The following is a 288358-nucleotide window of genomic DNA, read 5'->3' on the forward strand; positions in this document are numbered from 1 at the left end:
TATTCCAAAATATATGCAGCACTTATATGATTTTCACACCACATTGTCAAAGCACCGCGCGCGCTCACACGCGCGCGCACTCACGCACGCGCACGCGCACACAAACACACACACACACACACACACACACACACACACAGGGCCGACTGCTGTGGCCGAGCGGTTCTAGCCGCTTCAGTCCGGAACCGCGCTGCTGATACGGTCGCAGGTTCGAATCCTGTCTTGGGCATGGATGTGTGTGATGCCCTTAGATTAGTTAGGTTTAAGTAGTTCTAAGTCTAGGGGACTGACGACCTCAGATGTTAAGTCCCATAGTGTTTAGAGCCATTTGAACACACACACACACACACACACACACACACACACACACCAAGAAGTATTTGCCACATGTAAAGTTCACACAAAGATTGCAGTTTTACAAATACAACAGTGCCAGAGATGTTCTCTCTCAGAGATATTACAGTATACAGATTGTTTTGATTTCACAGTATTGAAACGTCCCCTTAGAACAATTATACATGACTGTGCTTAAACTGACACACAATATTTTTAGCGCAACGCAATCTAACTTTCAAAAATCCCTACAAAAGAATGGCCCTGACTAACAATAACCTATACGTTTCACAAATCACTTACCTCACAAAAATCTTGGTTACTCGAACTACTGCAATACAGCAAGCGCCACTACTGCCAGCAAAATAAAGGATTCAAACTACTGAAGGCACTAACTACTGATTGGCATAGTTAGCAAATGAAAGATATTGATAGAGAACAAACAATGTATTTACCTTAATAGTCATCTAAAGTCATAATATATATAGCAGTTCATGACATCCAGTCTTACAAATTTCAAAATTCCGCCATTTCTCTCCCCACATCCACCACTGCTGGCGGCTCACCTCCAACTGCCCAACGCTACGCGCTGTTAACATCCAGCTGCCCAACGCTACAATGGCGAGTATTACAACAATGCCAACCAGCCACAGACTGCACACAGCACAGCCAGTGATTTTCATACAGAGCGCTAAGAAAACCTAAACAGCCTACTTACATAGCCCCCATGCTCCCCACAAAAAATTTTACAAATTGTTTTGGGCACTGGCCAATACATATTTGTTGAAATTATTTCACAATTACAATAACAAAGAAATCAAATGCACACACGTATTGATACAATGTTGGTCAAAAGCAAAAATTTTCTCACAGTCCATAAAGACAGTCCTGATCGTTCATCACAGTAAAATCGCAGTGTTTTTCTCAAAGTCTGAGCACTAAAAGAAAATGCACACAGAAGTAGTGGATTTCCATGAAGCTTTGAAGAAGTAGTGTTGGCCTTCTAACGGAAAGACAGTGCTGACTCTTGACATGCAGGCAGGTAATGGGCCACAACAGAGCAAACCCACAGCAGAGTCATTCGAAGTTTTGAAGAATAATGGTAGGTAGGTCATCACCCACTGTAGTCCTGGTAGAGATTACGGTATTGGTGGGCCACCAGAGGTGCAGACCCACTGCATTCCTTGTAGAAATAATGGTATTGGTGGGTCATCAAAGATGCAGACCCACTGTAGTCCTTGTAGAGGTGGCCAGCAGCCATCTGCTGCGATTGTGCAGGTGCACAATCACCATCGAAGAATCTTGCGGACAATATAGCAAGTCCATAAACCACCACTTGTGCACTCACAAAGTTTTTGGAATTGTCCTTAGAACCAGCAATGCTGTTGTCCAGTCCGTTGCTGAATTATTAACACACGTGCAAACACTAACAGTCCCTGACTGTTTTTAAAGAATAGACATAACATAATGAAAATTAAAATACAAAGATAAACCTTGCATTATGAGCATATAATATTACAGATGAAGTTGACAGATGTAGTAACCTGTTTGTGTGAATGCTACTTACATGGTATTATGTAAACACTGTGCCATATACAGGAGCAACATAGAGGTGAGATAAAATGAACAATATGACGGTAACAATTATATTAACATCATATAGCGCACTGAAATTTTGAATCAAGTATAGTTGCAATAAAGTCTAACTAAGCAGGTAGCTATATTTTGGTGTAAAGCAGTGCCAAAGAAGTTCTTGTGTTACAATATATACATTGCATTAATTTGACAGTGAAATCTTTTCAAAGAATCTAGGTAACATTAGAAGTAATTATATTACAAAGAATAAACGTTACAATGTGAGTATACCACATTCAGTTAGCATTAATTACAAATAAATTGGGAAAATGTGGTGGCAAGTTTGTATGAATGTTAGTTATATGGTATTGTGTAAATACTATGCCGTAAACAGGCAACAACATATACATGAGGTACATGAACAATGTGACAGTAGAAATTATATTAATTACATTGATGTAGTATGGCATTCCACTTTTTTTAAATCAATTTTACAGTAGCAGTAATGTGGGACTGAGCAGGCAGCCATATTATGATGTAATACTTCGTACATCTTGTGAACAGCCGTCTAATGATGAACTTGTCAGTTCGAAACCAGTTATGGCACTATTTACTTGAATAAATAGCAGTATTACTAGTGGCTAGTTGCTGACTTCTTCTTTGTAAGAATCAACCTACATTAATTGTACACAGACACAGTCTCACCATGTCAGTTTTAGACAAAATAGCATTATGTTTTTCATACACTTCTATTGTTTGTTGTTGTGGTCTTCAGTCCTGAGACTGGTTTGATGCAGCTCTCCATGCTACTCCATCCTGTGCAAGCTTCTTCACCTCCCAGTACCTACTGCAACCTACATCCTTCTGAATCTGCTTAGTGTATTCATCTCTTGGTCTCTCTCTACGATTTTTACCCTCCACGCTGCCCTCCAATGCTAAATTTGTGATCCCTTGATGCCTCAAAACATGTCCTACCAACCGATCCCTTCTTCTAGTCAAGTTGTGCCACAAACTTCTCTTCTCCCCAATCCTATTCAATACCTCCTCATTAGTTACGTGATCTACCCACCTTATCTTCAGCATTCTTCTGTAGCACCACATTTCGAAAGCTTCTATTCTCTTCTTGTCCAAACTAGTTATTGTCCATGTTTCACTTCCATACATGGCTACACTCCATACAAATACTTTCAGAAACGACTTCCTGACACTTAAATCTATACTCGACGTTAACAAATTTTTCTTCTTCAGAAACGCTTTCCTTGCCATTGCCAGTCTACATTTTATATCCTCTCTACTTCGACCATCATCAGTTATTTTACTCACTAAATAGCAAAACTCCTTTACTACTTTAAGTGTCTCATTTCCTAATCTAATTCCCTCAGCATCATCCGATTTAATTTGACCACATTCCATTATCCTCGTTTTGCTTTTGTTGATGTTCATGTTATATCCTCCTTTCAAGACACTGTCCATTCCGTTCAACTGCTCTTCCAAGTCCTTTGCTGTCTCTGACAGAATTACAATGTCATCGGCGAACCTCAAAGTTTTTACTTCTTCTTCATGAATTTTAATACCTACTCCAAATTTTTCTTTTGTTTCCTTCACTGTTTGCTCAATATACAGATTGAATAACATCGAGGAGAGGCTACAACCCTGTCTCACTCCTTTCCCAACCACTGCTTCCCTGTCATGCCCCTCGACTCTTATAACTGCCATCTGGTTTCTGTACAAATTGTAAATAGCCTTTCGCTCCCTGTATTTTACCCCTGCCACCTTCAGAATTTGAAAGAGGGTATTCCAGTTAACATTGTCAAAAGCTTTCTCTAAGTCTACAAATGCTAGAAACATAGGTTTGCCTTTTCTTAATCTTTCTTCTAAGATAAGTCGTAAGGTTAGTATTGCCTCACGTGATCCAACATTTCTACGGAATCCAAACTGATCTTCCCCGAGGTCCGCTTCTACCAGTTTTTCCATTCGTCTGTAAAGAATTCGCGTTAGTATTTTGCAGCCATGACTTATTAAACTCCCCCCCCATGAACCATGGACCTTGCCGTTGGTGGGGAGGCTTGCGTGCCACAGCGATACAGATAGCCATACCGTAGGTGCAACCACAACGAAGGGGTATCTGTTGAGAGGCCAGACAAACGTGTGGTTCCTGAAGAGGGGCAGCAGCCTTTTCAGTAGTTGCGAGGGCAACAGTCTGGATGATTGACTGATCTGGCCTTGTAACAATAACCAAAACGGCCTTGCTGTGCTGGTACTGCGAACGGCTGAAAAGCAAGGGGAAACTACAGCCGTAATTTTTCCCGAGGGCATGCAGCTTTACTGTATGATTATATGATGATGGCGTCCTCTTGGGTAAAATATTCCGGAGGTAAAATAGTCCCCCATTCGGATCTCCGGACGGGTACTACTCAAGAGGATGTCGTTATCAGGAGAAAGAAAACTGGCGTCTACGGATCGGAGCGTGGAATGTCAGATCCCTTAATCGGGCAGGTAAGTTAGAAAATTTAAAAAGGGAAATGGATAGGTTAAAGTTAGATATAGTGGGAATTAGTGAAGTTCGGTGGCAGGAGGAACAAGACTTCTGGTCAGGTGACTACAGGGTTATAACCACAAAATCAAATAGGGGTAATGCAGGAGTAGGTTTAATAATGAATAGGAAAATAGGAATGCGGGTAAGCTACTACAAACAGCATAGTGAACGCATTATTGTGGCCAAGATAGATACGAAGCCCACACCTACTACAGTAGAACAAGTTTATATGCCAACTAGCTCTGCTGATGACGAAGAAATTGATGGAATGTATGATGAAATAAAAGAAATTATTCAGATTGTGAAGGGAGACGAAAATTTAATAGTCATGGGTGACTGGAATTCGAGTGTCGGAAAAGGGATAGAAGGAAACATAGTAGGTGAATATGGATTGGGGCTAAGAAATGAAAGAGGAAGCCGCCTGGTAGAATTTTGTACAGAGCACAACATAATCATAACTAACACTTGGTTTAAGAATCATGAAGGAAGGTTGTATACATGGAAGAACCCTGGAGATACTAAAAGGTATCAGATAGATTATATAATGGTAAGACAGAGATTTAAGAACCAGGTTTTAAGTTGTAAGACATTTCTAGGGGCAGATGTGGACTCTGACCACAATCTATTGGTTATGACCTGTAGATTAAAACTGAAGAAACTGCAAAAAGGTGGGAATTTGAGGAGATGGGATCTGGATAAACTAAAAGAACCAGAGGTTGTACAGAGATTCAGGGAGAGCATAAGGGAGCAATTGACAGGAATGAGGGAAATAAATACAGTAGAAGAAGAATGGGTAGCTTTGAGGGATGAAATAGTGAAGGCAGCAGAGGATCAAGTAGGTAAAAAGACGAGGGCTAGTAGAAATCCTTGGGTAACAGAAGAAATATTGAATTTAATTGATGAAAGGAGAAAATATAAAAATGCAGTAAGTGAAACAGGCAAAAAGGAAATCAAACGTCTCAAAAATGAGATCGACAGGAAGTGCAAAATGACTAAGCAGGGATGGCTAGAGGACAAATGTAAGGATGTAGAGGCCTATCTCACTAGGGGTAAGATAGATACTGCCTACAGGAAAATTAAAGAGGCCTTTGGAGATAAGAGAACGACTTGTATGAATATCAAGAGCTCAGATGGCAACCCAGTTCTAAGCAAAGAAGGGAAAGCAGAAAGGTGGAAGGAGTATATAGAGAGTCTATACAAGGGCGATGTACTTGAGGACAATATTATGGAAATGGAAGAGGATGTAGATGAATATGAAATGGGAGATATGATACTGCGTGAAGAGTTTGACAGAGCACTGAAAGACCTGAGTCGAAACAAGGCCCCCGGAGTAGACAATATTCCATTGGAACTACTGACGGCCGTGGGAGAGCCAGTCCTGACAAAACTCTACCATCTGGTGAGCAAGATGTATGAAACAGGCGAAATACCCTCAGACTTCAAGAAGAATATAATAATTCCAATCCCAAAGAAGGCAGGTGTTGACAGATGTGAAAATTACCGAACTCTTAGTTTAATAAGTCACAGCTGCAAAATACTAACACGAATTCTTTACAGACGAATGGAAAAACTAGTAGAAGCCAACCTCGGGGAAGATCAGTTTGGATTCCGTAGAAACACTGGAACACGTGAGGCAATACTGACCTTACGACTTATTTTAGAAGAAAGATTAAGGAAAGGCAAACCTACGTTTCTAGCATTTGTAGACTTAGAGAAAGCTTTTGACAATGTTGACTGGAATACTCTCTTTCAAATTCTAAAGGTGGCAGGGGTAAAATACAGGGAGCGAAAGGCTATTTACAATTTGTACAGAAACCAGATGGCAGTTATAAGAGTCGAGGGACATGAAAGGGAAGCAGTGGTTGAAAAGGGAGTAAGACAGGGTTGTAGCCTCTCCCCGATGTTGTTCAATCTGTATATTGAGCAAGCAGTAAAGGAAACAAAAGAAAAATTCGGAGTAGGTATTAAAATTCATGGAGAAGAAATAAAACTTTGAGGTTCGCCGATGACATTGTAATTCTGTCAGAGACAGCAAAGGACTTGGAAGAGCAGTTGAATGGAATGGACAGTGTCTTGAAAGGAGGATATAAAATGAACATCAACAAAAGCAAAACAAGGATAATGGAATGTAGTCTAATTAAGTCGGGTGATGCTGAGGGAATTAGATTAGACACTTAAAGTAGTAAAGGAGTTTTGCTATTTGGGGAGCAAAATAACTGATGATGGTCGAAGTAGAGAGGATATAAAATGTAGACTGGCAATGGCAAGGAAAGCGTTTCTGAAGGAGAGAAATTTGTTAACATCCAGTATTGATTTAAGTGTCAGGAAGTCATTTCTGAAAGTATTCGTATGGAGTGTAGCCATGTATCGAAGTGAAACATGGACGATAAATAGTTTGGACAAGAAGAGAATAGAAGCTTTCGAAATGTGGTGCTACAGAAAAATGCTGAAGATTAGATGGGTAGATCACATAACTAATGAGGAAGTATTGAATAGGATTGGGGAGAAGAGAAGTTTGTGGCACAACTTGACCAGAAGAAGGGATCGGTTGGTAGGACATGTTCTGAGGCATCAAGGGATCACCAATTTAGTGTTGGAGGGCAGCGTGGAGGGTAAAAATCGTAGAGGGAGACCAAGAGATGAATACACTAAGCAGATTCAGAAGGATGTACGTTGCAGTAGGTACTGGGAGATGAAAAAGCTTGCACAGGATAGAGTAGCATGGAGAGCTGCATCAAACCAGTCTCAGGACTGAAGACCACAACAACAACAACAACAACAACACTTACTAAACTGATAGTTCGGTAATTTTCACATCTGTCAACACCTGCTTTCTTTGGGATTGGAATTATTATATTCTTCTTGAAGTCTGAGGGTATTTCGCCTGTCTCATACCTCTTGCTCACCAGATGGTAGCGTTTTGTCATGACTGGCTCTCCCAAGGCCATCAGTAGTTCTAATGGAATGTTGTCTACTCCCGGGGCCTTGTTTCGACTCAGGTTTTTCAGTGCTCTGTCAAACTCTTCACGCAGTATCTTATCTCCCATTTCGTCTTCATCTACATCCTCTTCCATTTCCATAATATTGTCCTCAAGTACATCGCCCTTGTATAAACCCTCTATATACCCCTTCCACCGTTCTACCTTCCCTTCTTTGCTTAGAACTGGGTTGCCATCTGAGCTCTTGATATTCATACAAGTGGTTCTCTTCTCTCCAAAGGTCTCTTTAATTTTCCTGTAGGCAGTATCTATCTTACCCCTAGCGAGACAAGCCTCTACATCCTTACATTTGTCCTCTAGCCATTCCTGCTTAGCCATTTTGCACTTCCTGTCAATCTCATTTTTGAGACGTTTGTATTCCTTTTTGCCTGCTTCATTTACTGCATTTTTATATTTTCTCCTTTCATCAATTAAATTCAATTTTTCTTCTGTTACCCAAGGATTTCTATTAGCCCTCGTCTTTTTACCTACTTGATCGTCTGCTGCCTTCACTACTTCATCCCTCAGAGCTACCCATTCTTCTTCTACTGTATTTCTTTCCCCCATTCCTGTCAATTCTTCCCTTATGCTCTCCCTGAAACTCTGTACAACCTCTGGTTCTTTCAGTTTATCCAGGTCCCATCTCCTTAAATTCCCACCTTTTTGCAGTTTCTTCAGTTTTAATCTACAGGTCATAACCAATAGATTGTGGTCAGAGTCCACATCTGCCCCTGGAAATGTCTTACAATTTAAAACCTGGTTCCTAAATCTCTGTCCTCCCATTATATAATCTATCTGATACCTTTTAGTATCTCCAGGATTCTTCCAGGTATACAACCTTCTTTTATGATTCTTGAACCACTTCTATGATACTCAATATCAGCTGGCACAGTGTCTCCATACAGCTCACGCCATCAAAATATTTCGTCAAGTAACTGTTTTGAGCTGTTAAACTTTTTTTATTTCTTGGACTGTACGGTTGTAAGTTCTTTGTCATATGTGTTCATCTACTGCAAGATTTCATTTTATGTGAAACACGTGGCTGATTCATGTCCTGCGTTTATACGACGTAATCTCATGATCACGATTAATGAAATGTTATTTTAATAAATATGAAAATAGCTATCAAAACTTTTCAATTTATCATTCAATGGTGAATACAGACACTGCTTCATCCATAGAAACCACTTTTGAGAATTCTTTATGTTTCACAATATGATTTGCTCTCGATCTCTGACTTTTCGGATATCTTTGAGGAGAGCCTGGGGCGTGTTTCAGACTTTGAAGCTCAGTTAACGTTGAAGGCGTCAGCTCGCCCGCGTTTTATACGTATTTTCATTGTTTTCCGGTAACTTAATTGTCTTTCTGTCACTAAAATCGATTTGTACCATGAGTGTAAAGTGCCTGACGTGCCTTAGAATCGTTAGCTCCATGGTGTGATGTGATGGATGTAGTAACTTTTTTCATTGGGGCGATTGTAGTGGCGTGGAAATTGGGAAAATGAGCGAGACTCATCAGTGGTTTTGTAGGCTATGCAGTAGAGATAGAAAGATTGTGGAACAGGAGGGGAAAATTGCTGCCCTTCAGGCTTAGTTAGATGGGGCTGGGTGAGAACTGGGCGGGTTAATGGGGGAGAAGGGTAAACAGGGGTGGGAAGTGGCAACAGGCATAAGGAACAGGTCAAGAAATTCTTCTGACAGCTTTGTTATTAATGTACAAAATAGGTTTCACCTGTTTCCTCAGTCAGAAACTGATGAGCCTCTCACAGAAGTAGTTGTAGACAGGGCTCAACAAGCTTTCAGCAGCAAATTGAATAAGAATGTAGGGAAGTTTGCAAAGAGAAAGAAAGTCTTGTTGCTAGGTAGTTCGCATGCTAGGGGTGTGGGCCAACTTCTGCAGGATGAATTAGGGTCAGAATACCAGGTCACAAGTTTTTTCAAACCTAGTTCTGGACTGGGGCAGGTTACAGAGGATTTAGGTTCACTAGGTGGAGGCTTTACTAAGGAAGATACCGTGGTTATTGTGGGTGGGCCGGGTAACAGTATTGACAGAGATCCGAGGTACAGCATAAAGTGTGACCTGGCAAAGATTGCATCAAAATCGAGTCATACCAGTGTTGGGTTTGTGTTGGTTCTGCAGCGCCACGGCGGACCTCATTTGAGCTCTTCTGTCAGGAGAGTTAATTTGGAGTTGGAACGGCTACTAGGATCTGGTGCAGGGTCACACATTGGTGTGGTTCCTGTTGATTCACCCTGTAGGTGGGACTATACTAGACATGGCCTACACCTCAACAAGAAAGGCAAGGGTAAACTAGCTGGGCTGATAGCAGGAAATTTAAAGGGGGGAGGAACTACATCTCATGGTGAAAACTCTTTTTTAGTGTAAGATCAGTGTCCAGTGGGAAACTCAGCCAAGAAAATACTAAAGATGTTAAAAAAGTTCAAGATACTCACAAAAGTAAAGTGAAAGATAATGTTAGTATATTTCATCAAAATATTGGGCGATTGAAGAATAAAATTGATGATCTTCTGCTTTGTTTAGAAGATACAGAAACTGAGAATGTAATAGATGTACTACGCCTGTCTGAGCATCACATTGTCACTGATATACAAAACGTTAGCATCAATGGGTACAAATTAGCTGCACATGTAAGTAGAGATAATATGATGAGAGGAGGAGTTGCCATATATGTCAAAAGCTTCCACAGTGTAAAAAATTTAGAAACTAAAAAATTTTGTGTAGAGCAACATATGGAAGCATGTGCCATCGAACTTAAACTAAATGATGGCACTTTCATAATTGTAACAGTGTATAGGTCCCCCTCAGGAAATTTTCATCTGTTTCTAGAAAACTTGGATGCTTTGTTGTGCTATCTGTCAGACAGGGGGAAGCAAATTATAATTTGTGGGGATTTCAATGTTGATTCCCTGAAAGAGTGTAATAGGAAGAATGACCTTGTAGTACTACTCAGTTCTTTCAATTTGAGCTCCGTCATTGATTTTCCTACTAGGATAACAAAGAACAGCAGTATATTGATAGATAACTTTTTTATAGACCAAGATAAGTTTAAGGACATAAGTGCTTACGCTGTTGAGAATGGTCTTTCAGATCATGGTGCACAGCTAGTTACAGTACATGACATAGCTCCATGCAGTATATCAAATCAGACTTTCAAAGCAGTGTGTTCAATTAACAATATAAATATTGCAAACTTTAGGGAAAGCCTACAGCAGCTAGACTGGGGTGAAGTGTATAAGAAACCCGATGCAAACTTGAAATATAACTTATTTCACGATACATTTGTAAGGGTATTTGAAAATTGTTTTCCCAAGAAAATAGTTAAACATAATTCCTAGAAAATATATAAAAAACCTTGGCTTACTAAAGGTATAAGAATATCTTGCAACCATAAAAGAGAACTGTATCTAGCAGCAAGAGGGAGTACTGACCCCGAAATTGTTCAATATTATAAAAACTATTGTGCAGTACTAAGAAAAGTTATTAAAAAGTCCAGAAGGATGTGTATCATGTCTGAGATCAGTAACTCTGATAATAAAATTAAAGCAATTTGGAAAATTATTGAAAGGGAAACAGGGCAACCAAGAGCACAGGAAGACCTTAGTGCCATAAAACTGAATGAAAAGTGTACTAACAAACAATCAGAAATTGAAAATATTTTCAATAATCATTTTTTAAATGTTGTGGGAAAATAGGATCTAGATCTTCACTAGAAGAGGCAAGGCTACTAATAGAAGAGGCCATACCTGTGCAGTTTGAAACAACTGTAATTCCACCAACCTCTCCCTCTGAAATCAGTAAAATAATAAACTCACTGAAAAGTAAAAGCTCTTATGGAATTGATGGCATTTCCAGCAAGGTACTTAAAGCTTGTTCCCCACAGATAAGTAGGAGTCTCAGCCACGTATGTAATAGCTCTTTGGAGCAGGGTGTTTTCCCCAATAGACTGAAATATGCCATTGTAAAACCATTGCATAAAAAGGGGGATACGTCGGATGTCAACAACTACCGCCCAGTCTCTCTTCTGACAGCTCTATCAAAAATTTTTGAGAAAGTAATGTATTCAAGAGTAGCCTCCCATATTTGTAAAAAGAAAGTACTAACAAAATGTCACTTTGGTTTTCAGAAAGGCTTTTCAACAGAGAATGCTATATACGCTTTCACTGATCAAATTAAATGCCCTGAATAACCGGACATCACCCATTGGTATTTTTTGTGCTCTCAAAGGCCTTTGACTGTGTAAATCATGGAATTCTTTTAGATAAGCTAAATCATTATGGTTTGACTGGGGCAGTGCACAAATGGTTTAATTCTTACTTAACTGAAAGAATGCAGAAAGTTGAAATAAGTGATTCATGTAATGTTAAAACAACAGCTGATTCCTCAAACTGGGGGGCTATCAAGTATGGGGTCCCACAGGGTTCGGTCTTAGGTCCTTTACTGTTCTTGATATACATTAATGACTTACCATTCCACATTGATGAAGATGCAAAGTTAGTTCTTTTTGCTGATGATACAAGTATAGTAATAACATCCAAAAACCAAGAACTAAGTGATGTAATTGTAAAAGATGCTTTTCACTAAATTATTAAGTGTTTCGCAGCAAATAGACTCTCTTTAAATTTTGATAAAACACAGTATATACAGTTCCGTACAGTAAATGGGACAACTCCAGTAATAAATATAGACTTTGAACAGAAGTCTGTAGCTAAGGTAGAATTTTCAAAATTTTTAGGTGTGTCCATTGATGAGAGGTTAAACTGGAAGCTACACATTGATGGTCTGCTGAAACGTCTGAGTTCAGCTAAGTATGCTATTAGGGTTATTGCAAATTTTGGTGATAAGAATCTCAGTAAATTAGCTTACTATGCCTACTTTCATTCACAGCTTGTGTATGGCATCATATTCTGGGGTAATTCATCGTTGAGTAGAACCATGTAATCAGAAACGTGTAATCAGAATAATTGCCGGAGCCCACCCACGGTCATCCTGCAGACATCTATTTAAGGATCTAGGGATCCTCACATAACCTCACAGTATATATATTCACTTATGAAATTTGTTGTTAATAATCCAACCCAGTTCAAAAGTAATAGCAGTGTGCATTGCTATAACACTAGGAGAAAGGACGATCTTCACTATGCAGGGTTAAATCTGACTTTGGGACAGAAAGGGGCAAATTATGCTGCCACAAAAGTCTTTGGTCACCCACCAAACAGCATCAAAAGCCTGACAGATAGCCAGCTAACATTTAAAAATAAATTAAAAGAATTTCTAGATGACAACTCCTTCTACTCATTGGCTGAATTTTTAGATATAAATTAAGGGAAAAAACCAATTTAAACATTAGTGTCCTGTAATATTTTGTGTAATGTAATATCTTGTACAGACATCTTTTATTAACCTGACATGTTCCACATCATTACGAAGTGTCGTATTCATGATCTATGGAACAAGTATTAATCTAATCTAATCTAATCTAATCTAAATGTGTTATTTCGTATGATGAGTCTTGAATCATCCGCGAAGAATCCCACTGAACTATGTTTCCGTCGACGCAATCACTGCAAACGTGATCGCCTTGTCGAGTGCTCAGCGAAATACTCCTGTTCGTTCACCTTGCATTCACACTACAGTGTGGAGGCCTATTGCGCACATAATCCCCCCCCCCCTCTACCCCCAAGCTCTCTTTTAACATCACCTATTCAGCAATTGCAGGAAGAGGAGACCTTACTGAAAAATGTGATCCCGACCCCATTTCTTCGACTAAGTTGCAGCAAATAGTGTAATTTCATTTTATTGGAGTTTGGGGCACACCACAGACAAGGCATTACGTAAGTGGCATGTCCCATAATTTAAAAAATCGATATAATTACATACAGGAAACATAGATGTCGATACGAGTAACATATCATAATAAAACATGAAGATAACGAGCAACAAATACAGTACTTTCAGATGATTAAGGCACATGCAGGTAAGGTACTATACAGATACACTAACTTATTCTGAAGCAATACTGGTGCATTTCATTAGAAGATAGATTCGGAACGGTGAATAAAAGCAATAGGTAGATATAGCATTATTGTTTGTCAGGCAGGTCATGGAAGGCTAAAGAAACTCTTCGTTCTGAAAGTTGAACCTGTGGTTTGAAATTATTTGCACAATTTACAGACAAATCGACGAAGAGCAATGAAGAACATAGCCACCAGCGTCTCCAACTTGACAATGGGGTTTCATAGCAGCTCATCTGGCAAGAGACGCCACACTGTCGTTCGACCAAGTTGGCTGTTGGAGCTGTCTTCTCTGACTGTCGGCAAACCAACAGCCTTCTATTCTCAAACATGCATTTCAAATGTTCAAATGGTTCTGAGCACTGTGGGACTCAACTGCTGAGGTCATTAGTCCCCTAGAACTTAGAACTAGTTAAACCTAACTAACCTAAGGACATCACAAACATCCATGCCCGAGGCAGGATTCGAACCTGCGACAGTAGCGGTCTTGCGGTTCCAGACTGCAGCGCCTTTAACCGCACGGCCACTTCGGCCGGCCATGCATTTCTGTGTTACACGGAATGAGGGATGTGAACTTCATCACTACTTGTCTGCCTGTGTCATTTTCCTCACCTCTACTGTGGTAATAACTTGTTCAATCTTTTCGTGTCACAGGTTTTATGTTTTCCATCTCTATACCGCTGTTCATGAAAGCTCCACGGTGCAAGAAAATCTATGAATCAGTTTAAACCCTAATTTAACGTGTGCGGGTAATGTGACTGGGGCCAGCTTATGGAAGCGGTTGATGGTTCGTCTAGGCCAGGGTTTCCCAAACTTTTCCTCAGACGGAATACATTAAGAATCCTGGTACTCTGATGGAATAAAAATGAGAAAAACTTATTTTATTCAGTAATTAACTCAATTTTAAATGTTAAATAATAACACCGAAATCTTAATAACATTTTAAAAAACCGGTATCGTCAAAATGTACAAAGAAAAGAAAACGAGATATTATTAACAGTTTTTCGCGGAGCATTTATTCACTTTCCGTGGAACACCAGTGTTCCGCTTAACCCAGTTTGGGAAACCTTGGTGTAGCAGGTAACATCAGTTTTTCAAAGTTTACACGTATCTTCTTGGCACAGTGGGGTATGCATATCTTAAGAACGGTGACTGCAGTGCCGACAAATCACAGGTGGAATCAGACAATTCACACTAATGCCGTGGTGTGACAGTTTGTTGAGATACGAAATAGGCCTGTCAAGTTGGGGCATCAATTTGTAGCATTTTTGTTTTGCATGTTGGTATTCCGTTTGCTATGGGTTTATTTATTGATTGTCATTTTTGTAATTGTAGTTCACTGTTGCTATCTGAGTTAACATATTGCCATTTTGCTATTTGGAGATAGATAGTGGAGCTGTGGACACTAGGAAATGGAGTGACAAGAAGAAAAGTCGGAACATTTTCGACATTTTTTCTGTTAGAGTTCAGTAGAGGGATCACAGCAACGTAAAATTTGTGCCGTGTGAGGGAATAATGCCATTGGACACAGCACGAACATGGTTTTCTCGTTTCAAGGAGGAACATTTTGACATTAGTGACTCCATGTTCAGGAAGACCTTCGGGGTTTGATGAAGGTCGTATGAAAGCATTAATCCACAATGATCCATCTCAGTGTACTCGAGAACTGGCAAATGTGATTAACTGTGACCATTCCACTATCGTGAGACATCTGCATGCTATGCTGAACGTTCAAAAATCGGGTGTTTGGGTACCGCATGTTCTAAGCCAAAATCACAAAAAATCAGTGGATGGCCATGTATGCGTCTCTGCTTCCTCGTCAACAATTGGCTCGTGAACAAAGCCGACCATTCCTATCCCGTATCGTTACTAGTGACGAGAATGGTGTCTTTATGCTGACATACGGAAATGAAAGGAATAGTTGAACCCAAACAAAGCAGCAACTCCCCGTACAAAGACTTGCACACATCCACAGAAGATAATGTTGTGCTTCTGGTAGTACAGCGAATGTAACCATAATTGCTGACACTTATTGTCAACAACTGTGACGACTTGCAGACGAAGTTCAAATTGGTTCAAATGGCTCTAAGCAATATGGAACTTAACATATGAGGTCATCAGTCCCCTAGACTTAGAACTACTTAAACCTAACTAACCTAAGGACATCACACACATCCATGCCCGAGACAGGATTCGAACCTGCGACCGTAGCTGCAGCACGGTTCCGGACTGAAGCGCCTAGAACCGCTCGGCCACAGCGGCCGGTGCAGACGAAGTCCAAGAACAACGACCAGAAAGAAGGGGTGTAGTGATGCTACCCCACAATAACACCCGCCCGCATTCTGCTAGACTGACAACAAACACTATACAGTTGTTGCGTTTGGAAGTCATTGCCAACTACCTTATTAGTCTGATCTTGTGCTCTAATTTTTCAGCCGGCCGGAGTGGCCGTGCGGTTCTGGGCGCTACAGTCTGGAACCGAGCGACCGCTACGGTCGCGGGTTCGAATCCTGCCTCAGGCATGGATGTGTGTGATGTCCTTAGGTTAGTTAGGTTTAATTAGTTCTAAGTTCTAGGCGACTGATGACCTTAGACGTTAAGTCGCATAGTGCTCAGAGCCATTTGAACCAATCTAATTTTTCACCTTTTCCGCTCTCTATCGAACAACCTTCAAGGAACTTCCTTTCCGGATGAAAATGAGCTCCGAACATGACTTCACAAGTTCTTCGCCTCAAATTCATGTGATTTGTATAGATGTGGAATGGAAAAGTTGCCCCAGCGTTGACAGACCGTTGTAAATAGTGAAGGAGTATATACTGCAGATGTGTATCGGTTCACTGATGAAACTTATGGAAAACGCTACGTACTTACGCACAACCCAATAGAACGTTCACATAGACTCAGTCAAAGTTGAACCTTGTAACAGGTTTCATTTCGTTGTTGTGATACCAGGTGATTGTTCACAAACAATCATTCGACCCATCGCAGCATATTGCTGAAGTTTGTGGGGCCCATAACAAATAGAACTAGCAAGGGACATTAAAGGCAGCACTCACTGGATTGTTTGACTCGTGGGTGAATGTCACGGAAATGCTGTAAAACCTGAACTGATAGAAGACTGAATATAAACGCAGACTATCCCGCAGAAGCCTATTTACAAAGTTTCAAGAAACAATATTAAATCAAAAATCTAGGAATCCACTAGAGCCATCTGCTTTTAGCTCGCGTTGGGACCATGAAGGGAAGATTAGAGTAATCATAGCATCTACAAATACATTAAGCAGATTAAGCAGCCAGTCTGCCATCACTCCCTGCGCGAAAGGAAGTGACAATGTGATAAGAAATAATATATAATTCTGAATGTTCGTTCTAAGTAGCTGTATCTCCCTGCGTGGTTAAGCAAATATGTCGTATCCGATCTACTTACACCAGCTAAAAACACGGAAAGGTATTTCACGAACTGAGTACTAAGCATTAGCAATTGTGAGTAGATGACTTTATAGGTGGAGACATAAATGCCAATAAAGAAATAAAAATTAAAAATTTGAAGATATTGTAATATGTGGTACAATAGGACGTAACCCCCTGCTGTACTCTGCGCGGTGATTAGCAGGTATGGATTTAGGTGTACAGTGAACAAGTGAACTGATTTTTATCAAAGCTTTCTGGGAGTATTTAGCATTGAATGCAAGGTAGAACCTACAATCAAACACGGTGGCGCGATCGTTCTAGAGAGCATTGGTCTGTCATCTGAATGATGTTTCAACTTTCCATCAAGAACATTTCGTTGTTGACGGATCGACTATGCTCTGTACGCCATACTGCGGCTGCTACACTGATTGCACCGCGACAGGGCCGCAGAGACTAGCTCTTCCTTAGTTCAAATGGCTCTAAGCACTATGGAACTTAACATCAGTGGTCATCAGTCCCCTAGAACTTAGAACTACTGAAACCTAACTAACCTAAGGACATCACACACATCAATGCCCGAGGCAGGATGCGAACCTGCGACCGTAGCGGTCATGCGGTTCCAGACTGAAGCGGCTTTAACCGCACGGCCACACCGGCCGGCTCTTCCTTAGTTAACAACCTCGAACAAAATCGTTACGTAATCAAGTTTTCGTTTGTTTACAAGAGTATGACTGCAATCATGCCTCACATTGAAAACCCCGTACCACAGTCCTGTAGCATGCCACTATAGGAGCCAAAAGAATATAGCGCAGTCAGTTTATAAAGTGCAGTATAGTGCGATAGTTTGCTCCTGTTTTTGCAAGGAACAACGCTGCAACAGTTCATGCTGAGTTGACTTACGTTTATGACAACATTGTACCGGGTGGTTATAATTAAAGGGCAACTACTGACAGAGGTCCAGTATGGGATCTAATTATCGTATGGCATCAAAACTTGGTAGATATTCTAATGCGTTAATGCGGATCCGAGTTAAGCTGCAATAAAAATTAATTCCTGTTTTGGTCACCAGATGCAAATCTGGCTCTATGCATGCAAGGAAGATATACAGAAATGTTTCCAAACGTCATGGATTATGAACAAAAGTTCAGACAAGTGAGAAAAACAATGTTGATTTTATTATTCGCCACGGCTTACACAGTTTGTTCAGTCTGAGCACCGGAGACTTTGACGAGATGCTGTACAGCTCCAGATTTGCACCTGGTGGCCAAAATTTGAACTAATTTTTTCCAGCGTAAATTGGTTCAGCATATCCATCGAGTTCCGCTGCTGTACGATAATTACATCCCGAACTTGATCTCCACGAGTAGCTGCACTTTAATTATAACTACCTGGCACCATCAAGTAACCCAGTGGTTAGTTGGTGCAGACGCTTCCAGTGTCGTCAAGTGTGAATGGCAGTGAATGAAGTGGCAGATTTGAAACATGTGGATTCACCACAGGCTAAAAAGCTGAAGACTCAGCCATCATCGGAAAAAGGGATTTTTTAGGGACTGCCGTAGTGTGATACTAACAGATTATGCTCGTAAGGGGCAAACCGTCACACGAGCACACTACCGAAATCTCCTGACGAGTTTACTGGACTCTATGAAACGGAAAGCGTTGCCGGACACTGCCCAAGAGGGTGTGTTTGCTCCGCAATTGGTCACCATGCACAGGACACAGTGAAACGTATTGATTCTTTATCAGATTCTCTTTTACCTCCGTATTCTATTGACATGGCACGCAGTGGCTTCCTCCTTTTTCTTCGGACGAATGAACCATTGTGTGGCAGGAATTTCCAGAATGACGAAAATGGGGCCGGCCGGTGTGGCCGTGCGGTTCTAAGCGCGTCAGTTTGGAACCGCGTGACCGCTACGGTCACAGGTTCGAATCCTGCCTCGGGCATGGATGTGTGTGATGTCCTTAGGTTAGTTAGGTTTAAGTAGTCCTAAGTTCTAGGGGACTGATGATCTCAGTAGTTAAGTCCCATAGTGCTCAGAGCCATTTGAACCATTTGAACGAAAATGGGAACATTTACTGCAAAGCTAAAGCGTAGATTTCTGCAAATAAGTACTTGGATAATAATAAAATTAGCGGCTGTATTTGGACCTACTTGATTTATTCTTTTCATCACATGCTACCAGTTTCGACACCAAATGGTGTCATCTTCAGGCTCCTGCGTATGGAAACACACAAAACGATAGATAAGTATGATAGCACAGACAATATAAATTATAGTTTATGACTATAAAGGGATAAATCAGATCATGGTGCGGTTACTTCCAAATTTTCCAGTGTTTGGTATTGGAATGGTTGTGTGGACTGTTTGCTCTGGATAGTTAACGAACACTTCCTGTTTTAAGGGTTGTGAGCGTGTAGTTTTTATGCCCTTTTATTAATTTGTGCATGTTTGTGCAGTGTTCGACTGTGACTGTTGTGGTTGATGTAATGCTATACTAGAATGACTTCAACGGCCACTATTACTTTTGCTTTGAATGTGTAGTTGTATCTGGTTCATTAGTAACTGGGGATGAGTTCAGTGTTGATTTCCTCTGCACGAAGTTCGTTTTGGGCGCACTGTTTGGTTACACTGGTGTACCATGCCACAATGGAGTTTAGGTATGCGGAGTTTTAAGATATGAGTTAACACGTTTCGACTAGGACGCATATGGATACGCTTGAAATTTGTCACGTTCTCATTATTGTGGAATCTTCAGAGTTCTTTGCTTTGTTCTTGTGTGTTAATATATACATGTTCTCGGTTCTGTTCCGCTGGGTTTCCATACGGGCGTTTCTAAGTACATGGTTCGGTTTGTGTAGCTTCACATATGTGACTACTGATTTTATTGATTGACTTTTACGAGGTTATTCTTTATAGACTACTGTTATCTGTAAATAGCGGCTTTGGCACACTGGATGTTCCTCGGGAATAGTTTGTCGGCATATATTATGTACGCTACTTTTAAACCTTTGGGTATATATTGATTGTGGCTAATGTTGGCAATATTGTTTTATGTCCGGTAGAATTATGGAAATTAGTAGGAACTTTGATGATCTGCTTCGTTGTTTCTTGGGGGATGTTGCATCCAGAGTTACTCATTTGCTATTGTGTCGTGGACCCTAGGGATATGACTCGGTTGCTTTAGAGTAATATCGGTGGAGCATGAGTCTCTATATATACACCAGGTTTTAGACCTGTTTCACATTGTTTATGTTTCTGTGGCATTAGAGTATATGCTGGTATGTCGCTGGGTTTATATTTTCCAGCGAGTTTTTGTTCATTAGGTTACTGTTGCATTTGTCCACTCCGGCCACGTAGTATTATGTTAGTTTGTTTCGTTTTTTATTATTGGTGTATCTCATATATGTACGTGTTCCGGTGAAGAATATATGTGACTGCAGTCGCTTTGCTGGTGTAACTCATTGTACGTGTGGGTTCCCCTCAACTCCATCATGTCATTGGTGTGCCACAAATTGCAATAGAAGTTATATGCTAAATTTTGTTTAGTATGGATAACAAACTATGTTTTTATTATGTAATTTTATGATGTGATTTATCCATTTTTAGTCATAAACTATGATTTATGTTGCCTGTGCTCTCATACTCTTCCGTCATGCGTGTTTCCATATGCAGAGGCCTGAAGATGACACCATTTGCTGTCGAAACTGGTAAGATGTGTTGAAAAGAAAAAAACGACGTAGATTCAAATACAGCCTCTGGTTCTGTTATTATTCAATTACTTCGTGACCGGCTGCAGTTCCACTTTATGGATTACAAGAGGCACAGCAAACAAGGCCTACACCAAGTAAACTACCGTTGATAAAAATGTGTCGCACTGAAGGGTGAATGCTTAGAAAAGGATTCTCATCATCACCGACTTTCAAGATCACAATTAAAACTGAGTACCGCTCATACGTGCACCATCTAAGCCGCCCAGTGACGCTGGTGAGATGGGCACGGCTCCGGAATGTCCCCCCGAGAGGAGGGGGCTGGTGGTGTTCACGGCTGGCCGGCGTGCCGCGGACTTTTCCCGGCTTCGCTCTCCCGCTGCCCGACTGATCCGATTCGGCGGCACTTGCCCGCGCCGCGCACTGAGCGGAAGCTCGCGCTCAGCGAAATTGATCCTGCGCAGGCGCGGAGCAGCTCCTGGTCACAGGGCGGGCGCGCTGGTGCTTTCGCGCTGCGCTTTTCCACGCCTCAAACAGACCAGAAACGCATCTTAATAAGGCGCGACCGAGCCGACAGCTCGGTCTCACAGCTCGCGTCTGAGAAATTCTCACTCTTTGTCTCGTCATTTACTGCGGCATGAATTTCCTAGCGTGCCGTACCTGACTTTCGTCTGGCAAGAACGTTCCGCAGATGTCTCGTACGCGAAATACTGTTGAATTACATCTGACAACTAGCTTTTTATGTAAAACAAGTAAAAAATAATATTTAGTGAAACGAAGGTGAATTGTTTGCAAATCGTAAGAAGATACGAGTATAAACTAACCATGCTTAAGGGGCGTGTTCCTTCGGGTATCTATTCTTTGTTCCTCAGGAAGTGTATCACAATTAACACCGAAAACTGACACGGGTGAAACTGCATGGTAACAGGAGCCAAGGAGCCGCTTACGAAATACTGTGAATGTATTCAGTATGAAATATTTTTCTAGGTAGCCTCATCTAATTGGGTTCACATTTCACTCACAGCGTAACTTAACAAGCCTTCAGCACGTTACATCATACTTAAGTGCCTCGCAGAGGGTTCACTGAATCGTCTTCAGACTCTTTCTCTACCGTTCCACTCTCTAACAATTCGTGGGAAAAATGAGCAAATGAATCTTTCTGTGCGAACTCTGATTTATTTTATTACGATAATCTTTCCTTCTTATTTAGGTGGGCGCCAACAAAATATTTTCGCGTTAGGAGGAGAAAGTGGGTTATTGAAATTTTATGAGAAGATCTTGCTGCAACAAAAAATGCCTTTGTTTTATTGACTGCCTCTCCAATTCGCGTATCATATCTCACCTATTTCGCGATAACACAGAATTAGTTGCTCTTCATTGAACTTTTTCGATGTCTTCTGTCAATGCTATCTGGTAAGTACCACATACCTCAAAGCAGAAAACGAGTAAGTGCGGTGTAAGGACACCCTTTAGTAGACCTTTTGCAAGTGTTCTGCCAAAGAAAGACTATCTATTTCATCATTCAAATTTAAATTGTTAGTAATTTAATTCCTAGGTATTCAGTTGAATTGCCGGCCTTTAACTTTGTGTGATTTATCACGTAATCGAAATGTAACGGAATTCTTTACGTACTCATGTGGATGACCTCACACTTGTATTTCTTCAGAGGCAACTGCCAATTTTCGCACTACACAAATATTTTGTCTAAATCATATTGTAATTGGTTTTGATCTTCTGGTGACTTTTGTATACAGTAAATAGCAGCGTCATTGCAAAATATGTAAGAGGGCTGAATAGATTGTCCCCTAAATCGTTTATACAAATTAGGAACATCAGAGGGTCTGTAACACTTTCGTGGGAGACGCCGAATATCACCTTTGTTTCACACGATTTTCCGTCCGTTATTACGTACTATCACCTTTTGACAAGAAATCACGAATCCAGTCGCACATCTGAAGCGATACTCCGTACGCAAGCAATTTTATTATAAGTCGCTTGTGAGGAACAGTGTCAAAAGTCTTGTGGAAATCTAGAAAGTAGACTGAGTTTGAGGTCCCCTGCCGATAGCATTCGTTACTTCGTGCGAATAAAGGGCTAGTTATGTTTCACAAGAATGGTATTTTCTCAATCCGTGCTGACTGTTTGTCAATAGACGGTTTCCTTCAATGTAGTCCACAATGTTCGAACACACTATGGGACTTAACATCTGAGGTCATCAGTCCCCTTGACTTAGAACTACTTAAACCTAACCAACCTAAGGGCATCACACACATCCATGCCCGAGGCAGGATTCGAACCTGCGACCGTAGCAGCAGCGCGGTTCCGGACTGAAACGCCTAGAACCGCTCTGCCACAGCGGCCGGCTGTTCGAACACAGTACATTTTCCAAAATCCGACTGCAAATCGATGTCAATGATACGGGTTTGCAATTCATCGGAGTACTCCCAACTCCTTTCTTGAGTGTTAGTGTGACACGTGCAACTTGCCAGTCTTTAGCTACGGATCTTTCGTGGAGTGATAAGTTTTATATGATTTCTAGACATGGAACTGTTGTATCAGGATACTCGGAAAGGAACCTAATTGGTATACTACCAGGACCGGAAGACTTGCCGTTATTAACTTATTTAATCTACTTCGTCTAAGTTACTCATTTTTGCAGCCGTTCTTTATCCGAATGAAGGAATATTTGCTTCATCTTCTTTGGTTTAGGAATTTCTGAAAATTAAGTTTAATAACTCCGCTTTGGTGATGCTGTCATCGGTGATATTACCATAGGTATCGCGCAGTGAATGTACTGATGTGACCTGCCGCTGGTGCAGTTTACGTACGACTAGCATCTCTCTGGATTTTCTGTCAGATTTCGAGACATTTTCGTCGTGGAAGTTATTAAAAAAGTTTCACATTGAAGTCTGCGTTAAGGTTAGAGCTTCTGTAAAACAGTGAGGAAATTTTTTGTTCTTTTAAATTTGACATGCTTTTTTCATTGCTTCACCAGCAGTGTTCCGACCCGTTTTGTTTACGATGGGGGATCGATACCAGCTTCTATTAATTTAAATGGTATAAATCTCTCAATTGCCGCAGATACAGTTCCGTTGAACTTAAGCCAGACCTGGTGTATTCTTACATAGTTGGTTGGGAAGGCGTCGAGACTGTCTCTTCGGAAAGCGTCAAGCGAATTTCTATCTGCCTTTTTTTAAATTGATATATTCTGAGTCTGCTTTTGGTGGATTTGGATGTTGCGGTGATCAGTCTCGCTACAGCCACCTTGTGGTCACTAATTCCTGTATCCGTCATGAAGCTCCCTATTTGCTTGGGATTATTTGTTGCTATGAGGTCATGTATGTTTTCGTGACCATTTACACTTCGAGTCGGCTTCTGAACTAATCGCTCTAAATAAACGTTACGTGTGACAATTTTCTGTACGCTAGTGCTTGTTTAAGGAGGCGGTCTAGGAGTCGTCCTCATATTTCGATGTAGCACTGTACTCGACTTAGCAGCGAGCTACAAATTCAGACACTCTCGTATTATCTCGTAAAGTCTCGTAAGCCTGTACAATTCTCTTTTCCAGTTCTTCAGCCGTATCAGTGGCAATGCTGTAGACTTCATGTTTTAAATGAGCTCAGACAGATGTCCTCAGGGGACTGAGATAAGGTGACCTTGGGAATCACGGTATAGCCCCTGCTCGATATTACAATCCTGGAACATACTGACGCGTTGTATGTCGTCTGACAATAGCAGTAAAATGTGGTGGTGTGCAATTATAAATGCACTGTATTCCCTAAAAATGCGCAAGGGGAACTTCTTCAGCAATGCAGGAAGATGCCGTTAGAGGAATCTAATATTCATAAAGTTCTGTGGGATGAATGAGTAACCAAACGAGACGATCAACTACTCCCCCGTAACACATATTCAATGAGAGGAGTTTCTGAAGAGAAGTTTCTGAAGAGAAGTTTCTGATGTGATTGCGTTGAATCTGAAGCCAGTTAGATTGGTGTATAATCTAAAAATTAAAATTGCAAACACCATCGTACGAAAGAGTTTGTCTGCGTGGCCATCCTCCGTAGCAAGTACAGAAGTATTCGTTTTGCAAATAAAAAACGCCTTCTCTTGCTGCACTGTCTTTTATCCTCCCAGACGCGTTTCGCCTTTCTTCACTTTAAGACATCAACGGTGGGGTCTATACCACACAGTTATGATAAACTTTTGTTTTGATATGTATTACTCGTAAATTATAAAACAATTAACTTCTCTGTTCTTACATAAATAAGTGATTACACGCAATTCGCGTTTTTAGTTGCATCTGCGTTTCCTCTCGTCAGGTCACATGCTGGATGTGTCACTACCGCTCTATCTTCGAAACGTAAGCATGTTTTTATGTTTCGAGTAATTTTCTTCCCACCTTTCATTTTATTTGCCCTCGTTGCTGTGATGCGCTACCAGTCCTCTGCCACTAGTATAGACATTTGATGGAAAACTGACTTCAAGACGTAACTACTTTGAGTTCACTGTGTATCTCATCCTGTTTGGTTTGTTTACGTACATGTTGACAACCCAGCGAAGCAGATGCCGAAAACTAATGTCCATTCATATATATATATATATATATATATATATATATATATATATATATATATATATATATATATACTCCTGGAAATGGAAAAAAGAACACATTGACACCGGTGTGTCAGACCCACCATACTTGCTCCGGACACTGCGAGAGGGCTGTACAAGCAATGATCACACGCACGGCACAGCGGACACACCAGGAACCGCGGTGTTGGCCGTCGAATGGCGCTAGCTGCGCAGCATTTGTGCACCGGCGCCGTCAGTGTCAGCCAGTTTGCCGTGGCATACGGAGCTCCATCGCAGTCTTTAACACTGGTAGCATGCCGCGACAGCGTGGACGTGAACCGTATGTGCAGTTGACGGACTTTGAGCGAGGGCGTATAGTGGGCATGCGGGAGGCCGGGTGGACGTACCGCCGAATTGCTCAACACGTGGGGCGTGAGGTCTCCACAGTACATCGATGTTGTCGCCAGTGGTCAGCGGAAGGTGCACGTGCCCGTCGACCTGGGACCGGACCGCAGCGACGCACGGATGCACGCCAAGACCGTAGGATCCTACGCAGTGCCGTAGGGGACCGCACCGCCACTTCCCAGCAAATTAGGGACACTGTTGCTCCTGGGGTATCGGCGAGGACCATTCGCAACCGTCTCCATGAAGCTGGGCTACGGTCCCGCACACCGTTAGGCCGTCTTCCGCTCACGCCCCAACATCGTGCAGCCCGCCCCCAGTGGTGTCGCGACAGGCGTGAATGGAGGGACGAATGGAGACGTGTCGTCTTCAGAGATGAGAGTCGCTTCTGCCTTGGTGCCAATGATGGTCGTATGCGTGTTTGGCGCCGTGCAGGTGAGCGCCACAATCAGGACTGCATACGACCGAGGCACACAGGGCCAACACCCGGCATCTGGGGAGCGATCTCCTACACTGGCCGTACACCACTGGTGATCGTCGAGGGGACACTGAATAGTGCACGGTACATCCAAACCATCATCGAACCCATCGTTCTACCATTCCTAGACCGGCAAGGGAACTTGCTGTTCCAACAGGACAATGCACGTCCGCATGTATCCCGTGCCACCCAACGTGCTCTAGAAGGTGTAAGTCAACTACCCTGGCCAGCAAGATCTCCGGATCTGTCCCCCATTGAGCATGTTTGGGACTGGATGAAGCGTCGTCTCACGCGGTCTGCACGTCCAGCACGAACGCTGGTCCAACTGAGGCGCCAGGTGGAAATGGCATGGCAAGTCGTTCCACAGGACTACATCCAGCATCTCTACGATCGTCTCCATGGGAGAATAGCAGCCTGCATTGCTGCGAAGTCCGCCCCGGTAGCTGAGTGGTCAGCGTGACAGACTGTCAATCCTATGGGCCCGGGTTCGATTCCCGGCTGGGTCGGAAATTTTCTTCGCTCAGGGACTGGGTGATGTGTTGTCCTAATCCTCATCATTTCATCCTCATCGACGCGCAGGTCGCCGAAGTGGCGTCAAATCGAAAGACCTGCACCAGGCGAACGGTCTACCCGACGGGAGGCCCTAGCCACACGACATTTCCATTTATTGCTGCGAAAGGTGGATATACACTGTACTAGTGCCAACATTGTGCCTGCTCTGTTGCCTGTGTCTATGTGCCTGTGGTTCTGTCAGTGTGATCATGTGATGTATCAGACCCCAGGAATGTGTCAAGTTTCCCTTTCCTGGGACAATGAATTCACGGTGTTCTTATTTCAATTTCCAGGAGTATATATATATATATATATATATATATATATATATATATATATATATATATATATATATATATGAACAGAGGTTAGTTCAAATGGTTCAAATGGCTCTGAGCACTATGGGACTCAACATCTTAGGTCATAAGTCCCCTAGAACTTAGAACTACTTAAACCTAACCAACCTAAGGACATCACACACACCCATGCCCGAGGCAGGATTCGAACCTGCGACCGTAGCAGTCCCGCGGTTCCGGACTGCAGCGCCAGAACCGCACGGCCACCGCGGCCGGCAGAGGTTAGTTTTCAGCATATTTGTGACAGATTACTGATAGTATATCACAACATCAAGGGTATAGTGGTAAGAAAAATGCACGAAACACAAAAACACGCTTATGTCTCGTAAACAGAGCGGTAGTGCGACCTCCAGCATGTGACCAGATAAGAGGAAACGCAGATACCACCTAAAAACGCGAACTGTAAGTAATAATTTATTAGCATAAAAAGCGAGAAGTGAACTGCTGTATAATGTACGAATAATACATATCAAAACAAAAGTGTATCATAACTGTATCTTATAGATTCCACTGATGATGCCTGAACGTGAAAAAAGATGAAACGCGTCTGGGAGAACAAAAGACAGTGCACCAAGAAGGCGTTTTTATTTACAAAACAGATACCTTTGAGCTAACTAGGTCAGCATTCCGTTCAGAAGTCAATGGCGGTTCGTAACCAAGCGTTCACAGACCCTTTTTCTTTTGTAATAGTAGCTATACTTTCACGTTTGTCAGTGACACATTCTCTCTCTCATATATATATATATATAAAATCATATTTGATAAACGTAAAGTTCGAGCTATCCATACTGTTGGTCCGACACATTTTACTTGACTGTCCTTTATTCTCTGACCAGAGGACGGTGGTTTCCTTGCCGCCGGATTTGCCCTCTATTTTGCAAGACGACGCAACGACTGTGGTTAAGGTCTTACGGTTTTGTGTCCTGTCCAGTTTCTTGCCTCGGATTTTAGGCAGAGGATTTTAATGTGCTGCTGGGTGACTGGCTCATCCAGGTTTTAGGTAAGAGGTCCGCCAGTCACGATTACGTACTTGTTTTACTTCGATTTCTGTTCTCTTTTCCTTGTGTTTCTTTTCCTTTTTTAGTGCGTTTCTTCTCCTCTTGTTTTGCCTCTGTATGTGAGGATTTTGAACTGCGTCAGGTCTGTGTCTTTTAGCCGTTCTCCTTGTTCGCTGTCCGTCTTCGTCCCTTCACCGCATGTGTTCCTGTTTCTATGCGTTTGGGCACTGATGACCATGCTATTTAGCGCCCAAAAACCTCAAACCACAAACACACACACACATACGGTTGGTGCTAGGAGCATGTCTGTTTTACATAAAACTGAAAAGTAGACACGCGCTTGTGTACGGCGATCTAACTTTTGGATTGACCTACAATGAAATGAAATGATCGTATGGCATTGTTGGCCGGGAGGCCCCTTGCGGGGAAGTTCGGCCGCCGTATTGCAAGTCCTTTTTCTTAGTTGACGTCACTTCGGCGACTTGCAAGTCAATGATGATGAAATGATGAACACAGAACACCCAGTCATTACGAGGCAGAGAAAATCCCTGACCCCGCCGGGAATCGAACCCGGGACCCCGTGCGCAGGAAGCGAGAACGCTACCGCAACACCACGAGCCGCGGAGAAATTCAAGTTGACTGCTATCGGTCTACACGCGGCCAAGAGCGACAAGCGGGGACCGAAGCAATACGTTGCACTCATAATGGACATAGAACACTGTCAAAGGCTACGTAGATTTCTCCCAAAATTTCAGAACCCAGCGTACATTTGCGCCCATAGTAACACCATTCCACTAATTTGAAACATTCAAAAATTGAAGCATAATTGCAAAACGACCTATAAAAACAGCAACGCGGCCTTCACGACGCAACTTTAACCTCTCGTGAATGAACTCAGTATTTTGAACATCAGTGAAAAATAATACAACAGCACATTCACGTCAACACATACATTCCAGTTGCTCCAAACAAGGAGTTAATAGCTCGAAACCTAGATAGTGAACGCCAAAATAATAAACAATCGGAGAAACAGAGACAAGAAAAGCGTTTTCATTGTACACACATTTCACTTTCATATACAAACAATGTCCAGTAAAACATGTATTTGCTTTTACGATACACATATAAAGACTGATATGTTGTATTTAATGAGCCGTGTGTGGCTCGTGTTCCCTCCACCATTTATTTACACCCTGTTTTTAACGTACTTCCACCTCACTACGTTAATTTAAATTACTACTGTCACTGAGTTGATGCTCTGCCTGACCGTGAGGGGCGTTAGCAGCGCGTATCGATATATCCCCTCTCGTAGTATCTTTGCTCCACTACTATTACTTTCCGGTCGTTGTCTGTCGTACTTCAGTTCGGGTCGCGAGTCAGTGGGGACGCGTCTGGAGCGCAGTCCGGAACTGCCAGTCGGGAAGTTGCAATGCGGCACTAGTGCAATCGGGTTGGAGCAGCAGTGGGGTCTGCGTCGACATGGCTCACCCGACCATTGCCGCCACGCATCACTTGAGCCGGGCCACGGTCTTGGTGGATCGCCGGTGGGTCGTCCTACCGGACGACGCATTTTGACTCGCCGATCGTTCATGAGTCGGTTGTGTGTGTGTGTGTGTGTGTGTGTGTGTGTGTGTGTGTGTGTGTGTGTGTGTGTGTGCGCGCGCGCGCGCGCGCGCGTCGACTCCAGATGTGCCTTCGTGCATGCTTAGTTACTGTTGAGTATCGTTCAGGTCTTCGTACAGTGTTTGTCAGGTTGTGTGTATAGTCGTCGTTATGTCCACTGACGACTATTTCAGATGTCAGCCGCTCGGTTGCTGTGGACCAGGGAAGTTACCGCCGCGCGGTGCAGTAGGCTGGGTCCGCTGCCGGTCCCTGCGCGGTGTCGGAGCGTGTGTGGAGCTGTCCGATTGCTACGACCTTCGTGGTTCACCGATCCAGAACGTTAAAGCTGAGTAGTGGTTTCAACTACCCAAGCCACGTCCATTCATGTTGTGGTGGTGGTTCGCTGTTGGGGAGGTTTTCCTGCGAGCAATACCGAGTGTTTCTATTAATGAAATTTAGCCGCCAAGCGGTGCAGTTAACTATATTGGTTGACTACAACTTGAGTGCACCAGTGGAATTTTCTGCCTTGTGGCCGTTAGTGTTCTGGTTACCTGTCCTGTCCTGACCACTAACGTAATTTCAGGCAGCGTTCTTTCCTAATCTGTTGTCGCTGTCCAACTTGGTGTGTAATTTTGACCTTTTGTGCTTGAGTTCTCATGTACTCCATCGTGGCAAGCAAGAAGTTGGTCGGTCGGTCCGTGACTGTCCCTTGGTTGGGTTCGCGCGAATTAAGTGTAATTGTACTCACCACCTGTCTCGCCTAAGTGAACGAGGGCAGACCGATCCGCTGGAGACTCCTGAGTGCCGTTATCTTAATTATACTTTTGGCAATCTTAATGTTGTTGTATTTTATATTTTTAATTTGGCAAGGTTAGTTGTAGGCCTTCAGCCCTGGAAAGATGTTCTCAGTTTCCTTCATGTCCAAACACTATTGCCTTCTGCTCTTGAAAGGTTATTGTAATTTCCTCTGAAAGATTTTACAAGTTATTGTGGGCCTTCCACCATTGGCATTGCAAAAAGGAAATTTTTAAAACTTAATATTTTGTTTTACCGATTGTTGCAGTATATATTTCCTTAATTTGCAGAATTTAACTTTGCCGTCTTCAGTCATATTATTGCGTTGTTTATCTCTTTCTGTGCACCTTGTGGGGCATCAGCCCTGTTAGCATCTTAAAACATGGTGGCCTTGTGCCTTCAGTAATCATCATAGTATATTCGGAATTTTGAAGATTTAATCCGGCGGCCTTCAGCCACTCCGCATGCTGATCTGGATGTATGTATACGATTTATCTTATTCGTCAATTTAACTGTGTGTCACGTCTTTTCAAAATTGAACTTACTCTAAAGCATCTGTTGGAGGCCTTCAGTAGCGAAGCAGATTTAATTCTTTCAAAAGTGTGTTTGTGAACTAAATGGTAATAAATTACAGTTGTGAAACGAATCCGACCGCAACTCCCGTAGCCCTTTTCACAATCCTAATTACCTGTTAGCCCTGCGTGATTTAGCGGGTGTATCATGTAATAAGACATTATCAATTTTTAACAGGTAAAATTAGTCTGCTCAGGTTTAAAGAAGCTATTACACAGTTCAATGTAAGTGATGTTTTGTTTTTAGGAATAGTACACTTAACTAACGGAACTGCAAGATGGCATATAATGTTTTAAACAACTGCTCTAGCACAGTGTAATAGGTCGTTCTATCTACATTGGAATGGAAATGGATGAGGTCTGCGAATATGGTGCGAAATTTGTAAAAAAACATGAGTCATCTTTTAATTTCAGTAATGGTCTGGAACGACACGTTTTGGCTGAATGCTGCCATCTGCAGATCTAAGCGCTCAGTCCGGAACCGCGCGACTGCTACGGTCGCAGGTTCGAATCCTGTCTCGGGCATGGATATGTGTGATGTCCTTAGGTTAGTTAGGTTTAAGTACTTCTAAGTTCTAGGGGACTGATGACCACAGATGTTAAGTCCCATAGTGCTCAGAGCCATTTTTGAACCATCTTCAGATGCCCATATATTATTATGTTATTTTCGCATAGTGTACAGCCTAAGGCCTTCTCGCAATGGTCACGCCGGTTCTCGTCAAATACCCGAAGTTAAGCGCTCTCGGGCCTGGCCAGCTTCTGGATGAGTGAGCGTTCGGGTCTGCCGGTTGCTGTTGGCAGTCGGGCTGCATTCAGCCCTTGTGAGGACAACTGAGGAGCTACTTGACTGGGCAGTAGCGGCTCCGGTCTCGTAAACTGACTACTGCCGGGAGAGCGGTGTGCTGGCCACATGCCCCTCCACATCTAATCCAGTGACGATTATCGGTTGACGATGACACGGCTGTCGGCCGGTACCGTTGGGAATTCCGAGGCCAGTTCCCACAGAATTTAGTTTAGTTTAGTGTAGTACATATTTCTTTCTGATGTGGTGAAATTCTGAGTTTGTCAAATACAATAGGTTGAGAGATGTCACCTGCGACTAGCAACAATTAAAGTTTACATTAATATTTTCCGATTAAAGGCTACGTTTCTAATCGTTGAGATCGGTTTTTAGCGAATAATGTGCGTTATACGTTTTACACAGGTGACCAGGTCGCTCCTAACACCTTTTACTCGATAAAACGACCCAAGTGACAGGCTATGAACAGAGGTCCGCAGTATCAGTTACTCAATTTTTCAGCAAACTGCCGTAAACACCGCGCTTTGATGTCCAAACGATGTACTCCAAACGAAACTCTCCTGGTTAAGTCGTCCCAGTTATGTCATTATAGAAAATATGTATCTAGTGACGTTTCATTATCAGACACGTACGATGAAGAAGAAAGGCTCTGAATGATTGACGTTACACACACTACATATTGTAACTGGTATTAAGTCCTGATCTCTGAACTTGACCCCTAGCTCGTTAGAGAATGTGTTCAGCAGACTGGGTGTAATTATTGTGTGTTTTCTGTCTTGCTTATGAATCTTTCACCAACGAAAGCTTCAGACTGAGGGACAGGCAACGGCGGACCAGGTCAGAGGCTGGTTCATCGCACAGCTGTAGCACCTGCCCTCCGAACCGTGACGTATGCCTGGGAACGTCGGAAGCTGACAGCAGAAAAACGAACTGAGCGCCAAAAGCACAAAAAAGTTCCATTCTGCTACTGAGCAGTGAAATCATCAGGTACAAGCCGGAAAAAAGTCACGAAAAGAGTGAAATGAAAGCGAGACAAAAATTTCTGCCAAAAAAGTTATTGAAAAAATCCTGCTGACATGATATTTGTCAGTGGATCAGTGTACATGTGATACTCCTCAACTGGTTAAACTAACATGCAGGCTACGAGTCTACCATCTTGTTAGCTCCTTCTCTTGCGAATTACACAAAGCTCTGCAGCAATAATAAAATTTTTTGCTCTTGATAACGATCTAATGGATGCTGCTGCTCATAAAGTAAATAAACACACAGATTTTGTACTTGTAAAATGAAGTAACTCGTTTGTGGATAGATTTTTGTCAAAGTAATTTTGGATTGAAAGGCCGTACGTGTGTCTTCATTAATAAGAAGAAAAATACGTAACGTAAACTGTGCTACCAAGGGGAGTTGGAAAATAAGTTTCCCCTGTCGACTGTGGTAAGAGTTGTGTGTAAATGGAAAAGAAAGAGAATGAGACATTAAAGATGAAACATATCTTTATTTTTCTACTGATAAGTCAGATATATGTACAAGATTTAACAATAATTTTGAGAATTAAAGGATGAATTAAATAAAATCTTAGTTTCTACAGGGAATCATGTAACTCTCCTGGAAAATGGCTTCCCGAGATTGATGTCTGAAATACTCCTCTGTCATACTGACAAGGAGGGAAGACTAAGAACTCTCACGCATATGATGGAGTGCCTAGCAGAATATTAAAGTACTGTGCTGCACATGTTAACCATGTACTTAGCCATATTTTTAATTTTTCCTTTAAGAACGGTCAGTTTCCTGAACGATTAAAATACTCAGTAGTAAAGCCGCTTTATAAAAAGGGAGAAAGGGATAATGTAGACAGTTTTAGACCTATATCTATGCCATCAGTATTTGCTTAAGTTATTGAAAAGAATGGCTATCTAAGGATAATTGATCACTTTATATCATAATTTTCAACAGGTTTACAGTTAAGCTTTAGAGGTGGTTTAACAACTGAAAAGGCTGTCTTCTCTTTTCTCTGTGTGGTGGTGGATGGAAGGATTAAACAAAAGATTTCGACCACTAGGCATATTTTTTGATTTAACTAAGCTGTTTGATGGTGTTGATTACAAAATGTTGCTCCAGAAGTTGGACCATTATGGAATACGGGGAATAGCACGCAACTGGTTCACCTCTTACTTTAACAACAGACAGCAAAAGGTCATTATTCTCAGTATTGAGAACGGCTGTGATGTGGGGTCTGAGTGGCGCACAGTCAAATGTGGGGTGCCCCAGGGATCAGCATTGGGACCACTCCTGTTCCTTGTTTATATAAATGATATGCCCTCTAGTATTATAGGCAATTCTAAAATATTTCTGTTTGCTGATGACACTAGTTTGGTAATAAAGGATGCTGTGTGTAACAATGTCTCTGTTTAAAATAGTACAGTTCATAAGTGTACTAAATAAACTAACGCTAAATCACAGTAAGACTCAATTTTTACAGTTTGTAACACACAATTCAACAAAACCCGAAGTTTTAATTTCACAGAATGGGCATGTGATTAGTGAAACTGGACAGTTCAGATTTCTAGGTGTTCAGATAGATAGTAAACTGTCGTCGAAAGCCCACGTTCAGGATCTTGTTCAAAGACTTAATGCTGCAATTTTTACTATTCGAACGGTATCTGAAGTAAGTGATCATTTGACACAAAAATTAGTCTACTTTGCTTATTTTCATTCGCTTATGTCGTATGGAATTTTATTTTGGGGTAGCTCTTCCCATTCTCAAAGGACATTTTCGGCTCATAAACGGGCAGTTTGGGCAATAAGTGGTGTAAGTTCGAGAACCTCTTGTCGACTCTTGTTCACTAGTCTGGGTATTTTGACATTGGCATCTCAATATGTATATTTTTATCTGTCGTTCCTTGTTAGCAATATCATCTTACTCCTAGGTATTAGTAGCTTTCACTCAGTTAACACTAGGCAGAAATCTAATTTGCATTTGGATTGCACTTCCTTGACTGTCGGGCAGAAAGATACGCGGTATACTGCTGTATCCATTTTTAAAAAGCTACAACAATAATTCTAAAATCTTAGCAGTACTCCAGGCACTTTCAAATCGAAACTCATCAGTTTCCTCATGGGTGACTCCTATTCTGTCGAGGAGTATCTTGAAAAATTAAGCTGATTCCTGTGTTAGATTGATGATTTCCCGTTTGCTTAAACTTAAGGCTTATCTTTTTTGGGTTCGTAAACAATTTATTTTATCTGTTATTACTTTTGTATTGTAATTTCATGTACTGACACTTTCCATTGACCTTGGATATTTTCTCCTCAATTTGGTCCTACGAAGCTACACGTGTAAAATAAAGAGAGTTCCGGTTTTTCCAGTTGGCCCTCCATTTTCTAGCGTCCACATCTCCACTGACTGTAAAAAAACAAAATGACAATACGTTAACTGATAAAGCAACAGTGACTTAAAAATAAAAAATGGCGATCGATAAATAAACCCGTAGTAACCGGAATACCAATATGCGAAACAAAAAAGCAACGAGCTTATGCACCAACCTAATATAGAACACGATAAATAAATATATGAAAATAAAGCTGGGCGTATCCCAATAGGAATTACGCAGACATTACGTTGTCGACATACAGGGAATAACAAAGACACTGACAGACTTGGAGGAAGAGCAGAAGGGTCTTAAGGGGCAAACTAAAGATAACAACCCATGTCCAGAGACGTCATCCAAAGGCGCTATAGAGCGTCATAGTTTTAAGCTTAAACGCCAGTCACTAGGCAAGCCTTTCGGGAGCAAACTTGAATTTTTACGCTGACAGACTGGGATCTGGCCTACTCACCGTGGACCGGACAGCGTCAACGGACTTAAGAAGGCGTCCACAATAACAGTGTAGAGACTGTCAAACGCTTTGGCGGCAGTGGGGAAAACGAAAACACGTTTACTGCCAAAGGAGTGACCCAGCGGCAGGCATTTTTCTCTTCGACGTAGACGCCCAGTAAAGTCGTTTGATGACATTTACATGTGGAGTTTTCTATTCTAAATTTGCTTCACAAAATAATCTCTCTCTGAAATTTTTCAAAGTTTGTTAGTATCATTTTGTTACAACCTGTGGATAAATGATTTGGTGGACAACATCGGATTGGCCGTGGATGATTGTGTAGTTCATAAGGGAGTCGCAATGCCAGAAAATTTTGGCGAAATGCAAGAAGGCCGCCAGGGGCTGACAGTTGAACCATAGCCTGCATAAGGAGCAGTTAAATGGAAATGAGACAGATGCAAAACAGTAAATAAACTGTTTATTTCAAAATTAATCGTCATTACTGTTAACAGATTTATCCTATTATGAGACAAGACTGTTAATGCCTTCATGTTAAACTGTTTGTGGTTGCCTACGGGATCATGATTGTACCCAGGAGTACCCTCTTCGTCCGATGCGAATCGACGGCCACGATTATCTTTCTTCAGAGCTCCAAAGTAATGGGAATCACATGGGGACAGATAGGAACTATATGGAGCATATTTAAGGGCTTCCCAAAGAATCTTCTGCACCACAGTATAAACAACAGGCACGCCAGCTTCGGGAAAGTCAAGATGACCTTTTCCTTTGACTGCAAGATCCCCTTGCTCATTGACTTCCTGGAACACGCCAGCACTATTTTTCCATGAACGCATTGACAGTCGTGCCTCACAGTGGGATAAGTGTCTTAACGATCATGGCGATTGATTTTCAAATAATAGACAGTTTACAACCTCTTTCCCATTTCTCTCGTATTCGTTTGACTGACCCTTAAACACTGATCAGTCAGAACATTATGACTGCCGACCTACTACCGATGTAAATCCGTCCAGGCGATAGCAGCGTCACCTGGCGAGGAAAGACTGCTACTCAGAAACACGCATGGTGCAGTACGCTACTGGCCATTAAAATTGCTACACCACGAAGATGACGTGCTACAGACCCGACATTTAACCGACAGGAAGAAGATGCTGCGATATGCAAAAGATAAGCTTTTCAGAGCATTCACACAAGATTGGCGCCGGTGGCGACACTACAACGTGCTGACACGAGGAAAGTTTCCAACCGATTTCTCTTACACAAACAGCAGTTGACCGGCGTTGCCTGGTGGAACGTTGTTGTGATGTCTCGTGTACGGAGGAGAAATGCGTACCATCACGTCTCCGACTTTGATAAAGGTCGGATTGTAGTCTATCGCGATTCCTGTTTATCGTATCGCGACATTGATGCTCGCGTTGGTCGAGATACAATGACTGTTAGCAGAATATGGAATCGGTGGGTTCAGGAGGGTAATACGGAACGCCGTGCTGGATCCCAACGGCCTCGTATCACTAGCAATCAAGATGACAGGCATCTTATCCGCATGGCTGTAACGGATCGCGCAGCCATGTCTCGATCCCTGAGACAACAGATGGGGACGTTTGCAAGACAACCATTTGCACGAACAATTCGACGACTTTTGCAGCAGCTTGGACTATCAGCTCGGAGACCGTGGCTGCGGTTATCCTTGACGCTGCATCACAGACAGGAGTGCCTCCGATGGTGTACTCAACGACGAACCTGGGTGCACGAATGGCAAAACGTCATTTTTTTCGGATGAATCCAGGTTCTGTTTACAGCATCATGATGGTCGAATCCGTGTTTGGCGACATCGCGGTGAACGCACATTGGAAGCGTGCATCCGTCATCGCCATACTAGCCTGTTACCCGGCGTGATGGTATGGGGTGCCATTGGTTACACGTTTCGGTCACCTCTTGTCCGCATTGACGGCACTTTGAACAGTGGACGTTACATTTGAGATGTGTTACGACCCGTGGCTCTACCCTTCATTCGATCCCTGCGAAACCCTACATTTCAGCAGGAAAATGCACGACCGCATGTTGCAGGTCGTGAACGGGCCTTTCTGGATACAGAAGTTGTTCGACTGCTGCTCTGGCCAGCACATTCTCCAAATGAAAACATCTGGTCAATGGTGGCCGAGCAACTGGCTCGTCACAATACGCCAGTCACTACTCTTGATGAACTGTGGTATCGTGTTGAAGCTGCAAGGGCAGCTGTACCTGTACACGCCATCCAAGCTCTGTTTGACTCGATGCCCAGGCGTATCAGGGCCATTATTACGGCCAGAGGTGGTTGTTATGGGTACTGATTCCTCAGGATCTATGCACCCAAATTGGGTGAAAATGTAATCACATGTCAGTTCTAGTATAGTATATTTGTCCAATGAATACCCGTTTATCATCTGCATTTCGTCTTGGTGTAGCAATTTTAATGACCAATAGTGTAGTATCAGTGAGCGTGCTGTCCGAGTGTAGAATGGGGAAGGTGCGCTATCTATCTTCAGTTTTATCGGGGCAGACTGACTGACTTGGAGGGACAGCAGAAGGGTCTTGAGGGACAAACTGAAGATAACAACCCATGTGCAGAGACGTCATCCAAAGGCGCTACACGACTTGTCGGATGTTCGAGGAGTACAGCGGTGAGTGTCTTCAACATGTGGCGAAACCAACGCGAAACCACGATCAGACGTTGTGGTGTTGAGAGGCCACCCCTCATTTATTGCAAATGTCTTAGGCTGGACAGACTGGTAAAACAGGACTGGTGGCAACTGTGGTGAACTACCATCGGACTTAAAGCTGGGCAGAGTACAAGTGTGTCCCAACACACACTGCACCGAACACTCCTAACGATAGGTAGCTGGTCATAATGTTCTGGCTTTGCGACTTCCTTATAAACAACAGAATCCTCGGACATTACGATGTTGTCCAACAGATCATTTACATACATCGTGTAACAAAATGATACTAACAGATTTCGAAAGATTTCAGAGGGAGATTATTTTGAGAAAAAAATTAGTATAGAAATCTCCGTACGGAAATGTCATCTAATGACGGTACTAGGCGACTACGTTAAAGACAAGAATTCCTGCCACTGGGCCACCCCTTTGGCAGTAAAGGTGTTTTCGTTTTCCTGTCTGCCGCCAAAGGGTTTAACGGTCTCTACAGTGTCACTATGTCCGGTGAGGACGCGTTCTAAGTCCGTTAAAGTTGTCAGTCCCACTATGGGTAGCCCTAATTTCAGACGGTCAACGTAAAATCTCAATTTTTTCTCCCGAAAGGATAACCTAGTGGCCCGCGTTGAAACTTACAACTACGACGCTCTATAGCGCCTTTGGATGACGTCTCTGGACATGGGTTGTTATCTTCAGTTTATCCCTCAAGACCCTTCTGCTGTCCCTCCAAGTCCTTCAGTTTCGTTTTGTTATTCTTTGTATATCGACAACATTACGTAATTCCTATTTGGCATACGTCCGAGATTTCCTCATATGTCCGTGACAGGGGCAGCATGCTATGATTTGTTAACAAACACGGCCACAGTGACTTACGCTCATTAAGACTGTCCTCCCCTTAGAGGTCAAAGCCGCTTGGTGCAGGAGAATCTTTAAAGTACACTTTCTGCAGGCATGTGCCTAATGGTCTTCACTTCTCTACGTAAGTGATGAATAAATTAAGCTAGCATTACTCCCCCCTCCCTCCTTTCACACTGACTAGATGAAGTATACCGATGATTACACGGGTGCTTTTAGGTTCGTTCATAAGAGAACTGAAGTCTACACAGTTCACTGATATGTTTTAAGTTTATAATCAAAGTATTTTATATTACGACGCGGTATAGCATCCAGAAGAATTTTAAATGTCACGTCTACACAGTTGTTGAAAACTCTGAAGTGATAGACTACTTATTTTTTCCATCTTCTGTCGGGGGATTCTCTTAGTTCCTATGTGGACGGACAATTTTTTGCAATATTCGTGAAATGTTCTGGAATTCTCGTACTGACTGTTTCATCAACCGTCAATTTGGGATCGGATGTAGATAACCCAACATTTCTTCCTGTCTGTAGCTAAATGTCTCCTTATGTTTGGAGGGTGCATAGACTTCAAGGCTAATTTTAGGGCACCGGAAGAGATTTTTCTTTCAGCTACTGAATGTTCCCCTCCTTGGTAAGCATGCGGAAGTCTCTGCTCCACACGAAACGACAGTTAACCCACTTCGGTGGAGATATAGTTAGGAATCCCTTTCACGTGCTCCTGCTGCGCATTTATTGCTGGTCAGTTATTTTGACAGTTGTATGAGCAAAATTCTGGCATTAGAAGATTCGTTAGTAAACATCTAACTTACGTAGTATGTATCCTGTGTTTATATGTTCCAGCAAAGTAGTGTGCTGAACGTTAAAATTAACGCTGGTGTTTTCTCTAATATGACACTTACTTTCTTCATTATTTTTTTAAAAAATTCTGTGACTGCAATAAATGCCCCTCTTCTTCAACTTTTTCACTTTTACATCGACGATATCGCGATACGTTACTACACTACACTCAAAAGTGGTCGTGCAGTAAGCTCGCAAGTTATGGAATAGTCAGCTTGTTTGTTCTTAATAACTTCGTATGCTGAGCTGAATCATTCTCCATCAGGACGTTGTCATTACATAGACTTTTTACAGTTTTTAGATTACTTATTATATCTTATAACCCTTTATGAATATAAAAACGCTGAAACATTTTTGAAATTCCTTACCTCTCGTCTAATGACAAAAATGATTTTAATTCGGTGGTGCCCCTGTTAATAGCCTCTCACAACGCTGCGGCTGTTAGGAGGTTGATCACTGGCTCAGAAGGAACTTACTCGAGCTATTAGGAATACACAAGTCGATTCAAGAGGAGCCCTCATACGTTAGCAAACCTTACCGACGTACGACAAGTAATTGTTCGCTAACTTCTCAACAGCCATCCATTCCCCGGCACGTGTGGCACATCTTAATATAGTTTCACATCTCAAGACTTGAAGTGATGTGTAAGATCCTTGCGCTCTGAGCTATTAAGGGGAGGTTTACTATCTTTTGCTTCAAAACATCGATTTTTTAAATTGCATTTTTGGATCCCATATAAGTGTTTAGAATCCACCCCTGAAACCGTTTTTCCGAATACGAAACGGAAATGTTAGTTATTCGCGGTTGAGCAAAAAAATGCACCTGTCTGTAACGGGCGTTTTTCACGCACCAGTTTTTTTCTTTCGGAGGACGAGTTATTGTACCGGTGCTTGGGAGGAAACACACAAAATTCATATGAAAGTTTCAACGCGTGTGTTTGGAAGTTAGTCGCCAACCATTGGCATTCTGGTGCGAAGACTGTGGAGATTGCGACTTTCCTGGCAGTGAGCAGCTTCAACGAAGGGTACTCAGCAATTATGAAGACCATAACAACGATGGACGTCACCCTGGGACTCCATTCTTTCACCGACGAGAGATTCAGACTGAGGGACAGACAACGGCGGACCAGGACATGCCTTATCTATATTTTTGCGCACGTTCTCGACCTTTAACAACTAGCACTTTGCGTTTCTGAAGCGGGAATTATCAGGGAACTCGTCTAGAATGTGTTCTATTAGGCAGAGCGTTGCATACTAGTGGGAAAATCTACAGTCGTACGACAAGTCGACAACAAAAGTGCGATGAACGTAAGTCTTTTGTTACCTAAACACTGGAAACAGGGAGGAGAGAAGCTGACTATTACTTGAATTAATGTGTTCGTCCTTTCAAGGTGTGTACCTGTGCACAGAAAAGAAATTCCAGTTCATGGGGAAGTTCCTCGGACCTTGCCCTAATCGTAGATGATATCTTCACGTGACTGTTACAAGATAGAAAAAGAAATCGTGCATCAAATCATGCACTTCCAACCTTAATTGCGACAGGAAAAAATTATTTACATTAGATTACAGAAACTGATTGGTTCAACGGAAGCGTCCGATTCCACCCGTCGGCTTTGACCCGTGACGTAAGACTGATGTGGTGTGTGACGTCACGACGGCGCGGAGTTTAGTTTGTGAGAGTGGCATGTTTGTAGGTGTTGTTTTGATGTGATCGTTGGTGCTCTCTGTTAGTGTTTATGTGCTGTGTGTTAGGTGATGTTTTTGGTTTAGTTTGCGTGTCTGGCGTGTTTATAGGTGGCGTATTGTTGCGGTCGGTGGTTCCCTCTGGTGGTGTGTTTATGGGTAGCGTGTTCTGAGGCGTAAGGGGTTCACTTACGTGGTAGCATTGCACGTGTGTGGTATCGGTGGTGACTGTGCTTTCAGCAGATATTTTTCAGTGAGTTAAAGATTTTGTTTTTGTTATGTCGACGTTATTATAGTTTGAAAGGTGGCTACACTGTGCCACTGCGCCAGAGAGTGCGCCAAAGAGTACTATTAAGCCGCCTCCACAGTGCGTGTTTAGAGTTCGTGGCAGTCTGTGGTTGTTGAGAGTTCATAGCAGTCAGTGCTTGTGAAGAGATCGTAGAGGACAGTTTTGTCGAGAGCTCGTGGTTGTTGTGAAGTTGGAGCAAGATGTTGTAGTAAAGAGTATAGTTCCATGTCTTATGCAGTTATTTGATGGGAGAGATAGCAGATGTTATTGTAATGAGTGCATTTCGTCAATATATATGAAGGTAAAATTTATAATGTTCCTTTATTAGTTGTGTATCTGAAATAATGTGTCACTACAGGTTCAGTCAACAAAGCATCTGGCTCGTGTTCTTGTATTAGAGTGAATTTTGGTTTTCTTGCGTAATTATAGTTTTTCTAAATTTCTTTTGTCACGTCGGTATAATTGGTATTTAAGAATTCTTGTCTTGTTTGAGAAGAACCGTGCCAGATGTGGACGTTGAGTCACACTCCCACATACAGAACAGTTACTTTTGTGCTTATTGGTTTTGTTGGTTTTTTAGTTGCTGGGGACTTAATTAATTAACTGTGTTTACTGAAATTTTCTTACATTGTTCTCTGCAGTCAGATAGCGTAACAATTCTAGTCAGGGCCAACCGATTACGAGACTTACGTAATCGGACAGACAGTTACTAAAAATTAAAATTAAAAGTATTTTCAAATTTATTTAATTAAGCCCCCATGCACGTGGCGACCGCTGCTTCGGATCGTCCCTTGGATTCTTCTGATTGTGAAAATTGTAGACTGTAGTATTGCTGTAGCAATTTGTAGTTTAGTGATTGTAGTCTGTATTGAGTGTGTAGATTTGGTAATTAGCATTCTTCTAATGGTATTTTTCAAAATTTAATTTTTTTATTGCCTTGTATACGCGTTTGACAATTTTGTGCAATTATTTCAATTGTTCGATTGATCGTGTTTGAGGGAGTCATTGCATTTGAATGGTATTGTTGAGATAAAGAGTCACCGTGTGTAATTTTCGTACAGTGACGAATTTTTTGTATGTTTTGCAAATGATTACGCGATCGATGAAAAAGGGAAAAATGATGAATAGTGAGAATGACGAAATTGTTGACATGGCGAACTCGCCAACAGAGGAAAACAGTATGATGGATAATGAAGTGGAAAACAATGTAATAAGTCGGGAAAATAGTCCGGAACCATTTCAAAATTTTTCTCAATCAGAAAATTCACAGAATACGAGATTAACGATGGAAGATTCTGGAATAGTATCAAACACAGATAGCCTTATGGCTATGCAGAAGGAAGTTAGTTTTGTGGGAAATGTTAGGGGCGAAAAGAATTCTGAACAATTTAATATGGAGCAGTTGATGAGTGCTATATTAAATTTGGGAGCACGTATGGAAACACAGATGGGAACTTTGCGATCTGAAATTAAAACTGATATGGGAACAATGGAAACACGGTTTGGATCTGAATTAAAAACAGAGATTGGAACAATTAAAACAGAGATGGGAACTTTGGAAACACGGTTAGATTCAAGAATAGGGACATGTTTCAAAAATATGAAAGATGAATTAAAGAAAGAAATCAGGGAAGAAGTACAACCGATTCTGAATTCTCACAATCATAGATTAATTGCAGTAGAAATCAGACAAAGGGAACAGGATAGAGAACAGGAAGAAAGAGATCGCGTGATAGTACAGAATTTTTCAGAGTTAAATTTACAACGTGCAAAGGATAAGGAAGAAATATTTGAAAGAATCGAGGAATCCGTACCAAATGACAGAATAAATAATCTAACACAACAATATGAACAGCTAGCTACCAAATGTGACAATACTGAAACCCGAGTCGCGACACTTACGGAAGACGTAAATAAACAGAAAGAACAATTTGCTGACTTATCGGAAAGAGTGGAGGAAATTTCAGATAAACTGACAAATCTTAGTTTACATGGGGACAGAGATTCGGATGATACAGCTCCATTACCATTTGCAGAAACCGAAGAATACCAGAACATAAATAAGCATGTTGAAAATCAGGGAAAATTTAATGAACGCGTGAAAAGGGAATTTGAGGCATTACGAAAGCAAGTCAAGCAGATCGAAGGGGAAATTGTAGGAAAAGATAGCAGAAGAAATTTGGAATCACAGGTAGCAGAAGGGTTTGAAGAAAATAATTTGTTTCATTTACGGGATGCAACAAGAGAGCGCCAGGCGCGCGAACTTTACAATAATCGGCATTCGGACTGGGACAGACGCGGTAGGTCTTTGTCGCCACGAGGCGAAAACTTTGACTATAAACACTTTTTGACTGTCCGGAAATTTAAGATCTTCCGCAATTCTAAGAATGACATACATCCATGTGCATGGTTAGATCAATTTATGTACGCACTTCCACCAAATTGGCCACTAAGTCACAAACTGGAATTCATGTGTGGATATTTAGAAAACGAACCGGCGACGCGGATGCGTGCACTCATTAGAGATTGTAATAATCTAAATGATTTTTATCATGCATTTCTATCGGCATATTGGTCCGAAAACACACAAGACAGAGTCAAACATAGTCTGATTATGCAGCGTAATTTCAAACAGTCTGAGTTCCGCACGCCGGCAGAGTACTTTGAAGACATGATTCTAAAGAATCAGTTCCTGTCCAACCCTTATAGCCCGACTGAATTAATTCGCATTTGTTTAACTAAGCTGCCACAATCCATAAGACAAATTGCTTTGGCCGGAAGATGTAAAGATGACATTGAGACTTTTAAGACTTTGCTACAAGAACTCGAGTACGACAATGACGACGGGACTACCTGTAATTTTTTCAGTAACAGTAATTATGATAGATTTTCAGATAAAAGGGACAGTGATCGGAACGGGCGTTATATGGGTAATTTTGAGAATGACAGACGTAACAGACACGACAATAGATACCAGCCCTATGACAATAACAGACGTTCTAACAGAAATTACACAGACAATAGCGGTAATTCGTATCGGAATGATCAATCATACGGAAACAGTAATCGGTATCATCAGGACAGAAATCATTCATACAGTAATAGAAATTCTTACTACAGAAATAGTCAGGGTAGTAGATACAACAATAATTTCAGAAATGACAGTCGAAATTACACAAGAAGTAGTTATGCAGACAGACAGGAAAACAGAAATTTTAATAACAGACACAACCAAGAATTTGTATCTAACAGACAGGAGGGACCTAATTGGCATCCTCCACGTGACAGAATTTCAGAGAGACAAGTGCAAATCGTAGAAATGGATCCGCGAAATGACGCGAATACTCAAAGACGTGACGTAAACAATCGACAATGACTTGCAGCTTCGGCTTCTGGCAGCAATATAGACGGCTCAGAAAGTAATGACACTACGACTTTACACTACGTACGCCTGGAAGACATGAGAGACATTCTGTTAGATGAAAAGGAAAATAATGTAGACGCATTTTTACATCCTGTTATTGAAGTATGTGTGGGTAAGAATAAGTTCACTGCAGTTTTAGATTCTGGGAGCCCATTGAATGTCATTAGTGAATCAGTTTTTCGTATATGTGAAAGAACTATTGCCTGTCCTGTGTTACCTATTTCTAAAACTACAATTCGAGGTGCGATTTCTGGAAAAAGTGTGGAGGTCAAACAACAGACCAATTTAAATTTCATTTGTCAAGGATACGAATTTTCTGCTAATTTTATTATTGTTCCATTACTCAGTACACAAATTATATTAGGTATGGAGTTTCTTAACGCACATAAGGCAATTTTGAACTTTAAAGAAGGAAGTGTAAATTTGACTGTTGCTGGAATGCCGAAATGTTTAAAATTTTTCGAGTGTTTAACAAGATCTGAGTCAGATACAAAATGTTTAAGGTTTCTTACTTCTGATGTTTTCGTTGAGCATTATGACGACAATGTGTTTATTCATGATAATGACAACAGATACAGAGACGCGATGAATGATATAATTAATAGCGAAGAATTAATTAATGAAAAGGTTAAGAAAGCTGAAGTGCCAGATGACGTTGCAAGAGAAGAGCTGCACCACATTTTAACTTCACATGCTACAGTGTTTAGTCATCACACAGGAACTATACAAGGCTTACAATATTTATTTAAAGTAAAAGAACACACACCATTTCGCGGAAAAACGTACGCTATTCCTTTGGCTTACAGAGACAAGGTTAAGAATGAACTTCAGTACATGTTAGATCAGGGCATTATTGAGCCTGCAGTCAGTCCTTATACTAGCCCATTACACGTTGTTCTAAAAAAGGATGGGTCAATTCGTTTGGTTCTGGATTCCAGACAGATAAATAACATCATCATTCCTGAAACTGACCGCCCACAAAATTTAGATGAACTTCTTCAACATTTTCATGGAATTAAAGTTTTATCCACGATTGATATGCGCGCAAGTTTTTGGCAAATAGAACTCCACCCTGACTGTAGAAAATATACTGCCTTTTTAGCTTTTGGTAACTGTTACCAATTTCGTAAATTACCGTTTGGACTTACTGTATCTTCGGCAGCATTCATTCGTAGCTTAAATGAAATTTTACCTGTTTATCTTCGTGACAATATTACTTCTTATGTTGACGACATTCTTATTGCTAAACGTTCTTGGAGTGAGCATAACAAAATTTTGGACTTATTATTACGTATTTTTGCACGAGTTGGCATGACAGTGAACTTGGAAAAATCTGAATTTGGTCGTTCTCAGGTGAAATTTCTCGGCCACATTATTTCTACAGAAGGTATTCTTCCTGATCCAGAAAAATTAGATGCTATTCGTAATTATGCTGTTCCTACTACAAAACGTGATGTTCGTAGTTTCCTTGGTGTCTGTAATTTTCTTCGACGCTTTGTTAAATTGGACGATTTGGCCACACCTCGTTTATGTGAACTATCCGGAAAGAAATCTAATTGGTGTTGGGATGAGGAAGCTCAGTCAGAATTTGAACAGCTTCGTGATGCTTTAGTTGCTGCTCCACTTCTTTCACATCCGGATTTATCTAAAGAATTTTGTTTGGCGACGGACTCATCATACAAAGGCCTAGGTGCACATTTATTTCAAGAGATAGAAGAAAACGGCGTTGTAGTACAGAAAACTATTGCATTTGGAAGTCGTGTTCTTTCTAAATCAGAAAAGAATTATTCGATTACGGAACTTGAAGCTTTGGCTGTTGTTTGGGATTTACAAAATTTCGGACATTTTTGTTTGGCAGACATACTAAGGTTTACACCGATCATCGAGCTCTGGAATTTCTTATGTCAACAAAATTAACTCATGGCAGATTGTCACGATGGGCGTTGTACCTACAGGAATTTGACTTTAGTATTGTTTACATACAGGGTTCTTCTAATATTGTTGCCGATGCTTTATCACGTGCACCTATGGGTTTGAAACAAAGTGCTGAAGAGGACTGCAAGGAAAACAATTATTGTTTGATGTATATTCAAGGTGTTGCGTTTGAGAACTTTATTTCGTCTTCGCTCCAGGACATCGCTAAGGAGCAAAATAAGGATCCTATCTGGAAGGACATTAAGGAGAAGTGGAGGAGAAAGGAAAGCGTAGCGATTAGACAGCATTATTTAGTCCGCAATGACATTCTTTTTAAACGAAAATCGGTCGACAACTCCGTTTGGTTAGTTTGTATTCCTGATGAGTGGGTTAATAAGCTGATTTGGTATACGCATTTCAGTTATGCACACTTTGGTCCCCGAAAATGCTTTCATAAATTACGAGAAAATTGCTACTTCAGTAATATGGAAAAACGTATTCGATCTGTTCTTGCCAAATGCAAATTATGTCAAAAGGCTAAGCCTCCAACGATTTCTCACAGAGCACCGTTGTTTCCCATCATTCCAGCGAAATTAAAGGAGATGGCTGCAGTCGATTTGTTCGGTCCAGTGGTTCGTTCTACTAATGGTTTTGCGTACATTTTCGTAGCAGTGGAGTTGACGTCAAAATATGTGTGTTTTACACCTTTACGCAAAGCAACAGCTCGTTCAGTATCTAACGCTTTTATCAAACATTTTCTTAAAGAAGTTGGTCACGTTGATAAGGTTATATCAGATAATGGATCACAGTTTCGTTCTAAAATTTGGCTTCGTACTCTACACCGTCGTAAAATTAAACCAATCTTCATCTCACTTTTTCACCCTCAATCTAACGCTTCAGAGAGATGGATGAAGGAAATCAATAAATTGTGCCGTCTTTATTGTCATCAGAATCACAGAACTTGGGATCAGTATCTTCATATTTTTCAAAACATTCTGAATGAACTTCCTAATGACTCAACTTCTTTACCGCCTCTATTAATATTAAAAAATAAGGTACCGACAAATCGCATTTCTGAAATCGTTCCTTTTCCGCCTTCACGGAAACTGCGGCATTCTGAAGTTGTCAACCTGGCTCTGCAAAATATTGCATCTGCGGCTGCTAGAAGAGAGAAATCAGCTAGACGTCCTGGTCGTTCAAAATTCTTGTCAGCTGGTCAGAAGGTATTAATTAAGTCCCACCGTTTGTCTCACAAAGGAAAAGGCTTGTGTCGCAAATTTTTTCTGCTTTATAACGGTCCATACAGAATTCGCAAAATTATTCATGATAACACTGTTGAAGTAGAAACTCTTAAATCTCGACGCTCTAAAGGAATACATCATATATCAAACGTTAAAATTTTTGTGGAATGACATACTTGTGAGAAACCAACAGCTAGATGTAAACACGCAGAGAGTACAAGGATACCGCGCTGTGTTTTGGCGGCGGCACATACTCAAAGCAACAGTCAAGTCTGCGCGCCGCACAAGGCAGCCGTTGACCGCGAACAATAGCTTCCTACGTCACGCGCCCACAGCTGATCGAGCGCTCAGTGCGAATGCACTGACAGCCGTAAACAAACACACAGTCTAATTTCTCCGACTAAATTCAGTATAAAGCTATAGTGACTTGATGAATTCTGTTATTAACATTCAGTATTTTTCAGGATACGGTTGTATAAAATATTTAAGAACTTCAGGTAAATTCTGTGCGTGTCCGACGTTAAGACGACTTGCTATCAAGAAATTTTCAGGAAGAATGTAATTTCGAAGAAGAAACTAATTAACTAAAAAAGGTAACTATTAACTGAGTTTATTTTTCAGGTAACATATTTCCACTTAGGTACGTACTTTAGACGTAATTTGCTGCTCGCGATTACGTGATTCATACTTTGTGCTAAATTTTATGTTCTATGGATTTACTTGTGAAGCGACGTGCTTGTGTACATTTACTGATTTTGACAATTATTGATTAATGAACTGGGTTGTAACTTGTGTATATTATGCATCGCTTGGCTGCTATGCTTTTTCACTGACTGATTTTGACAATTATTGATTAATGAACTGGGTTGTGACTTGTATAGATTATGCATCGCTTGGGTGCTATGCTTTTTCACTGATGTCATATTTTTTTTATTATGTGCCTGCTGTGCTTATTTATTTGAATTATAATTGTAACCTGATTTATTGTGCTGATGTGTTTAGTTATGTAAGTTATACTTTGTGATTTATCTGCTTGTGCCTTCATGTTTGCTTATTAAGATGACATATGAATATTTATTTGCTTATGCTGATATGATGCTAATGACCTGTTTATTACGTAAGATATATGTTTACTGCTATGCGTATGGATTACATATTTACACATTCTGTTTTGTTGCCATAACTGCTCTTTAATTTGGTGTATAGCAATGCTGATGTACAGTGTACGAACATAGAGTTTAGGTCACACTACTGTATTAATTATAGATTGTTCGCTTGGCAGAGCTTCGTTGTAAGAATTGTGCTGCATACACTTGTTGACTTTCTGTTCTCTACTGGTGTATTTACTCGCTATTGCTTGTTTTGCTTACGCTCAGTGCCTTATATTTTAAGATAAGAAAATTAACTACTATAATTCGACGAACGACATTAGTACAAGAAAGTCATTGAAGTCACATGAGCTGAGGTTTTATGGAAGCTGTATAAATTTATGCTAATAGGAAGGAAGCTAACGACATGACATACCATTACGAGGTTTAGACCATTAACAATTATTAGACTGCATTTTTCGTAAGCAATTGAAATAGGAAGTGACACTTGACACAAGAAATACTCCACATGTTTGCTTCTGTTTGCCCTAATTCTTGAAGTGGTGTACACACTGTGAAATATTATGATCATTCACACTCCGTAATCGTACTTAATTACTAAGAGTTATTCGAACTAAGTCTGTTAGAGGTCAGGTATGCATTTCTTTGTTTATAATTTATAATGAGTAGAAAATTTGGGTCAGATGGATTACACAGAGGTTGTGTGTGGACACTGTGTCTTCGGATTGTATGGGATGCTGAATTGAAGTTGCATTAGGATTTTATCTGTACTTGTTCGAGGAGACTGACTAGAGGAAAGAGTTGTGTTGGAAGTGAAATGATATTGGTGCTGAGGTTTATATTTATCGACGTATTATTGAGGTATAGAAATTATATGAAGTTGAGTTGTTATGGAAGTGAAATGATATTGGTGCTGAGGTTTATATTTATCGACGTATTATTGAGGTATGATTATTGGAGTTTTTGTGGACAAGAGGTAAGGTAAATGATATTGATGATAAGACGTATTGAAGAGGTATTATTGAGGTATCATTGAGATTATGTGATGCAGATAATTATTGGAGTTTTGGTGGATAAGAGGTAAAGTAAGTGAGGAGCATATTTTTTTTGTTGGTCTTATGGAACAAGGAGGATGAAGAGAGCAGACTAGAACATTAAAATAGAAGGAAGATAGTCTATACACACACTTTGTTAAATAACTAAGCAGTATATATTTTTTTTGGAGAGAGGAAGCAATTGCATATCTTGGCTCACTGACAGTTGTTTAACAACAGTACATTTTGATCTGGCTTGGCAAACATTCGTCTTGACATGATGACTATGACGTTGACTAACTATTATTGACTATTATACATTGCTGCCAGTACTACTTGATACACATGATGAACATCAGATTTAGACAGAATTTCATTTACACAATTAACACTATTCAGTTACACAGTAGTACTTAATGTGGATGAGAGATGAGTGAGTGTGTTCTGTGTGTTTTCCTTTACTAATCCTAACCACCTATCTCCTAAATATTATTTTATTTATTTGTAGTGGCTTGCACTGACACCCATAAATATTATAGGTTTACTGGTATTTGTGTATTGTAATAGTTAATAGGACAATTATCTGATATCATTTGTGTGTTTGTTATGATTTTTATGTTACTGTAAAAGCATTTGTATGTGTATTCAAACTATTGTTCATGCCTGAACTGTCTGATTAGTGAAGATAAATATTCTGAACTGTTACCGGCACTTTTCAACATGATGTGTAACATTTAGTCATGTTTAATTTCTGCTGATGAACTGTGTGATCAGTGTTAGTGAATTTTGTCGAACTGCTTCTGCTGAGAGATGTGACTTTTTGCTGTTTGCACCTACTCAACATTGCTGGGTGCCACTGTTAGAACTGTTTCTACTGAAATGATGTTACTTCTTGCTGTCTGCACCTACTCAACATTGCTGGGTGCAACTGATGGACTGTTTCTGCTGAAATGATGTTGCTTGCTGGTGTCTGCACCTGCTCAATATTGCTGGGTGCCACTGATGAACTGTTTCTACTGAAATGAAGTCACTTGTTGCTGTCTGCACCTACTCAACATTGCTGGGTGCCTCTGATGAACTGTTTCTACTGAAGAGATGTCCCCTATTGCTGTGTGCACCTGATCAACATTGCTGATGCCACTAATGGACTGCTTCTACTGAAATGGTATCACTTGTTGGTGTCTGCACCTGCGCTCAACATTGCTGGGTGCAACTGATGAACTGCTTCTGCTGAAATTATGTCACTTGTTGCTGTCTGCACCTGCTCAACATTGCTGGGTGCAACTGATGAACTGTTTTTACTGAAATAAAGTCACTGGTTGGTGTCTGCACCTACTCAACATTGCTGGGTGCCACTGATGAACTGCTTCTACTGAATTAATGTGACTTGTTGCTGGGTGTACCTGCTAAACTTTACTGGGTGCAACTGATGGACTGCTCCTACTGAAAAGATGTCACCTGTTAGTATCTTTTTTTTGTATAAACTAATCATTGAAAGCATTTTATGTGAACATTTGTATAAACTGATTTTTTGTATATTGTGTAAACTATTATGTAAAGTCACATGTATGAAAAGAAGTTGTATTGCTTACTGTATTTCATATATTAGGTTAGTAAAAGGTCAGTGCAAAGCCAAAATTTTTAACTAATTATGTGATATTTAGGTATTAATATTATCTTTATTTTTGTCTGTATTTTTGTGGACGAATTTGGTGGTATTTTCACCACCAATGCTGGCAAAAATACCATCAAATTCTGGCCTGTGGAGGAGGGGCATATGAAAGGTGGCTACACTGTGCCACTGCGCCAGAGAGTGCGCCAAAGAGTACTATTAAGCCGCCTCCACAGTGCGTGTTTAGAGTTCGTGGCAGTCTGTGGTTGTTGAGAGTTCATAGCAGTCAGTGCTTGTGAAGAGATCGTAGAGGACAGTTTTGTCGAGAGCTCGTGGTTGTTGTGAAGTTGGAGCAAGATGTTGTAGTAAAGAGTATAGTTCCATGTCTTATGCAGTTATTTGATGGGAGAGATAGCAGATGTTATTGTAATGAGTGCATTTCGTCAATATATATGAAGGTAAAATTTATAATGTTCCTTTATTAGTTGTGTATCTGAAATAATGTGTCACTACAGGTTCAGTCAACAAAGCATCTGGCTCGTGTTCTTGTATTAGAGTGAATTTTGGTTTTCTTGCGTAATTATAGTTTTTCTAAATTTCTTTTGTCACGTCGGTATAATTGGTATTTAAGAATTCTTGTCTTGTTTGAGAAGAACCGTGCCAGATGTGGACGTTGAGTCACACTCCCACATACAGAACAGTTACTTTTGTGCTTATTGGTTTTGTTGGTTTTTTAGTTGCTGGGGACTTAATTAATTAACTGTGTTTACTGAAATTTTCTTACATTGTTCTCTGCAGTCAGATAGCGTAACAATTCTAGTCAGGGCCAACCGATTACGAGACTTACGTAATCGGACAGACAGTTACTAAAAATTAAAATTAAAAGTATTTTCAAATTTATTTAATTAAGCCCCCATGCAAGTTTCTTTCTGTTCGTCGTGTGTGAATTTTGGTAAATTGCTTTGTTTATGTCTTTGTTAGGTATGGATATGACTGACAAGGTCAAGAGTTCTCGATTGTTGGCGATGATGGGGGACAGTTCGTTCTCTCTAATAAAATTTCTTCGGCTATTCGGCCTGTTGGGTGAAGTCGTGAAGTGTTCAGTGTGTCGTGAAGAAATGAGGCTTACTAAAGTTCCGGCATCTCGGACCAGGGACGGTTATATGTGGAGATGTCGTAAGGATAACTTATGGTTGTTTGTATTGGTGATTTGGTATTTTGCTTTGCTGTTGACTTATTTTACTTTAGGCAATTGTTTGATTGCACGGTGTGGTTGTGGCTATGGCTGGTTTTGTATCGTTACTTGTTGTTGACCTATATAGGTCAAGGGAGGTGTTCGATTCCAATTTCGATTTTCTTGGGGTAGGATTAAGTGTGGTGGGGTGAAAGTTTTGAGATTTATAGTGCAGTATCTGTTGTTTCTGTTCACCTATATAGGTCAAGGGAAGTGATCGATTGCAGTGGATTTTGTGTGTAGTGGCATTTGGGAAGGTTGTGGGGTCTTGTTATTTTAGTGTTTTTTGTCGTTTGGTGTAGTAGCGTGTGTTTATATTTAGTTTTCCCCCACCCAAAAACCCCCAATTTCCCCCGCCTGTCCCGTTAGTTTCATTATATTTTTGGAGGAATATCTGTTTGGTGGTTTTTCGGTCTATTTTCGTGTTTATTATGTTTACGCGATGACGTCATAGGAGCGGTATGGGATTTGTTGTGAATGGCCGTTTCCGCCATATTGGTGAAGTCATGGTCAAAGCAGAGGAGTGGAATCGGAAGCTTCCGTTATCTCCAACTGATTTAACAACTCGCTCCTGTGTGTGGTATTTAGCACCGAAACAGTCAGTCAACTGATAAAAGTGCGACTGCAGACTAAAGCAAATAATTGTTTCTAATATATGGACTGATCCCCTTAGTAGTTCAGTCCCTTTAAACAACAAACAAACAAGCAACTTGATTGTGTCACCGCAATCTGTGTAATGTTAATCGTGATCGTTGTTCAGCTTTCAGCAGCAAATCCTCATCACAAACGCTTTCATGAAGGCAGCCTATTTAACAGGAAAATCGAAGATTAGGGTCTAACATCCCGTCCACAACAAGGCCAATAGAAATGGTGTTCAGAGACACGGGCTAAGACAACGCCAGTGCACAAACTTCTCTCATTATAATACGTAATGTCCAAGATATTCGTCAGATTCCCTGGCCATCATAATCACCACCACCTCTGTTCTCCGTTGGGCCTACCTGGAAATTGATGGGATAGCATGTAATGCATTATCGGAAAAATCCAGTGGCTATTTGCAAGAAGAGATGATAATGAAATATTGTCTGCCGAGATGATATCTGGTATGTCTAAGACTGCCACCAGGATGGTCTACGCAAGACAACTATCCATCCTGCCCTCACGCTTTTATTTACCATCCACCAATGATGTATGGGAAGAGCGACTGTTTGTAAGCCACTGATCAGCTCTAACCTCTCTGATTCACCTGTGTCGATGATTTTGTGACGTGTGAGAGGAAGTAATACGTTGCTAGATTCTTCTTGGAATGTACGCTCTCGCAACTTTTGCAATAAACTTCTCCGTGACACACAACGTGTTTCTAGAAGTTCACATTGTAACAAGAGAAATCTCTACAACAAACTTAAATCACTGTCAAAAATAACCTGTTCATGGGTGAACGACCTCTTGTTATGAACACGTACAGCATTGCTGCACGTGAAAAAAAACTTAATTCTAGTGATACTATGGCTATAAGTTGTCAACTTGTCATTGTCTACTAGAATAGTTATACGATCGAGTTTTTCTTTCTTCAAACAAAGCATAATAAGTAATTGTGGGCAGCAGATACAACAGAAGCTCATACCATTGCTTGTGTGGTGCTGAAAGAGATGGGCACTTCAACTGATAAAGCTATTCTTACGCCGAACGAAAGGCTGTTTACAACTCGTGCAGAAACCAGATGGTAGTTACAAAAGTCGAAGGGCATGAAAGAGAACGTGTGGTTAAGAAGGGAGTGAGACAAGGTTATAGCCTATTCCCGATGTTATTCGATCTATACTATGAGCAAGCAGTAAAAGAAATTTGGAGTAGAATTAAAGTTGACTGAGAAGAAATAAAAACTTTAAAGTTTGCCGATGAAACTGTGATTCTGTCAGAGACAGCAAAGTGTTTCGAAGAGCAGTTGAACGAAATGGATAGTGTCTAGGAAAGATGGTTATAAGAACATGAACAAAAGTGTAGCGAGAGTAATGGAGTGTAATCGAATTCAATCAGATGATGCTGGAGGAATTGCATTAGGATACGAAAAGAAGTGGATGAATTTTCCTATTTGGGCAGCAAATTAGCTGATGATGGCTGAAGTAGTGAGAATATACAATGTAGAGTGGCAATTGCAAGAAAATTCTGTCTGAAGAAGAGAAATTTATTGTTTGTTGTTGTTGTAGTCTTCAGACCTGAGGCTGGTTTGATGCAGCTCTCCATGCTACTCTATCCTGTGCAAGCTTCTTCATCTCCCAGTACTTACTGCAATCTACATACTTCTGAATCTGCTTAGTGTATTCATCTCTTGGTCTCCCTCTACGATTTTTACCTCCCACGCTGCCCTCCAATGCTAAATTTGTGATTCCTTGATGCTTCAGAACATGTTCTACCAACCGATACCTTCTTCTTGTCAAGTTGTGCCACAAACTCCTCTTCTCCCAAATTCTATTCAATACCTCCTCATTAGTTATGTGATCTACCCAACTAATCTTCAGCATTCTTCTGTAGCACCACATTTCGAAAGTTTCTATTCTCTTATTGTCTAAGCTATTTATCGTCCAAGTTTCACTTCCATACGTGGCTAAACTCCATACAAATACTTTCAGAAACGACTTCCTGACACTTAAATCTATACTCGGTGTTAAAAAATTTCTCTTCTTCAGAAACGCTTTCCTTCCCATTGCCAGTCTACATTTTATATCCTCTCAACTTCGACCATCATCAATTATTTTGCTCCCCAAATAGCAATACTCCTTTACTACTTTAAGTGTCTCATTTCCTAATCTAATTCCCTCAGCATCACCCGACTTAATTTGACAACACTCCATTATACTCGTTTTGCTTTTGTTAATGTTCATCTTATATCCTCCTTTCAAGACACTGTCCATTCCGTTCAACTGCTCTTCCAAGTCCTTTGCTGTCTCTGACGGAATTACAATGTCATCGGCGAACCTCAAAGTTTTTATTACTTCTCCATGGATTTTAATACCTACTCCAAATTTTTCTTTCGTTTCATTTACTGCTTGCTCAATGTACAGATTGAATAACATCGGGGAGAGGCTACAATCGTGTTTCACTCCGTTCCCAACCACTGCTTCGCTTTCATGCCCCTCGACTCTTATAACTGCCATCTGGTTTCTGTACAAATTGTAAATAGCCTTTCGCTCCCTGCATTTTACCCCTGCCACCTTGAGAATTTGAAAGAGAGTATTCCAGTCAACATTGTCAAAAGATTTCTCTAAGTCTACAAATGCTAGAAATGTAGGTTTGCCTTTCGTTAGTCTAGCTTCTAAGATAAGTCGTAGAGTCAGTATTGCCTCACGTGTAGAAATTTATTAACATCGAATATAGTTTTAAGTGCTAGGAAATGTTATCTGAAATAGCTTTAAGTGCTAGGAAATGGTATCTGAAAGTTTTTACCTTGAAACTTCTACGTTTTGTTTTTACTTAAACTAAAATAACTGAGAATGTGAAACGTCTACGTTTTTACTTAAATTGCTGAATTCTTACTGAACCTTCTTAAACTGCTGAGTGAAACTGAACGTACTGTGTCTTTGCTTAATTTTTATCGTATCAGCGACCTACAGAATTTTCCCTGACAAATACAACTGAAACTTATCCTATTCATTTATTGCCCACAATATACAAACGCAACGCAGTGTGACTGCAAATAATCAACACAAAAGCATGGCCCTGAATTAGAATACATCCTAACAAAAACCTACACCTTTTTATGAATCACTTACCTCACAGAAAGTCTTCATTACACGAACTACAGCAAAACAGCAAATACATCAGTCATCATTTTACAATCCATAACCAACCAACACTAAATCTCCATGAAGGACACACGTCCAAATCGGCCGCTAGCACCAACACTGCTAAACTCCATCCCTCTTTTACAGAGGGTGCACAGCGCTGTCAGTGATATTAATGCGGTGTATAGAGCTGCCAACATGCAAGCACATAAACAGGCTACTTACAACGTGGAGAGTACCCAAGTATGGAAATGGAACATGGAAAATAAACAGTTTAAACAAGAAGAGAATAAAAGCTTTTGAAATGTGGTGCTACAGAAGAATGCTGAGGATTAGGTGGATCGGTTGATACGACCGTATTCTGAGTCATCAGTGAATCACCAAGTGGAAGTAGGTGGGGGGGGGGGGGGGTTAAAATATTGAGCGAAGCGATGAATACAGTGGTCAGACTGAAAAGGTTGCAGTACTTATTAGGAGATGAAGAGGCTTAGACAGGATAGAGTGGCATGCAGAGACGCATCAAACCAGTCTTCTGACTGAAGACCACAACAACAATAACTTACTTTTATTGTTATTTTTACTTATTCTGCGGTATTTATAGTTTTTTTTCATTTGAAAGCGATATCAAAGTGCCAGAGGTTCCGAAGTCAGGAACAAAGCATGGTAATGGTTGAGTTCCACATCCGCAGCATCTGTACTAGGGTTAGTGATAAAGTTTCGACTAACGGTTCTAAAAATAAAATGACGTAATTTTAGTTTGTTTGGGGGTGCATGGCGGCAGTCTGGTACACATTGAAGTCCTACGCCAAAATACCCATAAGCTCACCGATAGAGGCGCCAAATGAAAATCGTGTATTGTGTGTAACTTTCTGCGTTTAAAGGGGAACAATGCAGCCACAATCCATGCTGACTTAGTTGGGCATATTGCAGCAATGCACTGTCGAAAGAAGCAATGGTAACGTGACGCAGACGCTTCCGCTGTGGTCAAATAACTCTGAATGACGAAAACGAACATTAGGAACGTTTAAGATTTAGTATGTGTAGGCTGCGCCCGGTACCAAGATGTTCATAAGCAACCTTCATTGTGTGTACAAAAAACAAATATTCTTGATTTTATTGTTCCGTTTCTTGAAACTGCTCTTACTTTTGATATTGTTTTTCTACCAGATGGCTTGAAAATGCCCAAGAGAGCGAAATTAGATAAAAGCAAAAGCATGACAAAGTGCTAACTAGAAAAAGGACAAAAGCATGAAATAAAGTGTTTATTTCAAAAAGAGCCTGTTTATGAAAATGGCTTACCTCAAGAAATTCACATAGGCCATGAGCTCATGTATACGAAAGACTAACAAATTTTTTCCAACCCCGTATTCTCCTGGCATGGCATCCATTGACTTCTTCCTCTTCCCTCGGTAGCAGAAACCACTGCATAACAGGGATTTCCAAAATGACGACGAGGTGATTTTCGGAACGAACGTTTCCTAAACAGCTGAAATGACTGCTATAAAAAACATCTCCGCCAAGTCATCCGTCGTTGATAAAAATGTCCAGCACTAGAGGGTGATCATGTAGGGAAGGGCTGCTAACACCAGCCTAATTTTTATTCCGGGATGATAATTTAAACCTTATGTCAACACGTGGTATGACATCTTGCGACAAGAGACTTCAACTTATCATATGTAACTTTGGTTGCACATACATCAGTAAATCGTCGTTGCCGCTACTCTTTTCTTTAGGGTAGCAGTTCTCTGTACTCTCACTTTACACTGGCGTTGGACTTTATCCTACATCTGCAGTCTCATGGTTCCTCTGGAATTGTCTCTCCTACCTATGTCCGCATCTGTCGTGCGCACTTACCTGTACACACACACACACACACACACACACACACACACACACACACACACACACACACACACACACACACACACGGACACATGCAAAGACTCGACTCTTAATCCTATGACATTTCAGTAACAGAGGCACAGCACTGTCACAGATACGTGAACCATACGAAACGAGACTGTTGGTTTCAGATTGTTATTGAACGAACCTGGCCCCACAACACAGAGACCTGGTGCGATAGCGAAAGAATCTAACTGGAACATCAAACAATGATATTTCGGCCAGCGCAGAGCAACTGCGGTGACGCACGTCTTGGCCGAATATTACAGCTGTCTTCCTCTAGCGTGAGCCGACACGAGATGGATGGGGCGAGATGGGAACACGAAATAGCGCTCTCGGCCGCCTGTCACATCAAAGTACACGGCTGGGTGACAGGAAGGGCGTGCGCGAGATGATAGGCATCTGTCCCGTGTCACCAGCAGGCGCGCCGTTGCGACAGCGCAGGTGTTGCGGCGTGGGGCCGATTGTTCACAGGGTCCGCGCGTTCCGCATACGCGACACGCCTCTGTGCTCTGCAGATTCCGCCAGCCGATATCGCTAATGTACGTTTTCCACTCGCATACAAATCATCTGAGCCTTTCTGTAGCCTACTTCGGACTGCGTACAATTAAAAGGCATCTCAGATTTTAAGAACGATATTTTAGTGGTACGCGGGTGCACAGCCCACTTCGCTAGATACGAAAACCGGTCTGGAAAGGAATTGGCGAGCACTCGCACTGCCCACCCAGTTTCGGCTTCATGTGCAAAGCGGAGCTGCTTGCGAAAGCACTGTGCTCTGCCACTCCGAGTACGCTACTGGTCGTCAAGATTGCAACACCAGGAAGAATAACAAATAACGTCTTACTTCTTGTGTTGAAACAGTATTGTAGGAAGAATACGTCATTAAATTTGTAGATGATTTGTGAGTATGCAGGATGTGAAATTCATTGTCTCCAGCAGCAACAACACGAGGTCATACAGCAGTTGAAACGTAACTTCATTGCTGCTCGTAAACCTTTCGCGATGTGAGGTCGTGGTCCAAGAAACTCTTCTGTTGCTGACATTTCGTCCAGGACTGCGCTGGGCATCCTCAGAGGCTGACGAGCGCCTCTGAGGATGTCCAGCGCAGTCCTGGACGAAAAGTCAGGAGCAAAAGAGTTTCTTGGACGACGACCTCACATCTCGAAAGTTTACCATCAGCTATGTCATCCGGTAGTGATGGCCTTCATTCTATGAAACTTCATTAATCATGATGTATGTACCGTACGCATGACGCGTTTCGGACTTATTGGGCTGGTGCATAAGTTCGTAGCGTTCTTCCATAAACTTAACAGACACAACAGATGCACGTAACAGACAGCGGTCATCAATAATATATTCTCCTTCACTCTTTACAATAGTCTGTCAACGTTGGATTCCTCGACTATAGATACTACATGGTTTTGAGGCAATGAGCTTGTTGAGTCATGTTCCGAGCGCATTTCCATCCTTGAAGATTGTTCGATAGGGAGCGGAAAAGATGAAAATCTGAGGCCGCAAGATCAGGTGAATAAGGTGGGTGCGGAATGATTTCCCAGTCCAACTCCTGTGTAGTGTTTTTTGTCAGTCTAACAGAATGCGAAATGGCGTTATCATAGATTGGCATCACTACATGCGGTCTTCGTAGTCCTTGTTCTTGGACTCAGTTGTTGATCAAAAATGTCAGCAGTGGTGGTTACACATCAGGAAAGCAATCTGTAGTACACTACACCATCGCTGTTCCACCAGATGCCTAACATTATCTTTTGTATATGCACGCAGGTCTTTGTACGGGGAGTTACTGCTTTGTTTGGGTTCAACCAATCCTTGCGTTTCCTTTTGTTAGCGTAAAGACACCATTTCTCGTCAGCAATAACGATAGAGGATAGGTATGGCGGTGTTGTTTACGAGCCAGTTGATGACTAGGAAGCAGAGATGCACATAAGGCCATCCGCAGTTTTTTGTGATTTTGGCCTAGAGCCTGCGGTACCCACACACAAGATTTATGAACCCTCCACATTATCTGCAGGTGTCGCATGATGGTGGAATGATCGCAGTTCATCACATTTGCTAGTTCTCGAGTACACTGATGTTGACCATTGTGGAGTAATGCGTTTAAATGATCTTCATCGAACCCCGAAGATCTTGCTCAACGTGGAGAGTCACTAATGTCCAAACGATCCTCTTTAAAACTAGAAAACCATTTTCTTGCACTGCTCTGACCAATGGCGTTATCTCGATACACGACGCAAATGTTTCTGGCTGCTTCCCCTGCTGTCGCCCCTCTACGAACTCAAACAGAAGAATATGTCGGGAACGTTCCGGTTTCTCCACTTGGCACTCCATTTACCAGCGTCCACAGCTCCACTCACTACCTCCAAATGACAAAATGACAATTTGTAAACTCAAATAGCGACAGTGAACTACAAATAAGAAATGACAATCGATGAATAAATGTATATCAACCATAATATCAACATGCAAAACAAAAACGCTTCGAACTTATTCACCAACCTAACAGTAAATATGCGTAGATCATAGTTAAGCCTCTGTATGTCCATCTTTTCACGGATGGTTGTGGGACTTTGGCTGTTCAGTTCAGAGTGTCAAATCAAATACCTTTCAGCCGTCTAAATTTTCAAATTGTTTTTGTATTGGGCTACCAGTTTCGGCGATGTATTACTCCACTTTCAGGCCCCTTGACTGAGTCGACAGATGATGTTTGAAGTGATTGCTGCCTCAAAAATCTACGGACATCAGTACTGCGTGCTGGCCCCTATTTTGACTGGAACAAAAATTGGGAATCTTTCTACACATTGGTCAGGGTCCTGAAGATAGCGTAATATAGAACCGAAACTGGTACCCTAATAAAATACAATTTGGAAATTTAGTTGGCTGAAATGTGTTTGATTTGACATTCCGCAGTTAAGCTGTTTAGGGAGCATGAAAAGTCATACAGCAGGCGATGAAAAACTTTATTGATCATAAGGTATTCATGACGCGTTTCGGAATTATTTTCATCTTCCTAAGTCAACACAACGACAAGAACGTTACCACTGTGTACGTAACATGAGATGGCAGACTATCCTGGTTATCTAATATGATTACGAAGTTTTTCGCGAAGGAGTCCTTGCATAAAAAGTTCTCGGTTTACTTGCCGCGTCAATTTTGGATAACATCCCAAGCTTTCGATGACTACCTCCGTCATCTTCGTCAGGGGTAAAACTGACTGTCGTGGACCGGTGAGGCTTCCGCTTTTGTAAGCCGTAGACGGCTTCTCATTGGCTGGATGACGTCACGGTGAAAACGGCGCGTACCGAGGTGGCGGCCTCTACATCCATAGATTTTCTTGGCGCGCTTTATCCAGCGTTGCTTGCAGAGCCATCCATCGCAACAGGCGGAGAACTGCGAGGAATGTAAGCAGTCTCCCTCTGCGCTCTTTCTTTATCGATTGCGCGCTTCCATGCATTGATGAGTGCATAACCGGAGTCTCTGTTGAAATTATTTTCACAGAGTCTAATTTCAACAACTTCCCTGATAACAGAGTCACAATAATTTGAAGCGTGAGCAAGTAGTCTTGTTTCATCGAATAAAATCTTATGTTTATTTATCTTATGTTTATTTATCCTGGTTATCGACTAACGAGTCAGACTAAGCTCGGATGATAAATACGGGTATGTCATTTTTTCCTACTTTAGTTCTATGCCGGCCGGTGTCGCCTAGCGGTTCTAGGCGCTTCAGTCTGGAACCGCGCGATCGCTGCGGTCGCAGGTTCGAATCCTGCCTCGGGCATGGATTTGTGTGATGTCCTTAGGTTAGTTAGGTTTAAGTAGTTCTAAGTTCTAGGGGACTGATGACCTCAGATGTTAAGTCCCATAGTGCTCACAGCCATTTGAACCTTAGGTTAGTTAGGTTTAAGTAGTTCTGAGTCTAGGGGACTGATGACCTCAGATGTTAGGTCCCATAGTGCTTATAGTGCTTAGAGCCATTTTTGAATATAGCCGAATTAAATCAGGCAACGCGCGACCTTGCTTCATCGTGTTGAATGGTATCAAGAAGACCTCAAAGACAGGACACAGCCATCGACCTTAACAAACCAGCAAAGTAAGAGGTCAAAATTACCGCCTATTCGAATCACATGTGATCCTGTTGTGTACGCAACGGCACGTTAAAATGCCGTGAATGATGCTGGACCAGGCTCGTGTGACAACGAAGAAACCAATCTGGTGACGTTCATACTCCTATCCGTGCACCTCCAAACGTGGATACGTGTATCGTGATGCTGCGTTCAGAATCGGGATTCGTCTGAAAATAAAGGATCTACATCAGGACCTTTGCGCTATATACCGAGATAGGAGTTGCAGCGGTTGAGATATTGGACTTCCGTTCAAAAAGTACGGAAATAAAATGCTCGTTCCACATTCCTCGTTCAGATTTTCCGTGGCTTCCCTGAATCACTTCAACTGAGTGCAGACACGGTTTCTTCAGCGAGACCATTGCCAATTTCCCACTCCGTCCTTGCTCAGCTGAGCGGGAGTTGCATATCTAATGATATTGAAATCAACGAGGCCTCAGAAACATCTCTCCTTTCTGCGTAATGCTTTCTGCTACGTTTAGCGATTCCTTGACTGGACGTTCCTCGGCATGCTATTCACGAAGCAGTCGAAGCGTTGATGATCCATTAAGTCGGATGTGATGAGAGGCGACTTTCTGGCATCATGCTCAGTCGGGACATCTGCGGAGACATACGAGGTGAGGGGAACGTTTCCGCGTTCACGATACGCTAATCTCTGAAAACATTGACTAGAAGATTGGACAAGATGACAGAACAAGTATTAAGACATAACAGAATTATTTCTGTGGTGCTATAGGGATCCATGGATGGCAAAAACTGTACAGTATTGCAGGGGCTGGAATATATCCAACAAGTAATCCAGGACTGAGTATAAATGCTATCCTGAGGAGATGAGTTTGGTACGGGAGAGGAAGTTGTTTGTGGCGGAGCTCTGCCTGACTACGCAGAAGACAGATGATCGCCTCCCCCCCCCCCCCCCCCATTCCCAAAAACATATCGTGTTCTTCGACAAGTTTAGCTTCTAAGTACCCATGTATGTTGTATACAACTCACCAAGCAGAAACAATCACTTTGCTGAAAGGCGTTTAGCGTTGCATATCCGGCATCCCATCTGTAGTATGCCGAGGCCACAGTCGACAGGTCAGCCAATGGACGTCAAGCGACATGTACAGATGTAATGTGTAGAAAGTAATATGTTCTGTGCTCGAATGAGGCCATATGAACATCCAACATGCGAGGTAGGAGGTAAGAAATTGATAGTGCGAGGTAGCACTTAGGTAAGATACTACATATACATTTGGAACGCAGGGGGATCAAATCCCTGTCAGCTCATCCAGGTTTACAGGGTGTTTCAAAAATGACCGGTATATTTGAAACGGCAATAAAAACTAAACGAGCAGCGATAGAAATACACCGTTTGTTGCAATATGCTTGGGACAACAGTACATTTTCAGGCGGACAAACTTTCGAAATTACAGTAGTTACAATTTTCAACAACAGATGGCGCTGCAAGTGATGTGAAAGATATAAAAGACAACGCAGTCTGTGGGTGCGCCATTCTGTACGTCGTCTTTCTGCTGTAAGCGTGTGCTGTTCACAACGTGCAAGTGTGCTGTAGACAACATGGTTTATTCCTTAGAACAGAGGATTTTTCTGGTGTTGGAATTCCACCGCCTAGAACACAGTGTTGTTGCAACAAGACGAAGGTTTCAACGGATGTTTAATGTAACCAAAGGACCGAAAAGCGATACAATAAAGGATCTGTTTGAAAAATTTCAACGGACTGGGAACGTGACGGATGAACGTGCTGGAAAGGTAGGGCGACCGCGTTCGGCAACCACAGAGGGGAACGCGCAGTTAGTGCAGCAGGTGATCCAACAGCGGCCTCGGGTTTCCGTTCGCCGTGTTGCAGCTGCGGTCCAAATGACGCCAACGTCCACGTATCGTCTCATGCGCCAGAGTTTACACCTCTATCCATACAAAACTCAAACGCGGCAACCCCTCAGCGCCGCTACCATTGCTGCACGAGAGACATTCGCTAACGATATAGTGCACAGGATTGATGACGGCGATATGCATGTGGGCAGCATTTGGTTTACTGACGAAGCTTATTTTTACCTGGACGGCTTCGTCAATAAACAGAACTGGCGCATATGGGGAACCGAAAAGCCCCATGTTGCAGTCCCATCGTCCCTGCATCCTCAAAAAGTACTGGTCTGGACCGCCATTTCATCCAAAGGAATCATTGGCCCATTTTTCAGATCCGAAACGATTACTGCATCACGCTATCTGGACATTCTTCGTGAATTTGTGGCGGTACAAACTGCCTTAGACGACACTGCGAACACCTCGTGGTTTATGCAAGATGGTGCCCGGCCACATCGCACGGCCGACGTCTTTAATTTCCTGAATGAATATTTCGATGATTGTGTGATTGCTTTGGGCTATCCGAAACATACAGGAAGCGGCGTGGATTGGCCTCCCTATTCGCCAGACATGAACCCCTGTGACTTCTTTCTGTGGGGACACTTGAAAGACCAGGTGTACCGCCAGAATCCAGAAACAATTGAACAGCTGAAGCAGTACATCTCATCTGCATGTGAAGCCATTCCGCCAGACACGTTGTCAAAGGTTTCGGGTAATTTCATTCAGAGACTACGCCGTATTATTGCTACGCATGGTGGATATGTGGAAAATATCGTACTACAGAGTTTCCTAGACCGCAGCGCCATCTGTTGTTGAAAATTGTAACTACTGTAATTTCGAAAGTTTGTCTGCCTGAAAATGTACTGTTGTTCCAAGCATATTGCAACAAACGGTGTATTTCTATCGCTGCTCGTTTAGTTTTTATTGCCGTTTCAAATATACCGGTCATTTTTGAAACACCCTGTATGTGTCTTTGGTTTCCTAGATCACTTAAGGAGAATATGGTGATGCTTCCTCTGGAAATAATCCTACTGATTTCCTTCTCCATCCTTTCGAACCCACAATCCATGCACGTACTCCGTCTCTAGAACCTCGGCTCTATATAGTTAAATGTCAGTAAAATTTTATTGCATTCAGTCTTTTAGGTCTGAAACTCGTAATGGAGCAAGCTGTAAAAAAAAAAAAAACAAAAAAAAAAAAAAAAAAAAAACCGGCACACCGCGAAGGAATTACCCGAATGGAACGGAAATCAGTGGGTGTGATGTACATGTACAGAGAATAAATACTTACAAATTCAGAAAAAAACGGATGATTCAGTCAAGAGAAAGGTGTTCACAAATTGAACAAGTCAATAAATGGGTTGGTCCACCTCTGACCCTTATGCAAGCAGTTATTTGACTTGGCTTTGATTAATAGGGTTGTACGATGTCCTCGTGGGGATTCTGTCCAATTGGCGCGTTAGATCGACAAAATCCAGAGCTGTTTGGAGGGCCCTGTCTGTAACGCTACAAACGTTCTCAGTTCGGGAGAAATCTGGCGACCCTAGTGGCAAGCACTAAGACAAGCAGTAGAAACTCTCGCCGTGTGCGGTCGGGCATTATCTTGTTGAAATGTAAGCCCAGGATGGCTTGCCATGAAGGGCAACAAAACGGGGCGTAAAATATCGTCGACATACCACGCGGATGACAATCGAACTGGTCCTCCTACGAAATGAAATGGCACCCCAGGCCATCACTCCTCATTGTTGGGCCCTATGGCGGGCAACAGTCGGGTTCGTGTCCCACTGTTGTTTGGGGCATCTCCAGACACGTCTTCGCTGGTCATCGGCGCTGAATTAGAAGCGGGCCTCATCAATGAAGACAACCTTCCACAAGCGGTTGAAAAGAGAATGCGAAGTGGGGAAGATGCAGCTTTGGCGAATTCAGCCCTTATAGTAAACACAAGCACTTGGCCCGAAGACACTAAAGACTATAGTTTTAGGGGAAAAGATGTTGAATGACCTGCCTTTCACTTTCAGATGAAGAAACGAGATACGATTAAAGCGCTTCATGAGTATGTTTTAGACCGTTACGAGAAATTTAGCGGCAACTGTGAAAAAAAAACAAAGTATCCTAGAAATTTGGTTCCGTCGAAAATTACCATCAAGATAATTCCAGTGCATCTAGTGAATGTGAAAGAGGACTTTCCCAAATGAATATGACCATTAATGACGGAAGAGCCTGTCTATTGACAAACACTGTTTCTTAACTACTTTTTCTGAAACTAATTGAGATACCATGGACTCTTTTTGACCCATCAAAGTAGGTGGAATCTTTGCTGCTTCGTGGACGGCAGTTCGCTGTGGACGCCAGCAGTAAGGAAAGAGAGACAGAAGGGACGTGTAATGCAAACCTTCCAAAGATTTGGATAGATTTATAATGTGGAAGTCGTTCCTTTTTTAGTATTTTGTAGTTCAAATTTACCTATGTTCACCTTGCTGCCATTTCGTTCTTGTAACAAATAGTGAATTGAGGAATAATATTTAACTTAATTAATAAAACATGTAATAAAAGACTGTTGGTTCAAATGGCTCTGAGCACTATGGGACTTAACTGCTGTGGTCATCAGTCCCCTAGAACTTAGAACTAGTTAAACCTAACTAACCTAAGGCCATCACAAACATCCATGCCCGAGGCAGGATTCGAACCTGCGACCGTAGCGGTCTTGCGGTTCCAGACTGCAGCGCCTGTAACCGCACGGCCACTTCAGCCGGCAAGACTGTTGGTGCACGTGGGAGTTTTCGCCAGTACAGAGTCGTATTTACACTTTTTAAATGCGTTAAAATAACGTTTTAAGGAGTATAAATCTCAAACACCTCGCCGACCCCCGCACCCCTCCCCCCGGCTGCAGGAAACAATATCAAGAAGCTCTTTTTATTACAAAAAATATATGTTGCAAGAGATGTCAGAAAAAGGAGGCTTAAGTTCTAAGGGGAACATCAGCAGGCAGCCACCAACAAGGCTCACCAACAAAATTCAAACGTACGTACAAGGGATCAAGTCACAAGTACCATGGATAACACAAGTCAAACTTGACCTAGAAAAAGCACAAATCGATCCAATAAATACTAAAAACAAACACAGATACAAAATACACAAGTGGAATGTTAGGTCTGAGAAGTATCAGAGAACGCAGAGACAAAGTGGACTGAGGACGGAAAGAGACTCCGTGCGAAAAAAAAATGAGTGAATCGTAGATCAGAAAAAATGTTCAAATGAGGCAGAATGTTTTAAATGATCCTACGTAAATAATTACGTACTAACAATAATGTTACTCTAAATCGAAATGCTACAAAAGTTTGATTTCTATTTAAACTGTAAAAATGACGTTTAAATGGCATTAATTCAATTTAGAATAAATATGTTTATTGTAAGGTAGAGAATACAGTTTCTAAATACCTTCCCTGGCTAAATGGACAACGCTAAAGAACAAATAAATAAATTAAAAGGAAGCTCCATTTCCGCTGAATGATCACCCCCTTCCTCCGCCCCCACTGTCTGCCAAAACTCAACATTGAACTAACTGCCACCAGCATGAGCTGCAGTCATGGGCTATGCGGCTGGTCCCGGCGGAGGTTCGAGTCCTCCCTCGGCATGGGTGGGTGTGTGTGTGTGTGTGTTCGTCCTTAGGATCATTTAGGTTAAGTAGTGTGTAAGCTTAGGGACTGATGACCTTAGCAGTTAAGTCCCATAAGATTTCACACACATTTGAACATTCTGAACCAGCATGAGCGCCACGGCACTATCCACTTCGTCTACAGAGACGAGGCGGCTTCGGAGGTTTTAAGAACTAGAACTGGGGTTGCCGGAGCGGCGCGCGTGGCGCCAGCTCGCAAGTTTGCAAAGCTGAGGAATGCGGCGCGGCCCGGGGCCCTCAGGTCTGCTCCACCTACCGGTCCGCCGGAGGTCGTTACTCTCGCCGCTGCAAAAGGCACGGCTGCGGGTATTAACCTGGATATGGCAGTCGCATTAGCGCCGACCAGGATCTCGCGATTATGAAACGTCGGGCCGAGCCGAGCCGCGCCGCGCAGTGCGGCGGTGTGAGGAGAGGAGAGGAGCCGGCGTTGGGGCAGGCCAGGAGCGCCGTCGCCGTCCCGCCAGCCACGGCCTTCACGCACTTTGCGGGCCTGGCTGGCTGGCGTCACCGCCGCGCGGAATTATCGTGGTACTGCCTCCAGCGCTCGCCGCACTCCGCCACAGCCAGCTTTTGCAGTCAGAAAGATTTCGCACGCACGGCCATACGTATTCGACTGTTAGCGCTGGAAGGTAGCCTTACTGGCTTTCACAGGTCGCCACGGCATGAAGGGTTTGAAATACTGAAATTTTAGTTATTGCGTATGTAAAGCATACTGAGATGGCAAAAGTCACGGGATACGTCCTAATGTCGTGCCGCACCTCCTTTTGCGCCGAGTAGTGCAGCAACACGACGCGGCATGGACTCAACAAATCGCCGTCAGCTCCTGCAGAAATATTGAGCCATTCTATCTCTGTGGTCATCCATAATTGCGAGAGTGTTGTCGGTGAATCATTTTCTGCACGAACTGACCTCTCGATTATGTCCAATAAGTATTCGAAGGAATTCATATGACGCGATCTGGGTCGCCACATCATTCGCTCTAATTTTCCAAAACGTTCTTGAAGCGAGTCGCGGACAATTGTGGCCCGGTGACATGACATTGTCGATTGGGAACATGAGGTCCACGAATGGTTGCAAATGGTCTCCAAGTACTCGATCATAACTATTTCCCGTTAATGATCGGTTCAGTTGGACCAGAGGACGCAGTCTATTCCGTGCAAACAAAGCCCTCACGACTGTGGAGACACCACCAGCCTCCACAATGCCTTGTTGACAAACTGCGTCCAAGACTTAGTGGGGTGTGCGCCAGCTCGAACCTTGCCATCAGCTTTTACCAACTGAAATCGGAGCCCATCTGACCACCGTTTTCCAGCCGCCGGCCGGTGTGGCCGAGCGGTTCTAGGCGCTACAGTCTGGAACCGCGCGACCGCTACGGTCGCAGGTTCGAATCCTGCCTCGGGCATGGATGTCTGTGATGTCCTTAGGTTGGTCAGGTTTAAGTAGTTCTAAGTTCCAGGGGACTGATGACCTCAGCAGTTAAGTCCCATAGTGTTCAGAACCATTTCAACCATTTTTTTCCAGTCGTCTAGGGTCCAACCAATATGGTCACGACATGTCATGCTGTTTGCTAAGGCACTGGCCTCGGTATTCTGGTGCCACAGCCCACTGACGCCAAATTTTGCAACATTGTCCTAACGGATACGTTCATCGTACGTCTCACACTGATTTGTAAGGTTACTTCATGCAGTGTTGCTCGTGTGCAAACGCCGCTTCTCTCGATCGTTAAATGAAGGCCGCTGGCCACTGCATTGTCTGTGGCGAGAGATAAGCCCTGAAATTTGGTATTGTGTGTACTCTCTCGACACTGTGGATCTCGGAATGTTGATTTCTCAATCGAAATGGAATGTCCCATGTGTCTAGCTCCAACTTCCATTCCGCGTTCGAAGTCTGTTAATTCCCGACGCGCTGCAATAATCGGTCGGAAAGCTTTTCACATGGTTCATCTGAGTACCAATGACTGCTCCTCCAATGCACAGCCCTTTTATACGTCGTGTACACGATACTACCGCCATTTGTATACATGCATACCACTATCCCGCGACTTTGGTCGCCTCAGTAGGTATCGATTCGAACTGAGCTTGGATGACTGGTCATCCCACACGCCGTTCTAGCTCTTTGCCAGAGTTCATCAACGCTAGTAGCTGGCAAGTGGTGGCGTGCCATTCTCCCATTAACCCACGACCCGATATTTCTAACAGATAAGAGATCTGTAGAACGTACTAGCCAGGACGACAGCCAGACACCGTTTGTATCGGTGTGAGTCAGGGTGCACATGCAACATGTGGTCTTGTGCTGTCTTCTTGAAAGATAACGTCTCGGAGACCTCGACGATACGGTACGGCTACCAGCCTCAACACGCAACAAAAGTAACGGCTGTTATGTAAGTTACCTGTTACGCGAGCCAGAGTACTCCTGTACTCATTGGCATCACACCAGCTTCTGAGCCCATATGCCAGTTACGTATGCATTCCAACAATGTTCGTTCTCCAATGACGATGTGGTGCCTCTCCTGCGACAAGTAACGTTCGGCGCGCCGCTACCGGTGCACCTCTCTCTGCTGGCGCGTCTTGGAATGTGGCAAAAGTGGTCGCCGTGCTGATACTAGTTTCAGTGTCTTATGTAGATATCTGTCCTGCTCCAAACAAATCCATTTCCTTGCTTAAGGTACGTGACGTAGCTGTACGATTTTTCTCATTCGAGTGAACAATATACCTACATTCACAGACGCCAATCGTGTGGAGTCATTGAGATCGTGGATGGCCTTAACTACGGCTCTTCTGAACCCATCTAAATCATCTTTACAACACAGTCGCGGGGCCGCGATGAAAAAGAAACCTCAGTCCCGATAAGTCACGACCCAGCCGCTGTCGAAATTTCTCTGCCTTACACGAGGCATAAAACAATCTGCACACAAACCAACATTCAAATACAATTTCTAAAAGAAAAACAAGATTCGCAATTTTTATTTTCATAGAGAACGCAGATTTCATTTGCATATCCAATCATATAGTACACTTGACACCAATTTGTCGTATGTCGCATGCCACTTCCAGATTTTGCAGTTATATCAACTGCTAGTGTCGACGCATGATGAACTCATAATGGCTCTCCCGTCATTTGTGAGATATATATATACGTAAATAATTGCATGCTAACATTTATGTTACTCTAAATCGAAACAATAGTTTGACTTCTATTTAAATTGTAAAACGTGTATCATGACGTTTAAATGGCATTAATTTAATTTAAAATGACTGTTTATTGTAAGGTAGAGAATACAGTTTACAGTAATGACTTTCGCTGCCTACATGGCTAACGCCAAGAGACAAATAAATAAATAAAAACGAAACACCATTACCGCGGCATAGACACCATCTCTTCATCCCCCCTCCCCCACAATTATGTCATGTGCACACACACACACACACACACACACACACACACACACACACACACACATACACACATATATATATATATATATATATATATATATATATATATATCCGTTTGGGCATGTCCGAAAGAACAGACACTACACCACACATACGTACACTCAGATGACAGACGTCATAGGATAGCTCCTAATAACACGCTGGACCTCCTTTTGCTCGAGTAATGCAGAAACTCGACGTGGGCATGGACTCAAGTCGAGTCCCCCGCAGAATTTATTGAGCCATGGCCTTTATAGCTGCCCATAACTGCGAAAGTGTTACCGGTGAATCATTTGGTGTACGAACTGCCCCCTCGATTATTTCCTATAATTTTTCGATGGGATTCATGTCGCGCGATCTGGGTGTCCAAATAATTCGCTCGAACTGTGCAGAATGATCTTCAACCTAGTAGTCAACAACTGTGGCCTCGTGACATGGTGCATTATCCTCCATAAAAAATTCATCGTTGTTCGGGAATATGAAGTCCATGAGTGGCTCCAAACGGTCTCAATTAGCCGAAAATAACCATTTGTCGTCAATGATCGGTTTATTTGGACCGCAGGACCCAGTCCGTTCCATGTAAACACACCCCACCATTATTTAGCCAACACCTGCTTGCGTCGTGGCATGTTGACAACTTGACAACTTAGGTCCATGGCTTCCTGGGGCCTGTACCACACTCGAACCCTAAAGTCAGCTCTTACTAAATTAACTCGGGAGTCATCTGACCACGCACGTTTTTCCAGTCGTCTAGAGTCCAACCGATATCGTCGCGAGACCAGGAGAGGCGCTGCAGGCGATATCATGCTGTTAACAAAGGCACTCCCCTCGGCCGACTCCTGCCATAGCCCATTAACGCCAAATTTCACCGCACTATCCTAAAGGATACTTCAGTCGTCCGTCCCACACCGATTTCTGCGGTTATTTCAAGCAGTGTTGCTCGTCTATTAGCAGTGACAACTTCATGCAAACGCCGCCGTTCTCGGTCGTTAAGTGTGTGTCCTGCTTACTCGTCGAATGTGGGGCGCACATCTACAGACGACGGACGAAACAAGAAAATTTCTTCTGTTTACACAACTCCTAACACAAGTGGAAAAATAGTTCCTATGTCGCTGCTGTAGAGCTCGTTGAACGGCTTGTCTTCAACTGGGCCGCGGGCCAGGCGGCGCGGCGCTTATGTTCTCTCCGCCTAGAGGCCGCTGCTGCCTCGGTGTCGTCCTAGAGAGGGGTCGGTCAGCGTACCATTGGCTGACGTCTTCTTCGCAGCCCTTACCCACTCTACCGTTCCTGATCGTCGTGCTGGCGCTTGACTTTTACGCCGGAACATGAAGGCCGTCGGCCACTGCGTTGTCTGTGGTGAGAGGTAATGCCTGAAATTTGGTACTCTCGGCACACTCTTGACACTGTGGATCTCCGAAATGGAAACGTCTAGATCTAACCACCATTGCGCATTCAAATTCTGTTAATTTCCCCGTCGTGCGATCATAATCGCGTCGAAAACCTTTGCACATGAGTCACCTGAATTCAAATGAAAGCTATGCCAATACGCAGTCCTTTTACACTCGTACCTTGCGTACGCCATACTGCCGCCATCTGTATGTGTGCATATCTCTATCTCATGACGTATCTCAGTGTATATATGCGTCTTGACGGAAAATAATTATATCTTCATTGCAAAAACAGAATATGTCCGAACTCTTTTGGGAATCAGGTGAATCTGTGACCAATGAGGACAATGGACAGAGGACCCTATATATGTAGTGCGCGACAAATTGAAAATTTGGGATGTACGGGAAGCAATGAAGGCGACCGCTCGCATAAAGCAGCCAATACGGGTTGGAATCGCGGTCCGACACAAATTTTCACTTGTCGCCACTCGATTTACTTTAACGCCCAGTTGCGACTGAAGTCCGCATTTCTCTTACTTCACATAAACGGTACGGTTGCTGATCTTGAATTGCTGTAATTTGGCAGAGCTTGTTACTGTGTACGAGCAATGAAGTGAGAATTAGGGTGCAGGTTTCACAGGCATTGTCCCTTCAGTGTAACAAAACATCAGCAGCATACGAGTATTTATGAGCGCAGTGCTGTCTGAGAAACTTCAGCCACAGCAATATAGATTTGCAGGTACTCCTTCATGCAAAATACTGTTCATTAAACTCAAATTAGTTCCAGCGACATTTTACCATCACCAATGCTCCACTTAAATCTAAACAGCAAATAACACTTCGAAGGTCTATAGTGATTTTCGTTATACTGGTAGTAATAATGAGAAGTGTTTAATATTTTTTTTTTATTTTTCGTTTTGCCAAATTTTTAGAAAGGTGTTTTCCTGCATACAACATGTCAGACATTGTGTGTATGCTTATTTACACTCTTGTTGATTTTAGTTATACGCGACACACGTTACGCACAGAAACCTGTCTTGGATCGGGTCTAATGCTTATAAAACCAATCTCACTGAGAATTTAAGAACCGGGCGTGAAAGCGCGCAATGCATGTGAGTTAACTATTTATTATTTACGTTAAATAACATTTATCTTACTAAATTACGAATGCAGTTAACTAACACCCATAATAAATTCCGCAAAAGGTCACAAAAAGATGCCAAAAACGCGCACTTAACCACGGAGCGTCCAGTCATGTTCCACGGGGACTGTCTGGTCATCATTCTTATCAGAAAGTAGACGACACTTTGTAAAGTACGTTGCATTCATCTTTATGACGTTATTGAAACAACAGCAGAGTGTTCCAAGTGTATCATAAATTGTTCAGTGAGACCACTGAGTGAGCAGTTTGTTGCTATCCACACGATGATGCACTCTTTTATGAAGCGTCTGGGAAAAGAGTGCCACAAATAATGCACACAACTCTTCCTGCCCCCCTCTCCTAATCCATCTCATCCTTCTTTAATATTTTTTTGTGGGATCTAAAATTTAAAAACCTCTCTCACACCGGCCTGATTTAGCTTCACTGATCAGGATAGTAAAAAACCTGCGTATATTAAGGGAGTTTTCATTCACAAAGCAGGCTTATCACATTCACACAGTTCAATACTGTTCTATCCTGATTAAATTGAGCTTAACTTAAATTGCATAAGGCAGTGAAGCAATTTCGAAGTCTCGGTGCGACGAAAATTGTCAGTCGATCTCCTGAAAATATTTGTAATAATTATTAACTTTTGGTGATCACATGGGGAAGACCGGAGATCTGCTGGTATGACCGTGTTAGCCTATTTATTGGAAGTAATAAACTGGATATCTTGAGCATACAAAACGGAAGGTTCGTCCAGCGTAAATCAGACGTTCCCACTGATCCCGTGCAACACAGCGTAGTAAGCAGACACTGTCAATAACAATCAGTTAAATAATACGCGAACAGACTTACTTTAGTTTAGTTTATGTATTAAATTCCTTCTCATACAGAATCTCATCAAGATGGCGACTAGCTCAACAATACATTCATATACATCTTCGTTCTTTCACGGCTAATCGGCAAGATCTCCTTCATTCTTTTCATAAGAGAAAACATAGATAGCAGAGAAGCTATTCCATGGAGTAAATGGACGCTCCCAGGAATAATAGGGCTTGAAATTACTTTGCATTGATAATCATCGTATATTAAAGTTTAGGAATTGGTAAGATAAGAAGAGATATTTCGAGATATGTACTGAGTTATATAATTTATAAAAAATTTCTGAAAATATCGCGGAGAGACCGCTGCAAGAGACATTACACTTCCTCATCTATGCCCATTTTCTCCTCAGCCCACTCCTCTTCCCCCTCTGTCTTTTTGTGCATCCCCTCCTCCCCTCTGTGTCTCTGTCCAACTCCTCCACTCCCAACCCTCTCTCTCTATCCATTTCCTTGCCCTCTCTCTCTGACCATTTCCTCCTCCCCTGTCTGTCAATCTTCCCTTGGTCCCTGTACCTCCACCTCCCACTTCCTTATCCCCCCTCTCTTCCTATCTATCCCCTCTCACTTTCTCTCTCTTTCCAACTCCCCCCCCCACCCCCCCTTCTCTTTCTGTCAATCTCAGCCTTCCCACAGCTACGCATATCCACATATTTAGTCACTATGCAACAGGTCGATAAACCAGGACGGTAATACTCCAACACGACTGTCCTGCAGAGCAGTTTTTGTGTTGGAGACGAGAAAACCATTTCTTTCCCATGATTTGGAGGTTGTCCCGCAAAGCGGGTTAAGGCAGGTCAATACTGTTTCCATACCACATGCCTGTCATACAGGGCAGTCTACAGAGTGGTCCATTGATTGTGACCGGGCCAAATATCTCACCAAATAAGCGTCAAACGAAAAAACTACAAAAAACGAAACTTGTTTAGCTTGAAGGGGGAAACTAGATGGCGCTATGTTTGGCCCGCTAGATAGCGCTGCCATAGGTCAAACGGATATCAACTGCGTTTTTTTAAACCGGAATCCCTATTTTTTATTACATATTCGTGTAGTACGTAAAGAAATATGAATGTTTTAGTTGGACCACTTTTTTCGCTTTGTGATAGATGGCGATGTAATAGTCACAAGCATATGGCTCACAATTTTAGACAAACAGTTAGTAACAGGTCGGTTTTTTAATAAAATACAGAACGTAGGTACGCTTGAACATTTTATTTCGGTTGTTCCAATGTGATACATGTACCTCTGTGAACTTATCATTTCTGAGAACGCATGCTGTTACAGCGTGATTACCTGTAAACACCAGATTAATGCAATAAATGTTCAAGATGATGTCCGTCAACCTCAATGCATTTGGAAATACGAGTAACGACAGCGAGTAGTTCGCCTGCCGTAATGTCCGCACATGCATTGACAATGCGCTGATCCAAGTTGTCAGGCGTTGTCGGTGGATCACGATAGCAAATATCCTTCAACTTTCCCCACAGAAAGAAATCCGGGGACGACAGATCCGGTAGACGTGCGGGCCATGGTATGGTGCTTCGACGGCCAATCCACCGGTCATGAAGTATGCTATTCAATACCGCTTCAACCGCACGCGAGCTATGTGCCGGACATCCATCATGTTGGAAGTACATCGCCATTCTGTCATGCAGTCAAACATCTTGTAGTAACATCGGTAGAACATTACGTAGGAAATCAGCATACATTGCACCATTTATACTGCCATCGATAAAATGGGGGCCAATTATTCTTCCTCCGGCCATCTTGATTTAGGTTTTCCGTGATTTCCCTACGTCTCTCCGGGCAAATGTTGGGATGGTTCCTTTGAAAGGGCACGGCCGAGTTCCTTCCCCATCTTTCCCTAATCCGATGAGACAGATGACCTCGCTGTTTGGTGTGTTCCCCCAAACAACCCAACCCCTCCTCCCATAATGCTGCACCATACATTAACCCGGCAAGCTCGCATGATGTTCCACTTGTCGCAGCCATCACGAATTTTCCATTGCCCAATAGTGCATATTATGCCGGTTTACGTTACCGCTGTTGGTGAATTACGCTTCGTCGCTAAATAGAACGCGTGCAAAAAATCTGTCATCGTCCCGTAATTTCTCTTGTACCCAGTGGCAGAACTGTACACGACATTCAAAGTTATCGCCATGCAATTCCTGGTGCATAGAGATGTGGTACAGGTGCAATCGATGTTGATGTAGCATTCTCAACACCGACGTTTTTGAGATTCCCGATTCTCGCACAATTTGTCTGCTACTGATGTGCGGATTAGTCGCGACAGCAGCTAAAACATCTACTTGGGCATCATCATTTGTTGCAGGTCGTGGTTGACGTTTCACATATGGCTGAACACTTCCTGTTTCCTTAAACAACGTAACTATCCATCGAACAGTCCTGACACTTGGATGATGTCGTCCAGGATACCGAGCAGCATACATAACACATGCCCGTTGGGCATTTTGATCACAATAGCCATACATAAACACAATATCGACCTTTTCCGCATTTGGTAAACGGTCCATTTTAACACGGGTAATGTATCACGAAGCAAATACCGTCGTCACTGGCGGAATGTTACGTGATACCACGTATTTATACGTTTGTGACTGTTACAGCGCCATCTATCACAAAGCAAAAAAAGTAGTCCAACTAAAACATTTATATTTCTTTACGTATTACACGAATATGTAATAAAAATGGTGGTTCCTATTTAAAAAACGCAGTTGATATTCGTTTGACCTATGGCAATCTAGCAGGCCAACCATAGCGCCATCTGGTTTCCCCCTTCAAGCTAGACGAGTTTCGTTCTTTGTAGTTTTTTCGTTTGATGCTTATTTCGTGAGATATTTGGCCCGGTCAGGAAATACACGTTTTTGCATGCATCTCTGCTCCTGTTGGCTCCTGTGAATTGATACTACTCCCACAACATACCTGTTGCGCAGAGCAGCCTATGTGTCAGTGGTTTGAAAGCCCATTTTGACTTGACATATAGTCTGCTATGCAAAGCAGGCCAATAAAGTGGACCAAAATTACTCTAACGTGCCCCCCCCTTTTTTTTTTTTTTTTTTTTTTTTTTTTTTTTTTTTTTGTCATCAGTCTACTGACTGGTTTGATGCGGTCCGCCACGAATTCCGTTCCTGTGCTAACCTCTTCATCTCAGAGTAGCACTTGCAACCTACGTCCTCAATTATTTGCTTGATGTATTCCAATCTCTGTCTTCCTCTACAGTTTTTGCCCTCTACAGCTCCCTCTAGTACCATGGAAGTCATTCCCTCATGTCTTAGCAGATGTTCTATCATCCTGTCCCTTCTCATTATCAGTGTTTTCCACATATTCCTTTCCTCTCCGATTTTGCGTAGAACCTCCTCATTCCTTACCTTATCAGTCCATCTAATTTTGAACATTCGTCTATAGCACCACAGCTCAAATGCTTCGATTCTCTCCTGTTCCGGTTTTTCCACAGTCCATATTTCACTACCATAAAATGCTGTACTCCAGACGTACATCCTCAGAAATTCCTTCCTCAAATTAAGGCCGGTATTTGATATTAGTAGACTTCTCTTGGCCAGAAATGCCTTTTTTGCCATAGCGAGTCCGCTTTTGATGTCCTCCTTGCTCCGACTGTCATTGGTTATTTTACTGCCTAGGTAGCAGAATTCCTTAACTTAATTGACTTCGTGACCATCAATCCTGATGTTAAGTTTCTCGCTGTTCTCATTTCTACTACTTCTCATTACCTTCGTCTTTCTCCGATTTACTCTCAAACCATACTGTGTACTTATTAGACTGTTCATTCCGTTCAGCAGATCATTTAATTCTTCTTCACTTTTACTCAGGATAGCAATGCCATCAGCGAATCGTATCATTGATATCCTTTCACCTTGTATTTTAATTCCACTCCTGAACCTTTCTTTTATTTCCATCATTGCTTCCTCGATGTACAGATTGAAGAGTAGGGGCGAAAGGCTACAGCCTTGTCTTACACCCTTCTTAATACGAGCACTTCGTTCTTGATCGTCCACTCTTATTATTCCCTCTTGGTTGTTGTACGTATTGTATATGACCCGTCTCTCCCTATAGCTTACCCCTACTTTTTTCAGAATCTCGAACAGCTTGCACCATTTTATATTGTCGAACGCTTTTTCCAGGTCGACAAATCCTATGAAAGTGTCTTGATTTTTCTTTAGCCTTGCTTCCATTATTAGCCGTATCGTCAGAATTGCCTCTCTCGTCCCTTTACTTTTCCTAAAGCCAAACTGATCGTCACCTAGCGCATTCTCAATTTTTTTTCCTTTCTTCTGTATATTATTCTTGTAAGCAGCTTCGATGCATGAGCTGTTAAGCTGATTGTGCGATAATTCTCGCACTTGTCAGATCTTGCCGTCTTCCGAAAGTCATATGGTATATCGCCAGACTCATATATTCTACACACCAACGTGAATAGTCGTTTTGTTGCCACTTCCCCCAATGATTTTAGAAATTCTGATGGAATGTTATCCATCCCTTCTGCCTTATTTGACCGTAAGTCCTCCAAAGCTCTTTTAAATTCCGATTCTAATACTGGATCCACTATGTCTTCTAAATCGACTCCTGTTTCTTCTTCAATCACACCAGACAAATCTTATCCTCATAGAGGCTTTCAATGTATTCTTTCCACCTATCTGCTCTCTCCTCTGCATTTAACAGTGGAATTCCTGTTGCACTCTTAATGTTACCACCGTTGCTTTTAATGTCATCAAAGGTTGTTTTGACTTTCCTGTATGCTGAGTCTGTCCTTCCGACAATCATATCTTTTTCGATGTCTTCACATTTTTCCTGCAGCCATTTCGTCTTAGCTTCCCTGCACTTCCTATTTATTTCATTCCTCAGCGACTTGTATTTCTGTATTCCTGATTTTCCCGGAACATGTTTGTACTTCCTCCTTTCATCAATCAACTGAAGTATTTCTTCTGTTACCCATGGTTTCTTCGCAGCTACCTTCTTTGTACCTATGTTTTCCTTCCCAACTTCCATGATGGCCCTTTTTAGAGATGTCCATTCCTCTTCAACTGTACTGCCTACTGCGCTATTCCTTATTGCTGTATCTATAGCGTTAGAGAACTTCAAACGTATCTCGTCATTCCTTAGTACTTCCGTATCCCAGTTCTTTGCGTATTGATTCTTCCTGACTAATGTCTTGAACTTCAGCCTACTCTCCATCACTACTATATTGTGATCTGAGTCTATATCTGCTCCTGGGTACGCCTTACAATCCAGTATCTGATTTCGGAATCTCTGTCTGACCAAGATTTAATCTAATTGAAATCTTCCCGTATCTCCCGGCCTTCTCCAAGTATACCTCCTCCTCATGTGATTCTTGAACAGGGTATTCGCTTTTAATAGCTGAAACTTGTTACAGAACTCAATTAGTCTTTCTCCTCTTTCATTCCTTGTCCCAAGCCCATATTCTCCTGTAACCTTTTCTTCTACTCCTTCCCCTACAACTGCATCCCAGTCGCCCATGACTATGAGATTTTCGTCCCCTTTTACATACTGCATTACCCTTTCAATATCCTCATACACTTTCTCTATCTGTTCATCTTCAGCTTGCGACGACGGCATGTATACCTGAACTATCGTTGCTTGTCTGCTGTCGATTCTGATTAGAACAACCCGGTCACTGAACTGTTCACAGTAACACACCCTCTGCCCTGCCTTCCTATTCGTAACGAATCCTACACCTGTTATACCATTTTCTGCTGCTGTTGATATTACCCGATACTCATCTGACCAGAAATCCTTGTCTTCCGTCCACTTCACTTCACTGACCCCTACTATATCTAGATTGAGCCTTTGCATTTCCCTTTTCAGATTTTCTAGTTTCCCTACCACGTTCAAGCTTCTGACATTCCACGGCCCGACTCGTAGAACGTTATCCTTTCGTAGATTATTCAATCTTTTTCTCATGGTAACCTCCCCCTTGGCAGTCCCCTCCCGGAGATCCGAATGGGGGACTATTCCGGAATCTTTTGCCAATGGAGAGATCATCATGACACTTCTTCAATTACAGGCCTCATGTCCTATGGATACACGTTACGTGTCTTTAATGCAGTGGTTTCCATTGCCTTCTGCATCCTCATGTCGTTGATCATTGCTGATTCTTCCGCCTTTAGGGGCAATTTCCCACCCCTAGGACAAGAGAGTGCCCTGAACCTCTATCCGCTCCTCCGCCCTCTTTGACAAGGCCATTGGCAGAGTGAGGCTGACTTCTTATGCCGGAAGTCTTCGGCCGCCAATGCTGATTATTTATCAAAATTTAGGCAGTGGCGAGGATCGAACCCGGGACCGAAGACGTTTTGATTATGAGTCAAAGACGCTACCCCTAGACCAAGGCAACCATTATTTTGTACACATTAACGTGCCGATCATGCAGATTAGCTTACAGGTCAAGGGCGGCAAAATAGATTCTTGCCCCTGATGCGTAGGTTGCCTGCAAAGCAAGTCGATAAGACGGGCTGATACTATTCCCAGACAAAATGGTTGTTAATTACTATCAGAGTTGCATCAAGGCAACCATTATTTTGTACACATTAAATGCATAGCATACAATTACGGTACATGTTGTGTCACAGCTTAACTCGGAAATGTAAACTTTTTACAAGCATGTAAGTGAGGTTGTCTCTAAAACAAGGTAAGTTTCATAATAAAAGTGTATAAATGTGCACAAAATGTAAGTATCACTAATGAAGCATTTTAAATAAAGTGAGTAAAAGAAAGCAAGTAAACTGTATATGTGCAACATACTGTCATGTGGTACTATACAAACAGGGAACAACTGCACTGACTCATTAAAATGTAAAACTGACAAATCACATAATTATGAAAGTGAATATGAGAGAATAAAGAATATTATATATTAACAATATTTCACAAATGAGAGTACATACATGTAAACCAACTCAGGCATATTTATGCTAACAATTAAACAGACAACTGAACATAATGTTATGTTTGGATACTGACATGTGAATACCAAACTAGTCTCATACCTAAGTATCAGCATAAGATAGCAAACCTCAGACTGCATGGTAAATAAATGTATATTCCTTAATTACACGAGTAAATGCAATGGATACAATGTATGTGTAGCAAATGGAAATATTCCAAACAAATAAGTCAGAATACATATGCAGTTTTAATGTTTTATGGCTCAAAAACATGTTTCCTTAGCAAGTTTATGTCAATATACATTTTAATATCCCAAAAGAGAATCATAATATCATATACATTTTAATGTTTGTTTGGGAGTTATCATTTTAAAAATTAACTAATTTGGCATACAGTTTACATTACATCTATACAATAACATTTATATTGACATACGTTTAGGTCCTCTTTCACATATATCTGCCAAGTAAAAAATAGTTTTTAAGCATCATGAAACCAATAGTCATTGATACAATAGAGTATATTGTAGTAAACATTTACATATTTGCTCAGTTTCTAATACCCTGCCTCCCTGTTGAGCCGTATGTGACAAACAATTACAAAATTTCTTGAAGTACAGGGGTGTGACCTCAATGCCACTGGGAACTAAGGAAAGCGTTGGAAAAGAGTCGTAAGCACATCACTGTTTGACACGACAGCGATGTACTGAGAGCACCCCCACTTTGTTTATGTCTATGGCGAGTAACAACAGCCGATGACGTAAGTTTACCGTTGTTATTTTCGATGAACTACTGTATTCCTCTCGATGTCTCACCAACATACAAACACAAAGTGACGTTAAGGCAGCTCTGTAAACAGCACAAAGTCATGCTGTCTAAGCTTCACCTCACCTCCTGGCTGCCTGTTTGGAAACAGACAACAAACATTCATCACCCTTGCTTCTGTTGTCGTCTGCCTTCGTGAAGAACACTGGCTAAAAGTTTTGGTGTAGCAAGCCAAAACATAGTAATATTTATCACTAGCTCACAGCAACCAACTACTACAGTCACGCCGGCCGGGGTGGCCGAGTGGTTCTAGGCGCTACAGTCCGGAACCGCGCGACCGCTACGGTCGCAGGTTGGAATCCTGCCTCGGGCATGGATGTGTGCGATGTCCTTAGGTTAGTTAGGTTTAAGTAGTTCTAAGTTCTAGGGGACTGATGACCTCAGAAGTTAAGTCCCATAGTGCTCAGAGCCATTTGAACCACTACAGTTACTCAAGCATTACACACAGCAATTATCTACTACTGTTCACTAACTTAGGCACTCACCAGCTACCGAATATTGTGTATTAATGTCAAGGCAGTTGAGAAAGTCACTGAAAAAAAAAAACTTTTGTTCAATAATTCACGTGCTCTTCCAACATTTCTTGATGATGGAATAAATCTTTGTTTTCTGAGAGAGATCGCAAGACTGTATAGTATTCTCTGGGCCTTGTTGTCCAAATTTACAATTTCTTTCAACTTCACCTTACACTTGCGTAATTAGAAGTGAGTATAGTTAATGTGTATATAGTTTATAAATTCGTCCACAACGTGTCTGGGTACACATAGCCACCAACTACATGAATTATTGTTAGTTCTCCTATATAAAATATCATCATGCTTTAAATAATATTGACCTAGATTGTCTTCGTTGCGATCTTCATTATTGTCTTTGACCATTTTAAGAATTTCATGTACCTGTTGTTCTGGTCTAATATTGTGCATAAAGTATCATATGAAGCATTTACCTTCTGCACATCTCTTAAAATGAATTGTGACGTCTTTTTGTTTGGAATGAGCAACGTTATTAGACTCATATTCTTTTGACAGCCTCGAGAGAGCATCCAGTAGAGTATGTTGGTGTCATTCTATATAGTGAATCTCAAAAACATATTTTTGAAGTGCTAATGCCCACTGGATTCACCCTTTGTACATTAATTCACAATTTAGCAAAATGTTCTGTAAGGAATGTAGCAAGTCTTCCTAGCACGTAGAAACGAAACATTTCAAAATTCCATATAATAGCAAGTGTTTCTCTATCAATGACTATGTACTTTTTCCCTGTTATTAAGCACACGTATCATGAAAGCTGCAGTGTGGTTTTTGATGATTCTGTTAACTTTGATCAACTGCTGCTCTACTGAACCAACAGCATAATCGCTGCAGTCCGTAATAAGATAATAACTTTCATTCAAATCGGGATGATGAGGTATTGACAAAATGTAAAATTGTTTTTTCAGTTAATTCAAACATTTCCTGATGCTCTTATCCCATTTCCTTCTTTAAAAGTTCCATGAACAAAGACGAAGGTAGACAACACTCAGGAATGAATTGGCGCTAGAAACTGTAAAATCCGGGAAAATTTCCTACTGCTTCCATTGTTATTGGATGAAATTCAATTCCACTTGTTGAAGGAATGTAATCTGTGATTTGGAGAATTCTCATTTATCGAAGTTGCTCATTATAATAGCTCCCGTAAAAGCTTTTAGTACTCAGCATTAAATTTCTAAGTGTTCTTCCCACAGAGCAGTACTAATTACAACGTTGTCTATATAGAGGGTTACACGCTTGAATTATGATCCTCCCAGTGCTCTCATAAAGGCTGCTGATGAAACTGAAAAACCGAAAGGCAATCTCTTTAACTGGTTGCATCTGCTGCTACTTAAAGTAGATGTGTACGCTCACCTATCTTCATCTAACAGTAGTAGCCAGTAACTACTCTTTACATCAAGTGTTTTACCCTTGTAACCTTTTGTAAAAGACACACCAAATTTTCCAGTTGTGCACGCTGTGGCAGACAGAAGCAGATGCGCTAGCGTTGACGACTGTATGCGCTGTACTGTCCTTCTTAGGTACGGCATGGGCCAGATTACAATACTCGATATCTGATAGTTCAATGATCTGATCGTTCAATATCCTCCTTAGTTATTTACTGAGTGCTTCTCTATTGACCAAAGTGATTTCGTAAGAGTCACTGCTAACTGGTTGATGGCCCTTGAGTTTAATTTTACTTGTGCATACCTTGATCCAAACCAGGAATTTCTGAAAACAGATCAGCTTAGCATGTTAATAGCTGTATCATTTCTTCCTAGTTAGCTTCATGTAGGTCCACTAATGTCTGAATCTTGTTTTGAACTCTACTCATAGCATATTCATCGTTATTACTCTCACGTAGTTCAGTATTTTTCTCTGAATTATTTAAAACTCAGTTTTATCTTCTCGAAAACGCATTAATGTCATATTCACGCTTGGAGCGCCTGTGTTATCTTCACTGCGAATCCTTTAAATCTCACGGTATTCACTCAATTGTTTAGCTTAGCACACAGACAACTGTCTTCCAAAAATGCCGTATACGTCATCTCTGTCAACCAGTCAGTACCAAAACCAAACCAAAATTAAGGAATCCAACAATTAACACGCTCTGCTTGTACTCATCTTTCTGAATTCTGAATTTTAATAGTGTCTGACGTTTTATGCGTTGGCCTACAGCAATGGCAACGAGAACGCCTTTAACGGGAAATGTCGATAATATACCCAGATTGTTCAGTGGTGAAAAGAAATTTTCCGAGCTGGCACTCGTCTCCATACTAAGGCGTCCATACTTGTTCCAAATGTATCCCTTTTTACAATGAGGACTTAATATATATTTATCAGCTTCTTACTCCGCTCTGTGCAGATCTTCACGTCTGTGAAACGACCACATTTAATGACGTTCATAATGATTTCTGCTCCAGTTTCCCGTAATAATAAATTTCGGAGCGGTCCTTTTCCGAAATTTTATTTAGTTGTGTAATTTATTCGCAACTGCGGAATCTTTCTACATTAGCTAGAATGTACTACCTACTGGTGATACATGAAAATTTGCACCGAACATTAACAAATTTTCGTGTGTCACCAACAGGTAATATCTTTATGCCTAATGCTGCTAATGTCAGATATATTCCGCTGTTGTGAATAAATTTCACAAGTTTAGTACAGTTAGAAGGTCGTCGCCAGTGTTTGCTCCTTCATACATAGCTGAAAATAAGTAAGAAAATTAACTTTACTGGCGCACAGTTTCCTGGATTACGATCTCTGCTTCTTGCACGGCGATCGATTGTGTGCTGACCCGTGCCAGGATTATCGATTTGGTTGATGATTTCAATTTAATCTGTTCAGTAATCTTTATTCGGCCCTTCTTAGCATGCAGTCGTTTCATCATTCGAAATCTACTTCACAGTCTGAAATTCTCTTCGACATGGGCCGATAAAAGGAAGGAATGAAGATTAAGGGATTTTTTTTTGTATTTATCGCATTTCTGGATGTGCCAGTACATCCATCTCAACGTTAGAATGTTATTTGTGACGATACGAACGTAAGGCCAGCACAACCAATACCCGAGAGGAGAAAATCTCCGATCCGGCAGGGATTCGAGCCCGAAGTTCTTCGTTCAGCAACCTATCGCGTTGACCGCGCAGCTACCGAGGCGGACAAGATTAAGGTTTGACGTCCTACCCGCAGAGAGGGAATTAGTGGCGGAGCATAAGCACTAGCTAGGGAAGGAAATCGGCCGTGCCTGGAGTCATTAAGAGGAGTCATGGAAAACCTGAATCTGGATGGTCGGATGCGGATTTGAACCATCCTCTGAAATTCGAGTCAGGTGGTCCAGATCGGGATTTTAGCGTTCATTATTATTTCTTTTCCTGTGTTGAGGTTCCGATGCGAGGATTTCAGTTGGCTTTATTACCAAACACATCTACTCCATATTCAAATGGACATGCATACCTAGAGTGGCAGCTTTTGTTTTAGAAACAGTATTAATTCTTCCTCTTTACCCGGATAGTCAAAGTAGGCATTGTGATCCCATATTTCTGCATATCCTCTCTCATAGTACCACAATGTCTTGCATTGCTCGCTGGATCTTGAATAATGCCCCGTTGTTTTTCTCGAGACAGAATTTTTTTGGGAATGTGGTTTAAAATTTATTGTACATGAGCATTTTGCGGATACGCCGATACCCCAGATATCTGCTTTGCCTTTCATACGGTTGATGCATATATTTGTTTTATTCTATTCTGTGCAGTGTTTTGGAAATAGGTCTTCAAAATGTTTGAAAAAAAAAAAAAAGAAGCTACGACGTAGATACCAAGTCTGAGTTCATGTTCTTCGAAATCTCGTGCGCTCATCCCATTGTCTATAATAACTTGAGCAACATTAACACTGTTACGATATATTACACGTAGTGCTGAATCTATCTCCTAACGTACAAACTTTTTATTTGCTTCGCTCGATCCCTTTTCACATTTTGAAAATTTCCGGTGATTGTGTGTATTTCTGATAAAATTTTCTCGGGCTTCCAGCCGCGTCCAGTGGCTTTAAATCCACGAGCTTCCGGCCGAGTTCTCCTCGGCCATTGTCGAGTGGTGACTGTCGAATGATTGCTGCTGCCGTCCTTATGTAGCCGCACTGTCTACAGTGACGTCACTGGTGCTCAGTCTAGCGCCATACATTGTAATGTTTTCATCGGGCGATTGCCGCGCCCGCTCCAACTTTCTGATGAACGGTTCCAAGCTGTGCTTAGCTGCAGGCCACAGCCCTTATTGAGGGTTTTATCAGAAATTTTTAACTTTATCGCTTCTTTTATAACACTGTCCCAAAAACTAGTAGTCCGCGTAATAACAGATGTCTCGAAAATGGAATACGGTGTCCATTTTCTAAAGCATGTTCCGCCACCGCTAATTTCTCGGGACATCGTAGGCGAAAACATCTCTCGTGCTCCACACGGCGCTTTTGAATAGTACGTACAGTCTGTCCGATGTAGAAATGTCCACACCAACACGGTATTTTGTATGCTCCTGGCGTTCTAAGCCCAACATCGTCTTTCACAGGTCTCATTAGCTGTCGAATTTAAGCCGGTGCCCTAAGAATCGTATCGATTTTATGCTTCTTTAGAAGCCGGCTAATCTTTTCTGTTATTGAGCCACAGAACGGCAAGAACGCAAGCTTTCTCGTGACCTCGTCAGAGGTCTTCTGCTTATGTTTCATCGGCAAGATGGCTTGCAAAATCTGGTGGTTGCTGTAGCCGTTTTCTTTGAAGACTTGCCGTAAGTGGCTCAGTTCCTTCGGAAGGCTTTCAGCGTCTGAAAGGACTTCCGCTCGATGCACCAATGTCCTCAGAAAAGAACTTCACTGCGAAGGGTGGTGACAACTGGTAGCATGCAGATATCGGTCTGTGTGAGTGGGTTTCCGATAAACACTGTGTTTGAGACACCCATTTCCTATCCGGTGGACGAGGACATCTAGAAGAGGCAAGGCACCATCTGTCTCTACCTTCATCGTGAATCTGATGTTATCATGGATGCTGCTGATGAGGTTGAAAAATTCTCCCAGCTCTTACGCCCATGAGGCCAGACAACGAATGTTACGTCGACGTAACGATAAAAGCAACAAGGCTTTGCAGGAGCCGTGTCAAGGGCGATGCTATCAAAGTACTCCATGAAGAGGTGGACTATGAATGGAGCTAATGGGTTTCCCATCGCGACGCCGTCCGTCTGATTAAAATAATCTCGAGTATACAAAAAATACGATGACGTCAGAGTGTGCTTAAATAAATCCAAAACAGTGTCGTCAAATAACTGTGAGAGCAAATCTAAAGAGTTCAAAATGGTTCAAATGGCTCTGAGCACTATGGGACTTAACATCTGAGGTCATCAGTCCCCTAGAGCTTAGAACCACTTAAACCTAACTAACTTAAGGACATCACACACATCCATGCCCGAGGCATGATTCGAACCTGCGACCGTTGCGGCCGCGCGGTTCCAGATTGAACGGCCTAGATTCGCTCGGTCACAGCTGCCGACAAATCTAATGAGTCTTGTGAGCCGGACAAGGCAGTGAGCCAGGTCAGCCAACGATCTGGACCAGCCGATGAGCTGTTGGAAGTTGAGTTAATCCTGAGTAACTTTGTAATCCACTCCTTGTAACCAGGGGTTGAAGACCACTACTTGCGCAGCTCACATAATCGCGAACAACATATTCTGAGTATGATGCTACATTAAAAGACAAGGAGCAACGACTGGCTCAAAAGTATTTATAAGTTTATTGGGGCTCTGAAATTTGTGATTTTCTTTTTAAATCAAGAGCAAATAGATAAGGTGTAAGCGGCAACTGTTTACAATTTACCACAGTTGAATAGAAGAAGTCGAGAGGAATGGTTTGATACAGGACACTTATGGTCTATCAAGACTAACTATAGAGCTCCCCAACCTAAAATGCATGTGCATCATTTGAGATTTTCAGTATTTTCTCTCTCTCCTCGTGCAGACTATCGGTTCTCAAGAGAAAAATAAATAGTACCAGATGAAAAAGTAAAGTAGTTTAATTTTGTACTGAGATACCTTTTCGCTAGGGGCCACATTTTATTAGTCGTTCAGGAGCCATCTGAGCTCTTAATACTCAAACAGCTGCTTCTCTTTTCTCCAAAGGTCTCTAATTTTCCTCTATGCTGCATCTCTTTTTCCATAGTCATGCTTGCTTGTAAAGCATGTTTTCATTTCCTATAAATATCATTCTTAGACGTCTTTATTCCCATTTTATTGCTTCATTTACTGCATGATTATGGTTTTCTCCTTTCATCAACAAGGTTAAACGTCTCATACATGGAAATGTTGTGTGACCAGTGCCTCCCGTCGGGTAGACCGTTCGCGGGGTGCAAGTCTTTCGATTTGACGCCACTTCGGCGACTTGCGCATCTATGGGGATGAAATGATGATGATTAGGACAACATAACACCCAGTCCCTGAGAGGAGAAAATCTCCTACCCAGCCGGGAATCGAAGCCGCGCCCTTAGGATTGACATTCTGTCGCGCTAACCACTCAGCTACCGGGGGCGGATATCTCATACATTATCCACTGAAGTCTACTGGGTCTTGTCTTTTTGCCTCTTTGACGTTCTACTGCCTTCATTATTTCACTGCTCAGGAGTACCCATTCTTCTTCTGTTGTATCCCCTACCACTACTTCAGTCACTTGTTACCCTACAACCCCTCTTTCTTTTAGTTTATCCACGATCCGTTCTCTTAATTTCTTTCCTTCCTGCAATTTCTTCAGTTTTAATACACATATCATAAACAACAAATTATGGTCAGAGTCTACACCGTCTCTGGAAGTGTTTTGCACTATGAAATGTGTTTTAGAAATCTTACTATTTTGTAATATATTTGTAGATTTCCAATGTCTCCAGTTCTCTTACACAACTTTCTTTCATGATTTTTAAACCAAGTACTGGCAATGATTGAATTGTACTATGTGTAAAATTCTGCCATGTCTTCTGCTGTCACTCTTCTCCATTAGCTAATGTTCTGCCACTAGTATTTCTTCTCGTTTGTTTCCTACCATCTTGTGCATGAGGTTCAGCGTAAAGTGAACGTGTTTTACAACAAAAAGATTTTTAAGACTTGAATATGACAGCAAAGTCTTTTGAAACCCGTTGTCTTAAATAAAGAAATATTTTATATGATCATGGCTGGTGAATGGTTTTTAACAATGAAAACAGATTGCCCTTCAGTCCTCTCAAACCGAGAACATTCAATCCTACTATCGAATTTCAGTCTCCCATCAAAATTAGATTCTCCTCTCATTTAACTGTTGGAATCTTTTTTCAATCTGGTCCTACATTCTTTTACTCTCTTCATCGTATGCCAAGCTAGTAGGCGTGTATTATTGTTGTAGATGTTGAACGGGTCGAATGCTAAGTTCTTAGTTGATTACGTGCATTTCCATTTTATTAATTATTAGACCTACCCTGCTTTACCCCTATTTTATGTTGTGTTGATAACTCTGTACTTACCTGAACAGAAGTCCTGTTCCTCATATGCCACAGCACTCCAACTATGTCTAACTTGAACCTATACATTTCCATTATTAAATTTGTAGCCTACCTACCCACCTAAGAGACCTAATATCCCACTCACTGACTGCAGCAGCAAGTCGTATACTCCTAGCTCACTCATTTGTTACATAGTTTAATTCTTAATTTCTTTGCGTGTTTTTGGTACTTGCATTGTTTAATTCATAAATTTCGGGCGTATTATAGTATTTGAGAGTTGTAGCATCGCGTTTTAGTACCTGAATAGTGTAAATTCGCGTAGTCTCCTTCCGCCGCCGAGCAGTGTCAGCAGTGCGCAAGTAGCAGCATTACTGCATTTACTAGGCAATCTTGTATTTTAATAACCGTTTAAATTTTGTCGATTTGTTTGCGCTATCTGTAGATTAGTTCAGACGTTCTTTGCAAAACAGTTTTTAGCATGGATAGGGACTGCAACTGCTGTGTTCGGATGCAGGCTGAGTTGGCATCCCTTCGCTCCCAGCTTCAGGCAGTGTTGGCTTCGGTCACACAGCTTGAGGCTGTTGCCAATGGGCATCACTGTGGGGTTCCGGATGGGGGTTTGTCGGGGACGGCCAGCTCGTCCCACGCATCCCCCGATCGGACTAAGACTGTGGTTGCCCGGGATACTGCCCGCGTTGAGGCTGATCCCTCACCTGTGGTAGAGTGGGAGGTCGTCTCAAGGTGTGGCAGGGGGCGAAAGACATTCCGGAGGGCTGAACGGAAGGCCTCTCCAGTTTGTCTGACGAACCGGTTTCAGGCTCTGTCTCAGGCTGATACTGATCTTCGGCCTGACATGGCTGCTTGTCCTGTTCCAGAGGTTGCCCCTCAGTCTGCAAGATCCGGGCGGTCGCAGAGGGTGGGCTTACTGGTAGTTGGGAGCTCCAACGTCAGGCGCGTAATGGGGCCCCTTAGGGAAATGGCAGCAAGAGAGGGGAAGAAAACCAATGTGCACTCCGTGTGCATACCGGGGGGAGTCATTCCAGATGTGGAAAGGGTCCTTCCGGATGCCATGAAGGGTACAGGGTGTATCCATCTGCAGGTGGTCGCTCATGTAGGCACCAATGATGTGTGTCGCTATGGATCGAAGGAAATCCTCTCTGGCTTCCGGCGGCTATCTGATTTGGTGAAGACTGCCAGTCTCGCTAGCGAGATGAAAGCAGAGCTCACCATCTGCAGCATCGTCGACAGGACTGACTGCGGACCTTTGGTACAGAGCCGAGTGGAGGGTCTGAATCAGAGGCTGAGACGGTTCTGCGACCGTGTGGGCTGCAGATTCCTCGACTTGCGCCATAGGGTGGTGGGGTTTCGGGTTGCGCTGGATAGGAGTCCACTACACGCAACAAGCGGCTACACGGGTAGCAGGGGTTGTGTGGCGTGGGCTGGGCGGTTTTTTAGGTTAGATGGCCTTGGGCAAGTACAGAAAGGGCAACAGCCTCAACGGGTGCGGGGCAAAGTCAGGACATGCGGGGACCAAGCAGCAATCGGTATTGTAATTGTCAACTGTCGAAGCTGTGTTGGTAAAGTACCAGAACTTCAAGCGCTGATGGAAAGCACCGAAGCTGAAATCGTTATAGGTACAGAAAGCTGGCTTAAGCCAGAGATAAATTCTGCCGAAATTTTTACAAAGGTACAGACGGTATTTAGAAAGGATAGATTGCATGCAACCGGTGGTGGAGTGTTCGTCGCTGTTAGTAGTAGTTTATCCTGTAGTGAAGTAGAAGTGGATAGTTCCTGCGAATTATTATGGGTGGAGGTTACACTCAACAACCGAGCTAGGTTAATAATTGGCTCCTTTTACCGACCTCCCGACTCAGCAGCATTAGTGGCAGAACAACTGAGAGAAAATTTGGAATACATTTCACATAAATTTTCTCAGCATGTTATAGTCTTAGGTGGAGATTTCAATTTACCAGATACAGACTGGGACACTCAGATGTTTAGGACGGGTGGTAGGGACAGAGCATCGAGTGACATTATACTGAGTGCACTATCCGAAAATTACCTCGAGCAATTAAACAGAGAACCGACTCGTGGAGATAACATCTTGGACCTACTGATAACAAACAGACCCGAACTTTTCGACTCTGTATGTGCAGAACAGGGAATCAGTGATCATAAGGCCGTTGCAGCATCCCTGAATATGGAAGTTAATAGGAATATAAAAAAATGGAGGAAGGTTTACCTGTTTAGCAAGAGTAATAGAAGGCAGATTTCAGACTACCTAACAGATCAAAACGAAAATTTCTGTTCCGACACTGACAATGTTGAGTGTTTATGGAAAAAGTTCAAGGCAATTGTAAAATGCGTTTTAGACAGGTACGTGGCGAGTAAAACTGTGAGGGACGGGAAAAACCCACCGTGGTACAACAACAAAGTTAGGAAACTACTGTGAAAGCAAAGAGAGCTTCACTCCAAGTTTAAACGCAGCCAAAACCTCTCAGACAAACAGAAGCTAAACGATGTCAAAGTTAGCGTAAGGAGGGCTATGCGTGAAGCGTTCAGTGAATTCGAAAGTAAAATTCTATGTACCGACTTGACAGAAAATCCTAGGAAGTTCTGGTCTTACGTTAAATCAGTAAGTGGCTCGAAACAGCATATCCAGACACTCCGGGATGATGATGGCATTGAAACAGAGGATGACACGCGTAAAGCTGAAATACTAAACACCTTTTTCCAAACCTGTTTCACAGAGGAAGACCGCACTGCAGTTCCTTCTCTAAACCCTCGCACAAACGAAAAAATGGCTGACATCGAAATAAGTGTCCAAGGAATAGAAAAGCAACTGGAATCACTCAATAGAGGAAAGTCCACTGGACCTGACGGGATACCAATTCGATTCTACACAGGGTACGCGAAAGAACTTGCCCCCCTTCTAACAGCCGTGTACCGCAAGTCTCTAGAGGAACGGAGGGTTCCAAATGATTGGAAAAGAGCACAGGTAGTCCCAGTCTTCAAGAAGGGTCGTCGAGCAGATGCGCAAAACTATAGACCTATATCTCTGACGTCGATCTGTTGTAGAATTTTAGAACATGCTTTTGGTCGAGTATCATGTCGTTTTTGGAAACCCAGAATCTACTATGTAGGAATCAACATGGATTACGGAAACAGCGATCGTGTGAGACCCAACTCGCTTTATTTGTTCATGAGACCCAGAAAATATTAGATACAGGCTCCCAGGTAGATGCTATTTTTCTTGACTTCCGGAAGGCGTTCGATACAGTTCCGCACTGTCGCCTGATAAACAAAGTAAGAGCCTACGGAATATCAGACCAGCTGTGTGGCTGGATTGAAGAGTTTTTAGCAAACAGAACACAGCATGTTGTTATCAATGGAGAGACGTCTACAGACGTTAAAGTAACCTCTGGCGTGCCACAGGGGAGTGTTATGGGACCATTGCTTTTCATAATATATATAAATGACCTAGTAGATAGTGTTGGAAGTTCCATGCGGCTTTTCGCGGATGATGCTGTAGTATACAGAGAAGTTGCAGCATTAGAAAATTGTAGCGAAATGCAGGAAGATCTGCAGCGGATAGGCACATGGTGCAGGGAGTGGCAACTGACCCTTAACGTAGACAAATGTAATGTATTGCGAATACATAGAAAGAAGGATCCTTTATTGTATGATTATATGATAGCGGAACAAACACTGGTAGCAGTTACTTCTGTAAAATATCTGGGAGTATGCGTGCGGAACGATTTGAAGTGGAATGATCATATAAAATTAATTGTTGGTAAGGCGGGTACCAGGTTGAGATTCATTGGGAGAGTGCTTAGAAAATGTAGTCCATCAACAAAGGAGGTGGCTTACAAAACACTCGTTCGACCTATACTTGAGTATTGCTCATCAGTGTGGGATCGTACCAGATCGGTTTGACGGAGGAGATAGAGAAGATCCAAAGAAGAGCGGCGCGTTTCGTCACCGGGTTATTTGGTAACCGTGATAGCGTTACGGAGATGTTTAATAAACTCAAGTGGCAGACTCTGAAAGAGAGGCGCTCTGCATCGCGGTGTAGATTGCTCGCCAGGTTTCGAGAGGGTGCGTTTCTGGATGAGGTATCGATTATATTGCTTCCCCCTACTTATACCTCCCGAGGAGATCACGAATGTAAAATTAGAGAGATTAGAGCGCGCACGGAGGCTTTCAGACAGTCGTTCTTCCCGCGAACCATACGCGACTGGAACAGGAAAGGGAGGTAATGACAGTTGCACGTAAAGTGCCCTCCGCCACACACCGTTGGGTGGCTTGCGGAGTATAAATGTAGAATGTAGATGTAGATTAAATTCCAGTTTTGTTTTTCTTGCTGACGACATCCTCTAGTGTAGTCCCTGTTCGAGGTTCTGAGTGGATAGTCCCTCCAGATTATTTTATTCAGGAGAATGCCATCATATTAATCCATATAGTAGAGATGCATGCCCTACAAAAAAATATCAGCTGTAGTATGAGCATTGCAAGATTAAGCTAACTAATGTTACAAGGGCAGATCAGCCCGTCATCCTCTCTGGTATCCCTGAAAAGGCTGCTGTCCCTTTTCAGGAACCACAAATCAGCCTGGTCTCTCCACGGATAACCCTCTGACATGGTTACACAACGAAGTGCATGGTTCGTGGAGGATGACAGAGCTGCAATTATAGGTGTGGTGTCTGTTCTTTCCGACACGTCCGAAAAAGAAGACAACAACAATCGCCTTAGGCGGTATTAAATTCGTTACTAAAGGGAACTTTGTATAACGTAGCTGCTTTAGGCGTTAAAATAATTCAACAGCTGCACTTGAAAATTTGAGACCGGATCGGGTCTCGAACCCGGATTCTCCACTTCTCATGAACGGATATGTCCGAAAGAACAGACACTACACGTATAATTATATAGATTCGCCTTGACTGGTTTACGACTATTTCAGTGCGGATGCATACCATCGTCCGTCCTCGTGCGTGCATATGGGGGAAATGAACGGGGCTACAATGTCAGTGGTGAGTAGCATATGGGAATTTAAGTCGGACGTGAAGCATGTCTAAATGGTCGAGGAGGTCGAGACGACTGTTCCCGAGAAGTGGAGAATTCGGGTTTAAATCTTGGTCAGGTCACATACACTACTGGCCATTAACATTGCTACACCAAGAAGAAATGAAGATGAAAAACTGGAATTCATTGGACAAATATATTATACTGGAACTGACATGTGATTACATTTTCAAGCAATTTGGGTGCATAGAACCCGAGAAATCAGTACCTAGAACAACCACCTCTGACCGTAATAACGGCCTTGATACGCCTGGGCATTGAGTCAAAGAGAGCTTGGATGGCGTGTACAGGTACAGCTGCCCATGCAGCTTCAACACGATACCACAGTTCATTGAGAGTAGTGACTGGCGTATTGTGACTAGCCAGTTGCTCGGCTACCACTGACCAGACGTTTTCAGTTATTGAGAGATCTGGAGAATGTGCTGGTCAGTATCCAGAAAGGTCCGTACAGGACCTGCAACATGCGGTCGTGCATTATCCTGCTGAAATGTACTGTTTCGCAGGGATCGAATGAAGGGTAGAACCACGGGTCGTAACACATCTGAAATGTAACGTCCACTGTTCAAAGTGCCATCAATGCGAGCAAGAGGAGACCGAGACGTGTAACCAATGGAACCCCACACCATCACGCCGGGTGATACGTCAGTATGGCGATGACGAATACACGCTTCCAATGTGCGTTCATCGCGATGTCACCAAACACAAACAAAATTACGTTTTCCCATTCGTGCACCCAGGTTCGTCGTTTCGCACTCCATCGCAGGCGCTCCTGTTTGTATTGCAGCGTCAGGGGTAACCACAGCCATGGTCTCCGAGCTGGTAGTCCGTGCTGTTGCAAACGTCGGCTAACTGTTCGTGCAGATGGTTATTGTGTTGCAAACGTCCCCATCTGTTGACTCAGGGATCGAGACGTGGCTGTACATCCGTTACAGCCATGCGGATAAGATGCCTGTCATCTCGACTGCTAGTGATACGACGCCGTTGGGATCCAGCACGGTGTTCCATATTACCCTCCTGAACCCACCGATTCCATAGTCTGCTAACAGCCATTGGATCTCGACCAACGCGAGCAGCAATGTCGTGATACGATAAACCGCATCGCGATAGGCTACAATCCGACCTTTATCAAAGTCGGAAACGTGATGGTACGCATTTCTCCTCCTTACACGAGGCATCACAACAACGTTTCACCAGGCAACGCCGGTCAACTGCTGTTTGTGTATGAGAAATCGGTTGGAAACTCTCCTCGTGTCAGCACGTTGTAGGTGTCGCCACCGGCGCCAATCTTGTGTGAATGCTCTGAAAAGCTTATCATTTGCATATCACAGCATCTTCATGTCGATTAAATTTCGCGTCTGTAGCACGTAATCTTCGTGGTGTAGCAATTTTAATGGCCAGTAGTGTATTTTCAAGTGCAGATGTTGAATTATTTCAACGTCCAAAGCAGTTACATCATACAAATTTCCCTTTAGAATGGAAATATAATAACATAATGTAACGGTCAAATGGCAACAGAATTATCAGTAGTATATTTGTGACGACTCTGGTCCACAGTTCACGTTTACACCACTACTCGGCACAGTCGAAGTGCTGCAGTCACTGTGGCAGTGTGAAATTCAATATTCCAAGATGGCAAATCAGTTGAGTAAAGACCTACACATTATATTCATTGACTTCCGGCAGGCATACGACAGCAGTAATCGGACCGCCCTCTGGAAGATAATGTAGTAGTTCAGCATACCGTTGAAGTACATTAGGATGAGTGCAGCTTGTTACAAAGAAGCAAGTACGCTTTGCAGAGCAATTGTCGGCGCTCTTCACAGTTATGAACGAGTTGAGACAGGGTGATCCCCTCTCTCATCAGTTCTGTTCAACACAGCGCTGGAAAAGGTGAGACGTGCAGTTGCCCGTAATAGGATGAGGGAGATGGTTGAAACTGATACGATCCCTGCATTTGCAGAAGATATGGTGACTGTGGGCGAAACTTTGAATGAGGTGACAGCAGATACCTCTCGATTTACATTATAAGCCAGCAATCTAGGGTTACTGGTCAGCGATGAGAAAACAAAGTATATGGTAGTCTCTCGTCGACAAAATGATATGGATACCATCATCATAGACGGTCACAATTCTGAAAGCGTTGAAAAACTCATGTACCTATGGTGAATATTGTCGAATGCATGTGAGATAGAGAAGGAAATTCGACAAGCAATAGTAAGTGCGAACCGAGTCTACTACAGTTTAAACCTCCAATACATGTCACACGTCATATCCCAGATCACTAGTGCGACCGTTTGTATTGTATGGTTGTGGGACATTGCCAAGTAGACAGACAATGGAACAGCGGATTCGTGGGTTTGAGAGGGAGATTTTAAGGAAAATTTATGGCCTAATATACAATGTAGAGACTACAAGAAGGAAAGGAAGGCACAACGAAGATCTGTATCGGTGGCTTAAGAGAGCTGGCATTGGAAGGGTGATTGCAAGAAGAAGGGTACAGTGTACAGGCCATGATCTACGAGCAGAGGGCACTCGCCCTAACAGAGTAGTTCCACACCAGCCAGTTGGTAGGCGTCCAAAAGGTCGCCCGTGAACGAGGTGGAGAGACAGGACTTTCGCGACCCTGGAAGAAGCAGATAGCCAGAACTAAAGATGCTCGACAATTAAGTAAATGGGAAAATATATCTAATAAATTTCTGTGATGTTGTAACTATTCGTGAACTTGTTGTGTTAATCATTTCATTATGTTCTACGTATGTCTTGTATTTGTGGAATTTTGTCTTCTGCAATGGACCGAAATGGCTTATGAATGTGCAATAAATGATGATGATGATGAACATGGCAAATAGCATGTAATTAAAAATTTCAGTACGGCAGATTGCGAGAAATTCAAGAATACAAGATGGCAGATCGTGGAAAATTTGAAAATACTAGATGACGCTTGCAAGGAATTAAAAAAAGCAAGATGGCAGAAAAATAAAAAAATAACTCTCAAAAAGAATTAAAAAATGTTCAAAACTACGGGATGGCGGAACTATCTCAGTTGTGGTTTGTAACCCCCCTCCCGTCCTCCCCCCCCCTCCCCGTCTACACCTCCGCTCCTCTCCCGTCTCCTCCAGTCACATCCTAGTTCTTAGTTAATTAAAATGATGTAACCAATCACTACGTAGTCCTCAGAGTAGACATCTTTGCTAGCTCAAAAAGAAAAGGAAAAAAATAAAAAAAAATAAAAAAAATAAAAATAAAAAAACGGAATTATTTGCGCCGTGTTTAAAAGTCTTTGTCCAAAAAATTATATAAACGGTGTGACTTCCAGTATTTCCACACACAAAATACGTCAATACGTCAGCACACACACACACACACACACACACACACACACACACACACTCACACACACACTCACTCACTCGCTTCTGAGTTACTGCCAGCTACTATGAGAACCAAATGAATTACACTATTTACACCAACGCATGGTGTAAGACACAGTGCACCCTCAAATTAAGCATTTACATATCTGAATTGTTCTATGATGCTTATCAGATGTTACAATGGTATCTATGCATTTAAAAAATGTGAAGCGTGTTGGGTGTTCGATAAGAGGAAATGTTAACGATGGCTCATACAACGTACTGACATCACCTAACTTTTCTACAAGTGCTTCAGTAATTTTTCAGTTCATCGGGAGAAGGGGAGGGGGGAGAAGATATTTTGTCTTGTTCTACATCAGAAAAGTATTGATTAACAATTACCGCTTTTTAGTAAAATGATTGGACTTAGTCTGAGTTATGTACAATACCAATTTTCGACAGTATTTACCAACAGGAACTCTGGTTCCAATGCTCTCTAGAACGTTTACAAACTGTATTTCCGGTAACCAAATACTAAATAACACCGATAACTAATAAAAAAATACGCGAGATAGAGGCACCACATTAACACACAACATAGTCAAAAGATTTAAACTTAGCAAACACCGTACACGTATATACACGTCTTCACATCCGGAAAGACGGAACGATTTTCTTCAATATCGTTAGTCATTCTCCAGCAATGTAATCTTTTTAACTTTTTAAAATCGTCGAAATTTATATACAAACTTCATCTTTGAGCTAATCCAGAGAAAAACATCCGGCGGGTCAATTCAGGCGAACGTTCTGGACACCTAATAATACCTTCAAATGTTATCCAACGACAAGGAAAAAGCTTGGTAATCTCTAAATAGCTACAATCGAACAGTAAACATGGCAAGTATTATCATAGCAGCACAAAAATATGCGTAGCTTTGAATGGTTCTTCCACTAGGAGAGCTGTTTGCAGCTGGGTAAGAAACTGTGCTTATCTGTTTCCGGTCCCTCAATGAAGTAAGGATCAATTTCACAGTCTTCAATAATCTCACTGATCTTGATGTTCAACCAACCTCAGATAATACATATAGTCAGGAGTCCAAAGATACAATTTTGCTGTAACGATGTTTCCGTGTTTGTAAACGTTGCTTCACCGCTAAAGAGAGCTGTTTGAAGAAATAAACAGTTATCGTGACGTAGCACCAGCGCCGTGCGACAGAATTCCATGCATCTTCTGCACTCCAATTGGTCAGTGTACTGGTGAAATTACGCATGCTACGCCTGAAACCAGTGTGGACTGTCTTGCTCTGCAGACACTCGCCGTTGCTCTGAGGATGACATCTGGATTTCGAAGAAAAACTTCCAGAAAATGCTTCTTTCATTTCGCACATTATATGCTGCTGATAAAGCTCTGCGTAGAATTCCAGTGCCACATCAACATCAATTATTTGCACATTCGCAAATTGTCATGAACATTTTACACAGTCGGTGAGCATACTTTTTTGCTCACAGATAAGTTTTTCTCATTACGTCTCTTCTGAGTTCTTCGTAAAGAAGTGTGAGGCTCTTTTTTTTTTTTTTTTTTTTTTTTTTTTTTTTTTTTTTTTTTTTTTTTTTACTAACTAACCGGCATTCGACACATATGAACCTCACAGACGGAACACAGAGCTCAATTTCTTCACTGACTATAATCCACCAGCAGTGTGATGGTACAACAATTCGTTTCCCCCTTAATAATTCGAAATTTGTTGTCGTATTTTGGACAGTGATATGCTGAATTTTGCCCCTTTCGTATCTACAGTACTTGCTCCACAAGTACTACAGCTACATTTGGAAAAAGTAAGATCTCAGTAATTACTAATGTTCTGGCAGATAACATAGGTCGTTTAGTGAACACTTTCTGACAAATCATCTGGTTGAAAGCAAATTCGGCGGTTCCGGAAGTACACTGGTAGTACATTAAAACAACAAACAGAAATTTTACAAGACTGAGATTATTTTGCCGTAAAATAATGTAAACAGATGACAGCAAAGTAGAAACAGTCTAAAAAATACCGAACATAAACAATTGTAAGATGCATAACCTTAGACAAAAATGTTCTTTGTTTTTTTCAACTTAACGGATTTGTACACACATTCCGACAACTGGTTAACGTACTCAGTATGGCGTGTGACCACCTCTGGCAGTAATACAACCTGACAACGACTGGGCATCCTGTGAATGTTGTCACCAATCTCATGTTGAATAACGTCCATTCTTCCTGCGGAGCTGTCCTCAAGACTTGGAGAATGGTCGGTGGATGCTGATGTGATGCAGCTTGTCTCCCTACTGCATCTCAGACGTGCTGCATGGATATCAAATCGGGACAGCAAGCAGGCCACGCCATGCGTGCAATATATCTTCCGTTTCCAAGGAAACATCAACCACCCATGGTCTATGAGGTCGAGCATTATCGTCAATCAATACGACTCGCAACAACCACATATGATGTCCTAAGGTCTCATCACTATGCCTGACAGCAGTTAAACCTTACCACTTCACCTGCACAATATCATGAAGGCATGTTTCAGTGGTCAGAATAATGCCAGCCCACACCGTTAGGGATCGTCCTCGATATCGGTCCCTTTCCACAATCTCTGGGTCTGAAAGTCATGCTCCAAGTTCCCTCCAGGTGCGAATCCGTTGGGACTCACCAAACTGGGACTCATCTGTGAAAACAACATTTGCCCACTGTTCGACCCCTTAGGTGACATGTTGACGACTCCACTCTAGATGTTCCCTTCTGTGAAGACGCGTCAGAGGTACACATACAGCAGGTTTCCGGCAATAAAGGCCCCTCTGCCGAAGTCTTCTGTACAGCGTTTGCCTCGATACAACACGTCCAGTGGATGCTGCGACGTCAGACTCCAGCTACCGTGCAGTACTAAGGCAGTATTGTCGTGTCCTTACAACCAAATAACGGTCCTCTCTCCCTGATGTCACACGTGGTCGGCCCTGCCGTGGCCTTTGAGATACAGTTTCGGTATTTATAAACTGTCACCACATCCGAGAAACAAAGAACGATTCACATTAAGCCATTGGGCCACATTAGTTTGCGACTGCCCTGCTTTTATTCTTCATATGGCCCTCCAGCGCAGAGTGTCTGACAGACGTCTTCTCTCTACTACGATGCACATGTGTAACTGTGTGACTGTGGATGTGAGACTATCCAGCAAACACTATGTAACTAGGCTGTTTAGATTTTTATGTTGGTAACGCCACGTGACTTCGCTGTGTGCAGTCTCTGGCTGGTTGGACTCATTGTTGAAACATTCGCTTGTGTAGTGTTGGGCAGTTGGATGTGAACAGCGCATTGCGTTGGGCAGTTGGAGGTGAGCCGCCAGCAGTGGTGGATATGGAGAGAGAGATGCCAGAGTTTTGAGAGGTTACTATAAGCGGACGATCTGGACGTGCGTTCGCCAGAAAAAGGAAATTTGTAAAGATAGAGGACATGGATTGATATATATGATGACTTTTGAACGTTATGAAGGTAAATACATTCTTTATTCTATATCAAAATCTTTCATTTGATAACTATGCCTATCAGCAGTTAGAATCTTTTATTTAGCTGGCAGTATTGGCGCTCGGTGTATTGCAGTAGTTTGAGTAACGAAGATTTTTGTGAGGTAAGTGATTCATGAAAGGTATAGGTTATTGCTAGTCAGGGCCATTCTTTTGTAGGGATTACTGAAAGTCAGAATGCGTTGCGCTAAAAATATTGTGTCAGTTTAGTGATGATCAGAATAAGTAAAGAGAGAACTGTCTGAGTACGTTCAGTTTTACTCAGATTTCTTTTTTACTATCACAGTCATTCATATTTTTTTTCTAGGGGGACGTTTCAACTACCCTGTTTGACCGGTGCGCCGACGTCATCGTTGGCCTGGTTGTCCGTTGACTGGAGTGCCATATTTCGAGAAGAACACGATTACACGGACATATGTTGACATTTTGCATGATTAAATCGTGAAATAGACACGGGGCTGGGAAATAGCGGTTTGTTGCTTTAATTTTGGACATCAGTATATATGGGCTTAAAATTTTGGACGGCTGAACCTGTACGTTGTGCATTGTGCAGTCTAATAGATTTCTTCGATTGTGAATCATAGAAGATGGCGCTAACCTGAATACATTAACTTTCAGCGCACCAAAAACCAAACGACATTCTGACAATGCCACACGGTGAGCGATTTTCTGTATCTGTTTATATGTATTTCCATTGACGATCACGGTTGTGTGAAGTAGGTACTTTCTAGAGTAAGTTAAGTCTTCTGGCTTTTGGCACTTCCTTTCCGGATCACACGTGACTGTCACAGGAATTCTACGGAGCCTTGAATTTCGCAGTTCCCGCCCTTACCACTTTAAGGTAACCAGACAGGTCGCAGGCATCCGTTACAGCTTCCATCTGGCCGAGCTCCTCTCTCCTACTCTTAAAACTAAAGCTCTGCTTGTTGGACCACCGCTACAGCGAGATAGTCTGGTGCCAACAGTTAAATATTTCTCTTGAGTGGAAATGGCTTACACCCAACATGTTATTATGGTATCTTGGTGAGAAATATACGTAAAAACATTATTCAGCGGGTGAAATTCTAGCTCTGCTGTGCAGTTTTTTTATAACCCTAAAATGTCAAAAACAAAGAAAACTAGAAATATAATGCAATTAAATGCAATATCAGAAATCTTATCGTAAGATATTTATTTCTTGCAGCTTGTTACTGATAACGTATTTATATTTTGGTACAAGATGCACTGAGCGGCCTTATATAGCATTTCCCGGTCAGAATGGTCAGACTTTTTCCTAAATGCAGTTTCTTTCCGGTGATATGTGACAGACCCGTCTGCACTGCCATTACCGCGCCTTTAGTCTCCCTCTTTGACTATTTGACTGCAGGTGTGCAAACTGTGGGCGCATATTTTCACCATTACAGATTAAGCGTTAGACCCCTAATGCAACCTTTACCGTTCACGTGTCGTATAGACGTAGTGTCAGTGAAGAAGTCACTCCAACTAGCATTAGAGTATCCCAGTTTGTGTTGCATCATATGCTCGCCCTTCAGAAATTTCTGCAAGAAATGATCAGGTAGTTTTTCCATAGATCTCAAACAGTACAAACAGGACCTCGCAGAGATGAAGTGGTTAGCTGAAAAGGAGGAGAGAAGGATGTCCTCTGCTGCTCAGAGATGTAGTGGGAAATTTGTTCCTCGTTTCGGCTCTAATGGAGACCATCATTACAAACACCAGCTTGAATAAGACAGTCCACGCACAATGTAGTTGTTTTGCCGACTACCGCTCTCGTTTATAACGTCGCTGAAACGTCGCAGAGCTACTAATTGTTTCATCTTTCAAAATATCGTTCAGCATCTGTTCGGTTACAATTACACTACTGGCCATTAAAATTGCTACATCAAGAAGAAATGCAGATGATAAACGGGTATTCATTGGACTGACATGTGATTATTTTTTCACGCAATTTTGGTGTACAGATCCGGAGTAATCAGTACCCAGAACAACCAACTCTGGCCGTAATAAGCACCTTGATACGCCTGGGCATTGAGTCAAACAGAGCTTGGATGGCGTGCACAGGTACAGCTGCCCATGCAGCTTCAACACGATCCCACAGTTCATCAAGAGTAGTGACTGGCGTATTGTGACGAGCCAGTTGCTCGGCCACCACTGACCAGACGTTTTCAATTGGTGAGTGATCTGGAGAATGTGCTGGCCAGGGTAGCAGGCGAACATTTTCTGTATCCAGAAAGGCCCGTACAGGACCTGAAACATGCGGTCGTGCATTATCCTGCTGAAATGTAGGATTTCATAGGGATCGAATGAAGGGTAGAGCCACGGGTCGTAACACATCTGAAATGTAACGTCCACTTTCAAAGTGCCGTCAGTGCGAACAAGAGGTGACCGAGACGTGAAACCAATGGCACCCCATACCATCACGCAGGGTGATACGCCAGTATGGCGATGACGAATACACGCTTCCAATGTGCGTTCGCCGCGATGTCGCCAATCACGGGTGCGACCATCATGATGTTGTAAACAGAACCTGGATTCATCTGAAAAAATGACGTTTTGTCATTCGTGCACCCAGGTTCGTCGTTGGGTACACCATCGCAGGCGCTCCTGTCTGTGACGCAGCGTCAGGGGTAACCGCAGCCATGGTCTCCGAGCTATTAGTCCATGCTGCTGCAAACGTCGAACTGTTCGTGCACGTGGTTGTTATCTTGCAGACGTTCCCATCTGTTGACTCAGGGGTCGAGACGTGACTGCACGATCCGTTACAGCCATGCGGATAAGATGCCTGTCATCTTGACTGCTAGTGATACGAGGCCTTTGGGATCCAGCACGGCGTTCCGTATTACCCTCCTGAAGCCACCGATTCCATATTCTGCTAACAGTCATTGGATCTCAATCAACGCGGGCAGCAATGTTGCGATACAATAAACCGCAATCGCAATAGGCTACAATCCGACCTGTATCAAGGTAGGAAACGTGATGTTACGCATTTCTCCTCCTTACACGAGGCATCACAACAACGTTTCACCAGGCAAAGCCGGTCAACTGCTGTTTGTGTATGAGAAATCGGTTAGAAACTTTCCTCATGTCAGCACGTTGTAGGTGTTGCTACCGGCGCTGTGTGAATACTCTGAAAAGCTAATCATTTGCATATCACAGCATCTTCTTCCTGTCGGTTAAATTTCGCGTCTGTAGCACGTCATCTTCATGGTGTAGCAATTTTAATGGCCAGTAGTGTAGTAGTGCATGTTTACTCTAAAGAAATTTATTCCCTGTCAGCGTATGAGCAATGCCACCAAATTCACTGTTCATAAGTTCTTGAAGACTTTCTCAGAAGTGTTCCAATACAATCAGCGAAACTCACGAGTACATGCATCCCACCTAGCCATAGAACAAACTTGTCGCATGCACCAGGTAAGGCCCATCTTAATCCACCTGCAACTCGATATACTGTCTTGTCCGTTGTAAGCATAACGTATTCTCGGTCTGCATCAGTTGTGAGACGTTTGGCTTCCATCATGGTAGTAAGCATGATATCGGGGTCTCAAGGTATCATGTCGATTAGGGGCGTATATACTACAGCGGTCGCAAACCTCACTGCGCGTCCTTGGTCTCGAAACACACGAGTATTGAATCCGTCGAATTATGCTCACTGCTCTTCTGAAACAAATGTACGTAGGAACTAGCAATCCAGTTGCTGTGCTTTGCGAAAAGATATGTCTTGGATTTCCGATAACTTTGGTACAGCTACTTTCTTATCGCTTCAGTTTGTGGCATTAGAGGTTTCTTAGGACCGCGATATCTCTGAACTTTGACATCAGCAACAACAGGATTTTGAAGTTTTCCTTTGTTACACGAGGAATAGGTTTATCTCGTTTAGACATCGTAACGCTATTACCGAAAGTGGCAGTCTGGGTTACAAGAAGTGCCATGCTGTGAGATGATTATAGGCCGCTTGATGATGAATCCAGCAACTGAAGTTATTTGCTACTGACTGCATGAGAGCTCTCTTATTGCGAGAGGGTCATCCCCAAATATTAATTCTAGTTTCAGGAGTGGCAACTGTTGTTCTGAAACGGCGAACTTCGTCATGTGAGCAGCACACTGGATAGTCGTACAATTTCTCAATCAGTCCTTCCTTTCGCAAAATGATGCCAACTGCGATCTGGTAAATGGTCGGGTAATGTGTTATAGTAGCTCTAATCATACTTGTGACAATGATAGCACCTAAGGCGCCATGAATTTTTTTGGAAATATATTACAGTATCTCCAGTAGGGAAGAGCTCACTTCAGAGGACACCGAATTCTTATTTAGTTCCATTCTGCATTTAGTTCCTTTGTTTATTTCACGATCTGTGCCCCTGTTCTTTCAATGAAAGATGTATCGTTGTTATCTTGCATAATTTTGATTTGTGAGGATGCCGTATGGCGAAATACAACTATATTCGCGATACCATAATCAGATAGCAGCACCAGACCACGACCGAAGTGGTCTATCAACTTCTTATGTACAGTCTTAACGCTGCAGATTGCCACTACTCTCTGTAAACACACTGTATATACAGATTTAATTCAAAATAATTTTTTGTCCACTGTTCATCTGCTGGATCACGCGTCTCAAAAAGTCGTCATCGCCCTCATCTTCCTTTTTGGCTTCTGCAGTTGCGGCAACGTTAAAACTTTCCATGAATGCTCATCTGCAGATCCAGAGACCAAGATGCTTGCTGTCTCTTTCCATTAAGCACTGCATGACACAAAATACACAATGCCGAAGAACTTCAAAAGCCAGAAGTTCGGAACGGCGACATATTCCAGTGCTTCACTCCCAGGTTCTCTTACAATTTTGTGCACATTTACGAACTTTGCGATATGGCATTTTGACGTACACAACCTTTACGACGAAGAATTGTCATATTTGAATCAGCCTGCAATTGTTAGTATGGGTCATTGTGCACAGTGTCGCCTCTCGTCTCACTCGCGATGATGATGATGCCTGAATTCTGCCGGCCGTTGTGGGCGAGCGGTTCTACGCGCTTCAGTCCGGAACGGCGCTGCTGCTAAGGTCGCAGGTTCGAATGCTGCCTCGGGCATGGATGTGTGTGATGTCCTTAGGTTAGTTAGGTTTAAGTAGTTCTAAGTCTAGGGGACTTAGAGCCATTTGAACCATTTTTTTGACTGAATTCTCTTGGCGCTTGCAGTAACCAACAATTTTGATTCTGCCTGACAAGGGAATTCAGGAGTATTTCTCAAATAGCACTTAGGCTTCTTTACTATTCTTCACAATCTCCAATCGAAAGAAGGAAAAGGCATAACTTAAGTAACGTGAGGAAATAATCAGATTTTTTTTTTGGAAAGTGAGAGACTTAAGAAATGTATTAACCCTATTCTACTATCCACCTACAATTTCCCAGCGATGTCAAAGTTGAACCCGCATTACTTTTGAGCGGATTCCATGATAAAACTTTGGGTGTAACTCGTGTGTGTGTTGGGGTTTATGGGCGCTCAAGGGTGTAACTCGTTTACACGTCCTGGGTTTCAGCAACTGGACCAGGGATATGGCCGACAAGTGGCTATCTACGGCTGAGAGTCTATTTTCAGACCGAATCTTCCACTCTGAAGCTGTTAGATGGGCCATGAGGCGTGTTTGTATAGCTCGTAATTGTAGCCAGAATATGAATTCGGCAACCAGTAGTACTAACGGGCAGCAGGTTTTCTGCAGATACTTGTGTATTTAAAGTGGCGCATGTCAAACGTGTGAGTTGAATTACATCGCCCTGCGTGAGTTCTGCTCATTTGTTTTTCCAGCAGCTTGCGTGGAGAAATTCTATATATGTGTTGTATTGAACAGTGTTAATTCTTTGAAAGGATGTGCTCCAGTATCCGACATAACATCCTTCTGTGTCTGTGAACCTCAGCCGCCCGGCGTGGCCGAGCTGTTCTAGGCGCTTCAGTCCGGAACCGCGCGACTGCTACGGTCGCAGGTTAGAATCCCCCCTCGGGCATGGATGTGTGTGATGTCCTTAGGTTAGTTAGGTTTAAGTAGTTCTAAGTTCTAAGTGACTGATGACCACAGATGTTAAGTCCCATAGTGCTCAGAGCCATTTGAACCACTTGATTTTGTGAACCTAATTTTCCGTGTTCTGTGTTTTTGTTGGCATAACTTTCTATAAATTTGGCAGATGTAAACAAGGACATAATTCTTCAAAGACCCAACCAGGACAAAGACTACGGAAATTATCAGGTACTGGAAAGTGAAGCAGACGACCAAACCAAGTGGCGGTAGCGACAGGCTTAGCTTCAGGAATATGACGAAAGTGGGGGCCTAATGGTTGTGAATACTTTCAGCCACAGTATGATGAAGCGTTTGGATGGAAACGCCACGGTCACATCATGAAGACTGCGTCTGTCTTCCACCATTAAAAGCCATGGACAAGAAACTACCACAACCATCCTGAACAGCAACATCCGTTTACGAGGTTAAAGAATGAGCTTAGTTGTTTTACAAGAAACTGGAGTTCCTAGAGAATGCGTTCTAACCATCCAATCATCATTCCACAAGCTAATATAATTTAACTTAGTTCTAAGCAGCTCTTGAGCAGCCACGATCGTTATACGCATCAGTCTAAACCATTTTAATTTAAGATCAAAAGTAACACCATAGATCGGAAGGAAAAAGTTCTGTTACATAAAGAAAAGGTTCAAATGGCTCTGAGCATTATGGGACTTAACTGCTGAGGTCATCAGTCCCCTAGAACTTAGAACTACTTAAACCTAACTAACCTAAGGACATCACACACATCCATACCCGAGGCAGGATTCGAACCTGCGACCGTAGCGGTCGTGCGATTCCAGACTGAAGCGCCTAGAACCGCTCAGCCATTCCGGCCGGCGTCCTCTTACATCTTATTGAACTCCAGCTTTATGTTTTGTCTTGGCGGAATGACATCCAAATTCATAACATTATTTAATCCTAAGGCGCGAAAAATTTCGGTATGGAAAACAACTGGAAATTCTGCATGTGCTACCGATATGGCTGGTTCCATGTCTAACCCTTTTATCCAGTTGGAGCATAATCACATTAAACGTAAATAACACGAAGTTGTGAAATACTTTGCAAGTTCACAGTTAACTCGTTACCTTGTACCCGTGAAACGTGTCACAAAAATGACATAGTGTTAAAGAACCTGGATAAGAAAACGATGTGTTGCTATGTATACAATTAGAATTTATGCACTCGTTCCACACTACAGCCTATTGCCTAATGTTCTGAAACAGACCTTATTTTCTGGCCACAATTCTATTCCCCGTTCATTTCAGGTTAAATAATAACAGCTAAAATTAAAGCGAAATGTTACTGTCACTTTTACCACCACTGGCCACCTCCATTATCACTTGTATTATTATTATGGATAAACAGAAAAAAACTGCCTACCGGTACCGTACTGAAATCACCCCTTCCACTTATTTAACATGTGTGATTCCTCCCAGTAAGTGGCATTCCGATCGATAGGCTTCCATTGTCGGTTCCATGCACACTACAGAGGACATTGTAAAGGAATTTGAATTCTTCGTCCATTGACATAGCATCTTTCTCGAAGAGGAGTGTTTGTAAAATGACTAAGGCATTCAGAATTATTTAGCGATTTAAAGTTATTTTTACTCTTTATGGACGTGGCCCCGAACGACTATTATTGTAAAAGAATACAACCCCTCAAAGTAGGTCGTTACAGAAGAATGCTGAAGATAGGTTGGATAATTAATATAGTGGCACTGCATGAAATTAGGAGAAAAGTAGTATTATGTTCAAATGTGTGTGAAATCTTATGGGACTTAACTGCTAAGGTCATCAGTCCCTAAGCTTACACACTACTTAACCTAAATTATCCTAAGGACGAACACACACACCCATGCCTGAGGGAGGACTCGAACCTCCGCCGGGATCAGCCGCGCAGTCCATGACTGCAGCGCCCCAGACCGCTCTGCTAATCCCGCGCGGCCGGAGTTTTATGACACAGCTTGAAAAATGAGGGAGAGGGCGATGGGACGCATCCCGAGGCATCAACAAATAGTTAATATGATTGTGGAGGGAAATGTGGAGGGTAAAAATTGTAGGAGGAAGATTAAGGCTTGAATACAACAAGCAGATGCAGTTGGATGTAGGCTACTATAGTCCAGAGATGAAGAGACTTGAACAACGCCGGCCGGTGTGGCCAGCGGTTCTAGGCGCTTCAGTCTTGAACCGCGCGACCGCCACGGTCGCAGGTTCGAATCCTGCCACGTGCATGGAATGTGTGCTGTCCTTAGGTTAGTTAGGTTTAAGAAGTTCTAAATTCTAGGGGACTGATGACCTCAGGTGTTAAGTCCCATAGTGCTCAGAGCCATTTGAACCATTTTGAACTTGAACAGCGAGAAGGGCCGCATCAAATGATTCTTCGGACTGAAGCTGACAGCAACTAGTGTCTTGTGACAGGATAAGCACCCTTGGGGCGCAGTGTGCGACGTGGCGCGCCATCTGCTGGGCGGTTGTGTGGAACGTGCCGGGCGCGGCGGGTCGTGTGCCACTTGCATTTCGTGTTTACACTCTAACGCGTCTTTTGTGGACCAAGGACAGCGGGTACTCCATTCACCTCCAGGCGCTGCTCGTTAGCGCTGCCGCTCTTAAAAAAGATTAGCGCGTGTGTGGAAAATGGCCCAGAGATTCTTCGCTCCTTTTTTCTTGTCTCTATCTTACGATCTGGTGGACAGTTTCTTGTGACGACGTATATAATATCCTCGTGCATCAGTATCTACAAAAATTTCTCGACTATGGCATACACAAGGAAATGGAAACACGTTTCATCACCTTAAACAGGCATTCTGATTGCGACCCACCTCCGTAGTTGAGCGATGAGCTTCTCTGACTACCATGAAAAGAACCCAGGTTCGATTCCCAGTACGGCAAAAGATTTGCCCTTGTTGGGACGGCTGGAGAACAAGCGAGCAGCTGTTTGAAGGAGAAGTAGTGTCTTCAGGACGGGAGAAGTCGACATTAACGACGGGCAGAGTGATGCGCTAAATGCAGACTCCACGATACTTGCGGGCTATAGCAGCGAAGATAACACAGAACAGTCCATTAGACGAGATTCCCGCTGTCGTTATTTTACAGGATAGAGTACAAAGGTTCTCGAAATTTGGATTTTGCATTACAATGGTTTTGAGTATAATGAAATACCGCAAGGTCTGTAGGGCTATGTCTTTCTTGAATCAACACAGAAAGTGGTTTTGAGCTAAGTGGTTTGGTCAGTACTTGGTGAACAGATTTCCTTTGTCATGTTTCCGTGAGTTTCAGGTTTTGCAGTGACTGGCTTGAAAGAGCAGCGTGTCTGCAAGAAGTTTTGTTTTAAATTTGGGGAAACCACTGTAAAACTCACATGATACAGCAAGCTTTCGGAGATAATGCTTTAGTTCTGGCACAGACTTATGACTGGTATCAGTACTTCACAATCGTGCCTTCCAGTGAGCCCGCACCTGGCATCACAACAGAAAATATTCAGAAAGATTCTGCGAAAATGCCCCAGAGTAAAAACAGTCTTGGTTGCGAAGTTATTTAGTGCTATTCATTTTTTGGGGTATCATCAGATTGTCTAAAAGTAGCTGGATATGAAACGCGACAGTATATAATTTCGCAGCCAAGACTGTTTTTATTCTGGAATAATTCGAAACTGGTTGCTATAGCACTCTGCCGCCGTGGAATGGAATAATTTTTGTTCTGAAAGATCGTAGACAGACCATCCAAGACAACACTCTGGGAACAGGTTCTGGTACAAGTGGACGAAATCTGTCAGAAGAACGTGTAAGTAGGCTGTTTAGGTTTTTTTATTGGTAGCGCCACGTAGCGCTCTGTATGAAAATCACTGGCTGTGCTGTGTGCAGTCTGTGGCTGGTTTGCATTGTTGTTTGCTATTGTAGTGTTGGGCAGCTGGATGTGAACAGCGAGTAGCGCTGGGCAGTTGGAGGTGAGCCGCCAGCAGTTGTGGATGTGGGGAGAGAGATGGCAGAATTTTGAGAGCGGACGATCTGGACGTGTGTCCATCAGAGGGACTAAATTTGTAAGACTGGATGTCATGAACTGATATATATATATATATATATATATATATATATATATATATAATGACTTTTTAACACTATTAAGGTAAATACATTGTTTGTTCTCTATCAAAATTTTTCATTTGCTGGCTATGCCTATCAGTAGTTAGTGCCTTCAGTAGTTTGAATCTTTTATTTAGCTGGCAGTAGTGGCGCTCGCTGTATTGCAGTAGTTCGAGTAACGAAGATTTTTGTGAGGTAAGTGATTGATGAAAGGTATAGATTATTGGTAGTCAGGGCCATTCTTTTGTAGAGATTTTTCAAAGTCAGATTGCGTTGCGATAAAAATATTGTGTGTCAGTTTAGTGTTGATCAGAATAGGTAAAGGGCGAAATGTCTGAGTACGTTCAGTTCTGCTCAGCTGTTTGAAAATCAAATAATGTAAGAGGTTTATCAGCACAGTAATTCATTAATTTTTCTAAGGGGGCGTTTCAAACTGAACACGAAGAAAATTGTGGCGACTTCTTTGCCGCGACTGCTTCAAGTCGATTAGAAGCAACATGGCGTGGAAGCATGCAGGGAAGTTAAGAATTTGCTTTGAGGCGGTTCAAGCTTCCTTTCAAAGTTGTTGCTCCTGACGAAAGTTATATTTGCGGCTAAGAGCCTGAAAATTTTATATTGACGCAATTGTTCATAAAGAATACGTCCCTCCTGATCATACGGTCAATAAGTAGTTATATAGCTGCGTTCTAAGATGGTTAACGTAGGACGAGAAAGAAAACATCCACGGTAGTTGAGGACGAACGACAGCCTATTTCACCATAACAATGCACGACCGCACACGGCCTACACTATTCAAGAACTTTTGACTAAAATTAAGATGACAGTTTTTAACTGCCCCTGTTAGTTTTTACACTTCTTTATTCTGAACTTTCAGTGCTGTTATACGTCTATATAATTTAGTGGTTTCATCTTATTTATAATGTCCGCTAGTAAAATTATTAGAATGAATTTACATTAACTATAAAATGACAGTCTATCTCTACAGTATCACAGTATCTAACAAGCTACCCAAAGACACAGTTGTGCTGCGTCTAAACCGTGACCTATTCACAACTCATAAATCAGTGGTAAAGCAATCGAATCCGATAGCTAATAAGTTCGGTGGCCTTTGACACAATCCGGTTATTTCGCAAAAGAGCAGATAGCAGCTCACCATTAATTTCCGTTGTATGCTGGTAATAACTGCCACACGATACCGCAGCAGGAACACCTCAGCGACGTACTTTCGTGGCAGAGTAGAATCACGACATGGAATCTGCCATGACAGCAATGGAAATGCCAAGAAGGGAAGCGACGACTTTACATGTGGCTAATCCGCGTCCGGCCATCCTGATTTAGGTTTTCCGTGAGTTCCCTAAATCGCTTCAGGCAAATGTCGGGATGGTTCCTTTGATAAGGCACGGCCGATTTCCTTCCCTATCCTTCCGTAATCCGATAAGACCGATGACCCCGCTGTCTGGTCCCCTCCCCCGTATCAACCAACCAACGTGTGGTTACCCGTAATATACCTGCTGTATAACAAAGAAAACTCAAGTCAAAGCACTGCCGCTAGCGTACTCAAATACAGGGCTATTACAAATGATTGAAGCGATTTCATAAATTCACTGTAGCTCCATTCATTGACATATGGTCACAACACACTACAGATACGTAGAAAAACTCATAAAGTTTTGTTCGGCTGAAGCCGCACTTCAGGTTTCTGCCGCCAGAGCGCTCGAGAGCGCAGTGAGACAAAATGGCGACAGGAGCCGAGAAATCGTATGTCGTGCTTGAAATACACTCACATCAGTCCGTCATAACAGTGCAACGACACTTCAGGACGAAGTTCAACAAAGATCCACCAACTGCTAACTCCATTCGGCGATGGTGTGCGCAGTTTAAAGCTTCTGGATGCCTCTGTAAGGGGAAATCAACGGGTCGGCCTGCAGTGAGCGAAGAAACGGTTGAACGCGTGCGGGCAAGTTTCACGCGTAGCCCGCGGAAGTCGACGAATAAAGCAAGCAGGGAGCTAAACGTACCACAGCCGACGGTTTGGAAAATCTTACGGAAAAGGCTAAAGCAGAAGCCTTACCGTTTACAATTGCTACAAGCCGTGACACCTGATGACAAAGTCAAACGCTTTGAATTTTCGGCGCGGTTGCAACAGCTCATGGAAGAGGATGCGTTCAGTGCGAAACTTGTTTTCAGTGATGAAGCAACATTTTTTCTTAATGGTGAAGTGAACAGACACAATGTGCGAATCTGGGCGGTAGAGAATCCTCACGCATTCGTGCAGCAAATTCGCAATTCACCAAAAGTTAACGTGTTTTGTGCAATCTCACGGTTTAAAGTTTACGACCCCTTTTCCTTCTGCGAAAAAAACGTTACAGGAAACGTGTATCTGGACATGCTGGAAAATTGGCTCATGCCACAACTGGAGACCGACAGCGCCGACTTCGTCTTTCAACAGGATGGTGCTCCACCGCACTTCCATCATGATGTTCGTCATTTCTTAAACAGGAGATTGGAAAACCGATGGATCGGTGGTGGTGGAGATCATGATCAGCAATTCATGGCATGGCCTCCACGCTCTCCCGACTTAACCCGATGCGATTTCTTTCTGTGGGGTTATGTGAAAGATTCAGTGTTTAAACCTCCTCTACCAAGAAACGTGCCAGAACTGCGAGCTCGCATCAACGATGCTTTCGAACTCATTGATGGGGACATGCTGTGCCGAGTGTGGGAGGAACTTGATTATCGGCTTGATGTCTGCCGAATCACTGATGGGGCACATATCGAACATTTGTGAATGCCAAAAAAAACTTTTTGATTTTTTGTATGTGTGTGTAAAGCATTGTGAAAATATCTCAAATAATAAAGTTATTGTAGAGCTGTGAAATCGCTTCAATCATTTGTAATAACCCTGTATATCGATACGAACGTACCGATCTCTGGGTTTGGCAACCCAGTTTCTTTAATTAATTACGTACCTGCTTCTGCTTTGGTACTACCTAATTTCAGCTTACTCAAATGAGCCCCAATTGTCTTACGAGTTTTTAAATCTTGGAGCAAGAATCTGACGAAGGACAAACTCAAGGCCCAAGAAATCCGGGCAGTATTTTCTCCATGATCCTCTATGCACCTTTACTTTGACCCAAGAAATTCTCCACATAAACAAAATATCCGCTATCACGCATCTCCGTCGACTATACCCACAAGCATCACTCTGATGTGCAAGCGATTTTATTTTTGGCTGCTTGCCACTTACCCTGACATCCTCAGGGTCAATGCAATCAGGTAACTGCTCTTTCAACGAGCACAAATTACTCAAAGGCGAATGTAGAGAGAATGTGAAAATTAATTTGGTAGACATCATCTTATGTGCTTCATGGCAGGCAGTATTAAACAGAAGACTAAAGAGGTTCAAGGAACTTTCCCAACGTTTCTGCGAACGAGAATGATGAATTATTAAGGCAAACTTCAGATCCCTGTTAACACTTTCCGCAAAAAAACGACTGAGGGTAATACAGGATAGTTGTCACATGATAAATTCCATTATTAAAACTTTTTGTTGAAATCGTGTGACGTAAATGTGAGAGAACTGTCGCTTACTAAGACCGTAGGGGATAACTAGCAAACATAACAATTATGTACTGCATATTGACGGCGATCGTCATGCCTGTATTAGGCACCAACCATACGACCTTTGTAAACACTTGAACTACCACTAAAACATTCTTATTGCCAACTTTGGTAAATGGAAGGTGCCACAAATAATCACAGAGTTTATACACAGTCAGATATTCCCTGCGGGACCGCGAAAATCCCCTTTTTGGTTTAGTATTAGACTTAGCAGTCTCACATTACTGACATTAACTAGCAAAATTCTTAATATCTGAGTCCATGCTTTTCAAGTTAGGTGTTCTTTAATTTTCATCCTGATTTTATAAAGTCCCGGTGGCCTCTACAGAAAGAACGATGAAAATAACTAAAGACAGCTGGGACTAAATAGAATCTGCGTTTTGTATCTTAACGTGTTCAGTAACGTATTGCCCCTTTCTCCAAGAAATAGCTATCCATCAACTCACCTGCCTCCAGCGTTCGCCAAATTTCGACCAACTTACTATTTTGCTGTTGTCTCTCCCTAATATCAACAAACAAAGAACAACCGTCGCATTTTTCACGAAAGGTGATGTCTCTAATTCATCGTCAGATTCTAGCAAGTTTTCCTAAAACCTGCGACTGGGCGTATCTGTGACTTGGTTTGTGACCTCTTATAAGTACTAATTCGACTGGAAGGCTGATATTTGGACCATCCATTACGCAATTCTTCCAGACTTACGGGGCCAGCAAGAACCCATCTCAGCGCCTGTTATCATTTTTAACCCAATATCTTATATTCCAGGTAAAACAAACTTTTCTAGGCAAAACGGAAGGCCAAAGCTTCTTGCTAGTAAACAGAATAATTTATTTCAGCAGCTGACAAGGCTCCGACGCATAAACCAAATGCGTCTGCTCTCCATCATGTTCTCGTAACAAAATAGTAGCAACACCAGAATTAGATGCGTCTGTCTGGATAATAAATGGTAAATTGAAATCAGGGATACCAAGTACTGGAGCACTGCTCAACGCATATATCAGCGAATCAAGGCTGGCTTTTGAATATCTCCCCATCAGAGTTTCTCATTTTTGCAACACAGTTGACAGAGTGGGGCCGCAAGTTATGCAAAACTGGGGATAAATTTTCTAAAAGTATTCACTCTACCTATAAATCGAGCAACAACCTTCTTGCCCCTGGGCGATGGGAACATGTAAAAAGCTTGGTTACTTGCATGGTCTATACTAATTCCACCGGCTTACACTATAAGCCCTCAAAACAGTATTTTACTATGGGCCAAATTCACTTCTGATGCAGAAAATTTTGTATTGTTGGCATTCACAAATGTAGACTTGCTTAATGGTCAAGCCCACATCCCACAGGTGGACCAACACTTGTCTAAATGATCAGAAAAAGTTGGACTATAAACGATCATGACGTATAGTAATTGTAGATGCACTTAAACCTTAGCTCCCCAACACAGAATCTAGCAGGTGTGACAAAACCACCACCCCTGTGAGGAGACCGAATGGAACTCTGTTACATTCGACAAGATCGTAGTCAGTGCAGAACGCTGTTATAGGCTTGGAATCTTTGGTGAAGGGTATTTGGCAATAAGCTTGGGTAAGTCTAGCACTGTAAAACAGATGCCTATAAATATCTAGGATACAGACAAAAAATAGGAATAGCTAATACAAATACACTCCTGGAAATTGAAATAAGAACACCGTGAATTCATTGTCCCAGGAAGGGGAAACTTTATTGACACATTCCTGGGGTCAGATACATCACATGATCACACTGACAGAACCACAGGCACATAGACACAGGCAACAGAGCATGCACAATGTCGGCACTAGTACAGTGTATATCCACCTTTCGCAGCAATGCAGGCTGCTATTCTCACATGGAGACGATCGTAGAGATGCTGGATGTAGTCCTGTGGAACGGCTTGCCATGCCATTTCCACCTGGCGCCTCAGTTGGACCAGCGTTCGTGCTGGACGTGCAGACCGCGTGAGACGACGCTTCATCCAGTCCCAAACATGCTCAATGGGGGACAGATCCGGAGATCTTGCTGGCCAGGGTAGTTGACTTACACCTTCTAGAGCACGTTGGGTGGCACGGGATACATGCGGACGTGCATTGTCCTGTTGGAACAGCAAGTTCCCTTGCCGGTCTAGGAATGGTAGAACGATGGGTTCGATGACGGTTTGGATGTACCGTGCACTATTCAGCGTCCCCTCGACGATCACCAGTGGTGTACGGCCAGTGTAGGAGATCGCTCCCCACACCATGATGCCGGGTGTTGGCCCTGTGTGCCTCGGTCGTATGCAGTCCTGATTGTGGCGCTCACCTGCACGGCGCCAAACACGCATACGACCATCATTGGCACCAAGGCAGAAGCGACTCTCATCGCTGAAGACGACACGTCTCCATTCGTCCCTCCATTCACGCCTGTCGCGACACCACTGGAGGCGGGCTGCACGATGTGGTGGCGTGAGCGGAAGACGGCCTAACGGTGTGCGGGACCGTAGCCCAGCTTCATGGAGACGGTTGCGAATGGTCCTCGCCGATACCCCAGGAGCAACAGTGTCCCTAATTTGCTGGGAAGTGGCGGTGCGGTCCCCTACGGCACTGCGTAGGATCCTACGGTCTTGGCGTGCATCCGTGCGTCGCTGCGGTCCGGTCCCAGGTCGACGGGCACGTGCACCTTCCGCCGACCACTGGCGACAACATCGATGTACTGTGGAGACCTCACGCCCCACGTATTGAGCAATTCGGCGGTACGTCCACCCGGCCTCCCGCATGCCCACTATACGCCCTCGCTCAAAGTCCGTCAACTGCACATACGGTTCACGTCCACGCTGTCGCGGCATGCTACCAGTGTTAAAGACTGCGATGGAGCTCCGTATGCCACGGCAAACTGGCTGACACTGACGGCGGCGGTGCACAAATGCTGCGCAGCTAGCGCCATTCGACGGCCAACACCGCGGTTCCTGGTGTGTCCGCTGTGCCGTGCGTGTGATCATTGCTTGTACAGCCCTCTCGCAGTGTCCGGAGCGAGTATGGTGGGTCTGACACACCGGTGTCAATGTGTTCTTTTTTCCATTTCCAGGAGTGTATTAAAGAAGAACTAAAAGAAAAATATAGACAAAGACTAACAAAAATACTGAAAACAGAATTGACAGCATGAAACAAGACAAAAGCTATAAATACTTATGCTATACCAATATTAACTTACTCATTTGGAGTAGTGAAATGGAGTAACACAGACCTAGAAGCACTCAATACACTTACACGATCACAATGCCACAAATATAGAATACATCACATTCATTCAGCAACAGAAAGATTCACATTAAGTAGAAAGGATGGAGGAAGTGGATTTATTGACATAAAAAACCTACATTATGGGCAGGTAGACAATTTAAGAAAATTCTTTATAGAACTTGCAGAAACTAGCAAAATACACAAAGCAATCACTCATATACATACATCGGCTACACCACTGCAATTTCATAACCGCCTCTACAACCCTTTAGATCACATAACATCAACAGATACGAAGAAAGTAAATTGGAAAAAGAAAACACTACATGGCAAGCATCCATATCATCTAACACAGCCACACATCGATCAAGACGCATCCAACACATGGCTAAGAAAAGTCAATATATACAGTGAGACGGAAGGATTCATGATTGCAATACAGGATCAAACAATAAACTCCAGATATTACAGCAAGCATATTATTAACAACAGATAAATGCAGACTTTGCAAACAACAAATAGAAACAGTAGATCACATCACAAGCGGATTTACAATACTAGCAAATACATAATACCCCAAAAGACATGACAATGTATCAAAAATAATACATCAACAACTTGCCATACAACATAAACTAATAAAACAACACATTCCCACATACAAGTATGCACCACAAAATGTGCTGGAGAATGATGAAGACAAATTATACTGGTACAGAACCATTATAACAGATAAAACACCACCACATAACAATCCTGACATCAAACTCACCAATAAAAAGAAGAAATGAACAGAACTATTCGAAATATCCATACCCAATACAACAAATATACAGAAGAAAACAGGAGAAAAAATTGAAAAATACCTCCAACTGGCTGAGGAAGTCAAGGACATGTAATCAGGATAAAGTTGACATTATACCAATTATACTATCAACAATAGGTGTCATACCACACAATATCCACCAGTACATCAACACAATACAGCTACACCCAAACGTATAGATACAACTACAGAAATCTGTAATTATTGAAACATGTTCAATTACCCGAAAGTTCCTAAATGCAATGTAACATATACCATACAGTTAAAAGGAAGTCACGCTTGATCAAGGTCCGCGTCACTTTCCATTTTTAACCAGACATAACATCTGAGAAAGGAAAGAAAGAATAATAATAACAGAGACAATAATAGTAATCATGATAGTCGCATATTTAAAAAGATTTTTGCACCAGCTAAGAAAAGTGAGGAAATGAGGATGATCTGGCTATAAAGAAGTACACAGAGGGGTAATTAGTGCATACAAGGATAATGGTAGTCAGTATTGTTGCTTCCACATATATGTCATTAACTGTCTTCTGGAGCTGGAGATGTTAGTTAGTTCTCTGATATAATGCGAGAGGTTATTCCACAGACGGGTTCCTGCTACTGACAAGGACTTCGAGAAAGTGGCTGAACGATGGAATGGGACGGAATTGATTTTGCTCTGATGGGAACGGGTGTTTCTGTCATGTTGTTCAGGCAAGAGCGATAAGGTCGAGGAAAGATATGAGGGACAGTGCACGTTGATATGACAGCGAAAAAGACAGGACTGCCACAGTGAAATACCTTTAGAATAGAGATGTGTTGCTAGGGACAGTGACGTTATCCGAAACAGAGTTCTCTTTCTAGGAGAAGGAATCAGCTACAGATCGAGTTACGGGAACCATCGCGTTCTCCTCTACGCACAAGTACACTGGTGTGCAAAACGCAGCTCAATAAACACACTGGTGTGCAAAACTTAAGGACGAAAGTAACTTTCGCATGATGTGTCACTGTCAAGATACACAGCTCGATGGAACTTGAGCCATATACAGAAAGAACTGCTGCAGTGTATTACAGAAAGTAACTGAAAGAAACATACAACGAGACGAAGAGTAATTACACTTTTATTCGAAGACAATAGTTACACTGAAGTCACCACGATCCATGATGGTTCCCTGGACATCGGAAAGCGCGGGTCATGCTTCTTAATGGGGTGCGTGATCACCATGGACAGCAGTGTCTGGGCGCGCGGAGTGGCCACGTGGTCTGGGACGCCATGCACCGACTCTGCGCCACCTCCTGCCGGAGGTTGGAGTCCTCCCTCGGGCATGGGTGTGTGTGTTGTTCTTAGCATAGGTTAGTTTAACTTAGTTTAAGTAGTGTGTAAGTCTAGGGGCCGATGACCTCAGCAGTTTGGTCCCTAAGGAATTCACACACGTTTGAACATTTTTAGTAATGTATGGTGTGCAATGTGCTCTCATGCTGGCGACAAGGTTCGTAACACGCAGGTATCCTACCACACTTCGAATGACTCGTTGAATCACCAGATCTTCATTCCGTAGAAAATGTATGCGACTGCTTGGGATAACGGGTAACACGTAGCGTTGGTAGCTCTGTCGCTTGTAATCATCGAGAGGTTTCAGATGGATGTGGTGACCCTGATTAAACCTGTGGACTCTCCGCCTAGCCTAATAGAGACAATTACCACGTCTAGAGCCGGGTTGCGCCCATTAGTGTGATGCAGCTTAATAATTTTCAGATGTCTTGACCACACTCCTTAGTATTTCCAAGCGTTTCGATCTATCGTCCTTTACAAAGGCTATAAAATACAATACAAAACTGGTCTTAAAAGACATGAAAGAATGTTACATTTCACCTGATTAAAGACATAACATAGTGAGCAGAATATAGTTTTTTAGCTTACCAATGTTACATTAATCATAGAAAATTGTTCACTAGATACATTGCAACTCATCAACATTCTTAATCAAGAGACAAGTGCAAACTGCTACTAAAGAACAAATTAGAAACCAAGTGGACTAAACTACTATGCGACGCTAGATAAGTTGTTCACGATGCGTTTGTTTGAACAAAACTACATTTTTTCTTCATTACATTGTGTAAAACAATTTCATCAGTAAAAAATAGAATCCGCTTTACAATGTTTTACAAAAGGTATTTTGCGTAACAGCTTTTTTGAACGGTCGAAAATAATACAGCTGAAGGGTGAAATTAAATTTTAACAATAGTTAAGAGTATTCGTCTCCACTTCCGTACGCAAATACCGTCTTTGTTTAGCCATGTGTCTCTTCAATTAATAAAGACCGTCGCTGGAATACACATTTTTATTTACATCTTTACTAGAAAAGAGTCAAGTAGAGCTCATGAGATCGGCTACTGTTGTAATCTTTTTGTTGGTTTTGCAGTTGTGTAGGAACATGTACATCGTAATCCTCAAGGGTATTGTTTGTACCACTATCTGATCCCTCCAACCCTCTTCCACTCGCGAATAGTGCTTGGGAAGAATGACTGTCGGTAAGCCGTTGTATTGGCTCTAATTTCTCGAATTTTCTCCTCTTGGTCAATACGCGAGATGTATGTGGGGGGAAGTAATATGTTGTCTGATTCCTCCTGAAAACTACTGTCCCGAAATTTCAATAGTAAATCTCTCCGTGATACACAACGCCTCTCTTGTAATTTCTGACAGTGGAGTTTGTTTAGCATCTCCGTGACGCTCTCTCGCCAGCTAAACGATCCTGTGACGAAAGGCGCCGTTCATCGTTGGATCTTCTCTATTTCCTTTATCAGTGCTACCTGATAGGGATCCTAGACAAATACAATACCCAAGAATCGGGCGAACAAGAGCCTTATAAGTCACTTCTTTCGTGGATGAGTTACATTTCCTTAAGATTTTTCCAATGAATCTGAATCTGGTATCTGATTTTCTCACTATCTGTTTTATGTAGTCATTGTGCCATAAATTTATCGTCTCCACAATCTGATTCAGTACCCTCTCATAAGTTACTCGATCTACCCATCCAATCTTCAGCATTCTTCTGTAGCAGGACATTTCAATAGCTTCTGTTTCCTTCTCGTCTGAACTGATTATTGTCCACATCTTACTTTCGTGCAAGGCTGCTCTCCAGACAAGTAAGTTCACTTCAGGAAACACTTCCTAACACTTAAATTTTTATTCGATGTTGACAAGTTTTTTCTTTTCCCGATATGCTTTCTTTGCTATATCCAGTCTGCATTTTATATTCTCTGTAATTCTGCCATCATCAGTTATTCTGCCTCCCAAATAGCAAAACTAATTCACCACTTTTAGGTCTCATTTCCTAATCTAATTCCCTCAGCATCACTTGATTTAATTCGACTATGTTCAATTACCTTTGTTTTACTTTTCTTGACGTTCGCCACATAATCTCTTTTCAAGGCTCTATCTATTCCGTTCAACTGCTCTATTTCCATCTCTGATAAAATTATAATGTTATCGGAAAACCTCAGAGTTTCTATTTATTCTTCCTTGCTTTTTATTCCCTTTTGAAATTTCATTGGCTTCCATTATTGCCTGCTCAGTGTCCAGACTCAATAATATCGGGGACAGACTATACTTTCTCATTCACTTCTCAATTTCTGTTTCCCTTTCATGTTCTTCGGCTCTTATAACTGTAGTTAGATTTCTGAACAATTTGTAAATAACCTTTCCCAGTATTTTATCTCTGCTACCTTCTAAATATCAGTGTGAATAGAGCAGGTATATATGTAAGTTTGCCTTTCTTCAAACCGTCTTGTAAGATAGGACGTAGGCTTAGAATGTTCTTACATTTCTCCGGAACCCAATACGATCTTCTCAAAGGTCGGCTTCTGCCAGTTTTTCCATTCTTGTGTAAATAATTCGTGTATGTATTTTGCAACAATGAGATATTGAACTGATAGTTGCGTAGTATTCACACCCGTAACACTTGCTTTCTTGCTATTGGAACGTTACATACAGTACAGTTACGTACAGTATCCTGTACACCAGGTGGAACAGTATTGTCGTGGCTGGCTCTCACCAGGATCTTAGTAACTCTGAGGGAATGCCATCTACTACCGGGTCCTTGTTTCAACTTCGGTCTGTCAAATTCATCTCGCATTATTTTACCTCCAATCTCATCTTTATCTACTTCCTCTTCTCTTTCTATAATATTGTCTTCTAGTTGATTTCCCTGTCTACTTCTTCCATGTTTCAGCTTTCCCTTCTTTGCTACTACTAGTCTGCCACCTGAGCTCTTGATATTATTAGTTTCTCCAAAGGTCTCTTTAATCTTCGTATAAGCGGTATCTATCTTTCCACTAGTTATACAAGCTTCTACAGCCTTGCAATTGCCCTCTAGCCATTCCTGCTTCTTCTTTCTTCCAATTTCATTTCTTGGCCGTCTATATTCCCTTTCGCCTACTTCATCTACTGCATTTTTATATTTTGTCCTTTTGTCGATTAAATTATTTCCTGTGTTATTTAAGGACTTCAATTAGACTTTTCGATTTATCTATTTTGTCGTCTGCTCCCTTCACTAATTCATCTCTCAAAGCTGGTCATTCAACTACTACTATATTCCATTCCCCTAGTTCAGTTAAACATTACCTAATGCTCCTTCTCAAACTCTCAATAATCTCCGATTATTTCTACTTATGTAGGTCCCAAGTCCACAGTTTCATGCTCTCCTGCAGTTTCTTCAGTTAGTATCTGCAGTTCATAAACAGTAAATTATGGTCAGGGTCCAAATCTGCCCTCTTACAGTTTAAAATATGGTTTCTAAATCTGTGCCTTACCACTATACAAACCTGGATCTTTGCAGTGTCCCCATGTTTCCTCCTCGTGTGCAACCATTTTAATTATTCTTAAACCAAGTATTAACAATGGTAAGATTGTGCTTGGTGCATAATTCTACTAGGCGGCTTCTTTGTTCATTCCTTTACCAGATTCCCAATCTCCTACTATTTCTTACTCCGTTCCTTTCCCCATTACATCACATGACACATTATTTCAATCTAGACATCTGCGGAGCTGTTTGACATATCAACTTGTACTAGTGCGGTGGGTGTAGACGTCGTGCTTATCTTTGCTACTATAATGAGTGCACTATGCTGATGATAGAAGCATACTACCATTCCTATTTTCTTAATCGTTATTGGAGCTCCTTCTACATCACGCCTATTTCACTTTGTATTTATAATTCTGTACTCACCTGACCAGAACTCCTGTTAGGCCTGTCATCATACTTCACGGATTCCTACTGTATATCTAATTTCAAGATATCCGTTCCCCTTATTCAGTTCTCTACCACCCCTACCCAATTAAGGGACATGATACTGCACGCTAGGACCCGTGGAATATCAGTTTTATTTTTCAGGATGACGATATCCTCCTGAGTAGTCCTTGTCTGGAGATCCAAATGGGGCACTACTTTATCCCCGGAACATTTTACTCAAGAGGATGTCATCATCATTTAACCATAAAGTGGAGATCTACATCTACATTTACATATATACTCCGCTAGTCACCAAGCGGTGTGTTGCAGAGGGCACAATTCGCGCCAAAGTCATATCCCCTCCCCCGCTCTCTGTTCCACTCGCGGCTCGCGCGAGGGGAAAACGACTGTCTGAACGCCTCAGTGCGAGCTCTTATTTCCCTCATCTTCTTTGAATGATGATTATTACGCGATCTGAAAGTTGGTGGTAAATATATAATCTCTACATCCTTGGTGAATATTGGATTTCGGAATTTAGTGAGCAGCCCCTTCTATTTAGCGCATCGTCTATCTGTAAGTGTGTCCCACTTCAAACTTTCTATGAGATTTGTAACGCTCTAATGATGGCTAAATGTACCAGTCACGAATCTTGCCACTCTTCTTTGGACCTTCTCAATCTCTTGAATCAGACCCAACTGGTAAGGGTCCCATACAGACGAACAATACTCTAAGACTGGACAGACTAACGTATTGTAAGCTATTTCCTTTGTTGAAGGACTGCATCGCTTCAGGATTCTACCAATAAACCGCAATCTAGAGTTCGCCTTACCCGTTACTTGTGTAATCTGATCATTCCATTTGAGATCATTTCGAATAGTTACACCCCGATACTTGACTGATGTTACCGCTTCCAAAGACTGATCATTTATTTTGTACTCATACATTAATGGGGATTTCCCCCTTGTTATTCGCAGTATATTACACTTACTAATATTGAGAGATATCAGCCAGTCATTACACCAGGCATTTATTTTCTGCAAATCCTCATTGATTTGTTCACAACTTTCGTGTGATACTACTTTCCTGTAGACTACAACATCATCGGCAAACAGTCTAAGGCCGCTGTCAATACTATCAACCAGATCGTTTACGTAAATCGTAAAAAGCAGAGGACCTATTTCGCTGCCCTGGGACACACCTGAAGTTACTATAGTTTCTGTTGAAGTTACCCCGTTCAGGACGACATACTGCTCCCTGTCTGTTAGAAAACTCTTTATCCAACCGCATATGTCATTGGATAGACCGTAAGCGAGCACTTTTTGTAGCAAGCGAGAGTGCGGAACTGAGTCGAACGTCTTTCGAAAGTCGATAAATATGGCATCAACCTGGGAGCCGGTATCTAGAGCCTGTTGTCTATCATGCACAAAGAGGGCCAGCTGTGTCTCGCATGACCGCTGTTTCCTAAAACCGTGCTGGTTTCTGCAGATGAGTTTCTCAGAGTCTAGAAAGGTCATTATGTCTGAACACAAAGTATGTTCCATGATTCTACAACAAATCGATATCAGTGAAATTGGCCGGTAATTATGTGCATCCGATTTTCTACCCCTTTTACAGATTGCTATGACCTGGGTCTTCTTCCAGTCCCGTGGAACTTTCCGCCGTTCCAATGATCTCTGATAGATGACGGATAAGAATGGTGCTATATTTGTAGCATAGTCTAAACAAAATCTTGCGGAGATACCGTATGGGCCAGACGCCTTTCTGGCGCCTAAGGATCTTAACTGTTTTGCAATCCCAGATACACTAAACACTATGTCAGCCATCCTTGTGTTTGTTCGATGATTGAAAGGGGGAATGGTGCTGCAGTCCTCTATCGTAAACGAGTTTTTGAAAGCTAGGTTTAGAATTTCGGCCTTCTGTTTATCATCATCAGTTACATTACCCATACTGTCAGCAAGAGAAGGTACTGAATTATTTGCAGCGTTCATAGGTTTTACGTACGACCAAAATATTTTGGGGTTATTTTTAGAATCTGCAGATAAAATATTGCTTTCAAATTCGTTAAAAGAGTCTCTCATTGTCCTTCTGACAGCTACTTTCATTTCGCATAATTTATGTTTGTCAGCTGGGCAGTGACTACGTTTAAAACGACTGTGAAAAATTCTCTGCTTTCTCAGCAACTTCCTAATATGTTTGTTGTACCAAGGTGGATCCTTTCCCTTTTTTTCAACTTCCACTGGCATAGAAGCCACAATGACATTATGGTCACTTATACCTTTTTCTAGATTAACTTCCTCAAAAAGATTAGGTCTGTTTGTTGCCAAGATGTCTAATATGTTCCCATCTCGAGTTGGATTTCTACCCAATTGCTCAAGGTTGTATGTTGAGAGCGCTCCTAGAATAACTTCACACGAATCTTTGCTTCTGCCCCCTGTGATAAACGTGTAATTTTTCCAGTCAATGGATGCTAGATTAAAGTCTCCACCTATAACTAATGGATAATTTGGATATTAATGGATGCTAGATTAAAGTCTCCACCTATAACTAATGGATAATTTGGATATTTACTTCCTATGTACTCAAGACTTTCCCTCAGACGTTCTGTGACGTTTGTTGCGGATGCTGATGATCTACAAAAACATCCTAATACAATGGTCAATCCTTGTCTGATTGACTGCTTTATCCAGAATATTTTACAGTCCGACGCAGTATCGATGTCAACTGCGTTTAAACAGCTTTTAACTGCAATGAACACACCACCTACCATAGCATCAGTCCTACCTAAACATTGTCCAATCAAATTCACTGCTTTTTATGTCTGGTTTCAACCAGCTTTCGGTACCTAATCCTCGGTAAAAATAACGCCTCTAGTTCCCGCTTCCTTTCACCCTTTTACAGTACCAGCACAGCAAGTCCTTCGGGAAGCAGATATTTGGCGTCTCCATAGATACGCCTCCTTTCATTCAGCACCTACGGATGGCTGTTTGTATTGTTGAGGTACTCAGGCCACTCTACCTCATCAAAGTCCATGATACGTGGGGTGCATGACACATATCGACTGATATTAGTTGGTGCCTGTTTAGTTCCGTTTCTTGCCTCGCTACAGGATCTGGCCGCTCACGTCTGCTCGCCCGCGCAGTGGCCCATTTCACTTGTAATGGCCCGGAACTGTTGCACTACACGTTGCCAACTGGACCGCATGGCACACTACCAACTGAGGTTTCACTCATCTCCATAATGTTTTCACGAGAAATGCGAAGGTCAGTCGAAAAGTATCCGCACAACATTTTTCTAATTTATTACATCACAAAATTTACAGTGACTTTGTTTTACTAAATAGTCGTCCAGCTTTTCAACCCACTAGGTCTATTGTTAGACAAGCTTTCCAACACCCTAGGAAAAAATCATTTTGGTTGAGCAGCAAGCCAAATATACACCGTATCCTTCATCGCTTCGTCGGATCCGCTCCGCTCTAGAACTCGGTGTTTGTTTCGACTGCAGAATTCAGCTGGTTGTTAAGTATGTAACTGTATCATCAACTGTTTACTTAATACCCCTTTTCCATGTACTATTTCAGAATTACCTCTCGAGCGTACCGAAAGACTTTGAGCATCCGTTGTCCTCCAGAAGATTGACCACTGAATTTCCTTTTGCTTGAAGATCTGGCGAGTTTCCATATCCTGCCGTTTGCTCTCTGTTCAAAGTGATGAAACTATGTCACGTCTCTAGTGATGATTGTTGTTTTTTAAACTTCACCTAATTAGCGTGACTGTTCTGTAGCTGCTGAAAAATTCGCACACCATTTCGTCTTTGTGTTTCGTTGTTTTGGGACGTATGTTGTACGAGCACTATAGAAGTTGAACTTGTTATGGATAACGTCATACGCAGAACCATGACTAATATGAATCTGGGTTGCTACTTCATCAACAAACAATCGTTATTTATTCAGTACCGGGTCGTGGACTTGATCAGTATTGGTATCAGAAGTAGGTTTGACTGGATATGATGCGCTTTCCTCGTCCTTCATGCTTGTTCGACCGATCTAAAATGCCCTGGCAGACACTTCGACATGGAAAAACATTCCCCCCACACTGTACTGAAAGTATGCCGTTGATGTCAGTAACACCCTGACCCATGATTCCTTAAAGAATCGAATAACTGCGCATAAACGTGGTGTGTGCAATTTGCGTTCCATTTCGAGAAGAGCGAGTTTCTCACCCAACTCGTTGTTTATGATGTCATATGTCCAGACCATTGTGTCGTACAATGACATAATTCTTCAAGGGAACATTCGATGGCGTATGTGGATACTATTCGCAAAAATATGTTACGAGTACAATTACTAGTAAACAAGTTATAAATAAAAAGATGACGCCTGGTGTGAAGTTTTACAGCAAGCAATAAGCAATAATCTTTTTTTCTTTCATTTTTTTATGGAGGATACCAGCGATAAAAAGTTTGAAAATGGTTGAAATTATGTACAAAATTTGTTGAAAATCGCTAAGTGCTTTCATTCACAAATACTGGAAGAGTATAGTCTGGACAATTTGCACGCTGTGAGTTACACTGCATCACTACTTACTCACAATTTCTGACTTTAATACTTGACCCTATTGTGTAAGGCTACATCTCTTAATGGAAAGATTATTCAAATGGCTCTGAGCACTATGCGACTTTGCTTCTGAGGTCATCAGTCGCCTAGAACTTAGAACTAATTAAACCTAACTAACCTAAGGACATCACACATATCCATGCCCGAGGCAGAATTCGAACCTGCGACCGTAGCGGTCGCTCGGTTCCAGACTGTAGCGCCTAGAACCGCACGGCCACTCCGGCCGGCGGAAAGATTATTGTTCATTTTTAAATTTAGTCAGTAATTATATGAAATAATGAAATTCAAATTTTTGTTCCTTCTGTAAGCCGTTGGATAGGCAACTTGCAACTGGGAATGTGCACCGTTTTAGCTTTTTCGTAATACAGAACAGTATCTGGTGCAGCTTCAGCTTACAAAAAACAAATTACAGAACGCTGTTCTTCATCTGTGAAAACGGAGAGTGGCGCAGCCCTTTTTCCTTCGCGACAATGCAAATCGAACTGATATTAAAACTCTGAAATCTGCAGCAAGTCAATATTACGGTAGGACCTGGTGAGTGCATTAAGCCGTACAGTCAACCTAGAATGACAGTGCAGATTCCGATTGTCTTCCGCTCCCAAGTTTCTCTTTGCATGCGTATTATTTTCGTACGATGATAATTAAAAATCGCCTACGGAGGAGAAAGGATGCTTCTATTTCGTCGTTTCTGCCATGCGGGCAAATTAGTAGTTATTTTTACATCCACATCCTCTCCACAGTCCACGTCCGCGGCCGAGAACGCGGGTTCTCTTACTGATACCTCCAAGCATTGTTCCTTGGTGTGAAGAGATGTACGCAGTGCACTCAGCCTCACTATACCTATTGTGGAGCTAGTTAAATGAGAAATATCAGCTCCACCCGTCTGGAAAGTCTGCAAAACGGTCGGGAAAGCGGCGTGTTTACCACATGCCCCTCTATACGGCATCCGCATGACGAAGCAAGGCGGATCATGATACGGCGGTCGGAATACATCCTTTAGGTCCTTAAGGCTTAGATAAATAAAGATATCACACATATTAATGAAGGACTAAACAACTGTGTAATTAATAGTGTTTTCAGTGAGTTTCAATTTACCAAATGAGCATAAAATACAGACACAACAAATAATGTTTTAATAACAAGCCAATGTGATCCCAATTAGAATTTTAAGGCAAGGAACCACAGTCACGGCTGAAGGCCTTTAACGCCAAGAACGGCAATATACAAAAATTTAACAAACATACAGTAAAACAGAAATGCAATAACAAGGTTAATTTAAAAATACAGGCGACTGATCAGCAAACGGGTGAGACAAAATGATGGTAAACTTGGTAGCACAACCTTTTAAACCTGCTGTAACGCCAAGAATGGCAATCATATAAATAGTTTAAAAAACATACAATAAAACAGCAAATACAATAATAAAACACAAGGGCCAGTCACAGCTGGTAGTCCAAGAATCGATCTTTGATCATGTCCGGCAAAAAACACTTTCGCGAGCGATGAGATACTCAGCCAAGAGTTACATTCACTTAACGAATGACTAATGATAATCTTGCTGAGGCTACTTGACGTCCAATAAGCCAAATGCAAAGATGTAAAAATATGCCAAAGCAGGAACCGGCGGCCTGGACTTCGCCCGCCCGCAGAATACTGTGCTTAGAGCGTCCGGAACGAGAAAGGAATCACTACCACCAGAGTAGAACAATCGCCAACCAACTTACAATCAAGAAAACTGTCAAAACTACACGCCTCACTGGACAGCAGCGGTAAGGCGAGGAAATGTACACTGCCATTGCATACACTAACTGGGGCGTTAGTGGCCACGAGGCAGCAAATATACGCTGGTTGAACTTAACAAATAGTAACACACTGAACGCAATAAATAGTAATTAGAAGGCCAGGAAAGCTAATCAGATTCGCCTTCCCCAAGCGCTCCATTTGCTGCTCTCCGCCTCGGCGACACTACGAGCAGCAACACGAACCCAAGTCACTGGAAATCTCACAATGATGGAGGTTTCTCTGCTTGAATCCAAATGCACTCAACTTAAAACTTGCAGGATCCGGTTTACGACGAGTTCGTGCACCCTCGCGACCTCAGGCCTTCGATCCGGCAGCGCGCCACCAGCGGTCCCGGCGTGTTCTCACACTGCACGGACCTGGCTCCTCTTGAGTCCCCAACCGAAATGGCCACTGACAAAACCCGGAAGAAGCACGACGTCGCCCCAAAGATAGGGCCACAGTTACTACATATCGATAACCGCCGCTGCTGCCACCAGAGGACAGGCACCATTTGCGAAACCAAGTGGCGCCAGTCTACACGAGAAGATTACAAACAACCGCAACCATGTCAACTAAACAATGCGGTCTGGCCTCCAACAGAAACCTACAGACAGCACCAACGCGAGCTGCAGCACGGCTCACTGCTCCATTCATTAAGTCCAGTCAACTAAGGAAAATTAGAGGAAAAAAATCGTGTGGTCGGAAATTTTTGTACAGCGGTAGGCAGGAGATTCACGAACAACTTTTGAACAACATACTAAAAATACACAGCGGCAGGGTGTGAGAGTGGGGGAGAGAATGAGGGTGGGGGCGTTTAGAGGCCAGTCTTGTATGTTTTTCTCGAATAACTTGAAAATCGCGCTTTCTAATGAAACTGTTTCCCGGTAAATAATTAAACTACATTAAATTTACTACAGAAAAGATCCTACTCATTTTTTCCCTAGAATTAGTAGTTATCACATTGCAGGAAACTGAAAAACCACATTTTATTAAAAACAGTGTTTTACCATATAAAATTAACGTTTATTGTTAAATGAAGTGGGTTAATAAGAAATATTAAACGCGTGTACCATATTTAGTACATTAAAGCCGTAACAGGAGTAGTGAGGGGGGGGGGGCGGAGGCCCAACTCATGAAGAGTAGAAGAGCGAGGGAAGGTAGGTCGCCGGACTGTGCTCGTGCAGTTCCCTCGTTCATAGGTCTGCAAACTGAAGAGGCAGCAGGTGATTCTCCATTCCCTACACCCCACCACGTCACAGGAAGCAACTACTGGGATTTCGCAAAGTTAGACTGACCCTTCACAGGACGCCTTACGAATTACTGGCGATGCAGTGCACAGACATGCCCGATAGTGGTTATTTTCCTCAAAGTGCATTAACGCTGGAATGCTTATCTGAGTTACTACTAATACTAACGCAGGAAATGTTTGTGGACAAAATCTACGTAAATCTCGACAGGCTGTACTACGTTGGTAGATAGAAAATTGGTTATTGGTCATCCTGTGCAGTTGAAGTGTTCTTCCAAGAAAGGCAACTTTCCCTACCACGAGCGCTGCCTCGTAGTTACGTTACTGGCTTTCAAATTCCAGCCTTCGTCGCCGTTGAACAGAAGTCAGCATGGGTGCATGAGCCAGGCGCCTGCAGCTGAGGCTCATACGGTCGTTGAGCAGACACTGTTGGTAGTCCACTGGTTCATCTGAGCGGTCAGTTGCTCAGCAGTTGCACATCTATTCGTCCGTACACTTCTCCGTAGCCGCCGATCACCCTTGTCATCTGTGGCTCATGGGGCGCAACAGTTGCCTCTGCACCGGTTTCGGATGGCGCCATTTTGGCATGGACAGTATACTTTAACAACGGCGGCACGCGAACGGTTTACAGACTTAGCCGTTTCGGAAATGCTTCCACCCTTGGACCAAAAGCCAGTAATTATGCACAGATAAACATCTCCATCTCCGCATTATGAATACGAATGCACTGATTTCTGCGTCCCCTCGATACGCTTTATATACACTCCATTGTTATTGCTGACACTTGCCGTCTGCGAGCGGCTATTGCACGTTGACATCGAACATAGGCGGTGGTCACATTAATGTGATTGCAACGTATATTTCAGTCTCTTAAATGAATAATTATTTGCAGTTGTTAAGTGAACTTTTATATAGAATACTTTCCTAATAACAATGGCTGAGAAAAGTATCTGTAAATGTGAGTGTCGTTAGTGAGCTTCATAGTGCTGGCAGGAAAGGAACTGGATTGTCAGACATGGCACCTTGCTACTATTTAGTGTAGACGGACTATTGCAAAACTGTGTAGTTTTGCATTTTCAGGCGTTCCCGACGGATCTGCTGAAAATACACTTCTCGTGTTGGCCGCCGGGTCGTATTGTGTAAATCTCACAATATTTCATCGATGCGACTGATCGACATCTTCAGGTGGTGGTAGTTGCTGCTGTTACTGCTGCAAGATGTGATTGATGATGATCGGTCTGCTGCGTCGGAATTTATCAGTCCAGGAGCAGACAATACGCGTGCGCGGAAGACGCTTACAGTTGAAGGCAAGCGGCGCTCCTATTGCCCCTTGCTGAGAGCCGCGAAAAGACCTATCGCGCGTGAGCTATGGGCAATGACTGTGCTGCTGGACGCTCCTGTGGTTAATAGCGGAATTAAATCTCAGCAGTGCGTTGTGTCGAGTCATGAATCGGAAGTTCTTGTTTTAGCTGTTTGGATTTAATGGCAGCCAGTGCTGGATTCCAGGAGGCACTTACGTGAAAACCTGCGCCCTTGTTGATAAAATTATCTGCTGTACGGATATGTATGGTCTCCTTAACAACACAGGCCCAGACAGACGACGCTGGGAATAACATTTCAATCTTTTCGTAAAACGTAGAATGTCCCGTGTCCAGTCAATGCTGCGCCACCGCTGATTTAAGAGGCTGTCCCGGACGTGTATAACAATGGTGTTCGACGCAACGTTCTTGCACGTTTCGGCATGTCTGCCCAATGTAAGATTTTCCACACAGGCATCGGATTTTATACAGGCCATGTTTCCTAACGCCGATGTCGTATTTTTCCGAGCACAATAAATTCCTCGATTTCGCTGGTGGCCGAGAAACATACTGGATGTCGTGCCTTTCGAGGATTCTTTCTATTCTTGAAGACGTGCCTCCAAAATAGAGCAAGAATGCTGGTGCAATGGGTGCCTCCTCATCTTCATTTACATCTCCGCCTTGAATTTGCTTACAAAGGAATGCATGGCGTATCCGTCTGTCAGAAAAGCCGTTCTGTTGGAATAATTTCTTACGGTAGATTGTCGGCATCTGAGACCACATGTGCTCTATGCACCAAAGAGCATAAGACGCTACGACATTGTCCAGAGTAATGACAACTTATGGCCTGCGAATACAACTCCATGTGAGTTGCTTTGGATACACACTATGTCCCAGTGTACCATCGACTTTTCATCTGGCACGACATCCAGGAATAGTAAAGTGGCATCTTTTTCTACTTCCATTGTGTAATTCGGACAGAGCGATTTTGGATGCCGGAGAAACACAATTAATGTCTCTATTCCGTGTGGTCACACCTCAAATGTATCGTCTGCATATCGCTAGAAGCAGGACAGTGCTTTTTCTTCATAGTTTTCCATAAAATAGTTGGCCACATGGGAGATAACGGACTTCCCATAGCGACAGTGACCATTTGTTCAAACTAATGGCAATTGAATAAGAATTAAGTTGAAATAAGTACATTGTTAAACAGTGTCACAATGTCTTTCACAAACTGGCTGCTGATAAGCTCTAACGAGTCCTGCAAAGATGCTTTAGTAAAGAAGGATACAACATCAAGGCTAACGAAAAGATCCGACGGATGTCTTCAGGCGTCCTATGAAGTCCTTTGAATTCTGGATATGGCGGTCACACTTGCCTATGAGAGGTCCCAACAGCGTAATAAGATGTTTGGCCAGAAAATAGGTAGGAGCTCCAATGTTGTTCATTATTGGGCAAAGAGGAGACCCATCCTTAAGTATCTTCGATAAGCCGTACAGTCTGGGGGGAAGTGCAGCCCGTTTCTCATGCAACACTGCTTGTTCCAAAACGCCTGAGTGTCTGAAATCATTCACGGTCAGATTCAACACCCTACACGCCGTTGTGGTGGAAAAGTCAGTGGGAGAGAGTGAATCAAATTAAAATAAATGCAAGCGAAGAACTACATCTACGGATATACTTCGTAAGTCACTGTGCAGTGCTCGGTTTGCAGGCTGGGGCTACAATGTACCTTTGATGACAACAATTATACGGCTGTTAAACGTTCCTTGAAAGTTTAAGAATATATCCATTTTGTTTATATTTATGACAGAAGATAATTTGTACGATTATTAGAATTTTTAATCGGTAAAACACGTTGATTTTGGGGAAAAGGGTGTGATTCGACAGTCATGATTGTCTAGTTATCTCGGTCTTCAACGCTCACACTAAAATGTCATGAAATGAGTAGGGTTAAAATTGATAAAACGTTAAATACACTACTGGCCATTAAAACTGCTACACCACGAAGATGACGTGCTACAGACACGAAATTTAACCGAGAAGTAGAAGATGCTGTGATATGCAAATAATTAGCTTTTTAGATCATTAGCACAAAGTTGGCTCCGGTGGCAACACCTACAACGTGCTGACATGAGGAAAATTTCCAACCGATTTCTCATACACAAACAGCAGTTGACCGGTGTTGCCTGGTGAAACGTTGTTGTGATGCCTCGTGTAAGGAGGAGAAATGCGTAACATCACGTTTCCGACTTTGATACAGGTCGGATTGTAGCCTACCGCGATTGCGGTTTATCGTATCGCGACATTGCTGCTCGCATTGGTCGAGATCCAATGTCTGTTAGCAGAATATGGAATCGGTGGGTTCAGGAGGGAATACGGAACGCCGTGCTGGATCCCAACGGCCTCGTATCACTAGCAGTCGAGATGACAGACATCTTTCCCGCATGGCTGTAACGGATCGTGCAGCCACGTCTTGATCCCTGAGGCAACAGATGGGGACGTTTGCAAGACAACAACCATCTGCACGAACAGTTCGACGAATTTTGCAGCAGCATGGACTATCAGCTCTGAGACCATGGCTGCGGTTATCCTTGACGCTGCATCACAGACAGGAGCGCCTGCGATGGCGTACCCAACGACGGACCTGGGTGCAAGAATGGCAAAATGTCATTTTATCGGATGAATTCAGGTTCTGTTTACAGCATCATGATGGACGCATCCGTGTTTGGCGACATCGCGGCGAACGCACATTGGAAGCGTGTATTCGTCATCGCCATACTGGCGTGTCACCCGGCGTGATGGTATGGGGTGCCATTGGTTACACGTTTTGGTCACCTCTTGTTCGCACTGACGGCAATTTGAACAGTGGACGTTACATTTCAGATGTGTTACGACCCGTGGCTCTACCCTTCATTCGATCCCTGCGAAACCCTACATTGCATCAGGGTAATGCACGACCGCATGTTGCAGGTCCTGTACGGGCCTTTCTGGATACAGAAAATGTTCGCCTGCTGCCCTGGCCAGCACATTCTCCAGATCTCTCACCAATTGAAAACGTCGGGTCAATGGTGGCCGAGCAACTGGCTCGTCACAATACGCCAGTCACTACTCTTGATAAACTGTGGTATCGTGTTGAAGCTGCAAGGGCAGCTGTACCTGTACACGCCATCCAAGCTCTGTTTGACTCAATGCCCAGGCGTATCAAGGTGCTTATTACGGCCAGAGGTGGTTGTCCTGGGTACTGATTTCTCAGGATCTATACACGCAAACTGCGTGAAAATGTAATGTCAGTTCTAGTATAATATAGTTGTCCAGTGAATACCCGTTTATCATCTGTATTTCCTCTTGGGGTAGCAATTTTAATGGTCAGTATTGTATCTGAAGTAAAATACAGGGACACGACAGGAATTTGATGCTGGATTAAAAAACACAGTGGATACACTGTTAAACATGTTCCTATTGGAAGAGGGCCTACTCTTACCTTCGACTAGTGATCCTGCTCCCTCTGTAGGCTGCGGACGAGGCTAGAACATACTTTGACGTGTAATCCTAACAACGGTTGGAGTACGACTGTCCACTCACACAAGGAATTCCAGTAGGGGAAAGCGTTAAGTGAACTGCTGTGGTTGACGTCATCATCCGAATGATAAATCTTTCAACAGCTCCTTCTGGTCCTGTCACAAAATGCTATCGTGAGTTGTTGATTTACTCCGGATCACTCGTTCGTATTATTATAAGCGTAAAATCTACGACGTCTTCTTTCGTCCTGCAAAAGGTGGAAACCAAATAACCTCTTCTACCACGTCCATCAAGCTGTCCGCCAGCGTCTATTGCGGGTGTTGCTTCGGCCAAGTAGGCAACTTAATAGATATTCTGTGCAGACAATAAAAAAAAAAGAGAAAAGGCGCTACGCTCACAGCCATTATTTTAATTCTTTCATTGAGTTTGAGAGATCAGAAATAATGGGTATTTTTTATCTGTTTTTTTGTTAACACAAGATCAGGTTCGGAAGTAATGTCTCAGAATTTTTAGTGTGAGAGCTCTCAAAGCTTTTTAAACAAAACAAACCTTATTAAGACTGTGCGTCTTTATTATTCATATCTACACAGTTGCAATCTTCTGCAGATAGAGGGATCCGAATTGTATCGTGTGACATGGTGGTGTGTAACGTGACTACGTCGGTGCATGGGAAACAGGGTGCTGTAATCGAGTTTCAAACACGAAAAGTTCGTCTACAAATGGAGAATCTCTGCTTCAGCATTACAATGCCAAAGCACACACGAGCGCTGCGATATCTACAACAATCCGACGTCTTGGCTTCCCTGTCATCGATCATCCTCCATACAGTCCCAACGTGGTTCCATCCGGTTTTCATCTGCCAAGGTGATGTGACTCCGACAGCAAATTCAAACATTCCATTGCGACGATATCAACAAACTGGTCTCTCGTTGGGAGAAATGTGTTCGTTGCCAGGGTGACTTTTGAGAAATATAACAAATGTCTGTATAGGAAGAATAAAGATGTAGAGTGTTAATAAAGTTGTTTTATTTTAAAAGCTTTAAGAGTTTAACATATAAAATTCGGAGGCATTACCTTTCAGCCCGACCTCGTACTTGTCATCCAGTAATAAATATGATCACCACTCTTAATAAAGTATCAGTGACGTTATCACATACCAAAGACTGTACAAATGAAGGGTGGGTGCTACAGGTCACGTGCCTAGATTATGAAGTAGCTCTCGGAGATGTCAACACTTATCTTCGTGGGACGCGAAGTCGTGTCCCAACGCTGCTCGCTTCGCTGGTGGCTCTCCAAGGCCAGAGGAACGTGTACAGGAATTAAGACGATGGGGAAACTGCTGCCTGTATTAAGTGGCCGAAAGTGGGCGTAGCGCGTCAGCTGTGAGTGACGTCAATCTTCACAGGCTGGCAGATTGGATAACCGTCTTGCTGTCCAGCACACCAGCGTTAGGTCTCTCGCCGTTCCTGCAAAAAGTCACAGCGAGTGCTCCGCAGCTGTCGTTCCAGTATATGGCTGCGCAACGGAAAACAATCTGGAAAAATTAATACAGTTACGGGAAAGAAAAGAAGGAAGATTAGGGCTAAACGTCAAAACGTCAAGTGCACAGCGAGCTCATCGGGGAAGGAGTGAAAACTGAGATTGAAGGTAAATGCGGAAAGGAAAACAACCTTGTCCTTTACAAGGGCACCATCCTGGCGTTTGCCTTAAGTGATTTAGAGGCACCATGGAAAATTTAAACCCGGATGGCAGGGCGTGGATTTGAAGCACCATAGTGGTGAAAATGAGATCAGTGAGTTACCACTGCGACATGTCGCTCGATAATACGTAGTTCGAAGGGAATATATGCCAGAACTAGTCCGTTCGTATTGTGTCCGCCAAAGTCCAAAGTCGTACACGCAGTGATAATTAACCTCGTTTTTTTCAGTGTATGTTAGATACATCTGGCAGACGTTTGTTATACTGAATATAGGGGAATCACAAAGTTCGCTATTGATTACAGAAAATTGAATTTTTTCCTTTTTTTAAAAATTTGCGTACGATTTTTTAATTTGCGAACCATGTGTGATGTGGGTTATCAGTGAAGCATGTGTTACTGTAGTTAACTTAATCTGACAACTCGTTTTTGTTTAGTTACAAAATTGTAGGACCTATTATACTCCTTCGGCAAACGAATGATGTTATTTTCTTTTCTGTTAAACACAAGACACTAAATTTGAGTAAAGCAGTTTGATCGTATTCTGGAAGTGCAACATTAACCGTGTCTGTTGATAAATCATTGTGTATTCGATCTAGATGTAGTTGTAAATTACAGTATTTTATCAAAAGTATCCGGACACCTGGCTGAAAATGACTTGCAAGTTCGTGGCGCCCTCCATCGGTAACGCTGGAATTCAATATGGTGTTGGCCCACCCTTAGCCTTGATGACAGCTTCCACTCTCTCACGCATACGTTCAGTCAGGTGCTGGAAGGTTTCTTGGGGAATGGCAGCCCATTCTTCAATAAGCGTTGCACTGAGGAGAGGTATCGATGTCGGTCGGTGAGGCCTGGCACGAAATCGGTGTTCTAAAACGTCCCAAAGGTGTTCCATAGGTTTCAGATCAGGACTCTGTGAAGGTCAGTCCATTACAGGGATGTCATTGACATGTAACCACTCCGCCACAGGCCGTGCATTATGAGCAGGTGCTCGCTCGGGCTGAAAGATGCAATGGCCATCCCCGAATTGCTCTTAGACAGTGGGAAGCAAGAGGGTGCTTAAAACATCAATGTAGGCCTGTGCTGTGATAGTTCCACCCAAAACAACACGGGGTGCAAGCCCCCTCCGTGAAAAACACGACCACACCATAACAACACCCCCTCAGAATTTTACTGTTGGCACTACACACATTGGTAGATGACGTACACCGACCATTCGCCATACCCACACCCTGACATCGGATCGTCACATTGTGTACCGTGATTCGTCACTCCACACGACGTTTTTCCACTGTTCAATCGTCCAATGTTCACGCTCTTTACACCAAGCGAGGCGTCGTTGATGTCTGCCTATTACACATTACGAACATCTTCAACTGTCGGCGGTCCCTGTCAGTCAACAGACGAGGTCGGCCTGTACGCTTTTGTGCTGTACGTGTCCCTTCACGCTTCTAGATCACCATCACATCAGAAACAGTTGACCTAGGGATGTTTAGGACTGTGGAAATCTAGCGTACAGACGTGTGACTCAAGTGACACCCAATCACCTGTCCACATTCGAAGTCCGTGAGTTCCGCGGAGCGCCCCATTCTTCTCTCTCACGATGTCTGATGACTACTGAGGTCACTGACATTGATACCTGGCAGCAGGCGGCAGCACCATGCACCTACTACGAAAAACGTATGTTTTTGGGGGTGTCCGGATACTTTTGATCACATAGTGTATATCACGATATTACGTGTTTGGTCGTATGTATAGGAGGCGTCCTACAACATTGTGAGTCGTGTGTGTATATTGCTTCTTACAATATTCTAGGGAGTATAAATCAGAAACATATCGATCTAGTACCACATCTGTGAAGATACTCCATATTATCGTGTACTAGTTATTATTCAACAGCCGGCCGAAGTGGCCGAGCGGTTCTAGGCGCTACAGTCCGGAACCGCGCGACCGCTACGGTCGCAGCTTCGAATCCTGCCTCGGGCATGGATGTGTGTGATGTCCTGAGGTTAGTTAGGTTTAAGTAGTTCTAAGTTCTAGAGGACTGATGACCTCAGAAGTTAGGTCCCATAGTGCTCAGAGCCATTTGAACCATTTATTATTCAACAGTGCAGCGCAGCACGAACGCCTTTCGGAAATCTGGGAAAACGAAACGAATCTCACCTGTCTCTACCATTTTCAAGAAACCGTCTATCACTAAAGCAAAACGTTGCTGACACAAAGGGGTCTTCAAAATCCATGCTGATCCGTCGATATAAGCTTCAAAATGGTTCAAATGGCTCTGAGCACATCTGAGGTCATCAGTCCCCTAGAACTTAGAACTATTTAAACCTAACTAAGCTAAGGACATCACACACATCCATGCCCGAGGCTGGATTCGAACCTGCGAACATAGCGGTCCCGCGGTTCCAGACTGAAGCTCCTAAAACAGCTCGGTCACAGCGGCCGGCAGAGAAGCTTCTTTTCCTCTCATACGTACATGGAACAGGCACTTTTTTTACAGATATGAAATGATTTTCTAAATAAGACACACCACATACCAAAAAACATTTATGTAAAAAATCAGATAAACTGTAAATGTAGTTGCATCTATTCAAAATAATCTGAATTAATCGATTTCCTGAAGTCAGAGGACCATTGAAACTTGTGGATTCGTCACTGCCTGATTTCCTACGCAGTTGTAACAAAGTAGAGATGGTATCGATCAAATCCATATGTAACAGGAACGCCACAGAAAGGAAACTCGTACATGAAATTTAAAGCAGGGATGAGTCTGAGATTTCTGCCACTGAGACTTGCTGAGTAAAGAAAAAAAAAAAGCAAAAGGTACGCGATGTATTTTTGATACAACTGTTCGAATAATTATGCAGAAAATCACAGCCAATGAGCTCAACGCTCAGTTATTTGTCACTCTCACGTAAGGGCACTCTGGTGACGTTGGAGCGCTGCCCATGGTGGAGAACTGGTTCCGTGTGATCATCTGACCATACACCGCCGACGTTACTCATGGCTAGGTAATAAGAAGCTGTCTAGTTTGATAGATCTATGACTACGCCTGACTGAAGTAGTCCAATTCGTTGGTGTATCAACGCGGACTGTAAAACGTGTCTACAAGGAATGGTGCGCCACTCACAGGCCTGTAACATGGCGCAAGAACAGCGGTCGTAAAAAATAAAGAACCTAATCTGTAGGGGTCGAAAACGAATTTCACGCCTTCTAAATGACAACCAGTTTCAAATTCGACAAGAATTGCTGATGTCGGAGAATGGAGCTTCATCTCAACCAGTTTTCGAACAAACTTCGCGTAGCGAACTACGTGCAGTAGACATTTGGAGTCGCGTACTTCGCAAAACACAACTGCTCACTGCTGCACTTGACGCTACACGTCTTCAATGGGCCAAAAACAGAGAACCCGGACTGCTGAGTGGTGAGCTGTAGCGTGGGCTGACTAATATCTAGAGTATGACGAATCTTGTGAATCGAGATAAAGATTTTGCCCTCAGTGTAGCTTGGCAACCAGCCTTTGATGCAACAATACCTGAGAGCCAGCAGTGTGCATCGCTTTGTTGTGATCTTCAGTCATAAACTGTTTTGTTGCATCTCTCCACGCTAGGCTATCCTGAGCAAGCCTCTTTATCTCTGCATGGCTACTGCAACCTGCATCTATCTGAACCTGCTTTCTCTTTTGGTGCCACGTTCTCCCTATAATTTTTATCCCCGATACTACCTTCCATTACACTATTTCTATTTCCTGATGTCTCAGAATGTGTCCTATCAACCAATCCCTTCTTCTAGTCAGGTTGCTCCACAAATTTCTTTTCTCCCCAGTTCTGTTCCGTACCTCCCATCAAATCTTCAGCAGTCTTCTGTAACACCACATTTCAAAAGCTTCTGCTATTTTCTTGTCTGAGCGTTTATCGGCCATGTTTCATTTCTGTACCAGGCTACACTCCAGACAAATATCGTCATACAAGACTTCCTAACACATAAATTTATGTTAGTTGTTAATAACTACCGCTTCTCCAGAAATGCAGAAATGCTTTTCTTTTGTTAATTGTATACATTTTATACCAGTTCCCGTCAGTTCACCGAAGTTCAGCGCTGTCGGGCCGGGCTAACACTTGGATGGGTGACCACCCAGCCATAGAGCGTTGTTGGCAAGTGGGGTGCATGGGGTGCATTTAGCCTTTGTGAGGCAAACTGAGGAGCTACTTGATTGAGAAGTAGCGGCTCCGGTCTCGTAAACTGACATACAGCTGGGAGAGCAGTGCTCTGACCACATGCCCCTCCATATCCGCCTCTAGTGACGCATGTGGGCCGAGGATGACACGACGACCGGTCGGTAACGTTGGGCCTTCATGGCCTGTTTGGGCGGTGTTTAGTTTTAGAATACATTTTGTATCCTCTGTACTCAAGCCACCTTCAATTATTTTGCTGCCCAAATACGATAACTCATGTAGTAGCCTACATTTAGTGTCTCGGTTCCCTCAGGATCGCATAATTTAATCCTCCTACATTCCATTGGCGTTGTTGATGTTTATCTTATAAACACTTTTCAACACACTATTCATCTCGCTCAACTGCTCTTTCAAATCATTCACCGTGTTTGACAGAACTTGTCAGTTCTATCAGCAAACCTCAAAGTTTCTATTTCCTCTCCGTGAACTTTAATTACCTTTTCTATTTTATTTTCTATTTCCTTTACTGCTTGCTTAATGTACGGATTGAATGACTTCACGGATGTGTGTGATGTCCTTAGGTTAGTTAGGTTTAAGTAGTTCTAAGTTCTAGGGGACTGATGACCTTAGAAGTTAAGTCCCATAGTGCTCAGAGCCATTTTTGAACTTCGCGGATAGGTTACAACCTTGCTCGCTCCCTTCTCAGCCACTACTCCTCTTTCATGTCCTTCGACTCTTTCAACTACGATCTTATGAGGCAAGATAACTGTGAAGATTTTATTTCATGAACCAGGATGTTTATTCAACACTTTTGTACATTTGTTGAGCTTTGCACAGCACATTCGTCACGAGTTCGCTTGGAAATGTCCTCGTTTCAGGATGACAATAGACATGTTCACTAGGCTGCCCACACAGATGCCTGTTTTAACAAACACGTAAGACAGCACGTCGTACCTTTACTCATCCGCCGAATCAGCCGATCTTCATCCTATGAAAATTTTCTGAAACTATCTGGAACAGCAGGTGAGCCATACAACCAACATCTCCATAGTTGATATTTCTGCGGGATTCAACTGTCAACGAATGGCTTCAGATGGATCTCGAATACGTGACGAAACTTCTTGCCCTCTTCCTATGTGAATGGAGACCATTACCTAAGTCGGTGTTATGCGGTATTAGTGTGGTGTAAGGTGGGGGTGAGTCTCCAGTCCCCTACTGTACATATTTTTCGTTATTTGGCCCACTGAAGACGTGTAGTATCACGAGGCGCACTGAGGAACGCTTTTTCGCCAGTTGCCCATGGCATGCAGTTCCCTTCGCAATTTCTTTAGGAAACTGTGTTTTCGGATTGTTGCTGTTGCAGATGGTGCAAGTTTACAATGTAAATATGTATCCCGAAATTAAACTCTCACCAATTATTTATTTATTTCGAAGTGCTTCCTTAATAGAATTTATACCTCAGTTTCCTACTTCAGTAATCCGTTAATTTGTGACGTCTTTCTTTCTAGGCTATACCATAAACAAGTTACAACTGTTCCCATACTTAACTGGTTAACCATTTTTCGTGGCGACGTTGATTGTCTGGTTATTGGTCTGACGTTCCAACCATATGATGACACGGATGTTTAGCATCAGTTATTAACCAAAACTCCCTGAACTATTGTGAATTTCGACAATTTCTTTTCTAGAGGGCCCGCCGCATAACTGAGGTCGATGAACGACACATTTGGCTGAAAATTACTTTGAGCAGATAGAGAACCAACTCATGAGGGCAACGTCTTAGACCTCCTGGCAACAAACAGACCTGAACTTACAGAATCAGTTAACGTGGAGGAAGGTATCAGGGATGATAAGGCTGTGACAGCGTCTATGACAACGGGTCTGACAAAGAATGTTAAGAAAGGTACAAAGATATTTTTACTCAGCAAGAGTGACAGGATACACATTTCAGAGTATCTGAGCTGCCAGCATCAAATATTCTGTGACGCGGACGAAGATGTGGAAAACAAATGGAAAAAATTCAAAGGAATCGTGCAATATGCCCTAGACAAATATGTTCCGTGTAAGGTCTTAAAGGATGGGAAAGACCCACCATGGTGTAACAGCCGTGTTAGAAAACTGCTACGTAAGCAAGAAGAACTTCACCTCAGTTTCAAGAGAAATAAAAACCGAGCTGACAAACAGAATCTGAACTAGGTGAAAATGAGCGCAAGGAGAGCAGTAAGATAAGTGTTAATGGCTTTGAAAGTAAAACCTGGCAACAAACAGACCTGAACTTACAGAATCAGTTAACGTGGAGGAAGGTATCAGGGATGATAAGGCTGTGATAGCGTCTATGACAACGGGTCTGACAAAGAATGTTAAGAAAGGTACAAAGATATTTTTACTCAGCAAGAGTGACAGGATACACATTTCAGAGTATCTGAGCTGCCAGCATCAAATATTCTGTGACGCGGACGAAGATGTGGAAAACAAATGGAAAAAATTCAAAGGAATCGTGCAATATGCCCTAGACAAATATGTTCCGTGTAAGGTCTTAAAGGATGGGAAAGACCCACCATGGTGTAACAGCCGTGTTAGAAAACTGCTACGTAAGCAAGAAGAACTTCACCTCAGTTTCAAGAGAAATAAAAACCGAGCTGACAAACAGAATCTGAACTAGGTGAAAATGAGCGCAAGGAGAGCAGTAAGATAAGTGTTAATGGCTTTGAAAGTAAAACTATGTCCACCGATCTGAGTAAAGCCCTAAGAGATCTTGGTCGTCTGTAAAATCAGTAATTGGATCAAAATCATCTATTCATTCACTCAGTGACCATACTGGCACCGAAACGGAAGATGACATAGAGAAGACCGAAATACTGAATTTGGTCTTCCAGAATTGTTTCACCGCGGAAGATCGTAACAAGGTCAATTCTTTCAATCGTCGTACAAACGTCAAAGAGCCAGGTATTGAGATAACCGATAGCAGAATAGAGAAACAACTACAGTCGCTTAGTAGCGGAAAGGCGTCAGGACCAGATGAGATACGTATAAGATTCTACAAAGACTATGCAAAAGAACTTGCTCCCCTTCTAGCAGTAATTTATCATAGATCGCTTAAGCAAAGAATGTTACATAGCGATTGGAAGAAATCGTAGGTCATTCCCGTTTTTAAGGACAGTAGGACAGGTGCAAACAATTATACACCAATATCGATGACGTAAATCTGTTGTAGAATTTTGAAACATGTTTTATGCTCAAGAATTATGACGTTCTTGGAAAATGAACATCTCCACTGCAAAATTCGACATGGATTACTCAAACAGAGATCCTGCGAAATTCAGTTCGCTCTGTTGCCCCGCGAGATCCACAGTTCCGTGTTCCTTTAGAAAGGAATTTGACACCGTCCCGCACTGCCGTTTAGAGAGCTTATCGAATATCAGAACAGATTTGTTCCTGGGTTCAAGATTTCCTTGCAGACAGAACTCAACGCGTCGCTCTTAAAGGAGCCAAATCGACAGATGTGAAGGTAATTTCCAGTGTACCACAGGTAAGTGTCATAGGATCGTTACTTTTTACAATACATACAAACGATCTAGTAGAAAGCGCCGGATGCTCTCTAAGGCTGTTCGCAGATGGCACAGTTGTCTATAACAAAGTAGCACCGCCATAAGATAGTAATGATTATTAGGATGGTGCAGGCTCTGTCAGTTGACCCTGGACATAAAAAAAATGTAACATATTGCGCGTACACTGTATAGCTACACTATTGATGACCGATGGAAACAGTATCTGCCGTAAAATATCTAGGAGTAACTACCCGGAGGGACCGTAAGTGGAATTACTATATAAAACAAATAGTGGGAAAAGCGGATTCCAGACTCAGATTCACAGGAAGAATCTTAAGAAATGTAACTCAACCACGAGGGAAGTGGCTTATTACGCGCTTGTTCGATCTATTCTTGAGTACTGTTGATCTGTCTGGGATCCCTACCAGACAGGGCTGATAGAAGAGGTAGAGAAGATACAACGAAGAGCAGCACGTTTCGTCACGGGTTCGTTTAGTCTGCGTGAGAGTGTAAAGGAGATGATCAACGAACTCCAGTGGCAATGTTACGTGAGAGACGTTGTGCATCACGGAGAGATTTACTACTGAAATTTCGAGAGAGCACTTTCTAGGACGAGTCGGACAACATATCACTTCCTGTCACAAACGTCTCGCGTAATGACCATGAGGGAGAAAATTCGAGAAGATGCGGAGGCTTACCGACAATCATTCTTCCCACGCGCTATTCGCGAGTGGGACCGGGTTGGAGGGCTCAGTGTTACAAAAAGTGCTCTCCGCCACACCCCATACTCTTGCGGAGTATGACGTAGATGTAGATTTTGTTTTTAGTACAATACTCTGCTACGCTGTTGATGAAATTACTCGTACTGAGTTGTACAAAGAACTCGTTCCGACGTTTTTGCCATTATCAGGTGTACCTACGCCGATGATATGATAGGCATAATATCGTTCCTTACTTCTCTTTCAGTTCTGTGTCCATGTATCGCACGCTGTGCTTGTGTTTATAATGCTAGTGTAGCGATGCGTTTCTTTAAACAGCATGGAGAAATGGAAACGTAGGTAGACGCCAATAAAGGACTAAGCGATATTTGAAGATTATTGCATTAAACTTCTTATTTAGTTAATTAATTATCGCACAGATCATACGATAAGCGCTATGCTGTGGAACGAGTCAACAGAACAAATATAAAACACGCTCACGGACGTACGTGTATATATACGGCTACATGCTGAGCTCTTACAGGTTTTTCCTGTAAATAAGACTTTTTCTATTCGTGTATATATACTGCTGCATGCTGGGCACTTACGTACACTTCCTTAAGAAAGACTATTTACATTCAAGAATTTCTCTATGCTATAGATTTAGTTGTCAAAGAGTAATGCCTCTGTCCTACATCCGAAGAAACTTCTCCTGCTTACTGTCAGACAGACTGTGAGGCTATGGTTGATATTCCCAGCTGCTTAAAAATATACCTGCAAAATATACGTCTGTGAACTCCACACATAATCCTAATTTATTTCTTCCGTGCAATGAGTACTTTTTGCCTAAGCCAGGAGTTACGCCAGAATATTATCCCATAAGGCACCAGTAAATGAGAATATGGGAAATATGTTGACTTACTCACTTGGGTATCCCCAAAGTTGACAATTATTTTTTTGACAAAATTAGCCGTAAACGTTTTAGCAGGTCTACGACATGGTTTCTTTCCACTTTAATCTTTCATCAACATGCACGCCCACGAACTTTCTACCCTGTTTATTATTTTTTGTAGGCATACTGGGATAATAGAGGGCAAAATATTTTTTACAGTACAAAACTGGATGTGCAGCGATTTTTTGTTTTCGCGTTTTTGTCCAAAGTTCGCAGCTAGCCCGTGTTCAGTAACTTTCGCAGATGTTTTAGTTAATGTTTTCTCTGTTGATACTTCTTTGCTCGGCTTCACAGCAAAACTTGTATCATCTTAAAACAGGACTAATTCTGCCTTCTGATTGAAATAAAATGGCATCTCATTAACACACAGCAAAAACATTAGTGGCTGAATGATCGAACCCTGTGGGAAACTCGTTCTAATTTCTCCCCATGCAGATGATTTGGCGTCCATCTTTGAGTTACTAGAACAGCCTAGGTTAACTTTCTGCATTTTGTTTTTTTTAGAAGGGACTAAACTAGACATTTGCTGAACTACGTATTACAAAAAAACTTAGTTCCTCTAGTAGAATATCATGATTAACACATAACATGCCTCCGATAGCATGTAGAACATCCCAATTGTAATTATTTTATCGTTTATAGATTTTATTACGCGATAAATGGAAAACAGTTGACTCGATAGGGCAGCACTTTTGAAATCCAGTTGGCTAAGTATTCTACCACTAAACAAGTGGACAACAATCCTGGAATGGATCACCTTGGCAAAAGTTTTAGAAAATGAGTGAGGATAGGACACTGGGCGGTAATAATTCATAGCTGTGGATTCACTTTCCTTATAGAAAGGCTAACAACGCCATATCTTAATCTAACTGGAAAACGTCCTACATTAATAATACGTTACATAAGTGAGTAAGGACATTACATATTATAGGTTCAAGTCTTTGTAGTGTCTAAATGGAGAAATTATCCACTCCATGCGAACTTTCAATTTTTAGAGTCATATTTCAGATGGGGCTGTGAGTTTTACCCCCGAAAGAATACCTAAGTGAGGCTTTTGATGTGATTGCCTGTAGTGCGAAATCCAGCTGGCGCCAGTACGACGTGAATGTCCACGTTGAGGTTTTATCAGGATGTCGGATCTACACGATATGAACATCCTTGGCTGCTCTTCTAGTAACCGCGAGGCAGTGAAATGCCAGCAGTTTCAGAGAAGAGCCGTGGAAACAGCGACGGCGGCGCCTCGAGGGGTCAAGTGCACCTTGACTTCGCGGCCTTAATGGATATCAGCAACGACTCTGTGACAGCGGATTTTCTGCTACACACCTAACTGTCTTTACTAGTTTTAGAAAAGCAGTTGATCAGTTGAGAGGCAGAATAACTTCTTCTATTACGTCACGAAACGATCTTGTCAGCACTTAGTTCTATATCGCAGAGATAATAGCACCGTACCAAAAAAATTGTCACGTCAAGAGACATCACTTTAATACCGTGAAACACCGCCTGTAACCTAGATAATAGCTTCAGTTCCTTGAGAAGCGAGTCAGTTTTTCAGTAAGCCATGTACAGCTGAAGCCACTCATTGATGGATACATCCCGCAGAGCTAAAAAATTTCCTGGATGTTGATCGTTACGTTTCACCTGCTGTCCCAAAAACGTTCCAGAGATTTTTTATGTATTTCAGATAGTGTGATTTAACGGACCAGTCAAGGTATGACAGAGTTCGTGAGCGTTCGTCAAACCAGGAACGTATGCAGGCAGCCCTATGAACACGTTTTTTGTCATCTCGAAAGGTGGGAGTGTATACAACCTATTCGTCATGAAGATGTTGAAGAAAAAGTAACACTCTGTCATGGAGAATCTCTGCATGTAAAAGGCAATGTCCTGACTGACTCATCATCACCCAGCCGGAACTGCTAAGGAGAACCTGAAGTTTGGAGACGGCGTGGCTCTTATACTGCAGACGTCGCTTAAGAAGGGATTCCAATCCTGAGGGGGTGAAATCGGGGCTGAAGGATTTGTTTTAAAACTGTCGCTATTAAGGCAGTTTTGAAGCTAGACCTACGAAAATTGGTACTTGGTTTCTCGGTCAGAAATAAAGAAACATGTATTTCAGAATTTTTGGAAGTTTAACCCTATTGAAAACATATCATTATGAAATAACTACTAAAATACGTATTTTTAAAGCGACATCTATAAACACTAGTATTTGACTTCTCGGTTACAAATAAAAGAATACGTGATTCTAAAATGTAGACTTTCACGGGCGGAAATATTATGACCATTATAATTATCCGGGCTGTTATGCCGACCACGGCATAACAGCCCGGATAATTATAATGGACATAAAAGAATACCTGTTTCAGTGTTGTTGGAAACTGAACCACTAAGGGGGTGTAATAAGGGATTAGATTTTTTATGAAAATGTTTTACTATGAAAGGATAAATCTGTGAAAATTTGTATTTGACTTCTCTGTTAGAAATAAAACATACTCATGTCACAGTTTATGCAAATTCGCCCCCTAATGAGGTGAAATAATAGGTGAAACGTTTTCATTGCAAAAGTATTTTTAAAGCTAAATCATTGAAAATTGATATATGGCTTCTCAGCAACAAAAAATTACGTGTTTCACTGTTTTTGGAAATTGAGCACCGAAGGGGGTGAAGTAGGGTCAGACTGACTCACTGACTCTTCATCACCCAACACAAACCGCTAAGGATAGAAACTTGAAGTTTGCAGAGGGTGTGAATCTTATACTGTAGAGATAGTTTAAGAAGGGATTATCCGAAATTGCACTCCTAAAGAGATGAAATAAGGGGTGAAAGGCTTTTTGAAGGTATGTTGCTATTAAGGGAATTTTGAAACTACGAAAAGTGGTACTTGATTTCTCAGTCAGAAAATGAAAAATAAGTGTTTCAGCATTTTTGGAAATTCAACCACTGAGGGAGTAAAACAGTGGCTGAAAGATTTTTGGAAGTGAATAATTAGTAAAGAACCACAATAGGATTTTTAAGATTACATCTATGAGAACTGCTATTTGACTTATCGGTTGGAAATAATAAAAAACATACGTGTTCCAGTGTTTCTGAAAATTCAACCGCTAAAGGAGTGCAATAGGGGATGAAACTTTTTGAGAAGATATTTCATTACATTAAAACAATTTTAAAGCTAAATTAATGAGAACTGATATTTCAATTCTCGGTTAGATATAAAGAAATATTTGTCTGGGGTTGAAAGATGCTACGGAATTATCACCACAGAACAAAAAAGGCATGATCAACATAAACTTTGGACTCCAGCCACAAGAATCGCTTTAGATGAGAAGTACATTCGGAAAAGACCATGTTTATATGGCCTTAATTAGTGCGAAAAGCTTAGAAGGCATTGCAATTTGTGAACAACATAAAAATTGGATTAAATAAAAACATAAAAAATCTCTGGAGGCCATATAATCTAAGTCAGCGAAGCAGCGGACGCTAAGCTGGTAATGAAATAAACGGAACACCCTGCTTCATGTTCACGATACCGAATGAGTAGGGCAAAGTCACAGTACAAAAGATATCTCCAAACCACTTCCGGCTTGAGCTACACCCTGCAATCAAACGCATCATTGAATCGTCGGTGCTCTTTGCGCCTGGCATAGTTTGAAAAGAGGCAACATCGAGACCAGTCAGAGGACACTACGTGTCTCCAGTCGCCTACTGTCCACATTCTGACGTGCCACAATGAGGGATGCTCATTCGCCAGTTGGTTATTGCATGCAGTTCCCTTCGCAATGTTCGCTCTCAAGCTACAGTCGCTGACACCGGCATGTTTTGACTAGTTAGTGCTGCTGCTGATGGTGAAAGCTTACAATGTAAGTACGTATCCAGAATTTAAACTCGCTAAATGTTTATTTGTTTCGAAGTGGTTCTTTTACAATCTCTGTACCTTAGTTTCCTCTTTAGAAATGAGTTAAATTTGAAACATTCACGTCTCTTTCAAGGTTCTGCCATAAACAAGTCACCACTGTTCCCTTAATTAAATACTTAATCATTCTTCGAGGCGACATTGTCTGACAGCCTGTTGGTGTTACGTTCCAGCCATATGTTACCATCAGTTATTAAGCAAACCCTTCTAAACTATTGTGAATTACAACAATTTCTTTTCTAGAGGGCCTTCAGTATACAGGAGAGCCAAGAACAACATTTTTATTTTTGCCACAGGTTTCTGCTGCACTAATGATTCATTTCCTCGTAGTAATTACAAAGTTTCACCACGAGCTCGTTTCGGCATTTTTGCCATAGTCAAAGATACTTGTGCAAATGATATAATACGTATAATACACCTATGTTAATTTCTGTGTTTACGTATGGCACATTATGGTTACGTCTTAGCTGGTATGACGCGGTCCATATTGCATCTTGGAGAGTAAGTATAGTACTCTTTCTGTTATATTATAAGCACGTTATTATATGTACTTTTATTTGTGTGATCTCGTTAGAATTATTTTTTACAACTTTTTCACTGCTTCCGCTTCAGCGATACTATGTGTTTACAATGGAATGTATACTTCGCGGAAAGTCAGTGCTTACGTTTAATTATCAGATGTTGCATTTTTTGGTTTTACCACAGTCTAATTTTTACCACAGTCTAATACATAACAATCGCGACAATGTCTAATGTGAAAGTTGTTACCGTTTGACTCCTAGAGCGACACTAGCGCTTCAAGTGGCGAGAAAGTAGACAGTGACATGTGTCGCAAGGATAATGCACGTTTTATTCGTTTTTCTACTTAATTAACGAAATAATTGCTATATTTCTGCGTCCCGTGAATTAATAATGTACCAAGGGACATGAATTATCTTGAAATGAATGTAACACAGTCGATCTTGGTTCAAAAAATGGCTCAAATGGCTCTGAGCACTATGGGACTTAACTTCTGAAATCATCAGTCCCCCATGACGTAGAACTAACCTAAGGACATCTCACACATCCATGCCCGAGGCAGGATTCGAACCTGCGACTGTAGCAGCAGCGCGGTTCCAGACTGAAGCGCCTAGAATCGCTCGGCCACCCCGGCCGGCCAGTCGATCTTCTCTGATTCAATGGCATAAGCTACAACTTATTCATGAAGAAATACTTTCGAATGGACGCATAATTGCAACGTAGTGCGCTGACAGCAAGAGAATGTAAATACGTATTTCATGCATGAGAAGCATGTTTTCTGTCGTTGTCTATTTTTATTATGACAGGCATGCTCCTTCACATGTAAAAAATAAATTTAAAAAAATCCATATCTATTGATTCGCCAATACTTAACTACACTTTCTAGTACACGATTACTTTTGTAAATGTAATTAATTTTTCTTCAAAATCAAATTATGTTGAATATTCTTGCCGTTTGTGGTTCAGATGCAGCAACAGTTGTGGAATTGGTTTCTTCTCTGTTGGGAAACGGTTTTTTATTCATTTTTGACGTTTTATTATGACGTCTGTCCGGTTTTCCCTTTAGATACAGATGTGGCTGCTTATTTGATACGTTTAATAATGTAGGTCTAACATTACATACAGGTTTCCTACGTTATACATTCACTGATTTGGCTGGACGTGTAGCGAAAGAAACTTCGAATTGTTCTGTAGATATACGTCGTATTTCTGCAAAAGGTCAGTTGCTCTAGTGTTTATTGGTAACTTTTTGTTATTAAAATAAAAAGACGTTCTTCAGTAAGTTTCTGTATATTATAAGAGAATCTTAAATGAACTGTTTTGTGATTTGCCGTTTTACACGTCCCACGGTCCTTAGGAAATATGGTGTCATTTCTCATATATTGTCGATTTTTATGGCTCTACATACGCTACCGCGCGGGGTAGCCGCGTGGTCCGGGGCGTCTTGCCACGGTCCGGGCGCCTGCCGCTGTCGGGAGGTCCGAGTGCTCCCTCGGGCATGGGTGTGTGTGTTATCCTTAGCGTAAGTTAGTTTAAGTAAGGTTACATAGTGTGTAGGTTTAGGGACCGATGACCCCAGCAGTTTGGTCCATTAAGAATTCACACTCATTTGAACGTTTTTTCCTACATACGCTATATATAGTAAAAGTTATGCTGCAAATCAGTATAAACGACAGAATTCGCACTCATCCAATATCGTACTCAGAAGTGTCACCTGCTGACGGCTTGGCGCTCTGCTGCCGCATAGGAGACAAGAACGAGACTGAATGTCGCGACTGTTGTGTTACACAGTGGTTTTACCATAGTCCCCTGGGTTTTACTTAAATAATAAACGTTCTATTGTTTTGTGTTTGTCGTGATAATACATGGAAAATTTTATTGACATTATAAAAGAAAAAGGAGAAATTATCACGACCAACACAAAACAACATACCATTTATTATGTACGTAAAGCGTGGTAAAACCACAAAACACTATCTCTGAAGATTAAACACAATCACTAACTTTCCGTGAAATTAAATTTCCTACGTAAGCATATAGCATAGTTTGGGCCGAAGCTGTTAAAAATAATTTTATCGAAATCATACAAATAGAAGTACGCAGAAATAACGAGATCGCAACATAACAGAAAGACAACTTCTACTAATGCTCCAAGATGCAATATGGACCATGTCATACCAGCTAAGACGTAAACATAATACGGCATACGTAAACGGACAGAGAAATCCGATTGAATTCATCTCTTTCTGATGTAAGATATTAGCATCCAAACGTTTAAAACGCTATTTTTGCGATGAAAATATCTTTGATAAGATGGGACTTTGTCACAATTCATCTGGGTGAAAAGAGAATTATGATGCCTTAAATCGTTTCAGAAATGTTAAAGGTGAACGGCTCAGCTGAATTATCCCACATGTGGGAAACTTATCCACGTAACTGTGCTTACTCAGTCTGCGCTGATTAAGGCTCTAAAATTACATCGAAGAGAACAGCCGAGAAAAAGGAAGACGAAGAGAACTAATAAGTTGTAAGTGGAAGCAATTCAAGATGACTGATGGCTCTATGTTTATCGATATGCATGCGCATAAATTAAGGATAATGCTGATACATGGTGAAACAAAGCTCTCGTGGGCGGTTTTCAGGTTTAAATCACCATGGGGTATGACGATGCGGTGTACTTGACCTGCGGTCGTCACTCGGTGGCGCTGGCAGCAGTCCACATACGCAGAGGTGTGTTAGTGCATGTCAGAGTACGGTGCATCTAGTAAGCGTGCAGACGTTTCCAGACGTGCTAATGGTGACTGTGTGTTGCAAATGGCTCAAAGAACACATATTGATGACGTTATGAGGGGTAGAATACGAGGGCGACTGGAGGCTGGTCAAACACAGTAGGTCGTAGCACGGGCCCTCCGTGTGCCACAAAGTGTGATCTGAAGATTATGGCAACGATTCCAGCAGACAGGAAACATGTCCAGGCGCTACAGTACGGGACGTCCACAGTGTACAACACCACAACAAGACCGATATCTCACCATCAGTGCCCGCACACGGCTACGGAGTACTGCAGGTAGCCTTACTCGGGACCTTACCGCAGCCACAGGAACAGTTGTCTCCAGACACACAGTCTGCAGACGACTGAACAGACTGGTTTATTCGCCCAGAGACTTGCAAGATGCATTCCACTGACCCCTGGTCACAAGAGAGCCCGTAAAGCCTGGTTTCAGGAACACAGTACATGGTGATTGGAACAGTGCTCCCAGGTTATGTTCACGGACGAGTCCAGGTATAGTCTGAACAGCGATTCTTACCGGATTTTCATCTGGCGTGAACCAGGAACCAGATACCAACCCCTTAATGTCCTTGAAAGGGACCTGTATGAAGGTCGTGGTTTGATGGTGTGGGGTGGGATTATGATTGGTGCACGTACACCCCTGCATGTTTTTGACAGAGGAACTGTAACAGGTAAGGTGTATTGGGACGTTATTTTGCAGGGTGCAGTGGATCCGACCTTCCTCCTGATAGATGATAATGCATAGCAACACTGAGTTGCCATCGTGGAGGAGTACCTTGAAACAGAAGATATCAGGCGAATGGAGTGGCCAGCCTGTTCTCCAGACCTAAACCCCATCGAGCACGTCTGGGATGCTCTCGGTCGGAGTATCGCTGCATGTCTTCAAACCCTTAGGACACTTCAGGAGCTCCAACAGGCACTGGCGCAAGAGTGGGAGGCTATACCCCAGCAGCTGATCCAGAGTATGCCAACCCGTTGAGGGGGCTGTGTACATGTGCGTGGTGATCACATCCCGTATTGATGTCGTGTTACATGCGCAGGAAACAGTGGCGTTTTGTAGCACATGTCTTTCGGGACAGTTTTCTCAACTTATCACCAATACCGTGGGCTTACAGATCTGTGTCGTGTGTGTTCCCTATGAGCCTATGCTATTAGCGCCAGTTTTGTGTAGTGCCACATGGTGTCGCACCACATTCTGCAATTATCCTTAATTTATCAGCATGCGTGTAGTATGTTTCAGAACGCACATAAAAACGAGATTTCCTGGTGCTCATACCTCGGGGTCTATTGGTAGCAAAAGGATAGGGTGAAGTGTTTTGGATAGCCCATGGACTACAGACCGTTTGTATGGACAACAGAAGGATCATCTTAGTGTCACTATCCTACAGTACAGGGTCAAAGTAAGAATGTTACAAACTTCCCCTGGTTCAGGCAAACGGAGCAAATCGTTTGGTTTCATTTTGCATCTCACATGGCCTACGGTGGCTTGATGGGGCTTATGGAGGCACATCATTAGCTCTCGGTTTCTCGCGCGGAGTACAAATGTACTCCATTATCGTTCTAAACGTTTTTTTCTTATTGTTGGCAAGAATGGCGGGGCTGAAATTCTCAGAGTCTGGCGTTCTTGTACTAACCTGTACCTACAGCAAGTGGCGTGCGCCGTCCTGCCCGGATCTTCTCATAGGAAAGTCTTGAGTGTTCCCTGTCGTGTTTGATGCACACATGTACTCCACGGTAAGGAAAAATTGTAGTTTCCATTACATTTGAAATATGTTTGGATTGCTATTGTAGTTTTAATTTATCGTTATGGCAGATCGCACTTCTGATGAAAGGATTTGGATGCAATGGCTGGAGGAAGAACTGGAGACTGATGAGCCTCCCGATTGTGATTCTGATCTGTACGATGGATGCACAAGCGAGGATGATGATCTACCAGACGAGCAAACTGGAAACAATGGCGTGGATGAATCGGAAGAAGACAATGAGGACATGGAAGAGAGCTTCAGCAAGGCAAGTGAAGAAAAATCGGAAGAAGATAATGTCGACAAGAAGAAGAACTTCAACAAGGCAAGTTATTTCTATTTTGAAAAAGATAAAACAAAATGGAATAAATTAGCACCTCGTCCTAATGTTAAAACAAAGTCCGGCAATACCGTTCTTCATGTTCCTGATCGAAAAGGAGAGGCAAAAAATGCAAAATCTGAAATCGATTGCAGTAACTTGATTATTAATGAGAGAGTAATAGAGTTGATCGTGAAAAGTACCAATATTTATATAGAAACAATCAGGCACAAATTTTCTAGAGAACGAAATGCAAACTTTACAGATCAATGTGAAATGCGTGCCCTTCTTGGTATACTTTTTTTCACTGGCATGCTAAATTCTTCCAAGTTGAATACTTGCAAAATATGGGACAATGAGAGAGGCTGTGGTTTTGAAAGAGTCTATTTGACTATGTCGATGAATAGATTTCATTTCTTGCTTCGTTGCCTCAGATTTGATGACGTGTGCACCAGAAATGAGAGAAAAATGCTCGACAAATTGGCACCAATACGAGAACTTACAGATTTGGTGTTAGAAAGCTTTCAGAAGTACTATACTACTGGGGAGTACCTCACAATTGGTTGGTTTTCGTGGAGATGTCCATTCAGATAGTTTATACCTACTAAACCTGCTCGTTATGGGCTGAAGGTGTTTGCATTAGTGGATTGTAGAATAATGTTTACTGTGAATATGGAAATTTATTGTGGAAAACAGCCGGTGGGGCCTTTTGATGTAAGCAATGCAGAAAGGAGGTCGCTATGAGAATTGCGAAACCGATTTTAGGCACAGGACGTAACATCACGGGTGATAATTGGTTTATTAGCTGTGCTCTGCTTCAAGAACTGCTTGAGCAAAAGATAACTTATGTTGGAACAATCAGACACAACAAAAAAGAAATACCTCAGAGATTTTTACCCAGCAAATAAACACTTCTGTTTTCGGCCTTAGACACGATGCAACACTTGTATCCTACTGCGGAAGGAAAAAGAGAGCAGTAAATTTAGTTTCAAGTTGAAACACGTATGTTGTGTGGCGGCGATGGCGAGGCATTGCAGAGTCTCTGACCAGAGAGCCATTTATCGTGGCTAGTCTGCGCTTGACCGCGCGAGTGTTGCGAGCGGGACTCTGTCAGTAGTAGTCGTGCAGTACAGTTGCGAGCAGTAGTCAGTGGGCAGTAGGCCAGTGCAGTCTGTCGGTAGTAGCAGCCCAGTGCAGTTGTGTGTGAGGAGTCGGCGGGCGTCGACATGGCACTCTGCTCAAGATTCAGGATGAGGTATATTATTTTTAAATGCGCTCAGCTAATAATGTAAATTGACTGTAACTAATTTGTGCAACAATCGCCCCAATAATAATTTTGGTTTTCAAAGCAATTTTTTTACAAAGAATTCTTTAATGAAACAAATATTCCCTTGATATTCCTTAAAGAAAAGCTTCCCTTAAATTCAAAATTTTTGCAATCAATTTCCTCCAAGCTATGGCAAAAATAATAAGAGCAGATGCAGCTTTACTAAGGTAAGAATTTCAGTTTAATTAATGAACAGGGCCTAAGATCGACATTTCGATCTGTTTGTGTTTTCATTGTCACTGAGATTTTATTATCACTGAATTGACTTTCATTTTTTGTGAGGAACTTATACTTGGGTCAGATTGCTAATTTTTGTTTAATTGTCATTGTCAGTAGATTTCATTGCGGGAGGTTACACTTGGCTCCCATTTATTATTATTTTTTTTTTATTTAAATATTTCTGTGGGGACGATATTGCTTCGTGGCTCCATTCTTATTTAACTTTGTCATACATAATTTTCGGTGGGGAGGTTACAAAGTATGCATAATGATGCAGCGCTTGACGAGTCCACAAATTCAAAAACAAACCAGAGATTGTCGCATTCTACATTCTCACAAAAGTTGGAGTTGACGTAGACGATAAACTTTGTTCAAATTATGATACAGCAAGAACTACTAAAAGACGGCCAACAGCAATTTTTACAATATTTTAAATATCGCCGCTATCAACGCTTTATGCATTTATTCAGCAAACAAAAACTATGCCTAAGTGAAATGAGCTGTTTTCCTTGACGAAATTAGGTGACAAATGGTGAAACCGCAGATTCATGAACGCATGAAACAGTCATTGATACCCAGACAACTAAAAATTCGAGGACTGGTGTTGTTTGGAGAGGTATCAGAAGAAAAAATGGAAATAGCTAAACTAAAAAAAGAGGGCAAAGGACGTTGTAAAATATGTGGCAGATGAAAAAATAAATCAACGTGGAGAGTGTGTGCAAAATGTAACGAAGGGGTGTGTGTTGAACATTCGACAACTAGCGTTGTTTGTAAGAATTGTACGTGATTTCTTATTGTACATATCTACTGTGAATACTTTTCTGTGTATTATGAGCTTCTTCATTAAAGCTGTTTTGAATAGTTTAATTACTTCTTGTGTAACGTAGCATGTTGTGAGTAATAAATGGGTGGAGTGGCAAAAACTCATTTTGCCTTTAAAAAATTAAATGTTTAATTCCTTCCCTCGTTTAAGAAGTATTAGTAATGAATTTACTCATACATCGCAAAGGACGTAAAAAAACAAATAAAATAATTAAATAGTGAAGTGGTGAAGTACATTTGTCCTCTGTGCGAGTATCTGTGTCCTCAAAACCCGTAAGAGTATCGGAGGGTTAGTTCATGGGCGGCTCCTCGGAAAACCCCCCAAAAAAGGGTTATTTACTGTAATTTCACTGCCACCAGTGGACCAAAACCCAGCCAGGTATTCCAAGAAGGCTACGCACAGTCGCCGGCCGGTGTGGCCGAGCGGTTCTAGGCGCTTCAGTCTGGAACCGCGCGACCGCTACGGTCGCAGGTTCGAATCCTGCCTCGGGCTTGGATGTGTGTGATGTCCTTAGGTTAGTTAGGTTTCAGTAGTTCTAAGTTCTAGGGGACTGATGACCTCAGATGTTAAGTCCCATAGTGCTCAGAGCCATTTGAACCATTTGCTACGCACAGTCAATGGCTGAAATTTTTACGATGTATTCCTAGGATTCCGATCTCGAACACCTTGAAAATTTCCATCATATATTTATCCGTTTTCGAGATAGAGAGGTTCAAATTTACCCTGATTGTATACGTAAAACGTAGTTTATTGAGTGACGTAGCATGGATAAATGTGATGTAAAATGTCTCCGTCATTATCTTGGAATCCCATGTTGTAGTACTGAAGCACATGCAAAATCGTTTTGCACGTAAAATCCAGTCTGAGGTGTAAAATTAGTTTGCGTTGTTTCATTTCCACATAATAAGTAAACTATATAAATTTTATTGATCAATACATTGTTATCATATGAGTTATATGCCGTGCTGCAGCAGGGAAAAGAAGGGAACCAGCGGAAAATTCTCCTATATACGCATAGAAAATGCGAATATTTGCATATTTATTTAAAAATTTATTTAAAAGACTGACTGAAGAGTGGGTATTAGCTGTCTCATTTTTCCTTCCTCACCACTCTCCTGCGAGAGCTTCTGTAAAGTTTGGAAGGTAGGAGACGAGGTACTGGCAGAAGTAAAGCTGTGAGTACCGGGCGTGAGTCGGGCTTCGGTAGCTCAGTTGGTGGAGCACTTGCCCGCGAAAGGCAAAGGCCCCGAGTTCGAGTCTCGGTCGGGCACACAGTTTTAATCTGCCAGGAAGTTTTATTTATAATCATTTGTAAAACGTTGTGATGTGTTTCATCGGCTATAGTTATTTCCGCTTGAGTTATGATCACGTCACCCATTGCTAAGAATCGGTCGTTGATTTATATCCACTTGTTTTATATCATATAATTACGTACTTCTTGTGTGTAGAATCATTTTATTAACACCAGGTGCAAGATATGGTATGAGAGAACGTGGGTGCCTTTTAGAGCTATATCGAGGCAGCTGAAGATGGCTTCGCGAAGTCCCAAAAGTCATGGAAAATAATGCGACGGAATTTTCAGGCGATTTACTTTTATTAGGATGATGATACTTTCGGCTATGAAATCAACAGCTGACTGCGAAATTTGTAAAAAATGTATTTTTTTCCAGAATGAAATTTTCACCTTGCAGCGGAATGTGCGCTGATTTGAAACTTCATGGCAGATTAAAGCTGTGTGCCGAACCGAGACTAGAACTCGGGACCTTTGCCTTCCGCGAGCAAGTGCTCTACCAACCTTTTTTTTTCTCTTCTGTTCTCATTTTGTTCCATATTGTTCGTTGCATTTGTTCGGTGCGAACGTCCCAGGACACCCGTTCAAGTTCAGTGTTGAGCCGTTGACTCAGTTTTTTATTACAGAGAACAGCTAACCCTCTAACCGAACACGCTGAGCTATCGAGCCGGCCCAACTGAGCTACCCTAGCACGACTCATGACCCCTCCTCACAATTGTAGTTCCGCCAGTAACTCGTCTCCTACCTTCCAAATTTCACAGAACATCTCCTGCGAAACCTGCAGGACTAGCACTACTGGAAGAAAGGATATTGGGGGATGCTTCCAGAATGAAATTTTCACTCTGCAGCGGAGTGTGCGCTGATTTGAAACTTCCTGGCAGATTAAAACTATATTTAGGTCTGCCAGGAAGTTACATGTATTTTTTTGTTTATCCCAGACGTATCGAAAAACTATGCTTAGTAGTGAGCATGTGTTTTTTTTCACGACCGTATTTAAGAGCTAAAGAGCCCTAGGATGCACCTGTGAGATGGGTACTAATAAGGTAGGGGAAATTTTTTGTCCCTAACACCCAAAAATTGCATTCTTGAGCTATTTTGACGTAACCCAATGAGTCCCAATGATATAAAAAAAAGTAATTTTAAAATAATTCACAAACTTGAGCTTTATCATCACAGTAAGCAACGAATACAAGAAGAAATTGGCAAAAAGTGTACAATATCTCAGTGTACCACTAGATGTCTCTGTCTTGCAATAGCATCGGTGTTTGGACGCAAAAGGCATTGGTACTTTTTGAAAAAAAGAAAAATTTAGTTTAAGGTAGAAACCACTGATACTCAAAGGGATAAAATTCCATAAGGCAGCATTATAGGTTCATTATCTAACGGTACAAATTTCAACTATATAATTTCTGATTTAATAGTGTACGAAGTTACGTTGACACCAGACCATGTCTACTGCGTGCTTCAGTTTTTTTGTCATGCTGTGTAAAAGCAACTTGTTTACGATTATTAGAGGACTAGCGCTACAGCAGTGATTTTCCTACGCTGCAGCCTGGACAGCATGCGCGTGTATGGCGCCCTTGTTCTTTGAACAGCTAAGTGGAACGCAGAGCCATACATACTTATATTACAAAAATGTCTGTATGTTCCATAGCTCCTCCTAAGCCACTGGACCTATTTCGAACAAACTTAGTACGCACATTCCTTACTGTCTGGAAAGAATCGCTATGGAGGTAAAAACCACTTGCCTAGCAACGTAGCAAAGATCTAGCGATGGAGGGGGGAGAGGGGGGAGGAGAAGTGTAGCCTATGACGGGCGAATACCCACACTTCTTTTGTCCAGTACTTGAAAATGAGAGCAGTTAGTTTCTTGCAACAAACATTTACACATAATTTCAAACGTCTACGATACTTTATCTCACTAACAACCCCCATAAAACGATGAAAGGAAAATAAGTTTATCGTTTACTACATTTTCACTGTTCATGCAGTAAAACTGTAGCATCGGGGATGAAGTTCCAATTTTCTTTACGACTAATTGTAGTCACGACACATTTTGCAGTATTCACGTGTACCTGAATGTACTTGCAAAATTGTATCATTCTACTACACATAGTCCAGGAGGTATGACGTCATAAACACTGACATGCGTGAAAACGGAACTGCAGGGCGAAATTCGCTAGAGATACGGGTGAAATATGCGTAAAAATAGGTGTGAAATGTGTTAAATATATGTGATATTTTTATGTGATTTGGGTACCCTAGGAAAGAGACGGCTAAAACTTCGTCCGAAGCTCCTGGATCGATTTCAACCAATTATGGTACACATATTATTTATCTGGAAAGAAACACTGTGGGGATAAAAACGACCAGCTATTGACGTGTGGGTGATAACTTTTTGATGAAGAGAAAGGTGTGGAGGAGGAGATGTTCAAAGAGGGAGAAGGAGGAAGTGAAACAAAAAAGAGGGTACAGGAGGTAAATAGTGAAAGGAGGAGGAGGTGGTGGACATAGAAAGGAGAAGGAGGAGATGGACAGAGAGACAGGGAATGAGGAAACTGACAGAGAGAGGAGGAGGAGGAGATTGTTGAGGAGATGAATTTAAAAGAGAGGGGAGAGATGAGATGGAATTAGAAGGAGAAGGAGGTGATGGACAGGGAAAGGGGGGAGGACAGGTGAACGGAGAGAGGGGGAAGGAACAGGTGAACAGAGAGAATGGCAGGAGTAGATGGATAGAGAGTGGAGATAGGAGGAGATAGACTGGGGAAAGGAGGACATGGACAGAGAGGGGGCGATGGACTAACAGAAGATGGGAATAAATACAAGCCCAGGCAACGCCAGTTGCTAAATAAAAATAATTTTAACCGTCGTAGAATTCGGAATTTCTGGGATCCATTTTACACGTGTAGTTAATTCGGTAGGTTGTAGGAGGTGGCTGTTGCGGTACGCCTCGCAGTTATCGGTTTCGTAAGAGGAGATGAGCCTCGGTGAAGCTGTTGACCGAAGGTGTGGAGCAGCCTAGCGCACGCCACGCTGGGAGGATGAGCAGGTGGCATTTTAGCAGGTCCTGGAGAGGCCACGGCCGCTGCCCTCACGAGTAAACAAGGCGCATCTGCTCTGGCGCGACGCCAGCGCCATTCGCTCTGCCTTCACCGTGGCCGAAGCCGATTACGCCCGCGCATCAGTAAGCGGCTCCCTGTGTCAACGGTCTCTTCGAGCTCAGCAAGTACTGCACCCGAGGCCACAGCACTCAACTGACCCCACACTATCAAGTGACGAGTAAAATATCAGAGGTTAGACAAAAAGAGTCACACCGACATCTATCCCGACAGTTTAAGACTCATTGGATGCTCTTTTTGTGGGAAAAGCTCTACCAATGGATCCCAGTCTGCTCGGCTCACAGCTTAACGTAATCCTAATCAACACAGAGTGAATCATAATTATTATCGAAAACTTACACAGGTGAAAATATAAGGTCACCGAACAAAGAATTTGTTACCCTTGGAGAACTCATTACAAGCATCATTTAATACAGTGTAATTCCGCCCTTGGACTTGATAATTGCCTGGGTTCAGGGTGAAGGAGTGTTCGTAAAACCAGCCACGTATTCTTCCAGCCATGTTAACTTTGCGGTCGTCTTTATGTGCCTGAGTGAGCAACGGAGAACTCATTACAAGCATAATTTAATACAGTGTAATTCCGCCCCTGGACTTGATTATCGCCTGGGTTCAGGATGGAGGAGTGTTCGTAAAACCAGCCACGTATTCTTCCAGCCATGTTAACTTTGCTGTCGTCTTTATGTGCCTGCGTGAGCAACGGCCTTGCGAGGTGACCGACTCCAAACGTTCCCTGCATGCTGCTACCGTCGCAATGTTTTGTCTCTAACAGGTGGACATGGGCCTTCACTGACTGCCTGCAGGAACTCTTACCTGGTCTGGAAGCGATTTTGATTCAAAACCTGTGAAACGCATCTCCGGTCCCTCTCGTCAGACCTGTTACTCATGGATTCTGATGTGTCTTAGGTATGTTGTGGAGGACCTCTCCTAAGTTTTATGCGTACCTAGCATAAGCATAAGGATAGTCAAGTTTCCACCAATCGAGGGTAGCAAAGCGGCGAAGGTTCGCTGCTAACATGCTGTCGGTACAGGTTCAAATATTGTCCATGTCCTTTTTCTCGATTTAAATGTCCAGAATATCATTGAATAGTACAGGACATGCAAAGTAATTCAGAAATCACCCCACCCAAAAGCACTCCACTCTGCCGACCCTGTGATGGCTGTTTTTACAGACAGGTTAAAATTTTCAGGAAAATGTTTCAAAATGCTCCCAACTTCATAAATATAAATCGGGAAATCGCTCTCGAGGGAAGATTCCACAAACATACAAATTTTAATTGTACATAAATTTAGTGCAGATATTTTCACAGGAATGACTAAATACGCGCGCTTTGCATCGATGTCGATCGAAGAAAGAACAGCGTTTCTGAATTTGAATTGATTGTGATTTGAGCTACGCTTCATAAAAACTCGTGTGCCAGCAATGCGGTAGCTTTCGCTAAATAAGCGTGGTGTTCTACGAATTTGTGTTTCGGTTGCTTCTACGACAAATACCATATGGAGTTTTGTTCTAGCACAGTAAAACGATTCTGTAATCTTTTCTGTAAGAAACGGAGTACACATTTGAAGAAAGTTTGTTGTAATTATTTATTTATTAATGAAATTTTTTAATAATTTTTCAGGATATATACCATTTAATGATATACTGCAAGGTGAAACTGGAGCAAAAGTACACACGCAGGATTTAAACGTGTACGGCAGTGTCACCAACGCAGTAACGTGGAAGCTTAGCCGATGCACTAAGCTCACTTGGTTCAAACAGAGCAAACGTTACAGGTGTCTTAGATGTGGATAGAACTTCATCGATTTTCTCGGAAACTATAGGCCGCCGCGTGAAAAGCCCTTGGCCAGGTACCGAGGATAGGTCCCTCTTACAACATACTTAAGGCTCATCAAAACCCTTGTTTAACAGGTCTGATTATCCACTTCTCAGTCGGGATATTTTTCCCACCAGAATTGTGACGTTGCCACGTGTGTTACACCACTTCTTATAGACACGTTGGATAGTCCGCCGCGGAACACCAACAGATCCGGCAGCTTCACACACCGTACGGCTATGGGCACGGCCAACACGATTGCCTCTTGTTGCCATTCTGTAACGTCTTTACATTTATCCTGTTTATGTACAATGTCCGCTTGCATCATAAGTGTGTCACTGATCGTACTGCCTTATGTTCACGTAGAGGCAGTATGCATGTGGTTGAGTACGTGACCCGATCGCTGCGCCATCTGGTTGTTTCGTTGGTTAGGAGGCTAAAAGGCCTAAACTGCGCCATCTGTAAAGGTTTAACAATTTATCTATACGTGCTCGCTGGGGTACCCATTTTTTGTCCGATTAGCTTACGGTAAAAGAAGTAAAAACGTCTGAGTACAAATGGTTTCCCAAAATAGCCGTTTGCGAAATAGTTTCGAATGCGTAATTCCAAGTCGCGTCTATTTTGGTGTGAAATAAGCCCGAGTTAGTGTAAATGTAACTTCTTTCATTAAGCCCCCGTTTGGCTGGGCTTAAAGTTCCGACATAGCCTACTTTAATAAGAAATCCATTACTACTTTAGTTCGTTGCGTGCTACTATTCACTGCACACTGGTAACTGTTAATGGAGGCGTTCCACGCGTCGCAATCGCATTTGGATGCATTAATGCACCCGTCTCTGCAGCGAGTTAAGAATTCTTTCAAACATTCCCGAATCATCTCGTAAAGCTACTCCAGTTCTTGAGCCACATGAACTTGGAGATTTTGAATTTAATTCAGCAAATGAAGCAGACGAAAGGGAGTAGAAACATCTAACAAATGACATGGATAAGCAGGACCGGTGAAATGTGGCTTTTAGTCACAGAAAATTATACAACATAAAAATCCTCCACTTAAGCGAATAATTCAGAAGATCCGCGTACGTTCTTTGCCGCTTCAAGAGTGCACATTCCAACAGCGGTGGGATTATTTTTCACTCTTACGATTTCTCTGAGTAGCTTCAGTAAGGAAATTTAACTACTGGAATATTTAAAAAATATGTCATTACCATTCTCCAGTCGCCGAATGTTAAGGCAAATATTTGTGGATGGCTCCAGTCCTTGTTCATTGAATTTTGACCATACAACTCCAATAAAATTCTTACACCGTGAAATGGTAAAACAGTTAATACAATCCGACTTCATCTCTTACAAAGATAATAGATTCTTTCTCTAATGCGAGAACGATTAACGAAAGAGCCAACATGAAGCCCATATGATTTCGTCATTGAATACTGCGATTGCATTAGTATTGAAGTCGGCTTCCTGTGAAAATATCGGTTCACAGTTCTAATTGATTAATGACATGGAAAAATGGATATTTTATATTTCTAATAAATAAAACACTGTTTCTTAATGTTTTCTTAAAGTAAGTCAAACCGATAACTTAACATTTTTCTTCCACCCATCCTAAAGACTTTTTGGTAAAAAAGATACACGAAAAGACTTCTAAGCATTATGTTAGAATGCAATAACAAATCTCTGATGGTTAACTTTTTTTACCACTTTGTACAAAATGACTCATATTTTTCTGAATTTGAAAACGTAGTGTTATATGACTAGAGGACAAACGTAAGTCTATAGAATGATTGTGACGAGGTGAAATATAGATAACGCCTACACGAAAATGATGGAGTCTTTTGGAGGAAAAAGAAGCAGCCATATAAAAAGTCGAGAGCTCAGGGATGGCTGCAAGATGGAAGGAAAACATAGAGGGGCTTTACAAGACAAATGATTTAATGTAGGCGGAGTTAATTAATAACTTATCTACTGATTTTTAACTTTAAGTTTTTAGAAGGACGCAGGGTGAAAATTATCCAGAAAGGAAAGAAAAGATTTCTTCTACCAGTTCGCAGCAGATTGTGCCAGTGCGTTTCCGTAAGAGCGTTCAAAAATCTAACAGGACATAGAGAATGCCCCACTGATTAATTTGAGATAGGCAACCTGGCGTAGGAGAAGCCAGCTTAAGGAGATAAGGAAGCAAACTTGTTTCTACATCTCATCTACATGATTACTCTGCAATTCACATTTAAGTGCCTGGCAGAGGCTTCATCGAACCATAATCATACTATCTCTCTACCATTCCACTCCCGAACAGCGCGCGGGAGAAACGAACACCTAAACCTTTCTGTTCGAGCTCTGATTTCTCTTATTTTATTTTGATGATCATTCCTATCTATGTAGGTTGGGCTCAACAAAATATTTTCGCATTCGGAAGAGAAAGTTGGTAACTGAAATTTCGTAAATAGATCTCGCCGCGACGAAAAACGTCTTTGCTTTAATGACTTCCATCCAAACTCGCGTATCATATCTGCCACACTCTCTCCCCTATTACGTGATAACTGAAAACGAGCTGCCCTTTTTTGCACCCTTTCGATGTGCTCCGTCAATCCCACCTGGTAAGGATCCCGCACCTTGCAGCAGTATTCTAACAGAGGACGAACGAGTGTAGTGTAAGCTGTCTCTTTAATGAACTTGTTGTATCCTCTAAGTGTCCTGCCAATGAAACGCAACCTTTGGCTCGCCTTCCCCACAATATTATCTATGTGGTCTTTCCAACTGAAGTTGTTCGTAATTTTAACACCCAGGTCTTTAGTTGAATTGACAGCCTTGAGAATTGTACTATTTGTCGAGTAATCGAATTCCAACGGATTTCTTTTGGAACTCATGTGGATCACCTCACACTTTTCGTTATTTAGCGTCAACTGCCACCTGCCACACCATACACCATACAGCCGAGCGGTTCTAGGCGCTTCAGTCTGGAGCCGCGCGACCGCATCGGTCGCAGGTTCGAATCCTGCCTCGGGCATGGATGTGTGTGATGTCCTTAGCTTAGTTAGGTTTAAATAGTTCTAAGTTCTAGGGGACTGATGACCTCAGATGTTAAGTCCCATAGTGCTCAGAGTCATTTGAACCATCTAGCATTACTGTTTTCCAAGTTATTTACAACTGACATGCGTACAAGTTTACACTTGCTGCTCCGTTTATTTAAATGTACGGTACATTCCTTATTTACTTCAAGGAAACTAGGAGAACGAGCATGATTAGTAGGAAGTCATGATGTAGGTTTCGTTTATTTTACTTGTCCGTAAGGTGGCTCTGTTGTATCGTATTTACATTGCCCCATGACAGAACGTGCTATGAATCAACGACAGACCCATGCTGTAGTATTGTCACACCCTCAAGTACGTTTTGCTGTGAATATGTGGACCGGCATTGTAGGCGATGATCTAACTGGGCCACATCTTTTCCTGGCCGTCTGAATGGTCACGTGTACTTGAGGTTCGTGCAAAGAGTTCCACCTGAGTTGTTGGAGAGCATAGCCTTGGTTGTTCGTGAGAGGATGCGGATACAACATGACGGTGCACCGCCTCAGTTCAGTGTGGATGTCCGCAACCATCTCAGTGCTGTATTTCCAGGTCGCTGGATTGGAAGGGGAGGTCCTATTCTATGGCCTTTGAGGTCACCGCACTAGAATCCCCTTGATTACTTGCTATGGGGATACCGAAAGTCGGTTGTGTATGAGACCCCAAAGGATACAGAGATGGACTTAACTGCCAGAAATTAGCTGCCTGTGATGTGATTTCTAATCACACCAGGGATATTTGCCAGGGTGCGTCAGTCAATATCATGCTTGCATTGTGGCTGATGGCCGTCAGTTACAGCACATTTTATAAGATACAGTACAAATGGTACGTTCATTGTGTCAGTGATGGTATTTGCAGTTAACTGTAACTAATGTGAATAAAAAAGTACACAGTAATGTGATTTTATTCCTATTATCTCTTTAAGCTGGCTTCTGTGATCCCGTGTTCCCTACCTCCTATATATCCTATTTAATTTTTGATGTCACTGACGGAAACACCCTGTACGTGACAACAGAAAGTTTCCATTTTATTTAATTAATGTGGCACGGGATGCCCACAGCGCCGTAAGGATACTTAACGGAATAATTAAAAGGAGAAACGGTGACTGTCGTCACAGCCCCAGAGACAGTGTCCAAATCACACGCCGCTCCATGCGAGAATCGTTACGGGCGTCCCCGGTGTAGTGCACAGATTATATGGATGTGGTCAGTTTACTTTGATCTTTAGAAGGTACGACTCTTTAGAATGTATAAACACTCAGTACAGAAAAGTATTCTCAGCTGGAAACAGTCAGGATTTCAAAAGGGACGACGGGGTAAACTGCAATTTTCCCTCCTTCCTTCTTCTAAAATGGCTTATCTGACAGAGTATGTATTACAATAAGGAATCAGATATTAGTTACACAGGGAATGTCTTGTGATCTAGGTAAAGCTTTTAATTGTGTTCAAGGGTAAAAGTGTTACGGACCAGTAAACACAACAAGTTTACAGTTTTATTTTATCTGCAAAAGGAAAGAAGGAAGGAAGGAAGAAACATTAACGTTTATCGTCACGCTGTCTTACCTGCAAGACAAGAAGCAATTTATATCAATTACAAATCCATCGCACAGGATGTGTTTGAAGCAGTCGCACATGGTGTACCACTGAGTTCTGTTTTGTACCGGATGTGTCTGCTATGGGTCATGGGACGTATTTTCACTGGCGTTTCGGCATATATTTGCAGTTTTGTTTTTGCAGCGTGTAGCTGGAGTCAGCCCAAAGAAATACTGCTTATCTAGTCTTTCATACGACACCCAGCGTCGACGGAAAGCGTCTGCTGGTTTCCCGTCACAAACTAAATGATCTTTAAAGTAGAATGTTACGTGCCTATTCGACAGAGTGGTCACAGATTAGCCTAGTACGTTATTCGTTCTATCAATATTTATTAACAAGACCAGTAATACACGAAGATTAAAGAGTATCCCAAGTATCCCAGCAGCGACTGAGCAGCACTGCTGCATGCCGGCATCTGTCAGCGCGGGTCAGGGTGGTGCCCTCACTGCAGGAGAACTGGTTATTCTTTGCTGTTAATACATATCGATAAAATGAATATCCTACTACACTAATTTGGGACCGCTCTGTCGAATGGACTCGTAAAATTCCACTTTAAAAATTATTTTATTTGTAACGGGAGACAAATCGACGCTTTGCATCGACACTGGGCCTAGCATGAAAGACTTCGCGAGCAGCATTTGTTTGGGTCGACTCGTGCCTCTAGTTGCAAAAACGAAACTGAAAATTTCTGCCGAAACAACAGAGATAATGCGCCTAACAGCTCTTAGGAGAGACACTATATAGCTATATATTAAACAGGCAGAATACGGCGCCACCGTCGGCAGCGACTATATAACACAAGTTTCTGGCGCAGCTGATAGATCGATTACTGCTGCTACAATGGCAGATTATCAAGATTTTTAAGTGAGTTTGAACGTGCTACTAAAGTCAGCGTACGAGCGATGGGACAGCATCTCAGAGGTAGCGATGAAGTGGGAATTTTTCCATATGACCGTTTCACGAGTGTACCGTAAATATACGGAATCCGATAAAACATCAAATCTCCGACATCGCTGCTGCCGAAAAAATATCCTGAAAGAATATAACCAACGACGACTGAAGAGAATCGTTCAACTTGACAGAGCTGCAATCTTTTCGCCAGTTTCTGTAGATTTAAATGCCGGGCTGCCAACAAGTGTCAGCGTGCGAACCATTCAACGAAACTTCATCGAGATGGGCTTTCGGAGCCGAAGGTTAACTAGTGCCTTCTTGATGACTGGGCTCGTCAACAGCGGCATTGGACTGTTGATGATTGGAAACATGTTGCCTGGTGGCTCGTTTCAAACTGTATCGAGCGGATGGGCGTGTACGGGTATGAAGGCAACCTCATGAATCCAGAGACCCTGCATGTCAGCAGGGGACTGTTCAAGCTGGTGGAGGCTCTGTAATGGTGTGGGGCGTGTGCAGTTGGAGTGACGTAAGGATCTTGTCTGATCACCTGCATCCATTCATGTCCATTGTCCATTCCGACGGACTTGGGAAATTTCAGAAGGAGAATGCGACACCCGACACGTCCAGAATTACTACAGAGTGGCTCCAGGAACACTCTTCTGAGTCGAAACACTTACGGTGGCCATCAAACTCCCCAGACATGAACATTATTGAACACATCTGGGGAGCCTTGCAACGCGCTGTTCAGAAGAGAGCTCCACCACCTCGTCCTCTTACGGATTTATGGACATCCGTGCAGGATTCACGGTGTCAGTTTCCTCCAGTACTACTTCAGACATTAGTCGAGTCCAGGCCACGTCCTGTGGCGGCGCTTTTACGTGCTCGCGGGGCCTTGCACTGTATCAGACAGGTGTATCAATGTCCTTGGGTCTTTAGTGTATAATACTTCTCAGTCGGCCGGGTCAGAGACGGCCTTACGCATTTTGAATGATCACTGACGAATGTAAACACAACACAATCCAGCTGTAATGGCGTCAGTGGGAAGGCAATGAACGAGACAGACGAGTGCGAATCATCTATGGAACTACGGCACTAGTGCTGCTGTGGCGTACTTACTTTCCCAAGGGCAGTCCTCATGGTCTGGATGTTATTAAATCTCGTGCGTTGCTCGTCCTGTGTCATTCAGGTGATCAGTGAGAAACTCGCTACATGACAATCACATATTTGATGTGTTAGCCTATTCCATTATGACAGGAGCACTCTATTTCCAGTCGTCTATGTCTCTGCTCCAATCGTTTATCATAAGTTTTACCTTACGGATCAAGTCTATGGTTTTCACATCTTTATGGGGTAGTTACAAGTTTTAGGTGCTCTACGTGACTATATAGTAGCTTTTTCTCTACTTGCATCGCATGTTTGAAATCCGTGTGGTTTATTTGACTGCGCATATGAGATGTTGACCAAAAATTCTGCTCTTATTTGTAGGGAAATAAGGATATTTTGTTTCTCTCTCTTAGAAGAAAATATGTTGGATCTGATTATTTACCTTGTGTCTTGTAATATGTCCTTGACGCTGCTGCTGACTCAGGCCGTCAGCTTTCCGGTTGGTTTTTCTTTCGTGGAATACACACGGGAGGAAAAGCATGCAAAATGGAGCGAGAAGCTGCCACTGTGGCTAAACGGCCGGGATGCCGCGCCTGGGAATGCACACACAGCTGCACTCACATCACATCCTCGCGGCACCGGAACTCATCTCCCCTGAGCTACTTTCGCTTCCGTTGAATCTTCGCACTTTCTTAGCTCTCCAAAGTCTTACGTCGATTTCCCTTATGCTGTTTCTCTGTAGCCAGATTTTTTTTGATTTTTTCCCCTAGTTACAATTATAATTTCTTTCCTAGCGCTTCATGAATGTTTGAACCCTGACAGTTAGATATGCATGTGAAAAATGTCGAACTTTACAGTGAATTCGATGCTATGTTGTATTGTAGGTGGCTTAATAACGGAGTCTGTTGTCTCTTAGAGAATATTGTTATAGTACTGAGTACAAAATTCGTTGTTTTACTCCTGACAAATATGTTGGATTGATATTGGCACTGCCCGAGCGCTGTTGACTGATGCATAACGTAAGTAGACAGTTTTTTTATAGTAAAGACAGCCTACTGGTTTCAATGGATTTTATAGTCGAATTGACCATGGTTTCGACTCCTAAACTAAGGGAGTCTTCATCAGAATTTATATTACATACGTAATAACAGCTCTCGTCATACAATTTTAACGCAAAAAATGCTCAACTTCTTACGTATGTAATATAAATTCTGATGAAGATTCCCTTAGTTTAGGAGTCGAAACCATGGTCAATTCGACTATAAAATCTATTGCAACCAGTGGGCTGTCTTTAATATAAAAAATATTTTCACGGTTGCTGCACACAGCTATGTTTAAAGTAGTAATTAGACAGATTTTAAATTTGAATTCAATTTGAAGTAGGCAGTCCTACACGATGTCGTTTATGAAAATCTGGTTTCACCATTGCTGATTTCTTACCTAATAAAATGTATGGCTGCAGTTACTTTTAACCAGTGTGTAAACTGAAGTAGATTTGTCTGGTGTCACCGCCAGACACCACACTTGCTAGGTGGTAGCCTTTAAATCGGCCGCGGTCCGTTAATATACGTCGGACCCGCGTGTCGTCACTGGCAGTGATTGCAGACCGAGCGCCGCCACACGGCAGGTCTAGAGAGACTTCCTAGCACTCGCCCAGTTGTACACCCGACTTTGCTAGCGATGGTTCACTGACAAATTACGCTCTCATTTGCCGAGACGATAGTTAGCCTAGCCTTCAGCTACGTCATTTGCTACGACCTAGCAAGGCGCCATTATCATTTGCTATTTATCTTGTGATGTATGTACCGTCAGACCGATGTTCACCAATTATGGATTAAAGTTAAGTATTCCAGCAGCTATGTACCTTTTTTGCTAGACTCAATTCCTTTAACGGTTCCAGACCTCACGCCAGCCTGCGTGAGCTTAAACGCGTGCCTTTCGGCTACCCGTCACAGTGGATTGGCTGTCTTGCCAGTCCACAACAATTTGTTCATTGTGGGGCAGCTAATGCCGGTTTCATGGAAGACCAAGAACAAATATATATCAGGGGCGAATGAGATCCGTATTACTATAATAGCGTGGCCACCTTTTAGAGCTAAGATTCACACTGATGAGCCAAAACATTATGATCACTGCCCACCTCGAGGTTCAGTGGCTTCTTCTGGTGCAGCAAGGGGGGAATGTAAACGGAAGGAAGACAAATGGGCAGTCATTATAACGAAGATACAGGCCGCAAATGCGGAAATCCTCTAATATGAGCGGTTTTCACAAAGCGCACATTGTTGTGGCGCTGCAGCTGGAAACGAAAATCTCTGAAACTGCGAAACTAGTTGCCTGTTGGCGTACCACTGTTGTCAGCACCTATGAAAATTGGTTGATGGGTGTTGAAATAACGAGCAGGCCGTGTGTTATTGGGCGACCAGGCCTCATCACAGAACGTAGAGGTCAAAGGATTCACCACCGGGTAATCCGGGATAGGCAGCCATCTGTGGCTGATCTGAGGACAGAGTACAACACTGGTGCAGCCACAAGTGTTTCGGAGCGCACCGTTCAAATGCCACTGTTAACATGGAGCTCCACATTCTGTGTGTTCCTCTGTTGACCCAACGACAACGACAGTTGTGACTGCAGTGGTCACTACATCACTGAGTTTTCACCGTGGATCAATAGAATCGTGTTGTCTGTCGAACGACTCGCATTTCTCGTTATACTAGGTCGATGACTGGGTCCTTACACGCCATCATCCGGGCGAATGCCTGCGCGAAACATGCAACGCGCCACAGATGCGGGCCGGTGAGGGCAGAATTATGCTACGGGGTACACTGAGTTGAACTTCCATGGGTTCTGTGGCTGTAATTGAAGGCATCATGACAGCAGTGAACTGCGTGAACATTACTGCTGACCACTTGCATCGCTTCATGCTTGAAGTCTCCCCCTTTGGCGATGACAACAGGATAACAGTCAGTGTCGCAATGTCAGTTTCGCACTGCAGTGGTTTGAGGGCCATTATAGAGAACCCACACTGATGTCTTGTCCGGCACATGTGCCTGATCTGCACCCATTGGAACACATATCGGGTGCCGGCTGCGTGTCTGTTAACAGCCAACCCGTAATTTGCGGGGATTGCTTGATCTGTGCGTAGACACTTGGTATCACATAATTCTGGAATCGTGTCAAGGACTTGTAGAATCCATACCAAGCAGAATCTCTGTTGTACTATGTTTGAAAAGTGGAACAACATGCTGCTAAAAAGGTGCTCATAATGTTTTGGCTCATCGGGGTACGTTGGCAGCTAGGGCATACAGTTGGAAACCAATACGAATAAAACCAATCTTTAAAAAAAGGTAGGAAAATAAATGTGACAAGTATTGTGGTATTATACTTGATTCATTTTGCAAAATCTAGAACAAAATAATGAAGAACCAATTCGAAAAATTAGCAAAGGCAAACCCTCTGGGAAGATGAAAGTGGATTCAGGAAATAATGCTCCTCTTTGGATAGCGTTTTTACTCTTAAGCAGTTAATTAGGAAAAAAGAGTTCAATCGAGACACTTACGTTCCTTTCGTAAATTAGAAGAACAAACAAAGAAATAAAAAGCTTTTGAAACGCTTTATTTCCTATGTAGTGCTTTAAATGTGGATGGGTAACTTCAGCATTTAATCAAAAAAGTACAAAATCCTTACAACAACGTAATATTGTAGTGTAGTGGCATAAAACACTGGCCAACGAATTACAGCATCTATGTTAGTGAACAGAAGGGTGGTACAGGATTGTGGTTTGTCATCAATATAATTAAAATCTACTTAGATCAGATGATAAGAAAATGGAATAATTATATTCTTCGAGGGCTTACTTTGAACTGAAGGTTCCGCGGCAACAGATTGCTCTTCTCTGGTGACATGTCGATGATCCCAGAAGATGAAGATAAACACCAAAGTCAACGGTTATTTTAACAAATAGTGTCGGAAATACAATCTTCTACGGACAGAGAAGGCAAAAGGTTTTGCTGTCGAAGGGAAAGAACGATTGAGATAGGAAGTTATGATAAATGACCAAATACCTTGAGTATGGCAACAGCTACCAACGTAAGAAGGCTGAAGCCAAAAGCTTAATATGTTCCAGCATATATGTGACACAGTTTATAACCTTTTGAAAAACGCAACATGCAATGGGACCAGAATTAATTTTAGATGACACTGAAAGTTCCTGATCTAGTGTACGGAAACTGAACTGGAATTTTTCAACAAAAGATCAAATGGTTCAAATGGCTCTGAGCACTATGGGACTTAACATCTGAGGTCATCAGTCCCCTAGAACTTAGAACTACTTAAACCTAACTAACCCATGCCCGAGGCAGGATTCGAACCTGCGACCGTAGCAGTCGCGCGGTTCCAGACTGAAGCTCCTAGAATCGCTCGGCCACTCCGGCCGGCAACAAAAGATCAGTCGAGGATTCAGTCAACTTTGATAAGATGACAGAGATAATACTTCACGTATGGCCAGGTTCAATCATATCCGTATAGTACAGGTCGGCCTATACCAAACATTTGTTTGCAAATTTCTCGTTTTCGCTACTATGTTTTTAATTTTTAAAGTGTGTTTGCTCTGCAAATTTACTGTGTGTATCATTCCTAATTGTGGAGGAACGCTTTTATGGTACCTTTTGTTTATGTTGTTGTTGTCATATGTAGTTCACTTTTCGTTTTCAGTATTTCGTACTTCAATCGGTAAAATGGAATTCTTGTAGGATCACTTTGTCGTCCATCTGCCTCTCTGTCCAACTCTTATAAAGGCGTATTCCCAGGAACACGTAGACGTAGCAATTTGAAATTTGTGTAACTAAGATCTACGATTTCTTGACGGTGTAAAAACTTGAAGCTTCAATGTCCATGCAATCAAACGATACGGCTATTTATGTGACATATTTTGATACTCGAGAACTCACCCATCAATACCCATAGGACTAGAATCGAGAAATAAGGTAACATCGTACAAGTAAAGGAAAAATCTGAAAACTGTTAATTTATAATTACATCACACAAAATTTTTTTTGTCATTTGTTTTCAGACTGTCTGTTTGTCCGTCCGCCTGTTAAGACGCCTTTTTCTCAGGAACGTGTGGACGTATTCAGCTGGAACTTATGTCATATACTAAGATCTATAGTCCCTTGGTGGTGTAATAAATGTACGCTTCTAGATCAATGCAGCCAAAAGACGCGGCCAGTTACCCCGCCAGGGTAGCCGAGAGCAGTCTGCTTTAGGCGGTGGCGCGGCACGGACCTGCTGTCCCGGCCGCGGGCGCGCGTGGACGAGGAAGTGTTTACACCGCCGGTACTCGCGCGTGTTGTTGTCTGACTCGATCGCCATGGCACACAATTTTCGAAAGACTACGCTCCAATTTACGTTCGACAACGAATTTGCCAGACCTAAAGCTTTCGAAATAGAGCGTTTTTTGAAGGAAGAAGTTCGTTTACCTGCTGCAGACATAATTGGAATACACCTGTCCATTGTAAGCAGTACAATGTACGTAAAGATGACCGATGAAGCTGCGTGTGAAAGAACTCTCTCCGCTGCTCAAAGAGGATTTAAATTTCGACACTCTGATGGCCATATCAGCGATGTAACAGTAGCTCCTTCAGGATTGGGTGTGAGGGTCATTCGGATCTTAGAATTGCCGTTTGAGGTGCCAGAATCGATGGTTACTGAATCGCTGCGACCATATGGAACGGTACTTAGTCATACGCCTGAACGATGGGCAAGTTTTAGTACCTATCCTGTGCTAAACGGCGTGCGACAGGTGCGGATCGTCCTTACTAAACATATCCCGTCTTATTTATACATTGGCGGATGTCGAGCTATTGTGATCTACGATGGGCAGCCACGCACCTGTTCTGGCTGTGGTGGAGAAGGACACATCCGCTCGGAGTGCATACAACTGCCACATGGAGAAGCGTCACAGCGAGAAGTTCCCACGCAACTGCCGACGACGTACGTGTCGGTGGCCCGCCGGGAGGTGTTGCCAAGTTCGGAGCGTGACAAGGACGTGTTTATGCAAGAGCAGACCGACTAACGGGAGCACGGAGGTGACTCGGAGAATGTCCCTACACCCACGTCACGTCAGTTGAGGGAGGAACATTCCGAAAACTCACATGTAGCACGCGGCGTGGAAGTAGAGGTCGAGACAGTGGCGCCGGTAACGGACCAACGAACGATCGACGAACACAGTGAGGCAGCAGAGGGCAGGGCACGCAACCAACGATCGCCGAAGCGTTGCAAAAAGCGTCGCCATAGTTCGGGTGATACGTCCCCCCCCTAGCCTAGTGGGGGAAGGTACCCTAGCCGAAGAACTGTCTGACACAGAACACGTGCCTTTAGAGGACGCTGACAGGATTCCGTCAGATGGTGACCGGATGTCCTGCCTTTCAGATGGTCCCTCTTCATTGACACCGACTGACCCAGCGCTGCCGACGAAGGAGTCAGGGACACCAATGTCCCGGCAGCCACGTCGAAATACATCAGAGGACCTTTCTCGGATGGATGACCACTGCGACTGGGCGGAACCAGTCGAAGACATACAGAAATTGCCACCCCCAAATGATGACCACTCACCTACAGGATGCACACCACGGAACGACAACAAAGGAAGGCAGCCCGTTGGCGGGCATCCCTCTGAGCACGAATAGTGGACTACAGCCCTTGGAGTTCTCAATGAAATGACACGAGCATGACAACAACAACGAACCAAGCATATAAGGTGGGCACAGTGAACATTAACACCGCACGTTCGCTTGCAAAGATGCAACTTCTCCGGGACATGATTTACGCCACAGACGTTGATATTCTGCTGATGCAGGAAACCTGCAATGCTGCTTTTCCCGACGTGCATGGATACAACACTTACCTAGCGCTGACTCCAGATGGAGGACGTGGCACAGCGATACTAGTCCGGGAAGGGATTCCGATGTGTGACCTCGATTACCTTCCTTCGGCTCGGGGTTTGGCTATGACCGTGAACGGCATTCGTATCGTCAACATCTATGCACCCTCCGGATCTGACAATCGACAGGCGCGTGCACGATTCTACTCGGAGGAGATTGCCCCCCTATTCCACGGGAGGCATGACCACATCTTGGTAGGGGGGGATTTTAACTGTGTACTCACACCGAAGGATCAAACTCCTAATTTCAGCTCCTGCCACGCATTGAACACGATCTGCCGGGACATGGCCCTTATGGACACGTGGGAAAAGATCCATGGGCAGCGAGAGGGCTACAAGTATTTTACTAGCCACTCGGCGAGCAGGCTGGATCGGATTTATGTTTCTGACGGATTAAAATATCACGTGTTGGCTGCTGAACGTTGGCCCTCAGCTTTTACGGATCACCTTGCATTTTTATGCACGTTAACTCTCCCACGGCAGCGGGTCTGGCGGAGTCGTAGTTCCTGGAAACTTAATTCATCCTTATTGGTGGATCTCGAATGTCGCCAGCGGATCGAGGAAACATGGCAGACTTGCACTCGCCGTCTGCCGCTGCACCGTACGGTTCTTTCTTGGTGGCTGCAGTGTGCAAAACTGGCGATACGAAGAGCTCTCATAACGCATGGCAAGGAAAAAGCGAAATGGCTCCGAGATACACTTGATTATTACTACATGGTGCTCCGCGACCTGTCATTCAGGGCCCCATCGCCCGAGCGTCAAGCGGAAGTCCATCGCATTCAGGCCTGCATTTTATCGATCACGAGACGTCGACTGGAGGGACTTTCGATCCGTGCTCGGTGCTTGGACAACGTCGATGGAGAACGTATGCATCATGTGTCCAAGGGACATGCGCGTAATCGCCGATCCCTAATCACAGTGCTCCATGATGACGATGGTCGGCCCTTGACGTCACAACAGGACATTGCTGCTGAGTTTCTGGAGCATCACCGCCTCCTTTTCACTGAGACGCCGACGGACAATCGGACAGGAGAAGAAATTTTGCGACAGATGCAAACGGAGGTGGATGGTCCGGATGCAGAGGCGCTATTGGAACCCCTAACGGAAGACGACATCCGGGGCGCACTCGCGAAGGGTGCGGTGCATAAATCCCCTGGGCCAGATGGGTTGACACTCGAATTTTATCGCGCATTTGCGGATTTAATGATGTCCCAGTTGGTATTGATGTATAATGAGTTATTGAGCCCTGACACGGACGTTCCGTCGCAGTTCATGGCGGGACGGCTCGTACCAATACCGAAATCGACAGCGAGTGTCAGCGCCCATCAATTTAGACCGCTCACGATGCTCAATACTGACTATAAGATCTTTGCGCGAATGTTGGCGGCAAGGCTCAAGACTGTAATATCCAAGGCAATACCACCAGACCAGGCTTGTCTAGGGGTTCGGAGCAACATACATTCTATCCTCGGCGAATACCGTGACGTAATTTCCCTGACGGAAGCTTCTCGCATGCGAGCGGCGTTCGCATCGGTGGATTTTGATCGTGCCTTTGACAGGATCAACCATGATTTCCTTGACTCGATCATGCGACGCATGGCGATACCACAGGATTTTATTACCGTCCTCATGCGCCTCCTTCGCGGCGCTTCTTCGACGGTGAGAGTCAATGGCAGGGAGGTAGGAACGATTCCTGTTTGCAGCTCAGTTAGGCAAGGATGTCCCTTGTCGATGATACTGTTTACAATAGCGCTCGAACCATTGATGCAGACTCTTAGACGGACTCTAACAGGCGTCCGACTCCGTGCGAGCTCCTTCACGTGTCGTGCATATGCCGACGACTTGATGATACTCGTCCGGTCGGAGAACGAAGTAAGTCAGGTGGTTACCCTTCTTACTACGTGCGGAGTAGCTGCGGGAAGCAGGGTCAACATGAATAAAACCAAGATCATGCACAGTCCGTTTACGACGGTGGACATCTTGCGATGCTTAGGTGTATTGTTCACCCGATCGCTACGGCAATCAGCGGCGGCGAGCTATCGACGTCTCCTCCAGAACATCCGACTGCACATACGCAACAATTCACTCCGAACGCACGACCTGCTCCAAAGAGTGGACTACACTAATGTTCACGTGGCCTCGCGACTGCCGCACCTGCCACAGGTACTGCCAATGCCACATGGTATTGCTGACAGATTAATGGCGGCCTTTGGATACTATGTCAGCCAAGGAATGTTGTTTAAGATCAAAAACGAAACTTTAACTCTCCCACACCATTCTGTAGGACTTCACCTCACGGATGTGCGGAACAAGGCTCTAGCTCTATACCTGCGAGCGACGCTACGCACTTGGAACCAACGGCAACACGCCATCCCGTCGGCCATCCTGGATGTGCTTCTTCCCACGTCCTTTGAACCACCGGAGGCGGTAGGCGCAATCTCGCCCTCTTTTTCTCACGTCGCGCGATTTTTTGTTGATTTTAGTTATGTTCAGTTACAGATACCTTCTACAAGAATCCCCACTACCCGTGAGATATATCGATACTTGCGGCGTCATCATGGCAGCAATGTTGTCGAACTTAAATACCCAACACGAAACTGGCGACAGATTTGGCGAGCTGTCCATACACCTCTCCTCACCACAGCAGCGCGATCGTCATGGTATACACTAATCAACCGCAAGACAGTCAACCGCCAACGATTGTACGACATTCGCATGGTAGATTCCCTGCTCTGCCTTATATGTGGCATGCAGGACACCGACGAACATTCTCTGCAGTGCGGTGGGGCAAAGGATGTTTGGCGGCTGACGCAACGCATCATGGCCCTCCTCCGACGCACCGACGAATCAACGGTCGCGACGGACGCTTTATTTTTCCCTGACGCTGTCTTTTTCCCCTCACTAAAAACTTCGGCAATCCGATGGATTGGAGGACACGCATCGCACTACGTGCTCTCGCGGACCTTGATATCGGGCATGGACTATTGGCATTATCTACTAGAACAACACGAAATCATCCGACGCCACTCTAAATATAAAACGCATTTTGCGAACTTTCTAGGCAGCATGTTTCATAACCCCCCGAAGCGGTGGGGAGTCCCAGGTTTATGTTGTTTCGAGGGATAGGATGTACTCCCAGTGAAGTGACGAGGATGTCACTTCAGCCCTATATTTCTTTCCCTTCTTTTTTATACATGATTTTTCTTTTGGGACATTAAAATTAAATGAATAAATAACATATTATTGTTACTAACACAGAAATTACAATGTACAATGTTTCCTTCCTGTTGCCTCTCCCTTATTTATCCTGTCAGAAGACGGGGACACCGTGGCCAGGCCTCCAAGTACGACCCCTGCCCACTCTGCCCCCTGACTGTCATTACCTTAAGAAAAAAAAAAAGCGGTTCTAGGCGCTATTAAAAAGAAAGTGGTTAAGGCGTTGACAAAAAAAAAAAAAAAAAAAAAAAAAGAGCGCTAACGCGCTGCTTCCTGGGCTCGGGTAGGCGCGCCGGCCCCGAATCGAATCCGCCCAGCGGATTAACGACGAGGGCTGGTGTGCCGGCCAGCCTGGATGTGGTTTTTAGGCGGTTTCCCACATCCCGCTAGGTGAATACTGGGCTAGTCCCCACGTTCCGCCTCAGTTAGACGGCTCGCAGACATCTGAACACATTCGCACTATTCCATGGATTACACTAGACGCAGACAGTTAAGGTACACTAATTCCGTCCCAGGGGGTACGGGGTGGCGACAGGAAGGGCATCCGGCCACCCCTTAACCATTAACATGCCAAATCCGATTAACGATGGCTGACCCTGCGGGACAACGCTCCAGCGATAGAATAGAAAAGACGCGGCCTGTTGTGTGACATATTTTGATACTCGCAAGCTCACTGATTGAAAGCTACAAGATAGTTCTCGTTGATGTGCAATCATGAAATTTGGGAAGAAGTAAGGTTTCACTGTACATGTATTGGAGAAAATCAGAAAATTCTTAATGTGTAATTATAGCACGAGGAAAAAATATTTCTTTTGTCATTTGTTGTGTTAAACTTGAAAATAGAGCATCGAAAGTCTTAGAATCCCTGGGACCGATATCTTGCCAGCATCCGTGCCGATAAGAGGCTAAAATCGTGGAGATTCTCGATCCCCGGAGTGAACGAACTGTCTGTATTCATAATTAAATTTGTACGAAACCTTCAGTGGTTCAAATGGCTCTGAGCACTATGGGACTCAACTGCTGAGGTCATTAGTCCCCTAGAACTTTGAACTAGTTAAACCTAACTAACCTAAGGACATCACACACATCCATGCCCGAGGCAGGATTCGAACCTGCGACCGTAGCGGTCTCGCGGTTCCAGACTGCAGCGCCAGAACCGCGCGGCCACTTCGGCCGGCGAAACCCTCAGTGAACGAGTCGTAATCGCACCTTGCCAATTTTTTTGAAAAAGGTTTATTCTGCACGTTTACTGTATGTAGTATTGGCAGCTGCGGAGGAGCGTTTTTTAAACCTTTTATTCGTGTTGTGGTAGCTATAAGCAGTTAATTTTTTTCCTGTGGAGAATGTGCCTACACACACACACACACACACACACACGCACACACAGACAGACAGACAGAACCCACGATCTCTAAGTCTCCGGAGATTGTGCCTACAGACGCACTTGGTGTTAGAGCTCTTATCGCAGCTGCAGTTAGAAGGCTTCTGGGCAGGAAAAGTACGCGACGGGGCGAGGCGGAGTGACAGAGAAAGCACTGGCCGGTCACCGCAAGCAAGTGCACGGTTCCCAGGGAAAGGCAGCGGCGGCGGCCGCAGCCGCGGCACTGATCGACTTTGTCAAGCTACGCGGCGCGTCCAGGGCGACCTTCTGGGCAGACGGTGCGGCGGCTGTGGCCGGCAGTCTCCGCTCTGCTGTGCTTACGCAGCAAGCTCGGGCACCGCGGCTCCCCCGGTGCCCATTCAGAGTCACCGCCCACAAACGGAGTAGATAGTATCTTGAAAAGAGTTTTTGAGGTGAATTCCAACAAAAGTAAAACAAAGACAGTGGAATATAGTCGGCCGGCCGCTGTGGCCAAGCGGTTCTAGGCGCTTCAGTCCGGAACCGCGCTTGCTGCTACGGTCGCAGGTTCGAATCCTGCCTCGGGCATGGATGTGTGTGATGTCCTTAGGTTAGTTAGGTTTAAGTAGTTCTAAGTTCTAGGGGACTGATGACCACAGATGTTAAGTCCCATAGTGCTCAGAGCCATTTGAACCTTAGGTTAGTTAGGTTTAAGTAGTTCTAAGTTCTAGGGGACTCATGACCTCAGATGTTAGGTCCCATAGTGCTTACAGTGCTTAGAGCCATTTTTGAATATAGCCGAATTAAATCAGGCAATGATGTATATTTGCAGACTGAACCGACGAATGAAAATTAGTACGAAGGCTGGGATTCGAACTCGGGTCGCCTACTCACTCGGCAGATGTGCTAACCTCTACAAAATCCTCGCACAGCGCCTTTGCACAACTGACCGGACTACCCTCGCATGTCTCCTTCCTTAATCCAAATTCCCACTCACGCCTCAGCCCACTTGCTATTTACCTTGAACACTATTTCCGTGGCTTCCAGATGTACTAGATCAGCCCCTCAGCATCGAAAAAAAACGGGGTATCCTGCCTCACACCCAGACTTAAATGCTTTAATCAAATGAAACTATATGGTGCGAGGGACCATTTCATTGCAGTTTTAGGCTAGTTTAGGGAGAATACCAAGTGAGCTGAGGCGTGAATGGAAATTTGGATTGAGGAAGGAGGCGTCCTAGCGTAGCTCGTGCAATTGTGCAAAGCCACTGCGCCAGGATGTCGTAGTGGTTAGCGCAGGAGACTAGGTTCGGATCCTGCACATGGCACGGAATTTCATTCGTCCCCTCAGTCTGCATATATGGGTACATCATAGATGTTTAAAGCTGGTCGTCTGCAGAACAAAGTGAGGTAAGTGACAGCTAAACTGACTGTGACTTGTTTGTTTAAAATGCACCTGCGCTACATTACCCCCCATGCCGCCCAGCATACTGACCCCCTGCAAGTGCCCAATCGTGACGATAATAAATGTCCTCTTTTCACGAAGATAGGAGCAGTCCATTTTCTTTTAGTTTTATGAGCAGAATCGGTATATTTTTTACTGCAGGATACAATTCGCATCTCTCTCTCTCTCTCTCTCTCTCACCGCGGCTGCCGTTATTTAGCGACATCCAACGAAGCATAAAAGAAAAAACTATAACATTGCCGCCGATTACAGATGACCAAACTGCAGAGGTCAGTGCTATATATATGTTAGATGTGTTAACTTACCTCACACCTTCTATACATGTCCACCCTGCATAAAATCGAAAAAAACTTCCAATGTTTTGCTGCAAAATCTACAGATCACTGCAGAAAGTCTCTGTTATTTCTAAACTGTCATCAGAGCAAAGAAAAAGCGAGAATTTAAGCTCCGAAGAAAAAATGTCTATGTTAAGTGATTTCATTCAGGTTCATGGACAAACTTACATGGCTTTAGAGCACCCATCACGTTCAAATCAGTGTCTGTAAATAAATTGTCATTCATGTGTGCATTGCAAACATTTCAGACATGTGAAATAACATTACAGATTATACCCTTTTACGCCGTTTGCTCACATGTCGGAGAGAAACACAATCGTCTTATGTTGGTCAACAGTAAGCTTCAATTCAAGAGGACGTTGTAAACTATGACAGGTCCTGTTTTACCATTGTGATGCTATATCGCACTGGCGTTTATAAATAAAAAAAAATGAAAATAAAAAGTAAAAAAATCGTGAGGCATGCCTTCTAAACGAACCTCGTAACGTCACCTAGTAGAGAACCCTATAAAATTCCTCCAATACATCAGAAAATAATACCGTCCGCGTGGTGACATTTGACACTTTTTGCTCCATACCTCCCCTCTACTGACCTGCGTGTAAAGTTTCCACTTTCTTGAGGTCTAGATTCGAAAGCAATTTGATCATCACAACACAACCTGTTTCATGCAATCTACTCACACGTTGGGAAAAATGTAGTCATTTCAAGGTACCATAATAGGCTATAGTTCAAGTGCTGTCTACTTCATAATTCGAGGTTATGAAGTATAAAATAATACAGGACTAGCGGTAACACATATTTCTAAACTCGCAATCGTGACGTTAATAATAAAACGGTCATGATTCCATGAGAATTGATACAGTTGATTTCTATTAGTTTTATGAGCAAATTCGGTGGAGTTTGAGAACATTCTGCATGCTCAAATTACAAATTGTTTTACACAAGGGCATTACATTCATTTCAGTTGTATGAAATACCAACACGTATCAGTCATTTTGTACATCTGGAGCACTCCTCACCGATATTTTGTAACATATAGAGTAGGAAAAAACCTATGAAATATCTGTATCCAGAATTTAACTCGTCATACCACTCCTTATAATAGAACCTCCTATAAGATTTTACCGTGTCCCTGTGTTCAAATATATCAGAAAACAAATACCGTCTGGATGTTGACATCGAGCATATTTTATATAAACGTATTGCTCTATTGGAGCAAATGACCAGATATCGAGGTCGCTTGCACAGACCTGTGTAAAGTTCTGTTGCCAGTCTGGAGGAAGACCATATCTCTCAGGCTATGTCACGAGACAGGGTTCCTGTGTTGTTCTTTCATAAGCAGATTAACAGATTCTTTTTCAGCTGTAACACATTAAAGCTGTGTATCACTACAGCTTTGTACCCCACCATATATTTTGATTTTCTACCATGACTTCGAGGTCAGTCTCGTTGCTAAAGTGACACTGACACATTTGATGCACTGGCTCTCACAGAAAGCTGGACATCATCTGGTGTAAACTGTGCTGCACACACAACACACAGAGACGATGTTTCTTATTGACAAAAATGTGGAAGACATCGCAATATATGGAAACTGGAAGAGTTTGCAGCATCTTGGAGCGTTTCCAACAGCTGTTCAAAGATGATCTACACATTTAACCTCATCTTCCACAGTGACAGGGTTGCAGACGTTTTCGTGATCCATTTCGAAGAGCGTTGTTTCCTCATTTTACAGTAACATCAATGATCACCGTTCCGGTGCTGTTCACAACACGCGAGGCGTATCAGAAATTTAAAAAAAGGTATTTTCATCTTATTGGCGAAAAATATATGGAAATATTATGAGTCTGTAGCATTGAGGAATGTCGCGAAACAACTGTATTAAAGTGAAGACCTCTAAATTTAATCTCATGTTCCACAGTGACAAGTACTAGATGTCCAATGTTCTGCTAAGGCTCTCTCCATCTCATTCAAGTTTAGTCAGTCAGTTATTATGTTTTAAGCAACAGCGCACCAGTGGATGGATAGGATGGAAAAGACACTGTTGACATGGGACGATGTACTATAATAAGGACCGCAGTTGATAACGTTACCAGTTTTAACAATTTTTACCAGTGATTGGCATGATTTCAACGCCAGCCAATAACACAGCAGAATGCTTCTCAATTTCTGTATCATCGCTAAATCACTACTCTACTTTGGGAGTACCATATACTACATTGCAAATGCAGACAGATGACTGTCCAGTACATCCGTTCAGTCATATAAATCAAAGTATATCAGATAGCGTCCTATAACGATGCAATTAGGTTATCTACATATTTCCAACCCATCGATCATAGCGTGGAATTTACGGTTACGACTGGGAATCTTCCCATAGCCGTCACAGAGTATTCTCGCATTTGTAGAATAAAGTCAGAGTTTGATAGATCCCCCCCCTCCCCACATTGTCCTTGGCCAACCTTCCCTACACCACAGCTGTCAATTTAATTTGCAACTGACCAGAAATAGGACGATATTATACCCACTACATTCCACATCTTGTGAAGAAACAGAGCGAGCTGTGTCCATAACTGATGTTCAGTGAAGATTGTTCCACGCCAATCTTACCCACAGCACCCATCCAAGTGCGCAAGATCTCTGCACACACGTGCATGTCGAGTGAGTTAGCACACCTCATCGGTGTATAGTAGACGTGAGAGCGTTGTGGTGATACAACAGACGGTTAAGAATAAGCGTGTGGTGTATACGTGGTGGAGCTGCAGTCTGCACATGTCAACTCTCTGTTGCAGGACCGAACACGGAAGAGTGGAGGTCAAATGAACATGTAGTACTGTGCCACGCTATGTGTTTCAATCAAGTGCATCGCTACATAAGTCTGCAGACAGGCTCTCTGACGTGTCGTAGCAATACACGGAATTGTTTCCAGACTTCGAGTTTCCAATCTGAATACTCGTTGAGCTTCATCTAGGTATGATACGCGTGTTACTATGACATTCACAATTGTCCTATCCAAAATGCATGGATGTTGATCAACGGAAAGAGGAGAATACTTAGAATTTTTGAGTATACTGGTCTATAAGACAAGTAAATATCTCGCATGGGTATCCCAGCAATATACATTTGGAAGATTATATATATATGAAAAACTATGAAAAACGACATAAAATCGGAAAAAATCAAGGAAAACCCAGCATAATTACCAAAAATTGATGGGAAATACATAGAATTGCGGGAAATACTACGAAACATGTAAAATCACGAAAACCTTGCAGAATTACGTAAACTGACTGAGAAGACATAAAATTAGAAAGAAAAGCATGGAATGTAAGGAAATATGCGGTTGAGGGTACCCAGGCACTAAAGACTGTGAAAAGCTTAACAATTATGCTCTATCTGCATTCTTTATTTATCCTCCCCCTCCCCCTAACTAGATGTAGTTTTGTAAGACATACTTCGACAAAGGCTATATAAGTATTGCACGGGAGCGCTATATTAAAGCAGGTGAAACGTATGTATTCTAACCCGAGACTGTGTTCTCGCACATGCAGTCGAATATAGATATTACCGAATTACTGTTGATTCTCACAAGCAATGTTATTCCATAAGTATTAAGGAGAAGAATCAATGTTTTTAACAGACTTTGCCATTCCTAGAGCGTTCTGTAACAGAGTGGACTGATGTCACATACACTCCTGGAAATGGAAAAAAGAACACATTGACACCGGTGTGTCAGACCCACCATACTTGCTCCGGACACTGCGAGAGGGCTGTACAAGCAATGATCACACGCACGGCACAGCGGACACACCAGGAACCGCGGTGTTGGCCGTCGAATGGCGCTAGCTGCGCAGCATTTGTGCACCGCCGCCGTCAGTGTCAGACAGTTTGCCGTGGCATACGGAGCTCCATCGCAGTCTTTAACACTGGTAGCATGCCGCGACAGCGTGGACGTGAACCGTATGTGCAGTTGACGGACTTTGAGCGAGGGCGTATAGTGGGCATGCGGGAGGCCGGGTGGACGTACCGCCGAATTGCTCAACACGTGGGGCGTGAGGTCTCCACAGTACATCGATGTTGTCGCCAGTGGTCGGCGGAAGGTGCACGTGCCCTTCGACCTGGGACCGGACCGCAACGACGCACGGATGCACGCCAAGACCGTAGGATCCTACGCAGTGCCGTAGGGGACCGCACCGCCACTTCCCAGCAAATTAGGGACACTGTTGCTCCTGGGGTATCGGCGAGGACCATTCGCAACCGTCTCCATGAAGCTGGGCTGCGGTCCCGCACACCTTTAGGCCGTCTTCCGCTCGCGCCCCAACATCGTGCAGCCCGCCTCCAGTGGTGTCGCGACAGGCGTGAATGGAGGGACGAATGGAGACGTGTCGTCTTCAGCGATGAGAGTCGCTTCTGCCTTGGTGCCAATGACGGTCGTATGCGTGTTTGGCGCCGTGCAGGTGAGCGCCACAATCAGGACTGCATACGACCGAGGCACACAGGGCCAACACCCGGCATCATGGTGTGGGGAGCGATCTCCTACACTGGCCGTACACCACTGGTGATCGTCGAGGGGACACTGAATAGTGCACGGTACATCCAAACCGTCATCGAACCCATCGTTCTACCATTCCTAGACCGGCAAGGGAACTTGCTGTTCCAACAGGACAATGCACGTCCGCATGTATCCCGTGCCACCCAACGTGCTCTAGAAGATGTAAGTCAACTACCCTGGCCAGCAAGATCTCCGGATCTGTCCCCCATTGAGCATGTTTGGGACTGGATGAAGCGTCGTCTCACGCGGTCTGCACGTCCAGCACGAACGCTGGTCCAACTGAGGCGCCAGGTGGAAATGGCATGGCAAGCCGTTCCACAGGACTACATCCAGCATCTCTACGATCGTCTCCATGGGAGAAAAGCAGCCTGCATTGCTGCGAAAGGTCGATATACACTGTACTAGTGCCGACATTGTGCATGCTCTGTTGCCTGTGTCTATGTGCCTATGGTTCTGTCAGTGTGATCATGTGATGTATCTGACCCCAGGAATGTGTCAATAAAGTTTCCCCTTCCTGGGACAATGAATTCACGGTGTTCTTATTTCAATTTCCAGGAGTGTATATCATCGTCAATAATGTGAGGAGGATGCACTCTAGAGATGAGATGTTAGGATGAAATTGCTACATTATCCTACATATGCACAAAACTACCTAACATCAGACCAGGACTTCTGTGTGCAAGGGGAATACTACCAGGGCCATGGTGGTCTACTCTAAAAAGTAATAAGACCGTTACATCTACTTTGGTTTCTAATCGTGGTGTTTACTCCCTCGTAAGAAGTCCTGTTTCTTCATGTGCATTTTTTTGCAGCTGGGCGTGGTTGGTAATTCGATGCAACAACTATCGAAAATAGTCGTGTCGTTTTTCCTCGCTCTATTTCCTAGTGAGGCATGGTCAGATCCACCAAAACCGCTACTGCTACTATTATGCATGACTGATACGGGAAGTACGATTGAGGGCACGTACGTTTCCGACTTAAGAAGATGCATAAAATACATCAATTTCCTAAGAAACAGAACAGCAGTCTCCCGACTTCGTTCTAGTTGGTTTATAAGCAGCTTGAGTGGCAGATATAAACGACGATACCTTCGTAATGAAGAACAGGTAGGTCACTTCCTAGTACACCAGAATAGTGTAGGAGGAGGTACACTATGTGATTAGAAGTATTCCGACACCTGGCTGAAAATGACTTAAAAGTTCGTGGAGCCCTCCAGCGGTAATGCTGGAATTCGTATAGTGTTGGCCCACCCTTAGCCTTTATGACAGCTTCCACTCTCGCAGGCTTACGTTCAAACAGGTGCTGGAAAGTTTATTGGGGAATGGCAGCCCATTCTACATGGAACGCTGCACTGAGGAAAGGTATCGATGTCGGTTGGCGAGGCCTGGCACGAAGCTGGCGTTCCAAAACATCCCAAAAGTGTTCTGTAGGATACAGGTCAGGGCTCTGTGTCATCCTGTCCATTACAGGGATGTTATTATCGTGTAACCACTCCGCACAGGTGCTCGATTGTACTGAAAGATGCAATCGTCATCCTCGAATTGCTCTTCAAAGGTGGGAAGCAGTAAGGTGCATAAAACATCAATGTAGGTCTGTGCTGTGATAGTGCCACGCAAAACAACAAGAGGTGCAAGCTCCCTCCATGAAAAACATGACCACACAATAACACTACCGCTTCCGAATTTTACTGTTGGCACTACACACGTGGCAGATGACGTTCACTGGGCATTTGCCATACCCACACCCTGCCATCGGATCGTCACATTGTGTACCGTGATTCGTCACTACACACAACATTTTCCCACTGTTCACTCGTTCAGTGTTTACACTCCATACACCAAGCGAGGCGTCGTTTGGCATTTACCTGCGTGATGTGTGGCTTATGAGCAGCCGCTCGACCTTGAAATCCAAGTTTTCTCATCTCCCACCTGTTATAGTACTTGCAGTGGATCCTGTTACAGTTTGGAATTCCTGTGTGATGGTTTGGATAGATGTCTGCCCTCTTCAACTGTCAGCGGTCGCTGTCAATCACCAGACGAGGTCGGTCTGTACGTTTTTGTGGTGTACGTGTCCCTTCACGTGTCCACGTCACTTTCAAATCGGAAACAGTGGACCTAGGGATGTTTAGAAATGTGGAAATATCGCGTACAGATGTATGACACAAGTGACACCCAATCACCTGACCACGTTCGAAGTTCGTGAGTTCGACGGAATGCCCCATTCTGCACTCGCACAGTGTCTAATGACTACTGAGGTCGCTGATATAGAATATCTGGCAGTAGGTGGCAGCACAATGCATCTAATATGAAATATATGTTTTTTGGGAGTGTCCAGATACTTTTGATCACAGAGTGTATTTTATCATTTTAAAGTTTGGCCCCAAAGTGATTGGGGTAAAAATCTTGCTGCGTGGTTGAGTGTTAGTGTGTTAAGCGGATTGCATTTCACATGACTAATACTTTAGAAACCATACGCGAGCTCGATGACGCATAAACCACACCTTTCTTCTTAACCTTTGTTATATCACCACAACACTCTCATGTCTACTATACGCCGGTAAGTGGCGCTAACATCTTCGACATGCACGCCTCTGCATAGATCTTCTTCGCTTAGATGGATGCCGTGAGTAAGACAGATGTGGAACAATCTTGGCTGAAGAGCAGTTCTGGACTCAGATCGCTCTGTTCCTTCACAAGATGTGGAACGTTGTGGGTATAATACCGTCCTACTTCTGGTCAGCTGAAGATTAAATCGGCGACTGTGTTGCAGGGAGGAATGATCAAGATCAACGCCAGGAGATATTTCAGTCTCTGACTTTATCCTATGAATGTGAGAATACTCTGTGACTATAATCCACATAGCGAAAGATAGCCAGTCGTAATCGTAAATGCTGTACTATGACTCGCATGCTAGAAATGTGTAGATAGCCTAACTGAGTCTGTCTGGTATACTTTGACGAATATGACTGGATGGACGTACTACCCTGTCATCTACATGATTTTGCAATATAGTATATGGTACTCGTAAAGTATGGAGTGGTGGTTTAGCGATGATAAGGAAATTGGAAAGTATTCTTCTGTGTCATTGACTGGTGTTTAAATTACAGAACAACTGTTAAAGTTGCTAGAACTGGTCTTGCTATCAACTGCAGTGCTTATTACAGTACATTGTCCGATGTCGATGGTGTCGCTTCCATTGCATCCATCCACTGGTACGTTGGTAATTACTAATGACTAATTGACACCACTTGTTTGGGATGGTGAGAGCCTTAGCGGAAGACTGGACATCTGCTACTTGTCACTGTGAAACATGGAATTAAATGTAGAGCTCATCTCCTTCTGGCAGTTGTTTGGCAAAGTTACTGCGTACTGCAGACTCACCCTATTTCCTTATGCTGTTATGCCCTTCACAGATTTTTCACCAATAAGATAGCAGTACCTTCTAACAAACCTACCACAACGCAGGTAAAAAATTAATTATGATTGTAGTGTTGCTCACGCTGCTAAATATTGCATTTTCGGGCAACAACAAAGTTATATTATGTGGCAGGTGTCATTAGAGCACAGTTAATTAAGTCATTTCTTGAAATAATGGACAAACTAGGCACTCATCTTTTCGTGTTTCCCATGCTGGTCTCGTTGTGAACACATGGCTCAATCGCCGAAAATCTAGGTAGTGATGATTCCAAGCTCGGATGCAAAGAGGCCTAGGTGCTATTCTGCGATATTCAAAAGTTTCATAGATGTGTTTCACAAACCATTCTTGAAGATTAAACTTTTTCAAGTTAGCACAATGGTGATGTAAAAAAGTAATCAGCACTCCGAATTTAAGTTACACTTCTTTTTTATTACATTTGTTGCACCATCACTTCACAATATAAAACATACTTGAAAATATCTTCCTCACTGTTAAAGTTCACATTTCATAAACTGACTACAATTTGTGTCTTTTCAACATGACGACTAAGACTTGACACTCCAATAAGCGCTTACGCGCCCAAAAATCGGAGCTACAAGTACGTCAGAGATCATAGTGGCAAAAGAAAGAATACACATAAGAATAATATCATTGCAATATAAACATATCGATGTATCAAAGTACCTCTACATTAATGAAATCAAATCTGAATGTTTTCTCAGAAATATGTTAACTACTTTACAAAAACACAGTAGAATATTGCTGGTAGCGAGGGGTTGAGGTGAGGTGCCGCAATGGTTACATAATTCAAGTACCATTACAACCTCTTTCTATTTCTCATACCCCATGCATGTTGTAAACAGCACCTCCTGGGGATGGTCAGTGATTGAGCAGCGATCATGCTGCGAAGTGATGAAACAACATTCTTCAAAATGGGACACTGAGACATCTGCTACTCTGCTAATGTGGAAGATGAGATTAAATATATAGGTCATCGCCTTCAGATAGATGGTGCTGCAAAGTCTTACAGTTTCATATGTTGCAATGTCTTCCATATTATTGTCAATAAGGAAGATCGTCTCTATGTTTTATTTCTCCCATCCTGTGTGTTGTGGGAGCAGCTTGATTTACACCCTGTGATGTCCAGATTTATGTGAGGGCCGATGGATAAAACATGTTAATATCACTTTAGCTATTGGGACAGACCTCGAAGTCATGGTAGAAAAACAAAATGTATCGTGATGTACAAATCTGTAGTCATACACTGCCTGGATGTGTTACAGTTGAAAGAGAATGAATCAAACTGCTTGTGAAAGGACGATACAGGAACTCTCTCTTGTAATCGATAGTCTGTGGGACGTTGTCTTCCTCCAGTACAGGTGACAAAACTTTACACAGGTCTGTGCAAGCGACTTCAATCACTGGCCACCTGTTCCAATGGAGGAATATGTGTATGTGTAATACATTCGATGTCAACATGCAGACAGTATTATTTTTTCGATATATTGTAAGAGAGAGATGTGATGAAGGCTTATGCAGTGACACTAGGTGGTTCTATTACAAGGAGTAGTAGGACTGGTTAAACTTTGGATGCAAATAGATAATTGTTTTTTTTTTTCTTTCTATCTACTCTGGATGTTACAAAATAACTATGAGGCATGCTCTCAAACGTATTAAATGACTGTATAGATGCTGATCTGTATCAGAATTTCACATGTATGAAATTAATATAATGCCCTCGTGCATGACCATTTGTAATTTGAACACTCAAATTGCTCTCAAAAACTACACTGATTTTGCTCATAAAGCTAATAGAAATTGGCTGTATCTATTCTCTTGGTGTCATCACTGTTTTTATTATAAAATCACGATTGTGTGTTTGAAACTTTGTATTACATAACCTCTAATTATAAAGCTGCCACTGCATGAATTATAGCTCATTTGGAAACTAGAAATGATAGTGTTTTCCCTGACGCATGGATAGATTGCACGAAACAGAATCTGCTGCTATTGCAAATGATTGCCTGCTGGATGTGGACTTTTTCTTCAAGTACAGGGGACAGAAACTTTACACACAGGTCGGTAGAGGCGAGTTATAGAGCAAACATGTCAGATGTCAGCATTCATACGGTATTTGTTTTCGATGCATCGGAGAAATCTTATAGACTTGATACTAGGTGCCGTTGTTGTTGTTGTTTTTGTGGTCTTCAGTCCTGAGACTGGTTTGATGCAGCTCTCCATGCTACTCTATCCTGTGCAAGTACCTACTGCAACCTACATCCCTCTGAATCTGTTTAGTGTATTCATCTCTTGGTCTCCCTCTACGATTTTTACCTTCTACGCTTCCCTCCAATACTAAACTGGTGATCCCTTGGTGCTTCAGAACATGCCCTACCAACCGATCCCTTCTTTCAGTCAAGTTGTGCCACAAACTTCTCTTCTCCCCAATCCTATTCAGTACCTCCTCATTAGTTATATAATCTACCCATCTAATCTTCAGCATTCTTCTGTAGCACCACATTTCAAAAGCTTCTATTCTCTTCTTGTCCAAACTAGTTATCGACAATGTTTCACTTAAATACATGGCTACGCTCCATACAAATACTTTCAGAAGCGACTTCCTGACACTTAAATCTATACTCGATGTTAACAAATTTCTCTTCTTCAGAAACGCTTTCCTTGCCATTGCCAGTCTACATTTTATATCCTCTCTACTTCGACCATCATCAGTTATTTTGCTCCCCAAATAGCAAATCTCCTTTACTACTTTAAGTGTCTCATTTTCTAATCTAATTCCCTCTGTATCACCTGACTTAATTCGACTACATTCCATTATCCTCGTTTTGCTTTTGTTGATGTTCATCTTATATCCTCCTTTCAAGACACTGTCCATTCCGTTCAGCTGCTCTTCCAAGTCTCTCTGACAGAATTACAATGTCATCGGCGAACCACAAAGTTTTTATTTCTTCTACATGGATTTTAATATCTACTCCGAATTTTTCTTTTGTTTCCATTACTGCTTGCTGAATATACAGATTGAACAACATCGGGGAGAGGCTACAATCCTGTCTCACTCCCTTCCCAACTACTGCTTCCCTTTCATGTCCCTCGACCCTTATAACTGCCATCTGGTCTCTGTACAACTTGTATATAGCCTTTCGCTCTCTGTATTTTACCCCTGCCACCTTCAGAATTTGAAAGAGAGTATTCCAGTCAACAGTGTCAAAAGCATTCTCTAAGTCTACAAATGCTAGAAACGTAGGTTTTCCTTTCCTTAATCAAGCTTCTAAGATAAGTCGTAGGGTCAGTATTGCCTCACGTGTTCCAATATTTCTATGGAATTCAAACTGATCTTCCCCGAGGTCGGCTTCTACCAGTTTTTCCATTCGTCTGCAGAGAATTTGCGTTAGTATTTTGCATCCGTGACGTATTAAACTCATTGTTCGGTAATTTTCACATCTTTCAGCACCTGCTTTCTTTGGGATTGAAATTATTATATTCTTCTTGAAGTCTGAGGGTATTTCGCCTGTCACATACATCTTGCTCACCAGAGGTAGAGTTTTGTCAGGACTGGCTCTCCCAAGGCCGTCAGTATTTCTAATGGAATGTTGTCTACTCCCGGGGCCTTGTTTCGACTCAGGTCTTTCAGTGCTCTGTCAAACTCTTCACGCAGTATCGTATCTCCCATTTCATTTTCATCTACATCCTCTTCCATTTCCATAATATTGTCCTCAAGTACGTCGCCCTTGTATAGACCCTCTATATACTCCTTCCACCTTTCTGCTTTCCCTTCTTTGCTTAGGACTGGGTTTCTATCTGAGCTCTTGATATTCATACAAGTGGTTCTCTTTTCTCCAAAGGTCTCTTTAATTTTCCTGTAGGCAGTAGCTATCTTACCGCTAGTGAGATAAGCCTCTACATCCTTACAATCGTCCTCTAGCCATCCGTACTTAGCCATTTTGCACTTCCTGTCGATCTCATTTTTGAGACGTTTGTATTCCTTTTTGCCTACTTCATTTACTGCATTTTTTTATTTTCTCCTTTCATCAATTAAATTCAATATTTCTTCTGTTACCCAAGGATTTCTACTAGTCCTCGTCTTTTTACCAACTTGATCCTCTGCTGCCTTCACTACTTCATCCCTCAGAGCTACCCATTCTTCTTCTACTGTATTTCTTTCCCCCATTCCTGTCAATTGTTTCCTTATGCTCTCCCTGAAACTCTGTACAACCCCTGGTTCTTTCAGTTTATCCAGGTCCCATCTCCTTAAATTCCCACCTTTTTGCAGTTTCTTCAGTTTTAATCTACAGTTCATAACCAACAGATTGATGTCAGAGTCCACATGTGCCCCTGGAAATGTCTTACAATTTAAAACCTGGTTCCTACATCTCTGTCTTACCATTATATAATCTGTCTGAAACCTGTCAGTATCTCCAGGCTTCTTCCATGTATAAAACCTTCTTTTATGATTCTTGAACCAAGTGTTAGCTATGAGTAAGCTCTACTCAGTGCAAAATTCTACCATGCGGTTTCCTCTTTTATTTCTTAGCCCCAATCCATATTCACCTACTACGTTTCCTTCTCTTCCTTTTCCTACTCTTGAATTCCAGTCACCCACGGCTATTAAATTTTCATCTTCCTTCACTACCTGAATAATTTCTTTTATTTCATCATACATTTCTTCAGTTTCTTCGTCATCTGCAGAGCTAGTTGGCATATAAACTTGTACTACTGTAGTAGGCGTGGGCTTCGTGTCTATCTTGGCCACAATAATGCGTTCACTATGCTGTTTGTAGTAGCTTACCCGCACTCCTAATTTTTTATTCAGTATTAAACCGACTCTTGCATTACCCCTATTTGATTTTGTATTTATAACCCTGTATTCGCCTGACCAAAAGTCTCGTTCCTCCTGCCAGCGAACTTCACTAATTCCTACTATATCTAACTTTAACCTATGAAGTTCTATTACACGACAAGCTCTAACGATTTGTTTGTTACATTTCGTGATCTCTAGCACAGGCCATTGTGTACAAAATTACGTCCACTTGAATTATAGCTTGTGTGTTGCCAAATGTAAAATAACTGTGTTTTTCCCAACATGTGAACAAATTGCATGTAAGTACGTATTCTGTAACGTTATTACACGTGTCTGAATTGTTTGTAATACCCACATGCGTGACAATTTATTTACAGACACTGATTTTAACGCCAGGGATGCTCTCAAACCATGTAATTTAGTCCATGAAACTGAAAGAAATCGCTTAATATAGATTTTTTTCTGAATTGAAACTCTTGAATTTTCTTTACTCCAATGAAAGTTTAGAAATAATGAGCATGTTCTGCAGTGACTGGTAGTTTTCACAGAAAAGTCGAGCAATTTTTTTTCGATTTTACGATGTTTTTTTCCACGTTGCTGGATGTCACAAAATGTCAGGAGGTGGGGAGAGAGAGAAAGATGCGAACTCTATCCTGCTGTAGAATGTAAAAGAATGACTATATAGATGCCGTTCTATGAATCAGTCATCTGAAAAGGATGTAATGGTATCTTTCATTCAAACTGATAATTTGAACATGAGGAATGCTGTCAAATTCTAGTGATTTTGCTTATAAAACTAAAAGCAAATGGACTGCGCCTATTTTCACAGAAACAAGACTGCTTTTTATTTTCATCGCAACTGTGTTTTATTAATAGAGATTGGAGGCTCACTTATAAGAGTACAAGTATTACACTGAAACGTATTTTCTCACAGAATGGCATCTCGCTTTGTTATTTGACACACTGACTGTCTGGACCACTTTGTACTCCATTGGGGAAGATGCTCTGACCGCAGCAGGCCGAAAGCTATTCCTACTGGTGGGGTTGCTTGGCGGTATGGAGAATCGGTAGCAGCTGCTAATTTCGCAACTAGTGAACATTAGAAAAAGCGATCTGGAGAGTTTTCCAGAATTTAGTTGTTGAGTTGTTGTTCCAAGGGGGGGGGGGGGGACAGTATTTCCGAGAAATACGTTTAATGGCTTGCAGGAAGCGTCATGCTCATGAGTATTTTGTACATCTGTGGCTGATTTCCTCAGATCAGAGATACTATATCTCTGCCACCAGATGGATCTCTTTGTGGACCAAGACCGACAGGATAGAGCAGGCCTGTATCCCTACCTACGGTGAGGAGAGGGAGGGTTGAGGGGTGGTGGGGGGAGGTAAGACTTGTCCTACGCTTGTTAGTTCGGACCGCACATCGAGGCGAACATACATGCAGCTGCCACTCCTCCCTTTTGGTGCGATCTTTTGCAGTTTGGTTTTTGCAGTAGTTGTGTTATTATGATGAGTTTCTCAATTCACAGTATATGTGTTGCAGAATGACCTGTTGTTTATGAGTGCTGATTTTTTCATGACAATATCGATGTGTAATTAGAACATGGAAGCATTTTCCAACAGCTGTGGTAGCGTGTATTGACCTTCCTAGCACTTCCATGATGGTTTGCTACCCTATCCCTTCTTACCATGTACAAATTACGTAGAAACTACATAAATGTGATCTCTTGGGGGGGGGGGGGGGGGGAGCAATCAGTGGAACAGGACTAAGTTGTTGTGAAATACAGAGAGCCCAAGTTATTTGATTTTCGAGCACCGGCATGTTCGTCGAGCAGTGCAGAGGGAGGCCTCTGTAGGAACTACATCAATCAGTGATAGACGCAGTGCTCAGCTATATGGTTACAGGTAATACATTCCTCTCTGTTCAACACCTGTCAGTTGCACATATTTCCTACCAAAAATAAAGATTGTACCTTCCCCTCCAGCCCTTTCCCGCCAGCTTGTAGGAGAAGGGATAATGCTATGTAGAGTTTGAGTACGTCTGCCACTTGTTTCGAGTGGTACTGTGATTTTCTTTCCAAGGATGATGATAACAATTGTATGACATTGTCAAACCTTGAGCTGTCTTGCAATTTTAGGCGCTTCTTGTGTAGCACTAAGCAAATAGTTGTGTATTTAGGACCTATGTTTATGATTAATTACGTAATTAGGACAGATATTTACTTCAGTTTCCCATCTAAAATCAATCAAGTACACTAACCTAACCTTTCCCATCTAAAATCAATCAAGTACACTAACCTAACCTTCCTCTCCTGCTTCTGGACAGTTTCCATGTGTTGGGGATCCACTTGGGCTTTCTTCCTAGAAGTACCAGGGTTCGAATCCCTCGAATCCCACAAAGGGCACCGCCATTTTGATGGGGTGGGTGGAATGTTATCAAATCCTCGGGACACAGAAATTATCGCCATATCTGAAATACCTGCCATTTTTGAATTTCCCACCTACATTCGAAATACACGCCAAAATTCGGAATTCCCACCAATAAGGCTGGTGGGGGAGGGAGAAAGGTAGAGGAGGGGAGGGGAGGGAAGGGGTGAAGGTACAGGGGCTCCTGTGCCGGCTGGGAAAAACCCATAATGTCATCTCGGGGTGGGGGTGACTAATTGATCAGTTAATTAATTCAATATCAAAATGATATCAAAATTGGGGTGTTACTGCCACTATCCCTCTATTCACTGTGACATACATCATTCCATAATCCTTACTGAAAACTTAGTTCTTTTGCGAATAAGAGATTTTTCAAGAAAGTCTGAATAAAAATTCTATGATAATTCCACTTGACCTTGCTGCCTAAAAGTATTTCCAAACAACTATCAACCATCATTTGCTTGGTGATTGGTTTTGTGTAAGCTGGTTAATGAACCATCCAGCTAGAAAAAACATCATTAACAGAGTCAAGCAGCCTATCATCATTATCAACAATGTATCACTTGTACTTTCACTGTATGCATGATGGCACTTGGACCTATGCAGTTCCAACTTCACTTACCGCCCTCTTTGTGTAGATCAAAGTGATATTAAAAGTCTACGATATTTGTGAGAAACTAGTTGTGCATGTATCGTAATTTTAAAGCACATGACGAACTGTTTTATTCTGGATCTTGGCTAAAACCAAGCACTTACAGGCAATGTTAACTAAGCAAAGTTTTCTTGTCCGACCACGACTTAACAAGTGCCTGATTTTCATTGCTGGGTAGGCATAAAGAGATGTGATATATTTCATTTGCAGCTAATATCAGTCAGTGAATGTGATGTTGGTGTTATATGGCTAAAACCTTTGTAATGGACTAATGCTCCTATCCAGCAACTATTTTCACTGTTAAGTAAGAGTGAAAGAAGTTAAATGTGGTCTCAAAGTTGATTGGTTGGTTGGTTTGTAGGGTAAAGGGACCAAACTGCAAAGTTATGTTCCTTTTTCCTTAATCACACAGGTCTCAGATTGAAACACTATCGCAAAAGAATCTTATCGCCTGAAATCCTGGGAAGGAACGAAATGTGTAAAACTATGTGTGTAACCACACAGTAGTAAAAAACGAAAGTAGTAAATCAAAATAAAAATCTAAAAGGAAAAATGCCGTAGAATGTGTTAAAACAACGTAGCAGACATTCTGGGCTGGCTGATCACAAGAACAAAAAAGAATGAGCCAGCCTAAAAACAAAAGGCAACAGAAAAAAAAGATGATGAAAAGACGAACACCAAGTAGAACAGACGGCACCAGACGGAGCGAGGAAGAGTTAAAATGCAGATAGGGTGAGGGCCTGGGAGATAAGGCCAGGCGCCCACCCATAGGTTGATTGACAAAAAATCCCTCTTGAATAAAAATTAAAACTAGATCATCCATTGAGGCATTGTCACGCAAAGGCTAGGTAGTGCATCAGGAAGGTTAAACGTCCGCCTCAGGCCGGCTAGATTGGGACAGTCCAACAAAGTGTGGACTACTGTCAATCGATAACCACAGCAACAGTGAGTTGAGTCCTCGCAATGGAGGAGATGACTGTGAGTCAGCCAAGTAAGGTCAATATGAATCCGACAGAAACTGACCCTCGCTCCAGATGGCAAGGGTGCGACACGGGTAATCCACTGAGAGATGTTTGAGCCTTTGATAGTAAACATGTTCTCGCCCTAGAGCTGTATTAGGGCAATCGGCAAGGGCACTGGGAATTCCTACTCGCTGACTGGAGTATTGTACGGATCAAGGTTTCATGTAGTAAAAGATAAGAGCTTACGTTCCATCCTCTGTTTTTGGATATGAAAGGCAGGTTGATAATCCTCAGCTGCATAAGTTTGAGCATAAAGCGCAGCAAAATGTTCGGTGATTGCATCTGAGTCGGTATATAGAGCTCAATTCGTGAAAATCCCGGGAACACCTCCAGGGATCTGGAATCTGTAAAGGCATCTGATTTTTATCCAAATCTGAAAAGGAGAGGTATGTGATCCAGTGGTTGAAGCATACCGTTCCCAGCACTCCTGCCTCCGTCTCTTTATTAGTTGGTAGGCTCGATTGTGGAGGCATTTAAAGGCAATGAGGTGATCCAGTGATGGGTGCCACTTATGACAAGGAGAACCCACCTACGATCTCTAATGGCCTCAGAGGTTTCTGGCGACCACTGAAGCACTGTCCTCCACTGGGGGATCCTGAGGAACAGGGGATTTTTTAAATCGGCAGCAGACACAATAGTCACAGTTATGTTTTGGACCACCACATCGATATTGCCATATGGTGGAGATCCAGCAGTGGCAGCAGAGATGAAAGCAAGCCAGTCAGCCTTGTTAAGAGCCCATTTGGGCAGATGGCCTGGGGAGTGGCGCTGGGGAGGGACAGGAAGATCAGAAAGTGATCACTTCCTCACAGGTCGTCATGAACTCTCCAGTGAATAGATGGTGGAAGGCCAGAGCTGCAGATTGAAAGGTCAATGGCGGAGTACACGCCACATGCCAGACTGAAATGTGTGGGAGCACCAGTATTTAAAAGAGAAAGATCGAATTGCGTCAGTAGATTTTCGACATCTTTGCTGCGGCCAGTTGTCATAGTTCCAGCCCCCACAGGGTTATGGGCATTGAAATCACCCAGAATTAGGAAAGGTGGGGGGAGTTGAGAAACCAGTGCAGCCAATATGGGTTGAGATACCTCACCATTTCGGGAAAGATAGACATTGCAGACAGTAATATCCTGCATTATCGTCACCTTAACAGCCACGGATTTTAAAGGCGTTTGAAGGGGCACAGATTGGCTGTAAACAGAGGTAAGGACATATATATGTACTCCATCTGACAAGGGTCCACATTGCTGTTAGCCAGGTTCCCTGAAGGGCAACGCAGAAAGCAGGTATAATGCGTGAGAGTTGTCATAGCTCGGTCAGGTGATGGAAAAAAAAGCCGCAATTGGACTAGAGGGTGACGCTTTACGTAGTCTAGGAAGGCATGAAGGGACCGAGGAGGCAGTTTACGACACAGGCTCTCTCTGCTGTCACCTGTTGAGTGCTTGTGGTGTCTGTGTACATCGGTTCTGAGGCTCCGGTGAGATGTAGGTCCTTGGGGAACACTAGGATCTCCACTTCATCTTCTAAATTGGAACGTGCGGGAAGCTGTTGTATGGAGGCCACTGGGATCTTTTTTCTCTTCATGTCCGTCTTTTTCCTTTCCTCTCGCTTCTCTTTCAGTTTCTCTGGCTGGGAGGGCTTCTCTGAGTTAGTCTCAGGAACCGATGATGATTCTGAAGCCATACGACCAACAGCTTGCGGCCCATTCAGCTGGCTGGTGTCCAGTTTCACAGCAGCAGAAATCTTGGAAGGCAGTGCCCCGAGGATCCCTTCTTGCGAGAGGAGCCTGAGGAGGCTGTTGCTTCTCCAGCTGAGGGGTGGGAACCGATGTCCTCCATGATGGTGAGTCTGCTGCTCTTGAAGTAGATGTTAGGGGAGCAACGGGAGGAGGAGTGCACCCAACCACCAAGGTGGCAGGCATAGTCTGTGTCCCTGGGGCCCACAATACATGGTTTATCTGGCATGATAATCATCACCAGAGAGGGCCACAACTGAAGATGATATCATATGCACACGGTTAGGTGATCATATTTCTTTTCGGCCTCTGTGTAGGTCAGTCTGTCTTTCCTTTCTTTCTGAAAACGGTTCAGTCCGGTGAACAGGGAGAATGGCTCTCTCCGGAGGAGGGGCACAAGGAACGTTCGTATGTGACGGACGTCCGCATTTCCAACATGTGGGGATGTGTGCCCAAATTTCCAACATTTAAAGCACTGCATAGGGGGAGGAACATGGAGCTTAATGACATACTGGTATATCATCACATTGACCTTTCCAGGGAACAAATCACCCTGAAAGGTCAAGATGTAGGTGCTGTTAGCAAACCTGTTGCGCTTACGCCTCCTATAGAGATTCTAGACTAAGTGTACATTCATCACTGTCGGTTGGCGCGCATCTCGGCATCCGACTGCAAGAGGAGATCTCTATGAAATATAATCCCCTGGACTATGTTTAAGCACTTATGGGGGGGGGGGGGGGGGTGAAGGAAACTGGAACATCGCCCAGCTTCTCACGGGTGAGCGATCCCTGTGACTGGGCAAGGGAAGCTGTTTCTATAAGGACTGACCCATTCCACATTTTGGACATTCCCGCCACTTCCCTGAACTTGTCCTCCAAGTGCTCTACAAAAAACATAGGCTTTGTTGTTAAAAAGGATTCTCCACCAGACCTTGCACAAACTAAGTATTGGGGAGAATATGTCTGCCTTTGATCCTTGGCCCTGCGTTCCTCCCATGGGGTAGCCAGGGAAAGGAACGATTCGGGGCCGTATCTGTCAGCATTATACTGGCCTTTTCCTGGCTTAGAGATTGCTGGGGCCATTTGACCACCAGCGTCAGACAACTTTATCCGCTTCACTGCGGGTCATCGGCACTGATGCCACCCACTCCAATCAGTGGCTATCCCCACAGGCGCCATCCAGCCACTGCAAAGGCCACCTGGCTCGATGGCCGTTGCCAGGTGTCCCGATGCTCCATGAAGACGTACATCCACTCCTTGGTATACGTGTGAAGTTTGCAGCTCAGACATCAGCAGTGTGATGCCTGTGTTATCAAGGGGCTACAACCAAGAGGTACATGACGACCCCCACGACTCACTGGCTTGTGCATTGGATATTGGGTGTGTAGAGATCCACTATTATCGCAGGAGATGACAGCGCACAATGGATGTAAAGTATGCGCCCTGTAAGACGTCCTTGCCCATAAGTCTGGATTGTGGGTGCAATTAACTTTCCAATACAGTAATAAATGCAGAAGGTCTCAGTGCACGATGAATATATGAAGCACCATGTAAGGCGTCCTTCCCCAAATGGCCCGCACTTTCGTAGAATTTTGAAAGTTGGAGGTCGAACCCTAAAAGGGGATCATAACAGATTAGACCGAAAAGTAGGAGACTCCTTATAGTCGCCTCTTACGACAGGCAGGAATACTGCGAGTCTATTCTTGCCCCGCAATCCGTAGGGGCAGATTTCAAATTAACAAACTTGAAATCACATGATGTAAAATTTTGTGCTGGATGGAAAACCGAAACCAGCACCTATACGGATTGATAACTCCGCACAGTAAGATATCAGATACCTGATTTTCTCAACAGTAGCGAGGTATTTGAAACTAAATGATGAAAATAATGAATAATTTCTTCAGTCCCTGAATTCGAGCCCAGTACCTATCGCCGTTGTTTTCTCTCCGCAAATAGACATTAAATGTAGGTTTCTTTCACCAGCAGGGAGATGTGCCATGTTTGAACTATAAATTACGTGATGAAGAGTTCACTGCTGATTGGAAATTGAACCCCTCATACAATGTCGTTGACTACACACGAAGAGACGTTAAGTACTGAACCTTTTTCACCATTAGCTAGGAATGACATGTTTGAACTTGAAGTGACGAAATGATCTGCGTTTCACTGGGAGTCGAAACTAATATCTTTGTTGTTGTGAACGAACAAAGAAAGGTTAGAAATCAAAACTATTTTCCACCAGCAGTTACTTGCGCTCTTATTACAGCTTGAAGAGACACTATGAAAACATTTGTGCCGTACCAGGACTGGATTCCAGACACGCACCTTAGGTGGAGGTTTGGGTGAGTTTGGAGTCTTGAGCAAACAACAAATAATGTAACTGTACCGTCACATGAAGATATCAAATCCAGGAAAGAGAAAATACGATCTCTAATGCCAGTACAGAACCAGTACATTCAACATCTCAAGCTCAAATAAAAGATGAAATTAGTGCCCCGTTACGTTACGTGGCGTTTGGGCCATTAACTAAAATAAAATTACTGATGTAAGAAGAGTTAGTTGTGACGGGCATTCTGCATGCCGCCACTTCTGCCTCTGTTGTGGCACACCCTAGCCCCTAGTCAGCAGTGAAGGGACATCATGCTTAACGTTCATTTGGAACCACGATGGAATCGCAAGTTTTTACTTTGGGGAAGCAGAGATGAATAGAATTTGCCTGTGCTTATTAAAACCGTCACCAGAACTGGGGATTGAACCCCACCCTCAGGTATACCAATATAGCATCAATCCATCTGACTAACGAGCTGTACATGTCACAGAGCCATGATTTTACCGTAGCAAAATACGCCATTTTTTATTTTTAATGTTGAATTGGGAAGTTGGAATCACTGGATATTCCTCACACGTAATATTCTCCATTACCTTCCCTGTTCACTTAATTTTCAGAGTAAAATGAGAACATCCAGTCAGAAAACTTGGTAACAGGGTATACATCCACAACCAATTACACAGGTATAAATCCACAACCAAATATTGTGATTTATCACTGTGACGACAAAGCAATTCACGTTGGAATTTGTTATCCTACTACAGAATGGCTAAACGCGCTACAACTACCAGGAAGCCACGAATGCCTGCTCCTGATTAGCCTAGAATGGCTTTCTGTTGTTTCTTCTGTTAGGCACTTTAAATGAACTGAAACTCGCTGATAAATGCTTCATGATACTGGGATTCTGATACATTTGTAACGAAGTATGAAGTGGCCGAAATACTGAGTAACTTGCTTTTTGCTTTGGGGTCAAGACCACAGAGTAATCGGCCAGTATCTCGTCGGGCGTGAGTCGTGCTTCGGTAGCTCAGATGGTAGAGCACTTGCCCACGAAAATCAAAGATCCCGAGTTCGCGTCTCGGTCGGGCACACAGTTTTAATCCGCCAGGAAGTTTCACATCAGCTCACACTCCGCTGCAGAGTGAAAATCTCATTCTGGAACCACAGAGTAATCGGTTCATTGTTACTGGAGCCACATGTGATACTGGAAACAATTCGTGTCCCCTGGCAACCGTGATTCAGCATGATTGAGTATATTTCCATTTGTCGTCATAGCGAATGCAAGCACGTGTCTCAAGATTATTAAGTAGGAAGCTGAGAACACGCCACTCATCTCTTGAGAGAACCATTTACTCTCGCTTTAAACTTGGTGGAAATGCAGGATGTATTAAAATGATTCACACGCTTTCACAATACTGTGATAGATACTGTAGACATTGCGACAGAAACTTGACATATATATTAACTTGTTCATTGAAATTAAAAGTTTGGCTTGGAGACAGTTGTAATTTGCCGTTTCATGTGGTTGCCTGTAGCTGTCTCCCTGCTACGGAAAGGTAGCTTGCTCCCTCTTTTTTAAAATGAAAATTTTATAGCCCTGTAAGTTAAGATTTACCCCAAAATTGAAAATTCATGAAGATAATATAACCCTGTGAGATAGGATGAATCTTTTTGAAACTGCCTGTAATATATAGATGAGCACGAACGCTGAAAACCCGGTGGAGCAATTCTTAGGCACGTGCATGAGCTAGGTGGATTTCACAGCTAGCTTACTGCAATGGTTAGTCGTCGCATGCGTAAGACTGCCATATGCTCGTATTCCGAGTCTCCACATGTGTCTTATGCTGGTGGAACGGTTTTACGAATACTGAACATACCTCCAAAAATGTTGGCTGCAAAGAAAGAAAAAGCAAAGAAAACAGGACAAAGAAAGAACGAAGAGAACGAATAACTCACAATTGGCGGGAAAAATGAGGTCCTTCCAATCATACAACTATCAGCTTCAGCGTTTCACATTAGAACTTTGTATTATAGATTTTGAATATAGTAGATAAACTTTTATTTTCGTGCTATTCTCTTCTTGTTTAAATAAGTCGTTGATTCGGCTGATCTGAGCTCTTTACTGCCGCCTATTCGTTAGTTTGCTGACTGGCCTACCCTACCTAATTGGTGGCTCACTGTGGTGCCTCAGGGCCTGCAGATTAAAGTCACTTCATTAAATTACGAGAGAGCCGGGAACACCACATCGTAGGCGGTAACAGCTCATGGATTAAGTGTCTTCAGTGTACACAGATACTGTTTACAAATAGTATTGCTCTTTTTGGGATGTGGGGGCTCTGCATCATACCACCTTCCAGTTGCGATAAAGGGATTACACAGTAAATCCACGACCAAAGACATTTTTTCTCATCGGCCGATGCAGCTAGGTGACAATGGCGGCGTACAATAGACCAGCTCGCTTCAAAACCTAGACATGACAGAAAAATCGATTTAAAATCCTACAAAGCTCTTTTCTTTTTAGATTCTTTGGGTCGCTGATTAAGAATCCCGTATCGGCGTTACAAAATTCAAAATGGCGGATAAACTTTGTCAGATATATATATAGTGGATACGAGTAAAACTTCGTGTATAAGTTATTGTGGGGATGCTGATAACGAATTAGAAGCCTGACCAGCCGAATTGAAATATTTTATTCGATAATTTACATTTTTCAATCGAAATCTTGGTCATACAGGTTACTTACGTCATTACTACTTTCAAAATGGCGCTGTGGGGTTGTCCACTATAATTTGGTTCGAAAAGCAGATCGTTTACCTCAGGTGACATCTGTTTATCTTCTTCAGCTGTCATTTTCTGAACTCTCGAGATGAATCGGTACGAAGATGCAAGAAGCCGATCGAATGTAAAATCTTCTCGCTGATCCCGGGTATCCTTATTCCGAGCTTATAGCGCATCTGCAAATCGTTGACCAAACGGCAACGGAACAGCTTGATTATGGCTTATCAGTGCATCAAAACTATGTCGACTTATGTCGGCGTCAGGCGTGTTGGGTGAAGATGGTACCCGACTTTCGAGAAACATACATTTTTTCAAAGTTCTTGAGAGATGTGTTTTAGTTCTTCAGGTCTCTGTACAAAATTTTTGATAGGTCTGCAGAATTTCGAGAAAAATAACTACTCGGGAATTTTAATCTTGTAAAAAAATTTTGCCAATTTGCGGAAAAAGATTATGATCACAATCACGAATAGCTCCCCAAGAATTCTTCAGAATGATCCGAATGACTTTTTTGTGCAAGTAATAGTTTATAAGATAATTGCAACAATGAGGGATCCATATTCACCGTGTGGCACTGCCGCACGGTAGAAAAATGACCGTCCACTAAAAACATGCAAATATGTGCATGAAAATACATTTCAGCTCTTTGATTATATTACTAAGGTAGTAGGAGAGCCATTAACAAAAGTGGAGTCACGCAGAGGAAATACTATAGACAACGATTTCAGATAATATTCCGCCAGTCCTACAGCATGGAGCCGCTGATTATTTGCTTACTTCCCACAGGACGCATGATAACAAATCGATCTGATATGCGTCGTAAAGAAGCTGTGATGCATGTGCCGCCAAATCACAGTCCACAGCAACAATGTGAACTTGCGTTCTACGACGCTACATGCGACACGACGCAAGAAAAGGACGTCGAAATCCTTCGTCCACGGTAGGCGCGCTCGTGGGACGCTTATGTAACTGAATTCCACAATGAAGGCCGCGATGTGTGCAAACGCTGGCCTGATGCTACCGATCGGGACCGACGGAAAGAGGGATAGTAGCACACGAACGGGAAGTAAATGGTTCGTAATGGACGCCTCGACACTGCGTCATTGTTTGTGCATCGCGGCCGTGTAAAGTGCTGTCGCACGGTAGAGGACGTTTTCAAGACCTAGCCCTCCTGCACGAGGCGGGCGAGTGAATGAGTGACAGCGTACTTTGAAGATGGACCCAGCCGTCAGAAAATATCTGAATACCGCTTGAATACAACGTCCTATCGTAATCGGCAGCGGTAGGATCTGCGCAGTATGAACCATTCTGGATGCTACATAGGCATTCAGGTACGCAATACGCCGCAAAGGTTCGAGGCGGCGTAGGGAGCTGTGACTGATCATCATGCGGGTAATTCTCAAAACATGACGAAACCTGACCGCCGCTATACGGCGCATTGACGACGTAAAGGTGATCCCAAGATATCGGAGATGTTGGGTACAGGGCATGGGTGCCAGATCTTCCGGGGATAGCCCGTAACCAATAGATGACCCCGTGGATTTGCGCACATTCGTCACACTTCCAGCCGCTCTCCCATGGGCTGTGACGGTGTCGAGGATCCGTTTGACCTCAACCCGAGAACAAACCAGTAGCAGGAGGTCATCTTCACATGCACGACATCGGAAGGTGTAGCCGCGTAAGTATGGTCCAGACAACTGCGTCGTCAGCAGGCTTATGAGCGCCTCCAGCGCCACTGCTTGAATGTAGATGGACAGGGGGCAGCCTTGTCGGACAGACCGTTGAATCGGTATCGGACCCGTCACACTCATATTGTCTGGACCAACGAACACGCGCTGCTAAAGAATCTCCGAAGGACACTGATGAACCGAGCAGGGAAGCCCTTCCGTTCTAAGACGAGTATAGGAAGACATGGCGCACCCTGTCAAACGCGTTATCAAAATCTACGGCAACAATCTCCGCATGAAGTCTGCACGTCTCTGTCAGCGAAATCACTTCGCGACAGTCTCCATTTGCTGTCTGGACGTTAACTACGCCACTTGGCGTAGTTTGCGCGATAGAGAAGTCATATGGCAAGAGGGGTCTGCAAGGTTCTGTCAATAAACGCGCAAAAATCTTGTAATATTTAATAAGGTGACACGGCGGTAGTAGCCCGTAGGTCATCGGTTTATGAACCGGAACAATAATGTCTTCGACGAAAGCTGGCGGATTCTCAGGCACAGACGTGACCAATTCATTACACATCTCCGTCCATCGTGTAGACCGTCGATGCCTGGTGACTTGCACAAGGCACTCCTGAAGATAGCGGTAGCGACATCCTCGCTGGTGGAAGGTTCCATTAACGTAACCCACTCCTCAATTGTGAGGGTGCGCGGGAAGTCCACGGTGATAGGATCGTAGTCGTTCAGCTAAGCAGGCAAACGACATAGTTATTTGAAGTCGAAAAAGACGTTCTCTTTTGGTGATGTGAAACTGTAATATCACGCACTCCCATCCCTCTTTCTCTCCAGGCGTAGTCACACCAAACATTAAGAACTGTAGCAAAACCGAAGGTTACTTTCCAATATCAATGGAACGGCTCACATAGAGACGTTTTGGCATGGCACATGTTCCTAATATACAAAAGGAACGGGCTAATTTTCACATTTTATAACAGAAGATATGTGGTCAAAATAGTGTCAATTTTTTAACGGAAGTAGCTCATCCAACAAATCTTTTGAATTTAGGTATGAATTCTTATAAATTTTAAATTTTTCTAAAGAGGTTATTTTGTAGCCCTTGTCAAACAGAGGCAAAATTTCCATATTAAGCATGGATGGACGAGGAATAATGTGTTTCTCTACCTTGAGATGAACTGCAATGTTGACTTATATGAATTCTTGCCGTTTTTGTTGAGCAAGTGCTCACGAAAGCGGGTCTTAAATACCTAAGCTCGGACATAGATTACATTGTAATCTATTCTGAAACATAGTAATTAAGGCTGTGTTTCATGAGCTGTATGTGTGGGTTAAACGATATAAGATTGTGATCAATTAAAAAATAAGTACGTGAATGATACCTACAGTCAATATTAAGAGATTAAAAGATTTTTCCTAGCTGTGATACTTGTCGAAAGCTGTCACTAAAACTAGAACATAGCGTTACATACTTATCTGTAATTTTCTAAGTGCTTTTCTCTAAGAATGCTGGTATTCATACTTCTACTGCTGCAAGCGAAGCCGGGAGCACATAATGAAGAGTGTTATGAAATCTACCTCGTGCTTCATTAGGAGTGGCTCAGTATCTCTTAAAAAAACAATGAATGCTAATATTACGGCTTTCGGCCCGCTGCTAATGTCTTAGGTCACTCGTAACATACAATAGGCACGTAACTTAAGTGGGGCATAACTGCCAGAGAGAATGAGAGAGAGCGAGAGATAGCACCGCTATTCTTAGTGTTTATTTAAAGCTGGCTGACAACGTATGCCTACTTGGAACTCGTCTCTCTGTACTGATTCCAGATACTTACGATTAAGAGTTACTACTACCGAGTGTTTTTACTGAAGAAGCGACTGTCAAATGGTAGACAGACAATTGAGAAAGGAAATTTCTAAGTTATCTGATACCTCGAAAACGGTAAAGTGGCAAATGAACATAGAATCAAACAAAAAAACATTGATGTCAATTTTTTTTCATTCATATTTTCACTCAGCCAACCTCATTATCAGCTCTTAAATAGTTCGAAGATTTTTTATTTCCCGAAATTGGTGCAGAATGCCACCATCATCCTTTCACTGTTCAGAAAATCATTCCAGTTGTTGCACGAGAGATGTGAATACATGACGAACAGGGAATTTTATAAATTATCTGGAAGCTTAATGTAGACAAAGAGCTACACAGGTCTCTAGGTTCGTCGATAAAATCGGTGCAGGACTGCTTTTAAACAGAAAGGATCAGTATTAATTATCTCATGTACTTAATCTTCCTAACACTGTAAGTAGGAGATCTGACACTTTAAAAAAATTTAAAATGCCTGTTACGCAGTTGCGGTTGTCAGCTAGCATGGAGGATAGGTCTCCAGCGAAGCAGACGGTTTTTCTTATGGCAGCATATAAAACACACGTTGCTAAAATGTGTCGTATCGAAAGTAGTATTCCATAGGCTTCACATAGTGGGGGATCATCCGACGTGAAAGGAAACTGTGTTTCAGTGGACAGTGTCCTACTCTTAGCCCAGTGAGCATCACCTCCGTCTATCGGTGTCTAGCATAAGGTTCGTCACACCTGATTAAACGATTCAGTTGACCACAGTTGGTAGTTTACCACTTCCAACCACTGGTATTTCCACAGACAGACGCTCGATCATTCTGTCCAACAGTGAGATGATAGCGTTCAGGGACCGAACGCAGAATCACAAAACCTCTTCCACAAGCTTCCTTGGGTACTTTGCCGGCTGCGTCGTTTCCCCACAACCCAACGTGTCCCAGTATCCAACACAGTACTACTTATCTGCCTTCGTATTGGGTCCGATGTAAAGCATCTTGGACAGTCTGAGTCATTTTTTTTCAGTGACTACATTTGTTGTACGGACTGAAGGCATTGAGAGAGAGTAGATGAGAAACTTCCTACTGCAATGACGTCTCATTTGCTCCACTGTCTACTGGATTCCATATATCTTGTTAACTTATTTCATTAGTAATTCTGGGAGCCGAACTCTGAAGACAGTGTCAGGGAAGAGAACAGAACAACAGAGTATATTCTTCTTCTTAGTTCCATCCGTCTATGTTACGATACATTTTTATGCTTTCTTAAACTGAGGAAAATTTAAAAAAAAATCTGGAAAGCGAGAAATAGGCAGAGACAGATGTAGAAGGATCGATAGCCAGACAGAGAGAGAGAGAGAGAGAGAGAGAGAGAGAGAGAGAGAGAGAATAATTAGTACGATTTATGTTGGATTTTTATCAAGAATTGAAACGGAAATCATATACGTAAATTTATCTTCATGTATCATCACATTGGTGGGAATCTCTTGTTTTATTATAATTATGTAAGCTCTTTGATCTATAAATCACATGTCTTTCTATGCGTAGTGATCAAGGTGTACAGGAAATGTTGCGACAAATTTCTAGTGGTTGTAGAGGGCGCCTTGAGGGACAAGTCGAGGATAGGAACGTTTGTCCAAAACCGTCATCCACCGAGGTAACAGTTCATCACATTCATAGGTGACATGGCGTTTTCACGCAGCAGCTAACTCCATCTTCCCCATTGGCTATCGTGGCAAACAGCTGCGACCGCTGAGTACCAAACAGCATTGAGAGATGTTCCGTCAGTGTTAAGTCATGTTTGCTGCCGAGGGGGAGGGCTAGTGGCAGGCGTCGGAGCCTTTAACTTCTACGCTCTGTACCGCAGTCGAATGACGTTTCCAGATACGGGTTCCTATCCTCGAATTGTTCCTCAAGACACCGTCTAAAACCACACCAAGTTGGTCGCAACACTTCTGGGGTACCCTGTATGAGGTTTAAAACCCGAATCTCATCAAGGTTGCAGTATGTTAATTGTATCATATGAATCCTGCGGTGGTGTTGCTAGCAATTTCACTACTTCTTTCCTTGTTGTTAACCATTTCTGTAACCGATGTCGCTAAAAATGGTTGTACAGTGGTGTAAGATTGGAGTAGCTGGTTCTAACTCTGTAATGGACGAATTTTCAGTACTAGATCGACAAGAAAAGGAGTGAAGGCGGCAATAAGTTCTTGATCGCCAGACTTTGTGCCACTATCTTGGGTTAAATACCAGATCTCAACGTATGAAGTGAAGCCTAGCGAGGTGCTGCACTAGCAAAACATTGTACGAGGGCAGTTCAATAAGTAATGCAACACATTTTTTTTCTCTGCCAATTTTGGTTGAAAAAACTGGAAATTTCTTGTGGAATATTTTCAAACATTCCCGCTTCGTCTCGTATAGTTTCATTGACTTCCGACAGGTGGCAGCGCTGTACAGAGCTGTTAAAATGGCGTCTGTAACGGATGTGCGTTGCAAACAACGGGCAGTGATCGAGTTTCTTTTGGCGGAAAACCAGGGCATCTCAGATATTCATAGGCGCTTGCAGAATGTCTACGGTGATCTGGCAGTGGACAAAAGCACGGTGAGTCGTTGGGCAAAGCGTGTGTCATCATCGCCGCAAGGTCAAGCAAGACTGTCTGATCTCCCGCGTGCGGGCCGGCCGAGCACAGCTGTGGCTCCTGCAATGGCGGAGCGTGCGAACACACTCGTTCGAGATGATCGACGGATCACCATCAAACAACTCAGTGCTCAACTTGACATCTCTGTTGGTAGTGCTGTCACAATTGTTCACCAGTTGGTATATTCAAAGGTTTGTTCCCGCTGGGTCCCTCGTTGTCTAACCGAACACCATAAAGAGCAAAGGAGAACCATCTGTGCGGAATTGCTTGCTCGTCATGTGGCTGAGGGTGACAATTTCTTGTCAAAGATTGTTACAGGCGATGAAACATGGGTTCATCACTTAGAACCTGAAACAAAACGGCAATCAATGGAGTGGCGCCACACTCACTCCCTTACCAAGAAAAAGTTTAAAGCCATACCCTCAGCCGGTATAGTCATGGTCACAGTCTTCTGGGACGCTGAAGGGGTTATTCTGTTCGATGTCCTTCCCCATGGTCAAACGATCAACTCTGAAGTGTATTGTGCTACTCTTCAGAAATTGAAGAAACGACTTCAGCGTGTTCGTAGGCACAAAAATCTGAACGAACTTCTCCTTCTTCATGACAACTCAAGACCTCACACAAGTCTTCGCACCCGAGAGGAGCTCACAAAACTTCAGTGGACTGTTCTTCCTCATGCACCCTACAGCCCCGATCTCGCACCGTCGGATTTCCATATGTTTGGCCCAATGAAGGACGCAATCCGTGGGAGGCACTACGCGGATGATGAAGAAGTTATTGATGCAGTACGACGTTGGCTCCGACATCGACCAGTGGAATGGTACCATGCAGGCATACAGGCCCTCATTTCAAGGTGGCGTAAGGCCGTAGCATTGAATGGAGATTACGTTGAAAAATAGTGTTGTGTAGCTAAAAGATTGGTGAATAACCTGGTGTATTTCAATGCTGAATAAAACAACCCCTGTTTCAGAAAAAAATGTGTTGCATTACTTATTGAACTGCCCTCGTACTTCTGTTTGGGATCGTGATGTTCAAATTACCGTCTAGCAATCGGGATTTATGTTTTCCGTAGTTTCCCTGAATCGCTACAGGCGAATGGCGGCATGGTTTCATTGAAGAACAAGGCTGATTTTCTTCCTCATTAGTCCTCCAATACGAGCTTTTGCGACATTTCTAAGTATCTTCTCGTCGACGGTAAGTTAAGCTCTAATTTTGTGTCCTTAATCCGCTCATTTTCCGTGAATTGACGAAATGTTACGATGTTGACGGTGATTCCTCCGTCCGATGGAACTTTAATATTGGCGGAGCCAGTGATATTGCTTGTCGGCACCATGTTCCACTCCCATCTTTCTCTCATCATTATCAACAACCCAAACATGGACTGCACTCTACGCTCATCATAGACGCATAGAGGCACTTACTGCCATCCAGCGCAAAGAGAATGTGTCCAGTGAATGGCAACAAAGAAAGTCTTTCAGATTTAGTCGGCTGAACTCCCAGGCTATGAAACAGTTAACAATGGCATACGATATTTTCATTTGCGTGCTGCCGACGCCCTTAATTTCATTGGCCCATCTCATCGCACTGTGGTACCGTTATGTCCAATATGCCTTCCGTGAAGTCAGAGGCACAGTGCGAATCACAGGTCATCTAACGCAGCTGCGTACTGTTAGTGATCCTACAAGTGCTGTTTAAAATATTAAATAAGCTGGTGATTGCTTACTTTTTGGGACTTCCTGGCCAAACGTTTATTGTAACTTACATTTCTATAAAATAAGAACTTTCTTCCTTTCAACACTGTCGAAATGTCGCTAAAATCGAACTGTTTGGACTGTGTCCTTCTTTACCTCTCTGCCCGTTCCCCTTCTTACAACTTCTCTCGTCAGATCTTTAACTTAATATCCACAATTTTGACATCCTCCGCATTTAAACTCTGAACGACGAAACACTTTCAATTTTTTCATAATCTGTCACCAATATTTTGTAAGATGAATTTTTCGCTCTCTTATAATGTTTTCTTGTGTTTCTGATAGTGTTTCTTTGTTTAACCACACCTTTGTATGCACTCAATATTCAAAGTGTACGAGACGCAAAATAGGGTGTTGGCTGTCGGCGGGAAACCAACTGATGATAAAGTCAGTGATTATCTCGACTGTCGACTCGCGTCACGTTTTTTCCGCAATTTTCTCCTTCACAAACACATTCAAACTCTTCCCATTACCGGTCTGCGATAATATGTTTTCGATTAAAAGCATCTCAAGGGCTTACTACTTAAAATCGTTATTTGTTTTACACACAGCGTAAATCCCATCCCTACCTGATTTGTAGCTTCGGAAATTTCGCAGTAGCCTTATATCACTGAAATAAAGTCGTTGGAAACTGCAAAAACCAAACCTTTACTCCTTCATTTATCCGACTGACAAACGTCGCAGCCAATTTGCAATCGACCTGACTTGTGCAGAAGCATGGCCTGAAACGCAGACCATGACGTACAGACACTTACAGTTTTCTGGTGTTTAACCTTCGTCGTCTCTTGACCTCTCTGCAACTCATAATGAATTATTTTTGTAAGATTTTTAATGTGATTACTTCTCAAAAGAAGATAAGTGTTATGCTATGTTACATGTTCTTTCCTGTGACTTGAACTGCAGCTGAAGTTTGGAGTCGCTTGTTGTTTCTACTGTTTCGCTTTTCACACATCCTATTCAGCCGACGATCAACGATATTCTGCAGCTGCTCTTGAGTAGTCCATACAAGCCAAGAAAACCTTTTCCACGATGGTAACTGTACTGCACTTTGCGTAGGCCTAGAATCGCCTGTTGTAACATAAAGGACGATCAGAAAGAGGACGTTGGAGCAGCGTTTACAGTATATTCAACGTAGTGCGACTCCGATGCGGGTATATTAGCACCGACATGTAGGCAAGGGATTAGTGAGGCATTCGTGTCTTTCCGACTAGTGTGCGCTAATGCAGAAACGTGAAGTGTGAGGATGTTATTACCAACGTACTGTTGGTCTTCTCTTGGCTGCCGAAAAACAAACAACGGTGGACGTCCATATAAGAATAAGCAACATGAATGAGGCACCATGTCTGTCGAAAACCACCGTCGTGGAACGCTGCTTGGAGTTCCGAGCTGATCGCGATCGGACGCAAAACATCGGTCGATCTGAGAGGCAGCCTCATCCGTTACGGACAACATGGTACCTCCACCATTGGGGAACATTACTGCTCAACGTTGGAGAAATTATTGGGTGCAAGTAAGGCGAAACATCCGCATAAACTGCGACAGGGGCTGCTGCTTCATGATAACGCACTTTCCCATATCTCAAATGTCATAAAGTAAAAGTTACGCCAACTGAAGTGGAAGACATTTGAGCACCCGCCCTGTGGTCCTGATCTCTCCCCACGCGATTATCATTCCATCGGTTCCTTAGGATGGGCCTTGGAGGGAGACGAGAATGTGCAGCAGACAGTTTCGGACTTCTTCGTGCAGCAGGACACAGTGTTTTACCAATCGGGTATCTTCAGCCTAGTGCGTCGGTGGGATGATTGCCTCCATTCTCACGGCGGTTTTGCCTGGCTGGCAAATCGATTCTGGAGTGTACGGCCTTCGAGCGGAAACTTTTTGATAGTCCCTTACACCTGCTCGCATTTCGTCAGTTCTTATTTCAGAGCACTCAGAGGTATTAAACAGTCCTTGTCCCCGGACGTTTAGCGATATCAACATTTTCCACTGAATATACGGCTTTTCCCGAGGGAGATGCGAAAATGTACCACGCCATTGGATACACGAGAGAAATGCAAGAGATTTAACTAACACTTTGCTTTAAGTAACCAAAGCATATGCTTTGTAGATATATCAACGCATATGCAATAAAAACAAGTTAAAGTTATTCCTGTTCAAAATATAGATTTAGAACGTTCAGTTTCGAGGTCTTAGTGCCCGTTCAAATTTCCTCTCAGACGAGTGAGTTATAAGGATACAAGACCTTTCTCATTCCTGTATGCTAAAATGAAAGGAAATAGTTTTAAATTAACCATCCAAGCCGCTTTGCTTCTTTTGCTCGTTGTATAATAAGCTTATCTTCAGTGTTCTGCGTGGGTTTCGCTGAGAGCAACATAGCGTACTCAGTACACCATTCTAGTGACTAAGCAGCACTGTGAACGTTGATACGAAATCTCTACGAGAAATGGAAAACCGAAACTGTGTAATGCACATTGATATATCTAGTAAGTTATGAGAGTTTATTTGCATATGGCTTAAAAATGTTAAAAGCACAGTGCTGAAGAGACTTTTAACTGTAAAACTTCATCTGAACTCAGTGGATGCTTGACATACTGACGGTGTATGATATAACAAATCTGTAGATCGAAATGTTAAGAATTCTGAAGCAAATAATTTGGCGAAACAGCCTTTTGTAATTTTCTCCTAATTACTGAATATCTTTATACGTGTATTGACGAACTGGAGTCGCTTAAAAATTCAGGTCTTCTTCTTCCTGTGTTGTTTTGTATTTTCTTCTATTCCCATATCTCCTCCTCGTGTTGTCTTTTCCTTTCTTCTGTCCATGTTGTTCTTAATTCCTTCTATATTCTACTTGAAACGAGTCTGAATTTGATATTCTGTTCTCAGATAAATTGTTTTCTGTTACTTTTAATATTTAGATGATGTTTCTTTCCTTGTTCCTGGATTCCATGACAGTGTTGATTTCTTTCTCCAGAAATATAGGAATAAGTAAAAACTTCATGCAGCCAAGATTTCTAAGTAGAACTTTATTTTGATGACCGGTTTCGGCAGTCAGGTTGCCATCATCAGATCTTATGCGATTGCACCTCAGTACATCTCCATCACACGTACAATATGCCGTGTCATCTGATGGGAGTGTGTAGTCGGTGCAGTATACATGACTTTTTTTTTGTTAGCCTTGGTTTATACTTGGCACGCCGAAATATATTCAGGTGTCAGAAGTCATGGGATAGAGACATGCGCATGTACGGATGGCGGCAATACCGAGTACAAAACGTATAAAAAACAGTACACTGTCGGAACTGCCACTTGTACTCAGGTGATCATGTGAAAAGGTTTTTGATGTGCTTAAGGCCGCACAACGGGAATTCTCAGACTTCGAACGCGGAATGGTCGTTGCAACTAGACGCATGGGACATTCCGTTTCGAAAATCTTCAGGTAATTCAATATTGCGAAGTCCACAGTGTCGAGAGTATGCTGAGAATACTAAATTTCAAGCGTTACTTCTCACCACGGACAACGTAATGACCGAAGGTCTTCACTTAACCAACTTAACAACCGAGAGAAGCGGTGATGGCATAGAGTTGTCATTGTCAACGGACAAGCAATATTGCGTGAAATAATCGCAGAAAGCAATGTGGAACGTACTTAAGACGTATCGGTTAGGGCAGCGCAGAGGAATTTGGCATTAATGGGCTATGGCAGCAGACGACCGAAGCAAGTGCCTCTGCTAACAGCACGACGTTTCCTGCAGCGCTTCACCTGGGGTCATGATCATATCAGTCGGACATTATACGGCTGAAAACCATGGCCTGGTCAGATGAGTCCTACTGGTAAGAGCTGAGGGTGAGGTTCGAATGTGGGGCAGATCCCACGAAGCCATGGACCCAAATTGTTAACAAGGCACTGTGCAAGCTAGTGATGGCTCCGTAATTCTGTTGGCTATGTTTACATGGAACGAACTGGATCCTTTGGTCAAACTGAACCGATCATTGACTTGAAATAATTGTGTTCGCTTACTTTGAGTCCATTTGCCTTCATGAACTTCATGACATCGTGCCATGTCCCCGGGCCACAACTGTTCGCGACTGGCTTGAAGAATCCCACTGAATATTTATGGGACATAATCGAGAGGTCAGTTCGTGCACAAAATCGTGCGCCAGCAACACTGTCGTTATTACGAACAGCCATAGAGGCAGCGAGGCTCATTATATCTGTAGGGGAGTTTTAACGACTTTTTGAGACCATGCCACATCTAGCTGCTGCCCAATGCCGGGAAAAGACGAGATATTAAGTGGTATTCCATGACTTTTGTCACCTTCGTGTATCAAGTTCTTCGTGTTCCTGGAATGACTTTTATGTTGTGATGCGGTAAGTTATATATATGATGGAGATGCAATTCCATGTAGCATTATTCCTTCTTCTCCATTATCCTTCTTTCTCTCTCATATATATATATATATATATATATATATATATATATATATATATATATATATATATATAGGGTGGGGCAAATAAAAGTGGCACGGATGAGGATACGATTGGACGGAATCCATGCATATAATGGGGAAGAAAAGACCAACTGTTTCTTGAAACAGGATGGAACAACTGCCTATATAGTCGGCCGAACCTTGGAGCATGTTTACACAATCTTCACGCCTGACAGTTGTTAGCAAAAGTCAGTCTTGTCGCGGCACTAGCTCACCACCCAGGTCACCTTATCTGTTAGTGTTCGATTACTTTTTATGGCGAGCCCCCAAATCTAAGACGTATCGCAGCAACCCTAATAGTTTCCAAAAACTGCAGCAGAACATTTCGGATGAGACTGCACCAACTCTAGCAATCCAGCTACGATCCACCGGGGCTCAAAAGTGTCAAGAGATGAATGGTGGCCACTTTCATAATCTGCTATAGTAAGATCAGTACTGTGTTTCCTTTCCTCTGCTGTGTTTCTTTGTACTCTGCATGCCTCTTCTCTGGGCCACTTTTATTTTCCCCATCCTGTTTAAGATCTGATGATGGCAACTTAGGTTGCCTAAACTGTTCATCAAAATAAATTTGTATTTAGCGGTCCTGGTTGTTTGATGAGTTTTTTAATTCTACGTTTTAAATCATTCTAAACCGTGCCCATACCTGAAGTGTGTACATCAGGAATATTTGTTCTGCTAGCCTGTTGATATTCATGCGGTGGAGACGTTTCTAGGAGATTAACCTTCACTTGCTATCATTTATGATATTGTGTGTACATTTTAGTAGCCCTTCTCGTTACTTCTCATTTTCGAAACTTCGGTATTTTTCTAATAATACATCTTCCAAGTATATTTATTTTCTCCACCTTACAGTTAATCATTAAAAATCCACATGCATATAAATATCCCGGGTTTACCATCTGAGAAAGAGCCAGGCTCAAAGTATCCAGTGGACAGAGGGTATGACTGATCTGCATGCTAGTAGCGATACCCCAGAAACACCAGTAAAATTCCAAGTAAATAACCTCGTCTTGATTTGGGATTTCTGGGACGTTCGTTGGTTTTCTGCGCTTTACAATTAAAACTTCAACCTTTGAACATTATTTTTCCTAATTTGCAGTTTTAATAACTACTTGTGTATTAAGGATAGTCCCAAGAAAATTTTTCTGCTGTTTCTTTTTGCAACACGTTCTATTCTTGTTGAAGCTAATGTCTTTGCCGACTGTGCCTTCATACGCTACGCATGTCGTAATTAAGATCGGATAGCAGATAAGTTTAGTTAGTCAGTTACATGTTTCATCGATCATCTGAACTATTCTTTTGGCGAAATATTGTACAACGAGCCAGTTAGAGGATAGGTATACACGAGTAGTGTTTAACATTAATGAAAATATTACTTTTCAGTCCTACTTATGCATGTACACTTAAAACAATCGTTTTTTGCTGGCTACCAGCCTTTAAGCAGGAATTCGTCAGTGGAATAAATGTAGTCGTCAGGAGAAATTATTTTAAGTTAGAGATAAAACTTGAGCAGCTACGTGTCAGACATTTTATGTTATTGGTCAAATGATCAGAAATTTTTGTTGCTGCATATTGAATTCCTTTTCTGAGACACTGAAAGCTTTAGTGACAGGTAATAAAAGTGACTTTTCCCCTTCAGTGTTGTAGTTATGGACATCACTGCTCTTCTCAAATGGTGGGAATTATTTGTGATGAATTTCATTACCGAATATATATATATAGGGTGTTAAAAAAGGTACGGCCAAACTTTCAGGAGACATTTCTCACACATCTACATCTACATCTACATCCATACTCCGCAAGCCACCTCACGGTGTGTGGCGGAGGGTACCTTGAGTACCTCTATCGGTTCTCCCTTCTATTCCAGTCTCGTATTGTTCGTGGAAAGAAGGATTGTCGGTATGCCTCTGTGTGGGCTCTAATCTTTCTGATTTTATCCTCATGGTCTCTTCGCGAGATATACGTAGGAGGGAGCAATATACTGCTTGACTCTTCGGTGAAGGTATGTTCTCGAAACTTTGACAAAAACCCGTACCGAGCTACTGAGCGTCTCTCCTGCAGAGTCTTCCACTGGAGTTTATCTATCATCTCCGTAACGCTTTCGCGATTACTAAATGATCCCGTAACGAAACGCGCTGCTCTCGGTTGGATCTTCTCTATCTCTTCCATCAACCCTATCTGGTACGGATCCCACACTGCTGAGCAGTATTCAAGCAGTGGGCGAACAAGCGTACTGTAACCTACTTTCTTTTTTTCGGATTGCATTTCCTTAGGATTCTTCCAATGAATCTCAGTCTGGCATCTGCTTTACCGACGATCAACATTATATGATCATTCCATTTTAAATCACTCCTAATGAGTACTCCCAGATAATTTATGGTATTAACTGCTTCCAGTTGCTGACCTGCTATTTTGTAGCTAAATGATAAAGGATCTATCTTTCTGTGCATTCGCAGCACATTCCACTTGTCTACATTGAGATTCAATTGCCATTCCCTGCACCATGCGTCAATTCGCTGCAGATCCTCCTGCATTTCAGTACAATTTTCCATTGTTACAACCTCTCGATACACCACAGCATCATCTGCAAAAAGCCCCAGTGAACTTCCGATGTCATCCACAAGGTCATTTATGTATATTGTGAATAGCAACGGTCCTATGACACTCCCCTGCGGCACACCTGAAATCACTCTTACTTCGGAAGACTTCTCTCCATTGAGAATGACATGCTGCGTCCTGTTATCTAGGAACTCCTCAATACAATCACACAATTGGTCTGATAGTCCATATGCTCTTACTTTCTTTAAACGACTGTGGGGAACTGTATCGAATGCCTTGCGGAAGTCTAGAAACACGGCATCTACCTGTGAATCCGTGTCTATGGCCCTCTGAGTCTCGTGGACGAATAGCGCGAGCTGGGTTTCACATGACCGTCTTTTTCGAAACCCATGCTTATTCCTACAGAGTAGATTTCTAGTCTCCAGAAAAGTCATTATACTCGAACACAATACGTGTTCCAAAATTCTACAACTGATCGACGTTAGAGATATAGGTCTATAGTTCTGCACATCTGCTCGACGTCCCTTCTTGAAAACGGGGATGACCTGTGCCCTTTTCCAATCCTTTGGAACGCTACGCTCTTCTAGAGACCTACGGTACACCGCTGCAAGAAGGGGGGCAAGTTTCTTCGCGTACTCTGTGTAAAATTGAACTGGTATCCCATCAGGTCCAGAGGCCTTTCCTCTTTTGAGCGATTTTAATTGTTTCTCTATCCCTCTGTCGTCTATTTCGATATCTACCATTTTGTCATCTGTGCGACAATCTAGAGAAGGAACTACAGTACAATCTTCCTCTGTGAAACAACTTTGGAAAAAGACATTTAGTATTTCGGCCTTTAGTCTGTCATCCTCTGTTTCAGTACCATTTTGGTCACAGAGTATCTGGACATTTTGTTTTGATCCACCTACCGCTTTGACATAAGACCAAAATTTCTTAGGATTTTCTGCCAAGTCAGTACATAGAACTTTACTTTCGAATTCATTGAACGCCTCTCGCATAGCCCTCCTCACACTACATTTCGCTTCGCGTAATTTTTGTTTGTCTGTAAGGCTTTGGCTATGTTTATGTTTGCTGTGAAGTTCCCTTTGCTTCCGCAGCAGTTTTCTAACTCGGTTGTTGTACCACGGTGGCTCTTTTCCATCTCTTACGATCTTGCTTGGCACATACTCATCTAACGCATTATGTACGACAGTTTTGAACTTTGTCCACTGATCCTCAACACTATCTGTACTTGAGACAAAACTTTTGTGTTGAGCCAACAGGTACTCTGAAATCTGCTTTTTGTCACTTTTTCTAAACAGAAAAATCTTCCTATCCTTTTTAATATTCCTATTTACGGCTTGAAATCATCGATGCCGTAACTGCTTTATGATCGCTGATTCCCTGTTCTGCGTTAACTTTTTCAAATAGTTCGGGTCTGTTTGTCACCAGAAGGTCTAATATGTTACCGCCACGAGTCGGTTCTCTGTTTAACTGCTCAAGGTAGTTTTCAGATAAAGCACTTAAAAAAATTTCACTGGATTCTTTGTCCCTGCCACCCGTTATGAACGTCTGAGTCTCCCAGTCTATATCCGGCAAATTAAAATCTCCACCCAGAACTATAACATGGTGGGGAAATCTACTCGAAATATTTTCCAAATTATCCTTCAGGTGCTCAGCCACAACAGCTGCTGAGCCAGGGGGCCTATAGAGACATCCAATTACCATGTCTGAGCCTGCTTTAACCGTGACCTTCACCCAAATCATTTCACACTTCGGATCTCCGTCAATTTCCTTCGATACTATTGCACTTCTTATCTCTATAAACACACCTCCCCCTTTACTGTCCAGCCTGTCTCTGCGGTATACATTCCAATCTGAGTTTAGGATTTCATTACTATTTACGTCTGGTTTCAGCCAACTTTCTGTCCCTAGTACTACATGAGCGTTGTGACCGTTTATTAATGAGAGCAGTTCTGGGACCTTTCTGTAGACGCTCCTGCAGTTTACTATTAGCACATTAATATTGTTATTCCCTGTTGCATTTTGCCTACTCCTACCTTGCTGCGTCTCAGGAGGCGTCTTGTCGGGCCCAGGGAGGGGATTCTCTAACCTAAAAAACCCCCATGTGCACTCCACACGTACTCCGCTACCCTTGTAGCCGCTTCCGGCGTGTAGTGCACGCCTGACCTATTCAGGGGGACCCTACATTTCTCCACCCGATAGCGGAGGTCGAGAAATTTGCACCCCATATCTCCGCAGAATCGTCTGAGCCTCTGGTTTAAGCCTTCCACTCGGCTCCAAACCAGAGGACCGCGATCGGTTCTGGGAACGTTACTACAAATAGTTAGCTCTGATTTCACCTCGCGAGCGAGGCTTTCCGCCTTCACCAATTCCGCCAACCGCCTGTACGAACTGAGGATGACCTCTGAACCCAGACGGCAGGAGTCATTGGTGCCGACATGAGCAACAATTTGCAGTCAAGTGCACCCAGTGCTCTCTATCGCCGCCGGTAGGGCCTCCTCCACATCTCGGATGAGACCCCCCCAGCAAGCAGACAGAGTGAACACTGGCCTTCTTCCCCGACCTTCCCGCTATTTCCCTAAGGGGCTCCATCACCCGCCTAACGTTGGAGCTCCCAATAACTAATAAACCCCTCCCCCCGTGTGCCCGCTCGGACCTTGCTGAAGGAGCAGCCACATGTCCACTCACAGGCAGAGCGGGCGATGCCACACGGCCAGCCTCCACATTGACCCTCCGCCTCGTGCGCCGCGAACGCCGCTGAACCCGCCACTCCCCTTGGGGAGAGGGTGGCCCAACCGCGCCCAGTACACGCGAAGATGTCTCGACAGCAGGGACAGTGGGTGAAGCATGTAACACCTGGGGTGTACCTTGCGACGCACCAGACTCCCCACTGCCGCTACACTCCGAGGCAGCAGCCTGAAGACGGCTGACCGCGGCCATCAACACGCTCACACCGTTGGGTGGCTTGCGGAGTATAAATGTAGATGTAGCTGTTCGCGAACAGTGGCCAGCTCCTCCTGCGTCCGTACACAGCAGTCACACATCCTATCCATCCTAAGGAGTCAATTTACTGAAGAGAGTTAATCAACCTTTAACTAGACTGCTAATTCACTAAAGGCGGCTGTTTATTCACTAAACTGTGATTGCTAGGCACTTCTTGTAGAAAACAATGAAAATAGCACTACCTGTCTCTGGACTGTATTGCAAACAAACACTAGCACTACTGGCACTATGGTTGACTAAAGGGACTCTCTCTGACTGTATTCAAAACAAACACGAAATCTATGGAACACTATTAATAGCACCCGGCAATTAAAGCTTCCTAAAAGCAAATACACACGGAAGAAGAAGTGACAAGTAAGAAAAATACAGTTAATACTTAAATTAAGGTAGCTCGCTGCACAGCAGACGTGAAGCAGACGGCGGATAGGACGACACTGACACTACTGGCACTATGGCTGACTGAAGGGACTCTCTCTGACTGTATTCAAAACAAACACGAAATCTATGGAACACTATTAATAGCACCCGACAATTAAAGCTTCCTAAAAGCAAATACACACGGAAGAAGAAGTGACAAGTAAGAAAAATACAGTTAATACTTAAATTAAGGTAGCTCGCTGCACAGCAGACGTGAAGCAGACGGCAGTTACGACGACAAAGAAAGAAAATATGTTATGTGGACATGTGTCGGGAAACGCTTACTTTCCATGTTAGAGCTCATTTCATGGGCTCTGAGCACTATGGGACTTAACTTCTGAGGTCATCAGTCCCCTAGAACTTAGAACTACTTAAACCTAACTAACCTAAGGACATCACACACATCCATGCCCGAGGCAGGATTCGAACCTGCGACCGTAGTGGTCACGCGGTTCCAAACTGAAGCGCTTATAACCGCACGGCCACACCAGCCGGCGAGCTCATTTTATTACTTCTCTTCAAATCACATTAATCATGGAATGGAAACACACAGCAACAGAACGTACCAGAGTGACTTCAAACACTTTGTTACAAGAAATGTCCAAAATGTCCTCCGTTAGCGAGGATACATGCATCCACCCTCCGTCGCATAGAATCCCTGATGCACTGATGCAGCCCTGGAGAATGGCGTATTGTATCACAGCCGTCCACAATACGAACACAAAGAGTCTCTACATTTGGTACCGGGGTTGCGTAGACAAGAGCTTTCAAATGCCCCCATAAGTGAAAGTCAAGAGGGTTGAGGTCAGGAGAGCGTGGAGGCCATGGAATTGATCCGCCTCTACCAATCCATCGGTCACCGAATCTGTTGTTGAGAAGCGTACGAACACTTCGACTGAAATGTGCAGGAGCTCCATCGTGCATGAATCATATGTTGTGTCGTACTTGTAAAGGCACATGTTCTAGCAGCACAGGTAGAGTATCCCGTATGAAATCATGTTAACGTGCTCCATTGAGCATAGGTGGAAGAACATGGGACCCAATCAGGACATCACCAACAATGCCTGCCCAAACGTTCACAGAAAATCTGTGTTGATGACGTGATTGCACAATTGCGTGCGGATTCTCGTCAGCCCACACATGTTGATTGTGAAAATTTACAATTTGATCACGTTGGAATGAGGCCTCATCCGTAAAGAGAACATTTGCACTGAAATGAGGATTGACACATTGTTGGATGAACCATTCGCAGAAGTGTACCCGTGGAGGCCAATCAGCTGCTGATAGTGGCTGCACACGCTGTGCATGGTACGAAAACAACTGGTTCTCCCGTAGCACTCTCCATACAGTGACGTGGTCAACGTTACCTTGTACAGCAGTAACTTGTCTGACGCTGACATTAGGGTTATCGTCAACTGCACGAAGAATTGCCTCGTCCATTGCAGGTGTCCTCGTCGTTCTAGGTGTTCGCCAGTCGCGAGTCATAGGCTGGAATGTTCCGTGCTCCCAAAGATGCCGATCAATTGCTTCGAACGTCTTCCTGTCGGGACACCTTCGTTCTGGAAATCTGTCTCGATACAAACGTATCGTGCCACGGCTATTTCCCCGTGCTTATCCATACATCAAATGGGCATCTGCCAACTCCTCATTTGTAAACATTGCACTGACTACAAAACCACGTTGGTGATGAACACTAACCTGTTGATGCTACGTACTGATGTGCTTGATGCTAGTACTGTAGAGCAATGAGTCGCATGTCAACACAAGCACCGAAGTCAACATTACCTTCCTTCAATTGGGCCAACTAGCGGTGAATCGAGGAAGTACAGTACATACTGACGAAAATAAAATGAGCTCTAACATGGAAATTAAGCGTTTCCGGACACATGTCCACATAACATCTTTTCTTTATTTGTGTGTGAGGAATGTTTTCTGAAAGTTTGGCCGTACCTTTCCGTAACACCCTATATACATATACTTTAAGAGGTACATACATGACGTTCGTGAGTGAAAACCACACATTATTCTTACTGCTCTCTTTTGCAGAATCAAAACTTCTTTGAGTTCCAGCAGAAAATTATTTCATAAGACATTATTAAGCGGAAATATGCTAAATATGTCAGGTGGTTGACTCGTATGTTTCCAAGACTAGCAATTATACGAAGAGCAAAAGTAGATGAACTTAATAGTTTGAAAGGTTCACTAATTTGCTTCTTACAGTTCAAGTTTTCATCAATGAATATACCTAAAAGTTTGGTGTATTCTACCATATGTATTGACTCCTGCTGATGTGCTCCATCAATTGTTGGTATGAATATATTTGCTGTACAGAACCGAATGTAGTGTGATTCTTCAAAAATTTTCTGAGATCCTCTCAATAATTCTTTGAAAAACATACTTCATAATCTCTTATGTTGCTTTCTCTGTACTGGGATGAGTTATTAAACGAGTATCATCTGCAAAATCTACCACTTACGCTTGTTGCATGTAAGGTGCAAGGCCATTCACGTATGTAAAGAATAGGAGTGGATCCAAAATTGAACGCTGTGAAACTGCCTTTGTGATTTCTTCCCAGTCACTAACATTTTCTACCCTTCCATCATAGTTTCAAATATTCAGTGCAACCTTTTGTATTCCGTTTCTTAAACATGATTTAGATCGACTGTGCATCAAGCAGTTCAGAGGCGGGCTGCTACATTTGTTACTGGTAGGTTTGATCATCACGCGAGTGTTAATGAAATGCTTCAGGAACTCGGGTGGGAGTCTCTAGAGGAAAGGAGGCGTTCTTTTCGTGAATCGTTACTAAGGAAATTTAGAGAACCAGCATTTGAGGCTGACTGCAGTACAATTTTACTGCCGCCAACTTACATTTCGCGGAAAGACCACAAAGATAAGATGAGAGAGATTAGGGCTCGTACAGAGGCATATAGGCAGTCATTTTACCCTCGTTCTCTTTGGGATTGGAACAGGGAGAGAAGATGCTAGTTGTGGTACGAGATACCCTCCGCCACGCACCGTATGGTGGATTGCGGAGTGTGTATGTAGATGTAGATGAATGGCATAAAACTTCTGAGTTCTTCTAAGAAAGTAAAATGATATAAACGACAAAGCGCTTTGGAAAGATCACAACAAAGCACAAAGTGACGATATTTCATTATTTAAGGCTTGTACTATTTGTTGAGTATATGTTTATATAGCATTCTCAAGTCGAGCAGTCATATGTATGAGAGAGAAAAGGAGAAATGAGAAATGAGAAAGGAAGCAGAAGGAATAACGCCAGAGAGCCTAGAAAAGAAAGGAATGGAAAAGGTCTAGAAACAGACTAAGGTGGGCAGCGCTATCTGAAACGCGGCAGCGTGTGTGACGAACTGCGGTAGCGTGCCCAGAGTTTCACGGCTCATTGGCCGCGTGACCATTTAGGCGCAGATCGGCAGTGTATCCGCAGGGCATAAAATTCAGTACCGGTGCTCGTGCCGAGTCAGACGGACACGCTCTGACGTTTCAACTGAAATCACTTTTTGCAATCAAGGTCACCACTCGGTACAAAACGCTCAGCTTACTGCTGGCTCACTCTTCATACAGAACCAATTATGGCGCAGCCAGACTAGTCTCACCGAAATCACGATAAGCTAAATCAAGTGTTTCGTAAAAATGGAGGATCCGATCTTTAATAGCTTCTATCCTTTATCTGTAATGAAATTTATTGCATCAAGATGATAATACTCTAACAAAAATGGATCGTAAGTCAGATTTTCATCAAACGCTGTGGAAAAGTTCATCACATAACGAGTATTAAATGATTAAACTTTCATTACATTCCAAACTGATTTCCATCGTCAACATCAGTATAAGCAGTAACCCTCACAGGAACTAATTCATTGTTCTACGCGTTCTGGCGTGGAAGCAAACAGTCATCGAATGTCATCTTGGGGAATTTGTCGGCATGCCTGAAACGGTATCAGTTAACGAAGACTACTGGCTGGAGAGTGACACGGAAGTACACGTCTTCCAACCACATGCCATACGCGTTGCGTTGGTGATACACCAGTGGACCGGCAAGGCTAGTCAAGGATCTGTTCATTCCTCAACGCATTTGTAGTATGAACTGCAGTGTGGGGTTTTGCATTATTCCGGTTGTAATACGCTATTTGGTACGCTGGTCATGATCTGTATGACAACAAGCCTTACCATACCTGTCACATACTGGCGAGAAGTCAGCTTTCCTTCAACAATTACCAAAACAGTTCTCCTGTCACAGCCAATAGTACCGCACACAACGAATCCAGAATTTGGAGAGGTACGGGTCTCCAATTCGTTGGTTAGTATGACCTTTCAATAGGTCGTCCACGGACAGGGAGGCTTCCATCTGAGTGCCACAAACAAAATTGAGACTTATCGATGAACACCGATGATTGCATTCCTGCCGCCAAGGTGAATTTATTTTTTCTGCCTACCACGTATCTCGCATATCCCTCGGTGAGATTATCAACTGTAGGAAGGACAACACGTGCGTTATCAGCGCATTTATTCTCTGGGTGCCCGACACATGAAATTAATTCCGAGGGCTTGCCGACAGCGCGCTGTCCAACAACAACTGTGTCAGGATTGTACTGAGAGTAACTCGATTTAGGGAAGAATATTCAATACCCGAGGCAACTGCCGTGGACAACAAAGTGGTCTTGATGGTGTACCCAGCGGATCCAGAGATAATGAGTCCACCGTAGTAGTGATATCTTACTCAGCAGAGTAGCATTGCATGTCCCGTGTAAGGCCAGGAGCCAGTATCTGCGTGTGGCAGTACGCCTCTGACACTGTCCACCGCGCCGACACTGTCACAGACCGACCGCCACTGACACTACCCGCGCCATCATCATCACTGTCGCCATCGCCTAGCCTACATCTTCAATGTTGGACGACGTCACGCTCTTTTGATATGGCGTCTGTTTTAGGCAATCGTTGACGACTTTTTATCTTTATATATACTAAGATGGTATCTGTTCTTTCGGATACCATCTTAGTATATATATAGTTAAGGCTCACCGGCCACTTGACCGTCTTCTTCTGTGCGAATGCACAAACAGTGCCCGAACTCTTACGGGAATCGGCAACGCGCCGCGAGTAATGAGTATAATGGGCGGGGGCACTACGAATGTAGTGCGGGACAATACGATGAGAATGTGGGTTTCGCGGGAGGCGTACCAGAGATAAATCCCTGCAGTCGCGCTATCCTCTGTGTCCTCGGTGGCTCAGATGGATAGAGCGTCTGCCATGTAAGTAGGAGATCCCGGGTTCGGGTCCCGGTCGGGGAACACATTTTCATCTGTCCCCGTTGACGTATGTTAACGCCTGTAAGCAGCTAAGGGTGTTCATTTCTTTCTACTTTTTATCTTCCTATATGTTTGCGACGGAACAGTATAAACTCTTTTAGAGGGATTTGTCAGATACTTTGTCACTGCGTATTTACTGAGTTCAATAAATTGACCCTCCAACGAAAAAACAAATAACAAGATCCTCGTCTTCTATTGCGAATTGCAACAGCAGATAGATGGACCACAATGCGGTGAATAAGTTGTTAATTCAGTCGTGAGGAAACACGACTGGCGAGAAAGAATGACATCTACTATCCCCGTGCCAGGAGTAGTCGCAGCAATTAGTAAGCACGTCAGCTGCACCGACGCTATACCCTGAACTATCATCACTAGTCCCACTTACAACCCAGCAATCGGAAGACTGAGCATACTACACGGACTTCGGTACTAGTGTTGCTCACTTGCAGAGGGCACTTTCCTCTTACAATGTCCCTAGCACTGACGGCACCGGATATATCGCGGCCGGCGCGACCACAGTGAAAAACACCTCGGCATTGTGTAATACAATAGCCGTTGCTCCGCCTATGTTTATCACATTGTAAGCTGCCCCCTGTCTTCTGAATTAGGACTTTTGTGAAACTTACTGACAGATTAAAACTGCCCCAGACCAGGACTCTAACCCAGAACTCTGACCTTTAGCGGGCGTGTGCTCTGCCAACTGAGCTACCTATGCAAACTCATGACCTGTCCTCACAGCTTTGCTTACGCAAGTACCTCATCTCGTCCATTCCAAACTTTACAGAAGTTCTTCTGCGAAGCTTGCAGGACTAGCACTGCTGGAAGGAATGGTACTGTGGAGACATGGCTTAGCCACAGTCTGCTTGATAGTTTCCAGAATGAATTTTCACTCTTCAGCAGCGTGACTGCTAGTATGAGATACTCATGGAAGTAATGCTGTGAGGACGCGTCGTGTACTGGGTTTCGGCAGCTCAGTTGGTGCTGGTATTGTAGCTCAGCGTGTTGGGTCAGGGGGCTGGATATCTTCTATAACGAAAATATATAAAGAAACGATGTGCATTTTTCATCAAAGGTGGTAGAGGGGTGTTGTTCGACATCCATACAGAACTGCTGACGATATGACCAAGAAAGAGATAGACAGAAAGGTAAAAAAGTTGGTAAGCACTTTCGCGCGAAAAACAAAGGCTACTGGTTCGAGTCCCTGACCGACACACCGTTTTAACCTGCTAAGAAGTTTCATGTCAACTCACACCCCACTGCAGAGTAAAAATTCATTCTGTAGAACTCGCATATTCGTGCAAGTTTGAAACAATTATTTATGATCTGACATATGACCCAAATTAGAAGAAACAGTTTAAGGTTAACAAAATCTGAATTGGATGATCATAGAGACAACAACCTTACGCAAAAGCGCAACAACAGGGGGAGAAAAAAATCAAATGGCTCTGAGCACTATGAGACATAACGTCTGAGGTCATCAGTCCCCTAGAACTTAGAACTACTTAAACCCAACTAACCTAAGGACATCACACACATCAATGCCCGAGGCAGGATTCGAACCTGCGACCGTAGCGGTCGCGCGGTTCCAGACTGTAGCGCCTAGAATCGCTCGGCCACTCTGGCCGGCGGAGAAAAAAATCAATTGGTATTAAGTCCCATAGTGCTCAGAGCCATTTGAACCATTTTTTGAAGCTGGCCATGTTAAGAAACTTGGCGGCGATACATAGTATCGTGAACTACACGAGACACTGAAGGCGTTGTGATACCATCCTGATCCGTGACCGCTTGCCCATCGGCCACAAACCGCGGTGATTTCGTGGAGCTAGAACCAAAGGGCATACATTTCGTTCCACGGCATCACACATGTGTCCAACTGTGGTGACATCAAGTGGTCTCACGTTGTGGACTGTTACTTAATCCATTGGGACAAAATTCGGGACCGGTTGACTGGTCCATTGTCATGATGAATGTGAAGGTTGCCTGCGTTATGCTGTAGACTAACTAATGCACGCATAACATTACGCAGTGGGTTGCTGTATCGTTCACGAATGACAGGCGGTCAGTCGCATTAGAGCCCCTGTTTCGTGATAAGTGAAACGTCCTCTACAAGACGATAACTCCATCACCTGCTGAGCAGTGAGTGCCTTTTCGGCATGTGGATGTTATCGTCTCAGCTGTATTCGTGCTATCTGATTAGCTTGTACCTCAACTAAACATTCCAGGCTATATGATATGGGAGCTTCCTGAGTTCAGTGACGATGTTACTGCGTCAAGCATTAATTTTTGTAATATGACGGAACGTGGCCACTTAATGATGCGTGCATTTTTATTCCTCCTGAATCTGGAATAAGCACTGACTGTGTCACTTATTTGGTTATTCTGTCTATTAGTGTTTCTACTGTAAAACGTGGGGGCAGTGCATGGTTACTAGTGAGAGAATATTGTGAGCTCTTCTGAGATGCTAAGGTATTTGGAAACGTGTCAGATAACATAAATACTCGTTGTTAGTTTCGCTTGTTCTGGACACGCGGTTCGCGGCTCACAAAGCACTCTACTCTTCATATCCACAAAGCACTCTATACTCTTCTTCTCGGCTGATATTCGTTCAATAGGGCAGGCTACCTGACTTTTCGCTTGTCCCTGTTCGCAGCAAGCTATGTCAAACAGCTGTTAAGATCTTTGTCTGATTCGCAAGACGGAATCTTTTGAGTAACATACTTCGATCTAATACGAGTATGATGAGATGCAAATCGCTGGACGCGTTGCGTTTAGTTTCTTTGCAAATGAGATTCATAGATTATTGGGTTTGCAATTTCGTGTGTTAGATGTGGGTCTTTGTTCGACTTAGCACTTTTTTTATAGCACGTGTGATCCGAAATCCATTTCAGTATAAGCATCCTAAACATCAGAAGACTTACACGCAGTTTATCTTACCTTTAATGAGGTATTTATTCCATGTGAAATATTACTTTTATGGCGTGGTTGAAGTACTGTACGGAAAGCATTTAATGTCAATCCATTTCATGGCGTGACCATATCCAGCAAATGCGGTTTTGAAATACTGTACAGCAAGGACTTAACATTGGTCCATTTCAGTGGCTGAACATAATCACCAGTGACTGGGAAGTGTGTATCGTATTAGATTCCGTTTATAGTTATAGCTTCAGTCTCTTCAATTTGTCATCAAGCATTCATTAACTTATATCGCCTTTCCGTGAGTCACAAACTGGCCATGTGGTAAGACATCCATATCATAATTTTGAATGAAATCGCTAACCGAGCTTATACAATCCATAAAATCTGGTACTTAAGGAACACGTTGCACTAGCTCGTTGCCTTTCAAACTATCTTTCGTAAGTATTCCTCAGATCGTAATTTATATTTAACGCTGGTGTAGTTTTCTCCAAGAACTTCAGGCGACGGAAACGAACAACTCGCACTTATTAATGTTTGTCAAATAGCAGAGATTTACAGGTCGTTAAAAATAATGAGCGACATCTACTAAGACACGTTTTCCGAGTTTTAAGAGTCCAATGAGGTGCTGTTAGTTTACACTTTGAGAAAGTGAAGCTAGGCAGCCGGTCTGTGTGGTCGAGCGGTTCTAGGCGCTTCAGTCTGGAACCGCGCGACCGCCACGGTCGCAGGTTCGAATCCTGCATGGATGTGTGTGTTGTCCTTAGGTGTGTTAGGTTTAAGTATTTCTAAGTTCTAGGGGACTGATGACCTCAGATGTTAAGTCCCATACCATGATACTACGTATCGCAGCCGTGATCAGCGCGCATAGGGGCACTACATGCTACTAGTTAGCTGTATCTAATACAGTTGCTCATAATTGTGTTATATGTCTTTACTAATTTTCGTTCCAAATAATAATATTTCTGCTTTCACTGGTAAATAATGGCAACACAAAATATAATGTAGGGAGGGAGAGAGAGAGAGAGAGAGAGAGAGAGAGAGAGAGAGAGAGAGAGAGAGAGAGAGAGAGAGAGAGAAATGGTTCGAATGGCTCTGAGCACTATGGGACTTAACATCTGTGGTCATCAGTCCCCTAGAACTTAGAACTATTTAAACCTAACTAACCTAAGGACATCGCACACATCCATTCCCGAGGCAGGATTCGAACCTGCGACCGTAGCAGTCGCGCGGTTCCGGACAGAGCGCCTAGAACCGCTAGACCACCGCGGCCGGCAGAGAGAGAGAGAAATGAGGTCTATAATTAAGCAATCTAACGGTAGATGGGATGTAAATCATTACTATGTGGCATTGTGGGGTCTTTGAATGTCAATCAAGTCCCATTAGTCTTTCACACGTTAAAAAAAAGTAGATCAAGTATACCACAAGTAAATGGCGTGATACAGATTCTTTATGAACATTCATGCCCAAAACATGATAATCTGCTTAATTGCCTATGGAACGCAATAAAGCAACGATTATATATGGGATGGATTCGATAAGTCCTTCACAGGTTCTAATAGGTGTGTGTGGCACCAGATGAATAACCACAGGTCACGTAATTCCCGTAAATTAAAGGCTAATCGTTTGTGCATGCTTTGCCGATGCGTGACAATATCCCAGCAGTTCTCCATAGGATTCAGATCAGGCGAATTCTTTGGCCAAGACACCAAAGTGAGTTCACTATCATGCTCCTCAAAGCAATGTAGCACGATTATGTCCTTGTGACACGGAAAGTTATCCAGTTGGAAGAAGCCACCGTTTTCGGAGAAGGAGAAGGGATTAACGTGGTCCACAATAACGTTGACGCAATCTACAGCAGTCATGGTTCCTTCGATTACTACCGCAGGCCCCATGGAATCCCAGGTGAGTGTCCCTCATAGTGATTAGAAATGGTCATAATGTTTTGCCTCAGCAGTGTACTGTGTGAACACTGCTGGTCATTAAAACTCGACACCGTGAAGACGGCATCGAACCAACGTTGAATCTGCGAGAACTATGGTACATGCTTCGATATGCAAGGTGTTTTTATTACAGTAAAACACAAAGAAGCGGGTGGTTACGTTCAAAATGCAGTTATGCCCGGAGGTACAGAGTGGACTGTGATTATCGTATGGCAGTTAAATGTGGTAGATAAGCTAATGCATTAATGTGGAACGGATTTACGATGGAAAAAAGTTCCGATTTTGGCCTCCAGTTGTCAATCTGGCGCTGTGCATAATCTCGTCTACGACCCCGGTGCTCATAGTGAACAAATTGTGTAAGCGGCCGTCAGTAATAAAATCAACATTATGCGTTTATCACTCGTTTGACCTGTTCTGCCCTAATCCATTAGATGTGGAAACATTTCTATATGTCTTTATTGCATTCACAGAGCAAGATTTGCACCTGTTGACCAGAATTGGAGCAAATTTTTCCAGCGTAAATCTGTTCCACATTAACGCATTAGAATATCTACCAAGTTCCGCTTCCATGCGATAATTACACTCTCAGTGGACCACCACGAGTAGCTGCACTTTCGTTATAAACACTTGGAACATGCAAGTAACGCCATATAAATTCTATACATAATGCAAGATTATGTAACAAACTTATGATTCAGAAATCGTATTTGATGTTCGGTGTTTGTGAGAACACAGGGTTATGCATCCTGCGAGAAGGAAAAACCACTAACCGTGCTAGTGGGAATCCGACAGTGGTAGTATCGCAGCCTATAGAAACTGTAGTTTATCGATCCAGGATAACGGTTCAAGCGTTGGTTGGGATCGCACGACTGTCATCCTTATATGGAATCTTTTGATTCAGTAAGGGTATTCTCAACGTCATGCAATATCTCAGTGGCGACTAGCACCTGGGGGAAACAAACATTTCAAAAAAATGGTTCAAATGGCTCTGAGCACTATGGGACTTAACAGCTGTGGTCATCAGTCCCCTAGAACTTAGAACTACTTAAACCTAACTAACCTAAGGACATCACACGCATCCATGCCCGAGGCAGGATTCGAACCTGCGACCGTAGCAGTCGCGCGGCTCCAGACTGCGCGCCTAGAACCGCGAGACCACCGCGGCCGGCAACAAACATTTCGCTCCCTCGGCCGTGCAAGGTCGTACGGTCACGTAATGTATCAAGAGTGAGGAAAGTGGCTTGTTCGGTGCAAGACATGTATTCACATGCAGGTGCGACGTCTGGAGCTGCACTGGCTGTCACCATGGCGACCATTTTAGCGGCTTCTCTTTATGCGGCAACAGAGAGAGGTAAGACGCCAGTGCTGTACCCAATGGAAAGAAGTGGCACCACCACAACTTCTGAGACGAGTCTCGGTGCTGCGTACAGCATCAAGAAGAACGTAACGGTGTGTGGACTCTCTGAGGAGAACACATGTTGCCAGACTGCATTGGCGATCGTCGTACGGGCCCAGGACCCAGCGTAATGGTATGAAATACAATTGATTATGTACTACAGTCACCTCTGGTTCGTGAAGCCGGAAAATATGATTTTAGCTCTTATATTTCTAACAAGGCTGATGTTTGAGCCCTGTCTCCAAGGTCCCCCACGACGTTAACTTTCAACAAGATAATGCAAGACTGTATGTTGTTGGTGGTGTCCTGATACAGGGTTCTCCAATGGCAGTGGTCACCTGAGCTCATTTCGGCTTGGATCGCAGACAGATTGCCATTGTTGCTGCCAGAGGTGTTAGTTCTGTGTACTAAACTTCGCTTGCTGTACACCTCCAAATGACCTACAAATTTAACAATGTGTTCTTACTATACTGCTTATACACAATAAGTAATATTTCCTTGTTTACTCTTCTTCCTGGAGCTGAAGTATTAAACACCAGCAAGTTTTTGTTTTCATGCACATATATTAGCGTAGCTGCCATTAATCCAGTTGATGAGTGGAAATGGAATGCGTTGTAAGTGCCAGATCACACATTTGTTAGGAGAGTGCAAAAACAATGTACCTCTCTCTGTACATAACTGACTTATATCAAAAAATAGTGAGAAGGCGTTCTGATACCATAGAATTATGCTGGTCACTACATCAGAGAAAAAGAGACAAATTAGCAAATAATGACTAAAAACATTGTAAGCGCAATATTAGGAAAATAACTGGTTGTAAGTGCCAACAAGAAAACTTTTACAAATTGATTCTAGCAAAGAAAATAACAGCAATCAGGGACACTTAATAATACTATCTACTTGTGCTGATAGCGCCGTTATCTGTTTCGAACCGACAGGTTCATCTTCAGACACCTTTTCCCTGTTATACCGGATGTAAGGGGTATAAGTGCAGGCACTTTTATGTATGGTACCTTAATATTTATACACATCTGTGTGGTGATTGTTTTTTCTCTACATCAAAGAGTCTTCCCACAAGCATGTCACCTAATTTACTACCTGATGTTTTCTGTACAGTCGTAACTGAACCACCAAGTGACCAATGCCTGTCAGCATGAACTAACCGTTTAGCGTCCATACTTCAACACCTCACCTACTGCCCATGGGAAAATAAACATAAATGGTGCTCTTGCCACGTGAAATTGGAGGTACTAACCAACCTAAAAACAAACGACCTGTGAAAGCTACAATTATTAGCCTGCAAATGACGTAAATATTGAAGTATTCACTAACCGTTCTCGGTCACCAATACAAATATCTGCACTTATATCCGTTACATCCTGTATTACATTTGTTGTTCCTCAAGGTTTGTGTATTTTGTCGTTACAACTACAAGAAAATACGTGGTTTCTTCACCAGCCGCGCTCCGCTTTATTGAAGTAAGGCATCATCAGTTGCCTTTAACTAAATATACTTACAATTTAGTTTGTTTCTCGATCGATAAACAGTTAACAAATTGTTGGTTTTTACTTCCAGTAATTTCTGCTTGGGTTTTCGCCCACATCAGTAAATGCTTCTTTCTTCGTTAAGTACCGATAATTGTGGTTTAATTTTACTCTGCTTCGCGGAATTATGCATTTTTTTTAGGTTTACCACAGGAAAATTTCGTAAACCATTGTTCACTATTTGTTTGTATACTTCTAAGTGTGTGTTGTGTTTTATAGTGATGGTAACATTGCCAGTAGCTTTTTTTTATCTAAATTTTTTCTTTCCTGTGGTTCGTTATGTGTGTATTATTCTGTTTAATTGTGTTTCTGTGTATTTATGCACTATGTAAGAGTAATGAAGGAATGGTGATGGAGTTTTAATTTTTTTGTTGTGAGTAGATGGGAGAGGAAGAAGCAAAGATGAATGGACATAAGAAGTGAGAGAGGGTAAAGAATGGAAAAAGCGCTTCTATTTTTCATGTGATTTCTTCAATTATTTTATAGTGTCTGGTTCCCAACATTTAATTGGTCACTGCACAACTGTATATTTTGCGTGTATATGGAAATTTTCTTGGAAATTGCAAGAACCCCTCACTCATACAGAAGTTCTAGATATGTCTCAATTTAGTCGGTAAGTCTGTAAATGGTGATATAAGGGGCATACAGTTTAACTGGCCACGTATTTCCACCTGCGTTTTGCGATAATTATCCCAGTCTCTCCTTTAACTGACTTAGTGAGCCGCCATGTAGGAATTCTTCCTACCTGTTACGCGGAGATGCTCTTGTTTTACGTCCCTCTGCAGAGCCGTAGCAATGCCATCGGATTCTGGAAGTGCAGTACTGCTGTCTATGTTTTACGTAATGAAGTAGGAAGAAGATTTTTGTACAAATAATTTTTACATGGAATGCCATTATGGCAGGTTTATCTAAGAAACACCCTAAAATGAACTTGTTCACACGGTGTATAATCTAACTATTAACGGTACGAGAACATGGCCTACCACATGACTAGGTCGAAAGGCATCCTATCAATTACTGCCGACTATGGCACACAATTTGTAACTTGAGCGTACAATCAGCATAGTTCGCGTAAGACCATACGTCTTCAGTTACACCGAAGTCATTCATTTATTTATTAATATGATCGTTTCCTAGCACTGTCAACTTACTGAAATAAAGAAATTTTACGAAAATTTTAAAGGACCATATGTCGTTAGCAGGGAGCCACAACCTGGTACAGTGGAAGTAGTACATCCAGAGTCTCATGTATAAAGGCCATATGCAATGTAGTCTATGTGAAGAGATTCTGTGGTAATTAAAGGGAAGCCTCAAAACTCTGACGTGCCTGAATGTCAGTTACTAGAGAGATATCCTATCTTGTAAGGTAATAAAGAGTATACAATGTGAAAGACAAACATAACCATGAAATCCATTGAAAAACAGTAATTCTATTATACTGCAGAGAGATACAGTATTTAGAAGTATTTTGAAATAGTGTACGTCCAGTTCAAGTGTTTGTAAACAAAATAAATGGGTTGAATGGAGCTAGAGAGGACGTGGTCTGCTGGCGTATTGCGATGTAAGGAAGGCCATTAAAAGGATCACATAGGCAGCGAGAAGCTAATGACATGTGCGGAGAACAGTTTGGGGCTGAGATAGCTGAGCCAGGTGATTATGTGACATGGTCAGTGTGACGTAAGCACAGGCACGTCACGACCTTGACATTGGTAAACATAGCGACACTATGAATTTCAGATAAATCAACAATATCAACGTAAATAGTTTAACATCAAGTGTTAATCATTGTTATAAGAGCGCATGTTACGTTGTTTTCAGTTTTGCTATTTCATATACATGAAGTGAATGCATCACCACTGCAGTATTTACGGAGTAAAGAGCAAGCGGTAGGTTCCCACGCTGGCTAGCAGGGGTGGTTGGCCATCTGCTACTTTCAGAGGTAGTGGGATGAGGTGCCGATGCAGAAATCGCACATGACGCCAGCAAAGTGATGCTTAGGTTAGGTACATTTATTCTGGTGCATTTCAAGTAATTGCAAGTAGTTCTTATCAATAAATACACTCCTGGAAATTGAAATAAGAACACCATGAATTCATTGTCCCAGGAAGGGGAAACCTTATTGACACATTCCTGGGGTCAGATACATCACATGATCACACTGACAGAACCACAGGCACATAGACACAGGCAACAGAGCATGCACAATGTCGGCACTAGTACAGTGTATATCCACCTTTCGCAGCAATGTAGGCTGCTATTCTCCCATGGAGACGATCGTAGAGATGCTTGATGTAGTCCTGTGGAACGGCTTGCCATGCCATTTCCACCTGGCGCCTCAGTTGGACCAGCGTTCGTGCTGGACGTGCAGACCGCGTGAGACGACGCTTCATCCAGTCCCAAACATGCTCAATGGGGGACAGATCCGGAGATCTTGCTGGCCAGGGTAGTTGACTTACACCTTCTAGAGCACGTTGGGTGGCACGGGATACATGCGGACGTGCATTGTCCTGTTGGAACAGCAAGTTCCCTTGCCGGTCTAGGAATGGTAGAACGATGGGTTCGATGACGGTTTGGATGTACCGTGCACTATTCAGTGTCCCCTCGACGATCACCAGTGGTGTACGGACAGTGTAGGAGATCGCTCCCCACACCATGATGCCGGGTGTTGGCCCTGTGTGCCTCGGTCGTACGCAGTCCTGATTGTGGCGCTCACCTGCACTGCGCCAAACACGCATACGACCATTATTGGCACCAAGGCAGAAGCGACTCTCATCGCTGAAGACGACACGTCTCCATTCGTCCCTCCATTCACGCCTGTCGCGACACCACTGGAGGCGGGCTGCACGATGTTGGGGCGTGAGCGGAAGACGGCCTAACGGTGTGCGGGACCGTCGCCCAGCTTCATGGAGACGGTTGCGAATGGTCCTCGCCGATACCCCAGGAGCAACAGTGTCCCTAATTTGCTGGGAAGTGGCGGTGCGGTCCCCTACGGCACTGCGTAGGATCCTACGGTCTTGGCGTGCATCCGTGCGTCGCTGCGGTCCGGTCCCAGGTCGACGGGCACGTGCACCTTCCGCCGACCACTGGCGACAACATCGATGTACTGTGGAGACCTCACGCCCCACGTGTTGAGCAATTCGGCGGTACGTCCACCCGGCCTCCCGCATGCCCACTATACGCCCTCGCTCAAAGTATGTCAACTGCACATACGGTTCACGTCCACGCTGTCGCGGCATGCTACCAGTGTTAAAGACTGCGATGGAGCTCCGTATGCCACGGCAAACTGGCTGACACTGACGGCGGCGGTGCACAAATGCTGCGCAGCTAGCGCCATTCGACGGCCAACACCGCGGTTCCTGGTGTGTCCGCTGTGCCGTGCGTGTGATCATTGCTTGTACAGCCCTCTCGCAGTGTCCGGAGCAAGTATGGTGGGTCTGACACACCGGTGTCAATGTGTTCTTTTTTCCATTTCCAGGAGTGTATTTACTAACAAAAGTTGCCTTTTGCCACTCAGACATTAAATTATTAATTAAATTATTTAGGTTCATATTGTTGGTTTATCTGTAATTAATAGTGTCGCTATGTTTACCAATGTCAAGGTCGTGACGTGCCTCTGCTTGCGTCACACTGACCATGTCACATAATCACCTGGCTCAGCTATTTAAGCCCTGAACTGTTCTCTGCACGTCATTAGCTTCTCGCTGCCTATGTGATCCCTTTAATGGCCTTCCTTACATCGCAATACGCCGGCAAACCATGTCCTTTCAAGTTCCATTCAATCCCTTTACTTTGTTTACAAACACTTGAACTGGACGTACACTATTTCAAAATACTTCTAAATACTGTATCTCTCTGCAGTATAATAGAATTACTGTTTTTCAATGGATTTCATGGTTATGTTTGTCTTTCACATTGTATACTCTTTATTACCTTACAAGATAGGATATCTCTCTAGTAACTGACATTCAGGCACGTCAGAGTTTTGAGGTTTCCCTTTAATTACCACAGAATCTCTTCACACAGACTACATTGCATATGGCCTTTATACATGAGACTCTGGATGTACTACTTCCACTGTACCAGGTCGTGCCTCCCTGCTAACGACATATGGTCCTTTAAAATTTCGTAAAATTTCTTTATTTCAGTATCTATTTTAGATGATTTCTTGTGAGCCCTTATCAGTACCAGAGCACCTACATTGTATTCCTTAAGTCTTATATTCTTGTTATGTCTCGCCTTATGAGATTCTGACTTTGCTGTTACCTTTTACAAAGCTAATTTACGTTTTTCTTCCAAACTCTAGCCAATTCTTTTTGGGAATTTTACTGCATGTTCAATCGTAGTTTCAGGTCACTTGCCGACCAACAATACATAGGGTGATATTTCTGTTGTTGAATGTGGATACCGAGTAAGCACCTCCTCAAACTCTTTAACATACATTCCCCGAGTAGTATGGTGGTAATGGCAAAAAGCTCTACATAGTCTTCCTAGCTCATTTATAACGCTTGACACAGGGTTAAAGGACAGATGGAACTGTGAGATTATATATACAGATCCAGGATTTTCAGGATGTTCCTCCAAGGTTTTGATAAAAACTAGCTGGGACCAATAATCATAAAAAATTTGCCTCTGCCTGCATACTGCATGCACATAATATTGCCCTAATTTACTAGCTGTTACTTTTCTGGTATATTGCCTCGTAGGGCACAACTTTAAAAAGTTAGGAAATTCGTACGTTACTACCAACACATAATTAAAACCTCCTATTTTGGTTGGAAGAGGCCCGGAAACATTGGCTGCAGCTAGCACACCTACCTGTTTTGATATAATGCATTTTCCCTTTTCTGGAGGTTGTAGGTGTTTTCGTTTTCTCAGATTTTTCACATTTTTGTAATATTGTTAAAATGCAAGTTTTTTCAACTTTACTGCAGACTTTTTGGTTCCAAAATGACCATAGCTCATGTGTATATACTATATGAACTCCTCTATGTTATGTTCAGGTAAACACAACATCCAATCTTCCCACACTAAAATAGTTATACAGTACAATATCCACATTTACCAAATAATATTCCCTTATTTTGAGTTCTTGGTTTTCTTCAGACCTTTACTTTACCATAGCCAGAACTGGATCTTTTTCTTGTTTCTGTTTGATGCTTCCCAATATCTTTAGAACCTCGCTTTTGTGGTCAACCCCTTTAATGTAAAACAAACATATTTTTCTGGAATGCAGTCATGACAATGCATCTACCACTACGTTGTACTTACCAGGAATATAACGTATATCAAACAGGAATTCCTGAAGAACTATGGCCCTTCCCATAAGTCCAGCATGTGTCATTCTACAACTCCTAATAAACAACAGCGCCTAATTGTCTGTGTATATGTTTACTTTCCTCCGTACCGATTAGAATCATAACTTTTTCGAGGCCCACACAATTGCTAATGTCTCTTTTTCAGTAACTGTGTAGCTACATTCACACTTCATTAACATTGTGCTAGGAAAACTAATTGTTCTCTATTCTGTCCCGCTCAGTCTCAGTTACTTGGAATAGATGTGCTCCAATCCCAGTGTTGGAACTGTCACCAAATACAAGAAACTTCTTACTTAACCTTGGGTGAAACAAAACAGTATTCCACCTTTAGAGACAGCATCCTTACTATTATAAAATTCCTTCTGACACTGTTCTGTTCACGACCATGGGACATTCTCCTTATTAAATTCAGTGTAGCTGTTGCTTTAGTAGCTGTTCACTCACAATGTTGCGATAAAAATTACAGAGGCTGGGGAAAGACTTGATTTGTTTCTTGTTCCTCAGTGGTGGGAACCACGTGATGGCTTCTAGTTTAGCAGGATTGGGTCATACCCCAAAAACTGTATTTCCGCTTTTTCCAAATTCGGATTTGGCTACATCAACTGTGACTTTCCCTCTCTGAAAGGCCTTCAGTACTTCCTCCAATATTCAACTGTGTTCCTGCCAATTGCTGCCTGCAATTATAATACCGTCCACATACAGAGTGATCTTAGATAACAGCTCCTCTCCAAGTACGGATTCTAAGGCCTTTATAAATGCGGCTACCGAAATATTTAGTCCGAATGACAGTACCTTTAACTGTGTGCATCTGCCGTTACTTATGAAGGTGGTAAACATCCTATAATTTTCAGCCAATTTTATCTGCAAGTAGCCAGCAGTCAGGTCCGGACTACATAACTTACTAGCACCCTCAAAGTTCTCCTGTAATTCCTCTAAAGTTGCTGGTCTATCGTTCTCAGACTATGTTACTTTATTTAGTATCCTAGTGTACAATGTAGCTCATACTGATTCATCTCTTTTGGTAACAAACTAGTGGGTTACAGTGCCGACTGGTTGATCTCTCTATAATCTGTAAGGACAACGTCCTCTGTATTTCTCTATCTGTGATCATTTTTGATACTGGTATTACATGTGGTCTCAACTTAAAACGTTGATGTGGCTTGACTTTACAGTCGTAAGGTTCTCCTTTCATTAACCTTGCTCTATTACAAAATACTTTATATTTTAACAGCACATTCTCTAGCTGTCATTTCCCATCTATATCAATAAAATCAATATTCTTTACTTTATTCTTTACTTCATTTACTACCCCTAACCAACTTCACTCTAATTCGGAATCCCTTTTCTCTGTGGAACAGCACCCTTTTTGTTGACTTCCCACTGAAAACACTTCAACACTATTTTTAGGTAGTAATTATCCAGAACTTCCCCTTTGGGACTAACCATATTACTAAATGTAATTTCTCTCTGAATAACATTTACCATTAGGTTCACACTACCCTTTCCTAAGTCCATAATTGCTACGTGGTCCACCAACTCATCTGTCCCTGTTATTCAACCAACACAAAGATTTGGGACCACCATAGTACTAACCTCCAATAAAAATCCTGAACATGTACCTCTCATAACACTTAATTCTTCATTTTTTTTTACTGTAATTCCTTGTAATGGCGATACTGGTACCTCACTGCTACCTCTTATTTGGTCATAAATCGCCTCTGCTACAGCACGTAACTCGGTACCATAACAGCAGCTGCTTTAATTCCACTAATTTCCACATCTACAATCGGTTGGTATTCCTCTCTACTATCTGTTCCATCTTCTTCAAAAACAACTTTTCTAATACCCCCAGAACCGCGCGACCGCTACAGTCGCAGGTTCGAATCCTGCCTCGGGCATGGATGTGTGTGATGTCCTTAGGTTAGTTAGGTTTAGGTAGTTCTAAGTTCTAGGGGACTGATGACCTCAGAAGCTAAGTCCCATAGTGCTCAGAGCCATTTGAACCATTATTACCCCCAGAACTTTCCTGTATCAACCTCTTCATAGTCAATGGTCATTCACTTATCTGAACTTACTTTCGGACTTCACACAAACTCTTTTCCAGTTTTCCTTTCCTGGTCTCCCCTTTCGTAATTTCTTTCTGACCTGTCATTATGTCTCATTTTGTTCTTGATATCGCCTTTTACTGTGATTGTTATTACCTCCTCGGTTCCAATCTCCTCTGCCACATTTGTAGCACCCATTCACATGCCCCTCTTCTCTTCCATTCTGATTTCTGTTATGTTCCTTCTACTCATTATGGTTCCCGTTTTGTTCCCTCCAATTACCACTTTCGCTCGATCTCCAATTTACTCCTCCCCAGCCATTATTGGATTTTCCTCCCCCCGAGTTCGTCTCGCAAAATCTTTGAAAATAATCTTTGTAGCTATCATACCCACTGTCTAAGAAGTTTCTCCTCTTGAAGATGTTGTTTCTAACATTGCATTAAGTACTGTTAGACCAGTACCCGTCAAAGAATTTTTTAATAAATTCTTCATACATTTGAAATGATTCGCCAGCTTACACTCCCCATAAAAGCTTATCTCCTACCGTTATTCTTGTAACACATCCTTTTCTTTTCCTCGTCTGGTCCCATTTTTCAGGTAACAGAGACGAACTGTTCCACAAAAAATTTAGAATCAATTTTCTTTGTTGCCAGGAAATTATGTAAAGTACAAAATTTTAAATACTGGTCTCCATTTGTATTCCTTCCACTGTTATTTACAGCAATAATATCTTTTAATTTTGAATCTTATTTCTTTTCAACCATTTCAGTGCCTCTGTTAGCGCAATCACTGACCACCTTCTGAATACTAGCTACATTTGTATCTCTTTGGTATTTGTTTGTAGTGAATATACTCTAGTAGATAAACATGTCCCTGTTTCATCTACTTCTTTATTTATATTGGAGATCGATGCATCACACATTTGAACCTCCTTACCAAAATTGTGATCTAAAGTTTTAAAATTGTATTTTAATTCTGTAATAAATTTACAGTGATTTTCTGCGACTACTCCCTCAGTGGTGACTTTTCCGAAGTTTGAGTCCCTGTCCGCTGTTCCTTGATTATATTCTCATTTTTGTTTACACTTTGACATTTTGGTTAATTTCCCTAATACATTTATCCAAACTGTCAGTTGTGTCCTTCACGATTTCTTTCATAATTTTTATCAACTGTTCTGTCTCTAGAACTTTCCTCTGTTCTGTGGTTAGTTGCTTCTAGATTTTTGTTATTTTCTCTAGTTTCTTGTTAGTTTCGCTAGCAGTTTCCGGTATTTTGTGTTAGTCGTTTCCAATTTTTGATTTAGTTGTTTAGTTTCCCTAGCACTTTCCTTTAGTTTACAGACCAAAGCTGAAAAGATGACTTGCTTATTGAATTGTGAACCATTACATAATTTTGTTAGGTTCATTTTCGGTCTTCATACTTTCCTTAACCAATGTCTGAGTGTCTCACTCAACAGAATTTTCTTTGTTATTATAGGTATTTAATGGGATTTCCTGTCCCTTGTTACCTACAATATCATTCAACATGACTACAGGATCTTCTTTCTATTTTGAAAGCGGAAGTACACCATGCACCAGAGATTTCTTGAACCATAGTCTCGCTAATATTTGGTTCGCTCATTTTATTGTTAGTTCTCTTACCGCTCCTAAGTAACTTTTACTGTATATAACACTATTATATCATTTTAACTTTGAAAATTGTATATTTTACCGGGCGCAGTAGTGTTCCGCTGCCTCGCCGAGTGTCGAACCTTGGACATTAGCAAGAGCGCCTCCAGTGCACTCCTCTGCTACTGTGCTGCGCTGAAGTACTATCCACGCGATGCCGTCGCGTCGCGTTGTTTCCTACGGTTACGCAGCTTGCTTTGCCACGTTGCACGTTGCTATCTTCCTTCTGTTACGACCTCTTCTGGAAGGTCGTTCGCTATTCTTCACTCGAGATGTGTTCGTACTCCAGAGACGTGAATTGTACTTTTTGCTATGCCAAACTTATCACTTTACGTGGCACATTTCCTGCACTACTGGACTCACACAGTTTTAATGTTACACGTTGCAACCACCTCTAACAGTTATTGTTTACTATCCGTTTCTTTTCTCGTCTCGTGTATCACAGAAATTGCACTTCCTATTTTGCCGATAAATTTGCAATAAATAGCTTTTTACCGTCGCAAGTTATTTCTCTACAGCCGTATATCACTCACAAGATGCCAAGTGCAAGACGCATCCACTGCAAATTGTCCAAACTGCAACGATTTGCAAGAAGCATCCACTAATCTATCCAAATTTGCGATAAATTCATCTTCCCGCAAGGGTTGCCAAATGCAAGAAACCTCCCTTTCGTACTAAACCTCTAGAAATGTCTCAGTTTAGACGGTGAGTCCGTAGGTGGTGGTATAAGTGGCGCACAGTGCAACTGGCCACGCTTCCCCACCTGCGTTTTGTGATGATTAAGCCAGTCCGTCCTTCAACTGAATTAGTGAGCCATCGCCTAGGAATTCTTCCTACCTGTTATTTGGAGATGCACTTGTATTTTTATGTCCCCCTGCAGAGCCGTAGCAGCGCCATCGCATTCCGATAGTGCAGTACTACTATCTATGTTTTACGCAATGAAGCGGGAAGAAGTGTTTTGGGCAATTAATTTTTACGTGGGATGCCATATTGTGCGTTTATTTAAGAAATACCGCTAAATGAACTTGTTCAAACTGATTAGAAGCTATTTAACGGCAAGACAGCATGGTCTCCCATATAACTAGATCGAAAGGCATTCTATCAACTACTGCCGACTATGGCGACCAATCTGTAACTTGAGCGTACAATGGGTATGGTGCGTATAAGGTCATACTTGTTCGGTTATGCCAAAGTTATTCCTTTATTAATATGAACGTTTGCTAGCACTGTCAATTTACTATAGGAGTTTTTATGACCCAAAGACTCCTCGGAATGTCTGAATGGCAAAAGGCAACTTTTGTTAGTAAATATTTATAAATAAAAATTGCTTGAACGTACTTTCCCAATGTCTCTATTTGTTGACGCCATGTGCGATTTCTGCATCGGCACCTCATCCCATGCCTCTTAAAGTGCCAGTTGGCCATTTGTCTCTGCTACCCAGAGTGGGAACCTACGGTAAATATTGCAGTGCTGATATAGTCACTTCGTGTATGTCAAATAGCAAAACTGGAAATAAAGTAAAATTCGCTCTTATCTGCAAATAAAGGGTATCTTAAAAATGGGAGATGTGTCTTTACTGATTCTTATGATATTCGTATCTTTTTTTAGTAATGCTTGCTCTGTGCTATTTCTGTTTAAGATGGTCTGCAAATGTTGAATGGTTTGCACCGTATGTCTAGGGACATGAAACAGAGTGCCGAGAGCACAATGGCACTGAAAACAAGTTTTTTGAAAAAAAGTCCACTTAGCAATTTTTTCCATTTTCATTCTCCCATTTCAAATGGTTCAAATGGCTCTGAGCACTATGTGACTCAACATCTGAGGTCATCAGCCCCCTAGAACTTAGAACTACTTAAACCTAACTAACCTAAGGACATCACACACATCCATGCCCGAGGCAGGATTCGAACCTGCGACCGTAGCGGTCGTGCGGTTCCAGACTGAAGCGCCTAGAACCGCTCGGCCATCCCGGCTGGGGTCAGTCCGGAGCCGCGCGACTGCTGCGGTCGCAGGATCGAATCCTGCCTCGGGCATGGATGTGTGTGATGTCCTTAGGTTAGTTAGGTTTAAGTAGTTCTAAGTTCTAGGGGACCGATGACCACAAATGCTAAGTCCCATAGTGCTCAGAGCCATTTGAACCACTTTAACCACCCCGGCCGGCCATTCTCCCATTTATTAAATATGTTTAGGGAACAGGCATACTGTAGCGAACATGTGTAGGTCTGTATACCGTCTACATGGATAGCGACGTTTTAGATGAACTTCCCTCGCACTAGCAATATAGTAAATAATTTAACGTTTACATACATATATTTTAATGGGTGACAAAAACACTGCACGTTACAGATCGTTTAGGGCGGCTACAAGGACCGGCTATAGTATAGCACTACAAAGAACCAAAGCAAGCGTGTGTGGAGCGCTGATGCAGGGGCGGCCTGCAGTCGTGTTCCCAGGCTAGCAGAGAGCGCAGGCGAGCGCAAACAGCCCCGCGGACGGCCAGCGCGCGCAGAGGTCGCCGTGCCAAGAGTCTGCGGATGACCTGGACCGGATGTCGGCGCCGCGGTCACCTTCATGCGGCTTCATATGGGCGATATAATTTATTTCCCTCAGTTTCCTCGCAATCCACCTCCTGCACAGAAAGCCAGCGGACTCATCGGTACAAGGCCGTTACATCAGCTGACAGGCAAATTCTACAGCCAGTTACAAGTCAGACTACACTGCGATAAATAAGTAAGAGTACACCGACATACGCAGGGCTGTTCGCAACCAAATGAATATTAGGGTTACCCCAATGATGAAATGACAGAAATGGGACAATCCTTTACAATTTAGGTTGCATCTACATCTAAAAAAAAAAAATCATTACAAAAGATATAGGAAAAATGAATATAACCTACAGCATTTATTACACTGTCCTGTTGCAATATCCTTCGGTATCAGTGAACCGAACGGAACCACGTGATCCTTCAAGTAACATGCAAATGAAATATGAACCGATTAATTGTTGTATCAAATAATTACAAAGCATTGGCATCAGCATTCTACGAAACTCAAAGTTAATTGCTGATGACAAGTAACAATATAGGCAAGCAAAGGGATGGTTGCCGTATCATAGCTGCACATTAATTATTAATCCGCTAAAACCCAGTGATTCATTTACAAACTCTTCCGCCCCGGTAGCTGAGTGGTCAGCGTGACGGATTGCCGTCCTACGGGCCCGGGTGCGATTCCTGGCTGGGTCGGGGCTTTTCTCCGCTCACGGACTGGGTGTTGTGCTGTCTCCATTATCATTTCATCCCCATTCGGCGTGCAGGTCGCCCAATGTGGCGTCGAATGTAATAGTGTCTGAAGTTCCATGCAGCTTTTCGCGGATGATGCTGTAGTATACAGAGAAGTTGCAGCATTAGAAAATCGCAGCGAAATGCAGGAAGATCTGCAGCGGATAGGCGCTTCGTGCAGGGAGTGGCAACTGACCCTTAACATAGACAAATGTAATGTATTGAGAATACATAGAAAGAAGGATCCTTTATTGTATGATTATATGATAGCGGAACAAACACTAGTAGCAGTTAGTTTCTAACATTCTGCGTGGTGTCTGTCTGTTCTAAGTCGTGTCTCCCTACCACTTTCGCGCAACGACGCTCTGAGCGTGTTTTTTAGGGAATTGACTAGTTTGAACCTGGGAACTGCTGCTGGTAAGGAGACGCCAGACCACACATGACATGTAGAGCTCAGAAGAGTTGTTCAGTGAGACTAGCGAAGACATAACCAAATACTTATTGATTTCAGCGTCAGCTCCACTGCACTCCCTGTAAAAGAATCTTAATACTAACTAAATTTAGTGGAAGGGGTTCAAGGCTTTCCTATTTTTAGTTAGCTGGTAAAATAACGTCGAAAAAGCAGTTAAGTTTACCATTGGAAATTTTATTCTACTAACAAAACATTGTTTATAAATTGCACTATTGATAAAAGGAAATATTTTAATACAGGATGATAAAAACCAACTGCGTTCAACAAAAATGTGAACGAATATTCCCTGAGTGGGTTTCCAAGTTCTACAATGGATCGAAGGATGACCTATGCCATATCACATCTATAATCTAGGTTTAAATTAAGCTTCACAAAAGCGAAAACTATCAAAATGGTCTACAGTGACACTCAATTATCTTTAATTACTTATCTAACTTGTCGTAAATTACAGTGGCTGATGTGGCTTCTCAATAATTATATAACATAAAAATCATCGCGTTTCAGATTTCAACTTACGTAGAAAATGTGAGTACCATGAGCTTCAATTGACGATCGACACTAGTATTACGTAAAACGGGAATGTAACAGATGAGACTTCTGCAGTTCTGAGTGAAGCCTTATGCGCTCAAAAATGCGGCATCGCGTGCGTTCATTACCTTGTCGGTGTTCGTCAAGGGGCGGCGGACGGCGCAGCTCCATACAGCTCGCCGTCTCGGAAGCAACTCTCTCCTAACTTCTCCTTCCTACAATTTACCGAAGTTGGTTTAAAAAAAACTATCTGGCTGTGTTTTCATCTGACCAATCAGGGTCTCAATGTTAACCTTAAGCTCTGCCAACAAAAATTCTGTCTATCCAATGAGAAATGTTATACTTTTCGTGGTGGGGCAATGTTTTTAAAGTTTGCAACGTAACAGAGACGCAAAAAAGTCTCACGCTAAAACTTGCAGCTGGTGTGGCCCTTTTAGTGTTATCGTAAGATCTATACTGTTCTTGTGGAGGGCTCTATCTTTTAACATGGGCTGGGGGGTGGTCCTGGCGGTTAGCTGGCGACGTGGGTGTCCGTCCCTTATCGTAGGGCCTTCTAGCTTAACACGGTTCTGGTCCCGGCTTCTGTTCACGTTTCTCCCCTCGGATCTGCGTCTGTCTCACGGTGGGAAGGTATGACATGCATTTAGGCATTCTTGTGTTAGTCTCTGGCATTCCATTTGCTCACTAGTTACTCGTATTACTTTGGCTAATTTAATGTCACGATTTATTCGGAGCTATGTGACATACTACTGGATTTGCTTATCATGTCAGGGTTTTCATGGAAGGTGTTGGATTTGCCTGACACATTACAACTTCTGTAAAGTATCTGGGAGTATGCGTGCGGAACGATTTGAAGTGGAATGATCATATAAAATTAATTATTGCTAAGGTGGGTGCCAGGTTGAGATTTATTGGGAGAGTCCTTAGAAAATGTAGTCCATCAACAAAGGAGGTGGCTTACAAAACACTCATTCGACCCATACTCGAGTATTGCTCACCAGTGTGGGATCCGTACCCGGTCGGGTTGACAGAGGAGATAAGAGAAGATCCAAAGAAGAGCGGCGCGTTTCGTCACAGGGTTATTTGGTAAGCGCGATAGCGTTACGGAGATGTTTAGCAAACTCAAGTGGCAGACTGCAAGAGAGGCGCTCTGCATCGCGGTGTAGCTTGCTGTCCAGGTTTCGAGAGGGTGCGTTTCTGGATGAGGTATCGAAAATATTGCTTCCCTCTGCTTATACCTCCCGAAGAGATAACGAATGTAAAATTAGAGAGATTCCAGCGCGTACGGAGGCTTTCAGGTAGTCGTTCTTCCCGCGAACCATACGCGACTGGAACAGGAAAGAAAGGTAATGACAGTGGCACGTAAAGTGCCCTCCACCACATACTGTTGGCTGGCTTGCGGAGTATAAATGTAGATGTAAATGTAGATGTAGATGTAGAAGACTTGCAACAAGACGGCCAGACCTGCCCCGCAAGGGGCCTCCCAGCAAATGACGCCAAACGCTCATTTCCATTTCATTTAGAAACTCCAGTGGTCGATTGAATACCATATCAAACGGTACTAAGGTATGAGTCGCGTTTAGCGGGGCTGTGACACGCTACGCTGCCTATCTAAACATTAACCCCCCCATCTATCGGGCCGTGCTGCTGTATGCTTTCACCAGTCCGCTGTGGTAGTAAGTCGGAGGACCGTGGTCGTAGTGCAGGATCAGAATCTCGCTCGTCCGAATTCAGACAACACCAAGCTCCAAGACGTCTCGAACCAGCGATCTCTCCACACGCGCTAACAAATCAAGAGAGTCCCTTTTTCTTCTACCAGCTCCCGATTCGTCAATTTGCGCCAACCACGAAAAACCTTATTCTCTACTGCCAATAGCGTGTCAGTGCCACGTTTAACAAATCCGCACCCTGGCATTTCGTCATTCACGGGCCAATCAGAGCACATCTTGCTCGCTAGTTTGTCCTAGAAATTCTGGACTAACAATTAGATAAGTACTGGTCTAACAGTGCTCAATGTAATGTTAGAAACAGCATCTTCGAGAGGAGAAACTTCTTAGGCAGTGGGTATGATAGCTGTTGTTGTTGTTGTTGTGGTCTTCAGTCCTGTGACTGGTTTGATGCAGCTCTCCATGCTATTCTATCCTGTGCAAGCTTCATCTCCTAGTACTTACTGCAACCTACATCCTTCTGAATCTGCTTAGTGTATTCAACTCTTGGTCTCCCTCTACGATTTTTACCCTCCACGCTGCCCTCCAATGCTAAATTTGTGATCCCTTGATTCCTCAGAATATGCCCCACCAACCGGTCCCTTCTTCCTGTCAAGTTGTGCCACAAACTCCTCTTCTCCCCAGTTCTATTCAGTACCTCCTCATTAGTTATATGATCTACCCACCTAATCTTCAGCATTCTTCTGTAGCACCACATTTCAAAAGCTTCTATTCTCCTCTTGTCCAAACTATTTATCGCCCATGTTTCACTTCCATACATGGCTACACTCCATACAAATACTTTCAGAAATGACTTCCTGGCACTTAAACCAATACTCGAAGTTAACAAATTTCTCTTCTTCAGTAACGCTTTCCTTGCCATTGACAGTCTACATTTTATATCCTCTCTACTTCGACCATCGTCAGGTTTCTTGCTCCCCAAATTGCAAAACTCCTTTACTACTTTAAGTGTCTCATTTCCTAATCTAATTCCCTCAGCATCACCCGACTTAATTCGACCACATTCCATTATCCTCGTTTTGCTTTTGTAGATGTTCATCTTATATCCTCCTTTCAAGACACTGTCCATTCCGTTCAACTGCCCTTCCAAGTCCTTTGCTGTCTCTGACAGAATTACAATGCCATCGGCGAACCTCAAAGTTTTTATTTCTTCTACATGGATTTTAATACCTACTCCGAATTTTTCTTTTGTTTCCTTTACTGCTTGCTCGATATACAGATTGAATAACATTGGGGAGAGGCTACAACCCTGTCTCACTCCCTTCCCAACCGCTGCTTCCCTTTCATGTCCCTCGACTAATAACTGCCATCTAGTTTCTGTACTTATTGTAAATAGCCTTTCGCTCCCTGTATTTTACCCCTGCCACCTTTAGAATTTGAAAGAGAGTATTCCAGTCAACATTGTCAAAAGCTTTCTCTAAGTCTACAAATTCCAGAAATGTAGGTTTGCCTTTCCTTAATCTTTCTTCTAAGATAAGTCGTAAGGTCAGTATTGCCTCACGTGTTCCAATATTTCTACGGAATCCAAACTGATCTTCCCCAAGGTCGGCTTCTACTAGTTTTTCCATTCGACTGTAAAGAATTCGCGTTAGTATTTTGCAGCTGTGGCTTATTTAACTGATTGTTCGGTAATTTTCACATCTGTCAACACCTGCTTTCTTTGGGATTGGAATTATTATATTCTTCTTGAAGTCTGGCTCTCCCAAGGCCGTCAGTAGTTCTAATGGAATGCTGTCTGCCTTGTTTCGACTCAGGTCTTTCAGTGCTCTGTCAAACTCTTCACGCAGTATTGTATCTCCAATTTCGTCTTCATCTACATTCTCTTCTATTTCCAGAATATTGTCCTCAGGTACGTCGCCCTTGTATAGATCCTCTATATACTCCTTCCACCTTTCTGCTTTCCCTTCTTTGCTTAGAACTGGGTTTCCATCTGAGCTCTTTATATTCATACAAGTGGTTCTCTTTTCTCCAAAGGTCTCTTTAATTTTCCTGTAGGCAGTATCTATATTACCCCTAGTGAGATAAGCCTCTACATCCTTACATTTGTCCTCTAGCCATCCGTGCTTAGCCATTTTGCACTTCCTGTCGATCTCATTTTTGAGACGTTTGTATTCCTTTCTGCCTGCTTCATTTACTGCGATTTTATATTTTCTCCTTTCATCAATTAAATTCAATATTTCTTCTGTTACCCAAGGATTTCTACTAGCCCTCGTCTTTTTACCTACTTGATCCTCTGCTGCCTTCCCTCAGAGCTACCCATTCTTCTTCTACTGTATTTCTTTCCCCCATTTGTGACAATTGTTCCCTTATGCTTTTCCTGAAACTCTGTACAACCTCTGGTTTAATCAGTTTATCCAGGTCCCATCTCCTTAAATTCCCACCTTTTTGCAGTTTCTTCAGTTTTAATCTACAGTTCATAACCAATAGATTGTGGTCAGAGTCCACATCTCCCCTGGAAATGTCTTACAATTTAATACCTGGTTCCTAAATCTCTGTCTTACCATTATATAATCTATCTGATACCTTCTAGTATTTCCAGGATTCTTCCATGTGTAGAACATTCTTTTATGATTCTTGAACCAAGTGTTAGCTATGACTAAGTTAAGCTCTGTGCAAAATTCTAACAGGCGGCTTCCTCTTTCATTTCTTTCTCCCAATCCATATTCACCTACTATGTTTCCTTCTCTCCCTTTTCCTACTCTCGAATTCCAGCCACCCATGACTATTAAATTTTCGTTACCCTTCACTACCTGAATAATTTCTTTTATCTCATCATACATTTCATCAATTTCTTCATCATCTGCAGAGCTAGTTGGCATATAAACTTGTACTACTGTAGTAGGTGTGGGCTTCGTGTCTATCTTGTCCACAATAATGCGTTTACTATGCTAGTTTTAGTAGCTTACCCGCACTGCTATTTTTTATTCATTATTAAACCTACTCCTGCATTACCCCTATTTGATTTTGTATTTATAACCCTGTATTCACCTGACCAAAAGTTTTGTTCCTCCTGCCACCGAACGTCACTAATTCCCACTATATCTAACTTTAACGTATCCATTTTCCTTTTTAAGTTTTCTAACCTATCTGCCCGATTAAGGGGTCTGACATTCCACGCTACGATCCGCAGAATGCCAGTATGATAGCTATAAAGATTATTTTTAAAGTTTTTGCGAGACGAACTTGGGGGGAGGAAATTCCAGTAATGGCTGGGGAGGAGTAAATTGGAGATCGAGCGAAAGTGGTAATTGGAGGGAACAAAACGGGAACCATAATGAGTAGAAGGAACATAACAGAAATCAGAATGGAAGCGAGGAGGGGCATGTGAATGGGTGCTACAAATGTGGCAGAGGAGATTGGAACCGAGGAGGTAATAACAATCACAGTAACAGGCGATATCAAGAACAAAATGAGACATAATGACAGGTCAGAAAGAAATTACGAAAGGGGAGACCAGGAAAGGAAAACTGGAAAAGAGTTTGTGTGAAGTCCGAAAGTAAGTTCAGATAAGTGAATGACCATTGACTATGAAGAGGTTGATACAGGAAAGTTCTGGGGGTAATAATGGTTCAAATGGCTCTGAGCACTATGGGACTTAACTTCTGAGGTCATCAGTCCCCTAACTAACCTAAGGACATCACACACATCCATGCCCGAGGCAGGATTCGAACCTGCGACTGTAGCGGTCGCGCGGTTCTGGGGGTATTAGAAAAGTTATTTTTGAAGAAGATGGAACAGATAGTAGAGAGGAATACCAACCGATTGTAGATGTGGAAATTAGTGGAATTAAAGCAGCTGCTGTTATGGTACCGAGTTACGTGCTGTAGCAGAGGCGCTTTATGACCAAATAAGAGGCAGCAGTGAGGTACCAGTATTGCCATTACAAGGAGTTACAGTAAAAAAAAAAAAAAAAAAAAAATGAAGAATTAAGTGTTATGAGAGGTAAATGTTCAGGATTTTTATTGGAGGTTAGTACTATGGTGGTCCCAAATCTTTGTGTTGGTTGAATAACAGGGATAGATTAGATGGTGGACCACGTAGCAATTATGGACTTAGGAAAGGGTAGTGTGAACCTAATGGTAAATGTTATTCAGAGAGAAATTACATTTAGTAATATGGTTAGTCCCAAAGGGGAAGTTCTGGATTATTACTACCTAAAAATAGTGTTAAAGTGTTTTCAGTGGGAAGTCAACAAAAAGGGAGCTGTTCCACAGAGAAAAGGGATTCCGAATTAGAGTGAAGTTGGTTAGTGGTAGTAAATGAAGTAAAGAATAAAGTAAAGAATATTGATTTTATTGATACAGATGGGAAATGACAGCTAGAGAATGTGCTGTTAAAATATAAAGTATTTTGTGATAGAGCAAAGTTAATGAAAGGAGAACCTTACGACTGTAAAGTCAAGCCACATCAACGTTTTAAGTTGAGACCACATGTAATGCCAGTATCAAAAATGACCATATATAGAGATATACAGAGGACGTTGTCCTTACAGATTATAGAGAGACCAACCAGTCGGTACTGTAACCCACTAGTTTGTTACCAAAAGAGATGGCTCAGTATGAGTTACATTGTACACTAGGATACTAAATAAAGTAACAGAGTCTGACAGTGACATCAGCTAGCGGTGGGCGTATCATGGCGTAGTTTAACACTTCTGAATTTCACGAGGCCAAATCATATTCCCAGACTTGTACTATTCTGCCATAAATTGTGGTGTCCCAGCAAGGACTTGAAGCAGTTGCCCTCGGCCATCTCGAAAGGTGAATCGTGCCACAGGCCGCTAACCCCAACTTAGTGACCAAGACCGGTAGGTTTCGTGAGCTACCATCGGTGGCCGCTTGACACGCGCAAGCCGGCTCAAAGTTTTGAGCGACCACGACACACCTACTGCATTCAGTGGGCGGGCTGTGCATTTCTCACGTATTCACAGAGGAACTATTGGCCTCTTTACTGACAACTGTTGCTTTTTATAAGATACATTTCTCCCTATTAAATAAAACGTAATGAGACTTTAAGTAGATGCAACTAAAGTGTCTTGCCCACCGTCAACCATGACAAGGGGCAGATAAATTTACTATAAATTGAAGGAAGGAAGCCATACGGCTTACAACCTTCCACAGTCTCATTAATGTGACCACCACTTACGTTCGACGTCAACGTGCAATAAACACTCACAAACTACAGGTGGCAACACTAGCTGTGGAAGGGATATAAAGCGTGTCGGAGGGACACGAAAAACAGTGCAGTCGATATTGTAATGTGGAAAGGAAGTGATTTATCTGATGTCCACGATCACTGGCTTTCTGACAAAGGGCGTCAGCATTTCCGCAAGGGCTAACTCTGTAAATTGTTCGAATGCCGCTGTGGTTGAAGTACACCGTATAGGGCAAAACGGCGCTATCCAAAACGAGCACCGAGGCAACAATAGTGCACTACGAGCCATAGATTCCAGGGGTGAACAAGAGTTGCGGAGAAGTGTACGGTCGAATAGATGTGCGACTGGTTAACTGACCGCACAGATAATCCGGAAGACTACCAAATATGTCTCCTCAACGAAAGTTGCTGCGTATGGGTGTCCGCAGCAGGCGCCTGGTTCATTCACCCGTACTGACTGCTGTTCGTCAGCGATGAAGGCTGCAATCTGCACGCCAGTACCGCAGTTGGACGTGCACTGAGCGTCGACACGAGGCCTTTTCTTATAATCACGTTTTCTGTTCCATCAGACAGATGACTTTTGACCTGTACGGCCCTTCTATAATAAACGGAAGGGACCAGGTAGGAACAAGGAACGTTATACGCTACTGGCCATTACAACCGCTACACCAAGAAGAAATCCAGATGATAAACAGGTATTCATAGGACAAATATATTACACTAGAACTGACATGTGATTACATTTTCACGCAATTTGGGTGCATAGATCCTGAGAAATCAGTACCCAGAACAACCACCTCTGACCGTAATAACAACCTTGATACGCCTGGGCATTGAGTCAAACAGATCTTGGATGGCGTGTACAGGGACAGCTACCCATGCAGCATCAACAGGATACCACAGTTCATCAACAGTAGTGACTGGCGTATTGTGACGCGCCAGTTGCTCGGCCACCATTGACCAGACGTTTTCAATTGGTGAGAGATCTGAAGAAAATGCTGGCCAGGGCAGCAGTCGAACATTTTCTGTATCCAGAAAGGCCCGTACAGGGCCTACAACATGCGATAGTGCATTATCCTGCTGAAATGTAGGATTTCGCAGGGATCGAATGAAGGGTAGAGCCACGGGTCGTAACACATCTGAAATGTAACGTCCACTGTTATAAGTGCCGTCAATGCGAACAAGAGGTGACCGAGACGTGTAACCAATGGCACCCCATACCATCACGCCGGGTGATAAAGCCAGTATGGCGATGAAGAATAACGCTTCCAATGTGTGTTCACCGTGATGTGGCCAAACACGGATACGACAATCATGATGCTGCCTAAACAGAACCTGGATTCATCCGAAAAGATGACGTTTTGCCATTCGCGCACCCAGGTTCGTCGTTGAGTACACCATCGCAGGCGCTCCTGTCTGTGATGCAGCGTCAAGGGTAACCGCAGTCGTGGTCTCCGAGATGATAGTCCATGCTGCTGCAAACGTCGTCGAACTGTTCGTGCAGATGGTTGTTGTCTTGCAAACGTCCCCATCTGTTGACTCAGGGATCGAGACGTGGCTGCACGATCCGTTACAGCCATGCGGACAAGTTGCCTGTCATCTCGACTGCTAGTGATACGAGGCCGTTGGGATCCAGCACGGCTTTCCGTATTACCCTCCTGAAGCCACCAATTCCATATTCTGCCAACAGTCATTGGATCTCGACCAACGCGAGCAGCAATGTCGCAATACGATAAACCGCATTCGCGATAGGCTACAATCCGACCTTTATCAAAGTCTGAAACGTGATGGTACGCATTTCACCTCCTTACACGATTCATCACAACAACGTTTCACCAGGCAACGCCGGTCAACTGCTGTTTGTGTATGAGAAATCGGTTGGAAAGTTACCTTATGTCAGCACGTTGTAGGTGTCGCCACCGGCGCCAACCATGTGTGAATGCTCTAAAAATCTAATCATTTGCATATCACAGCATCTTCTTCCTGTCGGTTAAATTTCGCGCCTGTAGCACGTCACCTTTGTGGTGTAGCAATTTTAATTTCCAGGTGTGTAGTCTGGGGAATGTTTTCGTGGTATTTACTGCGTGATCTCGTCATTGTCAAAGGCACAATGGATCAACATAAGTATACATCTATCCTTGGTACGATCTCCTTGCGCCTGGCACACCCTCCGTTTTGATCATCGTCAGTGTGCCACGTCAGTGCTGTGTTTAGTGCTGTTTCTCCTGTGCGTCGAGAGGTGTGATTTTAATTGTGTACTGCCTTGAGATTCGCCGTCAGTGTTTTTTATGTGCTACGCCATCCGTCGATACTTTTTATGCCCCAGTCATACGGTGCCTTGTGTTCTTTTAATTGTCGCAGCGTGTGGCTTTTTGTGTGCGCTACTTTTAAACAGTTTTTTATCTCCATTTTACAGTCACCCTTTTTTAGTCTATTGCCTTCCATGATGTTCCCCTTTTTTAAATATGTGTTCACCATATTCTCTCCTTTGTTATTTTTAAATGTCTTCTATTTGTTTGTTGTATGTCTTTCGGCTGAAGAGCAGCGCATATGCTGCTGCCAGTCCGCCCCGATGGGGAATTGAAATACAATAAAGAAAAAAAAAACCTTGGTACGATGAAACTCGCCACGCAGCTCACAGCGTATGTGAGTGGTTCAAAGAGCACTAACATTGGTTTACCGTACTCCTCTGGCCATCAAACTCCCCGAACCAAGCCCACTCGAGAATCTGTGGGATCACCTCAATCGAACATCGACCCTCAACAGTGAAATCTAGCACAGCTGGGCACGCCATCAGAGTCGGTATGGCTCCTCGCCCCTTCGGTACCTTCCAGGAGCACACTGACACTCTTCCTGCACGTCTGCGCTGCAAAACGTGGTTATTTAGGCTTTTGCTAGGTGGTCACAATACGACTGGAGTGTGTACCACATATCTATTCACATGTCTAAGTATCGTGCCTGCTCGTTTGCAGGATCTGCACTGTCATTTTTAGCGCAATTTCACGTTGACTTGCAAATCTACCCACACTCCCTTAGCCGCGACAAATGAAGCCCTCGATACTGTTTCATAAAATCACAACAGAACTTAAGGTTTCCACCTAACCAAGACAGCAACGCTACTCAGCAGTATGCCCCACAACTAACATGTATCCACATTCTTTGGTTTCGGCGACTCACTAGCAGTTTGTCACAATCTGACCTATACTACGGGCTACGAGAGTGCGCCTTGAGAGATTTTGATGGCAGCAGTGATCAGAAAGTAATGACCTTGTAGCGCAGATGGAATCTAGTCGACGAAATCCCTTTTGTGTTTGCAAGCATGATGAAGAATTTCGAAGACTTGGTAAAGTACCAAATAAAAGTTGAACATACGGCTGCCTTGCAAAGGGACAATACTAACTTTCTCGTGCCGATTCTGTTCCTATTGACAGTGTGTTTAGGAAACGACTAGTACTCCAACATACGTAAGCAAGAAGACGCATCTCTCAATAGTTTTCAAGAAAATAGAGTTTGAAAATTTTAGGCGTGCCTATACACTTTGTATGGTCGAACACATTCATGGCGTCCGCAGCCGAGTAAGTAAGCGCTTAGTTTCATAAGCACTAGGTCTCTGGATCGAATCTCGTTAGCGGTAATGTTTTTGTTTTTCCATTCCCACGTAAACTTTTGAAGATGGAGATAGTCTGCCACCGAGTAATATTAAAGAAATTCCTCCAAAATGTACCCCTCTGATGCAGCTTTGTGACGTTTATTTTCACAAATCGGAGAAGAACCTTGTAAAACGACTACAAAACTACGCGTATATCATCAAACAGGATAGAGAGGTAGCGTCTGCAGAAGACTCAATCAGAATTATACCATCAGTTATCTGCACCAATTTCTGGTGACATGCTCCCATATGCTTGGCAGGCCGCGAAACTGTGTCACGACCGAGAACAGCTTATGAATGTAACTTATTTTGCAACACATTGTAAATCGTGGTCTGTAGCGTTACGTGCCAAATAAGTGGATAGAGGATGGAAAAGACCCTCCATGATGTAATAAGGAAATTCGGCGAATGCTGAGGAAGCAGAGACTGTTGCACTACGTTCAAAAGGGTACGCAAAAATGACGAGATTTGTGCGTCTGTGGAAAGATCTATGCGTGAAGCATGCAACTACGACTACAGTCACACCTTAGCAAAAGATCTGACAGAGAACCCGAGAAAATTCTGGTCGTATGTAAAAGCGTGTCTAAGGCTTCCATTCAGTCTCTTGTTAACCAGTCTGGTGTGGCAGTAGAAAATAGCAAAACGAAAGCCCAAGTTTTAAATTTCACTTTAAAGAAATCATTCGCACAGAAGAACCGTAGAACCATACCGTCATTTGACAGAAGGTCGGACCCCCTTATGGACGACATAGTAATAAGCATATCTGGCGTAGAGAAGCAACTAAAGTATTTGAAAGCAAATGAATCACCAGGCCTGGATGAAATCCCAGTTCCAGTTTACAAAGAGTACTCTACGGCAGTGGCCCCTTACCTTCCTTGCATTTATCGTGAATCTCTCGCCCAGCATAAAGCCGCAAGCGACTGGAAAAAGGCGCAGGTGACTGCAGTATATAAGAGAGGTAAAAGAAAGAACCCTTGAAATTACAGACCAATATCCCTAACTTCTGTTTGCTACAGAATCCTTGAACATATTCTTAGTTCAAATATAATAAACTTCCTTGAGGCTAAGAAGCTTTGTCCACTATTCAGCATGGTTTTAGAAACCATAGCTAGTGCGAAACTCAGGTTGCCCTTTGCTCAGATGATATACTGAGAATTATGGATGAAGCATCAGGCAGGTTCCATATTTCTAGATTTTCGGAAAGCTTCTGACGCGCGGCCCCACTGCAGACTGTTAGCGAAGATACGTGAGTGGCTCGAAGGCTTCTTAAATAATAGAACCCAGAATGCTGTTCTCGACGGCGAGTGTTCATCAGAGACGCGGGTGTCGTCAGGAGTGCCCCAAGGAAGTGTGGTAGGACCGCCGTTGTTCTGTTCATACGTAAATGATTTGGCGGACAGGGTGGGCAGCAGTCTGCGGTTGTTTGCTGATAACGCCGTGGTGTGCGGTAAGTTGTTGAAGCTGAGTGACTGTAGGAAGATACAAGGCGACTTAGAGAAAATTTCCAGTTGGTTTGATGAATGGCAGCTAGCCGAAAATGTGGAAAAATGTAATTTGATGCGTATGTGTGAGAGGAACAAACCTGTAATGTTCGGATACAGTAATACTAGTGTCTTGCTGGACATAGTCAAGTCGTTTAAATAGTTGTTAAAAAGTTGTTGAAGCTGAGTGACTGTAGGAAGATACAAGGCGACTTAGAGAAAATTTCCAGTTGGTTTGATGAATGGCAGCTAGCCGAAAATGTGGAAAAATGTAATTTGATGCGTATGTGTGAGAGGAACAAACCTGTAATGTTCGGATACAGTAATACTAGTGTCTTGCTGGACATAGTCAAGTCGTTTAAATAGTTGTTAAAAAGTTGTTGAAGCTGAGTGACTGTAGGAAGATACAAGGCGACTTAGAGAAAATTTCCAGTTGGTTTGATGAATGGCAGCTAGCCGAAAATGTGGAAAAATGTAATTTGATGCGTATGTGTGAGAAGAACAGACCTGTAATGTTCGGATACAGTAATACTAGTGTCTTGCTGGACATAGTCAAGTCGTTTAATATCTGTACGTAACACTGCAAAGCGATATGACATGTAACGAGCACGTGAGAACCGTGGTAGGGAAGACAAATTGTCAACTTCTGTTTATTGGGAGAATTTTAGAAAAGAATGGTTCACTTATAAAGGATATCGCATATAGGACGCTGGTGCGCCCTACTTTTGAGTACTGCTGGAGTGTTTGGGATCCGTACCAGTTCAGACTGGAGGAAGATATCGACGCAATTCAGACGCGGGCTGCTAGATTTCTTGCCGGTAGGTTCGAATAACACGTAAGCGTTAGGGAGATGCTTCGGGAACTCAAATGGGAATCCTTAGAGGGAAGGCGACCTTATTTTCGAGAAACACTGTTGAGAAAATTTAGAGGACCGTCATTTGAGACTGACTGCCGAACGATTCTGCTACCACCAACATACATCGCGTTTAACGACCAAGAAGATAAGATACGAGAAATTAGGGCTCACACGGAGGCGTACAGATAGTCGTTCTTCCCTCTCTCTCTTTGCGAGTGGAACAGGAGCAGAAATGACAAGTAATGGTACAGGGTACCCTCCGCCACGCACTGTACGGTGGCTTGCGGAGTATGTATGTAGATGTAGATACTCCGAAGAAACATTGCATACGCGAAAGTTCGTTCATTACCTATGCCGTAATTCGCAACAATTATTTTCTAAGTTATACGATCAGAAACCACCCTGATCCATTCAGTGCTACGTAGGTTACACATTACATTTGACACAAATATCGATACTACAACATAAATAAGATGAGCCAAAGCGTCTACTCGCTCAGTTACGGCCACCGTGAATACGATCGACCATAGACAGTATATAAAAGGGCCTAAACTATTTTCCCGAAAGCGATTGAGAGTTGCGTCTTCCTAGTCGCGCCCTACACACCATGCCAGTATGAACAAAATCCATGAGGGGAAGTTCGCACGGTACCCTTGTTAGTGGTGGTAAAATGTTATCAAGATACAAGACTTCCTCCCGAACGTGACACCATTCTACTGCGAGAAAGTAATTTCGAAAATAAACTGGTTTATTCGTAATTGTACTCTTTCTGTAGAAGTTGAAACTCACACTAACTGTTAGCAGCACTGGATAGTCAGATGCGATAGTCTGTGGTTTGTTGGCAATGAGGGAAACTACGAACTTGTAAGTTGAGTGATTTACAAGAGTTGTCTGTCAATGGTTAAAAGGTGCTACATTACAGTAGTATCCGAGGGGCTTTGATCGGCACGCCATTGTCTCGACCGTTGATAATGATTTTCAAGAGCTGAGCCACTAATTAACGTTCAGGCACTCGTAGCCTCTCTCTCTCTCTCTGTCTCCATCTACTGCGTAATAAGATTCCGTTCCACCCCTCTCACACAAGGAAAATTCCTTGGTGATATCATACATCGAATTCGAATCATTGCTGTGGCAGCGCAACAGCCTGACCGCTTAGCCATGGGGAATACCAAAATACCTACTTGTAACTATCTCGTTGTCAAGGAACCTGTGTGTTTCGCAACTTCCTTCCAAATTCAGACCAACACGTATTACCGCGTGTGGACTGATCAACTGGGAGTGACAGCAGAGATCGAACGAATTGAGAGACGGACTGCTGGAATGAAGTCGGCTTAGCTCATACGAAAGTGTAACAGAAATGATCATGGGACTTAAATGTGATGCCTTGGAAGAAAGACGATATAGTGCTCGCGAAATGCTGTTGAGTACGTTTAGAGAACCTGTACTCGACGAAAACTACGCGAGCAGTATGCTGTTGCGATTCTGCAAGTCACCTAGCGATCTTGAGTATATGGGACAATATGAGGCGTGTACAGAGCCATATTTTTCTCTCGTTCAGTACCCGTATAGAATAGGAAAGAAAACTGAGGATAGAGGTACGATGTATCCCCCGATATGTATTGTACAGTGACTTGTAGCATATACATTTGTAGATGTCGATGTAGACGATATCTTTTACTGATGACGTATCTACTCAATCGGAAAGAATCTTAATGGACGCCATCTCAGACAAGTGCTCCAGCAACATCTTGCCGTCTGTTTACTACCAACACCTCACGTACTGTCACGATAAATCGTCTATAGCGTGTCAGTAGCGGACGCGCTTTGGAGTGGCATTTGGGAACAATGGTAATCAGGTGGCAGGCGCGCTTAAATGCTGGAGGCTCTTCTCCTTTTAGTATTACCTGGAGTAGCGGTGCTTCCTTCCTCATCTTGTTTGTTTTCGAGGTTGCAGTAAAGTTATGTAGTTTGGCTTTTTTTGTTTGCGCTTGAATCTCATTCTTTTAATTTAAATGAAACTGTCGGATTTTTACCGATATATTACCAATGTACCTCCTCTTGCTACTGCAACGGCTAGTGAAAGATAACGATGAGTGGTGATCAACGTCTGCTTTGGTCTCTATATTTCTAAGCTGTGGAGTCCATTTCGGCGAGGTGTCTCTACATTGCACTTCGTTCCGCCGGGTATGCTCCAAAATGCCCCAACGATTTTCAGTATCATTTTGGAATACCCGAAATACCATGATACACAAAACACAAGTACTGCCGTTTTGTTAGAAGCTCCGTTCCGTTTGGTACTCGATATTTTCTTTCGATATTTTCTTACAACAGTTTATCTGAACGACATTATTACCAATAACTTATAACTGATATTGTGCACTATGATAACATATAGTGTCACAGTATCTACTACGTTCAAGATTGGAAATTTTCGATGAACTTTAAGGGTAAAGAGGCGTAGCTCTTCGGGCGTTTCTGTAACAGGTAGTCATATCGTCTTTTCGATTGATAGATGGCTAACGAATGGCGTCCGAACTGTAAATGTATTGTATCCTGGCAACATAATCCTTACAGGAAACACCATACCTTCCTCTAGTTTTGGAAAAATAATTGGTTTCCTCTCTTACTCAGCTTTTTATATCGGTTTTTCTCACCGCCTGGAGAGAAGGACTCTTTCATAATTAGGACAGAGTTTCACTCCTCGTAAATCCAGTACACATTTCCTCTAGTTTATTATGAACGAAATCATCTATGAACCATTCAATAGGGACACGGGGGATATGTGTGACACGTTTGTTTCATCGAATGAATGATTAATAAGTTTTTGGGATTGTAGCGAAGTTGTACTGTTATATTTACACGATATTTTGAAGCCTCCCCTATCTCTTTTCGTCAGACGCAGGGCGCAGATTTGGGTGCTCGCTGTTTGGACTACAGTCAAATTGTGGAAGCACCTGACGTAGAAAGCTTCAAGAATCACATTCAAGAGAATTTTTCTCTTATTCAATAGTCGCATCTTTACCCTGACGCCACGTATCTTGTTACTCAATATACAGGGTGTTCCAAAAACACCGACAACGCTTAGTATGTTGTAAGGGAAGAGAAACTAATCGTTTTCCATGAAGGAAACCACAGCAGGAAACGCACGGCATGGGCGCTGGAGAGCGTCGAAGTCTGAGAGCGAACGATTGTGACGGTTTGTTCTTATTCGTTTTGGTGTCTGAATACGGAAGGTATGCAACAGTTTGGTCATCTGCGTATTGCGGATGGACGACATGAACCTAACAACATTCTTGTGCATCTGCTACATTCCTTCACATTCCCATACGGCAAAGCGGGCTGCAGTGGGAGAGCGGTTACAAGACTGTATGCAGAACATTTTCTTAACGGTCGTACCCCACATCATTACACGTTAGCGGCCAACGAGAGACGCTTCAGCGAAGCAAGAAACTTGCACGTCGGTATTTTCTGCCTGAGGTGTGTCCGCTGTACAGTGAAGATTTAGCACTTCGTGCTTGGTGCTTCTGAAAACTATCATAATCTACTGTTCGTCCTCTGGCAGGGGCCGGAAATTGATGCGGATCGTCCTCTCTCGGCTCCAACACTATGGTTGGAGACAGACAGGCTTGCGATGTTCTAAGAGGACCCAGTCTACAGGTCTGCAAAGAGGGCGTATTACCTGCTGATACTCGCTCGGGCATAGCTTGTTCGAGAGCGAAAATTCGAAGCGGACGGGCTGTGATCGAACGAGGTGCATGGAGTGGGCAGAGGCCGCAAGGTCCGGCTCGCCCGCCGCGCTGCTATTTCGACCGTTTCAGTAGCAGCCCTCAGTGTCTGCTGGCTGGTGGCGCTCCTGACATGCTCACACCAACTGATGGGACTACACTCACATCACTTTTTAGTTACGCTTGTGGACTTATATTCCTGGGTGGCAGTTTCTAATGGCGACATCAGTGTTATCCATTAGAGAAAATAGCTTGCTTTGTGCAATAACGACAATTAGGAAACAGAACGAAATTTTCACACTGCGGTGGAGTGTGCGCTGATATGAAACTGACGATGGCAGATAAAAACTGTATGCCGGACGGACACTCGAACTCGAGACCCTTGCCGTTCGCGGGCAAATGCTCTGCCAACTGAGCTACCCAAGCACGACTCACGACCCTTCCTTACAGTTTTAGTTCCGCCAGTACCTCACCTCCTGTGAGGACAGGTCGTGCGTCGTGCTTGGGTAACTCAGGTGGCAGAGCACTTGCCCGCGAAAGACAAAGATCCCGAGTTCGAGTCTCGATCCGGCACACATTTTTAATCTCCCAGGAAGTTTCAATTAGGAAACAGTTTGGAGTTTCGCAGGAAAACTATGTTACTACCAACTCTTGTCGATCTCATAATAAAAAATTTCACTACTGTTATTTGTAACACCTTCTGCTTTATTGGTTCAAATGTACACATATGAACTCTACCACCAAAGAAATTCGAAATCTAACAAGGACAAAATTGTCTGTTAGTTATTTCTTGTTGGCGTCATTCCAATGAATCGACTGGGTTCCGCTCAACATTACTTCGTCCGTACGTGATAACGTTCCAAGCCACACTGGTATTTCTTTCGCTACTCACGTTTGACATAAAACATTCTTCGTGCTAAATTAGATAAATTGGGGAAGAAACGACGCCTACGCTTTCACCTCTCAAGCGGATCTTCGTGTTCACCATTACCCCTTCGGCTTTAATAAAAGTGAACTTCATCGGTATGTTGAGTATGGTATGGTCCAAAATATACTCACTCCGGAAACAGATTTCATTCTTTTTGGTGCTGAGCGGGTGTGACATTCTCCCAACGACCCCAAATAAATATTTACATATAACAAAAACAATGTAAGATATTACTGCCACGTTATAATTCTGTTCTAGCTCGTCAGAAATTGATATTTCATCACGCATTGACGTACAGTATATAACGTCTCATCTGTCAGAAACATACATTTCCAATAACCGGAAGGGGTACCACAGAATGGTTATTATTCTGTCCAACGTCAACATTTCGACTTTTTCATCTGTGAGACGGAGACAACGATCTTTCAGCGCTCGTAATATCTATATTTAATTGACAGAAATATGACCGTTTTACTGTACTACCAAAATACCGGTGACTCGTGAACCAGCGCTATGCAGTTAAGCTCAATTTTCATCTGCAGGAGACACAGAGCTTTTGCAGTAATCTAACATATCTCTGTATCATCGGGCCCTGTATTACAATGAGTTTTCAGTTTGTGCACCTGTAAGAAAACTGAATTGTCGGGAACTTCTCGCATTCCAGCGTTCCTATTGCACCTTTGAATGGGTCTAAAATACCGCGGGTCCTTTTCAGTGCTGTTCTCGTAAGCAATAAGTTTTTTAGATACGCCTTTCTCCGATAGCATTTCCTTGATTTTATCGTACTGCCTAACAACAGACTGTAGCATTCTAATCACGCTGTTCCAGCTGGTCTCCGTTTTTGTTTCAAGCTTGTCTGTATCGAATTCACGTCACCAGTTTTGTTCATGAAACGGGCAGTATCTCTTCAGCAAAGTCGCGGTATAAATCATGGTAGCCCAGTTCATACAATAATTGTCATCCAACATGTATTTGAGGACTGTGTTCTAAACATGTGTAACGCATGCGTAATGCTGAAAGGATTGCAGTACCTTGCATCTATTAACGTATTTGTCAGTGGCAAATTGAATCTTATTGATATGCTGGCTATTTATTCCTAACAATTTGAATAATATTTCCTCAATGCAGTTCCTGATAAGTTCCTTAGAATGGATGCAGTGCCACTAAATATTCGGATGGACATGTGGCTGCAATACTTTGTGTCGATGTACGGAGTTACCTAACGTCACATATCTCAGTCTATGTACTGGTAGAGGTAGGTCAGTTCCATGTCCATCACTGTCGCCAGATCTGAAACCTCTCGATTATTTTCTTTGGGGTAGGATGACGACTACGGTGTATGGCACACCTGTAATGTCAGCGGAGGACCTTATTGTTCGAGTCCACGGAACGATTGAAACACTTCAAAGTCAAACGCACAAACTGGTTCATGTGTGTAAGGGTCAGCACCGCCGATGTATGTTCTGCATTGACGTATGGGGGTTCGCAGTTCGAAGCCCATCTGTAATGTAGACAGCACGGTTTGCTACTCATATTGGGTTTACTGACGTAATGTGGAGCGTACACCCAACTCACACTTCGACGCTCTCCAGCGGCCAAACCGTGCGTTTTCGGATGTAGGTTCCTTCTTGAAAACCGATCAGAATGCCTTCCCGCAAAACATACTAAGCGTTGTCCGTCTTTCTTGGGATACCCTGTTTAGGTCGCTGAAGACCGAATGGTGTATTTCCTTGAATGGTGGCCACTCCCTATACTGCTTTCAGAATGTAGGACGAGGAACTTCGGCTTAAGCAAGACAGGAATTCTTCGTCTCATTTTCTTAGCAAGCACGGACTTAAGAAGAACTGCAGCACCACAAGCTGATTACTGCTTTCAGAGTTCCAAATACACAGAGTCGAATTTCCTAAGTCCAATATATGATCAAAGCATGTCGAGTGTTGGTGACGTAAAAGAGGTAGCTGACTCAGATGTTCCAACGTAAACGTGGAACGACTTCCACTACTCTGCCCTTATATTCGGAGTTATTGAAAGCCATGCTTTAATGCTTATATCGTGTGGAGTTACCGGACGAAAAGTTGTCAATTGCAGGAGATATTTAGCTAATATCGGATAACATCGCCTCTAGTTTGAATAATGACTTCTATTCGGCGGAATAAATACTTTTTTTAAAATTTTTTCATGCAGGCCATATTCAGGTGAAGCTACTCGTTGATGAATACATCCCGCTGAGCAAAAATAGATAAATAACATAAATAACAAGTGAGAATGTCAACTGTTACGTTTTAGTCACTACCAAATAGTCCAAGAGATTAGCACACAGTCATTTAACGGGACAGTGAGGTGCGTTAAGGTACCCTTGTGTTCGTCGACCGTAGACGTGCAGCCCTGTGAAAATGGCTGTTGCCATCTTGGTAGACGGGAGTATCTACAGCCTACTCGTCATGAGTACGTAGAAGATCACTTGGTCACCGACAATGCTGACAAACACTCCAGTTCACGTTGCCCCTAATGTGAGGAAGCGAACGCAAGTCATGGTACGAAAAATTCCTTCAAAATACAGTACCACAGAACCTGATCCGGCCAAACTACGCTCCGCGTGTTAAACGCCACTTTGTGCCGTCGACTTGCGTAATTTGATCAAGGGCATATTCTCGATTCGGAGAACCCCACTACACTGCTCCCGTCCACACCTGTCCAGTTTTGCGTCATTTGGCTGAAGACGTGCAACTTAATATGACGCTGCGAGCAATGTCTTTTTGCTACCCCATTCTAAACGTCTATTACATCCAGTTCCTTTCACTGTTTGCTGGATCTGCATTTATTGTCAGCAGCAGTTCGTGCCGGGTTTTAAATCCTTTTACCACTGACAAGGTATGACACATATCGGTTAGCATCTTCTTACGATCACTATTCTTGCGTCAATTTACGTGGATAAGAGTGATACATCATTCATCGAAACACATGGGAAAGCGCACGCTCATGCGCCTGCAGGTGGCAGCTTCATTCGGGCAGTGTTCGTGGATACCTCCAAACGCGATACCTCCTTTCTGCCGTTCTGTGACGGCTCTACGTCGACCCATTTACTGGGCTGGTTACATACAAACGACGGGCACATACACACCACTTCAATGTCATGACTTACGACGTTCGTAAAGGTGTTACATGATCGCTTGTTACCAGTGCTCCGGAGCTGTTTAATCTTAATGAGGTACCTAATATTTCGTACAATGAGGTTATTGGTGATCACAAATGATAGAAATGGCTAAATGACTAAGCGTTAATACTGGATTTACGAAATGGGAGGCAGGGTAGGACGGAGGCAGGAACCATGAAAGTTAGTTAAACGACTCATAGAAAACTGAGTCATTGGCGACGGATCGACAGTTCAATTGGACACGTAAACTATCTGAAATCAGCTGCACGGAACCATCCCTGGATTTTAATTTTAAAAACCAACAGCCTCAGTTGCAAAATTTTACCTAGATTTATCTAGGTTTCAGTAGGGATAACCCACCTTCTTCAGAATAAAAGTAACTACCGTTTGTCCATAGTGGACATCGTCAAGTTAGAACTACTAATCCATAAATTATCGTCAGACTGTAAAAACTTATCTGAAACTGCCTCGGCTCCACTTCGCGACTGCGGTTCGGCAGCCACGAGTGCTGTACTGGAACTGCTGACTGAGTTCCAGTACAGCACTCGTGGCTGCCGCGCCGCTGTCGCGAGGTGGAGCCGAGGCAGTTTCAGATAAGTTTTTACAGTCTGACGATAATTTATGGATTAGTAGTTCTAACTTGACGATGTCCACTATGGACAAACGGTAGTTACTTTTATTCTGAAGAAGGTGGGTTATCCCTACTGAAACCTAGATAAATCTAGGTAAACTTTGCAACTGAGGCTGTTGGTTTTTAAAATTAAACTTAATATTTATACAGTTACTGACAGGGCCGCGAAATGTTGAAAATATCCCTGGATTTCCCTGAAATGAGTTAAGGATACAACCGAAATACTAAAGCTGGTTGGCCACTCCATAATCTGTATCACTCCATTAATGTGAACGAGTAGAGTCACCTTAACCATTTCACTATCTCGCTAGGTGTCATTTAAGTACGAGATGAGGAAACTACGTTTCTTCATTAATATTTTTTCTAAATTAAATGTAATGGTCGGGAGCCGAGAACTAAAATTGTAAAAATAATTTATGAAATTGAATATTCTGAACGTAGGCTGAGCGAAAGTGAATCGTGCAAGGTGGTGCAACCGGAAAATAAGGAATTAGTGGCTTCTGAAATTTATTGGAGTAGATGGATATTAAAGATTTGGTATAGAACAGAAATAAGAAATTCGACGATTAATATAACAGGCGTGAGAATAAGAAAGGTAAAATTTCTTACTTTAAAAGAATGGCGGCTGGGAGAGGGGGGAGGGGGGGAAGGGAGGGGTGAGTGGGAGGGAATACGGTGTGCGATGAAGTATCTATAAGAGATTAATTTAAAAATTCAGGATGCACAAAGGACAAGTCAAAGAACTACATACATTTGAAACTAATTAAATTTTGAAGTTCAGCCGGAGCCTTTTTCCATTACATTCGGAACTACGAGTTGTTCTTTTTCCCATTCACTTCACTCTAAGCTTATTTATCAATCAATGATGTTAGCAAATGTGTGTCTCTCATAACGAGACTAATGACATGAGGTTGTTAGGTATTCCCTTATCGAATGATGTCACAAACCAGCAAACTGTCTACATGCAAAAATACAATCAGGTTTCCTTCTATCTACATCTATGCCTACATCTACATAAATACTCCGCAAGCCACCGTACGACGCGTGACGGAGAGTACCTTCTACTACTATTAGTCATTATCTTTCCTGTTCCATTGGAAAATAGAGCGGGGAAGGACTATCTATATGGCTCCGTGCGAGCCCGAATTTCTCACACCTTATTTTCGTTGTTCTTACGCGAAATGTACAGTGGCGGCAGTAGAATAGTAATACAGTCAGCTTTTTCGAGCGAAAAGACTGTCCTACTCCCTATAGGGGTTCCCATCTGAGTTCATGAAGCATCTCTGTAATACCCATAAATTGATCGAACCTACCAGTAACACACTTAGCAGCCCGCCTCTGAACTTCCCCGATGTCCTTCTTCAATCCGACCTATTTGGGGTACCAAACACTCGAGCAGTACTCATGAATGGGTCGCAGTAATGTTCTATACGCGCTCTTCCTCACAGATGAACCACACTTTCCTAAATTTCTGTGAATAAACTGAAGTGGACCATATGCCTTCACTAACACCTACCTTACGTGCTCGTTCCATTTCATGTCGCTTTGCAACTACACGTCTAGATATTTATTCGACGTGACGGTCTCAAGTAGCACACTGCTAATGCTATATTCGAACATTACTGAATTGTTTTATCTACTCATCTGCATTAACTTACATTTTTTACACTTACAATAATTTGCCATTTATCACACCAACAACAAATTTTGTCTTCGTCATCTTGAATCCTCCTACAGTCACTCAACGAAGGCCTTTTTCCGTACACCAAGCGTCATCGACAAACAGCCACAGATTGCTACCCACTCTTTCTGCAGATCATTTATGCATACAGGATATATGTCACTCCTATGACACTTCACTGGGGCATCCCTCACGATATCCTTTTCTCTGATGAACACTTGCCGTCGAGGACAGCATACTGGGTTCTATTACTTATGATACACTGGAGCCACTCACATGTATGAGAATCAACCTAGGTTAGGACTTTCGTTAACAATCTACAGCAGGGAAGCGTGTGAATTACTTTCCGTAAATTTAGGAATATTGAATCTGCCTTTTGCCCTTCATTCATGATCGGCAGATAATTGTGCGACAAAAGGCGACCTAAAATTCGCACTAGCAATACTATCTAAAAACTTGCTGATCTGTGTACAGAAGCTTTTCTGTCTGAAGGAATTTATTATGTCCGAACTGAGAATTCTGTATCAAACCGATGTTAAGGATATTGACCTGTAATTTAGCAGGTCCATTCTTTTACCCTTCTTTTATATAGGAGTCACGTGCGCTGTTTTCCAGTCTCTTGGGACTTTGAAATGGGCAAGAGATTCGCGATAACTACAAGCAGTTGCTTCTTTACGCCAGGGATGCTAATTACTATGGGGGAATCTGTGCTAGGCTCAAACGATTGTACGTTTGTACGATCCTCCTGCGTGAATGATATCTTAAGCTAGAAATATAGAACTTCAGCTTTCCTTTGCCATCTCCTGCTAACGCACCAGACTTATCAACGAGTGACTGGACTGAAGCCGTTGACCTGCTTAGCGATTTGATGTAGGAACTGTATTTCTTTTGATTGTTATCGGCTCGTTACTTGAGAAAAAAAAACCGACTGTTAGTGAAAGATTCGAAGAACAGTATATTTGGAAGGTTTAGCCATTCCAAACATCTTCGATGTTCATTGTTGGATGCAAAATTCTAGACTACTGTTGAACAGGACATTATAGTTAGCAGTGTTTCCCCCACCCTTTGATTCTAGTGGTAGACTTATTACCTTACTTACATTACGGGCTGCAAGATATCCTGTAGCCTTTTTTGATTTAGTGCACCGTGAGTTCGATAAAAGAACTCGTTCACACATACTATCATGTGTGAAGGCTCGCAAGACCAAGAGGCCGGTTAAGTAGAATATGTAGTATTGTGTATTTTCATTTGTAATGTGGCAGCGTGTTTACGTAACTACTATCTGGTTTAGTTTCCAGCTGTCGGGGATCGAGTGGCAACTGGCGTAAATAAAAAATGAATTCCACACATCATTTAAGGAAGGGAACAACATTCTTGCTTTAAATAATACATGAGCAATTTCTTTCCCCATTATTGTCTACTTGAATTATTACCCAGAAACCAATCATCCTGAAGCAGACATGACGTTACAGTATAAGCTTCATTTATTTTTCTGAGGTGACACAGCAACTTTGATTTGTTCTGAATGTCAATTCTGTACGTAGGGACGCGTTGTACTTCATTAGACCGTAGTAACAAAGTTTCCAGTTGTATATACGTTTTAAAATATATGTAATCACCACATTTTAATTATTTAGAACTGAAGACTATACCGATGGACATCCACGTTTGCAAATCACAATTATTTGTTGCGTTGTTAAAGTGTCATATGCAGCGATGAAGGTGCATCATCTTCCTATAGGTGTTATTTCTTTAATAATTCGAAATTTTCTTGTCGGAACGGTCCTGTTTTCACATAATGCAAAGGCTTTTGATGTAACTGACGAGAATAACGTCGATTGTTCTGCAATTTCATATAGCTCGAGGAGATATGCAGACTGCAACAGCCGGTTTCAGTACTATCGTCAAGCAACAACAGTATCTGAACTGCTCAGTTAGTTTGCATATTTGTTGAGTGCGTTTGTGCATAGCTCTGGTAGCAGATTTCACTGACACTCCACTGTGAGATGCTAGATGGCCCAACGACTTTTTCTGACGTCCTTCCAAGGGTGCTTCTAACTTTCGCGGACTGGTCAAAAATAAGGAAACACACAAAAAAACACAGCGCATTACTATGCTTAACACGCTGTACAAAAACAGTTGACGTTCAAACCAGCTTTCAGTCGCCTCGGCATGGATAAATACAGGTCCTGTATGGTTTTCTACGAAATCTTTTGCCATTATTCCTGCAAAATAGAGGCAAGTTGAGGTAACGATGATAGAGATGGATAGCGATGACTTACACTCAAAGTCTCAATAACATTGAGATCTGCTGAAAGTGGTGGCCAGATAGATACGACAATTCATCCTTGTTCTTAGAGAACCAGTCCTGGTCGATGCAAGCTGTGTGAACAGTAGCCCTGTCTCCTTTGAATACAACACCGCCATTGGGCATAGAACACTGTACCATGAGATGGACCTGATCAGCCAAAATTGTTACATAATCCTTGGCAATGTGATTTTGCAGAGTAATCATGGGCCCATTGGAATACCACGATATGACTGCCCAATCATCACCGAACACTCGCCACGTTTCACTCTTGGGACGTAAAACTCGGCCAGAAGTTGGAAACAGCGTGAAACTTAATTCCTCCGACTTTCTTCCATTGCTCCACAGTCCAGGTTTTCAGTGCTTCGGCATCATTTATTCAGTGTTACGCGCGCTCACATCACTGGTGAGTGTTCTTGGAATTCCAGTTCCCCGTGCAACTCCCATCTTATTGTGTTCCCTTCGTGTTGTTTTGGTGGTGGCAGGCTTCGTGTGATATTCAGTTCTGCAGTGACTTTTGCCGCTGTCGTCCTCTTATTCTTCGTCGCAATTCTCATCAATGACAGTTCGTCACGATCACTCGACACACATTTTTGTCCGCCTTATGACTTAGCGGTCAATGTTTTCCCGCTTTCCCTAAACGCAGTATAAATCTTCGACACGCTGCCTCTTGAAACACCATCACTTCGGCTACCCTGATTACGGAAGCACCCACGATACGAGTAGTAACAGTTTGCAGTAACGTTCGAATGAACTGAGCTTCTACACAATGCAGTCACAACTACAGAGAACACTATTCCGACCACGAATGTGTACAACGTATTGAAAACATTGCACAGGTACCGTTCGTTCAAATGGTTCAAATGGCTCTGAGCACCACGGGACTTCACTTCTGAGGTCATTAGTACCCTAGGACTTAGAACTACTTAAACCTAACCAACCTAAGGACATCACACACATCCATGGCCGAGGCATGATTCGTACCTGCGACCGTAGCGGTCGCGCGGTTCCAGACTGTAGCGCCTAGAACCGCTCGGCCACTTCGGCCGGCCCGTAACGATCGTGGTCAAATACAAAAGCGCAACTTGCAGACTTTATGTTCAGGCATGCATTTCTCACGGTGTTCCCACATTTTGCCCACTCTCCGTATCTACTCTGCCTGACAAAATAACAGTGAAGCCCCGAGAAGACAGCGTCGGATGTCATTGTAACGTCTTATACCCTCACACCTTCAGCGAGTATGTAACCGATTAGAGAGGCAATTCTGTGTAGAGAGTAGAACTGTCACCACAGTACATTAGTTTCGTTTGTGTCTGCTGTTGTTACCAGGCCTGGAAGACAGAGTTTGAAATGGGCCTCACTAGGCTGGCTGGTCGAATCGTGTAATACCCAGATTTGCGGAGTATTGGGGTTTGACTGCGGCCAGACGCTGGACTGAGTGGGAACGTCCATACACTCGTTCTCAAACTTCGGCCTTAGCACGTCTGACCACCACAAAGAAGGCTCTCGGTATTGTGCACCACGCACATCGTAGCCCCACCACATCTGCGAGTGCCATCCGGAAACAAATAATGGACACCCGGCAGCGTTGTGTGTCATCACTATTGGTTGGAAACTACCACCAACCCGTTTAGGGAATTACCGTTCCATGCGAAAGCGGCGGTTAACACCGTAACATGCGAAGGCAGCCGCTAACACCGTAATACAAACTGCTGCGTTTGGAAGAGTGGCGTGACCGGGTGGCGTGAATGGCGTCGCACTGTGCTCAGCTATGCACAGCTGTCCTGCACGACCCTGGATAACCATCTTCGGTGAATATGACGGCGATCTGGACAGTGGTTCCATTATTGCAATGTTTTGGAGACGCACAGCGGTGCTACTACTGGCGTCATGGTGTGAGGAGCCATCGAGTGTGAGATCTGCTAACTACTGGTAGTGACTGAGTGAACTCTGACGGCACAAATATACGTCACGGACATGCTGCGTCCTCATGTGTTACCTCTCATGTGACTGTATCGTGGCGCCAGTTTTCGGCAGCAGTACTCCACGCAAGGCGTGTCTCTGTGAAGTGTGTGCGTGATGTTGGCGCCCTGCTGCACCTTAAAAGATCGCCATATCTGTCTCCGATAGAACATGTGTGCGGTCAGCTTCGACATCACCTCCGTGCCAGTGCCAGTATCATATCAACGACGAGCTGCAACATTTGTGGGCCAGCTTGCCTCAGGAGACCAAAATACGGTTTTACGACACTCTTCCGAACCGAATGAGTGCACGCATTCAGGCCAGAGAGGGAGTTAAGCGTCATATTGAGAAATGTGTTCATACTGCCAAGTTCTTCATAAATTTGACTATTTTCTGAACACTGCAGGAGCATAATGTACAGGTCAACATATGAATTTTTAATGCTGAACGTAGTCTCTTAGTGAGAGGTGGGAAAATGTAATTTACCCAGGAAGATTATCTAAAATGATCGTTTTCGTGGCCCAACTGTTCAAGTGTAGGGAAGAACGATGTTGTATGGTAGTATTGACCTCTAAACCTTTGAACACGGTACACTCACCGGTGAGCGTTAGTGTGACGCTGTACTCCTTCCTTACGTGCGGTCTCATCAGGAGTGCATACGGCACTGACTTAATTTTCGGGATTCCATACTTCAGTCGGTGAAAACATAACTGTTATGGGACCACTTTGTTCTTCGCCTGTGTCTGTCTGTAAAAAATGCCTTTTCTCAGGAAGACGTGTCAACTTGAAATTTATGTCATATAGTAAGGTCTATGGTAACCCACCAGGGTGGGCGAGAGCGCTAACGCGCTGCTTCCTGGACTCTGGTAGGCGCGCCAGCCCCGGATCGAACCCGCCCGGCGGATTACCGACGAGAGCCGGTGCGCCAGGCAACCTGGATGTGGTTCTTAGGCGGTTTTTCACATCCCAGTAGGTGAATACTGGGCTGGTCCCAAGTTACACCTCAGTTACACGGCTCATAGACATCTGAACACGTTCGCACTATTACATCGATTACACTAGACACAGACAGTTGGGGTACACTAGTTCCTTCCTGAGGGGTACGGGGTGGCGACAGGAAACGCATCTGGCTACCCCTTTAAATTAACATGCCACATCCGATTCACCACCAGACCCTACAGTGGGGATTATTACTTGGAAAGAGAGAGAGAGAGAGAGAGAGAGAGAGAGAGAGAGAGAGCGAGAGAGAGAGAGAGAGAGAGAGCGAGAGAGGTCTATGGTCCCTTGTCGGTGTAAAACGCTGAAGGTTCTAAATAAATGAAATCAAAATATATGGCGATTTATGTCACGTACTTTAATACTCGCAAATTCACCGATTAAAAGCTGTAGGTTACTTTCCGTTAGCCTAGAATCATGACATTTGGAAATAATCGCCGATATTCTCGGCTTACAGAATGGATGAACTGTCTATAAATAACCTTAAGTTTAAAATTAAAGCAATAACAGCCCACGGTTGCAACTGGTTTGTGACCGAGGGCTGTTATTGTTTCAATTTTACTTTGTAAACGGTCGCTGACCATGCAGACATGTTTAAAACTTTTTAATAGTTAAGTTTGTACGGAAGCCTCACAGTGCGAGTCCTTCTCGCGGGCCCCTAGACAATTTTAATGGACGACAATGCGCGGCCACAGGTGGAGCAGCTCTTGGAACGAGAGTATTTTCGGCTGATGAATTGGCCTGCTATTTCCCCGACTTAAGTCTCATCGCGCACATGCGTGATGCGTTGGGGAGCCTTACTCCAGGACATCGACATACATCAATTACCATCCAGCAGTTGTCAAACACGCTGGTAGAGGAATGGAACGCCTTAGCCACTTTGTACCCAGCGTGAGAGCAAGTTTCAGGTGACGTACTGCCGTCCGTGGTGATCGCGCACCCTCCTAACAACCGCGTCCGGCCCTTTATAAAGCCCAGAGGACTATCATAAATCGCGGTGACGCTGGTGTAATTATTGTCATTGAATAGAAGTGTCATTTCTGCTCATCTCATTCAATATTTTAGTTATTCGGTTGGTGAGTAAGTTCGTGGCCTTTCTTTTCATGTTGGTATCTTTAATTGACTATGATAACTGAGTTTACGTGTTGGCATTTTATCACTGGAGGTAGTGAGTGGTGCTGCGGACGTTAGAAAATGGGATGCCAAGCGGAGAAATCTGAACATTACATTTCCTGTTTTAGTTCAATGGAGGGTTGACAGCAGCAGAGGCAGCCAGAAACATTTGCGCCGTCAATGCTATTGGACAGAACACGGTGAAAAAATGGTTTTCTTGTTTTGAGGAGGGTCGTTTTGAAAATAGTGACTCTCCACGTCTAGGAAAACATTCGGGGTTTGATGAACATCGTTTAAACGCATTAATCCACAATGATCCAAACTAGTGCACTCGAGAACTTGTAAGTGTGATGAACTGTGATCATTCCACCATTTACTTGCAATAGGGACGTGGAGAAGGTTAAAAAAACCTGGAGTATGAGTACAGCATGCTCTCAGACAAACCGGTAAAAATCAGCGGGTGGCCGTATGTGCCGCTCTGCTTGCTCGTCTTCAATTTGCTCGTGAACAATCCCGATCATTCCAATTCTGTATCGTTACTGGTGATCAGGAATGGCGTCTTTATGCTAATATAAGGAAAAAGAAAGTAACGGTTGAGCCTAAACGATGCAGCACTTCCCCGTACTCAAACATGTGCGCATCCGGAAAAGAAAATGTTATGCATCTTGTGGAACAGCTACGATGTGGTGTGGTACGAATTGCTTCTCCGCGATGTAACCATCACTGCTGCCATTTACTGTCGACAAATGACACGTCTTGCAGACGCAATCCAGGAAACACCACCAGGAACATTGGGTGAAGAGACGCTACTCCACAATAACGGCCACCCGCATTCTGCTATACTGACAAAAAACACTGTACAGGAGTTGGTTTGGGGAATCATTCCTCACCCACGTTTTCACCTGATATTGCGCCGTCGGATTTTCACCTTTTCGGCTCTCTATCGAATAGTTTTCAAGGAACTTCCTTTCTGGATGAAAATGCGCTCCGAACATGCCTCGTCGAGATTTTCGCACGAAAACCACGTGATTTCTACACTCGCAGAGACGAAAGTTATCCCAGCCTTCGGAAACTGATGTAAATAGCGAACGTGTATATATTATTGATGACAGAAACCTCTGTTGTGTTTATTAAACTTATGGAACAACGCTGCGATCTTACGAGTTACTTGGCGGTGAGACGTCATGCGAAAGTTCCTTTCATTCTTCAGTTTTGAGCAGCAGTGTATTATGACTAAAGACGGATCACTAATGCAAAAAATGCTCCTAACTGCGCTTGACTGATTACCTGTTAACGACGTACGTGATTCCTGGTTTAAAGTTCAGCTGGACCACGCGTACCCCCTTCGGCTCTGCTGTTTCCACAAGCGCCCGTGTACCTGTGCGGGTATGTGAGGATGACGGCGCCGCTGCACAGCGACTCCTTGCCGGCGACGGCGAACAGCCTGCGGTTGACGACGACGGCGGCGCCGTGGTCCGGGCGGCAGTCCGCCGTGGCCCCCGTGACGCAGAGCGCGCCTGCGCGGGGCCGGGGGCAGCGGCCCAGCTGCAGCTCCACCGCCGTCTGCTGCCGCCGCTGCCGCTCGTCGCCGCCCATGCCGTAGCCCACGACCAGTGCCACCACTGGAGGATCTCTGCGTCCGTGCGATGTATACATACACTCGGATGAAATTAGCGGTACAACGTGAAGATTTATTTCTTTCCTTTTTCTTAAAAAAAATTATTGGCCTACAGAAAGCGCCATTTCAACAATGGAATGTCAGATACGATGATACGAACGTAAGGACAACATCAAAATCACCCAGTTCCCGAGAGGAGAAAATCGTCGACCCGGCCAGGAATCTAACCCAGGCGCCTTTGGATAGCAATCTATCATGCTATCCGCCTAGCTACTGAGGCATACAATACAAGCCACCCTTGAACGAATATATATATATATATATAAAGGAATGAGACTTATTTTCTTTGGAAGAGTGGCAACCCTGCAGGCTTCCTTGGTCTATAAGCTGCTTCTAGTCCAAGCGGCACATCGATGCAACTGCTCAGTCGCGAGTTGTGCTGTGATAAGTTAACACGTGTTTGTGTCTCTCGTCACGGAAACGGAACCGCATAATATTGCGCAACGGTATGCCATCTCTTTTTGCGTTAAACTGAGTGAAAACGCGACAACTTACAGTGCGCTTCGGAAGGCTTTTGGAGAGGAGGTTATGTCAAGAGCTCAAGTTTTTCGTTGGCATAAAATGTTTACTGAAGGCAGGTCGAATGTTGAAGATGAAGACCGCAGTGGACGAGCATAAAAAATGGTTCAAATGGCTCTGAGCACTATGGGACTTAACTTCTGAGATCAGCAGTTCCCTAGAACTTAGAACTACTTAAACCTAACTAACCTAAGGACATCACACACATCCATGCTCGAGGCAGGATTCGAACCTGCGACCGTAGCGGTTCCGCGGTTCCAGACCGTAGCGCCTAGAACCGCTCGGCCACCCCGCCCGGCGGACAACCATCAACCTCACGAACAGATATCAACTTGGCCAGGATGCGTGAACTAGTACGATCTGATCGAAGATTAACCGAGAAAATGATTGTAGAAGAACCGAACATCAATCGAGAAACGGTTTGTCTAATAATGACTGAAGATCTTGGTATGAGTCAGATTTGTGCAAAAATAGTTCCCAAAAATCCCACACTAC

The sequence above is a fragment of the Schistocerca americana genome, chromosome 1, assembly GCF_021461395.2.
Source record: "Schistocerca americana isolate TAMUIC-IGC-003095 chromosome 1, iqSchAmer2.1, whole genome shotgun sequence".
Classification (NCBI taxonomy): Eukaryota; Metazoa; Arthropoda; class Insecta; order Orthoptera; family Acrididae; genus Schistocerca; species Schistocerca americana.